This window comes from Anopheles funestus, chromosome 3RL (assembly GCF_943734845.2).
Source record: "Anopheles funestus chromosome 3RL, idAnoFuneDA-416_04, whole genome shotgun sequence".
Classification (NCBI taxonomy): Eukaryota; Metazoa; Arthropoda; class Insecta; order Diptera; family Culicidae; genus Anopheles; species Anopheles funestus.
In genome coordinates this window covers 76,169,231-76,394,653 of record NC_064599.1, presented here as the reverse complement: position 1 = coordinate 76,394,653, position 225,423 = coordinate 76,169,231, and the positions used below count along the sequence as shown (strand labels likewise).

Below are 225,423 nucleotides of genomic sequence, written 5' to 3'. Positions count from 1 at the left end.
TACGAAGGATTTGCTGTAAAAATCCACTCCACAAATTACTCTTTTGAATAAATTTTCCAATAAACTTTTTTATCTCTTCCGAAAGAGATTCGAATCTAGCATGTATGGTGTGGCCGTTGTTAGGAGAATATTAACAGAAAATTCTTCTGAATCGGTACCGATCAAACACAGTCTTGTGCCATTCGTTTAAGACGTGAATGTCGGCCAATAGACCCAAAATATCTATAAATCCAAGAACAAATTACCAATTGTATGTGAATTCTTTGAAAAACAAAGTTACTAATGCTTATTCGTTCGGTGTCATGGCTTTCAAAAATGACCAATTGGAACCTGAGGAGTTCAATTTGCAGTACCTATTGTCCAGTGCTAAAACAGCTTCTAGATCTTTGCCTGATGCAGAAGTTTTCTAAAACGCTTACATTGGAGCATCGTCGTCAGCCAATTGCTTATCACGACATGTTTTGACGGTCGCATAAGCGTCATCATTCAGTCTCAGTTTGGACCTACCACGACACCATGTGAACGACCTTTCGGGCCTAGTTGTTTGGTGCCATTCTAATGACGTGATCAGCAATCTAGAGTTAATCGAGCCAAAATCGATGTAAGATAATGAGTCCAAAGGGAATCCAATTTTATTATTGGCCAGAACTCATGTCTAAGAGCTGCAAGCATGTACATAAACTTTAAATACTCCTTCATTTGCTATATCATTTTACTCTAGTATTAGTATTTGGTTAACAAAACCCCGATTAGAGACATTTGGCTGCTCCGAGAAAGACACCAAATGAGATGCTAAAAAGACATTGGCTTGGCCAACTCTAACAATTAGACGAAATCATATTAAACTTCACACAGTTTAATGACGTTTATTCATCTACTATCTAGTAATTTCAGTATCCTTGCAGTTCAAAAAGAACATTTTATTGCACAAGCAGAAACAAGTAACGATCCATTCCACTGATTCATAATGTGATGCCTCACAGTTAAGTTGTTTATCGTGGTACTAATAACAATTCAGGAAGTATTACCAAAGCATATCTTAAATATTTCCTTTTAATCAGATCAATCAAAAACACATCCCTTGCGACTCGCGAACCGTATCGTGCATCAAAAATCAACTCTGGTAGTTCAGGTATCCGATCACCGTCAAGGCTGGATCTTTAAATGCCAAACACCGACACAGGACATATAAATTTACCGTGTATCAAGAGATTGTTTTACAAAACGAAGCAAAAAAAAAAAACGTTATTTAATTCAAAACTCAAACGTCATTTCATCGGAAGAGCTGCTAAGTATACAGGTCTGAAAGGCATGGTGGATGGGCGATTTTCTATCAAAATGTACTCAATAGTTTGCATTTTTATTGAACACTTCCTGTCTGATTGGGCAGTAGTATGTGCTTTCCGCAGTACTTGCCACCGGTCGCAAACTTTCTCATGCGTAACCATCGATCACCGGCCGTTGGCGGTATGATCGGTTGGTCATAACCTTCAGAAATCCGGTTGACGGAAGTTGTATATCGGTCGATGTTGCGAAAAATGTAAACCTAAAGAGGATACGGGCGTGGGGCGGTAGTAAGCATTCTAGCGTGTTGTGACGCCTAGATTCACTAGATCTGTTATGGGGTTGGTTTATCGGTACGGAAGCCTTTCGCTTTCACGCACCACTAGACTCAGGGTCGACGGTTGTTGAAGCATTGAATGATAATAACACCAGGAAGAAGCACTTCCAAGTGGAACCTTATTCAGGTTTTTTGGGGATTGAAGGACGAACAAGAGAAAAAAAAGGAGTAAACAAGGCAAACAAATAACGAATGTACAAACTTCCTCTTAGTGTGGAGTGATCGGTATTTGTAAAATTGCATAATTTCAATTGCAAGTTAAATAAAAATTAAACCTAGCTTGAAACAAAAGCAACGTTGTAGATGATGATTTATTGTGCAGAAAATTGCTGAAGTATCAAACAACAAACTTGGGAATGTGGGTATGTTGGTTCATCTCCGTAGCTTAAAAAAAGAATTAAACAACCTTATGCTTCTGGTGAATTATTATCTCACTCAAAGCTTTGAAACATTCAAACTGTGTCGATCGTTGAAGGTATGGCATCACCAACCAAGTGTGTATTTATACGTATGAAAAGAAAAACATATTGTCTATACCATTCCAAACACCATTCTTCCAATACAAGCAGATCGATTTATTGTTTGTTTGCTTGCTTCTGTCTGATTATCTCACAACCTTTTGCCGTGTGGTTTGGAAAACAAAATAAAAATGATGCGCTTCAAGCTTCAATCGGGAGGAAAATAAATAGACAAAGCTCACAACGGCTAACGATCTACACCGGTGTGACCTAATTACTGGCCAACAGTCAAACCCGAACCGATCGAATCATCCCAAACCAACGTGACATTACATGCGCGGGTCAACGCCAGGAGAAACTTGCGATGATCAGCCATTGATTACCGTATAGCTCGATCCCGTGTGTTTCTCTTTCATTTTCGTCTGTTTTCACCATTTGCTGTTGATTGTTGTTTGATCACCGAAAACATGGTGACCCTCCTACAGTAGGTGTTTTGGATCATGTATCAGTTTCGCTTACTCACAGAGTTTTTTCTTCTTCTCTTTCCCAAGCCATTCCAAGCGTTATGGCGCTAAAGTTTCCCACTAAAGTGGCGTCTTAGAAATGGGCTTCAAAAATGTGTGTATGTGTGTGTGTGTGATAGAGAATTACATCTAACCCGGACCCGGAAATGGCCATCGAAAGTAAAACAACGTTCGCAACGGTGCGGGCGAAGAATGGGTGGTTTTTATTTTAATTGAAAATAATCGTCCCTATCCAGCCGTCGATGAGGTTATGTTTCACTTTTCATCCCGCTTACTTTCTAAGTGGTGTGGTGTAAAATTTTCACCAAAAAAACCTTAAACTCGGCTTACTGATGGTTTGTGGTTTGGGTCAAAGTTGAGAGGTTGTGTTTCTTTCGGACCCACCGTGTGAAGATGGTGCGGAATAGTATAGCAAGAGTTGGAGATGTAAGTTGTAAGTCAATTTCCAGTGAGGCAAAAATTGCAGTAAAGGGCTAAACTTGCCTACCTTTTTAATCTGGCATTTGGTGGGAAGATATGGATCTAACGACACATCACTTCGTTTTCAAGATCAACCATGAGATGTTTCAAACCGGTGGCTTTTCTGTAGATGTCACTTGCTTATATTCCGCAAGATATCATCCCAGATGAAATAGAAGCGTTTGGGAAAGTATCATCAACAACAATAAAAAGACTGAGCCTCAAAACATCTCCCGAAAAACGACACCCTTAGCACGCTACCCACCCCATCGGATCCACCTGTCTGATGTCCAGACACACAAACACATTTTCAATTCTCTTGGGGGTTATTGGGTTTGAGGTTTTTTCATCCTTCTTTTGTTTCGGGAACACACACACAAAAACCGGAAAACACGTATCAGACGTTGAAAAGCGGGCCAAACCAAAGGCTTACCATTTTAGCTGCATTCCCGCAGCTGGAGCGGCTGGAATCTTCATCGCAAAGGGTCGAGGTCGGGCCTGCCGATGCGCACAGAAGATCGCGCACTGCTGTGAGATATAACTGTGCTTTTTCCCCCCTCGGATTTGGGTTGACGGTTGATATAGAATGGAAGGTAAGAGCCCGTAGGGGTTTTGTCTTGCCACTGGTCGCAACAGTGAAGTCGCGGGACCGAGCACTTGATTCGTTCGTTTTGCGAATACGATCCGAAATCGACCCCAAAAGTGTAATCGGATCGCATGAATCTTCCTAAGTTGTCGACTGATGGTGATCATGGGAATGTTATAGCAGATCGTGGCGAGTTGCAATATGGGAATTCTTTGTTTTTTCTGGAATTATTTTGTGTTTGTACGAATTATAAATTCGTATATATTTTACTTTTTATGTCTCTTTAATTCATTCATTTTATCTGTTACACTAAAAACTAATTTTCGTATGCTATACATCTAAAGCTTTGTCAATATGTGGCAAATTTTGAAAGAAATTTTAATCTACGATTAGTAATTGATCTTATTTTAAATCATTTTAGATGGAATAATTGTGTAAAATTGAAATGATTTGGAAATCCTTCAATATTTTAATATTTACAAATCTTGAAAAATCATGCATCTTAGGCAATTTGTTGATTGATGAAATCTTTGGAGATTCATTGATCATTTTTGTAATTCGCAATTTTTTCATGAATCCTTGAAGATTCATCAATAAATTGAGATTCGTGAGTCTTTAGAGATTCATCTAAACATCCTATGGGAGGCGATTCCATAAATCTATCTGTGAAACTTTAGATACTCGCGAATCAAGATAAATTCGTGGATTCTTGGAGATTTTGTTGGAGCTCATTTGAGATTCATGATTTTTTAAGAGATTCAGTAATAAACCTTTGGAGCTTCGATTCAATTAATCTTCCCCAAATCGTTGGAGATTCTGAATCTAAGTTTCCTATAGCTAACTCCTCAAAGTTTAAGTACAACATTCTCTCTTCTTGGCTTTTAACGACCTTACAGATCACGCCGGCCATTTCTGGCTTACTAGACTTATTTTTACCACGAAGCCTGATAGTCAGCCCTTGCTACGGGGGTACGATCCGGATGGGATTTGAACCCGGTCCTGCCTTGTGGACTGGCGCCGTTTATCACATGTACCACCGGGCCGCCCCGGTACAACAGTGAGTACAACATTATTCTTTACTATTAAATCAAATTAATTATAAAATATACTTCCTTTTTGGGCGTTAAAAACTAAGTAACTTTATATTCCTCCATCCAAACAATCCCTACAAAGCTTGCAACCAATTCAAGCAAAACCGGCATGAAAATGGTGACGCATTTTTCCCTAGATATCACCCCGGGTTTAATCTCACTCTCTTTCTCTTTCTAGGCCGACGATAGAAAATGACACCATCGGGTGTTGCTGGACCACAACATGCCGGCTCGGAACGAATGGATGAGCAACTCAGTTGCTCAGTGTCTGTGTACGTTCGTCCAATATCCAGAGGGCAGTGTAGAAGGAACTGGAAGTGATCAGTAAAATATGCCACACCGAGATGAGAAGGAAGCAAAAACAAAACAATGTCAAAACACTGGAAGAAAAAAAGCTACATACTAACACACGCAAGCAAAAAAAAACCTCCACAAGAGAAAGTATCCCGAACAGAACACGGTCGTCGGGTTTAAAGCGAGTTTGCGAGTCGACTTCACCCGTTTGCCGCCGCGTTCCCTTTTCTCGAACCGATACGATCTGTTGATAAATGTATGTGAACACCAGAATGAAGGGGATAATATAGGTCAGTTGATCAATCGAAAGGAAGAAGAAAAATGCCAACAACACCCGACCGAAACCGCTCTTCGCACTCTAGTGGCAGGAAGTTGGAGTCAGGTAAAGGTATCTCAACCCCTTTGAACATGGACCCGGTACCTGGTGACCTGTGCACACCTGGTAGTGGATGGAGTAGATGAAGGAGTAGAAGCCGCACGACAGCATACTTTACCGATGATAGACGAGAAGAAATCCAACCTCGCTGTAGTAGTGGTGCGATGAAGTAACCGCGTAATGATTACGTGGAAAGAATTGCTCCTTGCCGGTGGAACTGCAAACTGTGCCATCCGGAAGGAATTGGGATTGGGATAGGGTGTATGTGTGATGGTAATGCTCACCATTCGCACTCCGAAACCTTGATGTATTGAGTGGGGGGGATAAGAAACACAATAAGAATCATCGACCATCTGGCGAAGTAACTGTCGGGTACGGTGAAGCACTGAGGGAGGGCTGAAGGCGTAGAGAGATGTGTTAAGAGAGACAGTGAAAAGGGTTAGAAAAGCTCAAGCCAGAGAAAATAAATCTAGCCCCACTTTGGTGTCGCTTCGCTAGGACCGTAAGAAGAACACCGCAAAGCTTGTAGGTTCGTCGCTTAAAGTCTTTTGTTTCAACGTTGCAGTTTCATCAAGGGTCGGGATTTTATGTGGTTTTTTCCTTGTGCCATTTCTTCCCTCTTCTTTCACCGGTGATGATGCTGTTTGTGGAGAAGCGTTTGGAATCATTTTCCCGAATGTTGGAACCCACCCATATGGAGAAAGTGGTGGCATAGAGGAAGATGCCCGGCCTTCGAAGAGTGACACTGTTCCCGGTTTATTTATAACTAATTGCGTTTTAAATTGCGTTACCCCGGACGTCCATCTTTACATCCCTCACCGTAGGATCACCGCTAAAGAAGGCTTTCGCGGTGAAGCATCCCGATTTGTAGGTCAGTCCGCGGCTAGACGGTCGGAATGTATTTGATGTTGGTGTCCGGCATTGTAGGGCAGTAGGTGCATTTCATGTGCAGTAAGGAACACATTAGCAGCGGCTTGTTGCACGCGGCGGGTCAGTTGAATGCATTCTTTTGCGATAAATGCACTTGAAGAGTTAATTAGAGACTTCTTCGAACCTGTTGTCACAATTATAGTTGATAAAAAAAGAAAATTGCGTTCAACATACTGTCCAAGCTCCCGTTGAATTGATTTGCTACCTCGTTTTTTCAGTCGATCAAGTCTGTTTTTTTATACCAAAAAAATCACTTCATGTCACTTTTTAAACCTGGTTGAGCTGTAGAATGCCATGGAGCCGTATTTTTTATTTCGTGTTGAAACGATTGGAAATATCAAAAATTTCCAATCGCTCACGACACGGCACGGATTGTCGCATTTGGCGAAGGTAACGTCAACATGCTCCAAAACGAAAATGCACTTCACCTGGAGCTGTGGGCCTCATACGGGACGACATTCACTTTTTTCCAGTTTCAATCACGTGCACGTTTGTTTTATTTTTGTCTGTTGCGTTGTCTTTACTTCACTTGTTTCACTCGGTGCGCCAAATGTTTTAGCTTCGCTGGCGCCTTATTTATTGCGGATAGACAGACAGGATCATTCGGCAAACGAAGGCGTAATGTTGATGCATTATGTGATTAGGCATATAAGGGGTGGAAAAAATAGTAACATATTGTATAAGACGCGTTTATTTGTACGATTAAATCATTGATAATAAGGAAAACAAAACATTATGTCGCTTTTTGGCAATATTAAACAAATATTTTAATTGTTGTCCGAAACTTTGTATACGGAAGCAATAAAAATGGCTACAAACATGTTTTGTCATCACGTATCAAAGATTAATGTCTCGAAGTTAAAAATTAACGTCTCGAAGTCTATAAAGCAAAGAATACTGTTTGCCTGATATTTAATTTGATGTTACAATTCACCTTTAATTAAACTATTTCGTAAAAGCAAACTATCGTTATAAAGATAACTAATGCAACGCAATCAAAGAAGAAGGAAATGTAACACGGAACGTCAACTGCACGTCGCTTGCCAGCAAAAAGTAAAAGGCATCGTGTTATAAAGTGTTTCATATCGCTACACCGACGATACGATCCACATAGATTACAGATCGATGTAATGTGCCGCGCATCGATCTGCTCTCATTTTGGCTGATCGAATTGTTTGCGGGAAGCAAGAAAGGCAAACACACAGCTAATCCATCGCGATCGTGAAGTAAACGAGGATAATTGCAGACGGTGCCAGCCATTGCCAGCCAGTGTAGGAATTCCCTAGCAATTGCCGGCAATCGTAGAATCGCAGACAATCACCAATAATCAGAGGGAAAAAAGGTAGTGTGATCGTGCTCGTAAAGGAGAAAAAAAGGTGATGCTCTTTAATGTCTACAAACACATTCACCTTCAGCGATATGAGGTGTGCTACATTTGTGTGGGATTTTTAACACACCCAGCCCGTCAGCAATGCTTTGTAGTAGTTTATTTTATTTATATTTTGAACGGTTTATCATGTTAATATTTTTAGAATTTGATTTCAAATTGGTTTTTTAAATCAAACTCGTTATCTGTATGGATCGTTCAGTTCACTTGCACGGTACGACTAGTGTTGTGAATTGATCCCCATCACACTCTCTCCATTTCACACTCTCACGCGATGCGGACGCATCACTCTCACGTGTTCTCTTTCGGGGCCAGTATCGAAAAGTTGTTGTCGCTCTTCTGGGCACATCTCTTCACACTGGTCCGATTGGGCTAAATTAGTAAACAAATTTAAATTGAAATATTTCATGTTTATCCATCGGAAAAATGTTTCTGCTTTGTGTTGCTTTTTGAAACAATTAATTGAATTTGTAATTCAACATGTGGGATTATTTCCATAATAATACAAGTTTCATAACATTGCTCGTATCTCAAATTACTCGTATTGCAATACAACTTTTCTCGTTGCATCTCTATCTTCTTGGATTGGAGACCTCTAAAGTTCATATCGGGCATTTATGGCTAATTAGACTTTTTTAATACGTAGTCGGATAGTCAGTCCCTAATGGGGGACATTCTTAATGGGATTTGTTACGGAAGACATACGGAAATGATTTATGAAATTAATTATGTCAAAACAATGTTATACTAACTATGTAAAGTAAACAATGAATTACTTAAATATGGTAGGCTGGTTACCCGCTTACAAGTCGGTACATGATCTCAAACTTCCTCCCCCCCCGCCACCCCCCCCCCCCCCCCCCCCCCCCTTTGTGCTGCGATATTGTGGATGATTACACGTATCTCGAATATGTCTCGCATTTTAAAGCTTAAACTCAAAACACTGGTTTCTTGAAATTCCTATGTATGAAATCTTGACAAATTCAATAAAAAATCAAATGTAAAACGATAATTGCTACAAATCTCTCTCTCCCTCTCTTCTTGGCTTTTAACGACCTTACGGGTCACGCCGGCCGTTTCTGGCTTACTAGACTTATTTTTACCGCGTAGCCGGATAGTACCTCCTTGCTGCGGAGGATGGTCCGGATGGGAATTGAACCCGATCCTGCCGTGTGGACCGATGCCTTTTATCATTACTACAAAGCCCCATTACTACAAATATAAACTATTAATTTAAGGTTGATTTTAAATGAAATGTTTGCAAGATTAAATTGTAGTTCTTTCTTTAAATATTTATCTTCGTGTATTTTTGATATAACTTGCATCGGCGTATTCCTGATTATGGATTTTAACCTTTGAATACATTTTTTTATTAACAAATTAAATGGTTTTATATAGATAATCTAACTGTTAATATAGTTTAACATGTCGCAACTTTTTATCCCACCCCGAACCCATAGTGCTTCTCATTTTGGTTAATCTACCAAAATCGTTTGCGATCATCTCGCACGGTTCGACCCGAGCCACCCCGGCGGGGGGGGATCCGCAGCATTGGAGCAAGTCTTCTCGTTCGGCCGCATGTGCGTGTATATACGTGCGCTAGTGTTGGTGGTGCCGATGTTTTGACATGCAGCCATGATCGCGAGAGGCAAACCTTTGCCACACCAGTCCAAGTCAGTAGCTTTTGTTAGTTCGCGGAAAACGGTGAGCTTTCGTAGTGCGCAGTGCGTTTCATTCGTTTCGTTCGTTTGCTCGATCATCGTTTGCTGTGTATCGTCCCGGTGTTTACGGTCCCCCGGGGGGCAAAGCGGCACACGGTTGTGATCCAACGTTCGTGGTGTGTATTATCTGTCCAGTGTGTGCACAATAGAGTGATAAAAATGCATCATTTATTTTATAACTAAATGCATTCCAAAGCATTGGCAGTGTTTTCTCCGCGGGATGACGTTTTACGTAGTGTTTGTTGAAATAAATCTCTCGTAGAAGTTAATTGTTTTGACACAGAAGGACACGCGCAAACTTACATTGTAGTATTAGTGTGTAGTGCTTTTCTATTATAGTAAAGATTGCAGTGTTTCCAGAAAAATAGGAAAGATATCAGAAGCGTGTTTTGGGGTGCAGTTGATTGTATGACTAAAAACACTTGATTAAAAAAGAAGTTGTTTGATATTATTTTTCAAATTCCATCACGTTTCTTACATTAAAAAAGGAAAGAATACTTTAGTCACAAACGAAACATGTTTATTAAAACATTCTTTTACCCAATCCTTGTTGATTATGTGCACGTTTTTTTTTAATTTTAAGAAAAAGTGAGATTTTTTCATTTGGTTTTTTGCTTGGTGAAAGTATTTGGCTTGTGATCGTAAAATATTAATGCTTGTTTTATGACGATTGGAATAGAGCATTATAGCACAGCCTTCAATAAAACAATTCGATCTCGCATACACTGCACCTGTCCAGACGGCAAGACGTGATAACGCGATAAACATTTACCATTCGCTGCAACTGAGAATAAGTTTTGTAATCGTTTCCTACAACTATCATACATCTTTTTTATTTTAGCTAAAAAAAGAAGCAAGTGTTTAAAACAATAATACAAAAAAAAGAAAAAAAAGAAGATTATTACAAAATAATAGTGTTAAAAAGGGGTGAGGAAGAAAGTGCTGAAGATCATTAGCGTTTTGGAGGTGTGCATGAGAAATAAGGAAAGTGTACGAAGCCAAGTGGTATACAAGTGTGTGTGGTGTGTGAATGAGCAGGTGACGTGAAGAAGCAAAAAAAAACGCCGAAAATTAGCCCAAAAATAATCAAGCTCCCAAGAGAGCAAGAGTGGCGTTTTATTGGCTGTCGTCGTCGTTGTCGAAAAAGCGCAAAAGGATTTGCTTTTGGTGAAAGATCGTGCACAAACGAAGGTGGTTGAAGGTGAAGATAGTGAATATATTTCGCATTTCCTTCAAGTTCGAAGAGCTCATTATCGGGTGCAGGCAGTTAGTGTGGGGAGACGTTGCAAAAACACGGAAAGGAATAAATGGTGGTGGCGGAATTCTGGAAGAAAGTTTGATTTCCGGTTGTCCAATCATACCAGCAATAGATAGGTAAGTTTGTTTCTTCGTTACTTGTGCGTTACAGGATGCAGATAGTTTTAAAAATTGATTTTAATTCATATAAATGCTGCGAGAGAGAGAGAGAGTAGTCAGACATGTTGACATTTTATTTAAATTCGTTTAATTTAATTGGGTGAAATAAGATCAAAATGGCGTAACTTTCTTTTGTAAAACAGATCTATTATTTATTTAAATTGAGCTAGTTTTAATGTAACATTTATTTTTAATTGTACAACTTTGCTGCTGCCTTTACTGTAAAATGGCAACCTATTTTGTTTTTTTTTTAATTCGGTTTAATTTTATGACCGAAGAGCTTTTTGTCCAATTTTCCTACCATTATACACCTTTTTCTCGGAGGGCAATCGTTAAAAATTATGTGTAGTTTTGTCAAGCTTTGTCATTTCTTCCGAATGGTCGTAATTTCGCTTTGATAGATTCCAAGAATTCACTGTCCCAACATGCTAAACCATTTCCACACCGTTACGACCCGGGCAGTGTGGCTTTGAATGAAAGCACAGGCCAGTTAAACAGAACGATTACGACAGGCAAAACATCGAGGTAAAAGACAGACACACAAAATAACAGTAACGGACTCGAAAAATCTCACTGTCCGGTGACATCTTTCACCTGGTCTGGTAAACATAAACACCGAGAAGACAAGAGTGCGTTCGTGTAGTGCTTTCACCTTTCACGCCAACACTAAACATCCCAACATCGGATGGTCCGTGAGGATTTGCTCGGAAGCGCGTCCAAGGAAAGATGGAATGGTTTGTTTGTTTTAAAACTTCTGGTAAAACTGTGTGTCTGGAGGCTACTTACGCGTACAAACGAAGGTTAATTGCGTACGTTCCATTACGTTTGCCGCGCTTTATGTCACGCCGGGTATACGCAGGGGGAAATTGAGAATTCAGCCCCGAGAAATGTTCATCAATTGTGCCCAATGGGTGCTTCTTCTAATAATTGCCGCCCGAGCTGGCCGGGCCCAGGGCTGGCCCGCGTATTAGTGTGCCCGGGGGGGGCTCGCGAATGACTGATAATTGTTGGTGTTTATTTTATGTACCGTCTGCTGTCTTCTTTTGGTTTGCTATTCTGTACCGAAACCGATGGATTGCACTTCTTCGTTGGTATGCGTTAATTGATTCGCAATGTTTGCCTGGTTCCAAATGCTAAATAGGTTGGACATTTTTCTTAAAGTTGATGGAATGATATAATGTGTTTTTTTGTAGCATATAAAGGTCATTAAAATCAGAAAACATATTGAGATAATTTTCATTTTGTGTTTTTCAAATTTATCATTGAAAGGTTAAAGGTACAATTTTGAAATCGCCATGGACATGATATCATCAAGAATCATGATCACCATAAATAACTAGCAAGATTTTCCATTCAAGTTTTTATGTTCGGCTTACATCAGCCGTATATTAACAGCATACAAGTTAAATACAGTGCGTGACATAACTATATTGTTTTTTTTTTTAAATAAAATTAAAGGTAAATTTAAAATGATAAATCATGATGTTCTATAAAGGTATTAAGAAGAAAAAACATTTATTAACTATTTTCCATGTTTAAACTGCACTGTAAAAAAAATACCACTGGTCAAAAATTACTTAAGGTTGGTGGCAGTGCTCAGTCGTACACGATCTTTTTTCAAAATTTGGTATGGGATTTGACAGATACAATTGGATGACGTTTTTGGCTGCTGTCAAGACCCATACAAAATTTAAAAAAAATCGTGTACGATTAAACACTGCCACCAGCCTAATTCAAAGCAGCCAAAGTGGTGTATCTGATAAATATACCCGGTTCCGCACAATAGGACTGGGTATCAAATCCCATCCAGATCGTCCCCCGTAGCAAGGACTGACTATCCGGTTACATGGTAAATATAATTCTTGATATAGCCTAGCCGGTCCTAATCACAAAAAAATCAATTGAAAAAAAATATTCGACTATTTTTGAAATATCCTTTGATTTTTATACGTAAAAGTATAAAAAAATTAAAAAATTGTTAAAATAAGTCTTGATATAGCATCACCTTTCCTAATCACACAAAAAAGGCAAATATTCGACTAATTTCGAAATATCTTATGATGTTTAAACTTAAAATCATTTTATCATTATTAATTTTTTTTTGTTCCAAAAAAAAACAAATAATTTTAAAGTATCTCGAACAATGAAACAATGTGTTCCTTTTGCCATCTGTCCTTAGCACAGATTTTGTTTTTTCATATTTTGTGTCGTTGTACATTACTTTTCGAAATGTATAAAAAAATTACTAATATACAACCTACAAGTTATACAGAATATAACAAACAATGCGAAATCGGCTTGGAACGCGAGGCGAAATCAGTTTAAATGCCCCGTTCACTTGGGGTCCACAATAAAAACCTTTTTGTTTTTACTAAAATGGTAAATTATGTACATCTTAATATAACTTTATTTTTATCTATCTTTTAAATTTTAAAATTTTATATTCTAAAAAAAATAGTCGCCATAAATTTATGTTACGCACTGTTTATAAACAGTATGCAATTTTTGGATTCGCCTCACAATTATAATTTTAAAATATAGTTATAAAACAAAATCTACTGTTACAAACTTTTTATAAGCAATCAGTATAGAGTAAATGTCGTAAAACAATCATGATCAAGTTGAGCTAAAACATGAAATTTTATTTCCGTATATAAAATGGTTATGAAGGCTTTATCCATTGTTTCTAAAACGCTACAATACAAAATCAATGAAAACTTAAAAAAAAACAAATAATTCCTAAAACCAATAAGATAATTCATTAAAAACATCAACTGTACGGTAGATTATCATTTCCCATGAAAATGCATAATATTCATCTCTTCCGTTGCACACATAACTGCAAATGTAATATCAACTTCTTGACCCTCACATTGCTTTGCCAGTAGTTTGTACAGCTTGGTTTTTTTTACAATCTACATCCTCATACATCGTCGGCCAACCTGACTCGCCCCTTTTGCTGCTCTTGGAACCACCAACACGAAGCACTTAACCTTTCTGCTGGCGTCATTTCGCTCGGCACCTGAGTTGACTCATCTCAATGTGGAAGGTATTAGGTACGTGGATGTGAGGGGTTGGTATTGGGGGGGAATGGGGGTCACACCAGTGATGTGATGATGAGCGACCAGTATGTACCGCTTTCGCACTGGTGTGAGGTAAGAATGTTAATTCCCATCCCTTTGACCAAAAACCAGAACGCGCACGTCGCACTGCTTTTTTTTAATGAATTCCGTTACGATGCATTTGCACGGTGCAATTTCGTTCAGTTTTTTTGTTTCGCACCCGGAATATAAAGGTGTGCCGGTATGTGGGGTGTGTTTTTTTTGTGAGGGATTTGTCTTCTAAAAGAAAAAGGAACACATGCCTGTTCTTGAACGCACCTCAATCGCTCACTGAGTGAGTTCGTGTCCAGCGGGAGAGTAATTCTTGGTGCTGTGGCGCTTGAAGAAATTCGATATACAAAAACACACACACATTGTCGCTGTCTCGTGAAGGATACTCCGTTTTCGCGAATCACCTTCGCCAGTGTTTTGCGCGAATCGCGAGGTGGAATTACAGCTACACAGCTGCCCTGTTTCCCTTCGGTACGATGATCGAATTTCAATTGTGTGTAACACTTGGCGTCCGCGTTTTGGATCACGGATCACGATTATTGCTCACAGCACACACACACAGCAACTTCACCACGTCTTCTGACGGATTAATGCTCTTTGTGCAAGCTCTTAAGGAACACGGGAGACCTACAAAATGTGCAACCGAAAAAAAAAATAAACGTCTCCTGCTCCCCAAAAAAACAACGGCGAAAGATTAGCAAACTTATTTGTTTATCCTCATGGTGCTCGTGACCGGGATTGTTTCGCGAGTTACAAATATTCTTTCGGTTTATTGCATTTGGAGGCATTTTTTAGTGTCTGTCGCATGGCTGAAGATAAAATTCAACGTGCCAACGTTCAGTTCGGTGTCGCGATCAGAATTACTCAGCTCTCTTAACCGTTTACTTGGGTTATGTGTTTTTTCTTCAATCTTCAATTCCATTGCGAAACATTACGCCACATAATAGTACAAAGCGTACACGATCACCGTGCACGTGAAGTAGCAGTAACTTGCCGAATTGTATGTGCACCAGATTGACAGCTGAAGTGTTGTTTTGCGAACGTGATGATGTCATGCTCGTGTTAGGATAATCGGATTTGCCCAATCTGTAGAGTGATCTTTTCGATTATCCATTGTTGCATGCCGGGAGATACACAATATTTGCGTGTTTTATGGTTGTTCTATATGAATGTTAATTTGATTGAATATTCATTTCGAGATAAAAACTTTTGGAGATGCTTATGAAGAGGAGTGATGGAGTTTTGTCACTGCCGTTTGTGGAGTTCTTAATGGAGTAACTTTTCGATTGAAATGAAACAGAACAGATTTTGATGAATTTTTGTTTTTTTTTTTGTCCAAGAATTACTCCAACAGGCACTTTAGCACATCTGCAGTTGGTATTCGTCATATCTGAATGTCATTGCTTGCGTATTACATTTGTTCCTCCTCAATCCTCAAAAATCGACTTATCTTCTGCGAATTGCAAATTCTGATACTGTTTATAACCGAATGTTAAGGAGTCTACATTCCTCTTTGCTCTGCATATATTCGGGATTACGGGCTACTTTTTGAAAGACAAGATTTACAAACAATAACTAAGCAAACTATTAGATACCGTTTATATCTGATTATATCGGATCTGACTTTATATCAGATTTTGATAACTGCGATATACCAAGTAATGCAATAACATTCCTTTAAATGTAAACTCTATGTTGTTCATTGCAATTCTCTTACGTGCAACCTTGATAAACCTCAATTTCTTCTAATGGTATTGGAGGCTCAACCTCGGTGGTCCTGGCCATTTCTGATTTTCGGTTAAAATTTCTCACGATGATGATACTCAAAATTACAGATGCTCCCGTGATTATCCAACCTTAGTATTAGGACTTATTAAACGAGAATCAAATTTTATTGTGTATTTGTGTATTTTATTTTGTGAACTTTAGGCAAGCAATATTTCAATATACAGAACATGCTTTATTTCATTGTTTTAATCCAGTTTCTACAATAACTTTGAAAACATGCAAAATTCTTGTAAAAAGTTTATGTTAGTGTTTATTGTTCTGATTAATATTCGTAAAATTGTTTTCTTTTTCATCTTGAAGTTCAAAGTTTGCGAATTTTGCCACAGCTCAGCTTGGTACGGGTATCTAATCCCACATAATTCATTCCCATTTTTTCGACTCTTCATTGGGAGTTTGCTCGTGTAAGAGTTGGTCGTTAGTCAACTCGAACAATGTGTACGGGTGTTTAGCAGTAAGTAATTTTATCTCAGTCTTTGTTTTTTAATGAAATATCCTATAAAATGCACCCAACCGTATCTCATAAGTTAGCAGACGGGCTTTTCGTTTAGTCACGTTACGTACACTAACTAATTGGACGACCACCACCGGTGTATACCAATTCTCAGGAGTAGGCGAAAAAGTCCGTGGGATGCGAACCAGATCACGGGTGCTCTGTCAGATTTAAGCGAGGATTAAAGCAAACAGAGCCCAGAACACCTGACGGCCGGAGTGCCGGTAAAAAGGAATGGCTATATGGCAAACGGCCAGCAAGAAACTAGGTAATGGTGTCTGACGATAGATTAATTCTGGTAGTGTTGCTCCACTTCACTGATCATTTCACCGCCGATGAGTATCGAGAAAGAACCTTTTTGTTGGGGGAAACCAAAACTGATCTACGGCGAAGGTGACCGGAAGCGGTGCACTGTAGCGTACAATGTGTTGGAAGTGGATTAAATTTCAACCTCCAGAGTAGAGTGTGATGAGGGAGGTTCACTTTACACCATCCATCCTTACGCTCCTGTTGTTACGATCGGGGTTGCATAATACTTTTTTTGCAACTTCAATCTTCAATTGCTAATTTTACATCCAACGGCAACAGTGAGACGCAGCGCGTTTAGATGGATGGAAACCCCTTGAAACGTAGCGCGGAACTAGGAAGTGCCACACTGATGCCAAATATGAATGCGGTTTGCAGAGCCCGCACAGTATCAAGCTGGTTGCGCCCTGGGAGAAAGCCAACTTAGCCCATAAATAAAAGCATCGGGAGTGGGGTACACCTAACGCCAACTTATGGATGAGTTGGGAAGAAAAAAGGAAATGAAAAGATGAGATCGGTGGAAAGAAAAGGTCCAGTTTATTATCCCGCACTGGCCGATCCGGTTGAATGGCTGAATCGGAGGCGACTGGGGAGAAGGTAAGGGATAGCCAGAGTTCGAAGGTTCCGAAACATTTGTGGCAGGTTGGATTGTTCGCAATGTTGGCACGATGAAAATGATGGCCTTTCCTCCATTAGACGAATGACGGATGGAGTAGTCGGGTGTGTGTGTGTGCGTTCGTGACGGTTGATTCCTTCAGAAATTGCAATTCCCAACCGTCACTGTGTGTGTTTGGAATGTCGAGCATGTCGAACGATCTTGTGAGGCATTATTCCCCTCCCGATATGTTCCCTGAACCCCATCAGGAGCAATAATTCCTCCAGAAATTCTGGAGCACTTCCACGTCGGAGTTATCATCAGGTGGCTTTTAAGAAGAGGAAAATAGGATCGTTAAATTAAATGCGTCCACTGTCGGATGTTGGCGATGAAGTTGGCAAACGTTCTCTCCAGTGGTAGCGCGCCGTATCGGTTGACCTCATTTTCCTTTTCCTTTGGTGTGGAGGTTCTCTCTGCTCTCTAGACGAGAAGACCTCCAGATCGTCACGCACACGGGCATACATTGGAACCACCTGATGCTTCTTTCGCCAGAAGTGGGTCCAGGCCAGCAACCACTCGTGGAAAAACCTGTTCTAGCATACAAGAAACAACATAAAGCGAACAAGAGTGAAGCACGATCGTGAGGAAGAAAAGCTGATGATGGAAACATATAGGGTTTTGCCGTGTCTACCTTTATGTGGTGCGGGATTTGTGTTTGGCGCACCGGGTAGATCGTGCGGCCGAAAGGCCACAGCCAAACGCGTCAAGACACCATATTCGGCACGGACTTTCTACGCCCGGGTAAGTTTTGTGCCCTGTGTTACAAGGTATGAATTTGTTTGGTACTGCGCCTACCGGGGGAATGTGATACGGGTGTGTGTGTGTGTGTTTTTTTTCTTCTGTTTTTTCGCTTCCCGATCGAGGAAGTGGTCAAATTCGTTTTGGGAGGCTTCCCTTACCCTCCCGTATGCTTGTGACGATGATGACAAGTTGGTGGGCATCTCATTCATCGATCGAATTTTCACCGACCGAGCTCTAGTTTTGCATTGGAAACGGTTTGATTCACACTCTGGTACTGGTTTTCTATACAGCAAACAATTTTTAACGGACAGCAAGACCGATTTACCTGTTTTGGAGTGACAATGGGTAGATAATACATTAATCTGTGACACCGGAGAGAAATGTTAAGAGAGATAAATCGCTTTGTAATACGAGGGTAGTTTGATAAATGAATTATGTTTTTAATTAATCATAACCTCGAGATTTATTTTACATGATGTTAACTTGGTTAGAGTATAATTTAAGATAAATGTAAATTTTACAGTTTAAAGTAGTGATTTTTTGTTATTTTTTTAATGATTTAACGATTTCAAGAAAGATTTACAGTGATGGCTAGCGAAATAAGATCGCTAGACAAAAAAGTGAGTTTTTTTGTTTTTTTTTTGTTGGAATATACACCTCCAGAATCTCAGCAAAAAATAAACTGTCAATTATTCAAAATATTAAAACAAAAATAGTAAAACATTTGTTTTTATAAGTTTTTTTTAAGTGTTTTAAAAACCAGATTTGAGGTTGGAAACCATCAATCGGGAATGACCCACTGATGTTTCATGTTTGAAGTTAAAAATGCGAATTTTGACAGCAAATTTGACTATTTGAGTTCAAATTCAATGTATAAGTAAACAATATCATGAAGTTTCAATGAATCTATATTTCAATGGATGTGAAGTTGTTTTGAAGATATTTTAGGAATAGTTTTGTTAAAGTTTATGGTAGATAAAAGCCTTCGAACATGGAACACAAGCGGTTTTTTTAGTAGTGATGAATCTACTGTTTTATCTGTACCTGGGTTATTTGTCGAATATATTGATTTGAACATTTTTCTAAATATTTGTGAGACCTCAAGCGACAAGAAATTTCAATAAACATATTATTAATGTTTTCAAAACATGGCGACTCTGTGTCTATACTATCTGAATTAACTTTACTTAATTTACTCGATGTTGGACTATCAGTCTTGCATACTAGATAATGATCCAGATATTCCGGGTGTTGTATCATGAAACCATATTTTATATAAACTAAATTACAATTAAATTGTGGATGTAATTTTCAAAATTTTGTCCAAGAAATAATTCCGATACGATCGTTTAACAATACACCAGATAAAAGGTTCGACCTTTCGACCTTTGCATCTTTAGTATAACAGATATCATCTCAAAATTTAAATTTCTGACTTAAAAGTATTTTAGACCCCTATAGGAGCATTCCTGAAAAAAATCCGGTATGATCGAATAATTATTCCATCCAATTTTGGAACCATGTAACTAAATGACTTTATTTTTATGGCCATCACTGTTTCTATCTTTTACGGTTGATACTTCATTTCTATGTAAGATTTTTATTTATTTTTTTTACTGAACCTTGATAAGAAACACAACCTCAACCTCGTCAAATCTTGTTTGTAGGTTCCTACCCGTACAATTTGCGTTGATAACGCTTTTGCCATAAAGCTCACCGTCGTCCTTTCTGCCTTTTAACCGCTTATTATCGTTGACAAGTAGATGCACAATTTGTCAAAATTGCAACCAACCTGCATCCGTCGCCGTCTGCATCATCACGCGATATAAAGAACACAAACAGAACCGAACGTTCGTTCTTTTGCGGTGTTCAGTTCGACCTACAGTATTTGTGCCCTTGCACACACGACGATGATGGTGGTCACTGCCTTTTCTCCCATCCCACTTAATGTTACCCGTCAGGCATGGGGGGCAGCATCCACCCATGTTTCAACCGGGAGAGGAGCAGTTAGGGGTAATTTTTCTCGTACGATGTTTACGGCATTCGCCCGATCCACTGCAGAATAGGGGCGATTCTTTTCCCATCCCCAAAATGAAAGGGTTCTGTCATTAGGTACAAAATTTCGCATTCCATTTGCGTGTCGGGAGCAAATTAAGAAGAAGCAAAAACGCAGGGCGCTTAGGTAGCAGTCAGGGGTTTTTTTGTAAATCGCTCAAGAAGGTACGACGCAACGTGTAGAATAGTGGAAAAGATCGTCAAAGGGGTTGTTTGTGTGAAAATGGAAGGGGGATTTTTTGGGAGGTGAATGTTATCATAATGTCGTTCATTATATGCAAATATGCTTGAAATTTGTGTTTTTTTAAACTGCTTTTGTACAGTTTTAGACATCCTTTAGAATCTCATATTCGTGAATTTTTTATATATTTCACGATTTCCACGAAAATCACTTCCGTTCCAATTTTCGCTCCACAAAAAATATTAGCAACATTCTTATAAGTAAACAAAACAACGTTAAAAAACGCTCCAAGCGACAGGGTTTGAACGAATAAGCTTGAGAAAGTGCTTCAGCCTCATCACATCTTGCCCCGGACCGTTTTGTTTAATGGTGTAACGATCGACGTTCGGTTTGTTTATTGTCGTGCCAACCCGGGTCGCTCCATAAAATGCGATACTGCGCCACGGTAACGGTGCATTTTGGGTGCCCTGCACATGAACGTCTGTAAACCGGGCGCGCCCACACCCTTTGCCTGTCGCTAAAGCTCCTGCAATTGTTTGCCTTCACGAATCAACGCTTTGTAACCGAATGCACCCCAAAAGAAATCGATAAACTGTACTCTGTGGCAAACAGGGAAAAAGGGCACTTGGCTGTTACAAGCCACAATTTGAAGTAGTAGCATCTCTTCGGGGTGAAGATGAATGAACAGAAATATGGTGCGCTGGTTGGGTTTCGCTGTTTAACGAACCCCTTGTTGCCTTATTTTGCCACAGTTATGATGCAACGCCGGTTATTGATTATTTGCGGTTACTAATCTAATCGGTTTCCCGTTTTTGGAAGCTTCACTTGTTTACGTAACGCGCCAATTTTTTTTTACGCGGGGTGGTGGAAAGTCACACAGAGTCGTCCGATTGTTGACGTTCATTGTTGGAAAAGAGAAACGTTAACAGATTTAATGTTATGATGAGTGTATAAACCTTTTTAAACATAAAAAAATAAATAAAACATTAAATGAACATTTAAAAAACTTAAATTAAATTAATATTTTCCCATACTTAAACATTTAAAATTTAAAACGACAAATTTGTGACGATCTCTTGAAAGATTTGACCAGTTTTCTATTTTTGTTAAATATAAAAGGTGTTGACATGTTTGATCTTTTATTTTTGAGGCTAAATTACGAATATTTTTTCATCTCACCTCTAGATTTTAAATTGTTCAATGAGAAATATTACACTTTTGTGTTGCAGGGTTTTCGAGTTCACCTGAGAAAGTTCTGATTTCTGGATTATTTTTTCAAGTTTATGTGTTTTGTAGGAATTTAGTTTGTTTTTTTGTAGGAGCAAGTTTGTAGGAATGGATATGACATTTTTCTCATTTCCTGGATTTTGTTGGAAATTATGTTTCAAGCTGCGAGATTGCGAAAGCTCAAGCAATGAGAAAATCAAAAATCTATTTTACCGCTATATGTTCCATTGCAACTCGAAACGCTCCAACAATAAGAAAAGGGTTTACTTTTATCTTTAAATGTTCCACTTCAACTTGAAAAGCATCTAGAAATTGTCTTTCACTAGAACTTGTTAAGACTTTCACTCGATCGCGACAACTATGAAAAAGATCCTTACAGTGCCAAGATACATCTTGAATGCCTTGCACTTCCTGGATTTTTCTCAAAACGGTTTCTAATTCAGTAAAAAGCTTTCTCGACTGACACATTGAAAGTGTTACAAATGTGAGAATTGAGAACACTTAAATCGTCTTAAGCATAAAATTATATGTATAGAGTCCTGAGAATTTTGAAGGTTTCCAAGTCCATCTCAACAATTCCCAGTGATGCATAAGAAAGATGCATAAGACTTTGGTCTAATGTTGTTGCAGGTCACAATAATCCTGTAAAAGTGATTTGATTTTTGTATAGAGCTACATTTCAGACGTTTGACAGGCTTAAGACGTTTGAGTACCCATCACTTTTTCTTCCTCGAAAATGGTAAAAAACCTTGAAAAAATATATATTATACTATATATTTACTTAATTCCTGTTTTTAAAACTCGTGGGTACGACTGATAACAAAAACAAATGTTTGGTTGACAATTGATTTGACGTTAATCTGAGGTCTTATGAGGCCTGCTATTTCTGCCTTTTCTTGACTTTAATAACCCGCAGCAGGATAGGCATGTCCTGCGTGCAGGTGTACTTCCCAGATGGGATTTCAATTTCAGAATTTCTCAATCTCCTTTATTGAGAAATTCTTACTTGTCACTAGAAATGTTCAATAATAATGACCCAAATACGATAATAATTCAAACACAAAAATTCGCATAACAATAATTTTCTTCACACACGAAAAAACAATATTTTCCCTTCCTTGCGAAGAAGCTAACGACGCACTTTCTTCTTCACTTTCTTGATGCTCGTGTCCCTATCGCTGCATCACAAACACCGACCCGTTTGGATACCCGGGGAGGGAGTTGGGTTGTGTAAGGGGCTTAAAAACAGTGGGCGGTTTTGCAGTGGATTCGCGTACACACAAATGAATTATGACGACAGCATTCATTTAATTTTCCCCTCGGGCAATTAATCCGCGTGTGCGGCGATGACGGTGTGTCCCACATGAGATCAAGCAAACTGCATCCTCAAACTACTTCGAGCTTTTGATCAAGTGCTTTTTATCTTACTTTTTTTTATTTGCAAAAAAAAACATTCATTTGATCAAGAGTTGCTATTTTTATAATGTACGGAACCGTTCATTCGGATCTTCGGTAACATGGGAGATTGTCGTATGGCATACCTGTATCAAGGTCATCGCAGGTCACCACCATACACAGGATGCTAATGATGCGGTATAAAATCATTAAAAAGCATAGCTTTTAATTAAAAGCCTCTTCATCTCTTCGTTTCGCTTTCCTTCCAAAACAAAAAACCGAGAGGTGGAGTTTCGCGAATGAAGCTTTTCAGCGGAGAAGCATAATGTGTTGTTATCGTTCGTCTCACTGTTTGATATGTTCATGTTTTGTTGTCGTTTTGCCGGTGGTGAAGAACAAAAAAATTACGTACAACAATATACAAAACAAAAATGCATCTAAACATTGCTGGCGGGTAGGAAGACAAGCTAAAAACAAGCAGAAAAACATCATTGCACCCATGCATCGCAAGTGTGTACGCGATGCACTTTTGTTGCACTGGGGCACATTGTGATACGTTACGGGGAGCACGTTAGCTTGGTAGCAAAATTTTTCACTTCTTTCAGTGTTACGGTGAAGAAATGGAAATTAGTTTATCTTGTGAGCTGGTTTTTTGTTGCTGCATTTTTTAGGTTTCTGTTTGCGCGATGCTGCGTTGTGGCGAAGTTTTTCCTTTTTTTTTTTGTTGCATGTTAGCACGTTCACTTTTCATCCGGGGAGATCCGGTTTCTATCCATGCTCTGGCAGCATTGTGTTGGGACGAATGCGACGAGGAGTCGCATGGGGAGAGAGGGGTCCTTGATGGTTTCGGCATGCTGCACCAATCCCCGCCGGAAATGCATATCGGACCGAAGGGAACGGACGCAGCGCAGCGACAAATTCCGACAAGCGATCCGGCGCTACACAGCGCAATCATTCTTTAGTTGATTAGTGCTTTCCTTTCCGCGTTCGTGGAAATAGGCAAGGGTTTTGCTTTAATGTCGCGGGTGTCTATTGCAGCGGATAAAATGTGCAAAAAGTGTAGCATATATATTTTATGCGTTTGCATCCGAAACCGTCTGTAGCGCGGGTGAACGCACAGCCGTTGGTGGTGCGTTTGCCTTTTTCCGGCATACGATGACTGCACCGGTGTTCCATTGTTGATGGTTAATTTAATGCAATCGGGCATGCATCTCACGTCGGTCGTGTCTCCTGGCTGGAGTCTGTCACATGGCGCTTGGGTGATAAAAGTTCCCCCCCCTCAACCACCATTCCCTTTCTTCGGAAATGACTCGATCTCATATGGACGGTGACAACGCAATCGATCTGACATTCGGGATGGCTTCACTTTCGGAGATTCAGTTCCAGTTGAAGTTAATAGATATGTGTATGAGCGCTCGTTTCTTTTTTTTTTCCTTACCCTCCTTATCTTCCGATTGATGCAATTAGATATTGCAAAAGGGCGATCAATCACGCGGAATGTTAGCTCGCGCGCACTCTCTTTTATCTGGCAGGTGAAGGGCAATTTCGAGATGAAAATGCACCGGAATTGATAGGGACATCAGGTTTATTTTTCCACTGAAATGAATGCATTTGAAGGCGGGAATTGTAATTGATGATGTACTGTTTGTGTGTGTGTGTGTGCTTGTTTAACAGTTCACTTATGTTGTTGCATTAGATAAAATCGTTTCATTCATTAAATTTGCATCTGTTAATCTACTATGCTGATAATCTTGATAGTTTCGGTGATTAAGCAGGATTTTCATGAGTTATAATAAGATTTTATGCCATAAATTTTTATAAGATTTTTTTCACATTTTAATACGATTTTTTTCACATTTTATATTTTACATTTTACATTTTTAAAATATTTTTAATTTTCCCTCAATTGTAACTTTGTGACTAAATAATTGTTCACGAAGCATTTCTGCTTAATTTGTGTGTATAATTTAACCCAAGTCCGTAATATTTTCAAACACTATTTACACGGCATTATACCAAAAATGTTTAACTAAAATATCTTATTAAAAAATTAACATCAGAATACACTAAACGTAGCTAAATTTAGTTGTTTTTTTATTTTCTAAATTATGTCGATCATTAGAGGTGTTTTAAAACGGCTTGTAATTTTAAATGGATTTTTTTTGCGTATAAAAAGTGATTTTCAAGTGTGGCCGTAATTATGTTACATGGATCAATTCTCTACAAAGCATTAACATATGAAATGATCTTCTAAGTGAATCTTAGGAAACTAACGAGCGAGGCTCGTTAAACTAAACCATTGCTGATAGTTTATGGTGGGAGCATCATTAGAAAGAAGAAAAAAACATTGAACTATCAAAAATTTAATTAGAAATTTAAAAAGTTTTTAATTTTTAAGTGTTTAAAAGTAATGTGACATTGGAAAATAGATAATATATTAAAAATTCAATCTACCTCAAATGCTTTATTAATTACATTAACGATTTAAACAAATGTCCTGACGCAGTCGCAAGCATATAAATGTTAATGAAACCTATCAGTTATGATAATGTGAAGTAATAAAACAATTTTATTTTCATAAGAAAATGTTAGCAATTTAAAAAAAAATAATGTTTGAAAATCAAATAAGTTCTCTTTAAATAACTTAATAATTTAATAACAAAAACTTGTAAAAGAAATCATTAAAAATGAAAAAAAGGAACACAAAACACAAAGCATATTGATGACATAATCGATTGTTGAAAGGTATCAAAAATGTAATTTTCAATACGTACCATTAGTAATTGAGCAGCAGTCTGTCACTCTGTGCTCCCTGTGGCCTACACAACCGAAACATACCATTTATGGTGCTTCACGACCCACGGTTAAAGAAAAACGACGGGCTGGTGCTGAACCGTTGCAAATAGCATAAATAGCCGTGCTGTTCTTGTTGATGCTGCTGCGTTTGGTCGCTTGGACGCTCTCTCAAGCAGCCTTGACTTCTTAGCATACCCAATCCACGCCGCCTGCAAAATAGACCACCGTCAAAGGCTCGTGTCCGGGGGAACCGTTAATGGGCGGTTTAGCAACCAACAAAAAATCTTTACCAGACCCGCGTCACCTTGAGGAGGTGACAGAAAAATGATCTTCAACGGGCGGAAAATGTCGATCTGCTGGTGCCATTTTGGGGCGCCACAAAACATATTCCGTTCTGGTGCAGCACACGCGTACGACATGGGTGTGTTGGTTGTAGGTCAAGGAGAACATATGGTAGAGGTGGGTTGAAAGTGGGAGTCATACTGGAGCATGTTTTTTGTTGCATGTTCTTGCGAGAATATTACTGTAAGAAGTTATGTTCTGTTGACGGAATTGTTCAAAGCACCAAGTCTTTTCTGAGGGTTTGTTTGTGGCTTTAAACAATCGAATTCTGATAGCATTTAATTTAAATTATGGTTATGGTAAAATGTTTTATTAGCTAAACCAACTAAAATTTGCAATAGAACCCTGACCGGATAAGCGTATAGCACGGGTAATAGGCACAACTCCTCTGGTTGATAAATATTTATTGCATTTTTGGTTGGGGTTTTATAAATCCACGGTTTAATTCACTTTGGTTGGCAATTTGTTTTATTGTTTCAAAACAAAACCTTTTTAACTTTAAGAGTTTTAGCTTTCAGTTTTTGCTGTCATCGGTTTAATAGTTTATATATCAAATCGCCTTTTAAGCTGTCGTTTTCTAGATGCATGGATAATCTGGCACCCGATTAAATGGCACCAGGATATTCTACACTCCTTTACTTGGAATTATTTGGAAGAATTTTTATTTATTGTTTTATTGTATCACTTTTAACACGTAACATAGCATAATCGGCATTTTGTGGATCAATTCTTTATTTATCGCTCAATAGAAACCTTTTTTGCGTATTTTATCAGCAATTCTGGTTCGTATAGTGCTAGTAGCATAACCAGAGTAAAACTATACGACACAAAGATGGTTTTTTAGAATCCCAGCCAAGCTTACCATATCAGGTGATGGTGAATGGTAAGTTGTCAAGATCCATTTGCTATCATCAAAGATCTGAAAGTCTGAGGTAACTTCTCCACTCAGAGCACTTGTCCTGACGTTCACAGCTACGACTGTATACATCATAGTTCCAGTAGTCTCAATAGTCTGTAGGATTTGTTAGCCTCGTATCTGTGGAAGTACAATAGTGGAGTCGCTATAATGACGAGCTCTCCGAGTTGTATGATGAGCTCACTATCGTACAGCAAATTAGACTCGAAATCCATTCCGACCCATTCCGCAAAGGACTTTTAGGAACTCCCAATGGACGTCATTGGCTCAAACTGAGATGAAGGGATGGTGTTAGTAAGTCCGTCAGAAAATCCAGAAAGGTGTTAGTTATTCGAGTTTCTAAAAACCTTTCAAGTAAGAATTGTTAACAGAAAGAATGGTATAAATAAGCATGGAAAATTATCTTACATTTTAATTCTTCCAATAAAAATGTTAAAGCAGCCGTTTGTTGCTGCCGATTGGAAAAGTGTGCCAATGGTAGTTTATTATAATTTCAACCTAATTTTTTTGTTTACTTGTTAATGGATGAACTGTTGGATTCATTTGAGTTTTTTTGCAAGACAACTCACACCACATTTGCAACGTATGGCGTTTGCGTGCCTGCTCAGCTCCTAATCTTCACGGGAGATCGCATGCCATCACCGGTGGAGTGCAGATATTCATTCTTAGTATCGAACCGATCGACCACGGCGATACTTCTCTTAACGGTATTGCCAGCAGACCAAAAATCATGGAATCTCGAGTAGCATTCCGAATAACGTTTGCCGCAGTTAGCACATTGATGGAGTCTTTGCGTACAGCTCTAAACAGGTGAAAACACCCGGCATCCAGTACCACACCGCTTGAGAATGTGTCCGGTAATGATGCGTGTTTGGCAGTCGTCCATCAAACCTCCTCTGGCTTCGGAACCGATCGAGAGTCACACGCTATACTTTAACGGTTTATTTAATATCGACTGAACGATTATCTCATGATGCACACACGTGATCACAGGAAAGGGGTTCTTGTACCGCACCAATAATAGCGAGGCATCATGCGGATAAAGTTGGAAACGGTATTAGTGGAGTGTCTTTTTTCATTGTTTTCGGGCTGGAATTTCCAACAGAGCGGGGATAGGGTGCCACATTGGGCGTCTGCGAGATGATCATTGAGTGGCTTCAATGTTGTTGATATCTTATTGAAGACTTTGGCAAGGTACGGCGAATGGACCCATCGTGGAAGAGAAAAATGATAATCTCTACGAATGAATTTTTGAAGTTTCACATTCCATCTGGAGGGTGAATTTTAGCTCTGCGTCATTTTAACTGCCCCCACTATGCGCGTGGTCGTTCGTGATCATTTTGCTGGGAAAGTTTCTTCCCGCCATTCGGCTGCATCGTTTTGCCGAGATGTATGTCCGCGCACTGCTAATGTTGCTTTGGACGATGGATTTGTGTATAGATTTAGCAGACGGACGCTTCGGGTTAAACTGCAAAAGTGCAAAGTTTTTACTTTCGGGTCTTTTCCCTTTCCTTCCCACCCTAGTGCTCTCCTATCCACCACAACTGGAGGCGCCGGTTTTTCATTGCTGTCTGCAATAGTTTAGATAGTTTTACTTTTTTCTTACTGTTCACTCTCTTCACCCGCAGCCAAAGCAATGCACCCGTGGGAAGGTAGATGAAAAGAAGAAAGCAATATATTGTGTAGGCTGGAAGGTGGAGAAAAAAAAACATTGGAAGCCAACATAAGCGAAGCTTTTAACCTTCCGTCCGTCAAACTTCGGCGGCACGTACCCTGGTAGCATGTTGTGGTATGTTTTTTTTCTCCCATTTTTGTTATTTATTTTTTTGCAATGTTTACAACAGTTTGCTGGAGAAAAATCGCTTACTCTTCCCTCCTATCTCTAACTTCCCCGTTTTCCTGTGGTTTGTTATCTCAATTGGTTAGTGTGAGTTACATTTTAATTTCATAATTTAAATAGTTTAATAGCACGAAGCGGATGCTGTTAGCGAGTTCGGGCCAAAAGGCAAACGTTTGTTGAAAAGATTTGTATGTGCGCGTGTGTGTGTGTATGGGTTTTTATCTTCTTTTTCTTCAGCGATGCCTATGTTGCATTCCGGTCGAAACTTTCTCGCCCATCACTGGCCCGCATGAAATTTGTGGAAGCCCGGCCGAAAAGGTGGCCAATTTTTGACGTAGCTTGATTAAGTTCAATTTAACTTCACTTTCAGATTAGTGTTTAAGTTTTGCGAAAGATTTTTTTTAATTGTTAAACTTTTCTTTGTATTAAACATATTGTATGAAACCTTGTGTTAGTCGAAGATGATGAAGGAAAAAAACCAATTCGAATGGAATGATTTAAACATATGTAAGTCCGTTGCCTTTACTTGGATAATTTTATTTGGAGAATTTTGAACAGAATTTTTCGTAGTTTTATTAAATTATCAAATTGAAATAAAAATGTATTAAATAATTAAATTAAATATTTTTTTATATTATAAAGAATAAAAACTTAAAAATAGTAAACAAACTTAATATCCGGTTGCTTTTATCCATTGACACCACAACGAATGGCACTCGTAGAATAGTACAATCTTGAGTGCAACAAATCCACATTCGGGCGACAAAATGAAAACGGCTCTCCATTTACATATTTTCTCTTTGTCGTGGCGTGCGGTCGACACATCATCGCCAACAGACGGCGGTGGCTGCTGACTTACCGCTAAAGCAGGCGCCTTACACCACACGCAAATAGCATCTTCTCACACCGAATTGCATTATGGCACATGGATGCGCCACATGGACTGGTTGACTGACTCTCGAGGCTCGCCCGTATGCCAACGTGGAACGGGGACAAGGAAAGAAAAAATGTGTGGCCACATGCGTGAGTGCATGATACCTGGGTTCGTTTGAATTAACACTTATTCGCTCATTGTAAATTAATATTTACCGCTCCCGATATGCAATTATGCGTGTTTGCATGACCGTTTCTTTTAGATGTGTGAGGAAAGATAAGAAGGAAAGAAATGGAACTTGGACAACACAGATGAAGGCATAGATTATGTTTTGTTATGCTGTCTTAAATGCTGTTGATGAGTTCGTAGAAGAGAAGAAGAATTCTAAAGATGGTAGAGTTTAAAAGTGAAAGAAGATTAAACATTACTTCTGAAAATGTAAACAAGACATGGAAACTGAAACAACTTCAGGAAAATACAGCACAAGACTGGAACATAATATTGCGCGTGATGGTTTACTAACAGATCAGCATATGTATATTTGTTGAGCTTTAGATTGTTATTTATTTATGCTGATGCGGTTAAAAATCAATATACTTTTATTCTATCGGCATATTGCATCAGCATATGAAGTTCTGGAAGTAAGAAAACGAATTCAATATAATGAATACTACAACTACTTCGACATATTTAATGGCCTCATGTAAATTGAATGTTCCTAGTGTAATTCTTTATTTACAATTTAACAATTTTATCTGACAAAAAAAGTCTCAATAAATTCTTAGGCGCGTTTTACTTGGAAAAGTCCGGTAGACATAATTTCTACCAAATTATTTACCCAAGTCTACCCAAGAATTCTATTTAGAGCTTTTCCCAGCGAACTGATCAGTACTTTTTTCAGTAAAACGAAGTCACACATTAAAATCATAGCAGTTGTCTATCCTGGCTTCAGGCCGAGGTTGAGGATAAATAAACTCTACAACTCAATGTTCACCTAAATAGGCAGAATTTAATTTTTTTTCAAGAAGCAAAATACTTTGGTACCGTATTCGCATCTGATTTACACAGTTATTAGAGATTTACAAGAGATTATTAGCGATTATAATTTCCTCGTAGCATATAGCATGATATCAGAATTTCCTGGGAAATAGCCCAAGATATCGAGAAGTATTTGCCTTAGATTTCGTCAATATCCATCCAATGACGTAAAGTCATTAGGGAAGTATCCAGATATCGACTACATGATCTTTCGACTAAACCTCCTAAGTGATGAATCGAAAACATATAAATTTTATATCTATTTAAATTTCAGTCAAATTAGTAAGTAACACAACAACAGTTTGATGAGATCCTCAGCACAAAAAAGAATTTTAGTTACGTCTAATTTGCATGTCTTGTTGAGTTTAAGAAATTTCAAACAATATTACTTGTTATGAAATATCCAATTCAAGGTTTTAATCTTTTAGAGCTGAATAAAATTTCTTAATATGGTTGTATATAAAAAGTTGCATAGGTATCGATCAGCAGCAATATGGTGGAATTTGAGGTTAGATATAGTAATCTTGTTTTGTCTTTCGAATATCTACTATAGCTTCAATATATACTATTGTTCTTTTTATCTATTCATCAAAAACATATAGAGTAGTCGCTCCAATTGGAATTTTAAAACATTTGTAACTCAATTTGACGCATCCTGTAATTAAAGGTCGTAGTGTAACAGCTTTTTAGAAAGAATTGTGTAAATGGATTGAACATCTACTTTTTTGCATTAAAACTCAATTTATTATCGAAAAAATCATCATTTCACTTCACTCTACATACACGGAGAAAGTGTTACGTCCATTTTAGCGGAAACAGTACGATCATACGCTGCAATGTACACAAAGGTCACCAGGAAACACTTCAAACCCTTCACATCAACAACAACCGTGTGCATAACATTAGCATCAAACTATGATCTAAAGTGCTAAGCAAACAGTCACTCAATAAAAGCGAAGTAAAAAAAAAGACACCCAAAAACATTGCCAAAAATTGTTTACTAACGCCTCATTATGCGTTTCGATGTATATAGCAAAATCCGGTAGCATTAAATTTTGCTTTGAGCTTTTTGATTTTCAACTTTCCATTTAATACACCTCACATCGGAAGTGGTTTTGCTGTGCTGACCTCTTTTGCTAGTTTTTTTTGTTGTTGTGTGGTTGCGCCCAATGAAGCAACATACTAAAAAACAACTGGCGCAATCTTTCCGCCATGGTAAAATTGCAGCAATTCGCACGCTTACCCCAAAAAGATCGTAAAATTTATCATTGTATTCAATAAATCGTTCGTTTGACCTTTTCTTCACGGCCCGAACGACATCCCATACGATGATGCGGTACAAACCGCAGACACGATCCACACGACCGTCCCCCGGTTTCGGAAATGTCAAAGCGAAAAGTCAAGTGAAGTCACCAACGGCACCCATCACCACTTTCCGTTTTCGTTAGGGGGATACTGTACTGTTGGTGGTTTTCTTTTTAGTTCAAAAATCTTGATAAATGATTTGATGCTGAAAAAAAATGACATCGATTGTTTGAAACGCTTTATTCCACTTCTTCCTATAGGCCAGAGTATGCGAGAGAGAAACTATTGCAACTTCGAAGCATCATTTTACATGCGGGAGTTTTTTTTGGGGTTTTACATGACACGTGAGGAAGGAAGAGATGTGTTTCGTTTTGTGGTATTATAAAAATGCCAAAACCGTGTTCCGGTTTCCTTAAATTAAGAATCAATTTCAAACAATAATTTGATTAAACTTCACGGCTAAACTATATTGCCTGAGAGAGGATCATCTTGCCCCGGTGTTTGGATCAGATTCACACAGGGCGAAGATGATCTGTATTCGTTCATAGCCCACAAGCCGGCGTGTAAGAGAAACCGCAGTCAATGTCAGGCCAGTGGTGGCCACAAAGGCGCATTATTTTAACCATAACCTAGACAGCTTTTTCAATTATAGCACACATTATGCGCCGTGTCGAGAAGGTGCATGTGGAATATGTTCAACGGAGGTAGGTAGGGAAAGAAAAACAAGGCGTGAAACCACATAAGACACAGACGATGATCGATGATCGTAAAAGAATTGTTGGTTTTTCCTTATCATTGTACAAAAAAACACAAATGTTCGAAAAAGAAGTGATTAATTTTCTGTTTTATTCGAATCGTGTGTTAACTCCGTTTTCTTACATTTTTTATTATATTATTACATCCATTAAACTGTTTTGTGAAATGATGTAGTTATTAATTAACAAGCGCAATCGCTGACAACTTGCTTCAGGGTAGCCAAAAGCACCTCGTACATTATATTTTTGCCCTGTTTTCCCACGCAATTTTCTCCATATTGTGTAACAATGTAATACACACACATGCTCTTTCCCTTTCTCTCTGTGGCCCCAAAAAAAACTGAAACTTCACTTTTCATCATGGGATGCACCGAACCGTATCACATTCAACAACGCCGATAAATCCTCCTCCTCTTGTCTCGAATTGGTGGGTAGCGTCTCTTGTTTTTACCCCAATTAAAAGCTACCACCTGTAGAAGAATTAAAAATAACACACACACGCACACTATAAACCCAAAGCTTTTGGATTACAACAGCGCCCAATCATCACAGTTAACCGGGTGAAGTACGGCACGCGTGGTTTGCTTTTTCGGGAGATTTTTGTTCGGATTAATCCACACACGAACGCGGGAGGGGGGGGGGGGGGGGGAGACCGTTTGTTTTGTCGTTGTTATGAAAATCATTTGAACTGGTGAGTGATTTTGATCCCCATCGCCCCCATCACCAGTCAGTGGGCAAATCCTCCCCCTAGGGAAAATGAATTTGGTGGAGATGATGTTGATGCTACCGAAAATTGTACTGGTGGAAAAACAAACTTGGACTCTTGACTCTGAGTGAGTGTGTAACTGGGGGAGGTGAGTTGACTAGCGACGAACGCCAGACTTTACCATCGATTGCCAACAATTCGCTGCTTTTGGTTGGTTGAATTTCCTTGGTTTTTGGCGTTTTGTAACATTGACCCGATGAACTTTTGGCAAAAAAAAAACACACACAGATACGAAGATCAAATTGCACGCCCGGCGGATCTTTCGCAAATCGGTGCGCAAATGCTTTTAGCTTTTAGTAGCTTAAGCTACTCCTCGATGGTAAGTGGTTGTAAGAGATTAATCGTTTGATTTTTCTGATGATCGAACGGAAAACTTGAAATATGTCGTGAATAATCGCTAAATATTTCATAACAACTGTTGAAGATAATGACAAATGGTTTTAAAGTTAAATAAGAATAAATGTAGCATTTTTGTGTATAATCAAATGCAATTTGAAGCCGTAATATTTCTTTTTAGCCAATTTCAAAATAATTTATCTGTATGTAAAGCTAGAAAATTATTATCCAAATTGAATGTTAAAACTAATTGTTATAAAATAATATAACTAAAATAAATTAAAAGCTATTATTGTTTTGTCTGTTTATTGTCAAAATATTGGGAAGTTGTTAATGGCAAAAAAATATTATTGAATGTATCCAGTACCTTGTTCAAATATTTGGGGATATGAGGTTTGCAATTGATATATGCGTTTTTGCAGCAACGCAAGTGATCCGTCAAATAATACAACCGGTAGCGTAGTAGCATGCGATTCAAATTATCCGCCCAGGTCTACGTTCAAATCCCGAATGGATCCTCCTCCTTCGTAAGGGTATAGTTTATTAATTAAACTAAGGAAAAATACAAGCCTTTTTTCCACGTTTTTTACGACTTTTAAAATGTGAAATTGTTTAAATCTTCGAAGAATATTCGATGAAAAAGATGTATAGAGTTCAAGTACCTAAATCACTAGTATTTCTTTTAGGACAGTTAAGGTGTATGATCTACCGTACATTTCGTTTTCCAATGCATCTATCTGATCAGGTTTATTTTTATTTAGGTTTATTGTTGAATATGACGATGTCGAGGACAATTTAGGTGCCATTGGATCTCGAGTAAACGGGTGAACGGATGAATTCGGATGATATTCCCCTTTCTGACTCTCTCTCTCTCTATCTCTATCTCTCTATTATTGACTTCAACGTCCTTTTAAGGTCATTTCTGGTTTATTAGACTTATTTCTAACGCGTGGCCGGATAGTCAGTCCTTGCTTCGGGGATCAGACAGTCCGGATGGGATTTGATTCTCGGTCCTGCCGAGTCGTATTTTTCCATAAGAGCCATAAGAAAGTTGTTGAATATTGTTTAATTTATTTAAAATAAAATCATACAATTATTTAGCAAAGTATTTCCTTAAAGGCTGCTCTTAAAGGCATACATGCTTAAATCTGTTTATCTTTCTGTTTGGTGGGACATGAAAACAGGTTGTCTACTATGAGTTCATCGAAAAATAACAGACTATTAGTTTTCAATCAATTATGAGGTGATATATTGGTTTTATTTTAATGAATCGTTCCTATCTAAAGCTTAATGGGGTTTCTGCACATGACAGGATTTTTGAAAATCGAAAGCATGTAAATGAATATCCCGAAAACTTTCGCTCTATGAGAGAAAATGCTGGAGATGAATATTTCCTCCTCCTCTTCCTATTAGCGACACACCCTTTCTCTTTCGCGTACAAGATTGCTTATTTTTTTGCGATGTTGATCGTGAACTAGCTGCATAATTAATGCACAAAAAAAGACAAAAGCGAAAGAAGTCTACGGAGGTCAAAAACCAAATAACTACACACCGGTTGGGAACAGGTTTGTTTCTTTAGTTTCCCAAATCGGTGATTTGTTGTGGTAGGTGATATATGCCGTTTTGATCTTTTCTTCAAAGTAGAAGCTTAAATATACATATGCAAAATAGTGGCGCAGGTTGACATCAGGCCGGCACGGGGATTTGGAGGGTGGGGTTTTTTACCGTACCATTGAGTCACCCAGATGATGGGGTTTTTGTACATGCTTTGCTGAATACGATTATTGATGGTTGTAAAAAATAGAAGCGATGAGCGAAGAGTATTTGCTCTTGATGTTAAATATTTAAATTAACATTGTATTGGGAATTGTACTTTAAAATAGAAAACTTGATAATAAAATAAAAGCAACGGGATAATACAATCAATTCGGTAATTTATTTTTTGATTATGAATTGTTAATATTATTGCATCTTTTTCCATTAAATCAAAATTTCATCAAATATCAACCTGTTATATTATTGTAACTGTTTTATTTTTTTTCTTATTAATATTTTGTGATGCTGTTATTCGTAAAACAACCCCTTGCTGCATAATTAATAAACCATCGCCTCAATGTGTGACGGTTTTTGAAATTTTCCATTTAGATTGAAGTGTTTTAAAATTATGTTTAGGCCTGCGATATGCGGAAACCATGCAAGCATCCCTTTTTAGCTGACTTCATCCAACTTTAGTTCACTTCACGGTCGACATGAGATTGACTCCCTCTCGAGCACACTCGATTGCCATGTGTTAAAACGCATTTCGTAACAGAAAGAGTTGTTAAATGCGTTTCGGGCTTAATTTTTGTTTCCCTCGAATCTTTTGTTCATCCTTCCGTTTGTTTGCAAAGGGTACGAATTAGATCAGTTTTTTTGGTGTTGGAGCGAGATGAGTAAAAACAAATTTAAACACTCCTAATCGGAAGTGCGCTCGAAAGATTACCTCATGCCGATGGTCGCGAGTAAAACGTGCCTAAGAGGAACGTACGCCGTTGATGGCGGCACATCATTGACGCCATCGTTCGGCGTTGGCACTAAACGAGAGGTTTGGCATTTTTTCGCAATTTTCCACATTGCACCTCATCTGCAGCAGCAGCTCGCACCAATTCGCACCTGAAAATCGGTCTTTTCATTAAACTGTTTCGCACTGCTTCAAAAGACCATGGTGAAGATAGGAAGCTCAAAGATGTGGAGAATACATGATTAGTACCTTCTCCTTCTCTCATTCGTTTCCTCTCGTCTTCGACTACTTATCGATCGGTTCATGGAGCACGAGATGGAGCCAGTGGCGGAAAGTCGTGTAATTTATGCTGCAACAATTATCTTCGCCAAACGTGTGGTGCACTGCACATAGATGCGGCACCGTGATAATGAGCGATGCTTGTTTTGTTTCTGTCTTGGTTCATCTTGCCGAAGCAAAACCGAACGGATATGATCTAATCGTTTCTTTCTGTTGTTGTTGTTGAGTCGGATGGAAGGAAAACGATAGAAATCACGGTACGGTAGCAACAAGGCTGAACGAAAATGTAAGCAGCCAGACAGTAGTAAAGCTCACTTATTAAAGTAAAAGTGAAAATAATTCCCCCTCAACCGGTGCGATTCGGTGCCACAAATCGTCGGTCATCGATGTCAGTGGATCGTAAAGTTGTCATTAGAAAGGTAATTTGAAGAGCACAGTCGGGAAAATGTATTAGCGAACGATTGCAATCGCACCGATACATGATCCGCACATGGCGATAAATATGAATTCGGGCTTAGGGGTGGTGAGAGTGATGGGGGTGGAAGGAGGAGGGTGGTTTTGATGCTGGCGTCAATTTGCAAGATTCGACTTGCCACGAATTCGATTCATCGATAATGAGCACATTTTTGAACGGATATTAAACGCCTTTTAAAATGGTTTTGTTAGTTCTTTTAAGCGTCAATCAGGCAAGTTTGCTGCTCTAAAAGAGAAAAAAAAAGATATGAAAAGTTGTGCTTTGATTTTCATTATTACGTTATTTGGTGTTTTGTTTTGTGTTTCGGATTTTATGCACCGTTTATGCTTCAGTAACGATTGTTTTGCAAACAAAACTTTTTGCCCTTGGTGTAAATTGTTGCGTTCATCGATTTGTCATGGATTTTATATTATATTAAGTTTAAGACAGTAGCTGTCAAGGGAAGAGTGGCTTAGTTTGCTTTCTTCGATCCCGAGCGCCACGTGCAACGGACGTATCAAAACTTGCTGTTATTCATTAGTTAAAACTAAAACCAGTTGCAATTCCTATAGTTTTATTTATTAATTTTTGTGTTTTTTTGTATCGAAATTGTATCCATCAAAATAGCTCACGGCTCATCCCAAAGGCCGGCCATTTAATTTCGATTTTAACGAACGGAACACAAACAAACAACCCAACCTTACCATTTCGGTAAGAGTAGGCGCCTAGCATTTACTTTCCTTTCTGCTGCTGCGCGAATGATCATCATCGCCACACTATCTATGTGGCTAATTTGTATCGTTCGTAAGAAATGAACGCAATTGTTAGCTCCAGCCCCCCACGGGCTGTGTAGCAGCGCAGACGCACGCGCATCGGTTTCGCTTCCAGCAGGCCTTCAGGGAGGGAAGATGCTACAGATAGCTGGCTTTATGAGCGGTAATAGGCGGAATTGTTCGAGCGGTTGTTAAATTGCGCACCGTAATGGTGATCAAGCGAGTAAGAGCGAACAGAGGGAGGGTTGTAGGAAGATCTTGAGGTGGAGGAACGGAAAGGAAAATTCCCTCCTTGCATGAGAGATATCGTACCGATGTCGAATTGCGATAGAATCGGAAATATCGTTCATGGCCAATGGAAATGGAAGTCAATAATTATGATAAACCCAATCACCCACTGCCACACAGAAGGAGTACGATCATTTGCAAATGGTTCGAAACTTAGTTTGTTTTTTTTACGGTGGAAATTTCACTTTCGTTGGTACATGTGTCTGTATGTAACTGGGTTTTTGGAGGGGAGAGTGATGAGAGTTGTTTATTTTGGTTTTTTGCTCAAGCTCATGTTGTGAAAAGTATTTAAATGGCCTGTAGAACGTTGATTTTTATTCTTCTTAAAAAGGAAGGAATTTCTAATTACATTTATCAATTGGTCGCGATGTCAATAGGGTTGTTTGGTGTCATTATAATTCCGTTACCAGCACACTATATTTTCGTGACTCACAGAGGGAAACGACCCAAACCGATTTAAAGTTGATAACAGTTTTTGTCCAGCAATTTTACACTTAATAATGTGCATCATTTCACTATGTTACTGATATATTCATTTTTATTTTCTTCTGTTGCAACTAAATTGTTATAAAAATACAAAAATTGACAAAAATGACGATGTTAGTAGTTCTACACTCTCCAAAATGTCGTTCTAATCGGGATCTTACGAAAGGACAAAAAGCGTTACAGAGCGTTACATTAAAGTTAAAAATAATAACCGTTATTATCGCTATAAAAGATAAAATCCCCTAAAAGTATGCATTTCGAATGACAGTTTTGCTTTATAGATAAAAGAGAGAGCTTAATAGATAAAAAATGAGGGTAAAATTCATCCTAAAATCATTGAAGCTTGTCTACCGTTCTTAAAATGCACTGTTTTAATATTTTTTATTCTTTTTTTTTTGTTTAATCCACAGACGCCATAGTCACGCCAGAAGATCACGCAACATTTGGTAGTGAATTGGAGCGAGTTGTAAGCTTAGCTGTGGATTCAGCTGGATTATGCTTGCCAGCCAACACACCGTACCTTTGCAGCATGTAACAGTGCCCGGCCGGTGACGAATGCACTTCCTTGCACTTCTGCCAGGCGGTGTGAAGCAGTAGCAGCGTGTTTGTTGCGTGTTGCACGGTTTGAACTTCTGGACGCTAACTGTGCGCGCGGTAGTTCGGCTTCGATCGAAGCCATTTTTTGTCCATTTTCTTACGTGCGTGACTCTTTGCGAATAAGATATCCCCACCCCGGTAAGCAAACGTCTCTCTGCAACGTCTTCGTTTGCCCTGGTTGGCAAGTGAGGCGCAACGAAGCAATCGGGTAACCAAACCCGCGCGGGGTGGCCATCGGAAAGTGAGAGTGAAAGATGGAAAAATATGTAACCGTAGTGTCGGTGGATGATCAGCTGCTATCACCGATCGTACCACCTGCGATAGAGCCGGTCGTGATTGTCGCTAGCAGTGGTACAGGCGCTGACCGTGCGGTCGAGCTTAGCAATATGGTTGGACTTAGCAAACCCGTCAACGGTGCGGATGAGCAGCTGACACACGGTGACGAGCTGGACGATTCACAGTTCGTGACGGTGCTGTCCATCAACCACGGTGGGGACGGCGGTTCCCGTACGGGCGGACAACAGAATGCACCGGAAGTGGTGCTAGTGTATCGGTTACCGGGCGAACGGCTCGGGTTCGGACTAAAGTTTCAGGGTGGCACCAAAAGCAACGAGAAAATACAGCGATTGTTCATACAGTCGTGTGCAGAAAACAGTCCTGCTTCTCGGGTACAGGCAAGTTGGGGTCATCTGCGCGAAGGTGATGAAATACTCGAAATTGACGGTGTTGACGTAAGTAGGATGACACGTATTGAGTGCGTGAAGTGTCTAAAGGACAGCAATGTTGCCATCAAACTGTTGGTACGCAACGGAGAAGGAAAGGTACAGAACTTTTACGGTGAGACAGGCGCTGGTGTTACGGGTACGAGTGGTACCAATACGGATGGTAAAGGTGTAGGAGGAGGCGGAGGTGGAGGGGGAGGCGGAGAACTTCCAGAACGGAAAGGTGCACCACCACCACCGCCACCGGTTCCTCCACGGAAGCTAAACAAACGAAAGCAAGTAGCGCCAGAGCAGCAAAATGCATCCAGCGCAACAGATGTAGGACCACCAGCTAAACAGGGACCAGGAACTATATCGGTTGTCTCCAGCACGGACACATTCGTACCACCACCGGATGCGGAAACATACAGCAATCTTTTTGCAGATGATATAAGTGATTTAATTTCCGAATCAGATGATACAGCCAGCACCATCTCAACAGTGGTGGATAAGTTCTCGATCTGTTCGAGCCTTTCGTCCGAAGACTATACGATCCCTTCGCACGGTGGACCGGCCGGTATTGGGCAGAGTGCTGAGCTGGCCAAGGTACTGAAGCCTTTCACGCTGCTCGAGCAAGAGTTTAATCTCGAGAGCAAGTTTGAAACGACCAACCTGTTCACCTTCAAACCACCGCCTCCAGCAGCACCGATCACCGCCACAACGAACGTGGTTCAGCTGGAAGTACCGGCGGCGGAAAAACCACATCCCGCAACCATCTCGACCGGCGGCGCACCTGTTGCGGGCGAGTACGAAAATGTCACCATTATGAAGGTGGATGAAAATCGTAACTACGAGAACGTAACCGTACCGTACGGGCCGTACGAAAACGTCACCATACAGACGGTGCAGCCGTACGAAAATATGGTACTGAATCGAGCGGCAGCAAATCGTCGACAGAGCAGCACGGAATCGACACCGCTACAGCAGCCCGACCCGAACGGGGTGTATGAAAATGTCGAACTAAAGGCAACGGTTCCACCGCGACCCTTACCTCGGCAGGGTGCCTTGGTGGAGCCGAAGAAGCGAGCACCGATACCTGTCCCAATACCGATCGTCGTACCACCGCCAAGGTTGAAGCCGGCAAAACCCGCACAGAATGGTGGCGTGCAGCAACAATCATCGTCTGGTTCGTCGACAGCAGAGACAACGCCGACATCGACCGCAGCTTCAACACCGCTCGGGTCGGAGTATAACACGATCCAAAGCTGGCTGCAAGAAGCGACCGAAGTGATACACGAGTGTGCTCTGACCGAGAATAGCAAGGAGGAGGAAATTTCATCCACCGAAGAGAAAGCGCCAGCGGATGCAAAACAGTCAACGTCCACCGATCTTCCGCGGTTGATCGATTTTCTTCCGAAAGTATCGGTACCGTTGAAAGTGCTGGAAGATATCGAAACAATCGCACCGCCCGCATCACCCGTACGGTTCGAAGGATCCGTCGGAAGTGAAGGCATGCACGGTATGGAAGTGGCGGGCGGCGATGGATTGATTGGCGGAGGTCGGTACGAACTGCCACCGTCCGAGTCCGTGGTGAGGAAGTGTATTAAGATTTTGTCCAGCGAGGATCATACGTACATTGAGAGTAGCTCGAGCGATGAGGATGAGGAGAAGCTGTACGGTCGGTCGGAAGATGAGGACGACCGGAGTAGCTCACTGTCGCGGGAAGCAACGACACCGGAACAGTTCCTCAGCGGTGACGGTGGGTACAGTGATGAGGATGGTGAAAAGCTGGGCCCACCGGAGATTGTGTCCGGTGGTCCATCGGAGGCGTACTTTAACTTCCCCTGGACGTCCAACCTGTTGCCACCGATCGGTGAGGTGGAGGAAGAATTTTCCTCCCTCGAACATCAACATAACGGGTAAGTTGGAATGATTTTTTTACCTTCATTTGATTTAAATGTATTTATTACGATAGAATAATTTTCACATACAAAAAGTGTTAAAATGCTATGAAAAGAATCATCGTAAGTCTTTCAAAAATTCCCTTTTTTACTTTACTAAAAATCCCATCAATATGTCCAATTGTGTACCCACAGTGCTTGAGAGCTTTTTCAGAGCTTTTCTGTTGCGCACAAAGTGAAAGCTTACGTGTACAACACATTGCATACATTCGCTTTAACAAGGCGCTCAACTTTGGATACGCCAGATTGCATACCCATTAGGCGTATTTCGTGTTTCTATATTTGAAATTAGTTTTTTCGTTTACCTACCCGCCCTAATGCAATAAAACATGCTGCTGATTGTGATATCTCCAAAATATCGTAGTATGATAATAATCGTACTCTGTTTTTTTTCTCTCCACCCTTCATCATTTTAGGCCGATAGTTATTATCAACACGGCGGAAGAAACTGTTATCAACGACACCAACAATAACCAGCAGCGGGAGCGCAAGAAACCGTTCGATGACGAATCGGCCAAACTGCCACATGCAACCGTACCGTCGACGAAAATAGTCATCACAGGTGGTACCGGGCACCGTATCGAACCGATGAGTGAAGTGAACCGTATCGTAGCTGCTGTTGCTGATTCTGAGTTTTCAAAGGAGGAAAAGGATGAGATGGATGATGTAGAAGACGAGCGTGATCAGGTGTCGCCGGTAGAATGTGGCGATGAGGACGATCAAGATGCGGTAGATTCGGATGATTCTTTAGAGGTGGACAATAATGCGAGTGAGCGATCGTTGAAGAAACATGGTACCAAAATCCCACACCAGACGGTAGAGTCGGATGAAAAGGTAAACAACACGTTCAGCCCAACTGATAAGGCAGATGATGTGATGCAAGTGAGCGTGGAGACAGAGCCGAACATTACCTGCCAGGACGGTAATGTAGTGCCGCACATTAGCGGTACCGTACACAACGATAGCACGACCAACGCGAACGATCTTCGACCGGAACGGGAAGTCGACGAAACAACTCCGGTAACGATCGAGCACAGCGCAACGATGGAAGCTAGCGGTGAGCATGAGGTGAACGAAACGGGTGTCACCGTCCCGGAAAGTGGTGAACCGATCGGTAGTGAGCTAGCAAACGCGAATCAAACGAAAACGGTCGTGAACGGTAACGATCGGGCAGTGGACACGGACAGCAATATCGATGCGATCTGTGGTGACGTAGACATCGTCGTAGGCGATACCGTTGAGAGTGACTTTGAGGAGCTGGTCAAAGCGCAAGTCGAACCGCTCGACGTCGAGGACAGTTCGGAGCAGATACAACAGATTCATGAGCGAATCATTGTTGGCATTGAGCGCGCTGTGAGTGATGAAGATGCTGTGGAGGATGTGTTGTTGCCGGTCGGGTCTGAACAGGGCACCGAATCGGTGACCACAGGTGATGTGTTGGTGGACGGTGAAACGGAAGTAACTGTTGTAAGTGATAGTCCTGTAGCGGACGGTACGGTGAAGGAAACTGTCCCCGTACCTGTCACGGATGTACAGAAACACGAGCATGATGTTGGAACGAGAGAGTATGTAGCTGTCGAGGAGATATCAACCGAAAAACATCCAACAGAACAAGGTATGTGTTTTGTTTTTCTTCATTTTGGTGTGTGTACGCAAGTGGCAGGAAGCATGAGGGGCATGATGCACCGCCACCAACATCGTAATAAGTGCGCGTTACACACACGCTCACTGCTTCAGCCCTGGTGCGTGCTGTCCGGTTGTTTGGATGGAATTTGTTTGCAAGCTTTCTTTACACAGAGCGCGCTCGGTAGGGTGGCGATAAGATAACGTGTGCAAGGGGGTGGCAATTAATTTAAACGATGTAATGTCGTTTGCACTTCGCCTCGCGCCTGTGTGCCGTCGGAACGAGTGCAGATGACGCATTGTAACTGTATCAACGGGCCAATGTCGGCATGATGTTCCGTACCCCGGCTTCGATTGTCAAGGTCGATGGGGAAGGTCGATATAGAAGCAAAAAGGGTACAAAAACCGAGTACCATTATCAGTGTCCGTATACGTATACGATTACGATTCATGCCGCAATACCAGGATATGAAGATGCATAATATCGTACCAAGGTATTCAACGGTCCAAAAGATGCACCATCAGCAGGGACTCCCCGGAGTGGGATTGAAATTTCTTTCGGTCGCAAAACAAACGACTTCATTATCGGGTTCACCGACGGATGGTAATAGAGATTGCCTGATAAACAGCTATACAACAAGCAACCTGAAACTGCTAGCAGATGGTGCGAGAGCGAGTACCATCGTGGCGGCGTTTTAATGTGCGCGATATTTTGCCTCACATTTGGTTGTTGGAACGCAAGGAAAGGTCCCGAACGTGACGCGCTTCGGGAGCAATACGTAACGTAGGGAAAAAGGGTAAGACAGTTGGCGCAGGGAGCGAGATGAAGAAGGACGGTCCAGATTTAGTGGGCGAGATCACGCAAAATCAGCATGCCGTCTAGTTGGCAAGGCGTGTGCCGGTTATATCGTAGCTCCCCTCCGTATGATTAGGGTCTGGGAAGGCGTTTGTCGCCATGCTTTGGCTTCTCGGCGAACCAGGGCTCCTTTTATAGTTTGCTCCTTTTAAGCGCCAGAGGAAAAACGGGGAAGGTCCGGTTTGCTCTCCAAAACCACCGGTGATGGGGACGCCAAATGTCAAATCGTGTGCCACACACTCGTTCTCGGAGATCCGGATCCAATTTTGTATTTAAACGGATGGATGGGAGTTGGTGGTAAATAAGGGTAAGCTTTTGTGGAACAAAAAAAAAAATGCTGGAGAAGCCTTGGCGCGCACGAGATGGCTCAAGAAACGGCAATTAAAGTTTTTGACATTTGATAAATATGACTCCACAGCCGGAGCTGGTTGGGCTGGCATATGATGGAAAAGACTTTTCTTTTTACGGTGGCTCGTGTTCGTTGCACCGTCTGTCTTAGTAGATTTCGTTCATTTTTCGTTTAAGCTTCTTTGCTGGTTGAGGGAAGGTACTTACGGGAACTAGACACGAATCCGGCTGATGTGTCTAGCGAAGTGGCTAGCGTCTCTTTGTTTGGAGTTTGCCATTTAGTCGAGAAGCGTTTTTTTTCCTTTCTATCGATGGATCACACAAATAAGGGGTGAAACAAAACGGGCACCCGAAAGGTGTGGCTTGCTTGCCTAATGTGAGAGTAGTCTATCGTATATGTGGCCGCACACACGTCGACTTCCTTTGCTATCTCAACAATGAGTGTGCAGTTCTGATGCTTACCTCTGTAAAAGAAGGAGTAAGCTTTCGGAAGGTGTTGAATGTGTCGGATTTACAAGAGCAAAGCAGTACACCGGGAACAGGAACAGTGTGTTCTAAATGTGGGACAATTAGTGCAACTCGGATTGTTTCCTGCTTCTCCGAACGCTTCCAGCTCGTCGGTTTCAGTTTGCTCGTAAGGCAACTCTCGCCGTCAGATTTGTCTCGGGTGATGTACAAATATTGGGCATTAATCTATGGAAGCAGGAAAGGAATTAGACGCTTTTCTTTCACCATTCACCGATAGCACCCAACACGGGATCATTACGTGTTGGTTGGGTGACAGCTAAAAAGCTCACATCCTAGAAGAGAGGGGTAATTGTGGGAAAAAGGGATAATTTTTTTTGACGCAGTTTATCGTCTAGTGGAAAATGTGTCCGACCAGTGTTGGATTAATTTCGAGTGTCAATTTAGCTTAAATGAGATTTTATATGTGGGTTCTTTGAAGTGTTTTTTCTGTGATGGATGGATTTTATTCCATTATGTATTTTACTGCATTTTTTTATCCACTTTTTATTTATGCATTTTACCGTATTGTCAGCCTACCAGGCCTAGGGATGAGTTTAGTACAATTTTCATAAAACATTTATTTTTGATTTTTTTTTCATTTAACCGAATGGCCATGACTTTGAATATTTGCCATGCCATGAAATATTTACAGTGTCATTGTAGAAATTCCAAATATGTATCACTGTCTAAAGAACTGTAGAGATTCATTGAACGCATTCTTTAGCTTCTGTAATCTTTTTTTTTAATATATTTTATTCTTCCATTTGCAAAAACTGATTTTGTAATATTTTTTCTTTATTTTTCAGTAATAATTTGAGTTTATAATTCATATTTTGTAATATAAAAAAGTATAGACTTAAATTCATCAGGTTCAGATTCCTTAATGTGAAGGAATCTTCATACCGAATTTATGACGATTTTTAAAGAAAATTAAAATTTTCTGAATTTAACGGAGTAAGTTTGAGTCATTCTACGGAAAAACTTCATTAAGGACAACAAAACGTATTTATTAATCATAATTTTAAACAAAAAGAAATAAAATCGATAAATCGCATCAAACTCCTCCCATATTTGTTCTTTACGCCTGTAAAGTATGCAATAAAAAGTTAAACTAGACTTTTATGGCGACTTTAGTTGATTATGAAGAATATATTGCATAACTTTGGGAGTCAAGTAGTAAATTCATCTTTTATCAGCATGTTTTAGTCGTCGCATAATCTTCACGATTAACTAACAAAATTCTTATTTTTTCCTTGTGCTCCAACTACGTCGAATTGTCAGGTTGGTTGAACACGAAAACTTCGTCCTGGGAATGCGGAACTTTTCACCGCATGATTTATTAGCAATTCGTTGGGAAATCTTTCTATCCGTCCACCGGTGCTTTATGAGAGAGCAAAGTATCTTTCTCTTTTTTTTAACTAGTACATAGCAAACGAAATCTACCAAGAAAAGAAGAACGAAAGGGAGAAACTTTTTGCACTTTTACCGCACTCCGCCAAAGGTCAATGGCAGCTTGGAGTGAAGTGAGAAGATTGGTGGTTTAATTTGGTTTCCAGTTTAGCAGAATCCCATCGACAGCAAGCCGCGCGAAGGTGACTGTGATCGTTTGTCAACTTTTCCTCCTTGCGAGCCAGACCGCCTCCGTGTGCTGGTGATGTTTAGGTACGGCTTGTCGTATGCCGCTCGGTTCCTACCGCAATTTTCCATCGGTACACCCGGTGCCCGGTGTATGTCGTCGGCTGTCAATCTCTTTCCGGCGAAGCTGTCGATAACGTCGAACAAATTTAACCCTCCTGCCCAGGCGGCGGTTCGACTTTGACACGGCATGGGGCTTTACCAAACACGAACCAAAGACAAGATCGAACCGGGCGAATTTTGCGAGCACAAATGCATTCATGTTCTATCCTTTTTGTACATTTGCTTGGCGCACACAGACACACCCATTCCGGGACGGTTCTTGTGCAGAAATTAGTAGCCAACCTTTTCTTGGGTGGTGGCACATCGAAGGAGCAATCGATTCCGCTCTCGAAACGTAGTTAGGGAAAGCATGTTTAAAATGGTTTGGCATTTTCAGTGTCAGTTCTATATTACCACACCCGGGTGAAAGCATCGGAATGAGCGAATTAACTAATCAATCGACGGGTACACATTATCCCGAGAACTTCGATTGGCAGCGGTGCATCGGGATGTACTTTAGGGAGAGCACATGTTTACATTCCACCAACCATAACGTCCCGATGGCGTGGCGTTTCAGCTTATAATGATGGGCAAAAGACAATCGCGATCGTTTGTGTGTAGTAAACGAAAGTGAAATTGACATTTCTCACCATCGGGCAGATTTCATTCACGCATTCCATTCGATGTTTGTTGGCAGTGCATCGTAACGTGTTGGAATGTAGTATTAGTTTTGCTTTTGACCTTTTTGGCCATAGCGGATACAATTTCCGAATGGAAATAAGAGCACCGTTAAAGAAGGCTCGAAGAATGTTGCAAAAAAAAAAACACATTAAGCTACCAGCGAGACAACAAAACCATTCAAGATATCGCTTTATCGTGACAAGCTGCAGGAATAGAATGAATCCCACCTTCATTTTCAATGCTGATGCTTTGCCATTTTATTTGCCGTGATGCACTCCGCCGATACGGAAGGGAAGCAACCTTCCTCCTTAGGGATATTAAATCATAAAATCTTTCATCCAAACAACACAGCAACAATGGCTGCAGCACAAAACGTGCCCATTTGTAGCGGGCCCTCAATGTGCATCACCACCGTGCATCGGTGTCCTTTCGGCGAAGAAGATGCAATCCCCAGGCTCCCAAACCCCCAAACCAACCGGCGAAACCCCTTTCCGGTGGTGATCCTTTTGAAGCGTTTGCCGACATTACGCTTTAGCACGAGATAGCATTTTCCGAAGGCACCGAATCGCGCGTATCTTTTGCATTGTTTCCATCCCATTTGCCCCAGACCCGAGTCCTCCCCATCCCCTTACCCACACACTTGGAACGTTTTGTAGTTTAATCAGCATCTCGTTATGAAAAATAAACATAAAGAGATTTATATTTTTCAATTTTCTTCACGTCTTCACGCCTTCGCGCTACCCGTGGTGAAAGAAAGGGGTTTTGTGGTTCTTCCGCACGAATGTCTGCACTCTGCAATTCCTTTCCGGAAGGCGGTATTGAAGATGTTCCGGGACTACTAGTTGTGTGGTAGTGTGGATCTGTAGTACATTTAATGTGTTCAGCGATTTGCATGATTTTGTTGTTGTTGATACTTTAAATAGCGAGAATATGATGGATTGTACGATCTTTTGTTAAAGTATTTGCTTCACCTACTGTGAAATATGTTCTATTGTTTTGTGTTGTGAGTGTGGAAATCATCATGTAGTTTAACGATGTAGGTTAAATAAAAGGGAAATATAGTTTAATGGCAAAATCCTATCAAGAATTTATGTCAGTAATTGTCTGAGTAAAGCTGTCTATTAATACTAATTATATGATTGATATTTTACATATATTATAAACTAAATTTCCAAATCCTGGTGGAACTGGGTTAACCGTCAGTAAATTATGACGTAATGTTTGTACGAATGTTTTTTTTTTTAATATTTATTTATTCTTGTTGATGTCTTCAATCTTAAGCACTTAATTTTCTATATTTCTGTGTTTCTTTATTACTTTCTATTTTTCTGTTTTTTTGTAGTTTTTTTCCTTTCTTTTCCTGCGTATTTCTTGGATTCTGATGTTGTATTGGTTTACATATTTTTTATTTTCTTTACTTCTTTATCCTTCATTTCTTAGTTCTTTTACTTATTTGTTTCTTTAATTCTAACTCCTACTTTAAATTTGTTTATATATTTCTGATTAACTTTTATTTTTTTTTGAAGAGTATGAAGGCTAAATTTTGTAAATTCGTAGTTGATTTTTGACACGGCTAGGCAAAAAACAAACTTGCTTACTAAAAATCAAGTGATCAGAGCAGGAAAAAGTGTGCGGCTTGCCTAAACTGAATAGAAAAACCCTGTAATGCTGTAGGGTGGAAATGTTTCGAATTTGTCTTTGTTAGCATTGCTGATGTTGTTTTTCGAGTAGATTAGAATTGATTCTGCTTTAGAAGAATGTTTTAGTTCGATCCGATATTATAGTTGCGAAATTTTGAATATTACAAATAATTTTAAAAAATCATTCTAGCAGGTCAATATTATCATTTCTTTACGTTTGGATTAAATATATCTATCGCAGAACCTATTTAAAATATTTAGTTATTCAAACAAGATAAAACGTATACTGCAGTAACTTTAACTTCCTCAATATAAACTTTTACCGTATTTCTGCTATCACTAAAACGAAGCTGTTTGTGGATAGTTTTCCCTTTATTTATAAGAACTTACATGCAATTTTGATGTGATATACTGGACGTGTCAAAAATATCCATCTACCCTAACTATGTTGCAAAGCATTGAAACTACATGAATATTGGACATGGACATGAAAAGAAACCACCAAAAAACATATGATGTCAGTATTCCGTGTATGGAGCATCATTTCGTTAGAGAATTCTCGAAATGATGTTTTCCGCTTTATAACTTTGATATCCTTATTAAATGTATCGCCAAACCTTTGGTACACCTTTCTACGAAACGAATTTCAATTAAAAAGTTTCTTAATTTTGGGGTTTTCCCAACACGTACAAACGAACTCCTCTCATATGGTGAAGAATGTGATTGAAGTTTGCAACATGGTTACACTAGTTGGCTAACTTTTCTGTTATTGGTTTGCAATGTTGCGGTGGTCCATTGCGGTCCAATAAAATTGGACGTAACTTCCATGGATCACGGATACATAGAGAGAGGTTAAAGTTGTACATGGCGCAGGAGTGTTTGTTTTTCACCCAACTTTTGTTGCACTTTACGAAAAATTCTTTTTTTTTAGATACTGAACCAAACCGAATTGTGTTTTATTTGCTTCTGCGGTTTTAAGTGACTTTAAATTCACTTTTAGTTTCAAGCGTTCAATTCAACCACTGTACTCCAAGGATAAGGGATGGATTTTTAGCAGTAAAGTATTTGTTTAAGTTAAGGTTTTTCGATGCAACGACACACAGAGACTGCGTTAAAAAAAAAAAGAATCTTCCATCGAATGATGTTTGCCACTTTCCTTCACCGTGTAGAAGTCGTGCATAAAACGGAAGGATAGATCAGTTCCCGAAGTCACGACTGCCAACGGGTGAATCGGGCTTTCAACTCCGGGCCAACCAACACTCTGGAGCTCTGGAAGTTGATAAATCAAAACTTACTAGGAAAAGTAAATTGATCAGCGAACCGTTTCGGGGCTGATCCCGGTGAGCTCTTGGCACGCCGAGAAACTTACCATTCACGATAGAATCCTTTATTGCTTCGTACAGTTTTACTCCCAGGGAGTCTCCACTAGTTCCGCGTGTGGCAGAGAAGTTGAAGTGTCTTTTTCTCTGTTCCGTCTGTGTGTGAGTTTCTTTTTTTATATATTGTTTTGTATGTAGAAACCGCAACATTTGCCCAAGTACCATCGTGCCATAGCGCACGGAATGTTGGTACTTTTATTTCTCTACCCTTGCCCAAAAAGCATCTGGGTATGCTTCCGGGAATCAAAATCGAGCATTGCCTTTAGGGACACGGCAAAGAGATGGAAATGTAAACAATGAGACTCTAGTGCTCTGGTGGCGTGCAAAAGTTTTCGCTCTGTTTTCCAACCAAACAAACCATTGCTGGTGCGAGGGTCCAAAGAAAGATGGAGGCTGGAAAGGGATTAGGGATATTCATTTTTTTTGCTTGTTGTTTTTTGGAGATATTTGCCCACCGATGGATGGATGGCACCAAGGGCCAGAGAGTAGTTTGACATGGTAAGCATAAACTTTCTTGCCCGCGTCCGTCACGTACGATCAGCTCTCAAAACGTTACTTGGTCGGGAATTGAATTTGAAGTGTTAGATCTTGCAACGAGAAAGAGACGGCCACACGGATACGGGGGATACAAGCATTCGTGCTAGATCGCATCGAAGCTGAAAGATGTGTACGTCAAAAGTTTCTTCCCAAGGGGGTATGTCTTCATGCCGGGGGATAAAGTTTTGAGAGTTCCGACAAAAGTACAATCAGATCTGCCCTGGAAGACATACGCGAAAAATAAAGTCGGGTAGCAAAAGTGCTTGTTTCCGTGTTGGAATTTTCACCCAACGTACGATCTAGGCGGGAAGGGGGGGCAGAAGGGTTTTGTGGTTAGCGTGAGGATGGTATAAAAGTTCATTCGACACTGACGCGAAACGTTACACCATCGATATGTAGTGCAGTGCTCGCGTGTTTGAGAGATTACTGCGCGATATGGAGGCACTTTGATGAACATGGAAAAGGGCTTTCCGTTTGATGGAAATGTGAACTGTTTGTGGTTTAGGTTAAGTAGATGTGGTTTTTTGTTTTGGTTTTTTTTGTATCCTGTATCCTGAGGAAATATTGTATTCTCAAAAATTTACTGCTAGGATTTTGTGTATTGCAGCGGTATATCAATTGAACGTATGTAATGCTTGCGATCGTTATAATAAGAAATATTTTTGGTGTCAGAAGAGTTGTGGCTGCTTTAAAAATTTAATTTACTATAAGATATTGTTTACTGACATATTTAAACCCATAAACTTCTTTTGGTTATATTTGTGGTTAAGGTTTATATAAAATTGATTGATAAATGAACAAATAAATATATAAATGGAAATATATAAAGAAATGAATTAATGGAAAATCTATAAATGAAAACTAAATAAAAAATTATATAAAAGTAAAAAAAAACAAAATATGAGTTAATAAATAAATAAATAAATAAATAAAAAAACGAACAGCATAATAAATCAATGCATGGATAAAAAAAAATCAGAAATAATTAAATAAACAACGAAACAAATGAAACAAAACAGATGAAAAATGATTAATTCAAGTTTGTTTCTCGATTGTCCTTCTTACATTACATTTAAAGTTGAAGTGTTGGAAGAGTTTGTTATTCCGATTGTTTCTTTGCACATTCTATTCAATTTATTTCATGTAACAACTTTCAAACGAGGCTATACTTTTTTTTCTCAAGTTTTTACGAAGAAATTTAAACGTTTATACAATTATGATCTATGAGATGTCTGTGTAACTTTTAACACTTACTCTTATTTTTAAAATACTGAATTATATTGGTATAAGGTTTTTTTTGGTTCGTGCTATAAAATAGTTATGTAAATCTCATGCATTAATTACTTTGGAATTGTTCAATGTGATAAATTAATGTGATGAAAATGAACCTCCCATAATGATTTTTTCCGGTAATTCTAGAGTGGAATTTCAATTTTATTTTGCTATATTGTCTTGTTCGTTGAATCTAATTTAAATTAAAGCAAATTGTTTAAAACATATCAGAGTTTTTTTTGGCTGGTTTTATTTAAAAAAAAACGGCACGATTATTTTTTTCCCTCGAATAACTTCGGAAATTCATGGTTAAGTGCACATGATCTTAGAAAGCATTAAAAAAATCCTAACAATTTATACAAAGCTAATCTTTCATTTCTATGATTTAAATGGGTCCCATGCGCAAGTACAACGCATTTTGTGATTGCTGGTGTGGTTAAACATTTCCTTCAAACACCATACGAACCATGTGACATAGAATTTATGCTCCAAACCGTAAAATGTTGGTGTCTACTAGACTTTGTACCTTGATGTACACAACAGCAAAGCTCCAAGCTCCTATCGAAAATGGTTTTGAACATTACTCTACGGTGGAAATTGTGTCTCCGGTTAAAATTTCACCGAATGTATGCAGCTTTGTCTTTTGCAAAACCCTTCGGTAAGTGTTCCGTCGCAGATGGCAACATGTGTGTGTGTGTTTCTACCCACTTAGCATGAAAAATGCATGTACACTACACCGGTGTATGCACCGTGAATGCGGAAACGCCTGCGAGAGCATATTTTCGGATACCGAAAATCCACAAAACTACCACGTGCCAGGGTTTCGGGTGCAACAGAAACCATCGCTTTGTGACATCGCATGCCAACAGCATCTCCCCCAGCAGCCATTAATAACCGTACCAGAAATGGTGCCACGCTTCACCCTGTGGAAAATGGAACGATGGCAAGGAGTCCGTTTGTGCCGAAGCAAATTGCATCTTAAACGTTGCATTTGGAAAAGTTTCCATTTCGCTTCTGTTGTTGCTTCCAGCTGCATTTTGCTGGCAGAAGTTTAAATTCTTGGCAGCATGTTTTTGTTTCGTGCAAGTTTTCGGAATGCATGGTTTAACCGAAATTCACACCTTGGCCGGTGCACCACCATAGATACACTTGATCGTTAAATTCTCTATTCACCTTGTGCATATTCTAATTCTTCACTTTGTTCGCTGACTCTGGTGCAAAGGAGTTTGCACCGGCAAATACAGATGTTGCCGACTTTATAACGACTTCTGGTACTCAACTCTGGTGCTCGCTTGAAAGTCCGTTTTGTCGTGCCATCTCCTCGGGGAAGTGTTATCTTAACAGATATTAGAACCTTTGCTGGAAGTTGTCTTTTGCACTGCTGGAGCGGGAGTAATATTGTTTCTGTGAATAAGGATTCTATGCATTTTGATATGTGCTAATGTTTTCGTTTGAAGTTTCTAAACGGGTATGATTTCTTGAAGAAACGATTTAATTAATTGAAAAGTGTATACATGTTATGCTAATTGTGCTTACTTCGTAGAATTTCTAATGCAGCACTTTACTGTTCTCCTGCTTTAAACATACAGTTAATAAACCTTTAGCATACAAAAGTGGTATTTTCATTGAGTGTAGTGCATCATCGAAATGTAGTTTATTAAGCATGGTTTTTCACCACAACGAGAAGAGATACATTAGAGTCTTTTATTTTATTTGTTTCTCATAACATGCAACACTAGCCCGTACTGTAGTATACCGGCAACGTTTGCTAGTTTCACTTCGGCAAATTGGCCGTAAATTGATTTGAGTGATACTTTGCGAGAAATGGAAGCAATTTCAATTCTTTTTCGTTAAACCGTACATACCGCACGTTCACGTATGAACATGTAGCCAAGGATGGTGCACCATAAATGACAAGGGTATGAAATGCACCATTCCTGGTAGTATGATTTCATCGAATCCGGTGTGGGTACCGGTAGATGCATCCCCAGCATTGGAATGGCATTCTGGTACGCTAGCGTTTGTAGTGTTTTATTGGCAGGAAATGTATTGTTTTTTTTTTCGTTGGTTTTGTTTTTGCATTCCCGTGTCTATCGATGCAATTGCATTTCGAAGCAGATGTCGTTACTTGTACGTTTTGCTGGCCATTTCGGTGCATATTGGTGCACACGCTCTCGAATGGGTTTCAGTTGGTTTGGCAATGAAATGGGAATGAAATGGTTAGCTAACGTTCAGCTTATTTGCAACTGCAGCAAGGTGGAATGAATGTGCTTTTGTATTGGTGATTCAGTTTCATGCATATCGTGGTAGTAATCTCTTTCTTCTGGATACATAAAACAGCACAAATGAAAATGTTAGAAGTCTTTCTGGATGCTTTTTAAGTTGACGTGGAACTTGTTGAGGTAAATATAGAATTTATTTCTTACTTTCTTTTGATATATTACAAACTAAATTGATATTGTACAAACTTTTTTTTAATTAGAATCCTGGATCCGTTATACGTAAACTGAGAAAATGATTCCAAAAGGAGGAAAGATAGTCAATTTCGCAATAGTATTCTTCTTCTTCTGACTCATGACTTAACAACCTCTAAGGTTACGCTGGCCATTTCTGGCCTACTAGACTTGATTTACCATGTAGCCGGATATCCAATCCTTGCCATGAGGGATGGTCCGAATGGGATTTGGTTCTGTCGTGTAGAACCTACCACATACCACATACACCACCGGGCCGTCCCTTTCGCAGTCAATTGTGATGTAAGGCATGTCATAAAAACTTCAATAGAAAGAATTCTTCATTAAGTATTTGAAACTAATCTTTAAATGTAGATATTTTTTGCAACTGTTCTTTATTTTTGAACAATGGTCTAATGTATCCCGGAGGTCGCATAATATTTTTTAAGCAATTTTATCGTATTATTTTTATTGATTTATTTAAATATTTTGATGAGACTCGATTGACGACTATCGGTGGATTTGGGTATGGTCAGGTTGGCGCCGATGTAGGTCGACAATGTATGACAGTTTGGTCAATGTTAAAGTAAAGTGCGTGAAGTAGACTTAATAATTGTGAAGTAAGGAGTATAACACACAGTCTATGTCAAAGCTGTGAAACCACTCCATTATTCCAGGTTCTTTATTAGTTGTATTAAGGTTATTTTATGAATCTAATTGTTGATAATTTGATGAAGGAACTCAAAAACTATGAAATAGCTTTTAGAATGGAGAATAGAGGGCTCACATAGCGACATTTGATTATTAGTAAAGCAGAACGAGAAACATATGCTAGTTCAAGAAACATATTTTTTTAAATAATCATTTATATTTCATTCGAAAATAATAGTTCAAAATTAACCATAACCAAATAAGCTATTTAAAATATAGAATATTTAATCCAGGCGGCCCGGTGGTGCATGTGATAAACGGCGCCAGTCCACACGGCCGGACCGGGTTCAAATCCCATCCGGACCGTCCCCCGTAGCAAGGGCTGACTATCCGGCTACGTGGTAAAAATAAGTCTAGTAAACCAGAAATGGCCGGCGTGACCTGTAAGGTCGTTAAGCCAAGAAGAGAAAGCACAAAATTACGAGGCGTTTCTAGACGTTTGTTTTTTGCTTTTATTAATCTGAAAAATGAAAATATAAAATAAAATATAATTTCAACATAACTTGTGTGAATATTTGTTCCACATTTATCTTCTCACCTTCTAAGACTAGCCACATAAATTATTGCAATGTGCTCAGTTAGCGGTTCGGCTGTAAAACAATTGAAAGCAATTCATTAACATAGCTCTATTTAGACGCAAACTTTTCACCCTTAAACTTCACTACTCCCACCTTCAAATGTGCATTCAGAAACCTTTCGGTATTGACAGCAAACGTAACGAGGTGTTAAATATCGATCCGATTCGGAAACTCCATTAACGATCGCCAAACCGCGTATTGGTTTGGCCAGGTTTGAGCCATGTTGGAGCTGGTGGGCAATGCGAGAACGTTTGCAAACGCAGTTAAGATAATAACAATAACCGTAGACCTGTTAAGCGACCGGTTAAAGTAAGCCATCGTACCGGGCTGTGTGGGGCCACGAATGTTCTTTCGTTTCGTCGCGCTTGCTTTTCTTAAGATTTTCCTTCCCAGCTCTAGCGGTGGAAGGGTTCCAGTGCGGGGTTTAAAGCTGTGGTAAATAGTTTTTAAAGGTGAAATAAATAGTTAAAACAGGCGCGGGTGGTATAGAAGCGCCACACGAGAGATGGGCAGAGAGTGTGTGTGTGTGTGTACCGCAGCACTGGTCGTTGGTCACCCATTTTGCAACGTTTTACGTCGCCGTTCTCGTCGTTTTGGAGTTTTGCCAGGGAGAGAACAAAATGCTATGTTGGGTCCAATTTTCCTTTGCCATTTTACTGCTTTTTAGTGTTTTTTTTCTATCGCCCATTTCTTCAACTCGGAACCTCGGTGTGTGAAAAGCTTGTTTTTTGGGGTGAGAAGAGGGTGTGTGGGAAGGGGGTTCATGATGGTGTCACGTTCGAAAAAGCCACACAACACCTTGTACCTTGGTGTGTAGTGTTCGGACCGAGCCACCGAAACAGATCGTAACTATCGTGTCATCTGGTGTTCCCTTCCTTAGGTAGCTAAGGAAGCTTCGTAGGAGAGCCCAGGTGAGAAACCCAAACCGTAGCAAAACGGTTGTAAGCGAAGACGAGCTCCCGGACTAAGGAAAACAAGACCATTTGCTACCGCATCCCAACCTGCCAAGGGGACACACAGTTGCACTTTTCACATCACATTTCAACCAATAAACAACCTGCATCTCTCGACGTAACCATCGTGAGGGAGTTGCAGCTACTCTCCCTTCAACTACTCTTCTACACCCTAACAGATGGTCATTCCTGCTTTCCTTCCTGACCCAATGAATGGCTGGGCCAAAGTGAACTTCACCAGCGAAACGTTCTTTTTAGAGCCTCTCCCGGGTCCGGCTATACTTGTTCTTCATTAAGGTTAATGAGCGATATAAAAATTCCACACCGACCAAAGTTATATCCTTCCAAACTACACGCGGATGTTTGACGGTAGGCGATGGACGTGATTCGTTTAGTGTAGTACCATTTACCCATTTTCCTAGCCTCCGGTACGGTTTTGTCTCGCACGGATCCGGCCAAAAACCCACCACACACTGTCCAGAGGGTGCAAAAATTTAACGTCTATCTGCAGTTGGCGGAAATTTATGAGCATTTTTGTGGATTTTGACAATGGCCCGGTAGACAGGCATTTAGCGGAGCGTTGCTAGATAGAGCAGTATGTGGAACCGCTGTGTGTATGCCGTGCAAAATATGGTACCGAGGAAAAGTAAAGACCAGCGCATAGTTTCTCTCCTGCTTTCGGTGTATGGAAAAATCTGGTTTTTGTTAAAAAAAATGTCACAAACAATGTAACGCATTTTTCGTGCAATGTTTAAAGGAAGTGTTTTTGAAGTTTTTTTTTTATGTGGAATTTTTGTTCAACATTTTTAATGTCTAAGAAATGTTTCCTTTTCTATATGAGGCTCACCATGTAATACTTTCTGAGCAGATTTATTGCTGTTTTCCTTTGAAAATAGAGATCATGTAACGATTTTAAGTGATGTTGGAATAAAAAATATTATAATTTAACTACTTATTTATCATCAATGTGATTGACATTAATTTAAAATAAATATTAAAAATATTCCTTTTTAAAGCCAATTCGATTTGAACTAAGAAAAAATATCAAAATCCACGCGAGAAACCTGACGAGGACTTAAATAGTGGGAAACTCTTTGAACAATGAAGTCTATGATATTTTCATTATAATGGAGAAACCTGGCATCAATTTATTGCATGATATTTGCCATTGTTTGACAGATACAGTCGTCAAATTGAAGCTTTCTAACATAAAGTCCTTTTTTTAATCGAAGAGAGAGTAAAGATTTTTTATTTTGTTTACCATTTTTTAAACTAATGTTAGAACAATAACTAATCGTTTAAATAATATATTATAAAACAAAACAAAAGTTTAAACTTTGGAGTTTTTGGAGTATATTGAGAACAGAAGTATGAAAGTAAACATCCAATTCAAGACGAAAATGATCGGCAAGTATGCGATACATACCCTCCACCATATAGAAATTTTTGAAACATTTCACTGGTAAACAGCAAAAAAAAAATCACAACATCAAATATTCTAAAAATTGTTTAACGATTTGCCACATTGTATATAGTTAATTGTACCAGAATTCCATTAACCACATTCCTGACACATCTCATCCCTATTACCTGCAAATGTGGAATGCTTTAATTTGAATAATTAAACGAGAATTCAATAAATCGAACTCTCATAAAGTGATAAATCCGTGCCCGTAATCCAGTTGCGCTGGTAAGCGATAATTGTTTCCTACTAATTTGACAGCAATCGGCCAACGAGCCTCCGACCAGCAAACGATGGGCAGTCGTTAAAATGGCGAACGAGAGGAACCATATTCCGAAACATTGTGTAGAACAATTTTATCACGCTTCACTCGATTGCATTAAGAATCAATTTACCGACCCGGGCAATGGTTGCAGGTTTTTTTTGCGGTGGTGGTGCGATGTGATAAAATGATATTCGATTGCTATCATGTTGAAAGGGGTTGAAGAGGGTTTTGGAGAGGCGTTGTAGGGAAGATATCAAGAGTAATAAAAAATTAAAGCGCGCGTAGACCATTTCAACACATAATCATCACTGTAACGTAGATGAATCGAGATGAAGCGAGAAATAGAAACCTCGCATCGGAAATGGTAGGTGGTTTTCCCAGGAAAAAAAGGAACCGTTTCACGCTTTTAAACTGCATGGTGAGAGAGGAACACACACGGCCGTGTTTGTGGGTATAAAAATGCACTTTTATTACATTTTAATTGCATCGTTTTGCAGATACAAATCAAGCCACGGAGGTACCATCACTTGTGAAATCCTGTAGAAAAATCACTGCTCAAGATTACGTTTTCCCGAGCATTTCTTTAGCTGATAAGATGTGAGGAATGGAAAAGAATGCAAGAATGTGGACCGGGTTTTTTCCCCCCATTCTGAGCCAATATTCTGCTGGTGAGAATATTTTTCGGCGAGCAGTCCAGTTCCTTAGCAGCCTAGCTTCCTGTTAAGGGCATCCGTTTTGCAGAGTATATACCTTCGAGGGGTGTTTCCATTTCTACTGGTTGCTTAATGAAGCTAGCGTTTCTTATACCAACCGCAAGCCAGAAAGCAAGATAGATAAGACAGCGGCTAAATGATTGAACGTGGGAGATGAAGGCATAAGAATGCAAGAACGCATTTAAGGAAGGCATTTTCTTGCCACGTAAGATTTGTTCTGTCCTCAAGCACTGCAATGCTATGCTGTGTGTTAGTGTATTTGCTCGCTCTTCTTCGTTTTTTAGCCATTAAAATGGAAGCCTCATCAAGCCGGGGTGTTTTTTTTTCTTGTTTTGCCCAACTCTAGCGGCATCGGACAGCGCGAGAAATGATTTATATGAGATCCGTTTTTAATTGAAATTATTAATAGTGCCCGAACGAGTGGCGCCCGAGGGAAGCAGCAACGGTACTGGTGGAAAAGAGAGCGAATAAAAAGGAAAATAATCGGAAAAGCTAAAGCAATCTGTCTTTGCTGTAGAGTTGAAAAAGCTTTTAATGAATATGCTTTGAAATTCATTTTACGAGATTTAACTTCAAGCAATGTCCATATTTCGTGGACATATTTTATGATGTTTTGAAACTGTTTAGATACTTAATTGTTTTCTAAAGGTAATTCTTAATGTAAAGTTTGAATTGAAACAATAGCAAAATCTTTCATAATTTTGCAAATAAAACATAGAAGTTTCAATCTGTCTTTTGCTTTCTGTCTAAATTAAAATTGATTCACCACAACTCGAGAAATTTAGAAGGATTCTAGATCTACTTAGAAAAAATCCATTTCAACTTAAAAATAATCCAAAATTGCTTTCAATTGGTTCCTTTCAAAGTCTTGCAATGACTATTAACGTACTTTTATGAAAAAGTTATTAAAAATATAATTTAAATTATTGCCGTAAATGTATACCATTTAAATGATGCCATACTTTTTTTTTATTAATTTTAAAGATTGTTTTTTAATATTTTACCCTAATTTCTGTACAAGTTTTGTAAGGTATAACATTTTATTCAATCTATTAAAACCCATTTAATTGATTTTGAACGCAAACCATGCTGTGTTTGTCATTAATTGTTCCTTTCCTGTGAGGTACGATGTTTAATCTCCTGCAATAAATTTTCGCTTCGTGAAACATATTCTGTTACTGATTCGCTTTGTGAATTTCCATCGTTGCCATAATTTCATACAATGCAACTAGCCGTTACTAATTTACACTCAAGACCTTTGATCTTTTTCTTCACCCTCTGCTCTTCCTGCCAACCCTTTTGGTTGTTTGGCATCAGTGGTTACACCTAACAGATCGATCCAATCGATCACTGATGACAGTTTTGGCACCTTGGCTTGGTTCACGACGTGACCAGACAGTGTGGCTAGTGTGTGAGTGTTGCATTCCCTGTTGCTCCGTGTGAGGAAATGAGAATAATTTCTGTAATTTCCAGCAGTAGCATTGCTAGTGGCACCCGGGGACAGGCTTTGACAGGTTGCTTGTATTTTGCACTGCCCAGCCCTGAGCGGATGTACGTGTGTTTGGTGCTACCGGCGTTCGATCCATCATCGTACTGTTATCAGGCCGTACTGCAGGTGTCATGTGAAGCTAATGTGCCATTTAAATGATATCATCAACGCTCGGTACAGGGTCAGGGGTGGGTAGTATTTATGGTTTGGGGACTAAACTGGGCAACATGTTTAACTGAAGGGTGGGTGAGTTTGCACGGAAGTGACGTTTGGTAATAATATGCGCAACAATATTGATGATAAACTGATGGTGCGATGGGAAGAACATTAGCAGCATCGAAGCGATAGGAATTATTTGATCTGGAATGTTCGATTGGTTAAAAATTAAACTTGAACGAAGTGCGTCATTTTGCAAACTATTCATTAATTTTACATTCAATGAATAGAGTGTGTTGAAGCATTGAAAAGCAATTTATCTGATATCAATTGCGTAACGTGCCTTTTTGTTTGTGTTGATTGATGCGTGTACAGCATAATAAAGTTCTGGGCAATATTGAGCTGTAAAAGAATTTATCAAATAAAAAGCAAAACGAAATAATTTTACTCATTGAGCAGGATTATATTTCGATCGAAATTTCTTTGATCGATCTGGAGCTGTAATGTTTTACGAATAAATTTGATTTAGTTTTTTTTTGAAATAGTCAAGAGTGCTTTTTTACTACCCTAGCATAAGCATTTGTGGTTTTGTAAAATGATGCGAATGTACATAATGAAGAGATGAAAAATGTTTGTATTGAAATATGCAAAACTCAGTGTAAAATATATCGGCAATAAAAAACTACATGATAACTTTTATGACACTAGATAGCATCCTGATTTTCTCTCCAAAAGCACTTTTAATTTTTAATTACATTCTTATATCAATGTTGAAATCGATAGCGCATTTTTGTTTGAAGATAATTGAAAACAATTTTTTTAAATATATTTTTAAATATTTTTTACACTCATCGAAAAAGTACGTTAATTCCTTTTATTTTTTTAAATCGTTATGTTTCGTATTTTTATCAGTTTTTTTTGTCTACTGTCAAGTTGTAATTGCTTTTCGTTTTGTTGCATTTTTTTTTGCTTTTCTGTTGTTGTTATTCTTTTGATCATCTTTTTTATTTGTTTATTGTTTTGTTCTGCGAAATAGTTTTTATTTCTATATTTTTCATTTGAATAATTCTTGTATTTCTTGCAATTAAATTTTACATGTTTTCATAATCTTTAGCTGTTTGGGCTATTTTATGTTTTCGTTTTGAATTTCTTATTTCATCTTTTCTGCTGGTGGTTTTGTAATAAAATAGTCCTATGGTAATGTAATGTTATTTTTTCTAACATAATTTTTTTCTAATGTTTCAATAATATACATTCGATTCATTAACAATCACTAGAGAAAATGTTATTTCCTACAATTCAGATGAACTCGAGAAAGTCCCGCAGCAGGTCCTTGTTGTTTTTTTACGATAAATATTTGAATAAACAACGTCCCACCACTAGCCCTCGCAGGATGATACTCTCCCATTCGTGATGTGTACCATTTTGACTGAACTATAAGCGAATCAAATCGAAACCAATTCCAATAAGCCATTTTTGGCCGTGCGCCAGAGCAAAGCTCGTGATGCTTCAGTCCCGAAGCACTCGAGAGCTATTATTTGTTCTTTCCTCCACAGGAGATATACAGCACGGGATTTATCATACGCTGCGTGAGCTCTGACATGTTTGTTATTGACCCGGTGCAGAATGGACTTCGGACAGAACAACTCCCGAGCGGTGGAAAAGTAGCTCGTGGCCGCGCTAGAAAATGCCATCGGCGCGTGGTAGAGTAAACAGAACCAACCGTACGTCCAGGCGTGATGCGATACACAGAACGGTTTTGAACGGTTTCGAAGCTCGCAATAGGGTCGGTTTTATTTTGCACTTAAAAGCTCATCGCGCACAAACACACACACACCTTTTTTGCCGATGTGCACGCGGGCCTTAGATTGTGTTTAAAATTAATCCTCGCGGGACATGCGACAATGTTGCCGTGGCTCGAACGCGGCCGTGTGACCACCAGGACGATGGTAGCGATAGAATTGTTTAGAACAAGGGTGATGGCTAACTGGCCAGGTTGGGGAACGAACAAAAAAAATCGCAACAAAAACTCGTAAAGTGTGTCCAATTGGCAGGTCGCGATTTATGTAGTGATTGGGGAATTGAGAAATTGAGGCCGTGCCCGTCGATGCAAGCTCCACGGTGGACAATTTATGGGGAGACACATGTTTCCATCTAGAACTCCGATCCCAACCCGTCGCGGTCCATTTAGCACCAGTCGGCAGGGGTTTTTTTTCTCTATTTGTTCGATTGTCTGTTTGGAAAAGCTTACGCGGGAAAACGTAGCTCCCGGTCGATTCGCCCGCCATTTTGGTGAAGGGCACATTGGCAATAGAAAGACATTGGATGGTCTCGGGTGTTTATCACGTTCCCTTCTTTCAAGAAATGTACGTGCGAAAGGTCAAGGCGGCGGGTACGCGCTACCAGATGAGAGTTGAATTCGAGTGGTTTGGAAAACGGAGCACCAGAAATGACACCGGCCCGTGGTGCGGACCGTTCCCTAGAAGTTGCCCACTTAAGAGCCCACTGTTATTATGTCGTAAATTTTGAATTATGGGCGTGAAAATCCAAATAAATTTATCGCTAATTGCAGTGAGGTTGCCGGTTTTCCCCGGTCAGGCAACGATAAGATGGCGAGTGCCGAGTCGAGATGCCTAGTAACGCTCTACTGTCACCTTCAGTTTGTTGCTGTTGTTTGCACAATTGTTTACGCTTCAAGAATTTGTGGGCCCTTTTAATAGCTTTCCATATTTTTTTTCTTCGCAAAAAAGAAAAAGGTGGTTTTTTCTTTCACTTTCACGTTCCTTCCTAAGGGTGGCTCCTTTGCGCGTAATGTTTTTGTTTTTGCTCCTTCACTACTCTAGTCCTTGTCACTATCTACAGCAACTAATTCAAGCGTTACGAAATGCGATTACAAATCATTTTGTTTATTTATTTGCAGGTAAGGGCGCCACATTACACCTTCGTTGTGTACCATTGATTGAACTTCCTGTTTAGTGCTGACCTGGGAAAGATCGTTGTCATTTTTCTCTGTGTAACGATCGATAAATTTACGTGTACAATCGGTTGGATGGAATTGATCGTCGCATTCATACGCACAAGGTAAACATTCTAATCACATTGCATGCGAGGCTCCGGTCGTTGTTTTACGAGCGATGCGATCGAGTGGGATGGATTGGTTGGGCGATTAAAATGTACAGAAATAGAATTTTATTCCTCCACGAAAGAATTTTACGGTCAGCAACGGTCATTAAGCGCTAGGTAAATGTTGAAGTGTATTTTAACTCTTCCTGTTTAGTAAAACACATGATTGAGTTTTATTGGATCGTTAAACTACGCAACGAAACTAGTAAAAATGTTGAATACATCCTTTTCGCATTTACTATTACCGTTTAAATATTTCTTATAAGGTAAAATAAATCACATCATTTTTAATGTGTTTTATGAATGTTCTATGTTTTAAGTTGGATTTTTCGTTTAATTCCTCTAGTTTTGTTTTTGATCTACTTTTTCTCATATTTTTATACTGTTTATACTTCTGTTATTGTTGTTTTTCTATATGTTTTGTCATTTTTCATAGTTGTGTCTTATTTTTAATTATGGTTTCTTTAATTCTATGTTTTTGCAGATGTTGTTGAAGCATTTTGTTTTCTTTTAACGCTTTTTCATTTGTTTTGTATACACTTTTACTTTTTTCGTACATTTTTAAAAAAAAAGTTGTATGTTGTTTTGGATTCTTAAATTTTTGTTTTTTTTTCATTTTCATTTTTATTAAGCTTTTTAATGTTTTTATTGTTTCATATTTTTTATTGTTTAAATTATTTGTCAAAAAATCTTTTTTCACAATATTAACTTTTTTTGAATACAAATCATGTTGATCTTTAAACTTCCCAAAACGGGCGACAATGTCTACTTTAGTTTCAGCCATCCTTTAATGATGGCACAGTGTACACATTACTGCATTACTGCTGCCCATATACAATTGCACAGCAATCACACCGAATCTCACGATTTTACCGCATTCACATTCGTGCGGTGGCGATATGCATCGCGGCAAATCCCTATAATGCGGTCACCGGAGTAGAGCATTGCGTGCCGCCCGAGCGTGTATAAGTCAATGCCGTGCGGGAACGACCCTTTGGTCTTGCAGGCAGAAATCTGACCACGAATCGACCAGTACGCTCTGCTCAAACACTCGGAAGGTGCTTCTTCAAAAGTGCGCATTTCACTTTCCAAAAGGGTCCCCCCGTCGAGTGTCAGTGCCGCTCTCGATGCGTACTTACCGCAGCTGAACATTTCGCTCCACGGGAAAGTCGAAACAATTTCACCAAAAGTGCAACTCAATCTGCATGGAGATGACGGTATGTGTGCACGCGGGAAAGATGAACCTTAAAAAGGGGGTGATGCTCTGTTACTGTTCTCCCCGGCGGTGTAGTTCTCGAACGCCCTACACGGGTAGCTGTCCAGGGGTAGCTGCCGACAATCATACCGGGAAAGTAATTTCATGCCAAATTAAGGATGGAAAAATTCAAAGCCAAATTCGAATGACCATAAATGTACACACACTCGTGCAAGCGTGCAGCGTCCTATCCTTCGTCTTCTCTTCTCCCATTATCCTTCCCACTTTTCCGCTTCATGCAGCTCTCGTGGTGGAGTCTTCTTTGGGCTTCATCGAATTACAGATTTTTCTCGACCTCGACTAGAGTTAGGATTACACCGTTAGCACACCACCGGATGGTTAGGCACTCGATCAAAGGTTGTGAGTGGGGATTTTTTTTTCTTCTTTTAATGCTGTTCCCAGTTTGCTCCTCGAATATGCATTGTTTATGAGTCCATCGCGCTGCTTCGCCAGATGGTGAGCCACACGGCAGCATCGGTTGAGATGCTTCAGTGTAACTTATTAACCTCACGATTCACGGGAGTCGTCACGAATCACGTCTTCCAGCGTCAGGCACTGATCGAGCTTTCTATCTACTATCGAGCAATTCTTAACTATTGCCCGTTTTTTGGTACGTTTGCTGTCCTTCTACAGTGGTGAGAAATTTAATGTAAATAATTTTAAAAAATATAACCCTCAAGACCAGTTAAGATTAGGTAACGCTATTCAATGTTGAGCAAATTTATTCAAATAGTTAAAATAAATTTCTCTGGGTTTTTTATTTCTCTTAACAGGGAAAATTTGGTTTTTAATGAAAAATAAAATGAAATAATATGTCAGAAGTTTGTGATAGAAATAGTACTTAATTTTAAAATAAAAAATGGCTGTTTAGTGTCGTCATTGCTTTTTGAACTTCAGCAGCAAAGTTTAATTGTACTTGCGAAATTTTATAGCAATTTCTACATTATTTTCAAGTTGAACTGGAATGTGTTGAGGTAAATTTGTAACTTCCCCTTCTTGAAGCTTTTGCAAGCTTTTTTTAAAGCTCTATTGAACGTATTGTAAAAGCAAATAAGGGAATGTTTTCGGGAAAATGGGAAGAATTCCGCATGAATTCCAGTTCAAGTTGAAAAGATTCCTGTTACGGCTTCACATTTGCCATAAAGTAGAGTTGAACTTAAAATCCCTGTATTAAATTATTGATAAACGGGAACTATGCACTTTCTTACACGTACCTCACTGTGCATTTCTCTGGCTAAGTTGTCACTTCTCACGCTAAATGACCTCTCGGTTAGATACGCGTGCATACCTTCGCCAATCGATCGGCCACCAGTTGGCATCGCAAATGTTTACCTTTGTACTTCAACCGCGTATGCGTTAGAGGGTGGTTCGAGGTGGCAGGTTTAGTGTTTTGATTCGATTCTGCATGATGCGATAATAATGGACGATAAACGGTGTATCGGTGGGATCCTTCGAAGCGCGAGCGATGGCATTGCTTTCTTCTCGAGACCGCAGCCTGCCCACAACAACGATCATCCCGATGGCTCTTCAAATTCTGGGTCAAGCAAATTCAGCCAGATTGAATGGAAGAGGAGATGAAAATCCTCCGCATGCAAGGGAAAAGGTTAATGGAGGTTTTGCAGGAAAAACATTCTTACCTGCCTCAACTGTTTGGCGGAGGAGTTTCTTTCGCCGCGGAGGTTCGTCCGGACGTTGCTACTGTTGCGCTGTTTGCCCGGCACGGAAACACCCACCGACCCCGTCCGCCGATGAGCAAGGGAATGCAATTTCGATTGTCGATTGTGTGGATTGTCTAAGCAGTAGCCGGGCGTACTCTCGGTAAACGGTGACATGTAGTGCGCTCGTCATAATGCGTACGCCGTGTGCCTGTTTATTCCTTCGCCAATGTTATTGGCTGTCAGGGAAATGTACGTATGAAGGCGCATTCTAACCAACCACGTCCGGCTCGGTAAGGACGTGAACCGAACCCCGACGGTAATGGTCCTTACATAATTGATGACCCATTTCAATCTGACCGCGTACCGTGAGCCATTGTGCGATGGTATGAGAGCGTGGAATTCCGTCGTCGTGGCTTTGCAAATTCTGTACCCCACTTTACCATTCCAAGCAGACGTTATTTGCATTGGGAACAATAAATGAAAACTTGTTAACAGTGTGTGCTGATGGGCGGAATGTTTCAAGAAGACAATAATGGTAAATGCCGATTATGAGGACCGTTTCATGTGCTGTGTGCTGACAGCACTTCAAACGCTACTAGCTTGGGTGAAGCCGCAGAGTTGATCATGTTATTCGTAAATAAGACATTAAAAATAATAACTGTATGCAATGCACTGTTAGGATTTTTAATATATTATATTTTATCAAAATCCCTTTGTTACTTAGATATAACTTATTTTGATTTTTATTTGTGTTCCTATAATTTGTAAGTATTTTCAGCGTAGTTTATTATAGGTTCAATTATTGTGCATTTTAGATTTAATTTTAGAGCTGTTTGGTTGTGATTTTCAAAAGTGTAGGTTTTAAGAAACAATTCTATAGGCCAATCATTTGCTAACATCAGAATTTTTAATCTTTGGGCAATTATTGAGGAATTCCAGAACTTCTTGAAGTTCTAGAAGAATCTAATTTTGATGAAGAATTTGATAGCAAAGCGTTTATAAACTTAGCACTGTATTTGATGGTAATAGTCTATATTTGGAGAATATTTCTATTTTTTTCCAAAAAAGACAAACTTCATGCTGTAAATACAAACACTGAAATAAAAATCAAAAAAATATTGAGCCCCAAAAAATTTGAACTAATAGTGCCCTAAACAATAACACTTAAACTTTTAATTTAAGGCAGAATTTTAGAATTGATGTAATGTAATCAGACATTATTTTATTCAAGAAGTTTGAATTACCAAGATTATGAAGAGATCCGTTTGCAGATCCTAGAAATATCGATCAAAGCTATTTGTCTTGAACTCCAAAAGAATGTGAAAGAATATAAAAACTGAACTTAAAATTGCACCAAAAGGACCATATTAGCCCCATATCCACTCACTCATGCACTTCGCCCAGAATAAACATTCCTGGCATTAGTGAACGATTCAGAAAGACTGCTTCACTAGATGGGCCACCGGCGACCGAGTAACCGATAAGCTAAAGGAATTCATAACATCGGGATTAATGACCCAGGCTGCTGGCGTGCCGCAGATATGTTGGAAAGGGTAGAAGATTACGCAAACGTGCCCTGCAAAATGTTAATTGTGCGTCCAGTTAAGCATCAAGATATGCACACCATCGCCCTTTCCGTTCTGACGGCGGGATTGAATCTGTCCCCGCGGTGATGGAGCAGATTCTTGTGTTGCCGCCAGGTTGTGTTGGTAAATTCTTTACGCGTTGTGCGGTGTATTTTATACCGAGCTAAAGGATTAGATCTTTTTTTCTCTCTTGTTATCTCTTCAGAATGTTCGACGAGATGCGTTTTTTTGTTGCTGATTACATCGTGCAGAAAAGATCGGTTCGATCGGCCCGTAGCTAAATATCGCGGAAGCAAACCAAGGGGGGGGGGGGGGGCAGTCGTGAGAGAAGCGAGTGATGATAAATTTCCACCAGGGCCGGGCTAAAGGGGGAGGTGTGTGGAAACATAAACCTACCGATCCGATATCGGATTGATCAAAGGGAAGCATCTCAAACGGCAGCAACAGCATCAGCAGCTTCCCAGAGTGAGCTGACCCGAGTGCAGACCGACGTGCGCCGACAGTTGCCCTGTTTCGGTTGCTCCGAGCCGGAACTGCTCGAATTAAAATGAAAGAAGAAAAAAACTCAACTTAAAGAAACCGCAGCGAGTGATATCGAATAACAAGAGTTTCTACTTAGCCTCCGAGTGTGTGGCAGCGCAGTAAAAAAAAAGGTTCAGCCTAAGCGCAACTATACCCCCGGAGATCCATCCCAAACCTTAAAACGCTAAATCATCGGAACACGGTTGTCCGCTTGAAGATCCTTTCACGAAGGCACGCGCACCGATCTCTGGTCCTGGTCTTGCGGAAGGAACAAAACCATCACGTATTGCAACCCGCGGTGTCCCAGAGAGAATGTTGAGTGAAATTCATACCCGGTTTTTGAATTCGCGCGTCTTAAGCATTTTGCGCGCGTGTTCGGGAGAAGGGACGCAACTTAGTTGACAGTGTATGACCTGGTATGGCTGGCTATGATTTATAGCCTGAAACATGCGGATGGATGGAAGATGTGTGGTTGCGAGCGACCAGAAACCAGAAGGGCAACAGCCTTGACACTGAGACCTGGAGCTAATGGCGCCGGTCCCCCAGGATGTGTGGTGACTGTTCAATTTTGACAACCGCACGTCATACGAGAGCTTAATTGATTCCTTGCCGCTTCGATGGCTTAACATTTGTGTCCACATTCCGATGCCGATCGACACAACTCCATCACTTGGACATGGAAGTGAACGATCCACAATGTTGGGGAGATGTTGTTGGCTGTTTTTTTTTGTTGCAATGATTGTCAACGACATTTTTGCTTTTAATTAAGCTGTCTTAATTATTCCTGACCGTCAGTCTTCTTGGTTTCGTTGTGGTTTGCGCTGCGGGGGTAGGTGGTGAGAAGGGCGAAGCAGTGGAAGCTTTTTGTGAGCGGTTTGCGTTGCGGTGGCTGACATTTATTCCACTCGATTAACCCGATGCACTTTCGGTGCGGTAGGATTTGTGGCTGCGAAACTACCTCAGGAAGAGCGTGACCGTGAAAGTGGATGGTCTTGATCACATCTATTTAGTTCATCGGACCATCGTGTGGTAAAAATAATTACGAGAAGATGCAAGATTGCTTGATGGAGCATAATCATTTCTAGAGAGTTTTTTTTTCTCAAAAAAATGTGTGTTGATTTAAGCCTAAGATGAAATTAAATGACTCAGGACACAGTTACAGTTTCTTTGGAATTTATTTAATAAATTAACGCTTCTTGCCCAAATCCAGACCAATGCACACAATTTTATGGTGAAGTTTTTGAGAATGTCATGTGGGTGTCCGAAGCAATGTTGAACAGCCTCTCCTTCTGCAATGATAAATTGCTATTTTCCTTCTATTTTTATAGTTCTTGTTGTGATTTTTCCAGTAAAAGAAATCTTTGAACTCCGATAAGACAGGACAAGTTGCCATAAGTGTAAAAAAATTTAATTACTATTGCTTCGCCTATAAAATCTTTTATGAATAATATGAATCTTCTGTGAAGAGTCTCTGTTAATTCATGAGTCAACATGAGAAATCATGAGTCAACTCTCTCAGAGAATCTTGAATTTTTAAGCAATAAAAAAAAATCAGTTTTGTTGATTATTTAATGTATTCATTCGGTTTAAAGATTCATCAAACACTAGAATGTACACTTGTAAAAAGTAATCCTCGAAAGCTCTGCGTAAGTTTATCTTCCTCGTAGCCATGAGAATTTGGAAATATGTCAAAGTTTAAAGCAAATTGATCTAACATTTTATTTTTTAATTATTGTGAGATTCTTTTAAATGCTTGAAATTTCCTTCAAAATAAATAAAGTATGAAAAACTCTGTCTTAAAATATTGCATCTTTAAATAGTTGCGGTTTCGAAGCTGAAATGTCGATAAGTTATGTGTTCCGGCAATTGATAGTGCGATGCAAATTTGTTCTATTAGAAGCAAAGCTTCTCATATTGACAACAATGCAAAAACGGTAATGTCTTGACGCGAGTGAATATATTGTTACTGCGCAGTTAATTGTTTCACGCGAGCGTCATACGAGCAGGAGCAATACTCAATAGCAAATTAGTAGATGGCGAGGCATCATACTGCGCGCTCTCCAAAAGACATTCCGCCCAAAAGTGACCATTCACTTTTCATCTTCTGCTGCTGCTGCTGCTCAACCATCAGGCCAACTAACGCGGTTCACAGCATGCATCGCTGAACTGTGGACGCGCACGTGGCATTACTTTTTTTCGCCGTCTCTATCAACCCCCAACTCGAGCACTGATTGGAGGCAGTCATTTTGCTCCACATCACAACGCGAGGATGCCCTCGGGGGCAGCTTGAGAATTGTGAAATATTGGGGGTCGGGTCGTAACAATAAATTGTTCATTAGAAATGCAACTAACCCGCTGTGTGGGTGGGATGGAGGACGGAGGAAGTCGAAAAGGGACGAGAAAGGGGGAAAAAGGTTCCACAGCACCCAATAAAACCCTCCCGCATGCATCAGATTTTCCTCTAAACGAGACTAAGAATGGATTAGCTTCGTTTTCACGCTATCGGCGGCGGCGACGGTGATGAACGTCTGCACGTCCTTGACACAGTGCAGTGCCTTACGAAAGGGGGCCAAGAGGCCGATACTGTTTTGGTGGCGAAAATTGCCCGTTTGGCTGACGGGTTAAGAATAATGTCCATCATTATTAATACCGGTGTATGATTTAATTTGAACAAACGGTTCATTAGAGGATGGAATTGGTAGATGAATGGAATTAGTGCAATTGTGGTACGATTCGGCAATTACTTATGCGTGATCGCTCGTATGAATGCATGGATGATTAGAAATGAGCATAAGGAGTTCAATGTTTTCTTCTTTCCGTGTCCTTTGTGTGACCATGTAATTATGCATGTTTGATCCATTGCAAAAAAGAGCTTTTCGAATTGATGGTGTGCATCTTGGTAATTGTGCCGTTTATGAAACCTTTTATTAAGTGTTTTATTGGATCAATGGATGTGGCATTTGGCAATTACGTGAAGTAAGAATGTTTTCCATTTTGCATAGCTAAATTCTGCTGTGTTAGGCTTCTTCGTAAATTGTAAATATAAATTTAATTTTGTACTCACTGACTTACTTTTCTGGCGCTAAAATCGCTTCGCAGTCTTTGGCTGCTACAGGAGTACTCTAAACCGCTCACGTTTGGTAAGCTTGACCGGGATTCCGAAAGAACTCATTGCGTCGTACAGTTTTACCCTAACTCTGCTGTCATATGCGGCCTTGAAATCTATGAAGAGATGGAAAAAGTTAAGCTGTTGCTCAGCCATCTTCTCCAAGATTTGCCACATGGATCCGATCAGTTTTTTGTTTTCCATTTTGGAATCGCTTTCTGATAGTTTCCAACTCTCTCGTCTACGAATGGGACAAGTAGAACTTGTAGTATTCGGAAGAATGTATTTTAGACGTTATTGAACACCATAATACCCCTAAAATTGATCCACTCCAGCTTATCCACCTTCTTGAATATGGGGAAGATGATACCACTATTCCAATCACAAGGCATCATCAATTCGCTATATCTAAATAATAATTTGATTAATTTATTGTACAAATGTTGCACCTACACTCTCAATCAGTTCTTCTCGATTCTGTTTTTTATCTTTAATTTGTTTTCGATACATTGTTTAGGTAATGGGTCTGCTAACTTTCAAGATCAAAACCCATAACCGTTCAAGAGTTCAACAGCCTTCTCAAGAATGGAAGATTTTCCTAACCATTACCTACCTATCGCGTGGTTTAAACGTGTCTAGTGCGGAATGAAACTTACCACGCAAAAGACGTACGGTGTCGCGGCTTTCGTTTAATATTAAATCGCGAGCGTGCGCGCGCGCGAAAATAATCCATCATTAATCATAATATTTCATCATCGCCATGATCCGCGAAGTTCAAAGATGCCTTCCTACCGTTCTGTTAGCATTCATTTCATTGCCACCCTCGCTCGCCTCTCTCTTGCGGACTCTCGTGCGAATTCTCGTGCGCCATTGACCATCGCCAAGCAATGTGGAGGTTCAATCCCTTCAGCTAGTAATGGTGGTGCGGATGTTAAGCGATATGGACCAGTTTCGGTGTGGATCGATCAGAAATTTAATAAGTTTCTCATCAAAAACGATGACTATTGGGATGGCAGGATGGACGGTTTTCTTTCTCTTTCTCGCACGTTCTGGCTATATATTCTAGAATAGTCGAACGTTGCGTACTTAGGGACAAGCGAGAAAACTGAGGATTACAATTTCGGGGTTTCTTGTGTAAGAGATATGTGGTGATGTTGAATGGAAGTAAGCAGGAGCATATTCATGGTAAAAACCAACAATATGATGATGGATTTAAATAATTTAAAACTGATGGCGGTAACTAGCATTAACTGTTGACTGACATGTGCTGATTACGACTGAGTAGAATAATGTGGTTCTACGCTGGTTCTTTGTTTCTGCTTTGCTATTTTTAGTTTATTGTTTTAAAATAAAGTTTTATTTTTTTTAAATCATTTTAATTTTGAAAAAAAAAATCAAATTTCTAGTCTTCCAATAAATTGAAGAAATAAAACAAATCTGTCTAATTGTATAATCTTATAGGAACTATGTACAAAACGAAGCGATAATTTCAACGTCACCAACCACTCAAAACTTATCAAAGAAACCGTGTCGCACAGAGCGTTTTGTTGGAAAGCTGTGTCTCATTTATGGCTCTTAAAAAATAGAAACAAGGCAACAATTAATCCAACTATGTCAGCTCATAAACTTTTGCCGTGCTTTATGCACGCGGCAGAAAAGGAAATTAATTTTAACCATTTTTGGATTGGTTGCCAACTTGGTAGGGAAGTACTTTGTTCTGCAAAACAAAAAAAAGTATCCACAAACAACAACTCGTTGCATTTTTTTAAGTGCACTTTGAACTTTTAGCTGCGTTTCCCCAAGGCGTTAGTAGGGCAACGAAATATGATTTTTTGGTTTGTTTTCATTTTTTTTAAGAGGTGAACTGTTCCCTTTTTATTGTGTGAGTTTGTGTGTGACATTATGCTTAGCAACGTAAAGGGAATGGAGATAAGATCCGTTTACTCTGTCTGTTGCTGTCTGGCTGCAAAGTTCCACCGAAAAGGGTTTGCTTTCTGAAAACGAGGAACATTTATGATTCCAGTGTTCCAGGCTGGTGGGTGCCTATGATATCCATTTTTGGTACGCCCGCAGCTCCTTTTTCGGGTTCGTCTAAAGAATCTCGTTCGTGTGATGACAATGACAACGGGCGCGCACCAAAAAAAAGAAGTCGTGCAAATGTGATTATATGGAAGAACGCTTTCGTACGACAGATAATTAGGCTTCATTGTTGTTCCATCCCCTTTCGCTTGAGAAAGCGTTTTGAGTTTTTACTTTTTTACTGGAAAACATAAGTAATTAGGTTTATTTAGGATGAATCTTTCTCTGTATAAAGCCTTGAGAGTAGCCGATTTAAAACCGCAAAAAAAAATTTAAAGCTTTTGCGAAGAAAGTATTTTTGTATTTTTTTATAGTTTTTTAACGGATAATTCGGAGTGAGCCTTTAAAAAAAAATTACAATATTGATACATTGATATCCCATATTTTAAGTCTAAACTAATTTTTCTAACGATTTTGTTTTTCAAATCGTTTTACAGAATTAATTAAAAAAGCTTTGACTGACTCGAATTTTTCTGCCATCTTTTTGCATCGTTTATATGTGATGACTAGTACTTTATTTATATCGCTTGTTAATTTATCGGATTTTTAACATAGTTTTTTATCTTTAACAAAGATTTTTTTATTTATTCAAGAATATTATTGACATTTTTAGCGAATCGTCAAAAATATTGCGGGTCTGTCTGTACAAATATGCAGTCCGTCATTTTATAATTAATTTAAAAAAAAAATAAAATCTTTAATTTAATTAAAATTTAATTAAAATCTGACTCGTCCGAATCCATATTGCACGAAGAGGAAACACTCTCTTTTAATGAACCCGTTTAGTTGATGTTTTACCTCAAATGCTAAATAATTAGTTATCTAACCTTTTTTTGTAACATAATTCCATGATGTAGATCCCAGATCTCGTACATCCCCACACATTAACACCCACAAACCGTCTCCATCTATTCAGCCATTATAGTGGCCAACGCTGCTGAAAAGGGCGGCTGATGAATGATGATGTGCAGAATGAACGTTTTCAATGAGCGATGGGTGCGCAACAAAATGGCAACATTTTACAGAACTTTTACTACTAACGGTAAACGGTATGTACGCGCCGTATGTTTGCTTTTAGTACGCTGTTAATTTTTGCCACCCCACTGTCCACCTTACCATTTTTCCAACCCTCCTGGGCCGATCAACTAAGGGTTTCTTCCGAACCTTTTGAATGACGACTAGTTAACCCTCATTAGCTTTTGCCACATAAATGTCCCGCGCGCGCGGTTTGCAATGTCGTTGGGGAAGTTGCATTCGTTGGTTGTTTATCTTTTCGGCTGCATATAAAAACAAGATGCAAAAGGGTGGTTTGTGTGAGTGAAAGGTTGGAAAGAGGAAGGAAATAAGGATTACAGGCAGTTTGCTGCACCCACGAGATTTTGCTAGCCACAGCTCATCATCCCACAGATGGGCCACCCCCGTGTGAAGAGGTGTTGTGCTATATTCCACACGTACAAGCCACTCGGGGCGACGACATTAGAACAACCCCGAGCACCCCGAGCGCCCTGTCAAGTATGGTGGACCCCGGTCGATCTCTTATGACCTGGCAGTTTTCCTTTCTTCATGACTTCCTGTCTGCCTGGAGTTGGTTTAGATGGTTTATTACAATTAGTAAAAGCCCATCGACGCCTTCGTGTTCAGCTCCCTCTACCCCAGCTGGATCTTGGCTCCCAGGTTCCTGGCACGGTGAACTGACGCGTCGCGAATATTTATCTCCATAAATCTCAGTCACTATGTCGGCAAGGATACGGATCGCATGGCTTAATTTTGTTTGGTAAGTTCGAATGCTGCATTTGCTCACGCTCTGTGGCTTCTGGGAAGTAGAATATAGCCAATAGACGGGCGCCCTCGTGCCAGACGGGTATGGGAGACTTTGGGCGCGTATGTGTTGTGACCTCTTCGGCGTTGTTAGATGGCGTCATCGTTGGTGGTACATATATCCGCGCAACGTGATGTTACGTCTCGGATGAGACGTGGACATTCATCAAACGAGACAGGGCTCATTTCTGCGGAGGATGCTAGGTTTCTTGGTTTTTTTTCTGGTTTCGAGAATTAAGTAGCATTGAGGGGGGGAAACATGGCATCAGTTTAAGCATTAGAAGCGTAAAACAGCGATGATGCCTACGGGTAAGACTCCTTTTCGGTAGTTTGTAGCCATAGCCCGAAAAAGGAGATTGCCTTTGGGCGTTAGAAATCTTGCCTTGACTGAGAGATATATTTTTTTTTGTTTGCTATTTCCACCACCGGGAGGAACTCATTAAATGAAGCCATCGTGCACGTCCCCCCCTTAACACATCAAGAGAGCATGAATAAATTCGTTTGTTATGCAACCGCGATCGCGACGACCATTGGAAGGAACTGGTGCGCTGATGCTGAAGTGTGTCGGCGAGCAGTCTGGTGCAAGTGTGTGCCTTCGAAGGTGAAATAAGACGTACCTCGGGATGAGGCTCGTTACCGGGTGTTTCTCTTACCACCCTTTCACAGACTATCCCAACTATCGAAAGGGAGGGTGGGTTTTGGATTTTGGAACTAAACCCTGTGTGTGGGTCATACCGGTGTAGCGCCCGTGAGAGCGTTCTTATTGTTCGAACACCCGTGCAACCGTGTGCTGCAGGACGATTGATGATCATTAATTTTATTGAGCAATGTGCGTCCGAAAACGAAAGCAAATGCGCACACATTTTCCCCGTGGCCACTAACAGGGGCGCACGAGATGGCGGTATCAAAAGACGCGCTTCGTTACCATTTATCATGCTGTAAGTAGCTAATGGTGTGGTTACATGGAAGGTATTGACCGTCGGCAAACTTTTGGTGCATTAAATGTTGACCAGGTGGGATGGGAGGGGAACAGAAGAGGTGTTGTGCAGCGTTTCCCGTTGTGATCCTTTCTTAGTGTCATTGTTGTGTCGGTGCCGGGCAGCGCGAAGGAACACAGCGACTGATTTTGGCCGTCCACTGTTGTTTGGGTTGGTTTGTTGTTGAAGCAGCAGCTGGTGAAAAGGGTGTTAGTGGGATTAGTAGCGTCTATTTTTTATTCAGCTTTCATTTGACCAGCCATAGACTCGCTGTAGCAGTTGGGCAACAGTTTATAAATACACGTGGTAATGTAAAAAAATATTTGGTTTGGTAAATTATGCTTGTTTAATTGAGGGGGTGTACCGTGACCCCAGAAGAAAAGTCCTGAATTCCTTGTACCAATCATTAAAAATCAGTCGATGCCAAACGTTATAAAAGTTTTTTATATCTTTCCCAAAGAATGGCGTGAATTTGAATTTTATTTCATTAAAAAATTGATTTTATTGAATTTTTAATCTTTTTCTTATCGTGTCCTATTTGCTTGCAAAAAATAATCAAGGAAAAATTTCTTATATTGTTTGTATTTTCATGTGTTTTAATTGGGTACTTCTATTGGAATGTGGAATTTCAAGTGGAATTTGAATAGTGGGATTCCTATTTTCATTATATGGCTCAACAAACAATTCTGCAGAAAGCTTTCTCGACAGACACGTGCATCATACGCACTAGGACTTAAAGTTGATTTCCATTTGACGATTAACCAGCATAGAAATTGTTTAAGACAGTTCTTATGTTTAATTTATGTATATGTGATTTATGATAGAGTTTAAATGTTTTTTGTTTAATCATTAATTGTTCACATCCGGGATCCGATATCGTAGTCTTAAATGAATTATTTTATTTTATGTTGGCAATATTTATCGGATGTCTTTAACTTACGAAGAAAATGATAATAAATTATATTTAAAAAACTTAATAATCCAAAAATTATAAACAAAATAAAAAAAGTGAAAAGTGTAAAAATCAAAAAGCTTTGCAAATCTGTTGGTCGAGACATGCTTCTTGAAAATGCTTTACAAAAAAAGGAAAATATGCAACCTTTTTCTCTAGATTTTTCCAGTTCAACGTGAAAAGAGTTAAGAAATAGTAAAAATTTTACCATTTTCATTCAAATTTTTTGTGACACTTTGACAACTTTGTGACTAATCGAGCTTTACGATTCTTTTAAAATTTATTTGTAGAAATATTACGCTTCTTAAATGAATAAAAATTAAATTCAAAATAAATTCTTCTATCAGATATATAAGTTCATATAGAAAAAATATGCCTTTTGATTGTTTAGATTCGTCTTATTTTGCTGCAATTGTTTATGAGCTTTTTTTCCTTTAAAATGGTTTCTTTCACTTTTTACCTAAACAACGGCACATTCAGATAGAACGAAAGCGAAACTCAAATACTTGAGCTTCGAACCCCGAAACGCCATTGTTCCTCACACGCGCGGTGAGAGTTAACCCCACGAACGGCGGACAGTTGTTGAAGTGCGGGTCGTTGCGCTTCGAAACTTCTTGCTGCATATGGCCGTGCTCCCATCGTGATCCTATTACATCATCGGAGCGCAATCGGAGATCGTTCAAGAGTATCATCGACTTTCAGGCGGGCAACAGCCCTTGGGCGAGTGTTTTCCACCGCCCTTACCCGCCACGATTGCCGCCAGCTCTAAAGAAGGGCATCGCATTCTGTGGCACCGTGTACTTCTTCACTTTTCGGGCTCATGTTCCACCTCGGGCGGCGTGTTCTTCCGCTGGTATGAAATATTTTCCGCCACACAATTTTCATCGCCACAGCAGCGTTTACCACTTCGGCAAATAGGGTTTTGATCGGCCGATTTTGAGCGGTTGATAGTAGTGCGGTGCATCGAACGGCTTCATCATCTTACACAGCTTCATCTCCGTGCTGCGATCGCATTCCATCGTTCCGTTTTGTCGGCGAACCTCGGCGGTACATTGACACGCGCGCGAGCGAGAGAAACCTAGCGGACGGAGTTCGAGTGCACGGAGTTGGAATTTTTGTCTACGGACACGGATGAAATCGATAGCATTGTTCGGGTTCGGAAACAGATAGTGAATTGAAACGCAAACGCGTATCATCTCATCGGAAAACGGGCAATGCAATCATCCAATCGAGCGTTTGTTTTTGGGGTCGGGTCGCGGTCCCTTCGCTGGGCTATATTCGCATCAGTACACCATCCATCGAAATGATGTTCATCATGTTCTACGCACGACACAACAACAGAATACAAAAAATAAAATAAAATGCGGGAATATCCTTTCCAGTGTATGAATAGAGATCCATTCTCGATAAGCCACCAACAACGGCGGTATGGTTCTAGTGCGTGGTCGCTCCAACCGGACATCGTGATGCTTCAACTATTCCACTCGAATCGAATTTATGCATCGTTACCACCGCCACTTTCTAGCTGTTCCACAACCACTTGGTGTGCATCATTGTTTCCATTGCACGCGGTGTGACCTCTTCAGTGGTGTGACCATCGAAATCCGTCCGTCCTGTCGGTTTTGATGCGTCCGGAAATGTTATCAAAAACCCATCAGTGAAACCGTAAACGTTCTCGGCTAGTTAGGTTTTTTCGATTCATGTGTTGCGGGCGATGTTTAACAGCCTGAGATGTATGAAGTATTGCTGTCAGGAAGCTTATCCCGTTGGGGAGGATTGGAAAATGTTCATCTCTCATGCATTTGACACGGTATTATGTGTAGAGTGTATACGCTTCGTTAGATTTGCAAATGATTCCGAATGGTATACCATCATTCTTAATTGGGGATTATCGCTGAGGCTGGGAAAAATGGGATTATCACAAATAGGTTGATAGAATATTGAAGCATACGTTAAAAAAAATAATGAAGGTAAACACTTTTACCTTTATTTTTTTTATTACTTTTTCTTATATCCTTTTTTTATTATTTAATTTTTTTTATTAAGATTTTTTTTGATTAACTAGTAAAAAATATACTATAATGTTTACACGTAATCTAAGTTCCAATCTGAATTTATATCGTTTCCTACTTCATTTGTACTCAATACTAAAGAAGAACATTAATTTTTGTAAAAAAGAATTACGCTTAATTTATTTCAAAAAGGACGAATCACTAGCGTCGCTCATTTTGCATTAGAATAAACGTTGTTTTATAATTCAAACTCCTTTTTTGGTATTAATGTAATTACTGATTCTACTGCTTCTGGCGAGATTCTTATCAATATAGTAATTTATAATTGTTCTAATTTTTTATGGCAATAAGAACTATTAGCGATACAATTTTTTCACATTTTTGTATCTTTAACAGGGTTTCGAGTTCACGAGAGAAAGGATTTGCAATTCTTTCTAGAATTCTAGAAAACGTTAACAACCATTTTTTTGTCCTATTTGCTTATTATATTTTTTATGTTTTTGCTATAAAATGTTTGAACTCTCAAATTTCAAATTCCGTGTATCTACTAATTCACATATAAGGAGGACCGTCACCTGTATACATTGAAAAATGGCAGTTTTTAATTTGCAACTCCAGTTGGAGAAAGGAGCATATTGCTCTCACAAGTCATTTCCTCCTTTTATATTGTCTGTCGGCCATACTCGGTTGATGCGCAAATATTCAATTATTGAAAAAAATGTGTTGTTTATTTAATGAGAAATTGAAAACTAAAAATTTCCCTACTTAAACTTTTTTTTTAAATTGTTGTTTTTGATACTAAGCGTTCTCATTTGGTACTTGATTTATCTAAGTAATATTAAATTACATAGCAGTTAACGGAAAAATAATTCAAAATATTTGGTGTCCGTGATTACCCTCAGGACTTTTATTGATGCACATTCCTATCACATAACGGGTCAAGATCATCGTACCACCAAGCTTAGGGGAAAGGCAAAAAAGAAATAAAAAAAAAAAAAAATAAAATAAAAACCGTTCCGTACAATCAACCACCCTTATTGTATTGGTGGGGGTGGGTGTACCTTTTTCCATCGTGTAGCTGCCTCCAAAACGGAACCGATCGTAGCGGCGAACGCAAACGGACCAATCTGTCCGGTGGTGGTTCTAGATCTTGCGATTACACCCATCGCTCGGCTAGTGTGTCGATCGCGATGACTATGGTAATGCAACAAACAACTTCATTTAAGGCATCGTTGTCCCGCAACATCCCCACCACTGTACGGCACTTGCTCACTCACGTTGGCACTGGTTCAATAAAAAGCCGAGGGTATAGGCCGAGGGTACGTCCCTTTCTACGAGTGCATAAAAATCAAATCAATGCTTTGCAATAGAATATGCCACAGACAAGATGGAGAGGAAAAAGGGGCGATATCAAAGGAAATGGGTTCCCTATGGAAGAGAACTTTATTTTTAGCCCCGTTTTTTTGTTCCATCGAGTTTTTGTTGTGCGGTGTTGATCGGACAGGTTTTTCCTTTTTTTTTACTTTATTATTCCGCCAGCTTCCATGTGCAACGATGGCAAACGGTTGTTTCCGATGTGATGTGCGCGCATGAGAAAGATTTTAATTTTTGATTTATTGCCATAAATTTTCATTGCAAGAATTACCATCGCTGGGCGCGAGAAGCTATGACGGCGCAACACGGCGACAACGACGATGATGACGTTGTTGGAAAGCGTGTACAATAAATTATTGAAATGAGCAACTGCAAAGGCAAAAGGGGGTGGCTTTCCGGGTTTGGGTAAGAGAGAAAAAAGAACACGGCCCAGGATGAAGACCCCGATAACGGAGATTTTGTTTGCAAGAAATACGTTCGGTTGGGCAGGTGGTAGTAGCTTTGGATCTTTTTTTTTCTTTGAGGGAAGAAAAACTGAGGAACCGAAAGAACTACGACCGAGCATCATCATCAGGAAGGATTAACCGCAATCTTCATTGTTGCGAGTGCGGATCGCGCACATCGGGATTATGGGTGAAGAATTCGAAGGAAGGAAGAGAAAGATTGACTTGCAACTTGTAGTGCTATAAACTGTACTACACCCTTCACCGGTAATGGGACCGAGGAGATGATCATGAAGGAGAGCTTTTTTTTGTTATTTCTCCTGATCTTTTACAATGCACAATGTGTGAAGGGTTGCGAAGCATGGCATGTGCGTGTATGTGTCGGGGGGAAGTAAACCACGAGAAGGCACGAAAAACGTCTTCCAGAAGTAATTGTGGTGCGAACAAGCAATTTACACTCATACACCGTCGGCGCACTGGTTATTTCACCCGAGACACAAACGCTGTTTATAAGCCCTGGCATCCACATTGTTGCACGCTGGTGCAGCTCGGAGTGGTGTGACAACTGGGGGATGGTATGCCCACAAGCAGGGGTGTAATGCTGTAAACGCTCCCCACAGGGTTAAGAACTAAACCCTTCGAGAAGTTTGCAAAATCGAACGCTTCACGTAGTGGGAGCAGGCTTACCGTGTTCGGAGCTCGCACTACCAAAGGGTAATAAATTTTAAATTCTACTTTAATGAGTTCCTTGACTTCTTATGCACACGCGGCGCACTCCTACTGCTTCGGCATCGCACCAGTCGCTCCAAACTTCGTTCACAAGTTCACAGATGATGCTGGCAGTTTGGTGTATCGTTCGGTCAAAAGTCGATTGAAATCCTATTCTTGGTGCTGCGTAATTAATTACGTTGGCTTTCGCACTTTTGCTCTTGTGGAATGTGTGCCTTCCGCGAGATTTACTCGGAATGCAAAGGTATCGAACCTGATACGGAATGATGTTTTGAACAGCGTTTGAAAAGAGTGGTAAACTTGAAATGAAAATATATAGAGAAATGCCATTCTTCATACTTCAAATTAGATTAACAATTATATCAATTCAGTAGAAAATCTCTTAAGTAAACGAACCGCACAATAGGTGGTGCTAGAGAAAAGTTTAAGAAAAGACGGCAAAAAACTACATCGTTTGACGGTCCGCAGTGGGTAAAAAGAATGAAGCAAAAACAATTTTTTTATAGTTTATTTTCTAGATTGGGTTGTTTGTTTTCATTCTCATGACGTGATCATCCTACTTGAGCGTGGGGTGTGAAGTACACACAAATTGAAGAATAAGTGAAGTTGTTGTTCATTGACAGACATAATTTGTTTTATTAGTACTTTTCTATAGCGATTCAATGGCTTCAATGCTGCTTATTTGATTATTATTGGGATATTTCAGTCATACAAGCTTCATATATAGCTAGCTTGACTTATATTTGCCATGCATTCAGATAGCCATTCCTTGCGCACGTTGACAATCCAAACGGGAATTGATTCAAGATCTTCAGTATATAAAATCCTTCATGATACGAATATACTTCGACGCATACAATTTAAATTATTCTTCATACATAGAATATGTTCAATAACATAGCCTTATATCAAAGTCAAAAATAAAACGATTCAAATCTGTTATATTTGTCGATGCATGTTAAACGTGTTTGACACCTTTGCAATCGATGATGAAACCGAGAACGATCTAGATTGGGTAGTTAACATTATTGACACCTTCGATCGATCGATGCACGGCTGGAGTCGTTACCTTTTAGGGCAAAGCGATGAACCGTGCGAAGCCAGTTGGGAAGTTTTGCGAGTCTGAATCTCCTAAATGGGTATTTGCGTATTAGGAAGTCATCGACGTCGAAGAATCATGACGTTGCACACGTTTCAAAGCACTTTGGGAAATAGTTTTTTTTTCATTCTTGATTTTTTATTCGTCTCTACAGCCAAGAAAAAAAGCGAGAGCTTTACCAACATTCATATTTGTGGGATCAATGTCCAACCGGTGTATTCACGCACTTAAGCTGAGCGCACACGAGACGAGCATTGGGGGCGAAAAACATAAATCAACATCAGGTTCTAAATCAAACAAAATAGATGAGCATGATACTTGACTTTGATCGGATCAAGCGCAAGTGTGAATGATACTCCGAGTCCCCCGATACCATTTCTTCAAACCCCGGTGCACAGAAACCCCATTAACTGATGAATCACATTACGGATAATTCCTCTCGCAAAAGGTTAAGCATTCGTGCCCCGCGCTTACAAACGAACCTCCGCGCCGTAAAGAAGAATGCGTTTTGCCGTATGGTAAACCGTCGGTTGCTAGCGGACCGCTCCAAGCGTCAAACATCAATTAAATAATACTTAATCACTCAATAAAGCCCATGCATCTTTCGGGCGCGCTAGAGATGCCACAGTCGATCCGCGGAGTCCACTTCGAAATAGGCGCGTCCACTTTCCCTACGTCCGGGCTCCCATCCTAATCGATTGAGTGATGTGAAGTTGATCGGGGACGATCGGTTGCAAGCGATCGATAGGTGAGGCGATACCCTATTCAAGTGATCCCAAACCCGAAAGCGCGAGATTGGGATCTCGCTTGAACCTTGGACACACGCGCAACGTGTGTTCTGCCTGCCCGGAACAAGTGAACCTATTCTGCGCTCTAGCCAACACTGTATGTGTTGCAGGCTGCTGGCAAGCATTGGGGTGGTAGAACACTTTTCCCAGCGTTGAAAATACCTCTATCTCTCCGCTTGCGGCGATTGCGAGACAGGGCCGGACAGGTGAAGGTTTTCGTCCGGTCGTGGTGTGTGCTACGCGTAACAAATGAATCTTGCGCTGCCATAATCTTGTACCCATTTATTGATTTATCTCGGTTTCACTCCGTTGGTCAACACTTTTTTCCATGGTTTGTAGAAAGACCTTTTGGGGCGTGTATGGGAAGGAAGGCGCCGTTCTATGTGTGCCGTCTTGATTCGATCGCTTGTTCTTTGCTTGCTTTTTGCTTTTGTGGCGGTGCTGAACAGAATACAATATGTTTTTTTAAGGCTCATCGTTTCATATGAATATCATAGCATAACTGTTGATGCTATTATATATTTCTGTTAATTTGTACGGAACTAGTACACGCTGTAATTTCTGGATGTACATTCTGTTAAAAAAAGTGTTTGAAATAAATTAATGTTACAGTTTTTTTTAATCAATTTTTTGATTAGTTTTCAGTAATAGTAAAATTACTGGCCTTTTGTTAGGAGAATATTGATTGAAAGTCACTCATGATTATCTACTGAAATTCATTCGCTTTACCGTTAATTTAATTATAGTTCATTGTGTGTGTAAACTATAAAGTTTGCCATAAATGTATTTTAATGTATATAATTGCCGAATAATTTCTCTTCTGTTTTGTGATATTATTGTTTTTCCTTTACTTTGACTATTTTGTTGATTCGTTGCATTTGAGGTATTTTTTGTAATTCATTTTGCACATAATGATTTTTTATTTGAAAAACAAAAATCACTAACTTACTGAGCTCCATTGAAATTGAATATCCTTTAGAATTGAGGCCGTTTAAGGTATAATTAAAACCTTCATAAACACTTGCGCCAGTTGGTCGTTACAGCAGAATTATTGCCTTTGTTTCGGTAAACTTAATCTTTCCCGCATTTTACCGAATTGCCACCTACTTCACTGCTGTAAACTATTGTTCGCCATCGTAAAGCTCGAGCAACACAAGAGGGAAAAAGTGATTTCCTTCCTTAGAGTGCACATTTTCAATCCTTCGCACCGCAATAACGTTGTGCTTCGCTTCCGCTTTCGCATCGAGATGCCCCACACCATCAACAAACACCATACGAAAAGGCTTCTGGATCGGTTCCTTCAGAAGAGTTGTGCTAAATAGATTCAGAAATTGAATTAATTACGGTTAGTGCAGATAAACCGAAGCACTTTTCCGGAGAGAAAATCGACTTCCGCCAGTTTGGAAGGATGACTTTTCCAGGACAATCTACCGTGACGATGAGCACGCGGTGCTATTTAAGTAAATAAATTACGCTCGTCGCTTCGCTTCGTTTATGTGTCTGCGGGGGGTTGCACTTTGCTGGTGGTGAGTGTAAAATTAAAATTAAAAAAAAACATCCAAGAACAGCGTACAAGAATTATCGAAGAATATTGTTATGCTCCCATGGAAACGATGGTAGTTCGGGAGTGAAAGCGGGATCTACAAAGTTGTAATCTACTTTTCTTCGGAGGGATAATAGCTTTGTTGGGGACGAATGCGCAAAAGTAAAGGATAATGTGCATTTAATTAAATCGAGCATATGGAAAAGAAATAGAAAATCCATTTCGAAAATAAACTGAAATGATGATATTTCTGAATACAATTTTAAAGGCATAGGAGTCCTCTTTTTCGAGCTAATGTAACTAACAACTGGGTATAAGTTGATTGCCATTGCTTGCAACAGTATGTTGAAAGGATAAGAAACACTAGAGCACTTTGCAAAGTTATGCTCCAGAGACGTCCGCCATGAGAATATACTGAGCACGCCGAAGACGCTCAATCCGTCCTCTGTATTTGCAGTCGCTGTAGATCTTTTAACCGACGACCCCTGCATCCGGAAGTTTATCAATCATATCCAGTCGAAGGGTTTTAGTACTGATGCCGTTTTGACTTGCGAAAACCGCCAAATATTGGTTCAAAAATAGGGTGTCGAAATGGAGCCCATGTTCCAGGTGAAACTGGCAGGTCAACATAAGTGTTGTGTCCATAACCTTCAGATATTCCTGTGCGTCAAAGTACAGACTAATTAGCAGTTAGTCTGTTTGAATGGCGGGAATGTTGAGGTTTGATCCTCCTAGAAGTCGTGGTACCGCAGGTTGTTGAAGATATATTCTGGATCCACTAGGAAACATCCTTGAGGAAAGATCGTATGGAGCTAAAGACCCAAGCTATATCCGAGAGCTTCCTCCGATGACTGTATCTCTCCCAATCATTCAATCGAGTGTCTCGAGTGTTGTTAATTAAGGATCTTGGCGTTTGATTCGACTGTGTGCTCTCTTTTCTCCATCACATCGATCCAGTCGTTAGATTAGCTCGTCGAATTCTTGGACTTTTGAAACGCATTACCTGTCATTAATGACCCCTTGTGTATTAGGTTGCTCTTCTGCTCGTTGGTCAGGACGAGGCCGGACTATTGTTCAGTAATCTGGTCTGCTATTGTCGTCGATCGTGTCGAACAGGTACAGAGATCTATTTTTTTATATTTCTTTCCCTTCTGCAACTGCCTCAGTATAGAATAGTTCCTTAGGCTTAAGTTTCTTAATTTCTTATTTCATTGTCATTAGTATAGGGTGCTAAAAATAATATTAAAAATAATTTGTTTCTCTTACAATTAGAGCAAGTGAGCAACTATGAGTTAGTCTTAAAAATCCTTGAATATCAAATTTACTAGCAAAATAAATAAGACCCGCTGTGTATAATGAACGAGTTAGATTTTTCACAGATGTAATAAATATTACGTCCGATTTCCTATTAACGATGAATTAATTCGCGTCAAATGCGCTTCCAAGTCAATCAGTTATGAATTTAAAATTCATATCGGTCTAGCCACCCGTTCGTCGCTTTGGCGCCCGTTGCAAATTCTCGTAGAAACTCGTCGATCATCTAGAAACAAAAAAAAAAACCCTTCCAAGACGGCCCGATTCCGACCCGCGATGAACCTAGCGCAAGCGGGATCTGAATGATTGACCGGCTGTGAAGGGCCGCGTAGAGCGATGCAATTGTAATGGAAACAGATGCCGACCCGACTGCACAGAACTGCCGTCATAATGTCGATCGTGATGGAAGCGTTCGCGTAATTATCTCATAACTCTCGGTATTAAATTATTATTGACTTATTTTCTCTTGCCTTTTGCCTACCTCGGCGCAACATTGTGTGGTGCTGTGTTTGTTTTATTTTAGCGTCTAATTCTGTGGCCGGTGTACTGATACGTGTTTTATTTTCGTTGAATTGCTTTTTTTTATACCGGAACCGATCACGACCAGAGATTTGATGCTCTTGTTTCGGAGGTTTTATTGGAGGTGATCGTGCACCAAGCTTGGGTCCTATCGCACAGTTTCACTTTTCAGCGTGTGCACATTCACGATGTAAATACACGATTTAGCGCTCAACTGTAAGATGCAACCCCCAAGATACAAGGATGAATGCGATCGTTTTCGCTTCGAATGATGATCGTTTTGGGGTGGTTTGTTGTGAGCTTCATCGTGAACCCTCTGGCTGCTGTCTGTCTCTTCCCAGTGTGTAGGGCGCTCGATTTAAGCACTAATGAAATTGAAGCAGTACATAAGTAGTTTACCTGCGTTACGGCCGACCGGAGGGGCTTTTGTTATTCGGTGTTCGGTGATTTATGGACATTGCAGTGTGATTTGAAAACTGTACCTTATGCTCTTGTGCCAAAGTGTCGCGGTAGGGATGAAATCGATCTTCTGCGTCAATGCTGCGAGCGATGGCTGATGGTGCTGGTATTGTTAACGATGCGGCTTTCGATGCGGTAATTCATGATCAGGAATACATTGATGGCTTCATTTTGGTTTGCTGCTTTGCATTGAAGCGGTGTGTTTTTATTGATTAGAAAGTGCATGAAGAGTGTAGGAAATTTGTACCATCACGTGATTTACGTTGAACTTGTTCAAATGTATAAAAAACACTTCTTTTATGTCATCCCTCCGTGGTCCCTTTTGATTACATAAAATACATGTTTATAACAATCAGTATTCGTGATGAATTTGATGCGAAAAACTGGGCGAAAATTATTTTTAATTTAATTTATATTTAATTATTACGACATTTAGACGTATTACATTAAAAAATAAATAAATTATAGCTTGAATTTATAGCGATAGTGTGAATTACGGTAAATGCACCAATTGTAGCATTTTTTTCTACATAAACTAATAAATTTTTATAAACAAAATAATGAGACATTTTGTTACGAAAAACGATTCTTTTTTCAAACACAAATTTTAGCTCATATTCAGACATGAATTTTAAAATTGGATCTATAACATTGGAACTATAACACGAGTTTGCTGGTTCATAATAAGATGTACTCATATTATAGGGGTTTGACAGTTCATTTTTAATTTTAAAAAGAGATTTGTTCTATTTCGACAAAGAGCTATTTCAACAAGCAAGGAAATTAGGTGTCCATTATTCATTGAAATAGTTCGTCAATGAAAAGAAGAGTTATGTTCACAGGTAAAACGGACCTGTAAACATTATATGTATTTTACTTGAAAACATAATTTACCACTAAACCATAATTTGTGCAGCATGCAACATCGATATACTAATTATAGCAGCAGATAAAATTTACATTGTTTATACACTTCAGTTTTTTTTTATCATAAAGTGAACTTGAAGTGCACTTAGTTCTTTTTCTGCGAATTAATGTTTTACTATGCAAATACTTATACTTAATGAGTATATTTGGCGGAAAATATTTTAGATGTTGAGCGATGATTATGATCGAAAAATATGTTCCTATTTTTCAGTCTTAAGGCATCATAATGACTGAAACATCATTTATATAACCACGATCAATATAGCAAAATAAATTATTTGTTTTTATATTCTTTTTAGATTAGTCATCGAATATCAAAATTAACATCGATGAAATTTAAAATATTTTTTTATTCTGTAATTCAATTAATCCTAATGCGCAGTTTTTGCTATCTGTATGTCGAAACATATATCCGTGTTTCTATTTAAAGTTTCAACACACGCACTCCACCGACCGACATGCAGTCTAATTGATTGAGAATGTAAAACACTTCCGCTATAGACTCTACAAATGACTCAGAACTGCACGGTATTAGCGTTGACTCATCTTGATTACTTCAGCATTTCGTACTGCCGTTGACACAACGCACTGTAAATGGGCAAACCCCGTCATAGATGGAGAGTAAAAGCAGGAAGGCTGATGTTTGTTTCTATTTTCCCCAGCTCAAAATGTTCTGTTTTGACTGATTTCTTCCTCGATTTTGATTGATTTCACTGCGCCCTGCTTGCTGGACAGTAGGGTCGATGAGTTGTGGGGTTTAGATGAGGCGGTAAGGTACGTCGAAGGAAAGATGATTGAATGCGCACACAAACATTAGCGACTTTTGGGATCGATCGAGATCCGTATGATTAATTAATTATTCACAATTGTGCCAGAGACCGTAAATGCGAATGCTGTCTTGAAGTTGGCAAACGCACAAAACTCTATTAGCATTATAATTGTGCGCTAGTAGTGGACTGATGGTGGACTGGGAGACGGGTAGAAAAATATTGCAACATTGGGCTCAACAACAAAAAAAGAGGAATAAACCACACGAACCCCATTCCACGCAAAGCAATGAGCTAATCTTTTCCGTGCACCAAGATACAGAAATCAATTGCGTTTACGGTAACAAATTGCTGTGCGTAAAGAAGAAAAAAATATCCCGCATTAGTGAGTCGGGAAAGGAGGGAACCGGGCGGGAACGGTATGTATTTTGTGTACACAGACCTTGCTCCGTTCAAAGTGGTGCGGTACTGTATTTCGTAACGAAAAACCGATTCGATACACGGTGGAAGATCTTGGCCAGGCAGTAGTTTGCCATGGTTGCGGAAAAGGAAAACAAAAAAAGACAAACATTGAAGGCAAACGAACCGAAGGAGGTCTCCAGCACCCCTTCCCCACAAATACGCGCGTTCCTGCGGGAAAATAGTTTCGGGAATGGATCGCTTCGGCCGGTGGTCAACGAAAGAAGAGGGTTATGGGTAAAATCGATTAGAAGTCTTCCCAATTAAGTCACCTGAATAAATCAAACTCCCCAAGACGAATCGGAATTGAAATCGAAGATAAATGTCGGACCGCGCGCATGCAAGGCAGGGATTGGGATTTTTTGGTAGGGACCTGGGTGAAGGAAAAGTCAAGCAAGCGAACTGGAGCTTTACTACTTTCTTCACTATTGGTCGCTTGCCTTGTGTTCTATTCCTGAGCACCGTATTTCTCTCGCTTCGCTCTTGGCTAGACCATTCCACCCGGCTGTGTACCGTACGGTGTGGTTCCGCACATAAGTCACACTCCAATCGAAACTAAAGGTTCACGTTCTGGTTCTATTACTGCAAATGCTGCCACCATTCCACCCTTTCACGGTTTCGGCCAGTACCGACCGAATCCGTTAACAGTTTGTTTGCCTTTTGCATTCCTGATCGGTTCTTGTTGGTGCGGCGCGCACTCTTGGCTAAACCCTTTTGCGGGGTCGATGTTTTTTTTTTCGGAGCAATTACTGAAGCTTCGGGCGCATCGGTTGTGCGCTGCAAACAGTTATTTTTTGTTTTGTTGCCATCGCGTTCCACAGCATCCATGGGTAGGGTGCGGGTATTGGTAGTGGTGGTTCTAGGGCGCATAAGGTTCAGGTGGTGCTTTGTACGCTTGTACGCAAGAACATTGCGTTGCGTTTGTAAAGGAAGAGAAAAAAGCTTAGACTCAGCTGGTTTTCTAGGCTTTTTCCTATAGGTTCTATTTGGAAAATAAAGTATATTTACTATGAGGGTAAGGTCAGGACAATAAATGGGTAAAGTTATTAAAATTCTGTCATGATTTCACATTGAATATTTTTTTTATTGTTTTATTAATTTTTTTAATTGAAATTCTTTTATTAAATAACAAAGACAATTCAAAAATAAAAACTAAAAAAAAGTAAAAGAAACAGTCCGTTACATTATTATACGAATAATCATGTCCTTTAAATTAATTAAAATATTGAAGATTTTCAAGTAATGGTTTATTCCAGTGGGCTACAAACATCTCGGGGCAAAGAACCAAAAATCATTAAAATAACTGAATTTTAAACAGCTGAAGTAAAAAATGTTGCACTGAAATTAAAATTTTGATTCCAAAATACGGCGTAACTTACAGAATGCGTACAAAAGCTACGATTGTTTTGTCACCAATGTTTTTATCAGAAGTCCTTTTGGTATTACAAGCCATCAAAATTTTGGTATGGCACAAAAAAATCAAAATCAGCGAAAGGCTTTGAATTTATTCGCCTATTCTAATGAATCAGCAATATGGTTCAAATGCAGATACGATTTGTGATAAAAACTTTAGCGTGTTTTAAATCGTAAAATAAGCTGTTATAAAAGTACACAAGAGTGGCATGTGATTCACGAACCATAATGTTACTAACATTTCACAATTAAAATTAGAGTAATTTATAAAAATGTATAATCTTTACCATAACTGATGTCGTGTGGAGATCGTAGCAACTGTCAGACAGTCTGTCAACTTACAGAGAGTTCAAAACATTGAAACTACATTTTATAGTACACTTAAATAATAACAACTCCATCATCAACCTTAGGCGAATAGAACTCTTATCCACAGAAACGAATTGCTCATCAATTTGTTGAAATTAACTTCTCAAGGTATGAAAAATCCACAAAAAATGGAGAGACTTTACAAATTTATGGTAAAATAGAAAGAGATATTTCTCTGAAATTAATTCTAATCACACGTTTCCGTTTTCCATTGTAGTCCTGTAGTTGACCATTGGACAACTTTTTCTGCCTAACGTAAGTTCACTCTAGGGTGGGACCCAACACATTCAGAGTTTCAACAAAAATGGGGCTTGCGGTTAAGCTGAGCTTTACCGACTCTAGGTCTCCATCGCTATGAAAGTTTAAACTACAAATAATTTTTTGGAACAAGGAACTTTACCATTTATTTAATATCTATTGCAAACATCTACAACCTGAAGGTTTAGAATCAATTCAAATTAACGCTGAATAAAACTTAACGATGCACAAAATGGAATAACAAATAGTCGTGTTGCCAATTTGCTGATTGCTTATGACAATGTCTACCACTGACCAGGCTTCCTTTCACAATCGGCTTTTCCCGTCCATTTGAGTTGGAAAGGAAACGCATAACGATTGCTCATTGATTGTGCGATTGTGGCATTGATGATCACTAGATGCTCCACTGCTGATAAGCATCCGAAAGCATATTTGCTCAAATATGTTACATAAAAGTGTTGCTTCAGATGACCCTTTTCCGAATGCTTCCTTCCAAATGTGCCAATTTTTGGGGTGTTTTATGCTTCACTTCAACCGCTCACTAATAGAAGGGTGACCTTCTGTCCGGTGGACACTCGGAGCACGGGATTTGTTTGCACCTTTCTCACTTGAGACATTGCTTGAAGAGCTCCGCACACTGTGAGTTCGGATTGAAGTGGACGATATCTGTGTTTTTTTGTTGTTGTAGTTCGATGGTCTTTGTCTCTATCAAAGTGTTTTGTGTTGTGTTCGTAGCAAAGGACCACACGCACGCACATCGCTACAGAACAAACTCACATTATTTAATAAGCAGAGAAGCACATAAAACTACTCCACCATCCTTCCAACGAGCCTCCTTCCCACCTGCCTCAATGGCAGAAGAAGCGTCAATGAGTGTCCAAATCAAACACGCAACATCAAACAATTTGGAACATGAAGAGCCCAATTCAATCTCGTCTCGGCAAGGGATGCATGAATGTCGGACCTCATGGTCTGACCAGCCGTTGGGTGATGGCAATTGGAGGGACACGGTTTGCTTGTTTCGTGTTTGTAGTGTTTTATATCTATAGTATCCTTTTGATTCGAGCCTCGGCACAGCCATATCTCCGGGCGGGAGGTAAATAAACATGGGTAAATTAATTAATTATGTTATTAATGATAATAACTGGCACGCTTTCGATGATGGTACCGACTGAAAATAACAAAAAAAAATCGAATTGCTCACCACATCATAAACGCTTTGATTGAATGCCGCGCATTGCTGCTAATTTTGGCACAAAAGTGCGTGTAGTTTTATTTTTGTGCAATAATTCATAAACTGGCTTTTATTATTGCAATCGAGCAGTTTGCATTTTTGGTTTCGTTGATGAGCTTCAAATAATAAAATTTTGCAGGAGGTTTAGAAATATGTTTCATCCTTCTTTTTATTTTAAAAGCTTCAAATAAATAAATTTATCCTTCCTATTCGCTTCAATTCCCCTCCATAGGAAAGATTCGTCAGCACTAACTTGACATTAAACTTTTATTTTTGTCTATAATTAGCATGTTTTGCTTCGTCTATCGCTCTCAAAGTACTAATTGTTTCCATCTTCTTTACAGGTATGTCTTGAAAACTGCTTCAAATATTGAAACACCCTTTACGCTGGGGTGTTTTCTTTCAAGTACTCACCGTAATGCTCCTAATGGGTAAGTGATTGCAAACCAAATGTTCAAATGCAAATTCGATCACTAAGGCAAGGTCAAACCGGGGTACAAGAAGCAATAGCACCAACCTAAACGACCAATCAATTGGCCCTTGCTCGAGCCACGACTTGGCTTGGCTCGGGTTACTACATTTTTGTTTTTGAGTCTTGGTGGTCACTACCTTCACATGGGCGATTGTTTTGCCATCTAGTGAAGATGCTCACGACGACGATGATGATGATGATGAGGCTAATCGCTGGCAGATTTTGTAAACGAGAAAATGCATCAGTTACTGCTTTTGTTGGCTTGAGCCTTGCGGAAGGTTGATATGCTGACAAAAAGGTTTTTGTTGCACAACGCCTCTACCAAAACTTTGCAATAGTGAAGGTCACTATGCGGTGTATATTATTTTGTTTGCAGAAGTTGATTGATCATGTGACGGTGTGAAATGAATTATTTTTTGGAAAATATTTTTAGACAAATGGAGACTATTTAAGGTAGAAGTATTAAGTGTTTTTGGCATCTTTGCACTAAAAAAATTTAAAATATTTAATTTAAGTTAGATAATTTTTATTAAAAAATAATGCAAATTATGTTCGGATAGATCTGAAATTGAATTCAGCTGAAGCTCAATACATTCTTTCTCTTATTGGATCCTCTCCTTTTGATTAAATGAAATATTACAGGGGTTTTAATTTCAAGTAATAATGTTGGATTGATTTTCGGTTTTTTTTTTCTTTTCAAGTGGGAGCGTAATATGGGGTGTGGATTATTTTTGTTTTTCTAGAACTAATACAAAATGAGTTTGAGTCTCTGCAGGGCTTTTCGAGTGATACATCCATCATGTAAGAAAGCATTGGAAGAAAGGAAAGTAATTTTTGTTGAAAGAATTAACGGCAAACAATTCTTAGCTGAATTTAGTTGGCTTATTGGACCATCTTCATGATCCCTTACCGCGTTGACCGATGTATGTATTCACTAAAAAAGAAGCAAACACTGCTAATTCATTCTTTAATATTATTTGAGGATGGTAATTTGCTCCAAACGTTATTCCATTTACTTCATCTATTGCACAATGCACTTTTTAAGAAAATAAAATACATGAGTAATGAATTACATTATAAAATGACTATTATATATTGAATTGCCTTTGATTCTTCTGCATTTCAAAGAGGTTCTGATTTTTTTCGAAGCTGTTCTAAGCTCACATTTGCACATTTTACTTGATCTTCCACTTTATCTATTATTTAAAATATTATAAATCAATTTTTTGCAATAATGTCTGAGATGCGCACAAATTTTATAGAATCGAAAAATTGCTCCAACTCGAAAACTGAACTCCAAATCCGTATGAAAATTTGTACTCGAAAACCCTGAACCGTTGAACATAAGTAAAACCATAATTCTAAATTTATAGCCAACAGTTAATTAAAATCATAAACATAACCAAAGCAAAAGAACTCACGGGCGGGGGAAAACGTAATGATAATTAAAGCAAGGAGATGAATTAAAAAAGTTCCTATAAAAAAATAATTGCTCATAATTTAAGAAATGATTTAATCGGTCAACGCGACGCAAACACGTTCTTCTCTAATCCTTTCGTTTATCATTCGATTTTCTTCACAACCTTCGAGCCGTTCTGTAGCATTTGCACATTTTTCACATTTTTTAAAACCGATCGTCGCTCCGTCTCCAATCCAATCCGGTTGAAATATGTTCTATCAATAATCTGCAGTATAAATATGGTCACTCGAACACTACTGGCAATATTTCTGCATTCCCATTCTGCTGGATATCTGGATGGATAGGAAATGCTTCACCGCACTGACAAAGAAATTCAGAACCGCGCAAAAGCCCCGACTGTACGATTAATGATTAACTGACCATTACTTACAATATGATCTCCCCTTTCCCCCAATGATCTAGGATCAAAACCTTTTATTGTCTCCACGCTTTTTTGTAAGCCTATTACAATCGTTCCATACCTCGTTTCGGTGCAGCAAAAAAAACCAGTTTCCGCCATGGCGAGAACGCGCGCCCTGGTGACAGAATCGTTCGGTGGTTAGCTTTCGTTGGACGGCGCAAACGAACGGGGAGAAGATATTACAAAGAAAAAAAGTCGCATTCAATAAGCAGACACGAGAGGTGATGGTGGAGGGGGATGGATAAAAAAAGCGGAAAAAGAAGTATAAATACCACAGTCAAAGGATGGTTTTGTGGTGGCAACGAAAGGAAACACAGGATCCGGAAAGTTAACGGTTTTGCGCGACTTCGGCAGAGTTCCTCCCGGTGCGATCATGCAATCCACCCAATGATGATGTGCAGCAGTAGAAGCTGCCTGTGGTTTGCTGCTGCAAGTGAACCGGTCCTCTCGTCTTTCACCACTTTCTTCCCCTTCCCCATTGGAAGGATCGTTTTATGCAATCGCGCAATGCTTTCTAGTGGGATTTTTCGTTTCGTGCCGTAACAGTCGCCAACCATCGTCACCGAAAAAAAAACAACAAGATTTAAATTGGCGAATATGAACTAGAGGCAATAGGTAGAGGTGGCGTGCTGTAAGAGTACGGAGACACACAGATCGTTCTGGTTCAGATATGGCAAAGAAAACCGGTAACGAGACTTTAAAGTTCTTGGTGTGTTTGGTCTGCACCGGCCATTTCTTTTCCTTCAGTGCGCGAGCAGACACACACACACACACGCGGGCGAACTGCAACATCTTCTACCAGTTGCAGTATCAGCTCTTTTCCGGCTGTTGCGCCGGGACGGATGGCGACTGGCCGTGCAGAATAGTCGCCGTCTCGGTATGCAACGTTTCTTTATTCCACGACACAATTCCGCACTGCATTAATGCGCACCAAATTACACAAAGGGTTTAATGGATGCGGTCATCCCACATGTATTTATTCTGCTAGTTATTTTGATTTAATTATTAAATTTTATATGAAACTAAAATAAATCCAATTTTTGAATTATTTAATTTTTGTATTTTGCATTTCCAAGTCTGTCTAAAAAGTTATTTGCGGAAGCTTTCTCTACCGTTCGATGACCGATTGTTTGATCGGGCCAAAGGGAGGAAATAAGTGGAAGAAGCAGAAAATGAAGGAAACATAAAACTGTACCACAAGCAAAGAACACAAATGGGAACGCAAGAAATGAACTCCATTTTCCACCTCCCACTTCCACTCCCACTCTCGTTTTGGTGCATTTATTGGCGGGATGCGTTTTATTTATGATGTTTCGGTACGCATCGAATTGCAATTGCAGAATTGTGCAACATGCCGGCGTCTTCGGCGTCATCATACGAAGCGCTTTGCGAATGGAAGATGGTTGCCTGGTGGTAGTGATGGTGGTGATGGTGGGTAGTCCACCGCAAGGTCAGCACATAAGTTACCTCGAAAGCGTTATTTCGACGTTAATGGATCGCTCGAAGGCGAGATGGTGGAGAAGAATATTCCCTCCATCCCGTCGTCGCCGGTTGGTGCAAGTTCCTTCCTTAGAAGGTCTCGTTCTTTACAGCCCACCGATGAAAGATTGCCGCTCGGGTTTTTTTTTTCTTGCATGCGAATGGGATGTGTCCAAAGGCTGCTGCTGCCGCGTGTTTGCCTTGGGGAAATGAGTTAAACCCGTCCGTTATAATCGAATAGTTTAATTTTAGCTGTGGATTATTGTAAGCGGTTACGAAAATTATCGCCCTAAATGATGCAATTAGGATGTACAATGAACGGCCTTGAATGGAAGCTTTTGAAAATCATTTTAATATTTATTATTTTTATGGGCAAAACTGTTCGTTAATAATTTTTTTTTCTTGAAACTGTTATTTCAACAAGTGTTCTAATATATTTGTAAATATAAACAGCAATCAAATCAGAAAGCACCAAGAGGGATTGATCTTTTTTTAACAACTTGCCCTGTTTCCTGGTAACCAAATAAATGTTTAGCGTTAATCAATAAGTCTATCCAATTTTTTCTATCATTTCAAATACACAAAAATAAAACCGATTTTTTCAAATTCACCCATTGCTTTTCATCCCTTAAGAAATAATTCTTAAATCTGTATTACAACAAGGGTTCGGAAGGTAACTTAAATATATTGCTTTCTAAACCTATTCTTCCTTATTGTTACCTAACAATTTATTTTAGTTTATGTGGTTAATTTGAATAGCAGAAAATAATATTACAAAATGAATAGGAATTTATATCGTTAAAATAATGAAATATAAATATTTCACAACAATCATCCCGCAAAATGGTTTACTTAACTAACAGTAAATCAAGTAAATTCTGTCTCTTCGATCGTTTCCACCAGGATCGTTTCGAAGGAAAACGAAACTTTTTTTTCCAAAAACCCCAAAAACAAGACTCACCCGTGTACCGCGAAGCAAAACGCGAACTCCAAAAGCTTCTCCATCCGGTTCGAGTACTCCCAGTGTGCTGTGTAGCGCGAAACAGTTCGCCAACCCGCAGCATACAAAACTCGTCGCAAAAGTGCACGAGAGAGCGGTCATCTTCTTGGGACGTTTTGGGGAGCAGCAGCAACTGACTTAAGAGAGTGGGCGGGTAGGTGGACGGTTGGTTTGGAAAAACATAGAATCGCGGACAGCGATCGTATACTAAAAATTGGACGAAGAAACGAGAAAGTATGCTTCCTTTCTTGGAAGGAATAAATAATACTTGCTTGGGAGAGAGAGAGAGAGATAAAGAGTGAAGTTGGGGTATGGATTTTGCGACGCTTTGGAAAAGGGTTGTTTTTGCGGAAAACGATGAACACAAAGGATGGTAGAGTGAGTAGAGAAGGAAACAAAAAGAACATGAACAACTACGGAAGATCGCTCCCCATTAAAGCAGATCAGGAGGCAGATCACTAGCAGAACGATCGGAGACGAGAGCGTGCGACTGAGCGATCGCTTATTTGGGAGAAACAGAGAGAAAGGGCTTAAAGCTTTGCAAAGGGATGAAGGGAAAGAAGGGAAGGAAGCGGAGTAGGGAGAGAGGTGTATGGTGGAGACCGTGACCACAGGGAGATGTTGGCTGTGCCCGCTGAAGAGAACGGGAAGAGCTTTCCGGGGGAGGCTTTTGGGGGCCTCCCTTGTGCGAACGTAAAATCGATGAAGGAGAAAAACCGGGCAAAACTTTTATTATTGACTCGGTTTTAATGTGGCTCACCGATGCTGAGGTCATTCAGTGTTCGTCAGAATGCTGCGCGGTGCTGTTGAGCTTTAAGCGCGTGTGTCGAGTGTGTGCCGTTCGCTGTTTCGTATCGAGCTTACGTTTTTTTTCGCTTTTCCGATTGTTTCTTCTCAAGTGAACGGTTTCGAATGAATGTTTGTTATGATAAAATATTTGAAAAAAATAAATAAATATTTAAAACAGTAAACACAAATAAATAAAGACCCAAAAATATTAAAACAAAAAAAAACAAATCTAGTGAAGACCATAAAACAAAACGCGTGTTGTTAGTTGAGAGCAAATGCAAAGCCTTCCAACGGAGGTCTCTTCCTCGTCGAGCAGTGTGTTACAAAAGTGCAGTGCGCATGCATAAGAAGGTGATTTATGTGCAGCAGACGAGTGTGCAACCGAAGAACCGATCGGTTTTTGGATCATTTGTTGTTGTTGAGTAAGAAGTGTAACGCAATATAACGCAGTGTAACGGAGGGAAATATTATTAGTGTGGAGAAAAAAGAAGAGTTTGAACCGCTATATCGCTGCAGTATGTGCAGTTCCCGTAGGGTAAACACGACCTCGCTCAATAAAACTGCATAAAACCGGTGAGCTACATATTCTGTAGAAAAGGTATGTGTTTAGTGTAAATATGTGTCATCAGTTTTTTGGAAGAAATAAAAACTAGGAGTTATTTTAGTAAAATTTTAAGATTCACTTGTGAAAGCTTGTTTGGTGATAAACTTTCCTTATTAAGCATATTGGGTGAATGAAGTTTTTTAAAGTCACATTTAACATCGTTACCCTCTGCAATGTCGCGAAGCTTCGGCAGGGTTTCAGCCCGTGCAAGAAACGCTCACGTCTAGACCACTCACTCTAGAGGTCTAGCAAACAGGAACCGCTGCAAAACGGGTTCGAATGGCCAAATATGGCAAAAGCAGGCTTCTTAACGCGGAAAGATCCTACCCCGTTCGCCGTGGCAGATAAACAAAAACAATCGACCCCAAGCGCGCATATCTTCGGCGTGCGTGCCAAGATCTTGGTGTGTGTTTGTGTGTCTGTTTGCAGAAATATTCTGCAGCGACGGCACACGCCTCGCTAGGGGGATGTCGCTATCTTCTACCCTAGCTACAAAAAAGGACCCCGCGCTGTTAGAAAATATTTCCCCACAGTTTTCTAGCTTCCCAAAAATAAATAAAACATAAAACATGATCTCTTCTGCCTTTTCCTTATCCACTCACATATTTTATTTGGTTTTTTGTCACGGGTGTTTGTGGGTGTGTTTTGTTTGTGTTGGCGAATTTAATGTTAAAAAAAATAAACATTTGCCACTTTTTTTCGTGCAACATTCGCATACATTTCTGGTTTTATTTAATGCCGCGCGCGTGTCCGTTATGTGCGGGGGTGGTGAAAAGCAATGATAATTTATGAAAACATCGCTCGCAGTTTGTGCGTTCTTTCAACCCTCCTTTCGACCCCCCTTCCATCCCTTTTTTTCTCCAACCCCTTGTTGGACGAAGATCGCAAATGGTGTTTGATGCACATTTTTGGACGCGAAAAGGCAAGCAAAACAATTCACAACAACAGCAAAAATGTATCATCTTCGCTTGTTGTGGGCACGTTTCGCTCGATATGTGTCGCATTTTTTTAATTTTGCGCTGTGATGGGAATACAATTTGATGCTTCTATTCTTTGTCGCGCTTTTTTTTTAATTTTATCGTAACACGGAAAGCGAAGGTGTTGCAAAAAAAAAACCACGGGGAAGCATAAATTAAATTTATTGTTCTGCAACAGTTTGGCTTTTTCTGTTGAACCGCGGGCTTGTGAGTATGCGAAGGTTTGTTGAACTTTGGTGCCTTTTTGGAACATGAGCGGGCTAAAGTTCGTTGATCTGGAGCATATGATTTTTTTTTGCGAAAAATAATTAATGCCCATTGCTACTGATTGACGTAACGTTTGCAGTGGAAGTGGATGTGAAATATGGTTTTGCATGGCTTTGTTTTTATGTTGGAATGTCTTAAAATGTGGCATTACTATTTATCATTCATAAGATTTAATAATATATTTGTTTTTTCGCTTTTTCATTACTGCTTTATTTGTCTTCATCCTAAGAGAGGCTTGATGAAGGGGTCATTTCGTTACTTCAGCACGCGCATGCTAAATTAATTTAAAAGACAAACACTTAAATTGTATCTTGAAATTTGAAACAATTTTTAATATCTTTATCATGAATTGCTTAAAATAATATTGCTTACAAAACTATGAAAAAAGCATTTTGTAGAAACATAATTTGAAGTTAATTTGTTATAACCTGTTTTAGTTAAATATTTTGTACTGCCAATAGAATTATACAAAATTGTGTGAAACAAAAAAAAGCTTTTTATATTATTTCAAATTCTGTGATCATAACAATATGTGAATTTAGCTTACCTTATTGCTTCCCAGTAATTCTTAGATTATTTTCTTTTATTTTTTTTACATTTCATAAAGAACGGCCTAGCCGTATTGCGTATTTTTTATAAACTTTACTATGTGGTAAATTGGAATAAATTTTTAAAGTAGATAAATAATTGTCTTCCATCCCTGTACTTGTCACAAATTTTCATGATAAATTTATTATTTTAAAAATGATTAAAACAATTAAGTAAGTAAAGATTTTTTTTTAATTAATCTGAATTGAAAAGCTTCAAGTTTGAATCATTTCATCTGTACATGTAAAAATATGATAACTTTACTTCCACATATCCTTGTTTTTTTCTGTTATAATGTAAATATGTTAGAACTTGGCAGTATTAAATCTACATTCTATTTCAATCTGTCAAACCGGATCAGTTCCGGATTTCAATACTGGACAGTATGTTTTGCGTAGTGTAAACTAAAAAAACACACACAATTATTTGATCGATGGTCATTATTTTCCACCACTGACCCATTTCTGTCACACGATTCGATAACGTTTAGCTCGTACTGACAACCACCCCCACCACCACCCGTCACGTAAACCGATGATCATCACATCCCACTGAAATGGCCTTCAAATGTCATGCTGTTCCTTGTTCGAACGAGTAAATACCGAATCGTGGGGAGGAAAGCATGATGTACCGAGAAGAAGCGACTCAAATGCACCATAACGGAACGGTGTGCAAAACATACATTCACATTGCCTGCGTCTAGGCGGCGGACTCGTTTGTACCGTTAGGTCCTTAATCAGCCTCTCGGGTGAAATTGAAATCTTTGCGGGGTCGAGAAAAATTCGAGCAAAGTCATGCAATCGAACGAATTGCGTTCTAAACGCCGCGTATATACCCAACACCACCGAGTTGGTTGCGAGGATGTTGTTTTGTGGGCGCAAAATTACCAAACGGTGTAGTGCCTTTGTGCTGCTGGCCGGGTATATTTGGCGATAAGCCAGTAGCAGTGTAGAGGGCCGCCGTAGCCATTTTTCCCCTTCGGATCGACCAGAACACGGAATAAACGCCCATCGTGGACCGGTGGGACCGATCAGAACGGGGCATTTGTTTGCAGCGCATAAGAAGGCGCAAGAAACAGGCACAAAACTGTAGCAAATTTACACAAATGATGGAATCATTAGATGGTAATTGCTCAAAATTGTTTCGCCCTCCTTCTACCATTTCCCCCCTTTCCCCATTCCTTCATCCTATTGCCCATTTCCATGCGGTACACAGTATCCCTCCTCTACCACTGTTGATGTCTTCGGGCGACCACCATCGATCCCGATGTTGATGTGCTCCCGTACCGCAATGGGAATGGGAAACTGGGAGAAACTTGGCTGAAATCCGTGAAAGTCCGGTCCGGGAGCGGGAAAATAATTTACACCAAAAACCTCGCCCCTTTTCCAAATGTATAAACGGATCTTCCCCGCAACCGACCAGTCGGAACGATTCTTCTGGTTCAGGTTCAGAAAAATATATTTATGACGAGAAAGAGTGAATATTGATAATTTGGATCGAATTTTCTAGTCCCCCTTTTGACGGGGTGTGCAAAGAATAACTACCGTTAGTGCCGGTGTTGCGCGAGACAAAAACCCGCTCATAACCATTCTATGGGCAACGTGCGCCATCGGAGAACCACCACGAAATGGTTCGTGGAGGAAAGTTTTCCGTCGTCCGCGCCTTCGTACTTGCTGTGTACGCATCTCGCACAAGTTGCGAGTCAATTTTGCCGTGTAACAAGTTAAGGAGACAGAAAACTAAATTGGACAGACACACACACACACACACACTGATCGATCCTCGAACAGTGAAAGCACTGGCCATATACCGGTGAGTTTGTGATGATGTTTCCGTATATTCCCGGGTGCATAAAGGAACGATTTGAATGAGGGCAGAAAGGCATTAAAAGGTTGCCTTAATCTTTCATTTTTTTGTTGTTGCTCTTCTAAATAGGAATATTAGAAACTCTCGCTGTTTTTCACCAGCACAAAAACCGCAAGCTACCGTTGAGCAATGTTTTAAAGTGTTTTTTTTTGTTTCTTTTCCTTTCATTATGGCCAAACAGAATAGTACACAGGAAAAAAAGGACGTTTGGCCATAATGAACTTAACTGAAATTCAAGCAATTTAGAGCACCCTGTTGAGAGACGGTCGATTAAAGTGCCCGAAGACAAAGCGCAAACGAAGGGGTAGAAATGTTGCTTTTTTTGCCAAATGTGGGTTGTAATAAAATTGTCTACCATTCACACAAAAATGGTGCAAAACTAAGGGTAAGTAACTTTCTCGCTAGGGCTTCTGTTGCTGCCTTTTGCTAAACGCGGGACAACTGGACATGCTTCTTAATGGCATTAAATTACACAAAAATTATTCGCCACTTGCTTGTTGGGCATTAGGATCCATTTGGTGAGAGAGGTTTAGTGATGATGAAGATCATCGCACCACAGTGCAGAAAGATTTGCGGTGAGCTTTTGATGGACATTTGATCATCCCCCCCGGGGGGCATTAGACGTATGACAGTTTTTTGTTGTTGAAAAAACAAGATGTTCGAAGGAAGAGTGATTGACTTTGATCATTAAGCTGCATTGTTTTGAGTGTTGGTGGGTTAAAATTTAATAAAATGTAATTTTTTTTATAATGATGATGGGACCACCTCTTGGCCTAAGAGAAAAAGAAGGACGAAGCAGTGTTTTTAAAACATTTTTTCTTTTTTTCTTATTATATTTTATAATTTTCTAGAAAATACTACTTTATTACCCAAATTAATTTAAAAAAATCAAGAAGACTTAAACCATTTTTGACCAACTTGTAACATTTATCACGATCTTATATCGTTATATTTCGTTCGATCGATCGGGAGCGTAATAGTTCACTCAACAGTACTTTTTATTGCATATTTCTTCCTCTAAAGTCCTAGTAATATAAAAAAGCATGCTTTGAAAATATTACTCGTATTATTAGATTTACTCATTCAAAACTATGAATATTTGTTAAACTAATATTAGTTTTTGAACATTTTTTCCTTGATTTATCTTTATATATTTACCTCCATATAGTTCCTTCTTCACTTATCTACTTTCATCTCCAATTAATTAATCGATTGTATTTCTCTATCACGTTTAATGCTGTGTTCTGGTCAGTAAAACTCGTTTCTTTTGAATTTTTATTTAGTCCAAAGTTAGTTACTTAATAATTAGTCTAAGGTTAGTTATTTCATATTCTATTTAGCAAAGAAGAGAAATACATCATTACTAAATCTTGTATGTTTCAAACCTGAAAAAATCCTCTGCACTCGCTCGATACGATCAATATGGGTTCTAGCTAAGAGAGTTCGGACTACCGAAAAATAATCCATCGCTGATCTCGCCAATGAGCAGTAAAGAGTACTAAAAATATAAAGGATTAGTAAAAGCTCCAGCAAAAATTACGGGCTTAGATATAAACTAGATATATCTTCATATTATATAGACCTCAAAGAAATTCAATACACAAAAATAAACTGAAAAATATTGAAAATATAGAAAAAAAAATATTGAAAAACCATCAAAACGTATGCATTCTTAAAAAGTTTGGAAGAAGATTTTATGAAAAGCCATTTAAAGACTATTTGTGTAGCTCACAACTTTTTTTAGGTTAACATGGTTCATACTGAAGATTAGATCTCAATCACAGATCAGCAGTTTAAAATCAGACTCCCGTGCTTGCCCTAATCAAAAACGATCGACCCATTGTGGGTCACTGTTACCATTCATCGAAATTGTGACATACGACCGGAAACCCGGAATCTTTCTGGTACAACATCAACAGGGAAGCCAACCAAACAAAACAAGTGAAGAACTTCTTGGTCCGGAGCCGGGGTCACCCGAAAGCACCAAACGAATCCAACCCAGCTAAAAAACCCGCGATGTTATTGTTGGTCCGTTGTTGTGCGACTTGTACCGGCACACCAGCACCAGCAAAACAATGTTGCCACCGGTTGCAAAGAATTATAGACAATTCCCGGTGATTTGTGCCGATAATGATGGCGCGTACCTTGCGGTTTAACAATTACCCAAGCCACCCTTTCCCGTTCGTTGTATAGCGGGATGGGGTGGAATTGGGGTTGGAAGGATAAGCAGAACAACCCGCTGTGTGTTGCTGTGGCTACGATCTGTGCGCAAGAAGGCGAGAATCGGTCTCGAGTGTTTGTGGTGTCTCGTATGTTGCGATGAGGCAACCGGGGCATTGCTCTACTTGCTCTACATTCTGTGTGGAGAGATTTTCCATCTTCCTTTCGATGATCGGTAAGAGGAAAGGAGAAGAGTACCACGGAAAGGGCGTTTGGAATGGGAAGTGAATTGACCGATCGTTGCTCTTGGCAAATTCCTAACCATAGGTCGAATTCCCTACCGTCACGTGTACCACTTCGATTTACCCCGCTGTGCTGCTTAGCGATTGTGAGCTGCTGCAATCGGTGGAGCAATTTTTCGGGGAATGGCTATGAAGGGCAAGGAGCGTTAAGGCAAAGGATAGATATGTCAAGAGCAACAAAGAAAAGAACACAAAAAGCAGCTCATGTTAATCAAGCGGTTACATAATGACAAGACACGGTACATGGTGATGGGAGAGGTGCTGGTTAGCCGAAGAAGTACCCGCGGGATGAGAGCAAACAGGAAGCAACACACTGCCAACATTGTTATCTATTTATAGTACATTGTATTGAATATTCTTTCAGGGGAAACTCTAAAATCGTTAAACTTTTGTACTAACTTTATATTGTCAAACACGCTCCACTCCACGCTGCTCGTGTTAATGACCTTCCGGTAAGGGTATGGTAAGAGCAAAGAACAGCTTCTTCGCAAAATGTCAGTTCATTGCTCTTCGCGCAGTTCGATCGCTGTTGATAGCATGCCAACAGAAAAATGGTTGGAAAAAACGAACGGCCAAATAAATCCCCCGTCGGTGAGCGTGCGTGTGTACGTAAACAGAACTTCGGGAGCACCGGGGCGGTCATTGCTACAGTTTCGCAGTTAATCCCTTACCCAATACCGGTACCGTGCTGTGCGAGTGTCGTTTTTTTTCTTGCGAGATGAATCTTAATGATGTTGGAGGTTTTTTTGCCAGTTTTGTTACGAATATGACAAACCATGTTTCATACACATCAACAACAGGTTCCTCGCTGTTTCGGCTGTTGAAGTCTTTTGTCCGAAGGTGCGAAGATAAATGGTTTTGAGTGTGCGTGTTTTTTTTCTTACAAAAGTTAAATCATTTTTTGAGGTTTTTTTATAATGTTTTAGTTTATTTTATAATAAAAAACAGTAAAAACAGTATATTTGCGATGTAATGTAATATTTAACTTATCAGTATTATATTTTTATAAGGAATAATTCTTGGTGTCTTGGTTGAATGCGATAATACTCTTTTCTCCTCCTCTTTTCTGAGTTCATATTGTTTAGAGTTCATTGTTTCTTACGTACCACGTCCGTTCTTAGCTATCGTTTGACCTTTTGTGAGAATGTGAAGGTAAATTTGCAACGTAAGAAAATCCGTCTATAAAGCTCCCTCAGAATGTAAACTATTGCTGCAGTTTCACCTTAGAGCAGCGAATAATGTTTTATGTTGCTTCGCGGGAAAAAAGCTTGTAAAGTCAGAAGGAAGCTTGGTTTAATTTCTTCCACACTCGACTCGTACATCGAAAGGCCAACGTTGCCGTTTTTGGTGTGATTCTGATGCTGCTGTTACTTGCGGTAGCGGCATCGATGCACTTTGAGCGAAGTCTTCTATCGTATCGGTATCCCCATTTACCGTTACGTTCACCTCCCGAATACTGCACCCGAACCGACAGTTATCGGTGTTACGATCGGTAAACACAAGGTGCTGGTGCACTGTACCGCTGCTGTGGGGAGTGTGCTGAGCGTTTGATGCAGTTTTACAGCGGTGAAACACCTTCACTGTGGGTAAAGCGGTCAAAGCTCCCATTCGTTAGGCCGGGTCCGAAAACTTTGCGCCTCGCACAATGCACAATGTTCGGCTTTTTTCCACTTATTCTACGTAACATTGAAGAATATGAATGGATAGTTTATGGCGTACTGGAGAAACGATTGTGTTATTGCCTGAAAAGCTTGGATGCATTTGGATGCATCTCCGAAATCATTTAAAGCGTCTGAAGATGCATTTTGTGTTGGATTACTCTAGTAACTTTTTTTATTAAAACTGCATACAATTTTAAATTTAGTATAATTAGTATAAAGCCGTGATCATGTAATGTAAATTAAATAAAAGACAAAGACAAGAAAAAAACAATAATTCTTAATAAAAAAAATAAAAGCAAAAATTTATTTTTGGTCGTTCTATATGAATAAGAAAAGAACAAAACAGTACACTTTATGTAAAACTGTACACAAACAGTGCTGACGCAACAGCATCTTCATTATTCTGTGCCATCGTTTGTTGCCATCTTGTTCGCATGCTCGGAAAGCAGAACCTTCTTTTTTTTGCAAAGCTGTTTTACTTTACATTCTGACGCGAACGACCTTGCAAGATCATTACTTTTATTTTTCATCAGCCCGAAGCGGTTCGGCCAAGCCAAGCAGAGCGAGAAATATTCTGCCCCGTTTTGATTATTATTCTTGTGCGTTTTGCTTGTTTTGTTGTGTCTGTGTTTCACGGAGAACATAAGCTCGCACAGCCGTTGCGAACGTTGTAGGCAATGAAGAACACAAGTTGGTTTCAGTGGTTCAGGTTAATATGTAGTTATGATGAGTTTAAATCGAAGCTGAAGGTGCAGGTGAACAATGATTGCGTCATTTAGTTTTAAACGCTTCATTTTATAAACTTGCGAAAATTATCAAAAGAAAGAAAGATTAGAGCGAGGCAGAGATAGTTTAATAAAAAAAATTAATATTTCTATTTATTATGTAAAGCTATTTTTTTCTTCTTTGTTTTAACTTCTCTTTCAAACTATAAATAAAAAGTAAGTGTTGCAGCAAACACTACACTACCCGAAAGAGTATCGATAAAAAAATCATCTAATAATGCGAACAGTTTAGCGTTAGAAGCTTAATGGAACAACTGGCTGCCTGTTTGCCATCCGTTCGATTTGGTTAGAATTACAGCTTGCGAGCAGGTGAATTTGTGACGGCTTTTACGAAGAGTTTTTTTTCTCTCTCTCTCTATCTTTTCTTCCCCTGTTTTTATATCCAAATGGCGCTAGCAAAATGGCGAAGTCAGCGTTTGGAAGCTTTCGTTAAACCTTTTTCTTAACACCCTGCTCATGACTGCAGCATGTTTAGTATTAGATTGAGCAGCTTTAGTGAGCTTAAGCGGTCGAGTTTGTTATGATGGGTTCACCAACAAACAACTGCCGTCTGGTCTGGGTTTTTTGTGTTTCAAGGTTAAAGAATACAAAAATTTGCAATACCGATGGCAGCTGGAATTCTGCATCCGCAAACTTTTAGAATTATTTATGAGTTTGGACTTGTAGTTCTAACTTCCAACTTCAATACATTTTCTATTTATTTATTTACGTAGCTGGTCATTAGGTGTAGGGTCGATAAAGCGCGACCTGAACACTGGACTTAAGCCTATCATAAGAACTAATTCGTGGTGTTTATAGACGTTGTTGAAGTTTTTCATTATTACTAACAACGGTTCGTAATAAGTATATACGTAGTATTGCAAAGTAATTTTTAATTCTATTTTATATCGTAAGAAAAAGGAAAAGCCCTTACGGTTAAATGGAAGATTTGTTGTTGTTAGTCTTGAAATGAAAGTTTTAATTACAGGGAAATGAAAATGATAGGATACGAAGAGTCCGTTTTAGGGAATCGCGCAAAAAATAATGAAATACGCGACCATTGATATGGAAACACTTAATACATTATCGAATCACAAAAAAGTGATATAACATCGAGTGCAATTGGTATGGAAAATCAGATTAATGCGATGCGAGCGTAATAAAAAAAAATCTTTTAATATGTTTTGTCTATCTACTTCGATAGGAAAATTCGACATTGAAAATAGTTTTTTTTTGTAATTTCAGTATTTCATATTCGAAATTTCTTTAAAGTGCCAATATTATTTCTAATTTATTTAAAAATTCAAAACATAAACAAACAAAAATATTGATTAATGTTTTTTTTCTTTTTATTCTTCAGGTGCGTTCTCAATTACTTCTTGGCTTTGAATTTATCGTGTGAAAATTGCAAGTACAAATTAAATGTTAAAATTATTTGTCTCATAAATGTAAGCTTTGATATCTTAATTGGTTTGACTTTTTAAGGGTTACACTACGAATGACATGAATTATAAAAAAAATAATCGAGTGAACTTATGCTTAGAAAAAAATTCGTTGCAAATATCAAAGTTTATCGAACATGAGAACTGCATATATATCCACTCTTTAACACCATTATAGTTTAATTTTTATCGTCGTCACCAACCACCCCAAAGCGAACTATGGTGGCTGTTTGATCGATAACTGTGACGGTACCCGTGTACGATTGTACCTCGAAGGCGTGATCAATTTGTCGGCAAGTTTTCATCTCCGGCTAGGTGCGATAATAACCGTGCGAAATGTCCCTCGGGCGATCGCGGAGAGCATTATGCTTTTATTATTGTTTGTGATTGCACTTTAACCGCTTTCGTTAGGTTCCGTTTTTCAAACTGGCCATGTGTGTGTGTGTGTGTGTGTGTGCGGGACGACGATGCCTGCACTAGGGTGGAAAATTATAGGTGCGATAATTGAAATATGATGTTTGATTATCGTTGCTTTTCAACTCGTGGCACGATCTGGCGTGTGGGAAATTGATTTATTGGCTATAACAAAGGTTACATTCGTGGGACAAGTGTCGTTCGATTGTAGACGTATTTATAAAAAAGGGTTTTATAAGGTCTGCATAAAGTCTTTTTTTCGTCTCAACACTAGAACTACCGGACCAGTCATTTTGAATGGAACGCTTCATTTTCAACACACTATTTTTTGTGGTTAAACAATCCTATGGTAGTTTAACCATGAATTTTACAAAAACATTCTATAGTACGATCACCCATAAACAATAAAATATACTCAAACTTTTCAAAATTATTTAAAAATTAATTACGAAAGAAAAACGCTTGGTAGTTTTTGTGTTAATGTATACAATCAAATGCTTTCCTAACGTACTGTACAACTCAGGTTGATGTTTGACGTCTTAAAACCTCATTAGCTGCCAAGTCGTTGACCTGCTGTGGAGTCAATTTTAGAACAGTCCACAAGCCAGTCCACAACGGGTCCGTTCGGCTAAACTAATGAAAATGTTTAACTTATTGTGCTGTAAAAAATCAGCAATCGATCGGCCATTTTATCGATCAAACCTTTTTCGTATCGCGCTTGGTGGCTATTGAGGATGAGGATTAAACCAAACATTGAACGCTAGTGCGCATTTTCCCATGCTACCGGTGAAACGAATGGATTAAAGCTCCTTCGGCCAAGGGTTTTCGGTACGGAGCGGCAAACCAGCTGTTTCGGCTTTGGTGATCGAACAATCGGATCAGGTTGGTTTATAGACCGATCTGAAATTGAAGTATGAAACGATTTGTTTTTTTTTTTTATTTGCCTTTGCCTTCTGCGAAGCCTTTGCGCGGCTTCCGATCAGTGGCGAATAACCCGTGACGTGGAATTTTCATCTCACAAAAAAAATGTTCTCGCCGTAAGATCATAAAGTTCCGATGGGTTTCGAGCATGAAATTGATTAGTGTTCAGATGAATCGGACACTCATAAACATTTTTTACATTTTTTCTCGATGGTTAGTTTTAATCCTACTGCTAAAATGAAAAATGAAATAGTTATGGACGTTATTTCATCTAAAGTTTATTAATCTAATGTTTGGGAGCGCTTCCAACAAACCCTCTTGCAATTGCTATCGAAATTTTATAAAAAATAGAACCAAAACTTCAAAAATATTATAAGAAAATTTACTTGGATGCGCCATGTGGTGAAAATATCAGTAAAAGGATGGTATTTGTGTAGTTTGTGTAGTATCAATATCAGTAAATGAGTATTACTTTAAGAAATTTCTATTAATTATGTTGCACGATTTCGATAATTTTTAAGTACAGATTTCTGAAATGTCGCAAATCCCGAACATATGTCATATATTCAATACATAAGTATACTTCTTGAAGTGCCATGACAAATCATGAGGTTGTCAGTATAATTAGATAGAAAGTCATAAAGATTAAGTCCCTTTCCAAGGAAATGAAGTGTTCATCGTCGGTTTAAAAACCCCTATACGGAAATTAAATAAATAAAACACTTGACATTCAGAAAAATAAATCATGGTAAATGTAGCTCCAAATATTCAGGTGCCTCTTAATCGGGCTTTCAGATAATCCGAGCAGCACTAAAATTAAAGTAAAACGACTTGACATATTCTACAAAATCAAATATGGCAAAAAAATTCGACCTCAATTGGGAAACACAATTTTCTCAAGTTCGACTAAACAGAACAGATTTCAGAAACACTTCAAACACCCACTTACTACACGGTATACACTCTCTCTTCTTGGAAAAACGATCTCTAAGGTCACGCCGGCCATTTGTGACTTAAGGTCCATTTAGTGATCGAGTGAAAGTGAACGTGAAATCGCTCTGTGAAATTCTGGCAGATGGAGATTGACATTTCAAATCAAGCGAAATCATTCAGTTAACACAAACAACGTAAACATAGCAAAAGTTTATTTCAATCGTTGGTGATACAATTGATGGATAATGGAAATTACAGACTTTTTAATACTGTGTTGGAACATTTGCCACACAACGAATAAAGAACGTTAAACAAATTGAATGAAAAAATTCTTATATTTTCATTATGGGACAGTAAAATAAAAACAAAATAACATTTATCAATTAATGTTGAATTAATTATTCATTTTAAAAATAACAAACCCCATCAATATATTTTAATACTCGCATGTGAGAATTTTTAATAATATTTTTCACGGTGAAATCCATTTCAGAATTCCCTGACTATTCTGAAAGTGAAACGGTTCTATTCAAATTATTCGCCGCAGCAAACCGGTAATTGTGAACCGCATCAATCATTTGACAGCTATTCGCTCCATGGAGATTTCCACGGTGATTTCACGGTGAAATTTAATGGTGAGCGGGGAATAACAAGGAAACATATTAAATTCAATATTTGAGTCACTTTAAAAATGCCAACATTTGGGGAATTTAATTTCCTATCTTTTGGTGTATAACACATAATATTTGGACAATTATTTTGTGAAATATGTTCAAAAAACAAAATTTCACGTTCACTTTCACCCGATCACTAAATGGACCTTTACTAGATTTATTTTTACCACGTTGCCGAAGAGTCAATCCTTGGTACGGGGGGACGCTCCAGATGGGATTTGATCTCCAGTCCTGTCGTTTGGAACCGATGTCGTTTATCGCATGCACCACCGAGACGCCCCTGGTATACACTAATGCAAAGTAAAACAAAATCAAATAAATAAAAATATAAAATAAATAGAATATCATGCGCTTAGTAGCCGTTTTAGACACTTATCCGGATTTGAACTGAGTAGCGATGAGCACGTTTCAGCAGTTTCATTGCATATACATTTTTTAACATTTTTTGTAGTTAAAATTTAAACATTGAATTAATATTAGTTTCTTTTATGATAAATACAGGTACTTGTTGTTTTAATTTCTGCATAGTTTAACTTTCCCTTGACCTTTTCCAAAGAGTTTTGCAAATGGTCTAATCATAACGACAACCGCGCACTGTCTGGCTCGTTCAATGTCACCAAAATTACGCTTGTCAGGAGCAAACTTTTTTTTTCACCGAACCCGTTTTGCATCCATTCATCCGTTGACAGTTGCAATGCATTTCCAGACAGCAACGCTGTTACCCACTTCAAATCAATCACCCCTAAGTAATGGCAACCAACTATTCGTCTGTTAACCGTGTTTGCTGTGTGTTTGACTTTGACATTCGACTTTTTCCGTACTGGTTACCCTGCCAGTCCGCTTTAACTTGCATTATCCGTCAGGCGCAGGTTAAGACCTTTAAATGGGTCAGGGAAATAAAACAACAATCCCTCCGGAATGTTTTTGAGAAAGAGAGCTGAAAACCAAAAAAAGGAAACAAAAGCTGTCCGGATGAGTCGAGCTGTACACTGGGGTGAGTTTCTTTTCGGGACAATACTATATTCTGGCAAATTGCTGTCACTGAAGCTTGCTCTTCCTTTGCGTTTCACTCGCACGGATGGACATCAATAAAATTTTGAAATATCATTTTCGAATAAGAAAAAAAACCTCGGACCACATACTCCGGCGTCAGTGACAAACGCATCAACTCACCCGGTAACGCATTGTGACAGTTGCGGAACAGCGCACCAGAAGCATCGCATATCTGTCTGATCGTCTGTCTAACTGTCCCGTGGAAATGCTGCTCCGTCACTTGCTTACCGTCGCGTCACGGTGTCTACCAACGTGTCGAGCAAGCAAGCGGGTTAGCGGGTTTTATTTCTGGCTGTCCGAGCTTCCTGCACCCAGCGTATCCCACCCGGGCTATGGGTATTTATTTTTAATTTCTCTCTCCAAAGACCCCAAAACGGCAGCTGGGGAAGCCAGGGAGCCCGGGAAAGCTGAAGCGGCGGGGGAAACGCGAGCAATTAACGTCTCCCCGGGTTCACTGCTTTACATACGGCACATCAACTTCAATTAGACGGCTGGCGGATGGAAACGAAACACTGACACATATGCGATGGTCGCCTGCTGACTTCGGTCACGTGCAGTTTAGGATGTATGGGAAGAGAGAAATGTGTGTACAGCAGCAAAGGAAAAATGCAACCAACGCGAGTAAATGACACATTCGTGTGCCACTGAGATGTAGGAGAAAAATGGGTTGAGTGATATTTGCACCGAAAAGGACAACAACAAAAACATAACCACTGCAATTGTAATGAAATGGGGAGCGAAAAATAACAACGCATAAAAACATAAATGCTTTCTTTTTCTTCCTGCCATCGGTGTAACGTACAAGCATTCTAATGAATGTTTTCTCTTAGCACATAGGAAAATATTAGCTTCGTGCATTTGTAAATGTTAGTTAGGACGGGTAGAAATCACGCAGGAATTCATGTTTTTCGTGTACATGCATTGACTTGTAATTTTTGTTTTATTTATAAATGTGATTATTTTGTAAGTAACTATCAGTAAATCGCAAGTGCTATTCTTTATTTGAAAAGTTTTGTTTATTAAACAAAGCAATACTTAAGCTTTTGATAACTTCAAAGTTATCTTAAGTGATGCGATAAAACATATTAGAAATTTCAACAATAAAATGGAACAAAAATATATCATATAAAAAATAAATACAAAATTACGATATCAAAAGAATTTCAATGTTAAACAAAGAATAATATCTGATAGTGCTAAATAAAAAGTAAAAAAGTAAAAAGGAAAATAGAAAATAGAAATAGAAGAAAAGAATCAAAAATAGAAAGAATGAACGAGCGGTTACGATGTACGACATTACTTACAAGTCACCAAAAAAGACACTAAGAAGCGAAGCACAGTTGTCCGGTGTCATTTTTATTACATGTATATCCCATCGGAGCTTCGTAGTATGGAGGAATTGCGAGTTCAAACTGTCTTCAGTTGTTTAATTTTCACGTGGACAGCTTTTTCTTCGCTCACGAGAATAAATAGCCAACTGCCATTTGGCCTTAAATTGTTGCCTTAAATTTATAAAATATAAATCAATCATTCTGTCTAGTGTTTCCTATCACGGAACAAATTCTTTATTGTTCTTGCAGATTCTTCATAAATGATAAACTTGTATCGAAATTCGTTGTTCTAAGTGGATAGATCGTAATTCAAAACAATACTTTCATGCTTAAAGCTCTTCTAAAGTAATATAATCTTACCTTTCCACCGTCGGATCTACAATATCAGAAAAAATTCTTTCAAATCAATGTTTTTAGTAGCCAAGCATGCCCGGCCATGTCGTGAAGAATAGAGTTCCGTCCTAACCAAAACGTGGTGGAGCGTGGTGATGATGGGTGGTGCAGGCGTTCGCTCACTTTCACATCGTGTCCACTCCCGGGAAATGGATCAGATCGGCTTTCGAATCATCGACAGCGTCCTAAGGGAAACTGGGAAGAGTGGAAAAAAATGGAATTTTGCATCCCTATGAACATTTACCACCAAGTAGGCTCATTGACAGCTCGCTTTCCCACTGGGTCGTAACGTACCACACATACCCACACACACACCCTCCACGCCGCTGGAATGCCATTCCGCGTTGTTCACTCTGTCTGACCTCGAGAGGAAGGAAGGAACTGCTGAGATGTGTCCGTTTGTCGTTTCGTTGCATGCTTTGCCTGTCGCTTGCAGTGATATTTATTTTTGCATGAAATAAAAATAAACCACATTGATGGTTGCGCAGAAAAATGACTCCCGAAGCAGCAGCAAAAGTCGCAAGGGAAGGTAGGTAGGCACGTGGAAAAGGAACGGATGAAAATCACGAACTTCCTGCACAAAGCTAGGAAAAACAGCACCCGATAAGAGAGAAGGAGAGAAAGAGAAATATAAAAAAAATCAACAAAACTACACGGTTTTGCTCCCGAAGGTCCAAACGTGAGGGAACCGAAGAAATTTTCGAATTTATTTGCATTTTGCTCTGATTATTAGCCTTTCTTAGCTGGGGTGCGGAGTATGGAGGAGGGTGGTGGGACTCTTTCGCCTCATTCCATATTTCACCCCGTTTATGATGAACCCGTAAGCAGGGAGAGTCGAGCAGACATACTCGATCCTAGACCCCGAAGCGCGTATCCCGGGAAATGTAAGTGTCGATCGTTTGGAGTTTGTTTAAGAACCTCCAGAGGCCCCGAAAAGGTTGGGAGGATGGGAAACAAGACCGACGTAGAAACCCGGGTTCGGCCACGAACCGACCACCCACAGGCCTTCTTCACCGTCAAGGGTTGCAAGATTGTAAAGCATGGGGGGGCGTTTTTTGTCCTTTGTTTTCGCGAATAGTGCACTCTCGCGCCGTTTGTTGTTGGCTTTGCGCCTAATGCACACATGTACTTGAACCATTCCAAAAAGGCGAAAACTCTTTTACTCTTCAAATGGTGTTTTGGGTAGGGTGGAGAGAGGAAAGAGGGGAAGCTGGCCGGTTCCCCAACACACACACACACACACACACACACACACACACACACACACACACACATACGCACGCGCGGTGCGAGGTGTCTCATTTTTTCCAGAGCATGGCAGGGCGGGAAATGAAAAATCGTGAGCACCGTTGAAAAGGCCATCACCAAACGTCATCTGTAAATGGGTCGTAGCTTGTTAGCGAGGTTATGATCGGCTGGAGCGCTTTTGTTTTTGTTGTGAGTTTATTTTTTCTTCTACCCCCTTAACGGCCGTGTGTCGTTTTTGCAAAAAACCAAACCTAACGGGCCGATAGGTTATATGGGCTTTCAGGCTTGTGATGAAAAGAACGATGTGGAAAAGTCGAGCATTCGGTCGCGAAGTGCTGCACGTGTCTGTGACTCCCTCTGTTGAGGGTTGAGGGCGCGTCTTGGCGTGTGGCGTATTGTTTTGTGTCCTGTTAGTGGGAAGGACGCTTGGCATTGGAGAGCAAAGCAGCAGCAGGGAAAAAAAACCATTAATTTCAAATATGAACCCTCTGAACTCCACGTTGATAAGGTCGCAGAAAGGAGTGATTTTTTATATTTTTAGAACCAAAGTTCTGCATCCCTATCACTCTAAGGGGTGCTTTCGACGAGGTTTCCTAGGTTATACCCTAGAAAGAAAAGCTCTTTTACGTGAACAAAAAAGCCATCGTTACTGCACAATGTTGACTGCAGTCCAAAGCGCTCCCATTGGCAAGCGAACTAATCAGATGGTTGGTTTGATGCAGTTAGCACCATTTGTTTGCATTTTGCTAAGTGGTTTCGCTAGTAGTAATGAGCTGTGTAGTTTTTGTTTTTGCATTTTTTGTGGTAATTTTATTCTTGCCTTTGATGAATTTTCCCTTTCAACAGATTTTTTTAAATTTGTGATTTCATGCGTAATTTTTTTCTTATTTTAAAGCTTGAGCATTGACTTTCCTTCAAGAGCTGTGAGGTTGTGGGTAGAATACTTTTCTCTCTTTAATAAGAAGCTTAAATAGATTATTAAATTTTAAATGTACAAAATGGTTAAAAACGAAGAAAAAATCTTATTCTTTTCATTTATTAATTTTCTAAATATTGAGAGTCGTGCTCATCAGATGCAATATATTCCAGGATCGAGTTATTAAGATAATAGAATTGTAATTTAGTGTTACCTTCATTTCAATGACATACCACCTGTCCGTGGTATGTTTTGCACTTGGAAATCTTATTAAGACTTAATATAATAAACCTCTCGGCTTGAAACTTTAAGAATGGCTAGAAAAACATGTATTGTATAACAATTTAATGACCTACCCAGGTTGGTGGTTGTAGAAGAAAGGGTGTATTTTTAGTCATTGAAACAAAGGTTAAGGAAACGTGAATCAAGGTTTACTAACGGATTAATATTGACATCAGTGATTGATAAAACAATTCTACGCGTTCCACGCGAATAAAAAAAATAATAAAAAAAAACATGGAAATAGAAATTACAGAAGTGCTAGTTTACATCAAATAAATAAATATATCTATTTGAATACCAATTGGTTAAGAGCATTAAGACACATATTTGAAGCTCTTGTTTCATAACATCCTCACATCTTCACCTTCCCTACTACTTACTAGAATAAAATCTGCCCAAAGCATAGCATCCAACAAAACTGTGAGACTTTGAACATCCTTCACACATCCATCGAACAAAGTCCCGTTCGGTTCATCTTCAATTCGCGCATCGTCCCGGTGCTTTCCATTCAACGTTCGAACCACTCGCAAACAATACAAAACAACAGTAACGGTAGCCCTAACAATGGTGTAACATCATCTTCCCTTACATAATCGCCACTGGATCGAACCCTTTCGAGAAACATTGGCCACAGTCTGTTAAATTACCATCTCTCGCTGCTCACCCACAAAGTGTTATAATAATAATGCATATATTGTAGCACGGATCATCCGCAAACAAATGATGATCCACGATTTCCACAGCACTGGTGCAAAAGAGTTGGGCTTTTGAAGTGAAGAACCGAATGCATTATGTTCACACAAACATGGCGCTCTTCCCTGAACACAGATCCGTCAAATTTCTTGGTCCCGGACTTCGGTAGATTCAATGTACTGACAGTGGTTTGAGCTTTAACCGCCAGATACTGCTTCCATCATTTGTTCGAGCACGGTTTTCAATCACGTGACCGCACGCACTAAAATGATCTGATGGATGTGTTTACGATGCACGTTGGCGGATCTGGATTTTATGCGGACGCAAGTACGTCGCGCATTTTGCCCGAATCATTCAGTTTTGGGACAATGTCCGTAAGGTAGCGGAGCAAAGCACAACTGATGGAGTCGTTTGTGGTTACGGTGGGAATCCAGTGGGAAGATTAAACTGTACCGTCCTTTCACTCGGTGAAGGGTTGCAGCATCCAGTGTCTGATGGATGGTCCATCAGTTTTCACGTGGATTGCACTAGAACGAGACGAGCTTGCCACAATGCAACTTATTGTGTATGTGCTTTTTCGTATTGGATTATGATATTAGCCCTTGCGTATCGTTTTTTTTAGAATGTAATGTAATAATTTATATTTTGAGCCATTTCTTCAAAATTTGAAGTCTTAAATCATATAAAAAATTGTATTAAATTACAAGCAATATCATTTTATCCATTTTATCCAATAATTTTCATTAACAATGTCGCAAGGAAACTTTTTCCCATTTAAAATCATCCCCCTGCAGTTTGTGGCTTTAAAGTTGCACACTTTAACGCAACAAAGTTTCCTTGGTGCCTGGAGCTTTTACCAATTTTGTCCCGATGCTTCCATGTCGCCGCTTTTGTGTTACGCTCAATTTGTCGAAAATCAATCATCGGCCGCTCGTCGTCAGATGGTTGCACGCGAAGGCATCCGGTGCGGATGGCATGCGATGCAGGGAGCGGGCGCACTTTAACTTGCATAATTGGCCTATCGACGACGGAACTCGAAGTTTCGCCATAACTTTCGTACTCTTCCGACACAGTTTGTTCAATCGTTCGGAAAGCGAATAATGTCGACGGATTCGTCCAGCTTGCTGCCGACCCGGGGGAGAAATGCAATCGAACGTTCGTACGGTCGGATTGATCGTCATCGTTGTCGCTGAAGGACAGAAGCGATTCGTTGGAATATGCTAAATTGTCCTCCACGTCAGCGGGGAGTTCGAGTGCTGAATGTGTATCGGCCGATGGGTCGTAGCTGGTAAAAGAAATTTCCGATTCAACATATTGGATCTCCGAAACAGATGGAGCTTCCTGCTTCACTTGTTGCATTTCACTGCCCACAGTGGATGGCCGGTCGGGTTCACCGGAAGGTGTCGGTGTGGTTGAAAGATTTTTCATTATTTTATCAATCTCGTCCACTGTCAGCTTTCGGTGGGAAATTTTTAACTGTGATACGTTCAGAGTGCAGCATTCATTATTGGCATCCAACTTTTGATCACATCCTCCAAAGTCAGTGTCTTCCGATGAGCTGAGAATGCTGGACGCATTGCGTATGTTTTTGATGATTCGGTGCAGCTTTTCTGCTGTTAGGCGCTGCAATGTGAATGAAAACGATAAAGAAAAAGTGTTATTATGTTGAATAAAATGCTTTAAACTCACATCGGATGTTTTAGATTTGGAGGCAATCATGCTTAGAAGTCAAAACTCAAAATGAGTTGCTTCGATTTGTATCGACTGAATTACGATTTTTTAAAAAGTTATTTGAATCATCGTAGTAGTCAAAATTAATATTCAAATAAATGAGTTGTATCTGTAGTTTATAAATAAATAATTAAATTTGTTACGTTACCCATTGCAGCGTTTTATAATTTCGCAATCAATTCCTCAATGCTTCCCAAGAATTCTTAAGTCTTTCTTTCTCTTGAATATTTTCAATACACATGTCACACCTTCTATGCTACTCTTTAATTATTGCACCATTTCACCATCATCGCCGTCCATCATTTATTCCAAAGCACTCCAAATCATGAACCCCAAAAAAAGAGTCCAACCAGCATTCAAATTACATTACGGTTGACCGCACAGCAAATTTATTCATGAGCGAATTCATTGATATATCACCCAAAATGGCACGATGCTCTCCTCGACGGCTACGCTTCCATCTTGTAAACCACAGAATTTTCCACATTGTTGACAGCATTTCCGGTTGTCGGATGCTGCCTAGCGCGGCCGAACCAACACGGGTGTGCATCAATTATCTCTGGAGCTCATCTTGGTCCAGTTTGCCCAATGGAAAAAGGATAAACTACGTCCGAGAGTAGAGGAAGGGAGAGATAGGGAGAAGGTCGAGAGCTGTAAATCAAACAACATCTTGACAACACTTTAATGACCAATTTCGGGCAAACCGACCGACCGTTCCACTCGGCTGTGCCGAACTGCAGCAACGAAGGATCTCAACTCGCTATGGTTCTTTGGCACCATCGTCACCGTAGTTTAGCTGGAACAACTTCTTAATTTCCTTCTGCAATAGGGGAGGGCGATGGAGATATGGTTGGCAGCAGCAGCAGCAGCAGCAGTACCATTTGCATTAAATTTTATGATGCCAACGGTGCTTTATGGTTACACGTTGCTGTTGGATGTTGTAAGCTTTTCCCGCTCATTCGCATCTTGAGTTGTGGTTCATCTTAAAATAATAAAAACTCAGAACCCCCTCCCTTCCACCCATTCATTCTCTTTTGGTCGACGGAGGGGATACGACAGATTTTGGTGCCTGTAGCTTTTTCCCCCTCGCAGGGAGACAAGATGAGATGAGATTGATAGTGGCAGTAGCAGCACTAAAATGGATGGAACTTGCTGAGTGTTTGCTGAAATTTTTGGCTAAGCTTGAGGAAAGCTGCAAATGAATTCTGAACAGTTGCCACACAGAAAGAGTATCCTTTCGTACGATGGTAAAATATTTTTGTCGAAGGCGAACATAAACAATGCAAGTCGCGTACGACACGACTCTTGTGGCGACGAGGGAACGAACAAACGAGCCTGAGGACATGAAATCTGGTCAAAAAGATTAACGACAGCGAACATTAAAGCGTCACACCAGACACGAGCATCTTGATTTGTGATGCTTTATAGATTTAGATGGTTTCTTATTGAAATTTTTAATGGACATAAAAAAAAAGTTTTCTAATTAATTTATAAGTACCTACATATGATAAACGAGAATTCCGAATAATGATTTGTGGTGGATACATAATTTAGTTTAATTAACATTTAAAAAAGTCTTTTTTCGCAAAGCTACATTTTCCTCCATGAGTTTGAGATGGCACTCTTCTCCAATTTCCCTAATTAATTTCACAAAGAGCTGCTATTACTAGCTGTTACAACTCCCCTTAATCCTTTGCTCCTTATTCTCACGCAGCCTGTATAATTAATGGCGATACACACTGAATACACGGGAGCTACGGGCAAACTTCATTAGCGATAGGTTTATCTAGTTCTTTTGCACCCAAGACTTGGTACATTGTTTTGCAATTATTCCGATCACAGTTCGAACCAAAACCGTCTCATGCCTGCAAGTGTGTGTGCACGGGGCCACATCTTCTGGAAGGTCTTTCTTGTAGAAAAGGTGAATTTGAGGCATTCTTTTTCGAAGGAATAGAACACACACTCCGCTTCCTTCACCCAGTAGGTGAGAGAGGACATCAGCAACTGAGCATCATATGGCAAAACCTATATGATAGAGATTCGTGTAGAAATAGAAATATAAAACCATTACAAGAGGATGCCTGTACCCGGTCGAGTGCACCCGGTAGGGTACCTTCCATTTACGGTGGATTCTTCAGCGCGTGACCATGAAGAAGACCGTTGAAGATTTCTTCCCTCGACAAACGGTCGGCAGAGACTCGGTGAAGAAGCTCCCATGACACGCTACGGTTACCTCCTGCAACTTGGCCCAGTTGGTCAATGTCATCCTGGTCGTCGTCACCATCGTTGTCGCCATCTTGCACCATCGTTAAATTGGCGTTTACTAGCGAGAGCAAGAGAAAGAGAGAGACAAATCTATGCATGTCCCGACTTTGGTTCCCGAGCCGTGAAGTTGAAGTCGTAGATAAGAATTCACCGATTACCAATGCATTTTCGTGTCGCACTGTAAGGTGCGAGAGGTGGCAAGTAAGAGAAGTTGTGTGTAAGACACGTCGGCTGGAAAAGTCATGCTTCTTTTACTATGAATCTTTGGATCTTTGGAGCGTACCTGAGGTCTTCGGAAAGAGCAGCTTTAATAGATGCTGTACGCCTTTAACTAGACAACAACGAGTGCGATGGGGGGCTTGCGATATCTCTGGCAGAAGGAGACCCTGGAGCATTGAATGTCCATTTGATGTTCTTTCGTATGCCCTTGTGACTTGCACTGCTTAGCACAGCGGGTTTCAACCGTCCACTCACACACAAGCAGTATCAGTGATGGCGTCAATGGCGTTGCCAATGCACACGTTCTTGAGATTTGTTCCTTCAGAGGAATGGTCAATGTCCGGTTGGTTAGATTGTTGCATGTAGGAGAATCTTTCTTCCCTTGGGACAATCCCTTCGAAGCACTCGAGCGAAGCGAAGGGGGGGGGGGGGGAGGATTGCAAATGAATGCAGATGCTCGTTACTCACGCTCGTCGACAATCAGCAGCATCACGTAGCCCAACATGGAACGCACGCTGTAACGCTGATTAGGAGATCTTTACCCGTTGCACTCGAATCGTCGTCGAACGAGCACACAGTGTTTTATTCTTCTGTGTTTTTTCTCGCTAAACCTCACTGCTAGGACACAATTAGTGGCAGCTAAAAGGGGATCCTTAGTGTAGTGTACGGTAACACGGATATTGAGCTTAACGGCACCATATATGGAATCTGTTGTGAGGTGTCTGGAAACGGGCGTATATCGACACCTGTCCAGCAGAAATAAGTTCCGTGGAGAGTCGTAATTCAATCGGTGTTTTAAAGGTATTGATACAATTCTCGTAGTATTAGTATTTTGATGGTCACTATTTGGAAATAACCAAGTTTTTTGAAAATTGGTTTTCAATTTCATGTATGCACAGCACAACTGCCACTACTCTGGAAATAACATTACACAAGCCCCAAAAACCACGGTACTACCAAAATAGAAAATGCTCGGGAATGTAACTCGAACATTTTCCAGCACAAAGTTTTCATTTCGATAAAATTGATTTTCTCACAAACATGGTTTTTCCCTGAAGGCACACACGGTAGCTCTCCAAAACCCCATCCCAAATTCCCATATTTAAACTACCATCGATCATTTTCCTTTAACCGTTTTTGTTGGAAGTTTGTTGTTTGTGTACCAAACCGCACCGCAAGCGATGGCAAAAGCAAAAACAAAGGGGAAATTGCAACGGATGGTTTGGCGTTTCCGTAGCGACTTTTTCACCGACACACACACAATCACGCAAAAAAAAGTTAAAATTTGTTTCCCCGTCACAAAAGCTTCCCATTGAGTTTCGATTCCCGTTGCTCCTGGTGACGTGTGTCCTCCAGGGGTGGTTAGATCTCGAACAACACATCGTTTCCTAATTTCCGCATCATCGGCAGTTCCCATTTCCGTTCTTCGTGTGACAACGACCCGAGACACACACGCACACATGAGAAGTCAAGAATGGAGTAGGTGTTTTTTTTCCTTCTGTATATCTTGGCGCCTCCATTGTTGAAAGTTCCGAACGATGCGGTAGTATCGTATATCGATTGATTGAATTTTTCGGCAAACGTTTCGTATACTTTGAAAGTTAAACATTTAAATCAAAAACGTTAGCATCCGTAGGCAAGTGGGTGCCGTACAACAAACTGCTTGGAGTATCTATGGCAACGGCAAGTGCGTAACGTAAGGATGAATAGGACAGACGGTCCTGTTTGTGGAAGCTTCTCCAGAAAGGATAAGAATGTCTAGAGCTACGCAAATACACACACACACACTTAACATTGGTGAATCGTAAGTAAAAGGTGTACCGGTAAAGAACTTCGTTAAAAATTGTGTACAACCCTCAATGCGTTTCACAAATCGAAGGAAAACCGGAATGTTTAAAGCATTGTTGTGCAGCACACGCGGCCTATTATCCGTTTTCTGTAGCAACTTAAGTAGAGAGCGAGGTTCTTACAGTTATGTGTGGAGTTGTGTTACCATCGTTTCTAGAAATGTAAAAATTACGAACAGACAAAAAAGGGAACAACACTATAGAGAAAAAAAATCATCAATATTCCAATAAAAGTTACGACTGGATACGGAAAGCATGATTGATTCTCAGGATAGGAAAATTCATTCATCGGTATTTGAAACCTATTCCAAAAACAATGCAAATCATTTCATTAAACAATCAGTTCTGTATTTAAACAACGTTGGTTTTGCAATATAAATTGCGCCTAATACATTCTCAGAATAGAACAAGGTTTTGTATAAAATGGGGCTAATGAAAATGATTGTAATTCATGTTTTGGTTTATATAAGTAAAAAAAAAATACAAATATTAATTAATTTTTGCACTATTAGTGTTAAACAACTTTAAGTTAAAATGATAGAAAACAAAAGTTAAAAAAAATTGAATAAAAAACATTTTTGAAAACATGTAATTTCATAGTTAATTGACGTTTAAAAAAATATTCCAAAAATCCTTGAGAAGAATAACTAAAAAAAGTTACAACAATGAAATAAAATATTGAAAACGCAAAGAAAACATTTTCTGTACCTCACATTACAGCAAAAAAAAAATGCTTTTTAAACACATCATTGGATATAAATTCCACATATTCCACTCGAATTCGAGTCCATCATGACCGTATCCTGTTCGCATTGTTTTCGTCGAATTCAATTAACTTCAACGAACATAATGTTTATTATTGTATGTGTGTGTATGTGTTTGTAGAAATATGCACTCCGTTCTTCGCCATTTTACTGTACCGTGCAGCAAATGATGAAAATAATGATTCGCGATTTTATGCCTTCCACCGTATCCCTTATTTCCGTAATTGGATGAATAATTCAATAAATATGTCATGGTTTCGAAAGAAAAGGTGGTCGGCGTCGGTGCACCGGCACAGTGTCCTTGCCTTCGGGAAGTGAAACCGTTCCGGAATGTGTTGAGTGGGATTTGTTTTAATGCGATGCTGCTTGCAAACGGTTTTTTTTTGGATAGTCGGCGCGTGGTCGACACTTTCCTTTTCGTTGATAATTTGCAATAAGTTCTGATGTAAATTTCTACATTTTATTTCGTGCTTTTTCTTCCTTCCTTTCGTTTATCATCCAGAATGGTTCGGTAGGGCAAAACAAGGGAAGGTAATGTGATTTATTGACGTAGGTTATGAAATTATTCCACATTTTTCTCACCAAAGGAGGTTGCGGGGGCTTTTTTTTATTGCCATGATTGACTCGCGACATAGCAAAACTGTGATCAACAATGCGCCGTCGAGACTATGTAGGCCTGGGCGCAATTTATGCTTCAACCGGTGCATATAATACGCCGAAGGGCACGACGTCATCTCCCGTGCTTCACACTGTGGCCCTTCTTGATTCAGTACCGGATGGAGCTACTTTCGCTTTCGATCCACACTGTCCGATGGAAGTGTGAGACGGTCAGTGATTTTGAGATAGAGAGAGAGAGAGAGAGATCGAGAAAAAAAACACAAGAAACAACACCCCAAAAACTGTGAGGTTTCGCGATTTGGGCGACATGATTTTGCTTTTGGCCCAGCTTTCTGAATTTGGTTGGTCGTACATTTTTTGACACCGATCGGAATGCAGTTTTCGATCAGCACACAATGTGAAGGAATGGGGGGGTGAAATAAAAGAAAAAGAAAAACCGGACCCATTTGCGTGCCTCACCCACCCACAGGGTTGACCACAGCGTGCGGGATTAATCGTGCAGCATGCAACCAACCCGCCACATGGTTCGGCACAAGAAATGGTTGGGTTGGGCCACAAAAATGCATACCTAGGAGACATCGGATTTCACACCACCCTCCGTCTGCCGGTGACCGCAGGGTGGTGCCGCCTCATAACCGGTGGCAGAGTGTGTTTAATTAAATCTTTGATTGATCCCATGCTAAGTAGGTTTTATGATCGTCCATGCTTGCGGCAGCACTTACTGATATCACCTCCAGGTTAAACCATAAGGCACGCGATCTCCCCCAAAAGTCAGGGTGTATGCGGGGGGCTTGCGAAAAGAACAGAAGATCAGTGCTCCACAGCACGCGGGCAGTAGTAATACCGGTTCATTATTCAATGTATTTACGGCACTCATAATCTTGGCCGGTCGCTTTAGTAGACGGTGGTAATGATAAAACTCTGAAGAAAAAAACCCAGTAAATGCAATGTTATGGTATCGTAAAGTTTCAAGCTTTTGATAGACCTGAATGGTGTATTTTGTTCCGGTTTATTTTACTTTATACTGACGCCATACCCATGTTTGGTGGGTTTGTTTTTTTTTTGTTGGTTTCTTTGCCTTTACTCTGCAAAATTCCAATCCAAACTAGTTATTTTGCTTACATCATTTTGTTGGCATGTTTTTACACCATAACGATGGTCAGCTTTGGTAACAACTGTCGTGTTAATCGTTTTACTGTGTTTTTTTTATAATAAACTAATAATTTAGGTGTTGTTTCTTTGGGGGGAAGTATTTGTTTCCATTTCATTTTGTTTTCAAGTATGCTCAGGTATATTTCTTTCGTTGTGTGATGTGAGGTCGAGGGGTGTTTCAATTATATCAATCAAATTTTCTACATTGAAAAGTAAGATAAAAAACATAAATATAAAAGTGAAAACTACATCAGAGCTTTCCAGTTCAAACGAGGATTTTGGGTTAATTTTTGAATTCCTTTCAAGTAGAACTGGAAAATGCTGAAGAAGATATGATATTCATCCCACATCATGAATCTATAATTTAACTTTGTCAATCTTTTTATAAACTTTGATTAAATCCAAACCTTTGTAGACATAACAAATAAATTATTTTATTTTTGCAAATGTGTGGCTTGAGGGCTATGGCTGAGGAAATTTCCAAGAATTCCAATCCATAGATATTCAAGAGTAATTTTGAATGAGTCTAAAGTCAAACAGCTCCAGCATGTCCATTATGGAAATCGTACCGGATGTTGCTGTTAGCCCTTAAAAAATTCACAGCTTTTCAAAATTTAATTAAACCAAACCCAATCCAACTCTAACGACTTACATATCGCCTGCTTTACAGTTTTCTTTATCCACATTTAATCCATTTCCACACATATGCATTGAATTATTCAAATGCAATAAATTTGCTAAAAGGATCTATTGACACTTAATTCCCGGGACACACTGACGTGTTCCAGTTTTGCATTTCGATGCACGGGGACACCATTGTGATGCAATGCGCCCAGTGTCACCTATTCGCCAATTCGCCCAACAATAAAACACCTCCATTCGTCACATTTCAAACCGACGTTTGGCGTTTGCCGCGAATGGTGGTCGCGGGTTTTTTGCTGTTGTTGTTGTTGTTGTTTGTTACGGATATATAAAGTGTCCGGTCAGTATAACGTCGGTTTTACCATTTCGGGTGCAAGGTAATTCAATCGCATAATTGATTATAGTCCAACCGACGGTGACAGATGGAGCACCGCGGTATGAGCCGGTAAGGTTTACAGACACACGCGTAGAGGCAAGAGTTGAGTCACCACCAGGCTAATTGAGTCATCGGGGACTCCAATGGAAGGTAATGGTGTGCCTGAAGTATGATAACGAATGGACCTCGGCAGAATTGGTCCCCAAATGACTAGAACGAATCGATTCTTGTAACAATAAAATGGTGCTCGATCGATGACAAATATAAATCACTTCACAGTATTCTATTCTATCATGCGAGGTAGGAAATGTATTTTTTACCTCTCTCTCTCTCTCTCACTCTCACCCTAGTGTTCTCTAGAGACTAATGTGTCTGCAGATCATTGAAACCATTCTGTTGCGGTGTCCTTCAAATGCACTGGAATGGCGAACTGCATTGGTTGATTATGTGCCTACTCCCCGGGCCGGGCATTAAATATGTCACTTATCAAGCACCTCTTTCAAGCATCATAAAGTACCTTTCAACACACTTCTAACCTACATTAATGTCTGCACCAAAGCGACTACAAAGCGTTCCATATTCCAATCCTACGCAACACACACGCCACATTCACTTTCAATCGTACACGAAAAGGAACGAAGGCGTGTGTGCGTAGCGAAAGCGAAGGGAAAATGTTTATTTTCATCCACCTTTTCCACATGGCGGCGTACGTGGAAGATGGTCGTACACGGTCTTAAAGCCACTCGCGCAATGATGGAACAGTGGTTCACGAGGTACCCACCAATATCGTACATCTCAAAAAGGATATGACGACTAACTTTCGCACCAAGATACTTTACGTAGCTTGAGAATGGGTGCTCTGTTCCGTGAAACATCGCGCAAGGGAAGTGATCAAATTACTGCTAAGAAACTCTCATCTACTACCCAAGGAGACAAAGCTAACCAGAGGGTCTGGGCTGTGAGTTGGAGGGGACGCATTATAGTTCCACCAAACGGATTGATGGATTATGGCGCTCTCGAGTGCCGATTTTGCATTATAAATGCAAATTTCGAAGCGTTTCCATAATTCTCCGACTCACACCCGAGCGAGGAGTATGTGTCTGTGTGTATCCTTGGCAGAAGGAGACCCACCAGGGGAGCAACACCGGTTCGTCGCGATCCGGGCGCCAGCTGCCTGGTGGAGAACAATATATTCAAACATGCTAATGAAGCGTCTAAAGCATACGGTCGTGTTTCGTGCACCTTCAGGGCTGATAATGCTTCGGGAGCTGGCCAGGTTCACAATTAGGATTGGAGAATGGCTGTGGCACGATATCGAATGACCCATCGGGCAATTGCTGGAGGATGTCCGATTGGGTTGGGAGGCCTCTGGAGAGCGCGCGCACACACCATTAGTCCATTAGTTCCACATTTCCATAACTCGCGTGTCTGGTTGGTGGAGGGAGAATCAATCTTAGCAGATTTTATGCATAATTACACCGATCGATTACCGAATCACCACGTACCACACGAACCCGCAACTGCTAATGAAGAAGTTTAAATAAATAAGTTTTAGCCTGAGAAGACTATGTGCAGCATTGGAAATTCACCTCCAAAAGTGGAGTTCCAGTACTCGTAAATTAATGCACTTCTTATTTATGCAAGCAACTTTTTGTATCCTTTTTTTGTAAGGGAGTGGGAGGGATGTAAATTTGAAGAAAAAAAAAAACAATTTCTTTTCCCATTTTGGGCGCCACTTACCGACACCCTTGGAATTTGTTTTCTTATTGTGACGACCAACCGCGTAATGGCAAAATGAAATGCAATCTACTTTCACCGGATCTGTTTCGTCTTGTTCGATGTTTTATTTTGCCTTCTTTTTGAGGAAGATTTTATTTTGTATAAATTCCAATTTCCAATTCGCCAACTATAAGTCCAGCGTTGCCTTCCCCGGGATGTCGGGAATATCCTGGAGTATGCATCTCCCTGAACTTTACTTCTGGAGGAACTTCTGGATGCAAGAGAAAGTTAACTCCTGTTACAGTGTATAGCTCGCCAGCAAGCGTGAACACAGTTTTACCCCGTTGGCAGTGGTTAAATTTCAATTGCAGACCCATCTTTTGGGAAGGGTGCAAATCGGCCTCCATCAAATGCAAATGGGAATAATCTGACACGCACTCTTACGCTCCATTAAACACAAGACACGAACTGTTGTGTTGTCTGTGGCTTTGAAGGATTCATTAGGATCAACCCATTAGATGTGTGATGGTGTGCGATTCTTAAGGCATTAGAACTCAACGAAGCCCACGGTACTATAACCAGCGTATTATCTTTAATTATATCCTGACGTAAATCTTCCCGAGGTTTGCTTCCACTTCGTAATGCAAACGCATTACGCCTTTCCCTGTAACCCATTGGTCGGGTGTTTATGTTGTTGTATCATCGAGCGGTGAAGAGTTCATAAATTTACCAAACCACCTCTCTCTCGTCCCGCTTGTTGGACTGCGTGTCTGTGCGTGCCTTACGTTGGACAATTAATTTTAAGTTGGGATTTTCAGACAAGGCAAGTAGGTCACACAACAAACGCAACCGTTGTGTGGCAGCGTGAAATTGTGAAATTTTATCACCCGGCAAACCGAGCTATTAAAGGTACGGTTCTAGTAGATAAGATCACGGAGAAAACATGACAGTAACCGCCCTGGAAAGTGTCCTGGGAAAAAGGCACGCTCCTCTGGAAGGTCAACAAATTATTCCACGAATTTTCATCATCCTGAGCGTGTTGTTAATGCTGAATTAGAGACCTGAGATCTGGGTAACGGTTCGTTCATTTTAAGCAACCCTGATTCCCATCCCCGGGCTTGCTGTCTGCGGGTGGTCGTACGAAATAATGTGTGTAATCCTTCCACGCTGCAAAAGGATACGGTTACACACATATTACACCCGGTGTGGGGCAGAAAATCCTGGTGACCTCTTCCTGGGCAATTCTGGAGGTGACACATTTTTTTTTGTTAGTTGCGTTTGCCATGTTTGCAACTTGTCCTCCTTCTGGTACTGCCTGTAAACCATCCTGAAACGAAGGATTGATATCGCGCTCTTCGTCTTTAATGGTGTCTTTGAGAAGAGTAAACCCCACATGGGGGACATAATTTGCATGCACGGATCGTTACGTTTTTCCAGCTTAAAGGAACCAAAACTTGCAGTGGAGAAGAGGATTCTGGTGGTTGGTGCTGGTCGGTGCATGACATCGCATCGACCTATCAGCATGGGTTGATCTGTTTCTTTTCTGTTTTTTTTCTCTCCTGTGCTGGATCCCTTATCCTAGGTTTCCTTCGAGGACAACTCCATCAGCATGCCACCAGCAGAGCAGTAATTTGAAACCCACATGCAAGACCGTTCCCTGTCACTCAGCGAGCAGAACACAGAGACGGAGCCGGATCGTGTTCGGTTCGGTCCTGTGCGACTTCTTTTTCCCCAAACCGCTTTCCTCACGTTTGTATCTGCACCGTTGGACACAAGTGTCATGTGCAAGATACACCACACTGTTGATCCTGTTTTTGCTTACTTCAAAACGATAGAATGGAGGCGAAGGCAACTCCATACACACGACGCTATGGTGCTTTGTTCACCCGGAGGGTCCTTCACAGTTTTTGTACTGAATGCACCCCCTGCTGGTATGCTGGGGTAACTGTATTTATTTTCATGCGTACTTTAAACTCCTGTTGCGTTGTAAGTTTGAAAAGCTCTTGCGGGGAATGGTATTATTATATTTTCTAGTTACAGTAAAAGTCACAACAGCCATTCCTAGCCAACTTCTCCTAGGCCGAATTCTGGGAAACTCGTACACAAGTTTCTGGTGGGAAAATAATCCTCTTCATTGAAAGTTTTGCAATTCAACGAGGATCAAAAACGAGAAACGGCTTTACTACTTCTGTTCGCAAATACCTGGAAGGGCATAAAGTGTAGATTGATCTGAAAAGTCCATCCTACGCACGTGATGTAGCGCAAAAGGGGGAATTGGCAAGAAGAGTGAAAGTAACGGAGTCAAGTTATACCTCCAAAGGGAAAGATACTGTTTAGCTGCGAGCGAAAGTGCGTGTACTGGTAGTTTATCAGTTAAGGGAAGGTAAGTTATTTCTGGGAATTTAAAAAATAATTGGATGTTTCTTATTCCATAAGGAAATTTATGTGCTTTTGGGAAGATTTTTTTACCAGATGGTGGGTGGAGAATTATTTGTAAGCAGTTTTAAAACATTTTTGGATTTGAAATCAACAGTAACCTTTAGTTGATACCTCGAATTGATTCATTTGATGTGATATTTTGCATTTTTTCCGATTAAAAATGTTAAAATTGAAAATGTTATTCCCTGGAAACTGCTAAACTCCCAAATAAGAGTTATCTTTTAAACCACTAAAGGTCACTTTCATCCTCGAGCGAACTCGTGCGTGCCATTGGCCTTGGAGAAATCGTAAGCAAATCCTTAAATTCGGGCAGCGTAGTCTTTGGTGAGGTGTTTTGTTCGTTAAATGCTAACAATAGAGCTATGATTTTAGGCTGTTTAAAGTGCCCCTCACGCGATCCCTAAAGGTGGGCTAACGATCTGTCAAAGTTTCCTCTCAAAAATCGCTGCGCGTGACCGTGTGCGGTGGTCGTTGTCCGCCAGTTGAGGATGAACTATAATAATCAATCACGGGCAACTCCCGTTAGCTTCTTAATCGATCATATTAATTTACACTTCAATTGACCTTTGATGTTTTTTTTTCTCTCTCTTCCTTTTCGATTCATTCAGGTACGTAAGGAGCATGCGGTGAAGAAACTAGATAGCTCGGGGAAGGACGGATAACGTATCCGATCCAGGGTCCGATCGATGACAATCTTTCCGAGAGCCGTTGGGCGGATATTCACGCCATGTTTAGAGATTTGAGTGTGATCTTAAATTATACCTTCCTGTCGCCGGTGTAGCGTCGAAGCCGTCCCCCAGGTCGCCGACGGTTGGATGAGTGAGTCAATGATCATAATTTTCCTTGATGGTGGTGCGCACAATCTCAGTATCACGTGGTTCTTCACGGGCATCGGTGTGTGTCAATCTTCGCACTCGATCAAATACTGTCCGAGGTGCGAGGAATACACTCTCGCTACCCCCGAATGCTATCCTTCTGTGAAGGTGTGCAGTGGCATTTATATTGGTTAGCTGGCAAAAAGAGTGTGCAAAAAACTGATGAGTAGGCGCGCGTAGGGAAGCGAATACAAAAAAGGCAACGAAAAGAATGATTGAATTGTACGATCATTATCGTCATAATCATAATTATCGTCATCATCATTTCATCCTTCTGATCATCTTAAAGAGGGAGGAGCAGCATCACACCTTCACGATGGCGACGATGCTCTGGTTCGATTGACGCCCGATTGCATTGCGCCTGGCGTTCCCCGTTCAACCCCTTCCTTGGGGGGGTGGAGAGTTTTGGATCGGGATCGGAAAAGGAATTGATGGTATGATCTTGAAATCGTTAAAGTCATTACAACCGCATCGAACTTGTAACCGCTTCGATCGATCATAGGCTGTTGAACTTTGAGGCGATGAGTGTCAAACTAGTGGAGTCGCAATATGTAGCCCTAAACAGAGACAACTTAAACGCTTACTTATTTATTCAGTCATTTGGGGAGTGCAATTTTTTTCATTTTGTTTTAAATACATTTTAAGGGACGATTTCGTAGATTTATTCCAAAAACTTCTAAAAAAATAATTAGTCAAGATTTAAGAGCTCATGTTTTCCAAAAAAGTCAATCTTGTTATTGCTAGTTATTCCTTGTTAACAATGACAATATTGACATTTTCAGAGATGTGCTTGAATTTTGAAATTGGTCTGTGGTCGATGATGATTTTTAGCTTAATTAGTCTATTTTAGAAATAGAAATAGATACAGTCTGAAAGATTAATTTTTCTAATTTCAAGTCTAATACACTCGCTTACTGGAAACATGGGCTAGATTTTTTCCCTTATTCCTTATCTATATTTTATTTTTCAAAACAGTTAAACTGTATGTATGTATGTACATAATCCATTTATTTTTTCTCTTAAATCTTTTTCTTGAATATGAATTTGTCTATGTTTTCTAAATCATACTCTTGTCTACACTTTATACAATAATTTGTAGTTCAAATCAAATGCAAAAAATACTCAAATGCTTATTAATTTGTGTGTTGTTAATCCTAATTTAAGTATGGAAATAACATTACAGTTTGGCTCAATGTTATTATTAAAGCAATATTTGATTTGTCTCTTAATAGCTTCCTTTATTGAAGTTTGTGAATTTTTAAACTAAAAAAATCATATTAACAACTGTTTTTTTTTTCATTTTCGTCATCATTCATGTCATTGTTGTTATAAACAACAATGGTTTTATTTAAATAGTGATTTAAAAATAGTTCATGAAAGTAGTAGTATTGTTTCTTATTTTATATTTGATACTCGGTACAACCGTCCTCAAATATTTCAAAATATTGATCTAAAATTTACTTCTCCTTCTTGGTGTAACACCCTACCTGATCTAGCGTGCCATTACTAGAATACTAAACTAAATAGTACCATATGACCTCATAGTTAGTCTTTGTTACGTGGTGGTGAAAATTAAATTTCACATAACTCTAAAATTATCTTCCAAAAAAATCCTAAAATAGTTTAACATTATACAGAATCCCTCAAACGAAAACTACACGCTTCAATTAATCTATCCATTTGACATTCTGCTTGACCTACTCAGCAGGATACAGACCTCATTAAGTCGAGCCTCATCTCCTTTGTCCAACCAGTTATAAAGTCTACTCCTTGCTGTGCTTCAAAACATAAAAATCTCTGACACCTACTGGCGCCTGGTCTGTATGCAAATGTTGTGTTTCACGATCCACGTTCCGCACGATGAAACGGCCAACAACAGCTTCAGCCTTTAAAACACCATCGACAACCAACCAGACGGTCAAGTTTCTTATGCTCGCTCTTGTGCCCTTGCCTCTACTGCAGGCAACGGTCACGTGGACATGATATACGACGATATGCTGTTTGCGTCCATTTTTGCAGCTGTTTTTCAACGAACCAAAAAGCAGATTCGATTAACAAAATTGAGAGAAATTTGAGATCGTATTCCCACACCGAGTCGCGTGACCCGGGATGCTGTGTTGATAGGACAAAATGTAATCGTTTCACCCACAGAAACGTGTTATAAAAATGGTAAACTAAAGCTTCTCCTCAATGCTATTTCCTGGCGCACTGAAAACACAACCCCGTAAGTTTTTGGTGAATGTTGCCAAAAATGTCTTTCGTGTCGAGGACGGGAGCGGTACGGAATAAATTTCCCGTACACAATGAATTTGTAAATTTAATGAGACGCTCAAGTGCTCCCTGTGCGCGAACGTAGCCCCGTTTAACCCGTGGCAGGAGCTGTCATAAGAAGCAGCCGCTTGCTAATTCTTCCTGTGGGTGTGGATTTATGATTGGAAGTCCGTCAGCTTGCCTGCGGGAACTGGTGAAATTTTAGCATTCATTTGAATGCGACTTTGAAGAGATATTTTTTCTTCTTATTGTTGACATTCCAAGAACTCCGCTGACGACGGTTAGTTGACTTCGGTTGTCCAACTTTTGGACCACGGTTCGGTTTGAAGAAAAATGCATGCAAATTTCCAGAGCTGACAATTGGTTGGTAAATGTTTATTATTCCGCTGTGTTGATCGAAGGCGTTGTGAATGGTTTGCGGATGCAAAACCTTGAAAAGGTGCCATTGTGTAACAAACCTGCCTGGCGAATCGGTTCCGGATGATTTAAATTTTGATATCAGGCTCGAAAAATTGTAATTTATTCTTTGTGCTCAATGATGGGATTTGTTACGTTTAAATTTTAATTGTTTGCTTTCAGTTTCCATTCTTAACAGTACAGCTTGAAGTATAAATTTAACTCTTGATTTTGAAGAACACAAGGAATATTGTTTTATTTATTTTTAAACTCTTAAATCGTTAAATAACGTTAAATTCCAGACATTGTCTCTTTATTGCAATAAAGAGCATGTGATTAAGAATTTTTGCTATATTTGTTCCAAGATTCTAGCTTCAAGGTAAGAATTTAAAAAAAAAATCAGTCCACAATTTAATTCAATCATTACTGATGGCTCAATCACGCAACGGAAGCGAAGAGTTGTGAGCTATTTCTTTTTACTCGCGATAATTACACCAACAAAAGGATGCTTCAGATCCTGCACATTGTTACCGGCGACAATCACTTATCTACACACCGTGTACACGAACCTGTGGAACCCCCTGTCCTGTTGATGGTAAATGGTTACAAAATAAACATCACGATAATAGCTTCCATTCCATTCGCCTTGTTGCCGAAGGGAGGAAAAAAAAAACCGTGAGATCTTTCGCGCGGAAACTTCTCACTAAAACCGCACCAACCTGGAAGGAAACGCGCGAAAATCAATGTCGTTGTGTCGTTTGTGTGTTTTGTTGTGATTTTGTGACGATTTCCTTTCCTTTCTTACACTAACACTTTTGTCACGCAGGAAGTTGTTAAGCCTTTTTTTTGTTGGTGTTAGCATCAATGAAGCACTTCCCCGGTTTGTTGGTGGGAAGTTGAATTGGAAAAATGATCAAACTTGTTCTATGGAAAGAACTTCCCGTACGTAAGGAGCCTCAAGGATGGGAAAGAGTTTTCGGCACAAGGGAGGGACAAGATTATGATTTGAACAATATTTTTATGATTGTACTTTCGGAACGAACTTGTACTTGTCAGCACAATTAATTGGCACATCCGCTTGTGACATTCAATTACTGACATTGTGGAATTTGTAGCAATTCTGCTCTCTTGCGTATTTGGGAATTTACAAGTACATGAACACAATTTATTCGAAGTTTTACTTATAATTTCTTTGGTTTAAAGTACTATGAAGAATAATAAAAAAGAGGTCATCTTCAATTTATTTATTCATCTTAAATAAATCTTTTGTTCAATATATTACTCGTAAACATTGCTAAACTTGAGCTTGTTAAACCTTTCACAACTTGTTTTACAATGTCGCACGGTAGAACGACAATACGACGGTACTAGAACCTTGCCCTTGCTGCGGCAATACTTACTGACCACCGTAATTTTCCGCAATATCCCAAGGTTTCAGTGTACGCTTGTCCAATATTTGCGACCGATTTTCATACAGTTCACTTCCTGCCCACCGAGCTCCTAGCCGAGACGGTAGCAATCATGCCGGATCCACTACAACGGTACGAACAAGCGTATTGCTTGTGCTTGGTCCGTTTCTTTCGTTTTAGTAAGGATGAGTAACCCTTCGGGCTGGTAGAAAGATAAGCATCTTCGGTATCGTAGACCCCAACCATCCCCAGTGGTTGGTCTCATCATCTAGAACTCCACGTTTGCTGCTGCTCCTTTTGGTGACGGTGAACAATGTCGCAAAAATTGGTTCACCCCTTTTTTGTTGGGCTACACTGCCGGAGTTGCCGAAGGCAGTGCAATAAGCTGTGTCTGGAAATGGACCGAGGCCATAGTATTTAACTGCCTTGTAGTAGCGCTCAGTGCAGCCTGTAAAGTATTTTCTGACAGTGTTTGGTGCTCTGATGATGATGATGATGATGGTGATGACCATGGATGCTAGGACAATTCCCTGTCTAGCGCCGCGTCTAGCTGCTATACACATTGTCACTGGAACGAGTTTTTTTTTTCATTAAACCCAAGTAATAGTAGCTGTGCTGTGTGCTGGGCTGTGACTCCATTACCAGATAATGACTGTTTTATGAGACTGTTTGAGGATTTTTCCTTCTGCCAAAAGGCTTTCACCCATAGACATTGTTCTTGGTCCGAAACGAAATAAGCCTTTCCGTCGAAAAGTTGTCTTGCTCTAAGACGACAATAAACACATCCTAGCACGAACACCACCAATCAGCAGTACACGGTTCACTCAGCATATCATACATCTTCCCAGTTCCCAAAGGAAATTCAACCAAAAAAAGACTCAAATATCTCTTTATCGTACTGCTTCGCATTCGCCGAAATGTGGCGAAACACTGGAACGTCATGCTCAGTGCCTTGTGGTTCGCTATTCTATCGGTTACGATTATCATTCCCGGTCAATGTTTATGAGCCTGCTACGCTTCCTCTACGCTTCGTCTCATCCTCCTAGAATGACCATCTTGCTAGCTAGTTTCGCTCGCATCTCGTTCGGTTAGCGTTACCAGCAATGTTGTTTGGCAACAGGATGCAGACAAATCGCGTTCGTCTGACCGACGACCTTTGCCGCTAATTTAACTCTAATCATACGCTCCATTTGTGGCCACCGTTCATCGCATCAGCTCTTTGATGGTGTAGATTATCTAATTAGATCACAGCCAGTTGCTTTCGGTTACTTATCGAATGATTAATGTGTGCAATGAATCGATATATATAGAATGCACTGCCAGGGAAGATCTGATTGTCTTGCCTGAAGTTTCTCGTTTCCAGCTGATTAATATGATGATTTCTTATGACCTGCATTTTTATTCTTGTGAGAAATAACAACTTTAAACCCCTTAGTAACATATGTTCGGATGCATATAACTGTGGCAACACTTTCCATTTTATGATTAATTAGTATTATGATTATTAGTATATTGATTATTTCGCTGGAAATGTTCCTTCACGATAAATTCCTTCACGAGTTGCTCATTTCGTCACCTAGAGCGCACACTTCAAAGCCCACTTCACTTGATCGGTTATGGCGACGAAATTATTTCTTGAAATAATCGGTAATTCACGTAGCCCACGAGGAATTTCTCGTCTTATGTAATCCTGGTCACGGCACCATATGTTTGCGCGCTACTCGCGGAACGCTTTATTGTTAGAAGTTCTGATTTACTTCGCTATTTTATGACTTGTTCGTTCCTACGATGTGTCTTTTCTTGAAAAGAAAGTTGACTATACAAAAATATAGGAAAAAGAACGAAAGACGTCATTACGCTCCAGAAGTAAATCTCCACTAAGACTACTATTTGTGAACAGTAATATTAAATCTATGTCAAAATGTTTAAAACGCTTATGGAAATTGTAACTTTTATAAAGATGTTTATAAAGAACTAAAGATTAGCAAGTATTTGCAAATTTCTTTCAATTAACAGATTCAATTCAAACAGCAAAAACAAGCAATTATTCAGCAGTTATTGACCGATGAACAATCGTTGTTAAAGCACATCCACTCTCCTACTTTATCGCCTGCACGTACGTCACAACGTGTATTACGTTATTGCAATACATTAGTGTCTAATAAAATCATACCCAATCATAATTAGCTTTAATCACATTAATTGAATTAACTATCCGTACAGTGTAGCAAGTTTTCGTAAAACGATCTCACACAAAACCATCGGCCTTCGTTACACCCCGTCGAGTGTCGTACGGAAGTGTGCCACGTGTACGGTACGCGGTCAGTGAAAACTGCATGTGCCCACACAATGTTGCATAAAAAGTGGATCAAATGGAAATGAAAGTATTTTTTTCCTTTCTTACAACCGCCTGACCAAGCAGCTTTTCCACTTTCCGAATGTAGCCGGAACACTTTGCACACTGTTTCACCGATCGCGGCCGAATGGTAGACGGTGGTGGTGAATCACTTATGTTTTACGGAGTGACCAAAGTGTTTACTTCCTGAGTCATTGAAGAAGCTGTGGCCGGCCGGTGAACAGAGGTGCTAGTGAAACATTTGTGGCCATCATTTCGGCATAAAAAAAAGGTTTCGTGTCTGTGATTCGTTTAATTACATATGCACGACGATCGTGTGGTGGTGTGCGAAACGGAAAGCCATTCCAGCTGCACAGCGCTGATGACGTCTTCGCGCACAAATGGTTGCGGAATGGTGCATTTGCACCGATCGGACGATCGGCATTCGGAACTGTCACGGCCCAAACCATTCAACCGTCAGACCAAACCGACGTCGTGGGGAGAAAACAGTTAAAGAAAGTGGCTAAGAAACGCTCATTTTACTGTTGCCTGGTTGTGGTCTCTATCCCTCTGTATGTCACACCTGGGTCGAAAATCTTTCAGCGGTGTACGAAGGCTCATTATGAACATTCCATTCGACATTGTAAGATTCCTTTTCAGAGCAGCTTGCATCGCATCAGCAAATAAAAAAAACATACAGGACGATATGACGCCTAAGCTCATGTCAGCCTCCGAGCAGACTGACATTAAGAGGGATATGTCTTCGATTGCGGAACCTGCATTGATCCGCAAACACACCGTGCAATGTTTGCCTCTTGGTTGAAAATATTCCCCCGACGGCAAACAAGGAAGTTGAGCTTTATTTGTATACAATGCTCTTAGTCCACTGCAACACTGCCATTCCCGCACGAAAGCGCGTCCGCTAAGAAGATCTTAATTCTTCAACCTGAACAGGCTTGCTCGTGGAACCGCACTAAAGCCCACCAGTAAAATGGCAAACCGATCGCGCACAACCCGGAGTAATGGGACATTAACAGTTGCTTAATTCGATAAAGATGTGACGAGATGCTTTTAATGGCACTTGGCCGGGACGGTTTCGATGGTATCCACCCCAAAACAAACAGTGTGGAAGGGGACGAACCTTTGCTTCGTCAGTTCAATCCACTCGAACTCAGCTAGTGTGATTGGATTGAGGTTCAATATTTACCAAGGAAATGAAGACGTATCGTTTGTATGGGGGCTCTGGACGAACCTATGTTAAAGAGTTCTGTTCTGAACGAAGTTCTTCCGGGATTGAGGTCGGAGTCGATAGTCCCAGCTCTTCAACATGCAACACTTATCTCGTACCAATATCCGGCACCGGTAATGGTTAATGTTGTATTGTGGTGTGTTTTGTGTATCGTTAGCAAAGCATCAGCTTGATTTAATCTAGAAACCTTTCGAGGACGTCATGGGACAGTTTCAGACGGATGTTGTTGCTAGTAATGAATTCATCGATTAATTAATTTATGGTTTATCGTACATGTGCTTCAATTTGGAAAGGTTCTTCAGTCACTTGAACTAGCTCATTTTTGTAAATGTAAATGTGTTATAATTTAATATGACTGATATTACTTTAACCACTATCAAGATTTTTTTTAATAGAATACATTTTCGATTTATATAATTATTAATTTCACATATTTACAGAGCCTTAAGCTAGGAACAATTTGAAGGTATCGAGACTATCGAGACATGTAATGAACCTCAACTCTCTGATGTTATAATTTCTGCTTATCTTATAATTATTTTCATTATTTTATTATTATATTCTTGTTTATGTGTGGCTAGTTCATTCGCTATGTGTATAATACATGGATAAGTAGTTGGAATGTTCAGTAAGTATGGTAGGTTGACTTAATTTTCAATTCGTATTTTAGTATGAGGCATATAAGCTCTTTTTATCCAGTCCAGGCAACATCTTCAAATTAACTCTTGAGTTCAACAAGTTTAAACATCCTAGAGTGTTAGGGAGCGTCATTTGGTTAAGATTTGGATATAACGAACTTATTGCACAAAATTACTGTTTGATGTATAGTTAGATCTCTCGTTGTCAGATAATGTGTCGAGATTTATGAGTTGTTACACTTTGCATGGAAATATCTACATTTATTATTATTACGAAAAATATGATATTACCAACTCGGCCCCTTGACTTACTTAAAAGCACATACCAAATTTACTGAATATTACACCCGTAACATGTTATTATTTACAGGATTTTCAAAGTAAATTGGTAAAATTTCATTAAATTACGGAAAGGCAATTTTTGGATTTCTTACAAGTTAAAGTAGAATATGTATACATAGTTGGATGTATCTCTTCCAATTTCTGGATTCTGGACAATTTCTGGAGATCAAATTTATTTCGCTTTTGGTTAGACTAACATCATTTCCGCCATTTTGGAAAGCTGGCGGAAGTGTGTGAGTTGAGAAAGCATTGCACAGAATCGATTTCATCTCGCAAAAAAGGAAGTGAGACAACTCTGGTTAAAATACTTTTAACTAGTCTTTAATTTACTGAAAAATTTAAAGGTAAATTGGAAATAAATTAGCGGTCGGGTATTTATCCATTCAGCAAATTTGACGAATTTACAAAGGTGCTTCATAATATACTAATTTAACCTTCAAAACCGTTTAATTAATCGAGCATGAACTAGGTTAAGAATCAAGATTTAAAAAGATCTTGAAGCAATCGTAATAAACAATTATTTGGCGATTTTATTGTTTGACTACATGGCGTTGACTCTATAACTCAGGATCGAATGACACAGCTTACCGAATAAAATTACTCGAACGAGTGAATTAACAGATCGTTGCCGCACTGGGAAAGGTGGAAAGATTACACAAAAATTCAAATACGTACTTTTACTTGAGAATATTTGTGAAATGATTTTTGTTATCACGATCTCTTGTGAAACCTGTACATTTACGTTGTACATCATGTTTTTAACAGTACAAATAATAAATGTTATAAATGTAGACCATCTCTCGTACCCCGCTGTAACCATGTCGTGACTTTGACGTACTATACATGACGCAACACTGCAGTTTCCTTGAATTAAATTTGGTAGAAAGAATCAATTATCCAATCGCGCTACGCTTACTTTCCCGCTGCTGACTTAGAGAACTACTTTCCTTTTAGCATTATGCCGTACCTTCTCCACCTTTGGCGTTTATGTGTACAAGCATTAATTACATCTTGTATGCGTACCGCAGCAAATAGAAAGGGGGAAGAAGACTGGAAATAAAAACACACCACACGCCTGGAGGTTGTCTTTCGCGGAGTGGATGTGGTGGGTGGGAAGCGACGAGGGTAAAACATATCCTCAAAAATATTAAAAACATTCATCCGCGTACTCTGCGGTAAGTGGGTCGATTATAGCCTGCCCACTACTAAGGTATGTAAGAGAAAAAAAATGAAGGAAAAAGCCATTGTCGCGAGCCATTCAGTTCCCGCTGAATTAGACCCGAACCAAATCGAAACCAAAATACTTCCAATCGAACTATTAAAAAAATCCAAACTATGCGCTGCGCGTATAGAGAAATGTAGGCTAGCTAGATGAAGATTGAAAGCAAAAATCGATGGTTGCGCAATCCGGTGGTTACCGATGGCGATTTTTGCGCATCGAATAGGTTTGTTTTACTCCCTTTTTTTTGGTGCTTTTCCTCATCTACTTGGTATTAATTTTGGCGATTCCATTTAGCTGACCGCACGTACACCGTAAAATACATACTAAAGCTAAAAGCTCTCCCGGCTAAGCGGCATTACACAACGATCGGACGCAAAGGTTCCAATTGCGTAAGAACCAAGAATTTGTGTGTCTGATACATGGGCAAATACGATCTCCCCCCCCAAAAAAACAGATCTCTCTTTCACTATTTACTGCTTTCGCTATCGAAATGGAAGATTCTTTTTTATTTACAACACACAACGCTAGCGAAGCTTCATTGATCTTGGCAGGAAATGGAATAATTGCTTCCATGCTCCCCAAGCGGTACGGGTTTTTACCCTAGCTTAAAAGTTAAATCCTTTTTAGCATAAGCGTACCTAAAAAACTATATAAAAAAAACTTAAATCTATTGGTCGCTATCATTGATCTTTACAAATCTGCGCAGAAATTAGTGTACATTAATCGTACCGATTTGCCGCCTCGCTAGAAAAAGAAAGAGAGAGAGAAATAGAGCGATAAAAGGAAGAAAATACACTTAAAACTCATCCGCTTTCGCTCGTAAGAACCTTTAAACCTTTGCAAAGTGGACGGGGGCTTTATTTTGCCGCTCGGTGTTGCGCCTTCCAGTCGCCGATACGTCGTGTGTGGCACTCGAAAAGGAAACGGATCGAACAGTTTAAACCTAGCGCGCGCGCTTGGGGATTTAGATGATCGTAAAAAAAGAAGCTTGCCGACGTCTAGCCTGGATGTATTGTGCTATGTTTCCTATGTGCAGGTAGTTCTAGAGTCGTAAAAGTCGTAAATGTTAGCAACAGATTAAGACGTTTATCTGGCATCTATTAGCGTACCGACTGAGCGCGCGCGCGGGAGAGAGAGCGAATTAAATTTGCCGCTAGACGTACGATTAAACACACGTGATCAAGCAGGAAGAGCTCTATTCGAACTGGTCGTCGTAAAAGTGTAGGCAGCTGAAAGCTTGGAAGGATTTTGAAGCTATTTGTTTACGCTTATATCTCGTGATAGCTCATCGATGGAAAAACAAATCGTCTAATGTTGTTTGAATTCATCTACTGTTTTTAATTTTTATCCATGCAAATGGGATTATTTCTGTGCGCTTGTTTTGTGACTAAGCTTCGAAGCGATCAATCAGTGATATTGTATAATTTTTACAATATTTGTTCACACGGAGGCCTTCTGTTTTTCAATATTTACTTAAAATAGAAAGGAATCCTTTTTTATATATAGTATTATTTAAGCAATTCAGCCATCATGAATTGTAAAGCTCCAAAAATAGAAATTTAGATCAATTCAAATAAAAGTATAAAAAATGTTAAATTATAATCCAATGCCTCCATTTTTTTTATCAAGTAATCGTTTCGTGCAAATACTCACAAATCCTGATAGTTTTGACAAGTTGAGTTGGAAGTTTATGGTCAATAAATCAGTAATATTAACATTAATTATGATAAAATAGAAAACCTCCGGTGTGGGTTCAAAGCTTATCTAGTGCTGTTCCCTACCATTCTACAAAAAGGGTTGTATGCAGCAAAATAAATAAAGAACAAGAAGCAAAATCCAGAATTTTTAACCTCACTTTGCATATATTTACTGTGCTGAAAACCGGAAAATCTCATACAGAGGAATCTTAAGCAGAAAATCTCATTCTACTCGCCTTCCTCTAATCCTTACATTCCGATCCCATTATAATTAATCCACTTTACTTCTCTCCGGTAATCAAAACCCTCCTCCATCCTCAACCCTAGGATCAAACTTGTAAGCAGGAAACTATCCGCTTGCCTCATTCTGTGAACATCCTCAAACACACTCACCCACGCACGTACTGTGGACGAGCCAAAGCCGTGACCTTCACACCGCGAACCGGACGTGTACCCGGAGCACAGCAGTAATCGATCGATCGATTACTGCATATTTTCCCATTCCGCCTTCAAACTGAAGTTCCTGTGCGGTAACTATCGATTTCCTCCGAACGATTCAAAGCGAAACAAAACAAAGATATTGGAGAACGTTAAATCTTAAACCTACCTTACCTCTGCGGCCACCAAAGCACACGCCCGCTCTTTTTCCGCTTCGAGTTTTACTCTAGAATCATTAAGTTTCGATTGCAGTTTTCACATTCTCAGCGCGTTTCATGTGCGGGTGGTGTGCCGACCAACGCGTAAAGTGCTGATGCTAACAAGAAAATCCTTAATCATGCTCTTGCGCACATTATCAGGCTAAGGGAAAAGAAAGAAGAAAAAAACAGCGCACTGTACCATTTTCGCTTTCAATCGATGGATCGCGTACGATACACCGGTGCACACAGGAAACGAGCTGTCTCTACCGGGCAGCGTAAAGAATGCCTCTCATGGTTCACTCTTTGATTTGTGCTTGTGGACGAAGAATTTCCCAGCTAATGCAATACGCTCAAGTACATCCCAGAATGGATGCTCTCTTCACGGGTCAGCAATTAGCGAACTGTAGTGGTTTTGGGTACCGACGTCCACGTCTAGAGGATGTTGTAAACTGGATAGATGGCGGTGCTTTTTTCTTCAATCTGTTAAATTCTCCCCATTCATTCACATGCACCTAAGTGACGGTCGCTCAAAGGTCATCGAAAGTGAGGTACAGTGCCGATACTAGGAAAGGATTTGTTTCGATGTAAGTAAAAAAATCCAATCTCACCAATGGACGCTCGATGCGAAATAAACTTCCAAGCTGCAGTTCATTCATCGAACTTCTGTAAACCAAGCGTCCGGGACGTTGTTGTTGAAGCGAGTAAAAAAAGAAGGAACGAAATCAGTCGTGCATCTCTCAGGTGCATCTCTTCTTCGTTCAATTATCTTTATTGCATGCCATCTCCCCAGCTCATATGAATTCAATGGATGGATGGATCGTAACTTGGGGCGAGCGACGGTGACGTCCGACGTCCATCTGCTTCAGCTGCATGAATCTATCCGCGTGTCAGCTTATCCTTCAGGAATTTCCATGAGCTGCGGTTTTAAGCACACCGGATGGTATCGATGCAACAGCTGCTGTTGCTCTAAATACACCACTTGCATTTGCCAAATGAGGGTTCATTCTCATTCATACCCGGGCAGGTGGAAACGTTCGTGTCTAATGTTACGTTTAAGTTGATATTGAAGATTCTTCACCCTGACCGATGTATGGGAGATGTGTTCTAAAGGAGTCGCTTTACTGCATTGCAATTGTGGTGATATGGTAGTGCACTTTGTATGGAAGATTAGAACGGTGTGTAGACAAGATCGAGTCTATTAACTTTAAAGAGCACTAGCAGCTGTGAATTATCAGTACCTTTTTTATATAACACACCCAAAAATATTACTTGTTTTCAGTGCTCCTTACAAAATTTACCTCAAGAGTTCTCTCATTTCTCATAGAAGAATGATAAATTTCACTAGTCCTTAGGTTAATAATTGAAAGTTGCTAATGATCTTCCAAACTAATCTAAGAAATAAATATTGAGTACTTGACAAGGCAAAAATGGAAAATGAAGTAAAATCAGGGATGGCAAACTTTTGAGGTAAAGGCCACAATGATTGAAAGCCGCTGGAAAGAAGAATGGTAAATAATATCAACCAATGCGATGGATAATATTGTTCCGTAGGCGATTTAATATTTCAATATTTCAATATTGCTTTATTCTATCATTAAACTTGATTCAAAATTATCGTTAGTTAGTTTATACTGTTCTGAAATAAATTGTTTATTTATTTATGAAATAAATTGTTTATTTCAGAACAGTATAAAATATTGGGATGTATTTTACAACGAAGATCTTGCTCTTAAGATGTGTGACAAAAAATTGGTTCTAAACAATTCAAGATACATACAAGATACAAGATACAAGCCAGAAATCTAAAATCAGAATTACCCGTCATGTAATTATGTTCATATAAATTAACATTCTTCCTAGACATCTCACATCTGTCGTAACTTTCCCATCGTGTAATTGTTATCTATTGGCTTAAAAGGATTTTTTTCCACAATCTATCAATCTTTCAATCGTATGAAATAACATCTTGCTCCCGTAACAAATTCGCACCGGGAGACATAATGCACCGCACCGATGCTCAACAATACCAAAAACCCGTTCAAATGCTCATCCATCCCGGTGAGCATATTATGCAAACAAAAGCGTAACGACTAATAAATCACTGCTTTTGCGAGATTATGGTTTTGCGCACCCGTACCACATTATTCTTGGCCTCTCGGTTAAACCTTGTGCACCGACCGGCTGGTAACGTTTCCACGTTGTTCCATTTGCCGCCGGTTGGCATACAGAACGACCGAACACTTATGAAGTGGTTTGGTGTGGATTCCCGTATGCGTCTTTCGCAACAGTAACACGGTTGCGTAGATGCGTTCTCCTCGCTTGCGGAGGGAAAGCTTCTCCCCGTCGGTACACTCCTCACTGAATACTGCGACAATAATGCGCATGTAAACATAACACCACCCCCCAACAGCAGTAGACGATGGTGAAGATGCACCTGCCATTTGGCCATTGTGTTGTCGGGTTATCTGAGAACGTAAATACCTACACTGCACGTTTCTGCTCCAGTGTCTGGAAGTGAACCACAAGACATACGGCGTTCGTTCTTGCATATATGCCGATTAGCTCAAGAGTGCCGATGGGATCCAATTAGCCGGTGATGCATCTCTCAACCCAATCGATAACAATGAAAGCGCTTGAGCGGATCGCATAACAATAGGTGAGCAGAAAGAAGATATTCCTTTTGCAAAGCTTACGCGTTATGCTTCTCCCGTTTCATAATGTCTCCGCTGCGCTGTGTGGCAGATATCGTAGTTACATGCAGGCGAATTGTCCGACCGATGAATAGATAAACGCACTTATATTCCAAAAAGAAAACCAACATTCCTCATTTTCTGCGTAAATAATATTCAATTATGGATGATAAGTTGAGTTATTGATGGGTGAATCATTTCTTTCCCTTCTTTGAACAAACTAATAATTGATTCTTGAACGTTGTTTAATTGATTCTGCTTTATCTGTCCTGTGGCACGAACTGTGACAACTTCTGCCCAACTCCAATCAATATCGTTTTCTGAGAAAATTTATGTTCAACTTGCCCGAACTCCGAACCGAATCTGTTTGATGTTTTCCGCTTCAAGGCGGATTAGCAATTAAAGCCACTTGACAATTGTCAATGCATTTTGATCAAAAAAAAAATCTCCTATTGAGAACAGAGAACAGATTGGGTCTTTAATTCTAACTTTTGAAAGCCGACTGTACAACTCCACTCCAACTTGAAATGGCACTTCAAAATGGAAGTTATTGCAATTGCCTCAAGACGGTTTTAATTTCCCATGTGCAATCCCATTTAATGACATTACGGGTAGCGGGACAGAAATACCAAAAAAAAAAAAAAACATAATTTAAAAGGAACTTGTTGCTACCCATCGTCTCCAGCAGGGAGTTCCCATTTCAATGCTCAGAATTTGCTACTGAAGCATTTTGTTTGGGTTTTGCGTGGTTTTAACTTTTTCCTTCGAATGTGCAGTGATGAACAAAGTGCAGTGATCCTTGGTGTCCGGCCGGATTGGTACGGATGCATTACTTGAAGAAACAAAACAAAAGCAAAAAAAACAGAAACCGGAGGTGGGTAATTTTTTTTTTCGTATTCGTATAGCTTTTATGTAACACCCATCAAAATGGGGTGGCTCAGATCATGGGTAAGAGGAGAGCCACGATCGGTATGAGAGTGCATTGGGTTGAATAATTAGAAAATGAACCGACCGGACCGACACTTCTTACGTCCTCCGATATTTTTCTCCACCTTCCCCCTTTCCTCCCTCAACCCATTCATAGCCACCCACTTAAAGAGAGGCATGTATTATAGGGGGAAGTATTCGCGTGGTTCGGTTTGAATACGCTTTTGCCAGTCTTTTGAACCTTACTGCCCCGAGTGCCACTAGGCAAGGGGCCAGGATGTTGTGGCCGTGGGTGGTTAAAGGAAAGGGAAGATGAAATGTCGAATGATTTGTGTGTTGGAGAATATGTGCGCTCATTTTCAGCCGGGTAATTATCTTCGGCTAAAGGCGAAACAAAAAGCAACCACGAAAAAAAACAAAACAAAAACACACACACTTTTCACTGCTCATAAACATGTGTACGCACACACGTACAAACACAGTGGCTGGGAATGTTGAATAGAAGGAAAAATAATACAAACGCTCTTGTACAACACCACCGATCGGGCACCGGATAGTCATAATGCGCACGATCGCACGAAGTCAATGGCACCCAGTACCCCAAACTCAGTCATATTTCAGTATGCTTTTAGGGGGAGGGGGGGGGTTGTGTGCGTAGATAGTTGCCTCATCGGGTGCAGCATCATTCAACATCATCATCATCATCTTAGTAGCCTTCGATCGTACGAAGCGCCGGCCTCTCCATAATGCCGGTGGAGTAAGTGGCGGACGGGTAGCTCTTTTAGTTTTATTTGATCGTGCGCCTCTTTCTATGCTCGCACATGCGCGGGAGGGTATTGTTGTCATTTTTTGGTCACTGTTCGGGGTTGTGCACAGATCTACTGTTTTGAAAAAAGAAAAAAAATTCCACACACGCTCGACAGGCAGTAACGACGTCCGAATATTAGCGTCGGGCGACGATCGCAACAGTGATAGAAGAAAGAAATGCATTCACGGTTTGATTTTTCCCTTATTGCCGCCTGCCGGATGAAATACAGACATTCCAGTCCCGGTGTGTGTGTGTCGCCATGGGATGTCGTGGCGTCGCCCTGGATGCATCTTCGTCGGGCGACATTCGCCATGCGCGTTTCTGTTTTGTATGAAATCGGTAGCAAGGTTTGTTTCTTCGTGTCGCTGTCTCATCAATATACTAATTGAATTGAAATGTGTTTAGAGAAGCGACGTGCAATATTAGAGATCTTGTGAATGATAAAGTAGTCATGTATGAGAAAAGATAAAAATACTGAATACTCTTCAATGCAATAATTTTTTTCATTTTTTTTTATAAAAAGTCACCTACATTTTTCGATTTTTTTATCTTATTGGAGTACTGGAGTTTACTGGAACATACCTGACATTTCTGGCTCATTAGACTTGTTTCAGGCTCGTATCGAGTTTTTAAGTCCTTGCTACGTTCGCTAATACCACATATAGTTCATACTAGGAACTTATCTACCAGTGAAGCATTTTGTTATTAATTAGCTAAACCGAGCAAAAGGGAAACTGCACAGCGCCGTCAACTGTGTCGGCGAATAGAGTGCTAGAATGTTGGCGGCTAAGCACTCGACATGATTCATTCCATACCGATCGTCGCCTCATGATCTTTCCCGGTTTTTTCCCCATCTTTGACACTCGCCGCGTTCCGTTGTTTACCCGTGGCCCGTAGTTTGCGAACTGATGCCATCCATTTTCCATGGCATCGCAGTCCAATGTGTGTATGTCGGTTCGCCGCAAAATCGGCCATGATTGAAGTAAGATCATTCTGAAACCTCACCCTACGCTTCCGGCCTAAGCCCGAGGGACAGTGGTCAGATTCATCCGTGGGAGAGAGACCCGACCGCCAGGAACGAGTGAACGATATCCCGGTCATAGGTTTTTTTTCGCGTTTTTTTGCCACAGTATCTTCCGTCGTGTGAGTATTTTTTTTACTCCTCCTTGCACAATCGGAAGAATTCGACGCCAACGGTCGGGTGTGTTGATGCGCTGTTTGAAGTTTTACCGCAATGAGAACCTTTCTTAGTCAACGCTCAGTGAACAGACGTTTCACTGCTATTCTAACCGTCAGCTACTACCACCTCAGCACAGATCGTGGCCGGAATGCAGTGATTTTTGCATTCCCCACGCACTATGGCCGTTGCGCGCGGGGTACGCAATTCGAGTGCCCGAACGGGAAGCTTCCATTTCCCGCCTTTGGAACGATCTCCATTCCCGTCGTGCCACCAAACCCACCTTTGTGGGGACGATTTTGTGAACGGGAGAAGAATTTAATCTGTTCAGAATGTGTGCGCGCCCATCGTCCGGTACGCCGGTTCGTGTACGGAACAACATTCTCGGACCGCGTACAATGTAACAAGCGGCCGATGTGGAAAAATAAGCCTCGCCGTTGTTTAGTGAACAAACACTGTGGCACGAAACGGGGCAACTTCAGTGCGCGAACGATCTCACAACCCATCATCTGAAATAATAAGCCCGGATCGATTGTGCCGAGGCACCCGTGGACGATGGAGAGAGTCGAAGTGGAGGCTGAATGCGTGCCGGTATTCAATAATGGTACAGGCCAGAGTCGTACGCTTTGGTATAAGTATTTTAATGTTATTTTTCATACAGAATATAATGTACCAAACTTATTGTTTTTCAGCGAAGCTGCATGCTACAAATTATTCTAACCAGCTTACAGCGGGTTGAAATTTAAAGTATATTCGAAAATATCAATATCACCATATGAAAATTTCAATCCTCAAATGTATTTTTCTCAAAACAATGTCTTCCATCCTGGTAAATCAGAATTTCTCTAAAATCCATAAGGCATTCAATTGAACATTTTTATCATGTTTGTTTACTAACGGTAGGTGAGAATTTTTAGAAATTAGGTTTTATTTGTTTTACTGTCAAAATACTGATCCGTCTACAGCCAGAATTGTCAGTTTAAAAAAAAAAGAAAAGAGTCAAAAATAGCCTAAAATCCATGAATCGTGTACTAAGCTACAAACTATGAATTAAGTCGATCTCATTACAATTCCGTATCGTCTACGATGTTTCCATTTAAAAAAATAATTGTATATGTCCACGGTTTTGTCATATTTGTTTGATAAGCATTTATGGATTGTACGCCTAATCGATCCTTCTAATTAAAAAAAATAAATCCACGGTCCAATATAGTATTCAATTTCATGAAACTATTATCCAAACATGAAAGTTCCATTCCAAATAAATTCAATCAACAATCCAGGTTTATTGTGATGAGTTTTAAACAATTTGTGAAAGCTTGAGCGTACAAATTAATATCGCTGATTGAAATTCCCTTTGTATACTTCATGAAACAGCTTTTATTAGCATCAAAATTATTCACCAATTTAATAATACTGCTTCACAAGTACAGCTTACGTGGGGGTTTTGCGATGGATAATGTAATTTACATATGTGACAAATTAGGCAGGATTATGTTTCCCCGTAAATGACATGAAATAATCTTTCCACGAGATGTAGGTCAACAGTGATAGCCTAACAGCTGGTCCAGGTGTTGCTATAAAAAGCGTGCTATAAAAAATCCTATCGTCTAATGCTAATTTCAGTAATACCCGTGTGCAATTTACAGCTACAAGGGAATGAGACGATGCTCAAAAAAAAGAAAGAGTACAAACACACTCATCTCCCATGTTTATGCTTCTACGGTTTAAAACATTATCCATGTTTACATCATCCCAACATTTGCTGGAATCTCCCTGCTCTGGTAGACCGGCGGCTGGGTGAGAGGTTTATGCGTTGCATATAAAGCCATCGCGTCATCACTTCTACTAGCGTCGCGTTACCGTACACCATTCTCACAACCCGGTTCGGTGCTAATTTTTGCACTTCCCCATCTGCAGCCTAAAACAATGTGTACAAGATGGCATAAAAGGGCGGAGGACTTTCTGCGCCCAGTTTCTTTCAGGTTTCAGAGAAAGCAAACAACGAAACCCTACCATAAATCTCCGATGTCATTAGGTCAGGTGTTGCTAATGTTTTGTACGATCGTTCCGAGGCCGTACGAGGAGGATATCTGGAACACACTGGTTACTGGAGTGTGAAGATATTATATGCAAGTACCCCCTATGCTGCCATGTAAGCCAACGGAAATGATTTCGGTGTCGTGTGAACTTTACAGAAGAAATTGTCTGGCCCTTTTTGCAGTCGCTCGATTCTGTTGGGCGAAAAATAGCAACAAAATGCACGAGAATATTTTGTAACAAGTTGCTAACACACCGTCGTTGCATCCGTTGTTTGGTACCGGGATCTCGCTGTAACGCATACAAATCATTTACCGTGTGTCATCACAAAACCCTGGGAACGGATCGTAGGTATTTCTGTTTCTTCTCCTGCTTCAAGAAAAAAATGCAACACAAAAGGAACATTTCAAACGGGTTAGGTTCCGTTCGGAGTGTAAAACACCGTACAGCGGTGTACATGAGCGGCAACTGGTCACAAAAAGAGTTTTCCTCTGCCATATCTCGGCACCTCGTTTGGAGTGTAAATATTCTGCATGCTTTTTGTGTATTTATGTTTCAATTTTAATTACATCAAACGCAAGCGAATCAGTGCGAAAGATTCAACGTTCTGCGAAGTTCAAACCTCAGCAGACTTTGCTCGTATTTAACTGTGTACTTGTGGGGTCAGTTCGACCATTCCATTCCAGGCAGGAGCCGGAACCCTTATGCAAGGGTTGGTTGATGAATGTAACGAGACAAAAATAAAATGTCATTCATCCACCATCCTGCGTTTTCATGTTCTTTGATAATAATTAACATTGTCAGCGCCATTAACACGAAAACCATCGAACTTACCGCCATCTGTCCGTTTGGTTTTGCTAACGGGGGTCTGCCAAAAAAAATACCGTCCCAATTCTCAATGTCATGGGAATGAGAAGGGTCGTTTTGCGGTATTTTGGGGTGCTTTTTTCCATTTAGTTCTCTGCATTTCCACCTCCCCTTCGCCATACCATTCCGGGAATGTATGGTTTTGATTCATGGCCATGTTAATGGTCCCACCGTCGATTGGATGTAGAAAAGGAGTGAGGGTGGATAATTTTCGTGTTTCAGCTCGATATCAGCTATCGCAATCGCGCGCCAACTTTTGCACAAGATTGCACATAATGGACCAAATTGTTCTGTGTGCTATAATTTCACTATAAGGTTGACACACACACACACACATTATTAATGTGATTTTTTTTTTTCCTTTTTCCATCTCTTCCCACAGGTGAGTGTAAACAAACAAACAAACAAACAAAAAGTGATAACCATGTGCATCACCTCGTTCGGGGGTTTGTTTGACGGCACGTATGGTTGGAAAAGTGGCCTGAGGTGACATTTGGCAAATAATTCCTTCATCTGTATCCGGGTTCTGACATGCAGCGAACAACCCTTTTTGCTCATTATAACGCATGATAAGGTCGGTATTATCATGTCCCAGTGTACAGTGTACATTTTATTTGCGTTTATTTGGAAGAGATTTTTGATAGCGAGCGAAAATTAAAATGCACGAATTCGGTTGAGCACTTGCTATCAACTGGTTGTAAATTACTCACTATCTGTTCGTGTATCTTCGAAGGTATGAAAATATAAAATATCGTGTTTAAATACAATCCTTTTTTTTGCAAAAATGCAGTTATTGAAAATTTAAAAAAATAAATTAATTTCATTTACAAAAAAAACTTCAATTATTAATCCATCTCAATCTAACAAGAGCTAACAAAAAACTTAATTTTCTCATGCCACACATTAATTAATCATTCTCAGTAACTGCTTAAAATAATTAATCAAAATAATCCCACACTCTTGCACTCATGCGTAAATACAAACATAATCAATACACTGTAATGTAACATCATGTTTTTTTTGTAAATGTAACCGCATTTCTTTCTTCCTAACACACCATTAAACGTATTGCTTAATAACAGCTTAACTTAACACACGCAGATTGATTAACAAAGTAAACTCTTGTGTTATCGAGAAGAGTGCTTCAAGTACATTTTTTCCCCTACACATTCGAAGGTTCATGTTCAGTGTGATTTGAAATCAGAAATTATTTACATAGCGCCTAAGAAATGGATTCCTGGTGGAATTTTGGGTGGGGAATTTTGTACTTATGTTTGCTTTCCAGCCATTGATCTTCGGTGCACTTGAAGTGAGTGCTTGAAATCAAATCACTTCCTCCATGGATGGTGGTTAACAAAGATATTTTTATTTCTGAATAATTGATTGAAGATGGAATAATTTGAAGTTTAAAGCCTACATTTCCATCCTAATGATGTAGTATTACATGCTGTGTTACCTGATGTTAGCGACTTACCGACCGGCTTGAAGGATGATTTGGTACAACTCTAAAACACATCCCTCTAATACCGCTCATAAAACGGTTTATTCTACCGCCTGAAAGTCGCCGCCAACAGTTCTATGCGAGGCTGTTTGAATGTATGTGTGTGCATGTTTTTTCCTGTTTCACCCGATGTTCCGATCGCAACAATTCATCAGAAGAAAAACCAGTTCGCGCTAAGCTGCAGCGCGAAGGCATCCAAACGGCACAGCAACCGATTTGCGGTGTGCCGGTGGAAAAAATAGAAAACAGAAAGATCTGTGCCCCCGGCCTAAGCTACTAGTGCTCTTAGCCGGAGCGTATGAGAAACGCACAAGATGGCCAAGAGAGCGCACAAGAGCGTATTATGCTACAGTGATCTCCATGGAGCAGCAGCATCGATCGATCGCAAACGATCACTCTTGGGAGCGGGTATAGCATGATTATGCTCCAGTCGCGAAACGAGAATAGATGGACAGCCGAATGGAAACTCCACGAACCGGTGGTAAGAGAATCCAACAACGTTACCATCGGAAAGGGAAACCTTAGAAATGTTGCGGCTGTAGGGTGAATTAAAAAAAAAACAACAAACCTCCAATACGAAAGCGGCGCACGGTGGAAGCGACTAAGCGGCTTTTCGCACTGAGCAAAGAGTGAACGTCAAACAAGAGAGTGGTTGTTTTGGAGCGAAAAAGGGCCACGCAAAATGTAGAAAGTATGTCGAAAAAGAAGGGGAGCTAATGTAAGTTTCAGAATCGCTTGAAACTAAGAGCGTCAAACCGACGAACACTGCAGAAAAGAAAATATTGGGAATTTCTTTCAAAAAAAAATTTGATATCATTTTTTACAATATTTTTGATAAATAAGAACTTGAATTAATTTGATATCATTCACCAATTTCACACCAAAATCAACTGGAATGTGTTAAACCCTTACTGAGAAATCATAAGTCTAGTGTCTCTAGAATTGGTTTCATCTTTTTGTAATGAATCTAGAAATAGCTCCAAGTTTCTTACTTAAACTCGAAAATCGTGTATACTGGTCAACTACCCATACAAACAAATTATAATGATTTTCGAGTACAAGAGAAAGTTTTGGATTTATTTATAGTTGTTGATTTGTTAATTTTAAATAAAATGCTATTTTCAGTATTCACTTTAAGTTGAGGTAAGATTCAAAAAATCGATTGCATCTTATAAAAAATCGAGAAAGAACAAAAATACTTTGTCTAATAAATATTCCACTTCAATTAAAAAAACTCCAGAAATGCTCCCACAGTTTTCATTAGAACTCAAAAATCCTGTTCTAAACCTAATAAGAAATAATAATAAATTGTTATAATAATTAAAATAGGGAAAGGTTATAAAAAGCACTTATCATGACATCACATTCTGCGTTGTTGAAATCCTTTAAAATTCGGTGATTTACACTTGAATTTGTCAACTAACCAAGAACCAAAAAGAGATGTGAAAAGAAATAATGCTAATTTAACATCAACTCGGTAGTAGGTTCGACACCTTTGTGCCGATGTAAATAGAAGACAAGAAAGGTTCGCGAATCTTAAGAGGCTTAGTGCGTGGCAAAGGGAGCAATAGTAAAACAGAAGAGATGCAGAGAGAACGCATGCAAACTGGACCATAAAAAAGAGCCGTTTGCGTCGCTCGACTTAGCAGAGAGCGCGCCCCTATGCGATCAACCCTATGGCGTGAGAGAAAAGAGCGAATTTATGTTTTTTGTACGTGAGAAAACATTGGTGGGCTCCATGTTTTGCTCCCCCAAGCATACACCAGCACGGCTTGTGCCTGGCCAGTTCGAACCGAAACGCCTCAGTTCATCTCTTCGTTTCCATCGCAACGCAAGCGATTTTTCCTTAGCGCGTGGTGATCGTTTTCCGGGTGGGTGCGCGTAAGTGATCGTCGTGTCACAACGGTTTGCGCAGTTCTGAATGCTGCATTAAAACTCATCCACTGTTGCTGCTGCTGCTGCATCCGTACACGGTAATAAAACGGCGGGAATTAGTTTAAAGTGCTTAACCGGACGACGGACGACGGTCGTGCCAAGGTTGCTGCACTCGCGTGAACGCCGCCGCGTTGCATTCACAACCAGCGGCACACCGTTTGTTAACGGTCGCCAGCTGTCAGTGGTTTTTTGTGAGCTCACGCTGCGTGACGAAGTTTTTCGGCAAAACGCAACGCGGCACCGAAACATCAAACGTGAGGCACGCGAATCATAGTGTGCCGTGTCCTCCTCCTACCCGCCGGGGTGTTTGGCTCGCGGAAGACAGTGAAAATAGAAACCCCAAACGGCAGACAAAAAGGTGTACGAAACGAGGGTGAAAAAACGCTACATTTCAAAGCTTTAGGTGTGCTGAATGGGTGTTCGCTATATAGTTTTTTTTTACAAGTTTAGGGCAACCCCGTTTTATGTGTGTGGCCACTGAAAAGCGCAAATCAAAAACGCTGATGCGAAAAAAAGGAGAAGTTGTATGAAGAAGAAAAAAAAACTTCAGCACACACACACACACACACGCATACACCGGTGCACACAAATTATAATGTAACGTCCAACAAAGTGAAGTGAAGTTTTCCTTCTGCAAATGTTGTTCGCACGAGCCGCGCCACGATCGGTTGGCGCCAACTCCAGTGGTGGTGAATGGGAAAGTAAATGTTAATTAATAATACGCCGCGTACGTACCTACAACTGTCCGCCTGTTTTGTTCAGGCGAATCGCTAAGAGTGGCTTTGATTGCTTTGAAGTTTTTTTTTTGCAGTTGTGCAGTTGCATTTTCCGGCGAACCATTTTCGGATGATCGTCCGTTCAAAGTACAAAAATCGAAAAATCGCTTCCCAAAAGGAGGTGACGAAGTGTGCGCGTGTTCGTGTCTCGTGGTCGTTGTTTTCGGTGCGCAAGTGTACGTGTGACCTATGATTTTGATTCATTTTTATTGTGCGCGACGGCAGAAAGGAGAAGGAATGTTAACTCCCCGCTTTAGTTCGTTATTTAGTTTGTGGAGGTCATAATCAACCCCATCCACCCCATTTAAGTGTTGTTGTCGCATCTCGATGGCCGGTGTGGCTGTAACGCATTTCAATCGTGGATCACAACAACATTTACTATCGTGGAAAAAAATGTAAAACATTCCTTCCTCTTCTGTCAACTATTTAAAAGCTTCCCAAAAAAACAATTTTGTTTTTTTTTTATTTTAATTTTAACACCACATAATGCAGTTTTCTGTTTGGTGATACAGCAAAGTAAAACAAAGAAAGAAGCAAAAAAAAAGGCAAATGAAGTAATTTATTCGCTTGTGAAAAGCGCTCTTGAAAAGCGCGTCCAACGTTCCCCGTGCTTGTCTATGCAGAGATATGTGGCAATGAAAAGTGGCCGCCTTTTAGTGTGAAGAAAAAAAGTTCGAAACGTTGCAGTTTTGTCGACAGTGGTGCAAACAGTGAAACGCAAGTAAAAGTGCATCCATTCAACTGTCCAAAACGGCCGGACAGCAACTGCTACGCACACGCTGATCATCATTCACGATGATGATGATGATGATGATGTTGATGGCCGTGATTATCTCGTAAAACGTGGGTGCTTTTAGCCATTTTCATTTTCTCTATCCCTTTTTTTCGCCTGTACGTTACCTACCACTATCGCTCTATCGCTCTGTAGAGTTGGCCAGTTTTTCGGTGGTACCAAATCAAGGAGGTTAGAATGTGGAATGCATTTTTTTTTGTGCACGAAAGCAAGTGAATGCAAATTCATCTTCAACCGACCAGTAACAGTCCATTATCAACTCAGTTGTTAGCTAGTTTTTCCTTTCCTTTTCTATTTTCTTCTCTCATTTCTCTTTACTTTTTTTTTGACATATCGTACTTTTGTGGGGAGATTTAAATTATATTAATTTATTTTTGTTATTTCTTTTTACTTTTTCTTATCATTTTTAATTACAAACTCTACATGTTGTATTTTAAATTATTTCAAAATAATCTTTATAGTTTTCAACTTCAATTTCAAACTTATTCTTCAAAGTGGTCAGAGAAACTTGAAGAAAATAAATGCATTATTTCATTATTTTTTTGTGTTTCAATCAAATTTCATGTTCAATTCGCTAAGCCGTAGAATTGAATAAACGACCCCAACATGGCATCTCCCAGCATTTAGTATCAACAGCCGCAAATCACCGCAACAGTTGTTGACCTTCGCCTGTGAGAGTGCAAACTGGGAAACAAACAAGCGAAAAAATGCAAACATTAATTCAAACTTAAAGCAACGGAGTAGCGACCAAACCGGGGTAAAGTTCAACGGAGCAACATGAGTTTCTACACGTTCGCAAGATAAGAATGGCAAGCAATAGCGATTCTTACACCTTCCTGTCATCGTTTGGACGGTTGGCTTAGGCTTTTGGAAGGTTACCGCGAATGGCCGAGGTGAACCATTTTTGTGAATCAACATTCCAACCATTGCATTCGCTTGCCGCCTACCGTATTAGTGTGTCTGGGATTGAATTTGAAACAAGAGAAACTAATGGCAGAGGAAGAAGAGGAAAAAACTGCACACAAAGCGCCACCTCACAACCCTTCTCACGGTGTAGTGCGGATTCTGCACATGCAAATGTAAATTTTTGACTCTTTCAAGCTGAATTCAAGTTGAGCGGAAAAGAGAAAAATCAAAGCCACCACCTCCACCAGATCACCCTTTGGGATCGGTTGGGCAAACGGTGTAGCATGGGAGCTCTGGAGGCATAACGAAATGAGCCTTCACGATTAAGCTTTGGAAAAACAAAACCAAAAACCAAAGTACATAAACGGCCCCCAAGAAACGACCCAACCCAATATGAAACCGAACCGCTTTATGCTTGTTGCGCCGGTAGGAAGTGCTGGGCGAAGCTGCTGAGTCGACAACCGGAAAGTTATGGTGCTTTTGTCTCGGTAAACCCGTTCCAATGTCTTACCTTTGGAGACACAGACACACACGGGTCACAGGACCGTATCACAGCTGACCAAAAACGACCGATACGGAACGGGCGGTGGTGGTGTGACTTCAAACCCGATGGTCACGTTTGAGCCGGGGACCAATGTAAATGAGCACACCGCTAATAGGTTGATATATACATTTCTTTCCTGGCTGATATTCCCGTCCACTGACGGTCCACGGGACGGCAGAGGAACGTTTTGCAGAGTTGCATGTAAATTAGATTGAGCGCTCAAGCAGTCGCGAAAAAGCCGCCCCAATTGACGGGTGGAACGTGAACGGTAGTTAACATGATTTGGTGCCTTTTTTGAATGGTGGATTGGGAACAGGCAGTTTGGGCTCGTGCGGTTAAGGTTTTGCAGCTTTTATTGACATCTGTATGGTCGATTTTCGCTCATTACTGACCTTTCCAGTGCAGTGCAGTGGTATTAAGGACGTGGCATTTGTGTACGAATTCGTACCATTTCCTTACGCGAATTCGTGAGAGTTCTTGCTGGAATCATTATGTTTTACATTTGCTTGTTTGGTCGATGAACTTTCAAGTGTGAGATTACTCTGAGGCTTTAGACTTAATTTACGTTTTCTTGAAGTTTGGATCAATGTAATTTAAAAATGTTTTACAAATATTGAACAAACATCTTCAAAAGATAATTATAATTCAAAATACAATCAAGTGATATCAGTAAATTAATTTTCATGTGAATACGATGGTGATATACTTAGCTCTCATGTCAAATTGATAAGAATCAACTAGAGTGATGCAGGATACCAAGCAGAAATGAAATAATTGACATTTAATGAATCAATACCGAACAATATCCACAAATCAATCATGAATTGGGCCTCCAACCACTCATAGACGCAGTAACTAATCAGCATAATAATTAAACTTCCCAAAACCGATGTGCTTCTGCTGGATATTTAGTAGATTTCACGATAATCAATTGTCTGTGATGATCCGGAAAATCCTCGTAAATTCACAAAGCTACTAAACATTAAAATATTCCCCAGGCTTAACAGTCTCGTTACAACGCTCTTCAAAACCATTCCCCAATGACTCCCCCAAATGTCTGCAATCAGATGTAAAGGAATTTTCCCACCTTTCCCACATTAATCATACCTTTATCATGTAACCGAACGCTCTGCTCTGATGGATCACACTTTCATCACAGTACGCTACACAACAGATTGTAGCCGTTGTTACGCACACAGCACATAGGCGTGTACAGGCAGCATGCTTAGTATTGAGTGACTGAGCTCGTTACCAATTTTCCCATTCGCAAACGTTCTAGCGCAACTTGTTGATGTAGCTCTCGCATGCGATTGATTCCAGTTAAGCTAATCATTAGCCGTCGATTTGATGATAGCGTAAAGTGTTCGGTTGGAATGTGCAATTATTTGGAAAACATGCGGTGCATCATTACTGGTGGTGGTGGATATTTGCAAATCATGAGTGTATGGAAAATTTGACTAATTTTCCAGTATTTTGTATTTTCCATATGGGGAAAATTAATTTTCGTGTCCCGGAATCAACAGCTGGATTTTTTACGGCGGCCAGTGGATCGATTGTGGATACATTGAGGTTTATACAGTAGCTTACTAACGTTTCATGAAGAACTGTTTTGGTATGTCAAAAAATTGAGAGAATTTTACTGTAAGTGATCGTTGACACTTTCTGTTCTGGAACTCAATTCTTTTATATCAGATATAGAGATCGACAAAAATTGGTTCGATTCAAAAATCAGAGGTATCTTGAGAAATAATTAATAAGAATAAGTAATACTTGAAACTTGAAGCCAAAAAGATGTTGGAGATTGAGTAATACTCAGTATGAACCGGTATTTGTCATAAAATGCATTGGATTTAATGGGATACTAAGAATCTTTAAATTGTTAATTTTCTTGTATGTCCTCATCGACATTATCACTTTTATAGCGCAGAAGAAATATATTTTTTTAAATCCTGAGAATTTTCCAAAGTTGTGACACTGCATTGTTGAAGAATTTCAAAGAAACAAATTTTATATTTTACAATGCATTGTCTTAATTTAATTACACTCTTCGATTTTACTAGTTTTGCATTTCTGATGACCTCTTTATTCATAAATACCTATTTCGTTGTTTAAGAACTGATACTTTCCTGTTCCGAGCCCCTCATATTTCCTGGCATAGAGATCCATCAGGACATGCCACTAACACGCTCAACAAGACCAATTGAACTTGGCAGTGAAATAAAATCAACCATTCGAAACTAGCTACGGAAAGAGCATCTCGAATAGCGACCACCAATAGACTCTAAGGTAGAAGCGGAACAACCTCAGCAAAATTCGTTCGATGGTAAAAACCTTGCCGAGTAGACAGCTGTGTAGGTTTCGCCCTCATGACACGATGCGGACCAATGCCGAAACTTCGATATGTTTTGCTGCCGCCGTCTTTGCGTGAAAGGGGAGCAAGTTTCGCGAAAACTATCGCACGCCGGTGGACCACACTCTGGCTCTCACTCGATCTTACTTCCCGTGCTCGAAAACCTACAGCACGGGGGGTTTTTGGGTATACGCGAGATGTGCTCGTCGGAGGTCGTAAAAGTAACGCAGTGTTCCGTTCGTTGCTTTTTCTTCATTTCCCTGCCGGTTTGGTACCTACTATTCAGTGGGTTTGTCTTATCCGTGGAACCGGCGGGAGACTCATCTCGTAAGGGGGGGGGAAACTGTGAGCAAACTTTCTTCACCCTGGTTCACCGCTGTTGCTTTATCTTCTTTCTCGCGTATCGGTCGTGTCGAGATCGAGACAAACCCCGATCCCTTCGCTCCCCCTGACCATTGGGAAGGTTGGCGAGCCACGAGTAAAAAAGGGAAAGGGAAAGCGCGCCCATTCCATCCCGGCATCTTCCATCCCGATATTTCTGGCAAGCGCTTCAGTTGTGTGGCTACAGTTGGGTATGGGTGCGACTTTGATGGACAAACGGTGACCTACAGCACACGATCGTATGTGTGTGTGTGGTGTGAATAAGTATGTGTGTAGGAAGGTTCAATTTGAAGGGTTGGTTGGGAAAAGGGAATATAAAAACGAGGCCACACAAAAGTGGGCCGAGGGTAGGGGGAGAGGGTTAGTGAAGTTGTGGTGAAAATGTGCCTAAAACACCCTCACTAAATCGTGACAACCTCTGGCTCCATGTGTCAGGGATGGTTTGAAATCGAAGTGAAATACATTCATTTTTGTCTCTCCACAACCAAAACTATTTCTTTGGTAGTTTTCCCTTATAGACATCTTAACACCGGTAGTTAGATAATCCACAAGTCAGTGTTCCCTTCAAGCAAAGGAAAACAAAATCCAATTCCAAACAGATCGCTTTAGTACAAGCCAATTGCAGCAACGCAAATTGGAATAGAAGTTTGTGTAATCGCAAATACAAAAAAGCACAAACACACCAAAAAATCGGCTCGAAGCAATTAGCAATCACCTTCAGCCATCGTTTGTGCCTGTGTACGAGGCTGAGAATGTGATTTGGATTTTCACCGCCATGTCGCGGAAAATCAGGCTGCGAGTACCTCGCCGAAGAAGGAAGGCCCGAAGAACGTAATCCAATTTGTTTCGGCTCGCTTACCGGCCACTTTAGGATGGGTAGTTTTTATTGTGTACGTTGTGTGCTTTGGAAAAATTTGCATGCCCTCCCTGCCACCGGGCTATTGACAGAATTTGCACATTTGTACTCTTTTCGTTGAATGGGAACCCCAAGGTTTGGTACAACTTAGTGTATCAACGTACTAATTGACTCGTTGGCGAAATAAGGGGAAATGCAAGATGGTTTAAATGTGTGGAAAACTAAGCTGTCGAAGCTGAGGTTCGTAAGACAATTAGACGTTTTTGTGGTGTACTCTGTGTACACAATGCTTGCGAACACATTAGGCGTATATGTTGTTATAAAGATAACATACCTTAAAGATAAAGATATAAAGATACAATACTTTAAATCCTTTGAGTCTTCCATCAATTATTTCAAACCTTAGACGTGTGAAGGCTTTGAAAAATATTGAACAAAATGAAAAGTATCATAAATCTTTATCAAATTTTTGAATCATCTAGCGTTACAACCGATTCGCGGTCTTTTCATTTTCTAGAAGAACTAATAATCTACAACGTCGTCTGCCAATCTATTATTTCGACCTTTCTGGCGGACGCATCAACGCCATCCAAATATCTCAGTTTACGTCTACTCTGTCGCACGTCTCCTCTGTGTCTGTGGACTTAACGGACTGGGTCGTCCGATAACATTCCAATGACATGACAAACCCGCCGTAGTTTGGTGGTCTAATTCGCTGTACAATACTGAGTAACTCATAGATCTCGTCTGTAGAGCGGCTCCTCCATTGTTCGCCGGGGCATAGGGAACCAAAAAATACTTCTGAGCATATTCCTCTCGAAAACCGGCTTAAAGTAGCGTTTCGTTAGTTTTGGACAAAGTCCATGTCTCAGAGGTGTATGTGACTACTAGGAGTATACGATAGTATTTAGAAAAAAATGAGATACTGTAAATATTTATGAATTACCCAAGATTCCGAATGTCTTGAAATTCCTCATCTCTTGAAGATCTTCCTTATAGATTGAGAATCACTCGGAATAAAGAATCATTCAAATTCATCCAAAAGTAGCCTCTAACTATTTCTCTTGCTCTATTCCTGAATTGTCAAGAGTTCCAAACGTTCAAAATATTGGACTTCAGCTCGTGTTTCCATAACTTGCGAGAATAAATCAGGACTATTCGTCAAGACATAATATTAAACTACCGCAGCAGTATGATAATTTTCACTTTGTTTTCAAAAATAGTTCCGCTTTAAAAAAGTAATCTTTCTGTCTCAGCCACGTTTACGTTACCAACATATTCCAACGGACAGTTTAAATTGAAAACTATTCGCGCAATATGGTTGCACATCGCTACAAAAGCGTAAGGGTATCCTGCTGCACTTTCCTAGCCAGCCAACACAGAACCATTTTCATTACAATGCATTGCAATGGGCGAAAAGTTTTCCACTCGTCCATGCTGTGTGTTGTGTTTCGTCTGCCATCTTTTCAGTGTGCCATATAAATCAAGACAGAGAAGAATATTCGAACCATGCACATCCGTAAAGTATGATATTCTTTCTGCTTCGCCTATGGCTGCTATGGCGCGCGCCCCGCAGAACCACCCTGGCAGGTCTCAAGAACAGGAATGTGTAACACAGAGCAGCGAACCTGCATCTGGGTGCACAAACAAAGAAATCTCCCCAACCCGTCGTCGCCGCCCGGCTAGCGTGTGTTCTCTGTGGTGATGTTTCGCTGTTTCTCGTGTTATTCACATTGGCAGCCAAGTGCCAATCCATTAGTTTTTATGTACTTCCCTTGCCCAGACACATCTTTGCAAAAGGTTTTTCCAATGCTTCTTTTATTTTTCATCCAGTAGCAGCTATGGCGGTGTTGTTTTTCTTTCAACGTTCAATAATAACAAAACCTCGGTACATTCCATGATAATGGGGTGTGCGCACGGGTGAGCTTGCGACGGAGAAAGGAACAACCATGCTCGGACATTCCAAAATAGGGGCCATAAGAATATCCTCAACACACGCCCAGCAATGTCCCGAGCCCAAGATCTCGGACGATCTTTGGTGCACAGGAAGTTTTTTTTGCGATCGTTCAAGAGGTGTCGGGAACCTTGTTGCCTTCGAGGATGTTCGTGAATATCTCTCCGTGTGTGTGTGTGTGATTCACCCCTATCGGCGAAAGGCGAAAATTGCTGGCAGGCACACACGGGCGGATGCCATCAACGTAGAATCGCGCCGACCGATGACAGACAACAACCGGTTTTTTTTGGTTTGGTTTTCTTCCTTCACCGGTTCTCCATTCGGGCATTGGGTGTTTGCGAGTCGCGCAAAACACGTCCCACACTGGCTGTTCGCTGGTGCAGCCTCTCAATTTCCTAGGAACCTTTTTTTCCCGCGACAACTTCGTTGGCGATTCGTCTCGTCACAGAAGAATCTAGTCGCTCCATCCCCTTCGATCCAGGGTTCCACATGCACACACATGTTGTGGTACTTGCAGAATTGGTATTGGAGAGGCGTCCAACAGTTGATTGTTGGTGATGGGGTCCAGGTATGGTCACCGAACCGCCCCAGCAAAACACCAAGATGCTGGATTGCTCGAGTTTGTGGGAGCCCGGGGAACAAAACAACTATTCCCCGGGTCTGGTCGTGCGCGTTTGTGTTTGTAAGCCCCACGGACGTCAAACACCTTGGGGTGTGTGCGCACTGTTGAAAAGGAGAGTGAACTCCTACACGAACTTCGCATCTAGAACTGGATGGGCGATTTTGTCCACTTGGTTCCCCCTCTATCTGTCTCCATGCTGCCAATCTGAGCCGGTCTATCAGGTTCCGTTCGCCCAGGTCTTGCGCGATGCGGCTAAACGATGAAGGTTGATGTGATCGTTTGTCCACTTTTTTCTTCCCGTGTTGCGATTTTCTTCTCCACACACACATACACACACACGCGGGGCTACGATGCAGCGGGGCCGCCTACAATAGCCCCGGTTCTGAACGCGGCGCTGTAATCAAATGGTACCGCCGACCAGATTGAGCACTAATACGTCAAGGGGGGGGAACGGGATGGACAGGTTTGGCACAAAACGTGTATGACGTTCTTCTCCACACACTGTTCACGCTTGTCAATCACGGGTTAACTCATGAGCACTATTTAATCATAGATTGGTGGCGCAAATTCTTTTCAGACCAGAACATGTTACGATTCTTTTAAAGTTTTTGTTTTGTCTCTTTTTTTTGCACCCAACGATAGAATCAACATGTTCTGCTGTCATCTTTGTGCACTCAATTGTGCTTTAGTATCATAATTTTTATATGAATAAAAATCCATTCCAGGCATTAATTAACTTCCCTTTTCCTTTTAGCCTGATGCCGTAATCAAATAACACCCCTGTAGCAGACTGATTTAATTAAACACACTATCGCAATTGTGTAACGTGTTCTGGTGCGGGTTGTGAGTTAATTTTTATGGTCACTGCAAATGACAACCGCCCCCCACCTCCCCCCCCCCCCCCCCCCTTAGCGCCATCCCTTAGTCGGGGGTAGCTTATCGCGCACACGTTTAAAAGTGTATCTCTTTTTGGGCAAGTTGACTCCACTTGTATGCAGGTTCACTTTAGCATTATTACTATAATCTCTCCCTTTTTGTTTTTTTGTTATGTGTGTAAGCTTTATCCACTTTTTCCCTATTCACCCCACTGTAGTGGGGAAGGAAAATCTCGCTACCAATGCAAATGAAGTGCAGTAACGCTTTTCATCGTGAAAAATGGTTCAATTTCCATTTGCTGGACTCATCGTTGCGGTTTGCTTTTTTCCCATTCCCTCACATTTCCCTCCAGAAAGGGCCAAAAACCATCCCCTTTTGAGGGTGAAAATTGTTTCCAAGCTGTGTCTGCTTTTGTTGTTTGCTTCTCCCACAATTATGCTTTCTTCTGCTACATTATCCTGCATTCATACTTCATTTGCAGCTGTCAGACCCGTAGATTTGAGGGCAGAAGAAAAAAAATTATGAATTTGCATACGAAACATACAAACCAAGCGGTGTTCGTTTCTACCCGTTTTGCTGGACATTGGACAATGTGTGACATTCGCTCCACGCCGACCAGGTGAATGAAGCGAAAAAGCTTCAAGGCCATCGGGTTTGGTGGTGCACTGGGTTCAGTGAGTACACAACCTGTGTTGCATTTGTATGGTATTTGCAGAATGTTTTTTTTCTGGTGCGTTACATGCATTCCCTTTAAGCTATATTTAGTGTAATAGGTGACTTAAAAAAAACAAGGAAACAAGGTACACCTTTGTGATGTAAAACGCTGCCTTTGTTAAAGGAAAAGTGTAAACATGAACAGGTTTTTATTTCCAGTTATACATATAGCCACAATACATAAAGGACAACTCCATCAGAAAAGATCGCAGTTGATCGGAAACGTTTAAAAAAACTTGAAAAGAAATTCTTTTTTAATGTGTTTAATAAAACATAAAAGCAAAATTACTTTCCGTAATTTAAATACACATTTTAAGCTTTTTTATACGCCATTATTTTACGTCTCCTCTCTTTGTTGTTTGGCACACATGTGTCCGTTGTTAATCAAGACATAATACCGACGTGTTTTTGGTGTGTATAGTTTTTTTTGTATACAAACACTGCTACCGGCACAGGAAACTCTTTCCACTTTGATTGATCGTTATCAGACAGTTTTAGACGGCCGAGATTCGTTCGACGATGTTCGTTGTTGCCTAAACATCCCTTGAGGTTGTGTTGCGTTGTGTTATTATATTTTGCTTGCTCTTTTTTCCCGTTCACGATCTTGCCAGATTGATAGATCCCGCTTGCATCCGGTGCATTCCAGTTGCAATCGGTGATGAAAAGGGGGGGGGGCGGTCGTGTTTGAAATGCACTCCCAAACCTGGCAGATGGTTTTAAAGAGGAAGAGTAATGTTTACCTTTACAAACCAAAGTTCGATGTTGCAACTACGCTCGGAGCGGGGCGAAGAACGCATTGATCTAAATTAATTAAGCCACCCTCTTTATGTAGTGGAAAAAGGAATGCAAACAGCAGTAAGGTTGTGAGAGAGTAGCTTGTGGTTGTTAGGTTTTTTTCTGGTTTTATAGGTTTTGTGCATATCGTTTTGTTAATTTAATTTTATTAAACCTATATACTTTTTCATTATGCATTACAATATAAAAAGATTTTTTTTATGAACATAGTTTTTATTTTTTCTTTTGAATAATTACTCGTATTTAATTCTTTTTTATTCACAGGGAGATTTTTTCCATTATTTTATTTATTGTTTTTTATTCATGTGGAACTGTCTTGCCTTATGAATAGTTTTAATTTTTAATTGAAATTAAAATAAAATAGTCTGATTACAAATTTCTTGTTCAGAGTTCAATTCTGCTCTAAACTTTTAATATTTTATATGAAGCTTAAAATAAGCTAAGAAATCATGCGATTATTATTGCAATTAAGTGTAAAAATACAGTAAATAGCATTTTTTTTTTTTGGAAACTCCAACATTCGTTTGCTTACGCATTCCATTGCCAGTAGCATAACACTATTCAATGTTAGAAACCGATGTCCAAACTTCCAATGTGAATTATGCTTGGCTAAACAAAATTTTCCCACCGCACTAAAACCCGTCCAAAGCAATGAACACACATTTTAAATCCCTCACTTCTTCCTCCAAAAACTGCTACCATTATGGTAGTTAAGCGTTTGTTAACATTCCATAAAGAAAAAAAATCACCCCGAATGCATGCACATGAAATCGTATGGGAAAAAGTGTATGTGCTGCTTTAGGCCAAAATGAAGAAAAAAAACATAAAAAACACCACATTGCTGCTGCCGGCATTTTTTTTATCGATATCGACAACAAGAAGGTAACCATCATGGTTAACCACTAAAAATCTCTCCCCAAAAAAAACCGGTGCAACGTTGTGCACGTGAGGAAACGATCGAGTTCGCTTTTATTGCAAAACTCCCAAAACACTCTTCAGCGCACGGTTTTGTTTCTAATTCATCTCAACAATTTACCTTATGGATGGGTGGATTTTTGGCCCATTTTTAAAGGCTTTGTTTTTGGGATGGAATCTTTACGCCTCAACCAAAATCCATCGTTCATTCATCGTTTGGGACATGGGTGGTTCACTTGTCGAACGCTGCCGCATCACACGCGGGTTCGTTTCGTGGATGATAGGTGTGTATGTATGTGGGTTTCTCTCTCTCCATTTATTTATTTTGGCCTGGAAAACTGAAAACCCATTGTTTGGGTTTAATTTCCTTTCCTTTAACAACAGGCGTATGTGATGTGGGCATGTACCCACCATACACATCCACGCTCACAACTGGAGCATGCTGGAATATAGCTGCCATGGTGTATGAGTTTCGGCATGGCTGACCTTGAAAGGAATTTCACCCAGTAAGAAAAGCGAGAAATGATCCGCAGGGGCGAGGGGAAGGAAGAAGAGAAAGGAAATGGAAAAGGTTGGGAGCGAGGAATTTTAATCCACACGTCCCAGAAAAGCGTTTGACTTTTATTTCGGGTGATGGAGTTTTTCGTATTTCTTCTTCTCCCAATCAATCTCTTACTCTGTCTTTCCCGTTTGGCATTGATTTTTGGTCGATGTTTTTTTTCCTTTCTCCCCATTTCTTGCCTTTTCTGAAGGTATTTTGTTGGAGACAGGTTGTCGAAGCAGGCCATTCGAAGCAGTGGAATTTATTTTACAAAGTTCCATAAAACCAGCATCACACACCAACACCAAGAAAACCACCTTTCCAGCACATTGGGCAGTGTTTTAATTTGAGTGCAATAAATTTACACCCCATTGATAAGCGGGAAGCAAACTTTAGCGTATGATGGTGGAAGGAATGGAGCTCTGTAGGTTGGGTCGCGTTCGCTTACATCCGCTTTTGTGCAAAAGATTAGGAAAAATGATTTTTTATTGTACTTTTTTCCATTCCCACACAAACCCCTACTCCACCCGCGCATACCTGTACCGGGTGGAAAATGAATGAAAAACAAAAGCGGCTACCACAAAAACACAACAACAAAAAAGCTGGAAAATAACCGTTTTGGTCAAGAATTTATGTTTCGCTTTTTGTTTCGTGTCTTCCCAAATGGCAGGACTGTTGTCCCTTCGGGGGTGGGAAAAGGATTCCCGCTTTGTTGCTGGTTGTAACTTTTTGACTCCAAAACCCTCCCCCGTTCGCCACCTCCTCCCATTTATTAGGGAGATGAAATAATGGTAGAAGTGTAGATCCTCTTATCCTTTTCAGTATAAAGTTTTTGCTTCCAGTGGTCATCCGTTTTGTGTTTCATTCAGCACCTTTCGTGCAAGGAAGTAATAAATTGCATTCCATTTCGGTGTTGTGCACCCGGGTTTCCGGGGGGTGGTTTTTTTTCCTCATTTTTTAGCCTCCAGGAAAAGTTTTATCGGTGTGTTTGTTTGATGGGTTTTTATTTTTTTACTCGTTTTGTTGTTTTATTTTTTGTACCTTTCCAAAACGTACCCGAAACGATTCTTGCACAAGGATGAATCGGGTTCGGTAGATAACTACGCTAATATAGTTTGCTTCTCTGTTGTTGCCATTTTGTTGCCCGTAGTGTTTTCGCGAGAAGAAATGAAACAAAGTTATTGTTTTGTTTTGTTGCTTTTTTCGGTTTTCTCGGCTGGTTAGTTTGTCTGCCGAGGGTGGTGTGAAACTTCAGTTTCAAAGATCTCGCGCTAATCGCCTGTGGCAAGAACAATAAAGTACCCAGCTGTCTGCCCGGTTGGTAGCAATTTCTGGCGGAAGAGTTACAGAAAATGGCAACAACAAAAAACTCTGGAGAAGCTATTACATCCAGATATTATTTTTGGACGATGTGGTACAGAACATTGGAAGATCTTTCAGATTTAATCTCCAATGATGAAGAACAGACAATAATTCTTGGTTGCTATATTTCTCTAAATGCATTGTGGAGAATAGCCAAGATGCCTCAGTTTAGACACTAAGAACTTCAGTAGCTTCGCTTGCAATATATCCTGTTTTATACCGGCTTGTATCTAATCGCTCCAAAGATGATAACCGGTGCTGTCGGCTCTATAACGGAGCGATCCACGGTCGACTAATCACGACGCGATCAAATTAAATGCAGCCAACTCTCTTGACGGCCACAAACGAGCGTAAATTGCCTCCTCTTCTCTCTCCTTCGCTTCACATCGAAGGATTGGAAGTTTTTTTCCTGTTATAGGTTGTTGCGCCACCCAGCAAAAAAAAAATCGGGAAGAAAAGGAAAAAAAGTCAAACAGAGGTACGATCGCATCGCAAGACGATGCTGTGTTTTGTGGAGCGCTGACTTGGTGCACATCCACAACCCAACACTGCACATTGTCATCTGGGAACGATCCAATCTAAAATTAAATCTACGGGAATGCTGTAATTGAAAAAAAAAAAGCTGCAGTTCTGGTTCGCCTGTGTTACGCCAGCGGGGAAGAATAAAACGCGTTAGATATGGTATAGGAATAGAATGGTTTTATGCCACGCTGTTAGTCTACTACCTTCGGGTATTAGTTTTGCTTCACACAAAGTAAACAACAACCAACAAAAAAGCGCCAGCGTGATATTTCCGTACGGGACGCAGGAATTAAACCTGCGTCTGTAGGTTCTGCTTGAAGTGGCACCAAATCACTGGCGCTACCTGATGACAATATAAGTGCGTTGGAAAATTGTTGTCACTAAAGATAGCGCTGCTTGCTTCTACGCGGTCGGATGCAGTTCGTGCGTTCCCGTTTTTACACCGCCACCATCATTTTCCCAGTGGAATGTCAGCGCGCGGTTCGTCCCCCCACGGTGACGACAACCGCAACGACGATTGCGACCGATCCCGCTAGCTTCTTCTGATGAGAATGATGATGATTATGCTTCGTTCTAGTTGTGTGGAAGCAGCACGGGATAGAATCGCCGTTAAGAATTGCGCGCATATGGTTGAAGAAATGAAAACTAGAACAAACTTCTCCACCCGGGGAAGCCACCACCATTACCGGTATATACTGCTATCTGTCTGTCATGACCGTGACTAATCGTGGTGCGTTGTATGGTGCGAGTCTCTGTATATGTGAATGTAAGCTTGCTGAACAGAACTGCTGTCGGGGTAATTGGTGAAGGTTAAATTAAAATTCTTCTACAATAATTGTCAATTTTGCTCCGGACGTGGCACCCCGACCTGACAGCATCCGGTCCACGTGCGGAAGCAGTCACCCACCGGTAGCGATTCGGATTTGCTAGAGACCGCCAACTCCCCGGAGCAGGGAATGCATTATGCTGCACTACCGGGGGCTGTGCAAATGACATGGGTGTGAATGAAAGAAAAAAAAATAGAAACGAATCCATTTAAGCAGGAATTCGCTCGAAACATGCATGCAATTAAATGCAAAATGAGATTGCATTTAATTCATTCGTCACCTTATTCAGACTTCATTTGCTACTTCAAATTGGGTGCTTTGAACGATTGAGTACTAATTTTAAAAATCTGTTCTTTAGCAAATTCAAGTATGTATTTATTTCAAAAAAATATATATCTAGCAATTGCATTCCATAAAGGAATAATTATACCTCGATGTTCGTAGATATTTATTGGAAAATGTAGTGGCTGAATCTCAAATCTGGACATTAATTTTACGATTCACGATTGACCATTCTTAATACTTCTTCATTCATTATTTCATATTGTAAATTTTCTGCTCTTTAAGACAATCGAAAGATTTTCGAGACATCTGTCCAACAATGTTTGAATGTTTGATAAAATATCTATATTAAATACCGAAAATTGTACAACATTTTGCAACAAACAGCAGCTAGTTTGAAAAGACAGTAGATCAAGCAAGGAATAGACTGATATGCAGACAAATTGTGGGAAAAGTGTAGAAAACCATTTGAAAAATGCAATGAAAACTACTGAAGAGAAAAAAAACTTTTGAAATAGTTTTAGATTTTAATAAATTCAAAACATCTAATAAGAAGTCGGAATGTCCGGATTTCCAATGAGTATACACTTTTGGTTCGCTGATGTCCATATCTAATGCTTATTACTCGCTTTTTCATGTGAAGATTGTGAATGGAACCTGTTGGAAATGGAAGATAGTTGAAGATAACCCTGATTGTATGAATTCTGAATTCGAGATTGGCAAGCTTACTCACGAAGATAAATATGCTTTCTATTTTAAGACGCTCAGATTTGCGTTAAGGGCATTGTCTCTTATATTGAATCCAAATCATACCATACCCAAAAACATAACCACCAGGAAACAATTCACAAATCGATTGATAGCGGGCCAAAAGTAACCTAAATCATCATTAATTCTGTAGACGAACTTTACCTCCGGCCACCGGCATAACAACAAACTCGCCGACTATTCTTCAACATGATGAGATTGAATAATTGAGGTTGAGTTTGATTTGTTTGGCACAGGCAGAAATGTTTGTGCACACACACACATACACACACACAAACACGTTCACACATAAGCCGTAATTGAAATTCTATACTACCCCGTACAGAATCCTCCAACATATTTCTGCAAGAGAAGACAAGGCCAAACGACTACATTTATTTTAGCCCTCTGGGTTTGGGAGAAATGCCGCAACTCTGCCATCCCTTCACGTGTGTTTCGGTGGTAATAAATCTTACCGTACGCTTCCTCTGACAGCTGGTTTGGGTATGGTTTGAACGCACTTCAGCAAAAATCCCTCCCCTGATAAGAGATTGCTCGCGTGTGTGTTTGTGTGGAGCGTATAGGGAGGTGAATCTCACAACTGTCGAATACGTGCCGATCAGCAGCCACACTCGCTTAACCGATAATATAAGCCATCAATCTAGATTTAACTAAACTTCGTTCGTTCCCCCGTTTTTTTTTTTGGGGGGAATTGTTTAGTGGAAGCTTTTGCCATGGTTGAAGATTTGTTTGTTTCGATTTACTACCGTCATTCCATAGTTTGGCTCCATCATAAGACAGGGAAAGGGGGCAGTGCACATCATAAGCGAACTTGCGTGCATCAATTTGCGTTTTGCTTACCAGCTGTCTAATACAGGGATGGATGCACTTTCATTGAACACTTTAAAAGCATGATGGGTTGTGTTTGTTGTGGTGGTGATGCTGTTTAGCGTGCAACACACGTCATTCGAACGACTTTTCTTTCCCACGTACTCCTGCGCATCACATTTTGCTACGTGTTCGTCACGGTACTCAACTCATTGCGAATGCACCGACAACTGGCGCAAGGATTCATTGCTTTCTTGCTCCGGTAGGAAGCTTTCCCGTCTGTACGATGGAGGACTTCCTTTTGCAAGCTCGTCTGAACCAGCAGTAATGCGAATCCATTGAAATGCGTGAAATTGTTGTATCATACTTGCACATCATCCTTCAAATGATGTCTGACAGTGGCAGTAGCGCAATGGAGATGCGAGGAAAAAATGGAAGAAATTGTGCAGTAAATAATAAAACTTTTCAGAATGAACTTTTTATATATTTTTTTTTAGTAGCAAAAGAGAAGAATCTGTTGATGTTGAAGAACTCTTTTGCTATTTTTCTTCTTCAGTAAGGAAAGTAGGAATAACTCAACAGAATATAACCGAGGGTGCATCGTGTGTTCAGGTGGTGTAAAAAGATTTTTCAACAAGTATTTTCCTTCCACGTTTACTGGTGCATAATGCGATCGATAAGTGTACGAAAACTGGAACGAGAAAAAGTAGTTGAATTTTTTGGTACTTTTTCCTTTCGATAGCACTAGGTATAAATATGTTGTTGTGCCACCCAAACCTTCTAAAGAAAAGTAAAACAAAACAATCGCATACACACACACACACACACACACACAACTGCTGCGTGGAAAATGAGTTTTGGGTGTACGATGAAAATGAGCGCATCACTAGGTACGGAACTGTGGTAACAGAAAGGGAAAAGAAATGCATTACACATTCCTTTCGTAACAAGAACCATTGCAAGGGGGAAAAGAATGCATGGCATAAACTTCACGTTAAACCGATGCGCTAAAAACATTCCGTGGATGCATTTGTTTTTTGGGGTGGGATAGAGAAAAGCTTCGAAAGAGGAAAAAAAACAGGAGAAGACTTAAGGCAAAAGAGCGACAGATGGAGCATCATAAAACAAGAACGCAGCAACTGATTGCAAATTTTTCCATCGTTGATAAGAATGTGCAGCTGGGAAATGGAGAATAGTCTAGGAAATGGTGTGTATGTTTGTTGGATGTTCCCTCCACCCTAAAAGCTCCAAAAACAAAAATTGTTTCAGTGTTTTGCCGGAAGGAAAAAATGGAACCATAAACAAAGTTTTCGAGTTGATGTGAGGAAGATGAAGCCATTTTTGAATTATTTTCAAGTTAAAAAGGAATTCTTCTTCTTGGCTTAACGACCTTACAGGTCACGCCGACCATTTCTGGCTTACTAGACTTATTTTACCACGTAGCCGGATAGTCAGTCCTTGCTACGGGGGGACGGTCCGGATGGGATTTGAACCCGGTCCGGCCGTGTGGACTGGCGCCGTTTATCACATGCACCACCGGGCCGCCCCCAAAAGGAATACTTACACAAAATTTCTCATATTTTCTAGATTGTCTTTGATTTTAAATCAATCCATTCATCCATCCATCCATCCATTATATCAGACAGATTTTCAAATATCTATGTTATAACTGTCAAACGTTCAAACAAAAAATAAGGGAAAATTTCATTTCTACTTTAAAATGTTTTACTTTAACTTGAGAAGCATCTCCTCGAATTCTTGAATAAAAAACCTTTAGAAGCGAAAGTATTCTCAATCCACGTGTTAATATAAAACAAATGCAGGGGTTTTCAAGTGAGAATCACTTATAAATGTTTTAATTAGTACGGGGAATCCTTCATACTATATTGGAGTTTTTGGATAAATGAAATGGTTTCTGTTCACTGTTCTTACTTTGTGTCTAGAAATCGTTTTTGGTGTCTTTTTAAAAAAAGAATTCGATATTGATTACAGAAGAAAATTAGATAAATTCATTTTAAATTTATCAATTTTAGATTTAAAAATATTTAACAAACATATGATATCTTCAAACCACTCAACCGCGTTGGAGAAGAACCCCAAAAATGGCTGCATTATTTTCAAGGACACCGGAAAAACCCCATCACACCAGGTTGGAATCAAGATTGGAAGCATCTTTTTCAGCCTCCTTCACACAGAGCATGAGATAATTACCACCTTATCGCTGTCTCTGTCTTAACACCCCTTACCTTCTATTCCCTTCAATACTGCCCCTATATGAGGGTGAAGAATTTGAGCCTGTTTCCCTCCCCCCTAACTTCAGCTCCCTTGCTCACAGTGTGCAATCGCTTCAAGGCTCTGATCGTTTAAAATTACGCGCACAACCCGCTGGCGTGCGGATTTTGACGTCCTCCGTGGGCCGTGTTGAGCCGAAGCATTTAGCGAGCGTGGGAACATATCGCAAAACACGCCGGGCGAAGAAAGAAAATGGGCGAAAAATAAGACGAAAATCATCACCCATTCTTCATTAAATCTCAATAAATCATAAAGGCACTTACTGTTGCAGCTGATGATGATGATGCTAATGCTGCTGCTGTTGCTGCTCTTGGTCGTGATGTGATGTGGTGTTTTGGCAATAAACGTGTTTACCACGTACGGAACGATGCAATCCGTGTTGCTCGTACTACGGATTGAATGTCGGAAACGAGATGCATCTTTGGGCGAATGAAGGCAAAGTGAGGATTCGAACCGTGCAGCAGAAAGAAAGTCAAACCAGAATGAAACATTCCATCCATTATGTTCTACAGCAGACAAAGCGTAAGTCGATCGGACAAACGCGACGATGCTACCAAAACAAAACAAAAACCCAACAGTCAGCGTGCGGCTATTCTTCTTGCCCGAGCGAGGAACCAAAAACAAAATAAAAAACATGAAAGACGATCGTTTAAAGCTTGCTGATTTCAGCAGAATCTGATGTTTGATTCCTATTCCCCAACAAATCTGTACCGTCATCGTTCATCTTCTTCAGCGTAGATCGATCTTTCCGGTCGTGAGTGATGGAATTATGGCGTGGAATAATTTTCCCTTTCGCGTGTTTTCCTCTTTTTCGTACGATTGCTTCTAACGCTTAAAAAAGACCTGTCGCGTGTCTGCCCATTCTGACCGCTTCTTGAAAGGGGTGAGGGGGACTGTTCCATGTTTTATGCAAGCATGGAAGTAATGCTGAAAATTAACACCTCATCCGGTTTGTACGAAGGTTTCGAGGTGGAAATTTGATTGATTTCTTGTACGTAGAATGTGAACTTTCGGGGTTTGTATTTAATTATTTTAAAAGCTTACCTTTTTCCCGAACCCAAAAACACACACACACACAAGCAGATGTACCAGGTGGTTGTGTCGATAAGCGATAAACGCACGTAATTAATTCCATAAAGATGTTAATGTACGTCACTAGCAAAGGTTCAGTATATCGTGCAGAACGGAAACCTCCATTCCGAGCAGTTTCCATCTTTTTCCATCTTTAAATAAATATTTCAACCATTTTCTTTTACACCCCCAACCCGGCCCTTCCATCGCGCCCCCCACCCACCGATGGGCTCATTTGCAATTCCGATCGGTTCGAATGGTTTAACAAAAGATGTGTGAGTGGAAATTACTGTTTCGCTTCGAGGGGCTACAACAGTTCAAGAAACTTTGGAGTTGGTACCAAAATGAAACACTAAATTATTCATAATAATCAATAATGGACGCAATAATCGCACAAAATCGAAAGCTCGCTACTGGTGATCGGTACTTTTCCAGGGGTGGTTTTTTTTTCAAGTTCTCTCTTCTCGGTCTTTTCCACCTGGGACAAACATATTCATTGAGTTTTCTCTCACCTCTCGTCAGAAAAAGGTGGGAGGAAAATCAGCTTGAGAAGAAATTTGCAATAACATGAAAGATGCTGCACCACTTTGCCGTTGTCGGACTCTTCTTTGAGGAAGAAAAAAATCACGGACAATATTTAAATTATTTTTGCCAGTTGCTTCTTCCGTCGATTATAATGGGGGGGGGGGGGGGGGGGGTTGCTGCTCTGACAAGCGAAGCGACTTTGGATTCGTTATCATAAATCTCATCATATGCAATGACTTCCGGCTTTTTGTGTGTATGCATCCGGAATTTGCCTTTTTGTTTGAGGAGGCGATGCGAGAAAGTTGAAAGAGTTGAATGCAATTAGATTGAGTGCAAAAAATGCAGTTTTCATTATGAGAGGATTTTTCCATTAGCTATAAAAAACAGAAATTAAAAAGAAAATAATTCTTTTTAACATTAATGCTTAAAGATAAATAAAAAATAAAAGCAGAAAATTTAAACATTTATTTACTCATTAAAGATGGTTTCCTTTCTCTCAACTAGCCTTTTTTGTAAATTAATCTACACGCCATTCCGCGTACCCTTCACCGGGACCCGATGAATTCTCTCATAACCGTCTATACGGGCCGCTTTAAGCTTTGCTGGCTGACCTTCTTCTCAAGCCGACAGATACCAAGGTGCTGGGAGGGATAAAGAACGTCCCACTTCCGTGATACGTTTCTCTATTTTGACAGTAAGGACAGGACTGGACGGTGATGAAGAAGATAAAAGGGTGGCAAAGGGGTGGCGATTTTTTTTGCTATTTACGCCCGGAACGCAAAACGGTATTTTTCGCGATAGAATTCACGCGCGCGCTTTACGGTCACTACCGAGCGAAACGGAATGGATCAAAACGAATGAGCGAATGAGAACACGCGCGGGGCGGCATTAAAGGTCAACTTCGTGAAAATCGGCAGCAAAGATCCATCCGTATCAAGTACCCTTCCTGCTTTAAAAGGGGGGGGGGGGGGGGGGGACTGGGGTGATCCACGTTTGGGAGGTTACTCCCCTTCCCGGTTCGGTACACGCTAACTAACGGTGGTCAAATGCGAACTTGCGGTCGAGAAACGGTTCCGGTCGACGGTTGTCATTTCTTATGCATGCATCAGACCTTCGTCGCATTCCCGTTTTCCCGCAAGAACATCCCCGGGCCGGTCCGAATTCCCGTTTTCCCAGTGTATCGAATGAGAGATAGTCGATGGGGGAGATAGTCAAGCAGCAAACTGCAATGGCACGATCTTACCCGGTACCAGCATGCATGCATGCATTGGTGATTCTACCTTTCGTTCTTTTACGCCTGAACGGAGCCAGATGAAAATGACAGATGAAATCAATAGTCATCCTAGGCTACCTGGTTGCCTTACTTTACCACCAAGCGGTAACGCTCTTCCTCCGGACCACCGAAAAGATGCTGCAAAAGCATAAATTTATGTAAACATACCCAGACCTGATGGGAGATGGCAAACGTGCACGGAGTAGTACGTTTCGGATGAAATCAGGCCAGGTCTCTAGGATCGATGAGGCTTACTACCGGTGAGGAGCAAGAAGAACTTAGCCATCGAAAGAAGAGAACTGCGTTCTTATAACGTACCATCGAGAGCAGCAACTACACAAAGCATTATGTGTCTTGTAACTTAAATCCTCCACCAATCTACTGGAAGGCGGTTGACGACTTCACCAGCCTGTGTACCACGTCCTCCACGTCATGTCTTCTGGTATCTGATTGATGCAAGAACATCTTACACATTTCCCCTGGTTCGTGTAACATCGTACTCCTGTATCTACTACCCTACCCGAACCGTTACGTTGCCCTTTCCATTGCCAACGCTTCTAATCTCACCGGGTGGACTACTTTCTTAAGATTTATTCTTAAATCGACCGTTACGCTTAAGACTGCTTTCGTGGGTGATGTGAAATGTGCGATTGTAGTTTACTAAAGACGATGTAGGACTTGGAGGCCTAGGAGTTTTTCAATATAATGGTGCAAAAGAAATGTCACTAGGGTATTTGCACACGTTGGTGAATAGGCGATTAATTTATGCATAACCTGGTTGAAGAATTAATCGCGATACGATTAGACACGGATAATTGGACTACAATTCATTGTGATTAATTGAAGCACGGCAAATAAGAAGGAATATCTATTTTCAGAAATCGAATTCCTGTTATATATTATGTATAAAAATTATGGTCTATTTTTGGACATCAGAAAATCTTTTAGAAAATCCGAAAAGAGCGATCCGATAAACAAATCTTAATTGTTTAAATAATTTTTGTTTTCACCATTTTTCTTCTTCATCAATAACATAAAAACAAGCTTCCAGTTTGCTTGGGGAATGCTATTTCCATGCCTCTTAAGCGGAAAATTAAAGCCATTCCGTTAATCAAACGTCTCAACAGTCTGAGTACTTGTTAGACGTTTAAGAATAACTATAAACGGAACGTTTGTCACTCACTTAAAGTTGACAGCAGAACTTACATATTGGGTCTTTGTTTTAAATTGTTTAATTGCGTCTCTTTAATGATTTATAATGAAGGAAAACATTCAAATTTCACCTTAATCTCGTTGATATATTTCAAACTTCAAAATGAATTAGAAGTTTGATGATTTCTTCAATATTTCTTATATAAAAACTGATTACATTTCCCAAACATTGCATTATTTCATCAATTTTTTCAAACGTCATAAACAATAAAATTCTGTAAAATTTAATCCTAAATTCCGACGAATTATTATCCGGACAAACGGGAACGATCGTACTAGCTGTAGCGTATAACAGTCAATGTATAACACATTGAGCAAATTGCATTCCCGTTGAGGTGAGAATTCAAATAAATTAAGCACAGGTGACAATAGTCATGAACGTTCTAGGAAGGAATGTTCCTTGTCAATAAGACACATAAGTAACTGTTCGTTTGACTAATATTTGTCACAAAAAGGTCACAACATTGCGAAGGGTTAAGGTGAAGCCTTGTATTTGCATTTCCCCTACTAAAACTCAACACCACAACAGAAAGATCGTGACACATGGGTTACGGTATGGAATGTGAAAATCGGGTTAAGAAAATTGCTCTCCTACCGTAATCACAACGCACACACGTGGTTGTGGTTGTTGGATGTTTCCTTTACATGGGAAAAGCGATACATCAACCAATTGGAAGCTCATTTTGACGTTCGAGTTTTGTACCGGGCCACGGGACACATGACCTAGATACGGAAAAGGCCCGGAAGGAAAGCTAAAAGTTCACCAGATGTGTATGATTGATCGTGTCATAATACAACAGCGGCTGGTGCGAAAAGAAACTCACTCACTCGTACCGGCACACCCGGTACCAATCGAAACTTTTCGTCGCCGTAATTGGACCAGTTTTAATCAGTGGCGCTGATCGATGTTTGTCTGCCAACTACCGGTCACATCGGGTTACGCGATTTACGAAAACCCGTATTGCAGAAGGTCAAACAAACCGACGGGACGAGGTACCTTATAAGGAAAGCAACTCATAACAGAATGTCCAACGCCCAGCATTGCGTACCCGGGAGTTTCGTAACGTCTGACATTATTAAGTCTGCATGTACAGGACAATGCAAATGAAAGCAAACGGCGGGTGAAAATATGTGTACCACTAAAACTAGGCTCATCGGTTTGTAAGGGTTGTTGTCAGTTGCAATGTCAATGGGGTCAAAGTTTTGCAACTAAATGCTAACAATTCATTTGCAACACGTGATGGTACGGTGGCACACTTTTCAGCCCTTGACATCGCGACATGTTGACTAATCGGATTTAGTGGCTTCCGCGGGGTAAACAATGGTTTCTTTCAAAACACTGAGTTTCCTTCTTTTGCTCCTTTTGTTTATTTGTCCTACTAAAATCAACGCTCAGAACGCTGTTTTTGTATTTGAATATCTTCCGGACATTCGTTTCCAACATTTTTTAAATTAATGATCTACCCATTTTAACTCCTTTCTTCCTGGTACGTTTTTGTGTGTATGGCACTATCTATTGTTTTTCGTAGGACACGTGCTTGTTGGGGGAAAATCGCAAAAGCAACAAAAAAAAAAAAGATGCTACCGTGCATCAGGAGTTCACCGTAAAATGTACTGTTATCTAAGGGCCACGCTCAATTACGCATTTTAGCGCCCGGGCGTTCATCTTCCGCAGTCGTTAAGTATCAGGACACACAAACATACCCAACCGATATAATCATCATTTTCATGGCAAATTAAGTACGGTCTAATCAAGCTACCGGCACTGTCAAGCTTATTATGGGCACCAAGAGAGTTGAAGATGACACTTGAGGAAATGTTGTTGAAAGTGAAGAAGCATTACTTGGAAGTCAGCCAACACGAAGCAACGTCTAATAAATTATTAGATTTTCCTTACAGCTTATATTGTGGCGTTTTGACGTCACATCCTTATACGAATTGGAATATCAATTGAACAATATTTTCAGAATCTTTACAAAACAATGTTAAAGCATTTTTTTCTCTCAAACCGTCTCCGTTGAAGCAATTAATTGATCAATATAAAAAAAACTCACTTCAAAGCAATCGTAAAGTGAAGGAAATTGCTCATGGCAACGAACGCTGTCATCCAATAGTCGGGCAGCTCTCTTTTTTTTTGACAAGAATCCGAATCAAAACCGTATCAAACGTGTTGAAGGTAATAAAATAATTCTTCGAATTCCTTCTGTACTAATTTTATCAACTGGAACTGAGAAGATCCAACAACCTCCGGCGTAGAGGCTGTTGCCTTTTTTTCTATTCGAAGAAAAGTAACAAAATTACACCTGACGAAGGAGAAGGGCTGCAGTGAACAAATTCATCGCAACCGAAACGTCAAATGAAGCGAATAAGAATGGCCAACAGACACCCCAATCAAAACCTTCCACCTCACCACAGGGCCACGTTCGTTGCGTACGGGCGTAAATTAATCAAAACTACTTGCCGTACACAGTTTAGGCATGGTTCGTAAAAATGATGCTCCCCGTTCACTCGTTCAGGAACAACCTCCACATCGGCAATCGCATTTCCTGCTTGTAACGAAACATCAAAGCAAGCATGGGTTTTATTCTGCTTTTTACCGGTTGCTTTGCCGGTTGCTTTGCTTGTGTCAACGGCAATCGTTTGTGACGGTGATGCTGACACGCGGAAGACGAACCGACCGGGTTGAAACTGCCCGAAATTTCCTAGAACGACACCTTGGCGCGCGCTGTACGCAACGGTGTTCTCATTATCGCAAAGGTAGAATCATGTTGTGGACATTCAACGAGCTCTCGGTGTCGTTATTCTGCGAAAACCTCAGGCGTAAAGTGCAGTGACTTTCGCATTGACAATCGCCCACCGTCCCACCGAACGACTTCTCAAGGGTAGACTGAAGCGTTTCAGATGTTTTAGGATGAAAATAAAAGTGTCTGTAGTAAGGTATACGAACCTTCCCCCCCACCTCCCACGGGCTGTGGTAACTGAAACTTCGCTCAGGTCGGTCGGATGTCTTTGGTATGCGAACGCGCGCCCAGTTCCGCCGAAGGCACAACGAAGACATTGGTGATGCTGTGATATTGCTCGCGCGGTTAAGACATGCTACTCGGTCGTTTGACATTTCTCAGAGGATAAAGTGGGAGGGGTGGGAATAGTAGACGGGGCGATAGATAGTATTCCGTAGCGCCCACTGGAGAAGGTCACCACCACTACCGACGTGCCTAACGGCTTTGTCTTCAATCACTGTTTTTCAGGTCTCTTAGGTCCCGTCTCCAAAAAAAAACCCCAGACATCAAGACTTACGATTCATGCTTTTGGTTCCAGTCCGCTCGGATGCGCTAGGGTATCGTTGTGTGTGTTTTTTTCTCCCTCTCTCTCTCGCGAGCTCCACAAACGCTTTACCAGTGATAAAAGAATCGCTTTTCGAACGTGATCCATCGTTCAAGGGCAGTTCACCTTACCCGGCATGCACCGACGATACAGTGCCGAAGAAGTAGTGATCGAAAAGCGTCGTTTAGTCGTTTAAAGCCTCTAGTAAAGCCTCTTCACCGGAGGTTTGAAACGTTCGTGGTGTTAACTGCGCCATGGAACCGAGAGTGATAGCCCTCAAGCCGAAGCACGCTGGTCTCGGAACAGCACCAGGTAAATTGGACCAGCCCAATACTTCTCACCTCAACCTTGGTACTCGTTGGCGAAATGCGATCGCAACGCACAACCACGCACACACGCTCTCTGCTCACACTGCAACGCTCACCTGGTCACTTACAGCATCACTTGTTGCATCTGCTTGGGAATGGCAGGAGGGTGGAAAAGGTTTGGGGGGAGAAGGAGTGGGAGAAGGGGAGTGAACCAATTACTATACCACCACCACCACCACCATCAACCCTAATATGCTCATGTTCTACCATCTGCACCACAATGAATGAAATACACCTGCTAGTACAGTACATCCTTACCACATCAGCATGGAATGGAATACATAAAGAACGCAAAAGATTGTCTCACAAATAAACATTAATAATTCATATTGCTTTTATTTTAAAAACACAACACTTTCATGAAACTGCATGCGCTAACAACTCGTAATCAACTTGCATCCTTCATTATAGGATTTAAACATTCGATGGATTTCGTTTTTTTATGTGTGAAATTAATTTCTTATTTTGATAATAGCTTACATTTACAACAAGTGGTTTTTCGTATTTATTTTTACTAATTTTTACACAGGACTTCTTTTTTAGTTAAATTGCTAAAACTAAAAATCTATTGCGACATTTGACGTTTATCATGGTTTATCTTTACGCCTGAAGTTATGCAAATACAATAAAAATATTATTTTTGTTTTACAAATTGCATACATTAAGGGGCTGATGAATAGGAGGATACAATAAAAAGGAAAACAAAGCTTCAATTTTTTGTACAAAACCAATACCAGCTTTTGGCTTAACGCTTCCTGTTTTTCATTTTCAAAAACAGCCTATACTCCTTAGCTATGCATTACAGCATTACAATGGAAAACATTTACCCGTTGCGGTTAATTAATCCCTCAGCACAACCCTCGTCAAACCGTAGCTTAAGCGGGATGTTTTAAATTGTTTACAAAAAAAAACAAAAAAAATAGCTCGGACTTTTGTTTGCACTTTGTGTTCCGCATTAAGCCAAACTTTTAATCATTTCGTGCAAAATAAATCATACCTCGTGTTGTGTTTTTTTGTTGTCGTTTTTCTCTTCACCAAACGTCAAGGGTGTGTGAACCGATGGCTAAGACAAAAACACGATATGGCCATATTTTACTCACCGCATTGTTTTTTTTTAGAGCGGACGGGTGTCCCCCCAAAAAACCTTAATCAAACGAATGACCGGAACTTTAACATAACAGTATTTAACACATTGAAATAATTTATATCCTAAAAAACAATTAAAACACCATTCATCCTGCTGCGACCCCGGGGAATGGTCGATTCGCTCCCGAGCATAAGGCAACTTTGGTGCGATTAATGTGTTTGCTAATATTTATTTCTCCTTTTCTTACTTTCTTTACAGGTGAGTGTTAATCTGCATTAAGGAAGATGTCCGTATGGATTATCCCGCATACATAGGGAGCACCATTCGGTAATGTAATAGAAACGCTTTAATTCTTATTTAACAAATGGAATGGTTATTCAATCACCAATCTTTAACCGCATTAGGGTCACACACGGACAACCGATATGGTCTATTATTTGAGAAAAAAAAGCAGGGGAGGTAATGCTTGTTTGGGATGCCCCTAGATTTCTATCCAAATATGTACACCGCACACTGTTTTGCGCCCAAAATGGATTCCCAATGCTTAGGTGTTACGAAATGCGTTTGGTCTCCCTCTCTCTCTCTTTGTCTATTGGATTTGAATCCTTCTTCTATGTTTTTTTTTCCACTCTACCCGATTGACTCGACTCGGTGATGGAATTGTGAATTAAGACAACAAAATGGTGACCTTCGTATGTTGTCTGCCACCCGTGCTCGTTCGCTTAGACACTAAAATTGGTCACGTCCACGCAAGATGTTTTCCACCCCCAAACCTTCTTAATCGTTGCAATGGATAGACACAACTGAAAAGGAGAGCACATTTCAGTAAAACAACCCAAAGCAAAAACTGCTCGAAAACGTACGCAAACTTCGCAATTGATTGTCTATTTGTTTGAATATCTCCGACGCAGACGATGGTTTGGCTTTCGTGAAGACTGTTGCCGAGTGTCTGTACGGTCCATTGAAGGTTTTACCATTTTTGGCCAATGTCTTAATCGACAGACGCTGACGCTTTCGGCGTCACTGTGTTAGATCACGTGAAGTATGGATCTGTATGGTTACACCATCGTGCTTGTAACCTTCCCAAATGGTTACTGCATTCATTGCTTTTTTCCTTGCACAGTAACGTCCTAATGCTGACTCGTACATTTATTTCTTCGTCGTCGTTATACCCTCGAGAATGGATGCACATATATCAAAGCCGGTGCTGCTCACCAAAATCAACCCATCCAGAACTCGTTCACTGCGCTGTGCTCGCCAAGTTTTCGGCAAGTTACAGCAATGCCCGGTAAAGCACGTCCATTCTGATGCCATTCTGTGACCCGGGATGGACGTGCAGATATGTATGCATTCTACGGTCAATCTGATGGGACTTTTTTTTATTTGTGTGTCCTCAATTGAAAGAAAAGGCCTTTCAGCATGTCACCGCGCGAAATCTTTTATAGTGACCGTTGGGACCTTCGGGACCACGAAGCAAACTCAGCAAAGTTCGGTTGTAATTAATGCTGTCAAAATGTTATCTCCTACAACAAGTTTCCTCCAAATTTCGCAACGTCTGCTTCTGCTGCAGTCACTTTTAACTGGTTGCGCTTTCTTTGTTGCGCACTGATCATGTATTCTGGATCTTCACCGGAATGGGGATTTTTTATTGGTGAATTTCGTGGAATTTCAAATTGCCCCACGAGTGCAAGGATGCAACACATCTCACTGCTGTGCTGTAGCCGAGAATCGGGTCACACATCAACCCATGAGTGGAGCATTGCTAACTTCCAAACCTGGGGAGCTGTGCATCCATACTCTCTCACGCTCAGGTTTTTACACCTTTGAGGGGGTGATTTTGTCGTTGCCCGATGAAGTGCTCCATTTGCCAGCTGCTCAAGTCCAGTGCACGAGATAAAAGCCAAATTGTAGAAGGTTGAGAGCAACAGCAACAAGAAAAAACCTCTCCCTCCAAGACTGGATAGTTGGGGTACTCCAGAAGTGAAAGGTTGCCGCGTTTTGAGTAGGGGCGAAAAATAAGGTGAATATTTATGGTCGGTAAATTTTTAACGCAATGCGCTCGATCTCTTTACCTTTACCGGTAGGTACCTTTACCAACTTCACATCATTACCGGACCATCCTACTACGTCAAGGACCTACCACACTGTCGCGAAACTGCGAAATTAGGCTACGTTTTGCTTGCAAACACTTTTTTCTTTCAACTCTTCTTCCTTTCCCATGCTAGCTACAATGATTTTAATGACAATTCTCATTTTCGAACGTTTTACAACTAAACTACGTCACCAATCTTTGTCCGAATGCATTCTCGGATTTGTTGGGAACAAGTTCGCCATGTTCCATACAAAAAAAAAAAACAAGACTTGGCACGATTTGGAGGACAACTTTTCAAAATGGATTTAGGTCACTGTTCAATCCCAATCCGATCGCAACCAACCAGTCGCAAGCATTTGCATTCCAGAAGACCCACGAGTGTGTGCGTGAATGTGCATTGATTTGTTAAGAAAAGTGGTTGATTAAGCCATCTTGCCGTCGCAAAATTGACCTTTTTGGTCAATGCACATTTTCTCCACCCCGAAGCTTGGTTCACGTTATAAATGATCGCACAATGTGAAACAAGATCATTTAAAAAAAAACTCATATTATAGCCAATTGAGTCGAAACTCAATCCTGCATTTTATTGCCACCTTTGGGAGGAGGAAAATTTTGTATTGCCAAAAAAAAAACAAAACGAATCGCAAACATTTGTAAAGAATGCACTTTATTCTGCGTTCTGTTTTTTTTTCGTCTTCTGTTGCGTTTAATCCGGAAGAAGGAAAAAAACCAACCGCAATGCTCACTGTAACCCCCATCTCCGTTCAATGACCTTTGCCCGCAAACCGAAACCGGTTCCATTCCGGTGTACCGGGGACCGACGTTGCGTGATGCAAATAAAGACTAATAATCAAATTAAACAACAAAATAAAAGTATTAATGATTTAAATCGTTGCCACATTGCCGCCTAACCTTTGTGACTATTTTATTGGAAGAAGCGGAGGTTCGTTTAATCGTCACCCTAAAACGCACTGAAGGGAGGGTGGACGGAGGAGTGAGTAAGGGCTGCAAAAGGTGGGTCACTAGCCGGTCGATGATATCCCTTAATTGATAATTAATTACAAACTTCCGTTATCGGGTGTCCCATGGACGGTGCGGATTCGCGTGGTGTGTTTCATGCGGTATCGTGTTGATTTGCGGTTCCCGTAAAATCAACATTGTTACGTCGCTGGTCGATGATCGTAAATAACGTGTTTTTTTTATATTGTTGTTGTTTTGTGGTGAGATAAACGAGAACCAAAATGAATTATAAACCAAAAAAAAATACACACACACACACACAAAACCTGAATTTTGCCATAAAGAGTCAGAAAACCGGTGATACAGTTACAAGTTCGCACCCCTTAAACTGGAAAAGGGTTGCAATAAAAATTGGAAATAAAATGGACAATTATCTGTGTTAGCATGGTCCAATTTGATTGCCATCGCTGATAATTATCCAAACGCACCAGGGTTCGATGATATGCTAAATAATCATTGTTTTGGTACCATTTTGGTTCAAAGTTGATCGATCGCACCCGGACCATGGCTTAGGAGCGGCTTTTGAATGGAAGATAAACCGATGGGCAACCATCAGTATCACCGTTATCAGCGTCACAACACGGGCACAGACGAGCATTATATCCATCGAAGTGGGTGCTATAGTCGGCAAAATTCATCTCAAACTGGCACAAATCGCTTTGGGACCATTAGGAGACAGAGGAAAAGCATTCCGCTGATAAGTTCCCAATCACCATAATAAGTGAACAGGCGGACAGATACTGCGACAGCTTCCCCTCCGACCACACTGTCAACGGGTGCGTGAGATAAGAACTGTTCGTTAATAGGATTAATTATGCAAATGGAAATCGATATCGGAAGCCGGTCGCGCAAATCCGTCTACCGAAGGATGTGTGTGTGTGTGTGTGTGTGGAGGGGGGAATACGTTGAGAGTGAAATGGTTCATCGCCATTTTGCGCTAACTTCGGTATAGAAGAGTCCTTCAATCCTTTGCTGGGCTTTTAGCGGCACCGGGTGTAAACGTTGATTGATTTTATGTAATGCTAAGTGGTTGGATCATTTTTCTATTTGCTTTCATTTTAGCTGTATTTTTTAGAAATGGAACTTATGAAGTAAAGTTTACACTTTGGCTTGAATTCGTTTTTGTATGAATGGATAATTTCATAATAAATAGAAGTGGATTTTTCATTTGTGTTTTTGGGAGAAAAGATGTTATGACAATTTCAATTGATTTAAATCATTGTTTTAAGATATTTGTTGAAGTTAGTACAGAGGAAAGTTCTAGTCACCGGATATTTCTGGCTCGAGACTTTGGCTGAATATTATCTCATGTATGACCTCAATGTTACTGTTGAAAAAAAGTCCATCCTGTGCTTGATCTTTATTTTATTTGGCGATAGCTTCTCTCTCCCCCCTTCTCTCTATCTCTCTTTATTTTTTTCTATTTATGTATTTCTTTCTACATTCTCTCTTTCTTTCATTGCTTCGAAAATCGTTTTTTTCATCTAATCCCTGAGAAGTCGATCCTTTGATCCATAGTCGGGAGAATTGAAAAATTGAATACTTATTGGATCTCTTATTTTGTTTTTTGTTATTTTGTGTCTTAGAACTTAGTGTCACCTCGGGTATTCTATAGTCCATTATTAGTTTATTGGGAATGTCCTAATAGCACATTAATAACAATTCTTTTTGAGAAAATTTATGTATTTCTTATTTACATACGACTACCTTCTCTTTTAATTTTTACTACTAAGGCATACCTCAGAAATTCTATATTTTGCAGATAAATAAAGTTAAGTAGAAATGCAGCTTAATTAATATTAAGTCCGGTGTGAATTGTTTTATTTAATTTTGTGGTTGATATAGAGTGAGTTTTTGGATGAATTATGTTTTAGTTCTGATTATAAGATTTTCCCCCTTATTTTCGCTCATTGTATTTCAATAGGAAACGATGCAGAACGTCATTCACACGCATCAACAACACATACGTTCTGGTCATTAGTTATATTTCACCAAACGTAGCAAACATTAACAGTTGTAACATAAAACCAAAACCGAAAAACGCAACCTATTTCGCTACCCATTTATGCTCTAGTGTGATTCTCAACCAAAGATGAATGAACCCTGCGAGAACACAAAGCATCCCCAATGGGTCCTAGGGGTAGACGGGGTACAGGGAGGCAGATGGTTACTGTTTTCCAAGCTACCAAGTGGTGGCTGCGTACGTGCTCATGTGTGTATCCCCATTATGCTATGCCACATTCCGAGAAAACTAGCCTCCCCAAAAACAAAAAAAAAACGGCACTGGATGGAGAAAAGGTTTTTCACGTCGTAAGAAAAATATGCGCCCAAAAGACAAATGGGTTCGGGGCTACCGATAATTAAGCGAAAGATTCAAGATTTCTGCACCGCAAAAACGACACGGGAAATCACCTCATTAATCGAGCCTTCGCTTTCCAGCCGTTTTGGTTAGTTTGTTCCCCCGTTTGCGACGTGTCTCTCTCGCCTTTGCCATTTGCTTTCCTTTAACGCGAAGGTCGCATTGCCCTGCCCAGGGCTGTTTCCGAAAAGCCCTAGTCGCTTGGGGTTCTTGCGGCAATACACACAACGACCCATGTTCTAATGGTTTCGTCGTCACATCGAACCTTCCGCTCCGGAAAACCACAAGTACAAATTAGTTCCAACTTTTTATGGCCATTGGCTATTTTATTTATTTTCCCTCCATCTTTAGTTGGTGTGGTCCACCGACGGTTTGATCACGGTTAGAAGCTATTTCTTTTTCAAACGTTCCTAGAACACTTTTTTCTGGCATTCGAATGTAGTTTAGTCGCTGAGAAAAAAAACAGAAGATAAACACACACGCATAGTTGAGAAGCGCCGAATCTACTGCTGCTGGTCGTGTGATATATGACGAAATAAAGATCCACCCTGCCCACTGGCAACAGCACTCGAAAAAAACTTTATTTTCACGAATGTGGAAAAAGAGATCTTAATTAATTTATCGATGTTCAGCCATGTTCACACAGCGTACTAATAGCACGTTGGGACAATGGGCTTATTTACCGCTGTCTGAGACGCAAGCACACACATTTCGAAACCTCCACCGGAATGTTCGACAGCTACTTAACGGTGGAAAAATAATGTGGCCGATGCTCGGCTATTTTTGTTTATTACCATATACGAAACGCAGCATAAACGTCAATTTCGGGCTGTGAACGTAGAGGAGGTTTTTTTGGGACAAACACACATAATTTGTACAGATTATAGCTTTCCAAAACGGCGACGACACGCCCCGCCATTGTTGTGTGTTCTCCCGTACGGGGTGGGAAATCGCACCCAATCAAAACCGATCCGTGCGCCGAGAACCGTTTAGGACCACCGTTTAGGTGCTTTATGTGAAGCTTACCATTCTACACGAGCATGTTTTGCGAGCTTTTTTGTTGCCTCTTTTCGCACGTTCGCATCCCTTGCCTTGGTGCGATCGTAAAGGTACAGCCGAAACGACAAGAAAAGATATTCGAGAACGGTTCGGTTTGGCGAGAGGCCAAAAATCTTGATAAATGTACGATTTGATAGGTTCATTAGAACTGGAAGAAACAATACTTTGAATCTATCCGACTGGAGCAATAGGATGGGGAGTGGTTGACAGGATATGGGTTCATTAACCGTCTGTTGATTGTGGGATATATTGGAGATGGGTGTCGAACATCTTCATAAGAAGCTGGGAATATTTTTCCCCCTTTTTTAAATAGTTTTTGTTTCAGTCAAATTCTCAGTATAAGCGAACTAGATACATAAACAAATGAATATAAGTGATTTTTTCTCCCCTCTTCATTGTGGATGGAGGTGTGTCTCTCAGTAAAAGAGAACATCGGAATAGTCGTAATTGAGAGCCACGATGAGTCTTAAAAATCATACTTTTTTGTACAATTGCATACCTTCAGGCGAATTGATCTAGCACACTCAAGAGATTCAATTGATTATTTAACATACTTTACTTCAAACTCTTATTATCAAATAGTATCAAAATTGTGCCTCAGGAAATTGAAGTCTCTTCTTTTTTTTGACACTGCATCCTCAGAAAATCTTATGATCTGCTATAGTCTGTGTTAATCCATGAGTTTACACATCCAGACAGGAAGTAAAAGCTTGCGTAAAGAAATTTGGTCTGAATAGGATTACGGTACCGAACTTGTTGTGTGAAGATTTGTGCCAGTAAGTCTAAACCGGGCGATTCAATGCTCAGGGAAATAAGTCACAAATAATCAATACACACTGGACTGGTTTTGCTCAAAACCGATTTCAAACGTATTTTAATGTTGCTTGATTAAACAAATTATTTTAATAATTACTTACAATTGATAGCAATAGCAATAATTCTTCACTTTTATGTATTCCTATCAAGCGATAATTCTATCAAGCAATATCCACGACCAACGGATGGTCGAACACAAAAAGAGGGTACTTTCTTTCTGCAGCTCCATTGTAACCCGACCAGTGCAACTAATTATGGAACGCTAGACGAATAAGAGGAAACCCTAAACATTCAGCAAAAAAACGGGGGGGAACTGCTATAAACTTACAAAAGAAAACCAGTTGCCTTCCGGAGTCATGGTGGTACCCTTGCCCACCCATAGCCATCGGGCGTCACTCAATCGGGACGGCGGTGGATGCTTTCGCTGCTAAATCTCGCGAGCACCCAGCGTGCCTCGGTGCTGCCGCTTTGGGTGACCTAGAAAATCGATGCAAAGTTACACACTCATTTAATTTAATTTAACACACATCTTCGTTATCTTTGGCCGATTTCTTAATCCATTTGTTTTGCGGGCTGGCCGGGGCTGTTGTTGCCTTGGTTGCACTGCTGGTAGTGGCCGATCGCCCTTTCACCACCACCACATACACACACACACAGACACACATACGGCCGCCAATTCCTCTGAACGATTCATCGAAGAACGCTATCTAGCACCCGAATCAAGCGTTAGTTAGATCTCCCCAACCCTCGTGCGGAGGGATCTCCGGGCATAAATGGCTGCTGAACCATTTTTAGGGTGCCCCGGAATGTTAGTACGGTGGAAATCGCGGCAATCGGGCAAGAAAAGAGAAAATTTATCACATTAAAATATAGGTCAGCACCCCGGTGTAAGCCCGGCAGCAGCAGCATCAGCAGCAGCATCAATCGCCAGCTCCTAATGCTGTTGCGGCACACTCGCAACCGTGCTTGAATGTTAGAAGTTCGCTTTTAGATCAATGCAGAACAACAGCTGCGGCGCACCACTCTGGCAGCCGTAACGATCGTTTCCCCTTTAGTCGATAATCAATTTTAATCAAATTGATAGTCACCCACTTTTTCCACTACTTGCGGTTGCGGGCACGTTCAAAGGGTGTGTGCATGGCGTCACAATGATTTCTCTTGTAGCAACCAAACAAAAGGACTTTTAAAGGAGTAAGGTAATGAGGTTTTCTCTACTTTATGTTTTTTTGCATCCAAGTTTTCGTGGACAATCAACAGCAAAACTGCAACCAACCATCTCCACTGGATGTGGTGAAGTTTGCTCTGAAACAATTTCCAATTACCATTTTGCTTACCCTAAAAGAGTACCCCCTATCCAAGGTAACTAGCGTCCATTAAGGAATGTTTCGGTTTGAGAGGAAAAAAAGGGACTCGATTCGCAACACTCTAATGTGTTTGTGCCACACGCTGCTTAACGATCCGACACAAAAACTTTCATTTCGTTATCTCAGGGCGTTTGATAGTATGATTGCATCGTCCAAGTGTGTTTGACCTTCCCCGGGGAGTCCTGCCATTTAGACCGAGGGAGGCCTGGGCTTTTGACAGTGCAACATTGTCCCCTTTTTTTTGGTTGTTGTTGCGAACTCATACTGCTAAAGCAACGATCTACATTCACTAATTTCACTAAACCACCATCTTTCTCGTGCCGTGGAGATTGTGCATTAGTTCCCTCCGGATGTATTCCGCCATGGAGCTTATTCACGGTTTTTGAATGGGTTTTATTACGCTGTGTCTTCTTCGTCTGGCGCCTAGCGGGTGTGTGTGTGTGTGTGATCATTGTGCCAAAAATGAGCGTTGGCACACGTCCACAAAAGCGACGCTTTTCCTGTGATGACCGAATCTGTCCAACAGCAATTATTAGCCGAAGCTTTTTGGGGGGTTTTAATGTTTCTTTAAAGTACCGATGGACCATGGTCCCGTCCCATCTGGCACACTGTGGGTGTTCTTTGTCTACACGTCTGAGTGGTTCTGGTCTCGTACAAGACCTAGTCATCAGACGCAAATAGCCTCATCTAGCAATAGAATGCCCGGTGTCGGGCTCATCTTGCATTCTTAAAAGCATAGCGCTAAGAACAGAATTTTGTAAGTGAAAAGCTTGAGAGCATATAGTCTTTCAACGAAAAAAAACCAAAACAGTTTAACACCCTCAGCTCTTTTTGAAATAGACAAAGTTTGATAATCTCCCATTCGTGCAAAAAAAAAATTAAGAAGCTTCTGGGTCAACATTTTTAAACCACCATGGATGTGCAAAACAGGACGGTGGTTCACAATTTTTCATCCACTTTCCACCATACTGGATGTGGTTTTATTTTCAGAGTTTTTTTTGTAGCAGAAAAACCTGTTTTTTAATCTCCCAAAAACAAAAGGAAAAACTTTGCAACAACAAAAAAACTCGAGGTGTCTGTTCTGATTGTTTGGTTAACGATCGTTATCGCCACCCGCAACGGGACGCTATTTTTGATGCTTTTATTTCCACTCAAAATGTGGAAAAAGGAAGAGAAACAAAAAAGATACTATCGGGTGGGAAAATTCGGTGAGGCAAGTACAAACATAAAATGTAATGCGTCACCAAGCTTTGGGACGATTAAAAGTTTGATTAGCACTTGTCACACTTGTGTGCTTCACGAACCACAGTTTTTTTATTGATGTGTTGTTTAAAAAAAACTACGCCGAAGGATGATTTTATTCTTTTTGTGTCATTTTTTTTTAGATTACTCAATCATTTCGCACGTTGCTGGCCACGGTTGACGGTGACATTAATACTGTCACGGCACGTGTGCTGAGTGCCAGTTGCATAAATCAAGCTCACTGCGTATCTGCGTGTACTGTTTGTCGGCATAATGGATAATGCATATGCGGTATACATTCATTTTATCAACTTTGACCTTTATGAGTGCACTTAAGAAGATGCACAAAAAAAAAACACACAGGAAAAAAACACATAGGAAAAACACAATGCTCACTGATGTGTGTGGTAATTAGAAAATAATATCTGCAAAATGATGATACACAAACACAAATAGCTACAGTGCTGCAGTAAAGGGAATGAAAAAATAGGATGTCAATAATTAATTAAAAACGATGCAGTGGTGCTCATTAAACAACACTTACTGACGGTGTTTAATTGACCTAATGGCAAAACAATCAATTGACAACAAATTCAATTTGTTTGATCATAAATCAATCATAATTGTAACTCCAAAAGAAACGCAGGCTTTTCAATTAGTTGGGCTAGAACATGTGTTAGTTTCGTTTGAATAGCACCCGTTCCTAAAAAATGCAAAAAAATAAACCTTTTCGTCCTTTCCTTTCAATCGCAAACACAGCAATTTGTGCCTTTGAATGATGTGTGGAAAATATTAAATATCTTTCAAATTACTCGAACTGCAAACATGTTTCCAAGCATCATTTATAAAAAAGGTTTTTGAGTTAATTGATTCCACCTTCTGGAAGTCTATAACTACAGCTACAGTAAAGAAAAAATATAGTATTGAGTCTACAAATAAGTTTTGAGCTGAACTTGAACTTAACACATCCTGGTCGTACTAACCAAGCAAAATGTAAATAAGTTTTGAGCATTGTGCAAAAGTTGTCGCGCATATCCCGGGATGAAATTTTCATATCTCATATACATATTTATCAATTGGATTTTTGTCTCAGTATGTTTATCGTGCGTTATTTTATTCTTCTGACACGAAATCTTGGCACGAACAGAAGGGTGGCTGAGGACCGTTATTTGTTTCAGAAAGTCAGATAAAGTATATTATAGCTTATTAGCTAAAACTATATTGTATCCGAGACAGTGAAATGGTGGCGTCTAGGATACAATTAAATCACGTCATATATTAAGAACTCCTTCCCAGTGATTAAAACATTAGAGAGGAACGATACGTTTTAACATTGCGTTGCAAGAAAACCCGACCAGAATGTAGGGTGAAACACGAATAATTTTACAGCTCGACAATGCTCGGTCACATGTTGCTGGTGCGGTCAAAAATTATTCGTAGAATGGTGAATAAGAAATTCTATTATACTCGAAATATATGGCCAAGAATTGACACTATTCGACTATCACTTGTTTCAATCCACGAAGAACAATATAATTGAAATAAATTTAAATAAGTTTTCGACGAATGCGAATCAAAAAGTGGTTCAATTCGTTCATATGTTCAAAAGATGGACATTTGTTTTAGTTTTAAATTCATAATTTACCAAAAAGTTTAGAAAAGTTGTAATTACTGATAGACAACAAGAAGCATTAAGTTAATTTTTTACAATAAAAATTTTAGAAGAAATGTTTTTGAAAAAAAGCAAAACGTTCGAAACTTACTAGTACACCCACCACATACGGACGAAAAGGTTTTTAAAATTTACTTTTTTGCCAACTTATTTTCACCTCGACTTGTTTCATTGCAAATAAAAGTGTATCCTTTGCATAAAGGATGGGACGAATGATTCCTCTTCAAAGCATCACTAAAAAGCTTTTTTACCTACAAATGCAAACAAGTTTAGCTTGTTACGTTTTTAGAATGTTTATGCAGAGCGTATGAATACATAAACAAGCCAAAATATGTTTCAAAATAGTAGACCACCAGAGCTTTTACATCGTTTCAGTTCCTATTGGCGTACCGAGTCTCTATTAATTATAATTCCTGGATGTACTTCTTGTTTTGTGTCGATAAAGCCCCCCCCATCACATTATGAAAAGTGACCTAACAGTCTACATCGAAGGCGTACGGCTACTATTTCCGACCAAAATTCTAGATAGTAATTAATTAGGTTCAGAGCATCATAGTATAAGGTTTTCCGCTTTCGTCGCTTTAAAGCTGTAATTTAATCAACCACACTAGGCGAACAAGAAAATATGTAAAATTGGGAACAAATTTTGTGTTAGAAATGCCACAACGATGCCTCTCACTGTCTATGCAGTGCATCCCTTTGTAAAAGAAAAAGCTTTAAAGCGAACGAAAACCAAATTTCCTCATTAGTATACTGCACATTCATAAACAGAATTTGTATTACTTTTTCGTTGTTGAATAAACCAAAACCAAAGGCCCCTGTCATCTCCGGATGTGGTATGGAGGAAATTTGTTATTTCCAGCCCCTCTGCCAACTATGTGTGCAGCATACGGAATGTGTGCGGCGCATAAGAATGGCACGGCTGAGTAGGTATTTGCACACACGATGGTATCTACCCCACGCTAAGTAAGTAGGAAGCGAAGAATGGGTAAAATATTTGGAAAATTTTCAACCCAATTAGCCCCCAGCGCGCGGTGGCAGCTAATCAGGCCGGCTAATAAACTTGTTCGTGCTCGAAGCTAAAATGCCACCGGGGCATATTCACCTTCGAAGGGAAGGTTAACGTCAGGTGTTGTTTGCTGTGGATGAGTTCAAGGGCGTCCTGTCCGGAAAGGCAGACCCGCCGGATCGCCGGAAAGAAAGCTTCCGTTCGATCGGCATCGCGCTCGATCGGCATCGTGCTAACTTTCGTTGGTTTTGTGCCAATCAAGCCAATCCCTTCCCATCTCATAAGGAAGGAACGGGTCTCAAATTGGGTCTAGGAATGGATTGTCAGGAAATCGGACATCAGTGGGCTCAATTATTATTCCATCTTTCTTTCTCCCTCTCTCTCTATCGCTGTCCAGTTGGTGTAGATTTGTGCCAAAACAATCACGATTTTGGTCCTATTTCCATTCCATTCGCGGTGGTATGTTCGATCGATTATCGGAAGGCCGTGCGGACGTGCGCATATGCAGCGAGATAAGCATGAGTTTGCTCTGAACGTTCGCAGATCATCGCATGACTGGGTCATAAAACATTGCACGATTTGAGCAAAAAATAACTTAAATTGCGATTGAAGATTTGTGTTGCTTTGTCTTATCGTTCGTAAACACATTCCAGATGGGATGTTTATTACCTGCTGTAGTCACTGTACATTAGTTGATACAGTGTATTAGGAATTTTTTTGATTTAAATGAGTGTTATTTTAAAAGCTATTTTTATTTCACTTTGAGCAATATTTTGACGATCTATTTTTTCATTTTTGATTACCAGTATCATTGCAAGCTTTATCATAAAAAAACCATAGCTTCTAATTGTTTGGCACGGATTTATTATTTTTCGAAGTCATACAATTACAAATAATTTAAATTGTAATTAAATTGTTACTTAAATTGTTGTTAATAATTTAAATATTTTATAATCAACATCATACTGAACTGCCGTTAAATTGATCGTGAAGGCATAAAAAGCATAAACAAACATGTCGTCTAATAATAGGGGCGAGAAAAACAAATACTTTAAAACCCCTTTTTCCCACTAAAATTAAATATCTCACCATTAGCTTCGCTCGCAACAAAAAAGGGGCAAATAATGCAATAAAAGCTTATCAAACTGCCCTCCGCTTAATCGTAAATGGGCATTGTTGTCAAAGCCTTAATTTAACGACCGTAGAACATACTATTATCTTTCCATTATGTTAACACACAGATGTTTCTTTTTCATAAATTATTTCACGTGCTCTGCTCCCGTCTCGCCCAAAATAAAACCAAAACAAAAGTTCTCATTTGTGATGGTTGTATCTTGTAGCAATCATCGTGCTTTTGTTACCGTGCAAATAGACCTGGAGCGATATTTCTCAGTGAGATATTTCGCAAAGTAGCTCAATTTAGCAAACAAAGGAAAATCGCTGGGTGAGACATTTCTGTGGCTACTGCGATGATAAAATTCTATGTGTTCCTATGACAACGACGTTTAGATGCTGTTTTTTATATATGGACTTTTCATCGCATTTCATCGAATATTGATGAGAAAAGTCGCGGCGAGAAATGTCGCTCTAGGTCTATTTGCACGGTTAGGCAGTTTATATCAAAACGCACCAGTTTGTGTTTATTCATTATTAGGGCAGAAATCTCACACGAAAAAGTACTGAATTTCGAAGCGGGGAATGCGGAATGATTTTTAAACCCCCAAAGCAGCAATGGCGACACCGTGCCCTCCATTCTTGTCACGTTTTTGGTGAATCCCGATAAAAAAAAACGTTACAAATTCCCATCGTCCATTCCCGAAAACAGCAACTTTGGTATTTGTGTGAACAGTGCCTGGAGGGGAGGCTTGCGTTTTAGCGAACCCATAAATCAGCTGGGAACGGACAAATCGTCATTTGTGACCCACTTTTGCTATATGCCGTCTTCTTGTATGACGAACTGCGTCTGGATTAGGTGATGGAATTGCAGAAACAACAGTGACCAGCTTTGTCGTCACCAATCCAGATTTGTAAAGTCCTTCCGTGATGGTAAATGGATCAGTGAATATATCTATGTGTGTGAATGAAAACAGGAAATGGCGCTTTAGCTGCTGTCATTTATTCCGGCCCTGTCAGGTTGCGTCATATCAGTGATGATGTCTTTGGCTTGTTTTTTGCTGGAATATTTAGGCTTAACCCAAGTAGAATTAATCTTAAAACTTGGGTCCAGGCCCAGTGGTTTAAATGGTGATGCTGCCAATTTTTAAACGACAAAACCCGGGATCAAATCCTATCCGGACCTTCATTTTATGAGACTATACTGGGTAATTAAAGTCTCAAGAAAAGCCAGAAATAACAGACTCCAACAATACCCAAGACTTCTTTAGAATTTAGTGCCATTGATAGAGAAATGTCTAGTTTGCAAAGCTTCAAAAACATTGGAGAAGGAAGAAAAATTCTGACTGATATCTTAACGTGACACTTCCTTTGTTGATCGTGACGATCGTATAAAGAAGATCGATTGCGAGAGACGTCATCGAAAACAAGTTTCCAGTTAACTACTTTCTAATCGTTTGCCGGGAAAGAATGCTGATGATGTGGTTGAAATATCCCAATCACAGAAAACAAAATGAAGTAAACGGAGCAATTAAATATTTGACAACTTCTTGCACAGAGAATCATCGTTAGAATACATAAAATATTAATTAAAAATTTCACCACTTCTAGCTTTTTCTTTACTTTCACGTGAAAGCATAAGATCGCATCACGGTTATTGCCAAATGTGTGTGTGTTCACCACCACACAGTTCATGTCAATGAACCCGATTCCAATGTGGTTTTTTTTGTGTGCGCTTTTCCTATCCGTTTTGTTCGCTGTTTTGTTCATACCTCAACCTGATCTCTGATCTTCCATAATCGTATCGGTGGAAAGCGAAGGGATGCGAGGCGCAATGGAACCACCGGATTCGTACGTACCGGCAATGTGTGCATGGGTGCGTGGAAAGATGGCGGAAAGGGAGAAGAGGTTGTTCTGCACACGCCATTCTCTGGCCGTAACGAGAACTTCTTGGCAGAATCTCGTTGGAATCCCAAACACCGTTCCGCGCGTACGCGGTTGGCCTCCTGCCGGGTTAGGCTCGCGCGAATCAAGCGACCGATCGGCCGTTTATTTATGCTCTCTGGAAACTAAAGCCAAACCAAAAATAAAAAACAAAACAAAACTCCACCATGGAATGGAGAAAACCCGTAGTGGAATCTACGCGCACACGTTAACACGCGTGCAAACCGTACACCGTTTGAACGTTTAAGCTGCATTTTCTAGATTAAAAATAACAGAACTTGTGGAGAAGAAAGTGGAGAAGAGAAAAAGTACACAAAGTCCAGCAAAAATGGGCTACAACACAGACAGACACACACAGAAACATAGACAAGGCGTTTTTGGGTGGTATTTCCAGGGGGAGGTTGTGCCGCATGCACCGGATGGATCGATACAGATGCACAAACTTCCGCATGTGCATTCCATTTAACATGTTGTTGTAACAAAACAGCAGAATGGAATTCAGTGACTTGAGCGAGTTGAGATTTTCCTGCGGACATCTGCAATATAGAGGGCATAGGTTGCTGACCAGGCCAAGTATCAAACGCAGAGAAAGAAAGAGAGAGAGAGAGAGAGAATGAGGACGGAAAAACTTGGCGCAGAACCGGATTACATAAGTCGGGTGGAGTTGCCATTAGTGCGGGAGATCTCCACGGTGTGTTCTCGCTCCGTAAGCGAGAGGTTAAAGTTGCCGTGCACACTTTGAAGGTGATGACTTCTGAGCCAAAATAGGAGTATGGCCATGGTACTGACACCAGAAGAAGCTAGGCGAAGAAATTAGATACTATTCCACCAATGGCTATCGTGTGGTGGGATCGTAAGAACTGAGTCGTGGACCTTCCACCAGTAAAAGGTGTTGTTGATGCCGGAACCAGCGTGTCGAAAGACCCGCGAGGCTATTCGTGGTTGAGTCTCGATCTGCCCTTTTTGCCTGGTCAGTTACTGCGCCGTGGTAAGACCGTTGCAACATTATTACAGTTTTACCTCTTTCCGTACCTTTCACTCGTCCCAAAGTACCAAACCATTTCCCTTCTTCTTGAGGATGTGTCGCAAAGACGATCGGTCGCAGCAGAAGAAGAAAAAGTGCACCCCAAGTCTGTCGCGACATTATTTTTTTTTTATTTCGCCCCATACTCTCTGGACATGGTGTTGCCGGTTTTGGAGGATGTCGCCGGTGACAATCGAACCAACCGGCAGGATCTCTCACCCCGGGCTGTTGCATCCCTCCTCCGGATTAATGTTTGATGGGCTAAAGTCAGTGGAACGAAGAGACACATGGGGTCATACCGATATGTTTTACCGTTTTGGGATTTAAGTTTCTTTCATTGCTTGCCATTCGCTGCGTCTCTTCCTGGTTGTGTATTTTTTTTTTCTTCTTTGTCATGTCGCGGTACCATTCTGAGGACACCTAGGTAGGATTTATTTCGTTCGGTTCGGTCTTTCCCTGTTTCGCTCGTTTCAGTTCAGATCGAAACGGCGGTAAGCAGCAAAACCCCAACCGGAAGAACCAGTTTGCATATCTAGCGGTGGTAAATCATGTTTCAACTACTACGCACTGCCGAAAAAGTTTTTCTCCTTATGCGGGCAGCCGTATTCCGTACATGTGCAGTTTCTGGAAAGTTCTGCTTCCACACTGATGTTGTGTAGCGCGTGCAGGCTAAATAAAGGCACAAAAAAGGCCATTGAAACTTTTCGGTTACGTTTTAAGTTACAAGTAGTGCGTTGGTTGGATTTAACATTCGAATCACCGAGAATTCTATTTTGTTTTATTAAAGTTTTAGCACTTCTTTAAACTAACAGCGTACGAAAGCATTTTTATGCTGAGAGCGCCTGAAGGTATGCAATTATTGTAACATTTTAGTCTACTAAGTTCAAGAAATCGTTTTTAATACTTTTTCTTCGGATATTCATAATAAATTTGTTTTAAATCAGTGTAATTCTAAATAATGAAAAAATGAATCAACGTATCTAAATATTTATTTAACTTAAGGTACTCAAGCCCAGTCACAATTTAGTATAATGAAATTCATAATCTTAACTTGCGGCAGAGCATGCAACCTTAAAATATACAATACGATCTATAAATTTATTTAGATGCTGAAATATCCAATTAACATGTCGCATTTTCATTCGCATTTGCTGTTTGTGTTTAACCATAGAAAATCTGTTGTGGATAATGAAAAGAAAAAATTCTATCTCACTCATTAAACGAATCATATTGTTATCACGTTTGTTTCATAATTTTTAGTACCAGAATGAAACCATTGTACCTAACCAAACAAAAAAAATGCATCATCCATATAAATGGTTGCTTTTGGGTTACATGCAAATAAGCATGGCAGCGATTTTACAGCTGTTGCGCATAAACACCCGCACTAATTAATTTTAATAAAACAAGCGAAAGGAGAGAAGAAAAACCCGCCGCCGAAAGCAGCCACCCTCAAGAAACCACTTTAAATAAAAGACAAACAATGGTACCATAGACCAAGTTTACCAAAAATTACAGTCGTTAAATCCGTTCCGTAATGAATATTACACAACGCCCGGATGCACCGTGCCGATGATGACTGGACAAGGAAATGGTTTTCTTCGGGCCGTCGCCGTTAGGTCGGTAACGCTTACCCTCACCGGCAAACGATTAATAAAACCCGCGCCCGACCGAGTGACCCCGCCCGAGGGTCACGTTTCGTTTAAGAACGGTGGTTGGCGTCCGTTATGACCCACATACAATCCACGTCGTGCTCACTTTTTGTTTGATCGCTAGCTGGCGGAAGTAAGCGGGATCTATCGCCATTTGAGATGATTGAAACAAATGGAGGCTTAAGTGGAGAGGAAGGTAGTATCTTGAGATAATAGTTCTCACAACAGTTCCCAACGTACCAAGCGGTGAAAAATACCTTGATCTTGATGAAGAGGAAATATCTGCAAGGTAGTTGTGATTTGTACCGATCGGGGGAAAATGTTTACCACGGAGTCAATCTTTCCAAAAGCCCCCAAACATCACTTTGACTTTTCCATCGATTATTACTGGGAAGTTGGGAACTAGGGAGGGGTGTGCTAGTAGTGGTGGAAGTTGATTGAAACAATTATTGATTTATTTATCCTCAACACTGGCCAGCAAAACGAACGACCGCACACTTTGCTATTGAGACTCGCCCATTATTGGAGACTTCTAGTCTCCAAGAGTCCCGGTTTGCTTGAAGTTCGTTCTTCTCTTGGGGACGCTGTCCATTATTAGACATCGATAATTGATCAAAGCGAAAAAGTCCGATCGTGGCCCAGGGCCGCGATAGAGGCGAACCTTCCTTTTCTACAATCAACCCTCAAATCAACCCCTCTTGGGGTGGCGTCTTTATGTCTCTTCTTTGGCTGTGTTTAGGCGTGTGTGTCGATCGCTTGCCTTCCTCTCATAACCGGAACGGATGTGATCTGCTATAATTCACCATACACAACGGTCCCACCCCGACTCGTCACATAACTGTCAATAAATGATCGTCATATTGGTGTTTCATTCTCGAGGACGCGCCCCATCCGATTTCATCCCGGGGGGCGGTGGGGTTCAACAATTTATAACCGAAAATTGACATCCGGCGAAACGGGTGACCAACCACACAACCATCTTCGCAATTGAGTCGGTTTTATGGGGAAGTCACCACACACCCACCCAGGTCGTGTTTGCAATTCCGGCAAAACAGGCACAAACATACCGCCCCATCGTTTTGCCAGGCATCATTTGAGTCATGCATGAACAATTTACAGCGCGCAAACTACTTAACCTTTAGCCAACTACGGTGCACAATTTGAACGTGCGCCACCGGATGGTGGTGACCGTGAAGGTGGTGCCCGGGTTGGTAACAATCAACAGCAGCAGCAGCAGTATGAACAGAAAAAAAAGAAAAAAATCATTCAACATTAACAATGTTTTGATTATTTTGTTTGTTTGCTCCGGAAGGAATGTTTGTGTATGCGCGCGATAACCAGCGGTACCGCAATGCCCCCGTTCGTCCTGGCAGCATTGTTTATGGGGATGTTCCAGCAATTTGTCGTATAATTTATCGCACCGACGACATTTATCATTGGCGTGATTTGTTGCTCCGCTGCGTATATCGGAACTGAGGATACGTTCGGTATTGAATTTGACAGGCAAATAAGGGACAAAAATTAAAATAAATTAATTGGCAATATAAAAAAACCCCTTCTAAAAGGGTGCAAATAGAACAATAAATTAAAAAAAATTGTTTCTGATTTTTTTCTTAAATAAAGTAGAAAAGCAAATTGCAACCCATTGAAACAACAATAATTATTAAATTAATATTTAAAAGCATAAAAAATTAATTTAATAAAGGAATCTTCTGATCAGGAAAGTTCTGATTGAAAAGGGGGAATTCATCACATGCGGACGGCGGTTGCATAATCTTATTGAAAGATATTTAATAGTTTAAGTGCACACAGCCAGTTTGAGTAATGAAATTGTGCCTTTTCTTCCAACCCATTCCAGAATCGAGCCACATCGCTTCGTCCGGGCTAGCGGCAGGCACCGATAGCACTGCCAGCAACCACCCACCCACCATCATCATCCCCCACCCTGACGCAGACAAACGGACCGCCCCGGGCAGTGTCACGAGCATGGACTCGATGAATAATGTAGTGACGACGACAACCACCGTGACCGCCATTGCCAGCACCGTGCATCAGCTCGTACCAGCACCGTCCGTAACGTCCACCGTCCCATCCACAGCAGCAACGAATGGTGGCAAAGTAGCGCCACCGGCATTCTCACGACTACCACCGGATGGGCATGAGTTCCCGCCGAACTTTACCGAACCTTCCGCTGCCACCACGACGACGACGACGACGGGAACGACCGTACCGAACGGCAGCAACAGTGTCAACGGGAACGTTGCCATCCCGAACACGGGACCGGTGGCCGCGATGACGATTATGAACGGTAGCATCACGGCACCGGTACTCGCCAAATCGAACGACAAACATTCCAGGTCAGTAAAAGGGGTTTCAGCTGGCAACATGTGAAATTCGTCATTAAATAACACTTTTCTTCTTTCGTCTTTTTGTTTTACAGTTTCAACGATGATCTACCCGATCTGCCCAAAAGTCATCCACCACCGGTACCCCGCAAATTGTCTCACACACCGAACGGTGACAGCTTCCGCAAACCACCACCGTTCCCAACCCGCAGTTCCTCGATCGCTGAGTCAATGCTCAGTCGTAAGGAGCTCCCGCAAGCGTACCAATCGCTGCAGAATGTGTTCGAGCAGCGTCGTCGTTCGGTCGATGTGCCCGATCATCATCATCACGGCAAACCACCACCACTGCCACAGCCAACCGGCACAGGCAGGATATCGCTAGTCGGCTCAAACTGGCGCAAGGATGAAAAGTCGGAAAAGAGCGTACGGGACAAGATTGCAATGTTCTCGAGTGCGGCAGATGCCGACGGTGTCGTACCACCGGTTCCACAGCACACCGTCCCAATAACGGCCGCACGGAAGTTTAGCAAAGATTTCACCAAGAGCTCGGAAAATTTGCTCAGCTCGTCACGGGACCACTCCACCGCGAAGAAGCCGGTTGAAGCGATCGAAACGTACGCAACGCTGCGCAAGAAAGCGCACAGTGTCGAGCATCTGGATGAGGTGGATCGAGCCGTACCGATGACAGCATCCACCACCAGTGAAACACCATACAAAGCTAAGTTTAGCCTGGAAACATCGAAACCGGTCGTGCTGGGGAAGGCGTACAGTGTCGAGAATCTGAACCCGATCAGCCGAACCGAAACGGTCAAACCGCTCGGCGGTATGTCGGTGGACGGTTCAAAGGTGCTCGCACGTACGACAAGCTTTTCGGGCTACTCGAATGGACACAGCCTGGCAACGATCGCGACAAGCTCGCCCGGTAGCACTAGCTCGCTCGTAGCGGCAAACCTTGCCAACAGTGCATCGGGTACGGACGAACGCTGGAAGTCCTCCATCTCGAACCTGTTGGAACAGCGCAAAAAGTCAATGTCGAAGCTGCGCGGACTCGTCATACCGGAGAAAGTGCCCGAAACGGAAGTGTTGCCGGAAGCGCGCATTATCGGGCTACCGATCATCAAGAGCAAGGATTCAGAAATTATCCTCTCATCCGGTGTCATTGCTAAACCACCACCCATGGAACCACCAGCAGCGGTGCCACTGTCTTACAGTCGCAAAACGAGCACACTACCGATGCCACCGAAATCGAGTCTCAGTTCGATGACCGGTCCAGCGCCGACTGTTCCCGTGCGCTCGAGCAATGGCCAGGATGGGACGTTCCGTGCCTCGACTACCCGTTTGCAGGCTAGTATCGATTCGAAGCAGTCGGAATCGGAGTCGGAGATGGTACCAACGTTCCGGAAGCCGCTACCACCGATGCCACCGGTAAAACCACCCCGAACCTCACTGGTATATCCACCGAAGAGTGGATCAACGGATTGTTTGCGCAGCACGGAGGATGAAAGCGATGACAGTGATTCGGTGTTGAGTTCGCGCGTATCCTCACCCCCGGTATCGCCCGTCGCACCGGCGGCACCGGTCGAGAAGTACGCCCTTACCCGTACACTCAGCTCGGAGACGAACACATCGATCACGAGCTCCAACTCGACGCTTACGTCCAGTTCGGGTTCGCAGGCTAGTTGCAGCTCGGTCGGTAGTACACCGACCGTCGACATCAGTCGAAAGCTTTCCAAATCGTCCTCGTCCGAGGCGTCTATGAATCGGAAGAATGTGCTCGCATCGGCCAAATGCCGTAATGGGCGTGGTGGTGGTGATCTTAAGATTGAAGATGTCGGTACCTTTGGCAATGGGGCAAAATCCAAACGATACGAAGATGGTGACAGTACCGATGGGTACGAGGAGGAAGAACGCCGCAAGTCAAAATCCAAACCAAGAAGCTCGCTTACGAACGGTTCACTAAGCGCGGGCGGTAAATCCATTGGTTACGAGGCGGAAAAGAAACAAGAACTGACCCACTACAAGGTGGTAGACAGTGTGGATAGCATTGTCGATAAGGTGATAAAGGTTGCCTCGTACGTGGAGGTTGTTTCCGATCTGGAGGATAACTCGGTCCTAGAGGAACCGATCGTTGCTTCCGCTATACCGCTTCCGAAGGTGGAGAAACCCCTGCCGACTGTCGTACCCGAACAGCAGCAGAAGAAGATCGTCCACGATACACCGAACAATGGTGGTTCAATGACGGATCTTGCCAAATGGGTACGTCACGAAGCGGCCCGTACTATCTCCCACAAGGAGCCGGAAACAGTTCCCATCGCGACGGTTATTGGGTTGCGTGCCGAGAAGAAACTATCACCTCCCAATTTGGCCCGCCCAGTACCAACGGAACCCTCCGTACCCGTACCAACGGTGCGACGCGAATTACGTTCGTCGGTAGAAACGAAGAAGCTAAATTTGGCCGAAATTCGTAAGTCATTCGAATCGAAGTCCGCCAACAGTACGGTCATTCCGACGCCGGTTAAACAACCACCGAAGGAACACACGATCGCACCGGCAACACCCGCCGTACCGACGGCTACATCACCACCAAAAACCACCCACCACACGAACGGTCACGATCGGTTCTCGTCCTGGGATTCGTTGGCGTCTTCCTCGTCCGGTGTGTCCTCACTGCAAACGAACAGTCTCGGACTGGGCAGTGTGGCACCGAACTGTACCGGATCGTCCCAGACGCTTCAGAGCACACCGTCCGATTACGGGAGCTTCTCGTCACTTGGCAGCAGTCACAGTTTGATCACACCGCAGGATCTACAGCTGATCATTGAAGAGGCCGATCCACCGCTGGCCACACCGGAAGCATTTGTGGTTGTGCTACAGCGTGAAACGCCCGAAAGTAGCATCGGCATCACACTGGCCGGTGGTTCCGACTATGAGGCAAAGGAAATTACGGTAAGAATGGAACGATGGTCCGGGGTTTTGACGGTTCTTTTAATATCCTTTTTTTAATATGTTCCACAGATCCACAAAATTCTCACCAACTCACCCGCGGACCGGGACGGACGGTTGAAGAAGGGCGATCGTATCCTTTCGATCAATGGTCTCAGCATGCGAGGCCTTACGCATCGCGAGTCACTCAGTGTACTTAAGGTAAGTAGCCAGACACGTGACACAGTACTGTGTGAGCTTCGATCTAAACCGAACTTCTTCCTTATCATTCCTATTAGACACCACGACCGGAAGTGGTCATGGTTATCACACGATCGAAGTCGCTCGTACTCGATACACTAACGAAGCTAAAGCGACCCTCGATGGGATCGCTCAGTTCGCTGGCGGAGAAGAGTGAAATTGGTACGGAGTACGAGCGCAAGCTAAAGATCCAACACAAAGCATCCCGTTCGTTGGATCTCGACCATATGGATGTGGCATCGAATGAAGGTAAGCATTTGAGATTATGAAGTTTAGGTTCAATGGCGCAATGAGCTCACTTATGTTCGTCTGTGTGGATTTATTTGCAGCTGAAAGTGTGTTCGATGGTACCGCATCCGAGGATGGTCTCCTGTCGGCAGACGATGTGTCCAAATGTTCCTCTAGCAATGCTACCGACAATGGTAAGTCATTATTTTCTAGGATGGAACCTTTCCTTTAGATGGTACTTAGATCGTAATTTTCATTACATGTTGGGTGATCTTCACCACATATTAAGCACAGGCGGTATTAAAATTAACATCAGCGCAAAAAATCCAAAATGTATGCAATCATTGGATTTTATTTTGATTAATCTATGCATAATGTTACGGGAAGCTCTTGATACTTGAAAAACATAGTTTAGTTCATTGTTACTTAGAATTAGAGATGTGCAAAGTAGAGATGTGCAAAGTGAGAAAGAGTGAGATAGTGAGTTGAAACGTTGAATTGAACGAGTTTCGTTCACTCACCACGAGGAGTTTTAGCGACTCTTTTTTCACTCATTCACTCATGTAGCATGTAGCCGTGGTGAGTCGAGTCGCAAAAAGAGTAAAAAACGTGAGTTGAAAGGAAAATTTCATTTCATTAGGCTATAGCCTTACCATTTTTTTGAGTAATTTGATAAAATATTATAAATAGATTTATTTTAATGAGATTTGGTTTAAATAATTTTTTTTTTCACTCAAATAATGCTTTAAAAGAAGAAAAGTATAAAAAATAACAAAAAAATTTCAAACAAATTTTCCACTCGAAAATTTTATAAGGGGTACCCCTTGCCATTTTTTGAGAAATTTAGCAAAATTTAAAAATTTGTTTTATTTTAATGCGAAATTGTTGCAATGAGTTCCATTTCACTCAAACAATGCTTTAAATTAAAAAAAGGTAAAAAATAATGAAAAAAATTGAAAAAATCTATAAATTTGTCAATCCAGTAAGGCCCATTTTCGCACCAAGTTTTGCCTATAACTCGGTCGGTATCCAACGGATCGCCAATCTTTGCCTGTGGTCGATAGATGGCATCAATGGCTACATTTTCTTCTTGGACGGCCATGCCCTCAGATGACTGTGCCAGAAGTTATGCGAGGAACCAAGTTCCTTACCCTGTTTGAGAAAATGTAAAATTTTCCTCATTTTTGCACCAAATTTTGCCTATAACTCGGTCGGTATCTAACGGATCTCCAATCTTTGTCTGTGGTAGATAGATGGCATCAATGGCTACATTTTCTTCTTGGACGGCCATGCCCTCAGATGTCTGTGCCAGAAGTTATGCGAGGAACCAAGTTCTTTACCCTGTTTGAGAAAATGTAAAATGTTCCTCATTTTTCTGCAATTCAGCAAAATTTTTAAATGTGATATATTTTATTGCGAATTTGTTGCAATAAGTTTCTTTTCACTCAAATATTGCTTTAAATTAAAAAAAGAATAAAAAATCAGAAAAAAATTTCAAAAAAATTTTCCACTCGAAAATTTCATAAGGGGTACCCCTTGCCATTTTTTTGAGAAATTTAGCAAATTTTAAAAATTTGTTTTATTTTAATGCGAAATTGTTGCAATGGGTTCCTTTTCACTCAAACAATGCTTTAAATTAAAAAAAGGTAAAAAATAATGAAAAAAATTGAAAAAATCTATAAATTTATCAATCCAGTAAGGCCCATTTTCGCACCAAGTTTTGCCTATAACTCGGTCGGTATCCAACGGATCGCCAATCTTTGCCTGTGGTCGATAGATGGCATCAATGGCTACATTTTCTTCTTGGACGGCCATGCCCTCAGATGACTGTGCCAGAAGGAACCAAGTTCCTTACCCTGTTTGAGAAAATGTAAAATTTTCCTCATTTTTGCACCAAATTTTGCCTATAACTCGGTCGGTATCCAACGGATCGCCAATCTTTTACCTGTGGTTGATAGATGGCATCAATGGCTACATTTTCTTCTTGGACGGCCATGCCCTCAGATGACTGTGCCAGAAGTTATGCGAGGAACCAAGTTCCTTACCCTGTTTGAGAAAATGTAAAATTTTCCTCATTTTTGCACCAAGTTTTGCCTATAACTCGGTCGGTATCCAACGGATCGCCAATATTTGCCTGTGGTCGATAGATGGCATCAATGGCTACATTTTCTTTGTGGACGGCCATGCCCTCAGATGACTGTGCCACAAGTTATGCGAGGAACCAAGTTCCTTACCCTGTTTGAGAAAATGTAAAATGTTCCTCATTTTTACACCAAATTTTGCCTATAACTCGGTCGGTATCCAACGGATCGCCAATCTTTGCCTGTGGTAGATAGATGGCATCAATGGCTACATTTTCTTCTTGGGCGGCCATGCCCTCAGATGTCTGTGCCAGAAGTTATGCGAGGAACCAAGTTCCTTACCCTGTTTGAGAAAATGTAAAATTTTCCTCATTTTTGTACCAAATTTTGCATATAACTCGGTCGGTATCTAACGGATCGCCAATATTTGCCTGTGGTCGATAGATGGCATCAATGGCTACATTTTCTTCTTGGACGGCCATGCCCTCAGATGTCTGTGCCAGAAGTTATGCGAGGAACCAAGTTCCTTACTCTGTTTGAGAAAATGTAAAATGTTCCTCATTTTTCTGCAATTCAGCAAAATTTTTAAATGTGATATATTTTATTGCGAATTTGTTGCAATAAGTTTCTTGTCACTCAAATATTGCTTTAAATTAAAAAAAGCATAGTAAATCAAAAAAAAATTCAAAAAAATTTTCCACTCGAAAATTTCATAAGGGGTACCCCTTGCCATTTTTTTGAGAAATTTAGCAAAATTTAAAAATTTGTTTTATTTTAATGCGAAATTGTTGCAATGGGTTCCTTTTCACTCAAACAATGCTTTAAATTAAAAAAAGGTAAAAAATAATGAAAAAAATTGAAAAAATCTATAAATTTGTCAATCCAGTAAGGCCCATTTTCGCACCAAGTTTTGCCTATAACTCGGTCGGTATCCAACGGATCGCCAATCTTTGCCTGTGGTCGATAGATGGCATCAATGGCTACATTTTCTTCTTGGACGGCCATGCCCTCAGATGACTGTGCCAGAAGTTATGCGAGGAACCAAGTTCCTTACCCTGTTTGAGAAAATGTATAATTTTCCTCATTTTTGAGCAATTTAGCAAAATTTATAAATGTGATATTTTTTAATGCGAATTTGTTGCAATAAGTTTCTTTTCACTCAAATAATGCTTTAGATTAAAAAAAGCATAAAAAATCAGAAAAAAAATTCAAAAAAAATTTCCACTCGAAAATTTCATAAGGCTTACCCCTTACGTTTTTTTTGAGAAATTTTGCGCAAAAAATTAAATTGATTTATTTTAATGCCAATCGGTTGCAATGTGTTTCTTTTCACTCAAGTAATGCTTTAAATAAAAAAATAGTGAAAAATAATAAAAAAAAATGCTATAAATTTGCCAATTTCTTAAGCAGAGGCGTATCCCGTTTCATGTCCTTGCCGATCAGACTAGCCCGCTTGTTCGCTTATATAGGTTTGATAGTTAGGCAGAGCGAGAAGTATATTCATTTGGCTAGTTTTGGGTATTGTTCACAGGTATTCCGTTTCAACTCATGTGTATGAAACGTTTCGTTTCAACTCATTTTTGTTTCTACTCACGTATTTACTCCTTTTGCAACTCGACTCACCACGGCTACATGCTTACACGCATGAGTGAGTAAATGAAAAAAGAGTCACTAAAACTCCTCATGGTGAGTGAACGAGACTCGTTCAATACGACGTTTCAACTCAATATCTCACTCTTATTCACTTTGCACTAGAGATGAGAATAACAACTCTTTTTAGTGAGCGAACTCAGAGTGAACGAGTCGTTATTATGAGTCAGCTCGTTTAACGACTCATTTCGGAGTCATAAAAAACCCCAACATACACGTATAAGTTAATGTTCGGTCATTTTACTCACTCATGAGTGTATGCATGTAGCTGTGGTGAGTCGAATGGCAAAAAGAGTGAATACGTGAATAGAAAGGAAAATGTGCGAGGGAGTTGAACGAAAACGTGCTATTTTTTATTATTTTTTATTCTTTCTTTTATTTAAAGCATTATTTGAGTGAAAACAAACTTATTTCAATCAATTGGCATTAAAATAAATAAAATTAATTTTTTTTGCAAAATTTCCCAAAAAAACGTAAGGGGTAAGCCTTATGAAATTTTCGAGTTGAAAATTTTTTGTAATTTTTTTTCTGATTTTATATTCTGTGTTTAATTTAAAGCAATATTTGAGTGAAAAGAAACTTATTGCAACAAATTCGCATTCAAATATATCACATTTAAAAATTTGGCTATATTGCTTAAAAATGAGGAAAATTTTACATTTTCTCAAACAGGGTATGGAACTTGGTTCCTCTAATAACTTCTGGCACAGACATCTGAGGGCATGGCCGTCCACAAAGAAAATGTAGCCATTGATGCCATCTATCGACCACAAGTTAAAGATTGGCGATCCGTTGGATACCGACAGAGTTATAGGCAAAACTTGGTGCGAAAATGGGCCTTACTGGATTGACAAATTTATAGATTTTTTCAATTTTTTTCATTATTTTTTACCTTTTTTTAATTTAAAGCATTACTTGAGTGAAAAGGAACTCATTGCAACAATTTCGCATTAAAATAAAACAAATTTTTAAATTTTGCTAAATTTCTCAAAAAAATGGCAAGGGGTACCCCTTATGAAATTTTCGAGTGGAAAATTTTTTTGAAATTTTTTTCTGATTTTTTATTCTTTTTTTAATTTAAAGCAATATTTGAGTGAAAAGAAACTTATTGCAACAAATTCGCAATAAAACATATCACATTTAAAAATTTTGCTGAATTGCAGAAAAATGAGGAACATTTTACATTTTCTCAAAAAGGGTAAGAAACTTGGTTCCTCGCATAACTTCTGGCACAGACATCTGAGGGCATGGCCGTCCAAGAAGAAAATGGAGCCATTGATGCCATCTATCGACCACAGGCAAAGATTGGAGATCCGTTAGATACCGACCGAGTTATTGCCTTGCCATTTTTTTGAGAAATTTAGCAAAATTTAAAAATTTGTTTTATTTTAATGCGAAATTGTTGCAATGGGTTCCTTTTCACTCAAACAATGCTTTAAATTAAAAAAAGGTAAAAAATAATGAAAAAAATTGAAAAAATCTATAAATTTGTCAATCCAGTAAGGCCCATTTTCGCACCAAGTTTTGCCTATAACTCGGTCGGTATCTAACGGATCTCCAATCTTTGCCTGTGGTCGATAGATGGCATCAATGGCTACATTTTCTTCTTGGACGGCCATGCCCTCAGATGACTGTGCCAGAAGTTATGCGAGGAACCAAGTTCCTTACCCTGTTTGAGAAAATGTAAAATGTTCCTCATTTTTCTGCAATTCAGCAAAATTTTTAAATGTGATATATTTTATTGCGAATTTGTTGCAATAAGTTTCTTTTCACTCATTTATTGCTTTAAATTAAAAAAAGAATAAAAAATCAGAAAAAAAATTCAAAAAAATTTTCCACTCGAAAATTTCATAAGGGGTACCCCTTGCCATTTTTTTGAGAAATTTAGCAAAATTTAAAAATTTGTTTTATTTTAATGCGAAATTGTTGCAATGGGTTCCTTTTCACTCAAACAATGCTTTAAATTAAAAAAAGGTAAAAAATAATGAAAAAAATTGAAAAAATCTATAAATTTGTCAATCCAGTAAGGCCCATTTTCGCACCAAGTTTTGCCTATAACTCGGTCGGTATCTAACGGATCTCCAATCTTTGCCTGTGGTCGATAGATGGCATCAATGGCTACATTTTCTTCTTGGACGGCCATGCCCTCAGATGACTGTGCCAGAAGTTATGCGAGGAACCAAGTTCCTTACCCTGTTTGAGAAAATGTAAAATTTTCCTCATTTTTGCACCAAATTTTGCATATAACTCGGTCGGTATCTAACGGATCTCCAATCTTTGCCTGTGGTCGATAGATGGCATCAATGGCTACATTTTCTTCTTGGACGGCCATGCCCTCAGATGACTTATGCGAGGAACCAAGTTCCTTACCCTGTTTGAGAAAATGTAAAATGTTCCTCATTTTTCTTCAATTCAGCAAAATTTTTAAATGTGATATATTTTATTGCGAATTTGTTGCAATAAGTTTCTTTTCACTCAAATATTGCTTTAAATTAAAAAAAGAATAAAGAATCAGAAAAAAATTTCAAAAAAATTTTCCACTCGAAAATTTCATAAGGGGTACCCCTTGCCATTTTTTTGAGAAATTTAGCAAAATTTAAAAATTTGTTTTATTTTAATGCGAAATTGTTGCAATGGGTTCCTTTTCACTCAAACAATGCTTTAAATTAAAAAAAGGTAAAAAATAATGAAAAAAATTGAAAAAATCTATAAATTTGTCAATCCAGTAAGGCCCATTTTCGCACCAAGTTTTGCCTATAACTCGGTCGGTATCCAACGGATCTCCAATATTTGCCTGTGGTCGATAGATGGCATCAATGGCTACATTTTCTTCTTGGACGGCCATGCCCTCAGATGTCTGTGCCAGAAGTTATTCGAGGAACCAAGTTCCTTACCCTGTTTGTGAAAATGTAAAATTTTCCTTATTTTTGCACCAAGTTTTGGCTATAACTCGGTCGGTATCCAACGGATCGCCAATCTTTAACCTGTGGTCGATAGATGGCACCAATGGCTACATTTTCTTCTTGGACGGCCATGCCCTCAGATGACTGTGCCAGAAGTTATTCGAGGAACCAAGTTCCATACCCTGTTTGAGAAAATGTAAAATTTTCTTCATTTTTGAGCAATTTAGCAAAATTTTTAAATGTGATTTATTTTATTGCGAATTTGTTGCAATAAGTTTCTTTTCACTCAAATATTGCTTTAAATTAAAAAAAGAATAAAAAATCAGAAAAAAATTTCAAAAAAATTTTCCACTCGAAAATTTCATAAGGGGTACCCCTTGCCATTTTTTTGAGAAATTTAGCAAAATTTAAAAATTTGTTATATTTTAATGCGAAATTGTTGCAATGGGTTCCTTTTCACTCAAACAATGCTTTAAATTAAAAAAAGGTAAAAAATAATGAAAAAAATTGAAAAAATCTATAAATTTGTCAATCCAGTAAGGCCCATTTTCGCACCAAGTTTTGCCTATAACTCGGTCGGTATCTAACGGATCTCCAATATTTGCCTGTGGTCGATAGATGGCATCAATGGCTACATTTTCTTCTTGGACGGCCATGCCCTCAGATGACTGTGCCAGAAGTTATGCGAGGAACCAAGTTCCTTACCCTGTTTGAGAAAATGTAAAATGTTCCTCATTTTTGCACCAAATTTTGCCTATAACTCGTTCGGTATCTAACGGATCTCCAATCTTTGCCTGTGGTCGATAGATGGCATCAATGGCTCCATTTTCTTCTTGGACGGCCATGCCCTCAGATGTCTGTGCCAGAAGTTATGCGAGGAACCAAGCTCCTTACCCTTTTTGAGAAAATGTAAAATGTTCCTCATTTTTCTGCAATTCAGCAAAATTTTTAAATGTGATATATTTTATTGCGAATTTGTTGCAATAAGTTTCTTTTCACTCAAATATTGCTTTAAATTAAAAAAAGAATAAAGAATCAGAAAAAAATTTCAAAAAAATTTTCCACTCGAAAATTTCATAAGGGGTACCCCTTGCCATTTTTTTGAGAAATTTAGCAAAATTTAAAAATTTGTTTTATTTTAATGCGAAATTGTTGCAATGAGTTCCTTTTCACTCAAGTAATGCTTTAAATTAAAAAAAGGTAAAAAATAATGAAACAAATTGAAAAAATCTATAAATTTGTCAATCCAGTAAGGCCCATTTTCGCACCAAGTTTTGCCTATAACTCGGTCGGTATCCAACGGATCTCCAATATTTGCCTGTGGTCGATAGATGGCATCAATGGCTACATTTTCTTCTTGGACGGCCATGCCCTCAGATGACTGTGCCAGAAGTTATGCGAGGAACCAAGTTCCTTACCCTGTTTGAGAAAATGTAAAATTTTCCTCATTTTTGCACCAAATTTTGCCTATAACTCGGTCGGTATCTAACGGATCTCCAATCTTTGCCTGTGGTCGATAGATGGCATCAATGGCTACATTTTCTTCTTGGACGGCCATGCCCTCAGATGTCTGTGCCAGAAGTTATGCGAGGAACCAAGTTCCTTACCCTGTTTGAGAAAATGTAAAATGTTCCTCATTTTTCTGCAATTCAGCAAAATTTTTAAATGTGATATATTTTATTGCGAATTTGTTGCAATAAGTTTCTTTTCCGTCAATTATTGCTTTAAATTAAAAAAAGAATAAAAAATCAGAAAAAAATTTCAAAAAAATTTTCCACTCGAAAATTTCATAAGGGGTACCCCTTGCCATTTTTTTGAGAAATTTAGCAAAATTTAAAAATTTGTTTTATTTTAATGCGAAATTGTTGCCATGAGTTATATTTCACTCAAACAATGCTTTAAATTAAAAAAAGGTAAAAAATAATGAAACAAATTGAAAAAATCTATAAATTTGTCAATCCAGTAAGGCCCATTTTCGCACCAAGTTTTGCCTATAACTCGGTCGGTATCCAACGGATCTCCAATATTTGCCTGTGGTCGATAGATGGCATCAATGGCTACATTTTCTTCTTGGACGGCCATGCCCTCAGATGACTGTGCCAGAAGTTATGCGAGGAACCAAGTTCCTTACCCTGTTTGAGAAAATGTAAAATTTTCCTCATTTTTGCACCAAATTTTGCATATAACTCGGTCGGTATCTAACGGATCTCCAATCTTTGCCTGTGGTCGATAGATGGCATCAATGGCTCCATTTTCTTCTTGGACGGCCATGCCCTCAGATGTCTGTGCCAGAAGTTATGCGAGGAACCAAGTTTCTTACCCTTTTTGAGAAAATGTAAAATGTTCCTCATTTTTCTGCAATTCAGCAAAATTTTTAAATGTGATATGTTTTATTGCGAATTTGTTGCAATAAGTTTCTTTTCACTCAAATATTGCTTTAAATTAAAAAAAGAATAAAAAATCAGAAAAAAATTTCAAAAAAATTTTCCACTCGAAAATTTCATAAGGGGTACCCCTTGCCATTTTTTTGAGAAATTTAGCAAAATTTAAAAATTTGTTTTATTTTAATGCGAAATTGTTGCAATGAGTTCCTTTTCACTCAAGTAATGCTTTAAATTAAAAAAAGGTAAAAAATAATGAAAAAAATTGAAAAAATCTATAAATTTGTCAATCCAGTAAGGCCCATTTTCGCACCAAGTTTTGCCTATAACTCTGTCGGTATCCAACGGATCGCCAATCTTTAACTTGTGGTCGATAGATGGCATCAATGGCTACATTTTCTTTGTGGACGGCCATGCCCTCAGATGTCTGTGCCAGAAGTTATTAGAGGAACCAAGTTCCATACCCTGTTTGAGAAAATGTAAAATTTTCCTCATTTTTAAGCAATATAGCCAAATTTTTAAATGTGATATATTTGAATGCGAATTTGTTGCAATAAGTTTCTTTTCACTCAAATATTGCTTTAAATTAAACACAGAATATAAAATCAGAAAAAAAATTACAAAAAATTTTCAACTCGAAAATTTCATAAGGCTTACCCCTTACGTTTTTTTGGGAAATTTTGCAAAAAAAATTAATTTTATTTATTTTAATGCCAATTGATTGAAATAAGTTTGTTTTCACTCAAATAATGCTTTAAATAAAAGAAAGAATAAAAAATAATAAAAAATAGCACGTTTTCGTTCAACTCCCTCGCACATTTTCCTTTCTATTCACGTATTCACTCTTTTTGCCATTCGACTCACCACAGCTACATGCATACACTCATGAGTGAGTAAAATGACCGAACATTAACTTATACGTGTATGTTGGGGTTTTTTATGACTCCGAAATGAGTCGTTAAACGAGCTGACTCATAATAACGACTCGTTCACTCTGAGTTCGCTCACTAAAAAGAGTTGTTATTCTCATCTCTAGTGCAAAGTGAATAAGAGTGAGATATTGAGTTGAAACGTCGTATTGAACGAGTCTCGTTCACTCACCATGAGGAGTTTTAGTGACTCTTTTTTCATTTACTCACTCATGCGTGTAAGCATGTAGCCGTGGTGAGTCGAGTTGCAAAAGGAGTAAATACGTGAGTAGAAACAAAAATGAGTTGAAACGAAACGTTTCATACACATGAGTTGAAACGGAATACCTGTGAACAATACCCAAAACTAGCCAAATGAATATACTTCTCGCTCTGCCTAACTATCAAACCTATATAAGCGAACAAGCGGGCTAGTCTGATCGGCAAGGACATGAAACGGGATACGCCTCTGCTTAAGAAATTGGCAAATTTATAGCATTTTTTTTTATTATTTTTCACTATTTTTTTATTTAAAGCATTACTTGAGTGAAAAGAAACACATTGCAACCGATTGGCATTAAAATAAATCAATTTAATTTTTTGCGCAAAATTTCTCAAAAAAAACGTAAGGGGTAAGCCTTATGAAATTTTCGAGTGGAAATTTTTTTTGAATTTTTTTTCTGATTTTTTATGCTTTTTTTAATCTAAAGCATTATTTGAGTGAAAAGAAACTTATTGCAACAAATTCGCATTAAAAAATATCACATTTATAAATTTTGCTAAATTGCTCAAAAATGAGGAAAATTATACATTTTCTCAAACAGGGTAAGGAACTTGGTTCCTCGCATAACTTCTGGCACAGACATCTGAGGGCATGGCCGTCCAAGAAGAAAATGTAGCCATTGGTGCCATCTATCGACCACAGGTTAAAGATTGGTGATCCGTTGGATACCGACCGAGTTATAGGCAAAACTTGGTGCAAAAATGAGCCTTAGTAAATTTTTATTATTTGCATTTTTTGATTTTTTGATTATTTTTCACTCTTTTTTATTTAAAGCATTACTTGAGTGAAAAGAAACACATTGCAACCGATTGGCATTAAAATAAATCAATTTAATTTTTTTTGCAAAATTTCTCAAAAAAAACGAAAATGAAATTTTCGAGTGGAAATTTTTTTTTTGAATTTTTTTCTGATTTTTTATGCTTTTTTTAATTTAAAGCATTATTTGAGTGAAAAGAAACTTATTGCAACAAATTTGCAATAAAATAAATCAAATTTTAGTTTTTTTTTTTCAAAATTTCTCAAAACCAGGTAAGGCTATAGCCTTAGGAAATTTTCAAATTTATAGATTTTTTTTTAAAAGAGCGAGCAGTATATTCATTTGGCTAGTTTAGGTATTGTGCCCATGTATTCCGTTTCAACTCATGTGTATCAAACGTTCCGTTTCAACTCACTCGCATATTTTCGTTTCAACTCACGTATTTACTCTGTTTGCAACTCGACTCAGCACGGCCGCATGCTTACACGCATGAGTGAGTAAAACGACCGAACCTTAACGTATACGTTTATGCCGAGTTTTTTTATGACTCCGAAATGAGTCGTTAAACGAGCTGACTCCCAATAACGGTTCATTCACTCTGATTTGATTCACTAAAAATAGTTGGTATTCTCATCTCTACTTGGAATGCAAACTCTAAGTCTTACCTAAGAATTCCTACTTTTTATAAGAGCGTTTCAACAGAATGAATTTTATTGTCACCTACCTAAATCATATCCTTCTAACATGTCGATAAATTATAAGCCAAAATAAAAGAATAACTAGATAGGAATGTCTTTAAATATACAAGAAAATGAAGCAAAACATAAAAGTTTAAATCGGAAACAATTGCATCGAATATATAAATAATTTAAAGAACAAAGGGACAAATAAAGAAATGCATTTCAAACGACGTACTTTAACAAACTCTTCCGTTTCTTCTACTAAAGCAAAACTAGAAAAGAGGTTGTGATTTTTTCTAGCCTTAAATGAAACAATGCACATATGGGAGATACATAACTATCACATGCCTGAGCGAGGAACTTTAATGAATAACAATAGACAATATTTAAGAATATGAGATTTAAAATCATTTTGACCCCACGAGATGTGTGGGTCTTTGTACAGTAAATCCCTTGCCGTACGCACATTTGCATACCTTTAGGCTTTTTTTTCTAGAAATCAAATGCTACGGCTTAGTCTCGTGATTTAATGGTGTAGAGGAGGTACAAATGAAGTTTTAGATAACAACGCAAACTATTTTCCGGACGATGAAGATGTTTCCTATTTCCATCCCAAAGGAGCTTCCCAAGAAACATGATGAAGATTTTCTGATAAAGTATGTGTTAGGCGTCCGTTGGGGAATCAACTATATCATAGTTCTTTCATTTTTTAATTTGTTGTGTACAGTTCCCTAACGATTGCTGAATATTATGTTAAGCTTGTGCTACATGGAGAACCTCATTTAATAACCATTTCTATCGTATTCAATGTGTATCAAGCGCCATTCTTTAGTTGCCACATTGTATAAAAGTTACCATTTCCTATTTCCTCTTCGTATCTTTAAAAAAAACAACCTTCTGATCTATTTTATCCCTGTCACATTCAACAGCTTCCTTCTCCACCGCGGATGTACCGGAAGGCTGTCGCATGGTAGAAATCAACAAGGACGGTGCCGGTCTCGGATTCTCCATCGAGGGTGGTTACGATTCACCGACCGGTAATAAGCCCTTAATAATCAAGAAAATCTTCATGGGTAAGTGTTGAAAAGATGGCCTAAACGCCACTCCCGTTACTGACGCAATCTCATCATCGGGTTTTGCAGGTGGTGCCGCAGAAAAATCTGGCCTGCTGCGTGCCGGCGAAGAGATTGTTGCCATTAATGATATCTCGATCGCGAAGATGACGCGGATACAGGTGTGGAACATGATGAAGAAACTTCCGAACGGAGGCGTACGCATTACGCTCAAGTGAAACCCCACAAGCCATCGATGCCCGGCGGAGAAAGGAGGAGCGTGTTGGGGGACAGTGGGAAAATGTCCACCCCCTCCCCAAGCATGATTAACCTAAACTTCCCCCCTCCCCCCCATTCCCCTGTACACAGTTTATTTTATTTACTACTACTCGTGCGCTGATTGTATTGCATACATCGCATAAGCGCATATCCTTATACATATGCATACATATACGTTTATACATATACATATATTTACTCTTTATTTTATTTGTAATCTTATACGAATTGCTTGTTATGTTTTTTTTCTTCTTCCTCCTTTCTATCGCTGATTTTTTTTTTTAAATTAACAAAATATGATAACATTAATGCAGAACTAATGAACGCAGGCTTAGAAAAATTGGAACAAAGAGGCAACAAAGTCAAATGTTGGACGGAAAGATAGTTAATTTAGATATTGGAATTTGCATTGTTTCGAGGTGAGCCCATAAAAGGGGGCCACACGTACACAACCCACATTCTCACATTACGATGCATTTAAACAAAGTGTTTCTAATTTCTGTTTGAAACGATTGGTTTTTTTTCTTCTAAACACAACGGAAATTGCATATGTACTCGCACACAAAAAAACCCGAACCCCCCGTCAGTATTGTAGGGCGCCAAACAAAGGGAAACATCCTTGCAGAAGAACAAAAACAAAAAAAGTGGGGAGGAAAGGAATTCCTTCCTCGAACAAATAGCTTTGTTGAAATGTAATAACGAGAGTTAAAGCCCTTTACGTACTAATTAAAGAAAAGCACTGTTTCGTGTTTTTTTCTTCTATATAACAGTGTAAATTCAGTTCACAAACAGGACAAATAGCAGCATGGGTGAAGCATACAGATTAACATTTAAAATGATTATAATTTAATCTTGTTAGAGATCTTAAAGTGAGTACCATAAACTACAAAAGTTCCAAATTTCTTGCCCCTTGTTTTTTGTAGTGCCGTTCGCTTCCTGTTCCTGTTTAGATTATTAGCACACACATACACTCAAGAAAGGAATAGAAAATGGAGCGAAATAAAAAAAAGAAGGAAACCCCATCTTACTTGCAAGAGAGCAGTTCCAAACACTTTTAAAAATGTTCTCTTAATGAAATAAAAAAAGAATAAATCGCACACAAAACGCTCCATTTCTTTTTCGGGAAACAAAAAAAAAGGAAGGATGTGTGTATGTGTGCATGTATGTTTGTGCTTGGTGTGTCACAATGGATTTATTTTTAATCGTATGCATATAACTATTGTCCTAATTATTCTATTTGTAGATACATTATATATGCTATTTCAATAAAGGAAAATCAGTTACATTGAATTATATTGTATTTTTGTATTTTTTTTCTCTTTAAAAACATCACCAAGATACAACATCATCAAGAATTCATACAAAAAGGCTGAACAACCTGCTGCTAAAAATCATTAATTTATTGAACTTTTAGTACCATAAAATAGAATCGATTTTCTCATCACTAACTGAAGAAGAAAATATAAAAGCTCCGATATGCTGTTACTTTCAGGTATAAATATAATTGCTAAAACGTTTGTAAACGATTGTACTACTGTTTAAAAGAAAAAGTTTAATATTCCGAGGAAAATAGTGCAAAACAGCTCAACTGCTCCCGCTGAATACCATTTAACGCGCACGGTTGGTTTGCATTTGCATGCTCCGTTTGATAAAAATGGCAATTGGTCGAAGTGAACCGAAACGGGAAGCAGAAACATCGAATGAAGCTCTGGGACTGATAATAACATTTTCCTAGGAAAATTTAAAATACTTCTCCTTTCCAGTGTCTGCGTAAGATGGTGC

At 40.0% G+C, this 225,423-nt stretch overlaps 2 protein-coding genes across 2 annotated transcripts; one reads left to right on the top strand and one right to left on the bottom strand.

Annotated features, from left to right (window-relative positions):
- Positions 1 to 9,259: 9,259 nt before the first annotated feature.
- LOC125766944 (uncharacterized) lies at positions 9,260 to 224,700 on the top strand. Its single transcript, XM_049433054.1, has 11 exons — positions 9,260 to 9,563; positions 10,289 to 10,821; positions 38,973 to 41,779; positions 42,238 to 43,436; positions 206,770 to 207,268; positions 207,352 to 210,202; positions 210,272 to 210,400; positions 210,478 to 210,688; positions 210,769 to 210,861; positions 223,240 to 223,383; positions 223,453 to 224,700. Exons 3-11 carry the CDS (start codon positions 39,414 to 39,416, stop codon positions 223,599 to 223,601), a joined length of 7,641 nt encoding a protein of 2,546 aa, XP_049289011.1. The 5' UTR covers positions 9,260 to 9,563; positions 10,289 to 10,821; positions 38,973 to 39,413; the 3' UTR covers positions 223,602 to 224,700.
- On the bottom strand, positions 119,678 to 122,786 carry LOC125767072 (uncharacterized). The gene is made up of 2 exons (XM_049433322.1): positions 120,703 to 122,786; positions 119,678 to 120,636 (listed from the first exon to the last, which is right to left on the bottom strand). Exons 1-2 carry the CDS (start codon positions 120,730 to 120,732, stop codon positions 119,794 to 119,796), a joined length of 873 nt encoding a protein of 290 aa, XP_049289279.1. The 5' UTR covers positions 120,733 to 122,786; the 3' UTR covers positions 119,678 to 119,793.
- Positions 224,701 to 225,423: the final 723 nt, after the last annotated feature.

Coding starts and splice junctions, on each gene's coding strand:
- LOC125766944 (XM_049433054.1), top strand. CDS start 39,414: ATGGAAAAATATGTAACCGTAGTGTCGGTGGATGATCAGCTGCTATCA. Junction 41,780..42,237: donor CTCGAACATCAACATAACGG/GTAAGTTGGAAT, acceptor TCATCATTTTAG/GCCGATAGTTATTATCAACA. Junction 223,384..223,452: donor AATCAAGAAAATCTTCATGG/GTAAGTGTTGAA, acceptor CGGGTTTTGCAG/GTGGTGCCGCAGAAAAATCT.
- LOC125767072 (XM_049433322.1), bottom strand. CDS start 120,732: ATGATTGCCTCCAAATCTAAAACATCCGAT. Junction 120,637..120,702: donor CCAAATCTAAAACATCCGAT/GTGAGTTTAAAG, acceptor TTCACATTGCAG/CGCCTAACAGCAGAAAAGCT.